The sequence below is a fragment of the Miniopterus schreibersii genome, assembly GCF_964146895.1.
Source record: "Miniopterus schreibersii genome assembly, chromosome: 1".
Lineage (NCBI taxonomy): Eukaryota > Metazoa > Chordata > Mammalia > Chiroptera > Miniopteridae > Miniopterus > Miniopterus schreibersii.
This window is the reverse complement of record NC_138101.1, coordinates 198,545,017-198,826,385: the sequence shown is the minus strand read 5'-3', so window position 1 is coordinate 198,826,385 and position 281,369 is coordinate 198,545,017. Positions and strand designations below refer to the sequence as shown.

At 55.4% G+C, this 281,369-nt stretch overlaps 5 protein-coding genes across 15 annotated transcripts; 3 read left to right on the top strand and 2 right to left on the bottom strand.

Moving 5' to 3' along the window:
- The first annotated feature begins 59,955 nt into the window (after nt 1-59,955).
- BEGAIN (brain enriched guanylate kinase associated) lies at nt 59,956-95,303 on the top strand. Of its 2 annotated transcripts, XM_081136015.1 has the most exons (8): nt 59,956-60,039; nt 77,152-77,180; nt 86,217-86,306; nt 89,784-89,945; nt 91,330-91,396; nt 91,730-91,837; nt 93,088-93,171; nt 94,007-95,303. In XM_081136015.1, exons 1-8 carry the CDS (start codon nt 59,998-60,000, stop codon nt 95,297-95,299), a joined length of 1,875 nt encoding a protein of 624 aa, XP_080992141.1. In that variant the 5' UTR covers nt 59,956-59,997; the 3' UTR covers nt 95,300-95,303. The 2 variants fall into 2 exon arrangements, with proteins under 2 accessions (XP_080992141.1, XP_080992142.1); XM_081136016.1 differs by lacking the exon at nt 86,217-86,306.
- Nucleotides 95,304-95,325: 22 nt separating this feature from the next.
- On the bottom strand, nt 95,326-219,339 carry WDR25 (WD repeat domain 25). Of its 6 annotated transcripts, none has more exons than XR_013998738.1 (8): nt 219,277-219,339; nt 215,484-216,330; nt 147,742-147,889; nt 135,923-136,053; nt 104,154-104,324; nt 101,017-101,157; nt 98,773-100,517; nt 95,326-97,264 (listed from the first exon to the last, which is right to left on the bottom strand). XR_013998738.1 is itself a non-coding variant. In XM_081136034.1 (7 exons), exons 2-7 carry the CDS (start codon nt 216,288-216,290, stop codon nt 100,296-100,298), a joined length of 1,620 nt encoding a protein of 539 aa, XP_080992160.1. In that variant the 5' UTR covers nt 216,291-216,330; nt 219,277-219,339; the 3' UTR covers nt 95,326-100,295. The 6 variants fall into 6 exon arrangements, 4 of the variants coding, with proteins under 4 accessions (XP_080992160.1, XP_080992161.1, XP_080992162.1 ...); XR_013998739.1 differs by having other exon boundaries at nt 219,268-219,323; XM_081136034.1 differs by having other exon boundaries at nt 95,326-100,517.
- Nucleotides 219,340-219,432: 93 nt separating this feature from the next.
- WARS1 (tryptophanyl-tRNA synthetase 1) lies at nt 219,433-243,584 on the top strand. Of its 3 annotated transcripts, XM_081160252.1 has the most exons (12): nt 219,456-219,515; nt 221,999-222,124; nt 223,985-224,137; nt 228,912-229,125; nt 230,361-230,469; nt 232,756-232,875; nt 233,415-233,597; nt 236,008-236,108; nt 236,854-236,966; nt 237,173-237,346; nt 241,368-241,508; nt 242,520-243,584. In XM_081160252.1, the coding sequence occupies exons 3-12, from the start codon at nt 224,036-224,038 to the stop codon at nt 242,679-242,681; spliced, it is 1,419 nt and encodes a 472-aa protein (XP_081016378.1). In that variant the 5' UTR covers nt 219,456-219,515; nt 221,999-222,124; nt 223,985-224,035; the 3' UTR covers nt 242,682-243,584. The 3 variants fall into 3 exon arrangements, with proteins under 3 accessions (XP_081016376.1, XP_081016378.1, XP_081016377.1); XM_081160250.1 differs by lacking the exon at nt 221,999-222,124 and having other exon boundaries at nt 219,433-219,515; XM_081160251.1 differs by lacking the exon at nt 221,999-222,124 and having other exon boundaries at nt 219,481-220,440.
- Nucleotides 243,585-245,939: 2,355 nt separating this feature from the next.
- Nucleotides 245,940-251,472, bottom strand: SLC25A47 (solute carrier family 25 member 47). Its single transcript, XM_081160282.1, has 6 exons — nt 251,374-251,472; nt 249,440-249,483; nt 249,046-249,117; nt 248,151-248,333; nt 247,121-247,436; nt 245,940-246,847 (listed from the first exon to the last, which is right to left on the bottom strand). Exons 1-6 carry the CDS (start codon nt 251,399-251,401, stop codon nt 246,567-246,569), a joined length of 924 nt encoding a protein of 307 aa, XP_081016408.1. The 5' UTR covers nt 251,402-251,472; the 3' UTR covers nt 245,940-246,566.
- Nucleotides 251,473-260,542: 9,070 nt separating this feature from the next.
- Nucleotides 260,543-273,463, top strand: SLC25A29 (solute carrier family 25 member 29). Of its 3 annotated transcripts, none has more exons than XR_014000421.1 (5): nt 260,543-260,814; nt 266,313-266,356; nt 271,091-271,174; nt 271,482-272,843; nt 273,067-273,463. XR_014000421.1 is itself a non-coding variant. In XM_081160221.1 (5 exons), exons 2-5 carry the CDS (start codon nt 260,781-260,783, stop codon nt 272,226-272,228), a joined length of 909 nt encoding a protein of 302 aa, XP_081016347.1. In that variant the 5' UTR covers nt 260,565-260,584; nt 260,731-260,780; the 3' UTR covers nt 272,229-273,463. The 3 variants fall into 3 exon arrangements, 2 of the variants coding, with proteins under 2 accessions (XP_081016346.1, XP_081016347.1); XM_081160221.1 differs by having other exon boundaries at nt 260,565-260,584; nt 260,731-260,814; nt 271,482-273,463; XM_081160220.1 differs by having other exon boundaries at nt 271,482-273,463.
- The last annotated feature ends 7,906 nt before the right edge of the window (nt 273,464-281,369 follow it).

Genomic DNA, 281,369 nt, shown 5'->3' with positions numbered 1-281,369 from the left:
CTAGCCACGATTTCAATGAAGAATTGTGGGCTCACAGCATTGGAGAGCATCGTGAGGCCCATCTCGTCAGTCTCCCAGCCCACACATTCATGCACCTCATTCAGTCATTCAACAAACAGCATCTGTCCACTTCCCAAGTCAGGCTCCTCGCTGCGCCCCAGAGCCTGCCGTCTGAGGGGCTATAGCAACAGGGTAAAGCGCCCTGCTGAGGGATGGCAAGGTCAGGGGTGGGGGGCTGAGGGAGGGGGTGGTCACTTCCAGGTCACTCCCCAAGGACCCGGAGGAGGAGACCCTGCGATGTTGTTAACACAACTCACGTGACTCAACTTGTAGACTGTGTTCTGATTTCATCCTCCGCAGTCCATGGGCTTATAAATTAGGAATGAACTTGGAGGCAAGTTACAGCAAACCCAGCTAAGATCAGCTTCAACAAACAAGGCTTTTTTCTCACTTAGCAGGAGACCTGGAGGTAGGCAATGCCGGTGTTAGCTCCAGGGCCTGGCGAGGCCCTCGTGGACCCCCAGCTCTTTCTGCCCTCCCCCCATCACCCTCAGTTACCAACCCTGGGCCTGCAAGAGGGGCAGCCTGTCTTGTCACCTGTAATGAGGGGCCTCAGCCGGGGCTGAGCTGCTTCTGAGCCCCCAGCTCAGCCCCGGGCCAGGCACAAAGCATTCGTGAGAGCTGAACACACGGCGCAGTTATCTGTGGAGCGGGGAGGGCTGGCGGGGGGGCCACCGCTTCTGGACCTGAGGCGCGAGATAATGGTCATCGTCATCGGTCTGTTACTAATGAGCGGCATCCTCAGCTGCCCAAGCTGCTACCTGGCAGTTGGCCGGGAGCCTGCAGAAGCCCATTAACCTTTCCAGCTCTTTCAAAGAGCACGTGTGCGCCAGATGGGCCGGCCCAGGCCCCTGCATCGTTCCTCGAGCTCTGTTTGGGTTTCGCTTCCTCTGAGCGGCTGTCACCAAGATCACTCTCTCCTGTTACCTTTCTCGGTCACCGTCCACCACGTTGTCCTCTGTTGCTTTCTCCAAACCCCCCTGCCCTTGTCCCTCAGCTTGACCCGTCTGTTGGCCTATTTATTCCGTCTTCCCGCCTAGAACAGAAGCTGCAGGAGAGCTAGCTCCCCACCTCGCTCGCTTATCACCATCACTCAGTGCCTGCAACTGCTCTGAGCGCACAGTAGGGCCTTGAGAAATATTTGTTGAATGAATTGTTGATGGGCCCGTCTCTTGGGCTGCTGCGCCTTTCTCTCAATGGTACGCATTAGGTGCCAGGCACACAGTAGGTGCTCTACAAACCGTCAACTCGGATGAGATGATCAACGTATCATTTCTTGTCTAGCCGCTCCACCTTCTGCATAAGGCAACTGCAGCCCAAAGAGGGGCAGGAACTCGCGGCAGGTCACTCAGCAGCCCCTGGGCGAGGGAACCTGGGTCTCCTCCACCGGGGGGCCCCCTCTGTTTCTGTTTTGCCAGCTGTAACTCAGGCCCCAGGAGGATCGGTCTGGCGGCTTTGAAATAATAGAGGGAAAAGTTACAGCTCTCCGATTCCTCCAGAAAAATTAATTCCACAGCCAGGCATTTGTCCCCAAAGCTCCGGAATCCGGGGATCAAATCATGGCCCTGTCGTTGCGGTTGCTACGCTTCGATGTTTCAAAGGCGGGCTCTCAGGTAAAATATTGCATCCCGGTGGCCTGGCGCACTGCAGCGCCGAGTAATCTCGCTCGACACAATACAAATGGGATACAGCGTCGCCCATCCGGGTTTTAAATGAGAAAGTTGGAAAAACAAAGTGCAGAGCCAGGACGTGGGCCTGATTACAGGCAGCTCAAAGTAATTGCCTTGCCTGAGCAAGCCAGGCCGCCCTGCGCCGCGGGGGGCAGGGCTGCCTCCCCGCCCCCCATCCATCATCCCATCACGCGGACTTTGAATATTAAGTAAAGTTTTATTTATGGTTCTTCTTGCAGGCTTATGACTCTCCAGCGAGGCAGGGATAATAACAAACCCTCTCACACAAAAGTTAGGCTATAAAAAAATAATTAAGGAAAATTTCCCCCGCAGTACAGGCGGCTGGGAAGCCGAGTCCTTCTGCAAACACTCTGCGCGTGGCCTCCTAATGAAAGCAAATTGCTCCTGGGCGGGAAAGGGCAGCGTGGTGCCACGCAGTCAGTCTGTTCCTCCCTTTCTGCCACCAGAGAAGGTGGGCCCCCGAGGCGGCCAGGGGCAGGGCCGGCACCCCAGGAGAGGCACCGAGGCCCTGCCTGCCTCCACCCCCTCCTTCCCAGGAGCGAGCCGAGGGGATGGATTTCTTCTCTGCAGAAAGTAAAAATTGCACTTATAACAGATGGCAAGAGACAGGCTGCTAGTTGGCAAATGTCAGCCTGTTCAAGTGGCCCCCAGCTTGCCAGGGAAGGAAACTGAGTCTGGAGCAGGTGGGTTGGTTCCAAGCGGCCCAAGAGCAAGATCAGGATGCCAGGTGGCGGAACAGTGTTTCCGACAGAGGGAACGGCGCTGCAAGGATCCTGAGTCTGGAAGGAATATTTCCCCCCGATTGCTTCTCTTTCACTGTATATCAGCCAGCATTCAACATCTTATTTTTGCAAGAGTGTGCAGTGTGCGCGCGTCTGTGTGTGCGTGCGACGCAGCAGTAAACACACAGAAAGCGCTATCAGCCAGGCCTCCGGGATCTTAGCTCTTATCAGCCTCAGAGCCCTCAGTAGGCCTCCCAGATGGAGGCTGCATTCCCAGAGTCCCAGGCCTTTGGGTTTGGCTTCCTCCCCAACCTCACATGCAGTTTCCTCTGCGTGAGATGCTGTTTCCCACCGTATCTGACCGTCAAACTCCTCTTCACCCATCAGAAACCAATTCCCATGCCACCTCCTCTGGGAAGCCTCCTTTCAATGGCCCAAGTGCCCGCCCCTCCTCCGTCCACTCCACCTCGGGAAGATGTTTGTGCGGCTCCCTCCCTCAGGACCATAGGGTAACCTGAGTTTGTCAGGTAGGAAAGGAGGAACAGGAGGGGACATGGCTTGTGTCAAGGCCGGGAGGCATCTGTCAGAAGCCCTCAGTCTTCCTCACCGGTGCGGTCGCTCCAGCGCCAGCACGGCGCCTGGCACCTGGCGGGTAGAATCAGTGTTGCTAGGGACAGGCTAGCTGCCTGAGCCAAGACCCCAGGAACACTTTGCTTTGCGTAGTGGACCCCCTGCCGGAAAGATGATCTTTCCCATGGGACTTTGCAACAGGCCCGGGCCTCCTTAAAGAAAAGCCATTAAAACAGACGCAGCCGAGGAGGCCTCAGCCGGCCGGGCAGCCCGTGACGTATGCCGGTTTATGAGACAGGCTGAAATTCCAGGAACCAGGCACAGACCGGAGGCCCGTGTGGAATGACAAACAGGCTGGGGCCAGCGGTCCCGTGTGGATAACCTGGCCGTCTTGCCCTCCTCACCTCAGGCCCAGCAAACTGCCAGAGCCCCCAGCAAACCCCCCCTCACCTGGCCACTGCGGCCCCCTGACCTGAGAGGAGGGGGAGTAGCCCCTCGGAGCCCCCGCTTGGTCCCTGCAGTGCCCACCCTGGCCCCCCTGAGTGTGCCTCCCCGACAGAGAGAGCACGGGGTCAGGGGAAAGAATTCATGTACGTGCAGGTCAGCCGTCTACAGCCAGCCTTCTGGAAAATTCTCAGCCTGAGCTGGGGGCGCCCGCTCAGAATCCTCAGGGAAGGGCCCCTAGGGCACTGGGCCTCCCCACACACTCTCCCGAGGTTCTGCTCAGGGCAACCTGGGTTCCCACGGATGCGGGTGGGAATGGAGCCAGAGGCTTCTACACAGGCGGACCCCAGGGGCTGGGGGTCTCTGAGTATCTAAGGAAAGATCTGACCCCAAAGCCAGGAGTCACAGGGGAAGGAGCCAAGGCAGAACTCTGGAGCCCCTGCCCACCCACAGGGCCCCCCCCCCCGCGACTTGGTCCCCGGTGTGGGAGGGGGCACCTCCAGGGTCAAGCAATACGGTGCTGGGGCTCTTCTGGGGGCTTCTGCTTGCAGCTGAGACGATTCCTGCTGCTGGCAGCCACTCCGAGGGGCCGACAACCCAAGCCCAGAATGTGCCGGGACCCAGGGCACCTGGGGGACAGGCATCATGACTCAAACAGACCAGGCTACCCGTGGGAGCCACATTTCCAGCTGGTCTGCATCTCAGCCTGTGCGGGGAAGGGTGGGGAAGGGGCTCCCTGAGTTCCAGCCCAGGTCACACTGCCTAGTGACAGCTGGCTTCCTCCCCTCCACAGGTCTTGACAGCAGGGTCCCACTCCCCACCGCTCTGGACGTGGGGCGGGGCCCCTTCCCCCCAAACGGCCTGTGTGTGAGGAGGAGAGGCAGAGAGAGCAAGCGGGAATGTGATGCGAGTGTGCAGATGCGCGTGAGTGCGAGGGTTTGGGGTGCTCCCAACCCACAGGGTCTCTTGAAGACCTGTTGGTCGCCTGTGGGTCTCTCCCTGTGAAGCTTGATTCCAGCAGTTTCCTCCGTGCCCACTCTCGCCTCTGTCCCTGCTGTTTCGTTCGGTCTCCCCTCTCCCTCTTGAGTCAACCCCCCTGTGCTGTGCCCACATGCCACCCTGGAGCCTCCATCTGCGAGGCCAGGGGCCCCTGCCCCCTAACCCTGACCCAGGCCAGCGGCTCACTCAGTCCCCGGGCGAGCCCCCTGGCCCCAGCCCACTGCGGATGAGGCCCAGGGGTGGACACAGCTGGCCGGGTGGCCAGGGCAGCCAGCCCGGCCATGGGAAGATCCAGCCATGGCGCTTTGGGCCCTGTGGGCCCAGGGGCCCCGTCAGTCCATGAGAGCCAGCTGCCTGGCACTGCCACGGGAAAGCTCTTGTGAGATGAGACCAGTCATTATGGCTTGGGGGACACTAATCCCCATGTCCACCCAGCCAGGGAACATTTGATCCTTTGGCGAGAAGTGTGGGTACACTTCCTGCCGCCCGGGCACACATGGCTCTCCATCTGCGCCGTGGCTAATGGAGGCTCCTCCAGGAAGGCCTGGAGGACCCGGCCCCCTGGGCCAGGTCACCGCTTGGGACAGAGTGGGTGACCGGGGATAGGCATTTCAGGGAGGGTGCCCGTCACCCCTTCCTAACAAACATGTGGCCATCTGTGTCCAGCCCAGGCCACAGAGGGTCAGCCCCACCCTCTCCACTGCTCACAGGGGCCAGGCTGCCCCCTTCGGCCGTGGTCTGCCACCTACAGTTAAAGATTTCAAACTTTCTCTTTAAAGGGTAATTCTTCAAACCTGCTCTCTCCCATGTGCCCCAAATACAAGACGAATCAAGGTGGCTCAGGTGGGCTGGGGCTGCTTGGGTGCTGTAGAGCCCTGGGTGGGTGCTGGGGGCCCAGGGCTCCTGCCATGGTCCTTGGGTGAGTCCCTGCCTCTCTCTGAGCCTCAGTCTCTTTATCTGAGAAATGGGAATGACACCTTGCTCCTGGTAGAGGGGACACCCTGTGTTCTTGGCTTCTCTGAGCTCAATTTTCTTATCTTTAAAATGGAAAGGTGCCCCCCCGGTGCGCACGTACACACGCGCACACACACACCCGGAGCTGTGCTATTCGGATGTGATGGTGGCCACTGTCCCTGTAGGCTGCTGGAGGGGGGCCCGTGCGTGGCGGAGACCAGGATGGGGGTGAAGGAGGTGGGCGTAGGAGGTGAGAGAGCAACCTCAGCCCCTTCCGCCGGCCCCACTGTCCCCATTGTCACCTCAGACCCCTCGAGGCCCAGGCTGGGACTGTCCGTTGGAAGTAACTCTGATTACTCCCCTAAATTCTCTCCTGTCTCATAAGGAGAGGCTCAACCCGAGAAGGAGCTCACAGCTTCATAGACTCAAAGCCGGGGCGCTGATGGGGGCCACTCTGACCTCGGGCTCGTTTTCTCCATCGATAACATAAGAAGGACGCCAGCCTGTCTGACCCCAGAAGCCATCACTCTGCAGTGCCCGCCGGGGCGGCTGCCGCCCTTCAGCCTGAGAGCCGGTGCTGTTTAGATAACAGGAGCAACATAAAGGGAGAGGAAGGCACAGGATCTCCGCGCAGGATGTGGTGGGCAGCCGCTTGGGCACAGCACATTCCTCCCAGCCGTCTCCCCCAGCAGGGGAAGCCCCTGGGCCCCAGGAGGCAGGGGCAGCTCTGGGGAGCGAGGCTGATCTTATCTCGCCCGTTCCTCCCTCCGCTGGCTTGGCCCTTCCTGATGCGAGGAAGTGCTTGTGACTAAAGCACAAATATTTACAGTCATTTATAAGATGGATGGTCCACGCCCGCTGCTCCCAGTGTTCCCAGGCCTGAGAATCGCCTGGGCAGTTAGTCCCAGACACAGGGTCCTTCCTGCCTCTTCAGAGCCAGAGTTCCCAGGGCGGGGGCGGGGGCTGGGGCTGGGGACTGGAATTTTTTTCAAGTTTCCCAGGTGATTCTTCTACAGCCGGTGGGAAAACCCATATTAGGACCCAGGAGCCTACACTCTCCCAGAAACACCCAGGGCGATGTGACAGGGAAACCACAGGCGTTAGGCCCTGGCTGCCCATGAACTTCCTCTCCGGGAGCCCTTGTCACCTCTCAGGGAGCCCTTGTCACCTCTCTGGGAGCCCTTGTCACCCCTCTGGGAGGTCTTATCACCTCTCTGGGCTTGGTCCCTCCACCTTCAAGAGTCACCCAGTAGCACGGGTCTGTGAGGGAACCGTCCTGTCTTTTTCCCACCCTCCCTCTGCTCCCCCTCAGTTCTTGTCCCCACATCTTGGTCAAGGCACTCAGCACCCTTCGTGTGGCTCCCCATGGTACATGAGCCCTTCACTGCAGTGGGTGTGGACACCATCGTCACAATGCCCACTTTCCTGGTGGATAAACTGAGTCTCACAGAACTGAAATCTGGCAGGGTTGGAACTCTGCTCCCCAGACTCTGACACTGGACAGGTCTAGACCATGGGGCCCCCCAGAAGGAAGGTCCCTGTACCTCACTGCCTGCCCTCCCCCTCCCCTCCTTCCCTCCCTCCCTCCTTCCTTCCCACAAACAGTTGTTCAGGCTCCTCCTTGTGCCAGGCATTGTCCTCGGTGCCAGGGCTGCCAATGGGACACAGCCTGCCAGGGAGACAGATGCTGAAGCCCCTGCTTGCGGGACAGGGTGGCACAAGTCTGAACAGAGTGAAGTCAGGATGTGACTCGGAAGACAGGGCCACAGAGAAGAGGGCAGTGCTGGGGGCGGGGGTGACGAGAGATGCCCCAGAAGAGGCAGAAAAGCTGGCTTCCTGCGGCCCCAGCGCTCAGCTGAGCTGCTCAAAGCCCAGGGGACAGCCCGAGAGCCCCAAGCCCGTTCCCTGCCCCGCTCGGTTTGCTGAAACCCGGTGACCTCGTGACTCGCTGGCCGCATCTGTTTATGCGCTCATTGGAATCTGCGCTGACAATATATTTGTTTAATTTCCAGCAAGAGGGGGAATATTTGTCAGGGTCAGGGATACGTCTTGCATAAAACATTTTGATTAAACTCTGTTGGCCAGAGACTTACTTTCCCCTTCATACTCAGAGATCTCGTCGTTTCCTAATTGGAGTCGCTGCTTCGCCCTCGCGTTTGCCATTTACCGTTCATTTTCTGCCAGATGTTGCTGGATGTAAATTCCTCCCCAGAAGGGGACCTGGGGTGTCTTAGGGAAGGCGTTAAGTCCCGCGGAGGACCCGCCGCACGCTCAGCTGGAGGATGGCCCGCGCCCTGCGGAGATGCGGGAAGAGGATTCCTGCCCGCGGCGTCCTGCGGGGAGTAATTAAAAACAGGGCCTGGCAGCGGGCTCAGCTGCACCCGCACCGGCCATCGGCTGTGGGCTGCCTGATAGGTGCGGAGGCCCCACTTGGAGCCGGCAGCGGTGGGCCTGCCAGAGGAGCCTGAGATGCCGAGGGTGTTGTGCTGCCTGCTGAGGGCTGAGGCCATCCTTGGCCTCGAAGGAGGGGCCCTCGGAGGGGCTTGGCCAGGAGCAAGCAGGAGGCCCCACTCAGCCCTGGGTGGGGCAGAGAAATCACTGGGAAGGGGCAGTGATGCGCTGTGTGCCTCCTGACCGGGTTTTGGGTGGGAACAGATTTTGCCCTGCCCTGAGTGAAACGGAGGTTGGGGGGTGGGAGGACCCTGAATTGAAAGAAGGAAGAACAGGGAGCCACCTCTTACTCCCCACCGACTGTGTGTCAGCCTCTTTCACACTTCGTCTCCTTTACTCCTCACTGCAGTCCTGCTAAGTATGGGTTGTTACGCCCATTTTCCAGATGTGGAAACTGAAGCTCAGAGAAGTAAAGTGGCTTATCTGGAGTCACACAGCCAGATAGGAGAGGTGCAGGGGTCTGGGCCTAGAACCCAAGCTGTGTACACGGAGCCTGGCTCAACGCAGACAGTAGACACTGCAGGCAAGCAGAGAAGGGGGGTTAACCAACGGCCTCACTGTGTGCTCCCATGCCCACACGGGCTGCAGAGGCAGGCCTGGCTCACCGTCAGCAGACAAGAGGCAAAGGCCCTTCCGCGGTGCCCATCCGTGCTCACGCAGGCCTTGCTATCACGCCCTTCCACGCTGAATGGGGACACTGCCTCAGCAGCCTGCTCCCCTCTGGCCCCCAGGCAGCCAGCCAGCGCCGACCGGCAGGGCTGGCCAACGCGAGGGGCCCATCGCCATCCCAGGCTAGTGCTTCGGTCTTATGTTTCCAGGCTCTAGCAGCACAGTCCACTCCAGCAGCCACTAGCTACGGGCGGCTCCTGAGTGTTTAAAACGCAGAGACGATGTAGGAAGGGAGACTCCGGGTTTCAGAGACGACCCAAAGGCTGTGCAATGTCTCGCTCATCACGTTCATGCTACTTGCACGTCGGCGCGATACTAATTCGGATATACTGAGCGAGAGAAAATACATGAGTGACATTGATTTCCCATTTCTTTTCTACTGCTCTGAAAGGGGGAGGGGTCCCACTGTTTCTGCTGGACGGGCTGGCCCTGGGCTCAGGCTCAGGCTCAGGCTCAGGCTCAGGCTCAGGCTCAGGCCCAGGCCCAGGCCCAGGCCCAGGCTCAGGCCCAGGCCCAGGCCCAGGCTCAGGCCCAGGCCCAGGCTCAGGCTCAGGCCCAGGCCCAGGCTCAGGCTCAGGTTGCTGCGAAGGGCGCCTCTGGTGGCTGGGACATGTAAATTCACCCCAGCAGGGCACCTCTGGGCTATTGGCTGGGACCAGGGTAAGCTCCTGGGGGGCCCCGCACCCCAGCCCCCCCTCTTTGAGATGGGAATGGTACCAGTGATTAGCTCACAGGGCTGTGGCCGAGGAAGAGGTGAACGGAGACACGTGGGGGACCAGCGCCTGGCTGACGGGCCGGCCTGCGGGGGAAGCAGGGCCCCTCGCCCCGCTGCAGGGCCTCCCGACCTTGACCCTGCTCCCCAGCAGCGCCCCCTCTGCAGGCTGGCGCGAGGGTGCACCGCCCCGCGGCCCCCAGCAGGGGGAGACAGCAGCTTCCTGCCGTGCACCCTCCAAAAGGCTCCTCCGCTAGGCCGGAGCCATCGCGGGAGCCACTTCCTGTGTCACACCAACAAGCGTCCCTGCGACCCCTCGTTTGGGTTCCTGCCTGCCAGGCCCCCCCCAGCTCTCCTACCCGGACCCTAGTTCTAATCAGCGGCCCCCAGCACCGCCCCGCCCCCCTTCTTTTGTGTTTCCTGACCCTGTTTTCACTGCACAGTCGGTGACACTATCTCCCGCTCCCAGGGAAGCTGCTTAGCTCAGTTCCTTTTCCCAAAGAGCCCTGGGTTCCTGAAAACAACAGTGGCCACGCCGCCTGATACAGGCCAGCGCCGCTGGTTTGAAGCAAAATGTAGAAAATGCAGGAAAAAGACAAAAGGGGGGGAGAAGGCCTCCTGGGATTCCACCAACGGCAGACAGCCTTCGCTGGTGTCCTCCCAGGTTCCCTTCCAGAGCAGCAGCCCCCAAGAGAAACGTACGTTGGCCACAGATGCGAGCCACGTGGCTGATTTTCAACCTAGTGGACAGGTTTTCAAAAAGCGAGAGGAGCAGGTGAAACTAATTTTAGCACTGTCCTTTATTGAAGCCAAGGTATCCAAAATATTGTCACCTGGACATGTGATCAGTGTAAAAACCATGAGTGAGCTGGTGTCCTGCTCTCTTCGCTCTGGGTCTCTGACACCCGGTGCGCCCTCCACGGGGACCAGCCACATTTCAAGGGCTCGGCTGGGTCCACACAGTGGTCAGGGTGCTTTCTGAAGCACACAGGCACGGAGGAGTTTGGCACGGAGGACTGGCACGGCCTGCGGAGTTTGGGACCCTGCTGGCCCGCACTTGACCCTGAGCATCCTTGCATCCCAGCCCCCTCCCCTCTCAGGGCGGCTGCCCCGGGCGCCCTGCACAGACCCGCACGGCCTTTCCCAGGAGCTCCACACGTGGCTCCAGGTATGTGGAATGCCAGGAGCAACCGATGCCAGCAGAGGAAAGGGCAAAACGCCTTCCTTGTGCTCTGGGCCCATGATGGGGCACCAGGCCTCCGGAGCCCTCCAGGGTAAGTCCCCAGAACTCCTGACCGTCCGCTGCGGGCGGCCTGCCCTTCCTGGAGTTCCCTGGGTTTTGCGCTCCAGGCAGAAGCTCCCCGACGCCAGCGCTTCAGCCTTGACATGCTGCCAAGTCGGGCTTCGAGCACCGGGCTCCCCGGACGTTCTGAACCACGAGTCCCCCAGGATCAAAGGCTGTAAGGGATAAAGCCAGTCCCGAGGGAGGGACTGCTTCAGCTGCCCCAGTTTGCAGAGCCCCTGCTTCCCCTCTGATGTGAGTAATTCATTCCTCCAAAGCGCGGCTGTGAAGTTAGAAACACCATTACTGCGTTTTCTTTGATGAAGCCCTTCAAAAAAAAGCGTAAACACCCAGCACATTAGGAGGAGGGCCTGAGAGCAGTGTTTAAAGCGGCTGCTCGGGCGGGAGTGGCACCCGTGATCCGCGCGACCGAGTGTTCCCAAGTCGCCATATCAAAGCTGCCTTTGGTTCCCGCCCCGGCTCACGCAGGGCTGCGACCTTGTTTCTTTTGAAGGTGTTGCTGAGGTGGCTCTGGGAAGAGAGGCAGCCTGGCCTCGGAAGCTGGCACCCAACCTGCGGCTCTGCCGCCCCCACCAGCGCGTGGGGCGGGGCACCTCCTCCCCCCCGGCCTCTGGTCCTCAATTTCCTCGTGAAGACGAGCTGGTGTGAGCCGCTCTGGTGTGATGCTGACTTGCTGTGTGTGCTTGTAGAGGCCGAAGGGTGTCCTGTGGGGATCTGGGGGGATGAATAATAGCAACCGCCACCACTGCGTTGACTGAGCACTTGCTACGTGCCTGGCCACACACTAAGAGCTTTGGATGCATCATCTCGTTTAATCCTTGCAATTCTATAAGGGGGTAGTCAGTATGACCACTTTACAGATGAGGAAACTGAGGCACGGGGAGGAGGAGTCCTTTGCAGGCCTATCTGCCCTGTCCTATTCTTCTCCACCTCTCGGGAGGCGCCCTCCATGGAGAGGCCACTTCACTCTGATCTCTGACCATCCCCAGAATCACAGCTGGAGCCCGGAGCTTGCAGATCTGCAAGGAGGTCACTGAGCTGGGGGACAGCAGGCAAAGTGACATCCTGAGACCGGCCATTCCCTACCCAGCCAGGCAGCCCCACCCCACGCAGGCTGCCGGGCTCCTGCTCAAATAGCAGACTCGAGTGCGGGAGGGCTGGCGGGCGGCTGCACTGTGTGGGCACCTGGCCCAAGAGCCCAGCAATTTCTCATTCAGGAGCCCAAAATTTCAGGGGGGCTCCTGGTGAAAGAGGGCGTGATGAGCCTAGAGACCCTTAGAGCAGCCCCTGGGCACCCTGAAAACCTCTGTCCTAGGCAACTCCGCCCGCCCATTGACTAGATGGGTAAACTGAGTCTCTGAGCAGGGGATGTCTACCCCACAGTGCAGAGGCTCTCCTGTGCCATCTTGTCCCCGGGGGCCCCTGCAGCCCTCAGGCTCCCCCAGTTCACCAGGCCTGGGTTTCGGGGAGCAGAGCACTGAGGCAGGACGTGACCTGGGTCACGTTCCCAGGCCCATCCCTCAACCACTTTGTCCGTCTTGGCCTCCTCAGCCGAGGGGCCCTCGCCCCCCATCCTCGCTGACAGCTGATGTGTTCCAGATTTGCTGATTTACTTTCGCAGGAAAATGGAGCCCAGAGCTTTGGTTTGGCTCCCTGCATGGAAAATCCACCCTGCCGCTTGGCCGGCTTCAGCGCGGGCTGACCTCGGGGGCCTCCTTTCCAGGACAGTAGAGCCGGGGAGGGGGGAGGCCCCACCCGACAGAACGGGGCTCCGCAGGGCCTGTGGTGAAGTGGTCAGCATGGCAGAGGCCCCGGCGGTGGCCCAGGCCTGCCCGGCGGTGGCCCAGGCCTGCCCAGCGGTGGCCCAGGCCCAGCTCAGGCCAGTGGGAAGGGGATTGGAGCTCATTTTCCTGGCCTCGAATAAACCCACAGCCGCAGATGAGCTCACCTCCGTCCAGCTGGGAGGGGAGCAGAGGGGCTGCCTGGGGCCTCTGCTGGGGCCCAAGGCCCAGAATCCCTGTCTTGGTCACACCCTCCATCCCCCCTCTCAGTCCCTTGCTTTCTCCTGATGGGGATCAGTCCTTCCTGCCCTGGGAAGGGGCACAAAGCGTGGGGCCAGGGTCCTGGAGTAAAGGTCACTCTGGCTGTCCTTGTACACCTGCAGCCCAGCAGCCCTGAGCTCTCCAGGGGCACGTGGTGGCTCCAGAAGTCTCTGCCTACCTCGGCCTCATTGTGGTGGGCAGAGCAGGTCTCCAGCCCCATCTGCCAGGTGGGGAAGTGGATGGTGACATCGAGGCCTCATCGCACAGCTGGGGTGATATAACTGAGCCCCTGGCCTGGGCTCAGGGGACCCTGACCTCCGTCCCCCATCCCTGCAGAGGGCGGCCTGGCGCCAGGGCCTGGGAAAGGGCACACAGCCTGGCTGGAGTGCAGGGGCTCCAGAGGACTAGAGGGGAGGGACGTTGAGGTGGCCCCCTGCTCCTGGGCTACAGTCCGGCTACAGCGACCTTGTGCTGCAGCTGCTGAAGGGGGGAGGAGGGCGGAGGGGAGGGAGGAGACAGGTCTAGGAGGGAGGGAGGGGTGGGTGGGAGGAGGGATAGAAGAGAACAGGAGGAGAGGAGGGCGGGGAGGACCCCTGCGGAAGCCTGGCTGGCAAGGTCGGAACCAGCGACCCCCTTTTTGGCTTGGGCTACAGCCTCTGCTCCCCCTTTCCTTGAGACCCATCTCCAACGGAGCCCGTCACCCCAGCGAGACCCTCCAGCGGCTTCCCATTGTCACCAGTCTCAACTCCTCCCGCCAGGGCCAGGGCCGGGTGATGTGACCCGCTGGCCATCCTGCATCCTGCTCCTTCCCGATACTCTTCCCTCCTGGCCACACAGGGCCCCGGCCGCACCACTGGGACCCCGAAGAGCCTGGGTGCTGGGGGGCTCCCCGCTCGCCTCTGAGCCTTTGCCAGGCTGCATCCTGCTGCTGGAAGGTTTCTCCTACTGCTGGGTTCCCAAGGCCTGTCAGTGGCCCACTCGGGCTCCTCTCGGTCCCCCGGCTGGTCCGCAGCGCCCACCCTCCGCCTTGTCCCCACCCTGATCTGGACTTTAGTTTGTCGCAGACCAGCCTGGGGCTGTGACAGCCCCAGTTACTTTTCTTGAGCTCCTCTGGGCCCAGCCCAGAGCATAGCTCAGTGCATGTTTGTTGAGCGAATAACTGACCTAGAATGGGGGGCTTAACCCAGAGAAAAACACCTCCTTCAGGGGGCATTTTGCCTTGGATGCCATCACTGCTGTCCTCTTGCACACCCTCACCTCCCACGGCCCCCACCAAGTGTCCACCTCGAGGCAGCCTCACCCCAAAAAGAGGAAACCCCGAAGCCAACCAGGGGCTCACCAGAGCCTTGGCTTCCGACCCTTTGCCGCCTCCACAGCTCCTCCCGAGGGCCCGGGCACCCACCTGCCCGCCCTCCGCTGGCAGAGGACCCACCTGAGTGGGGCACCCCCACACTGGCTCATCTCCCTGGGGGGCTTCAGAGCCCGCCCCCCTCCCATCACCTCCTCTGACCCTCAAGCGGGAGCTGCTTCTCTCACCTCCTGACAGGGAACCCCGTGCCCCTGTCTTCTGGTTGCACCTACTTCTCAGGACGGCTCCTAAAACGTTTCCGAGTAGTTTCTGTTTTTCCAAGAAAAACACCATCCGGTCTCCCAGTCCTGCCTCCTGGCCCGGTGGCGTGAGCAGCCTTTGGCGTGAATTAATTTAGGGCCCTGGCACCGTTCCGCTTGCCTTGCCCCGTGACGGGGCCCTTCAGGGCTGTTCCCTCCGAGTGACTGTCGTGAAACTCCATCAAGCTGCATCTGCCCGGGGAGCCGAGCCTCCGGGAGCCGGGAAGGAGCAGTCTCTCCACCAGAGCAGAGGGAGTATGTAAATGGGCGCAGAACTGGGAGGCTGCCTCGTCCCCCCAATTCCGCCCACCTGTCTCCGGGAAGGGCGTCCCTGCCTCGCTGCGCTCCCCACTCCGGGAAGGGGCGCCGCGAGCCGGGGGCAGAGCCGTTTCCAAACCCCGATCCGAGTCTTTGGTTCATTCCAGTGGCGAGGAAACTCACTCTCGGGAAGTGGGGGCCCTCGAAGGGGCTGCTCTGTCAGGAGGAGCACTGGGCGAGGAGCCGGGGACCCGGGCTGGAGCCAAAGCAGGGTCCCGGCCACGCTCACGTCTTCTGTGCTTGTCAGACTTTCCACGCGGGGCACTGGTTGGTAATATTCCTGAATATTCGCCCTTGACCTGCCCTTGAGGACGCTCCAGGTTGTGTCAATGGAGATGCCACAGCCCGAGCTGCAAGGTCTCCTGCCGCGTGGCCTTGGGCCGGCCACCTCCGTCGTGTGCCTCAGTTTCTCACCTCGCTTCCTAGGGGTATTGTGAGGGTTGAGTTGTGGCGCAAAGAATCGTGCCTTGTGTGCCAATGGGGGGCGTTGCCGTTCCCAGGTGGGCCACCCTATCGTTGATTTGAGCTCCTGTAAGAACGCCCTTAGGTGGGTGGTCTCCCCACGTCACCAACGAACCAGTCAGGGATGTGAGCACCCAGCGGGGACAAGGGCGTGGGTGCCGCCTCCCTCAGCCATCTGCAGCTGGCGAGGGAGCCCCTGCTAAGCATAACCAGCCCCCCACTGCTTCAAAGTGGCCAGCAGACCCCCATTTCCATTCCCACCGGGCAGCCCCTCTACCCCAAGACCCCATGCAGGGAAGGCAGGGGCCCCATCTCCTTTCACTGCCTCCAAGCTGGGGGAACTTACCCCTGAACTGGCTGCGCACAGATCCACTCGTCTTCAGTCCTTCCAAAAGCCCCATTTCACAGATGAAACGAGGCTCAGAGAGGTGAAGCAACCTTCCCAAGGTCACACAGCAGGTAAGGTTGTGTCTATCTAGCTGTGAGCTTTCTCAGTGACATGGCACATGCCTCGTCTGTGTGGCCCATGGTCACGCCTCACCCCCCCCCCCAGTTTTGCCTGAGCCGTGTCTGACTAAAGGCTGTCTCAGATTCTGGTTCCGTCCCTCCTTGCTCTGCCCATGCTGCCAGGCAGCTTCAGCCGGGGCAGGCCTTCCAGTAGGCAGGGGCTTGCCGCTGTGAGGCAGGAAAGGGCACCTTGGCGGGTGAGGACCACCCTCTGAACTCCCAGAGGGTGTGACCCACCAGCGTAAAGTCCAGCCACCTCTCTCTGTCTCACATGTACCCTCAGTGGTGGTCCCTGCCCCAGACCCCCAGCAGCAGCCAAGTGCCACACTTCAGTCGTCTGAAGCTTCTGTGCCCCGTCCCCCCATGGTGCCACTTCTCTAAAAGGACACGCTCACCCTGCAACCTGGCACCAGAGTGAGCACTGGGGTAATCCCAGGGCCTTCCTGGAGGGGGAGGGGCTCCCGAAGTGCTGGGCTGAGGGTAGACACCCCTATCCCCAAAAGGTCACCATCCAGTGGAGTTGATATATTTTTATTTTTTTAATCCTTGCCTGAGGATATTGATTTTTACAGACTGGAAGGAGAGAGAAAAAACATCGATGTGAGAGAGACACACCGATCGATTGCCTCCCAAATGCACCCCGACTGGGGCTGGGGACGAACCTGCAACCCAGGTACGTGCCCTTGACCAGGAATCAAACCTGAGACCCTTTAGTGCGTGGCCGATGCTCGACCCACCGAGCCACACTGGCCAGGGCTGCAGTTGATATGTTTAATCAGGAGGCATCGTGTGTGTCCTTCTGAACAGCAGAGAGGGAGGGACGTGGCAAGGCTCCCACCCTGCTCTGGAGCCCGGGCAGCCCGCGGCTCGTTCCTCCCGTCTCCTGGGGCTGTAATGAAGCCTGAGGCCTGGGCGTTCCTGCCGGCCCAGCCCCAGCCCAGCGCAATATTTCGCCCCACAGTAAATGAAGGGAATAAATAAAGATGCCCTGGGCTCCTGCAAGGGTAACACCGACCTCTGCAGACCCCAGGCCACCCAGCCACACCACTCGCTGGTTGGACAGAGCAGGGTCCCTGGGTGGGGCTGCCACGGAAGGCGGGCCCCTCCTAGGGCCTCAGTCCCCCCCCTTCTGTAATATGGGGGAGCAGATGAGGGCCTCTGGGCTCCACACTGTCAGCTTCAGCCTTCGCATCCTGACTCCTGAGTCCAAGCAGCTGAGGCAGGCCGGGGAACCTGCACTCCCCAAGGCACCAGGGAGCCCCTCCGTGGGACCATTTGGAGGGGGCTGTCTGCCCAGAGACCTGGGCAGGAGGGCCAGTCTCAGGATGGCCGTGGGGTCCCTCTCCCTGTCTCACCTGGAGTCACAGCCCCCTGGATGAGACCAGCCCCTGGAGCCCTGGACAGCAGTGCTGAGATGCCCTCGGGCCACCAGGGGGCAGAGGCGCCCAGGCGCAGCAACCGCTCCGGCGAGCCTGCTGGACAGCACTGGACACGTCCGCAGAGGGGCCAGGCGGTGGGCAGGGCCGGCCAGACCTCGCCCTGCAGCCTGGGTGGCTCTCAGGCCTCTGTCCCAGCCTCCTCTGGAAAGTTTGTTAAAACTCAGGCAAGCCCCTTGCCTCTGGACACCAGTTGAGGGCCTAGGGAGAGGGGATTTCACACCAGCCCCCCTCCCCCCCACTTCTGATGTGCAGGAAGTCCAACCACCACTGGTCCTCATGCAGTGCTCCCTGGCCCCACTTCACAAGTGGGGAAACTGAGGCCCGGAGAGGGCAGGGGCTTGAGTGCAGCATCCCCAGTACAGGGCGACCGGGCTTTCTGTTGTGATGGGAAGCGCTCCTGAGAATTTCTTAATTCCTTTTCGCAAAAAAGACAGGCTGTGCTTTGTGCAGAAATCGTTATTCAGAAATTACAGACTCCCCTTGTTTCTATGGAAACATTTTCACCTTATGCAAATGAAGCAAGAGGCAGGGAAACGACGCCTTCCCTTTCTGCCCCTCCTTGTTTCTCTTTGGAACCTCGAAAGGCAGCTGCTGAAAGTTGAGTCCTGGGCAGGGCCTCCGCGCCCCTGAGCGGAGCCCCGACTCAGAGCCCCCCGCCAGTGACTCAGAGAACCCGCCCCTTCACTCCTGCTCTTATCACTAGTGAGTAGTGAGTGACAAAGGTGGCTCCAGAGTGTCCCTCCCACACTTTGAAGGGGACCCACGCTGCCCAGCCAGACCCAAAACACAGCCAGGAGGGAGGGCACCCCCTTTCTAGTCATCTCCCACCTCCTGTAGGCACCTTTCTGTTTCTCAGTGTTTGTTTAAGGGGCTTCCTTTCTGCACCCCCTCCTCCAGGGAGAGTGGTTGGGGGTCCCAGAGAACAGGGATTGGGGTGTCAGGCTCATCTTTCCTCCAGTATTGATTCCAGCCCCGGCGCTGGTGAGCCCCACCTGTGTGGCCTTGGGTGGGTCTCTGTCCCTCTCTGAGCCTCGTTTCATCTCCTGTTACCCCACCCCCACCCCGCTTAGAATGGGGTGATAGCATTCACCGTGCAAGGTTGAGGTGAGGGTGAAAGGAAAGGTACTTAGCACGCAGTGGGGACTCAATGCACAGGAACCACCGCGTTGCTCCGTGGGAAAGGGGAGCCAGGGGAGCACAAGCTCACAAGGGGTGTGCTGTGTGGGGCCTGGGCACAGGGAAGCTGACTTTCCCACGCCCAGACTCCCCCCATGCTCCTGGCTGAGGCGGCCACCAGGAGGCAGTGTCTCACAGAGCAAGGGCCCTGAATTTGGAGCCCGGAGACCTGGATTCGAGTTCTGACTCAGATGTGGCCTCACTGCATCATCTGGAGGTCATTTCTGCCCCCACCCCAGGCCTCAGTTTCTCTATCCATCGGGACCCCATCTTCTTGCACAACCCCAGGGCTGTGCTGGACCAGATGACTGAAGGCCGTGGGAGGTAGGCAGGTGAGGGTCACTGATATGGAGGCTCTGGAGGCCTCTGTGGATGTGACCCAACAGTGCTCTGGGGTCCCTCAGGACCCCCTGCTCCCTCCCTCTGATAGCTTCTCTCCGATTTCTTCTCCTGACCGGGCATCACTACAGCAGGTGCTAAAGGCAGTTCTGTGTGGCCTAACTATATGACTCACTTCAGTAAATAAGTCAGTAAGCCCATTGTGTGGCTACTGCTACTCTCCCAGAAAGCAGAGGCACAGAGAGGCTGAGCGTCTTGCTCAAGGTCACACAGCTGGTGAGTGGGAGACTGGGATTAGAAGCAGCCTGTCGAATCCAGAGGCCGCACTTGGCTACCGTGCTGTCCTGTTTCTGTTCGCATTTGGGAGCTTGATCGGTTCCCTGGGGCTGTCATGACAGAATGCCATAAACGGAGTGGCTTAAATAGCAAAAACGTATCGTCTCACAGTTTTGGTGGCTAGAAGTCCGAACTTGAGATGGTGGTGGGGTTGGTTCCCTCTGAGGCTGAGGGAGAACCTGTCTGGCCTCTCTCCTCAGCTTGTGGACAGCCACGGTCTTCGTGTTCACGTGGGGACCTCCCTCTACGTGTCTCTGTATCCAAACTTCCACTTCTTATAAGGACACTGGGCCCACGGACCAGAGCCCACCCCAGTGACTTCATTTTAACCTATCGTCTCGGTTAAGACTGTCTCCAAATAAGGCCACAGTCTGAGCTACCTCAATGTATGAATTTGGGGGGGGGGGGACACCGTTCAACCCAAACAGGAGCTAAGAGACTGTCTAAGGTACAAGACACAGAATTTTAAGGGTGGACAAGGACAGTGAAGGGGATTCTTCTCTCAGAATAGAATCTTCATCCTAAAGTTGGAGCAATTAGCCTGGGGGCCCCCATTTTTGAAAGGAGCCCCCAGAACCCACCCCCCAGGACTTGGAGTGGAGGAGGGAGCCACTCTCCTCGGCCTTCTGCGGAGCCTGTGCAGCAAAGCGCTCGAGTCACCAGCTGGAAAACATCATTTAAAGTCATAAAGAAAACCAATAGGAAGCATGAAAAATCTTAATACAGTGAACAAAACTGGGTCTGGGGGCAAAGATATAACTGAGCGAATGTGTCCGTTTCCTTTCCTTTTCTTTTTTAAGATTTTTAAAAATTGAGTTTTGGAAAGAGAGGGAGAGGGAGAGAGAGAAACATGCAAAACACCAGCCGGCTGCCTCCTGCCGTCCCCAAGTGGGGATCAAGCCACCGCCTGGGCATGTGCCCGGACCGGGAAGCGAACCAGCAACCTTCCAGTGCACGGGACTTCGCCCAGCCCGCTGAGCCACACCGGCCAGGGCAAATGCGCCAGTTTTCTGGGAGGGCCTCTTTAGACTCTCGGTGCCAGGGATGAATGTCCGCCTCAGCTCCAGATTCACCCTTTACTGCTGCTTCTTATGAAAAAAAATGAGCCCCCGAGAAAATGAGCCAAGTTTTCCCTTGGCCGGCTGGGGACCGGGAGGGGTGAGATTTCTGGAGAGAGTGCGGGAGGAAGGGGTTTCCTTCCTGGCTGTGCCGGTGGCCTGGGCAGCCCCCCACAGCTCCCCGGCTTGTCTGGCACCAGCCCCTGGGCACGGTGCCTACGGTCCTCTTGAGCAGCCAGAAGCCTCTTCCAGCACCCGCCCCCCAGCAGTCTCAGATCCCCTGCCAGGCCGGGGTGGGGCGTCTTCACATGACAGACTTGACCTGTTCAAATGGCCCGTTCAAGGCACCGTGTCGTGCCTGACTCCCGATTGGCCCCTGGCTGATACAGAATTGGTAGCAGGAGTGGCCTCGGGTGGCGGGCAGGTCTGGGGCTCGGCTTGGCCATGCCTCCTGGCTCCCTGCCGAGGGGAGCAGGGTGTTAGTCGTCCGTGGAGTGTAGCAATAGCATCACAGTGACTCAAGCGGTCACCTGTTGCTGATGGCCGTGCGGGGGGGCTGAACTTGACCGCCACGTGGTCCTGGTGCGCCCAGGGTCTGGGCGAGCTCCGGTCCTTTCGAACACACCTGAGCGCCTGCAAGGAGAGGGCGACGAGCTCAGCCCGTGAGCGCCCCGCGCGCCGGCGAGCCCCGCGCCAGCTGTAGAGGAAGCTCTCATTTCTTCTCGCCGCCAGGCCGATATTGCTGAAAATCAAATACCCAATTTAATTATGCGGGTTGCTGTAATACAATTGAATTCACAGCCTCAGCGAGTTTCTCAGGAGAATGTTAAGGCATCGATTGGCGAAGGCTCAGATTCCGAAACTTGGGGTAGGGCCGTCGGGTCGGATCCCCGCGAGACGGTCGGCCTTGAGCCCCCACAACACGCTGAGCTCCCCGGGCAGGCAAGGTCGCTCTCCTTGCGTCTGAAGAGACCAGCCTGCCTGTGCCTGAAACCCTGTGAAGATCCACTGGGGCCCCCAGGGGTGCCTGTTCTCCTGGAGGCCCAGCCCAGCCGCTCCCTTCTGCCCCCAGACACACCACAAGGTTCTCAACACACGCGGGTGGACAGGGGCACCCTGGCCACCGGACGCCTCACCGTGGGAGGAACTGCAGGGCTTGGCTGATGTGCGCGGGCAGAGCCCGGGCACCGTGCGTGGCGTGGACGCTGGGTGCTGGGCCGGGAGGGGGGCGTGTAGCGTCAGCCTGGACCAAATCTGACGGGCAGAGCTGCGCCCGCCGGAGACTCTGGCTCTAACGTGCTGGCTTGGAAGTGTGCATTCCTTACGTAACCGATTATCACAAGTTTAGACCCAGAGTAACACCCTCTCTGCTTCACAGCTTCAGTGGGTCAGTCGCTTGGACGTGGTTCGGCTGGGTCCTGGGCTTCAAGCCTTCTCACAGGCGACAGTTGAGGTGTCGCCCAGCACCGGAGGCGGACGGAGGAGTCCCGGGAAGCCGGTCCCCCGCAGGCTGTGGGGCAGAGGGCCTCAGGGACCAGCCGGCTGTTGGCCGAGCTCAGGGACCTCTTGGGCATAGCCACTTACTTTCTCGAAGCCTGCGGGCAAAGGAGGTTGTGAGCGAGACGCAAGTCCCGGTCTTACGGGACCTGATCACCACAGCGCCGTCCCGTCGGCTCCGTCGTATTCTCCTGGTTAGAGGTATGTCACCCGCATCGTGCAGGGTCCCTGGGACCAGCCCTGGGGCCTGCTCGCTACCAGCCAGGAGTGGCTCTGACAGCGGCCCCCTAGTTAACAAGGTAGAGAGGCCAGGGCGTCCTGGGCACGATGGGGGTGGGGGAGGCAAAGGCTCACATGGGTGGGGTGGTTGGGCTGGGCCTAAATGTGAAACCTGCACACCCGGCCCTCGAGGGCGTCCTTCCGGAAGGCCCCAGAGACCGCCCTTCCCCGGGGTAGCCAGGCGTGCACTGGAGCGGCCTGCCTGCAGCCCCGACACCGCTGTGGTAGCCATGACCTTCAGGCCGGGCATGGGCACCGAGGACAGTGGCAGACGGGCTCTCGGCTCAGGCCTGACTCACAGCGGGCCCAGCTGGTCCACGGGCCCCCACTGGGGCGATTTCCTAGTTCTTAATTGTCTAATTGGAATAGACATATTTAGCCGTATCCCATGGTGGCTTCCTGACCTATGAGCTGAGGGCCAGCATGGCGGGAGGCACTTAGGGGAAACCCCTGGAACGTCCCCTCCCTGCCACATAACGGAGCAGGGGTGGCGAGACCTACCCCTCGCTAGTCGTCCCGTGTGGATGAGACGCGGGATCCTTCTACCAGCGGACATCACAATGGTCCCATTGGGAGAGAAGGTCCCCTCCTGGCCACGTTGAAGCCCCCGAACCAACATAAAAAATATATATACATGACTGTACTGGCTGGAGTGATCAATCGTGACTGCCAAGGGGAGCTGGGCTGTGGGACATGGGTGGGGACAAGCAGGGCTCTATGTGGAACCCAGGAGGTTCTCTCGGGCACCTCGTGGTACATTCGTGCCCGGTAGGAATCGCTGATGGAAAACAACACCAACCAAAAGAATGAAGGGTGCCTGAGGACTTCAGGAAGCCTTCGGGAAGCACAGTGGGGGTCACCCACTGGTCAAGTACTAGCTGAGGCTCTGGCTGAGGGCCCGGGAGCAGGAAGCCACCGTACCTGTCAGTGGTGGCCCGGGATGGACCGTGGGGCGGGAAGGCGGCATTCGCTTGTTATGTTTATGTGCTTATTTGTACCTCGGTTGTCAAACTTAATTCGTTCCGGAAGGCCAGAGGCTGTTCGAAAACTGAATCGTTTTTCCCCATTGGAAATAATGTAAATTGAATGAACCCCTTCCAGACCCCCAAATGATTCCCCGATTTAACCTGTCTGTTATCCAGTACATGTCTAATGTACTATTTAATCTATAAACACCTGAAATGTAATGCAAATAAAAACTTAACAAAAAGGAAATGAAATGAACAGTTAAAAAAATAAAAATTTAATAATAAAAAGTGGCAACAGAAGCAAAAAAACACGAAAACATTCACAGCGCAGTTTCCTGCGACGTTGACAACGGGAGGTTCGGAGGTTAGCTGGCTCATGCCCGCGCATTGTCCCCTCTGTCGCCTGGGACGCGTGGCGGATCACACGGTGTCAGCACGAAAGGGCTGTGGGGGCGAGAGGCCAGCTGTTTGAGACGGGAGGCACTGGGGAACCAAGGCTCGGCTGTCGGCGACGGCCGCAGTGGCTCTCGGCGCCACGTGTATCCTGTTTCCAGGCAGAGGGTAAGGACTTGTCCCCTGTAAGACACAGGCCGGACTTCGTTGGGTGGAAATACAAAGCGGTTTTACTGTTATGTGGGCGTTGCCGTGTACAGATGGCAGCTGAGCACCAAAGGGGGGGGTGTGCCAGTTACCCGCTGATTGTCCCTCGGCTCCACATTTGCCCTATATTGTCGGCCACGTGAAACTCGAGCAGGGCCCTTTAAACACTTTTTTCTTTGCCCGCTGGCGCCATGCAGAGCTTTGCCAGCAGGGGTGCGGGGAGGAAGGGGCCTCGCAGCACCAGGCTCCCCGCAGTGTGGGTGGCTTCTCCAGCTCCAGCTCCTGCAGAGCAGCGGTCAGCAGCACCCACAGGTCAGCGGCTTCCCTTGGCTCTCTCCGGGTGGTTTCGCAGCTGACAGCCTCCAGTGAGGTATCTCCCCATCAGAGCGTCTTCCACCACCCCAAAGGGTGGGTTTCCAGCAAGTTCCACTGGTGCAGCCCCATGGCCACATCCACTGAGCCACAGCCGGGCCCTCTGAGGCAGCCTGGACCTCATCCCTGGGTGGGGCAGGGTAGGGGGGCCTTCCTGGGGTGCGCCTGGGGTAGCTAGCGGCTGCTCCTTTATCCGCTACCCCTTTATCTTTAAGTTCACGTCCTCCCACCCAGCCTCTCGGTGCTGCAAACCCCTCTTATCACCAATCTTTCTGTGAAACGCTGCTCATCCAAAGCACTGTGAGCTCGGCCTTCTGATCGAGTCTGCCTGACACGCTGAACTGAACGGAGAAGGGAGGGCGTCGCTCACGATGACCTCACTGCAGCCGGTCCTCACTGAGAGGCTGTCCCGGGCCCGTGTGCACCCCAAGATGCAGGCGCGAGCGAGCCAGGCAGGGTCTCCGTCCCAGGGAGCTCACAACCCAGCGGTGGACAGACACCCCCAGGCCCAGACGCCAGTGCCCTGGGAAGTAAGTGCTGCTGGGAGGCAAGTTCGAAGGCCGGTTTCGCACTCAGACCGTGGCTGGGAGCGCGGAGCGCGTGTTGGGGCGCTCAGGGGGTTGCCTCCCGAGGAGAGGATGTTTGTTCTGAGACTGGAGATGGGGGGTGGGGAGAGGCTCGTTCCAGGTGCGGAAACGGCCACTGCCAAGCCCTGGGGTGCGCATCGATTTGGCATTTCTGAGCAACAGAAAGAAGACCAGATGTAGCCGGACGGACGGATGAGAGGAGGACGTGGTGGGGAAGGAAGGCCGAGCAGAGGCGGGGGACAGGGACCCTGCGGGCTGGTTGGGGTACTATTTGAAGTCAGTAGAAAGCCCCTGGAGGGCTTTAATCACAGGCCGAAAAGGTTACCTCGGGGGAGCGGAGGGGCGCAGGGCCGCCTGGCCCCCATTTGTTGTGTTGCAGGTCCTGTGTTGTTACCATCGCTGTCGTTACCACTTTCACCCGGTGCAAGGTTTATTCCTCCAGGCGCGATTTTCGAGCCGCCTCCCCTGAAAGCCTTTTTGGGTGCTCCCTCGGTTCGCCGAGCTGACCGCTGTCCCCTGGTCACTGCTCTGCCTCGCTCCCCGCCCCCACCGGGATATGCCCACTTTGGGGGGCCCGCAGCTGAGGCTGAAAAGGTGAAGTGAGCACAGCTGATATGTGCCCTGTACCGGGAAGATCCTCAGAGGCGTTTAATCAAAGCAGCAGAAATAAAACCCTGTGAGAGAGGCCAGGCAGGGAGCGCTCCTAACGCCATATTGCAGAACAAGACCAAGGCCCAGAGAGGTAAAGACACTTGCTCAGGGTCACACAGCACATGGGGGGTTCCCACTCCAGGCTCCCTGCCAAACTGCCCGGCCTCTCTGCACCCCCTGTAGGGGAAGGGGGGACAGGGCCAGGGGAAGGGCATCTAGCTCCCCTGCCGATGAAGCTGGGGAAACTGAGGCCCAAGACCTAGATCCCCCAGCAACGGGGAGAGTGTGCCTCTCACGCTCAAGTTGGCGTGACCAGGAGTGACCGAGAGCTTGGCTGGGAGGCCGGGGAGGCAGGGCTCTTCCTGGTCAAGAGGGAGCGGAGCTGGAAGAATCACCGCAGGTGGATGAATTATTTACGGCGCCGGTGACCTCCTCGGGCCTGGGCGGCCCGGAGCTCGCCGAGCGGCAGCACGTCTTATTACCCGCGTGGAATGGCCTCTTTTTCTCTGTCTCGGAAGAAAGCAATTCAACGCCATCAAATATTAATGCGGGGCAGCTGACCGGGCGGCCACTCATACACCGACTGGGGCTCTGAGCTGCCCCCAGGTCAGGGATGACGTCGGCCTGGGAACCCCGGACACGGCCACACAGCCGGGGTGGGCCAGGCGGGCTCGCCTTCCCCCAGAGCCCGACACGGGGTCCCCACACGTGGCAGCCGCCCCTCGCCTTAATCTCAGGGGCCCCGGAAATGCTGGGCTTTGTTTTCCTAGAACGGAGACTAATGTTGATTAATGTTTCACACTTTTCTCATTGCAGTTGGGTTGGGGTCCCCGGCTGCCTGGGGCTAAGGATCAGGAGGCGCCTTGGGGTCTGGTTAGTGTCCTGCGGCTGCCATCACAGGTGACCACAGACGGGAGTCCGTTCTCTCAGGGCTGCGGAGGCCAGGAGTCTGTGGTCTGGGTGTCCTGGGCTGGGCTCCCCCTGCGGGGTCCCCGAAGACCCTGCCCCACCTCTTCCCGCTCAGGGGGGCTGCAGTCCTCACTCCTAACACCTCCTGCCAGCCCCAGCTTCCTCCCCCAGGGCGTCTTCCGGGGCTGCTCCTCCGTCACTGTGTGTCCCCTTCTCATCGGGACACCAGTCCTGGATTTAGGGCCATCTGTTCCAGGATGACCTCAGCTTCGGTCACCACATCTGCCCTGACCCTCCTTCCAAATAGGGGCACGTTCTGAGGTAGCGATGGACTAGATTTGAGGGAGCGCTCTTCAACCACATAGGACCAGGGTGGCCCTCACGGGAGTGACCGCCCCGGCCCGGTTCCTGACGTTTAGGTCACACAGGCGTCCTGACTGCAGTTCCTCTGGTTCTCTCGCCCACGTCCGTGCCTCTCCTGCCGTATCTGCAGCCCCTCCTGGGGACGCGGGAAGCTCAGAGGGTTGTCCATGGCCCTTCCTCCCAGGTGCCTCTCGCCCCACTGCTCAGAGGGACCAGGGTCCTACCAGGGCGCCGGGCCCTCTGCTCTCCAGGAAGGAGCAGCCAGTGCTGCCCACGGCCCTCCCACGGCCCCTCAGCCCTCCCCATCCTGAGCGCGCTGACCTAACAGATTCCCCTGCCTGCCCCGGCCCCTTCCCCCGCCTGCCCCGGGCCCCTTCCCCCGCCTGCCCCGGGCCCCTTCCCCCGCCTGCCCCGGGCCCCTTCCCCCGCCTGCCCCGGGCCCCTTCCCCCGCCTGCCCCGGGCCCCTTCCCCTGCACTCCTCTGCCATCAGAGCCCACCCAGCTGCAGCACAGGGTCGCCAAGTGCCAGGAAGGCCACATTCCTCCTGCTGGATCTGCCTCAGCCAACGGCGCCCGCTCCCTCGCCCCTTGTGCGCTCAGCTCGGCTGCGTGTTGCACTCCGAACCCCAGCGACCCTGGGGACAAGGCTCCGGGCACCCGCTTCCTGGAGTCCCTCCCCTAGAAAAGCTCCTGTGCTGCCTCCCGCCTCCCCACTGCATCTCCTACCTCGCCAGGAAGCGGCTTGGATCTTAGAAATTCAGGGTCTGAGATGAAGCCCGAAGCTCACCAGACCCTCAGCCGGGGCCCCACCCGCTTCTGCTTCATCGCACATCGGGGGTGAGTGGGCGCACCCCAGGGCCGGGCACCCTTGTCCACCTCTGGTCTCCACCCTGTGGCTTTAGCACGAGCCACGATCTGATTTTACCTGTTTGTTCAACTTTCATTCCTTCAGTCAGCGGAAGTTGGCCGCGCGCCTATGTGGGACACTGAGAACACAGGCAAGGACGGGACAGGACGGGCCATCACGGGTACTAATGACACCACTGCGCTGAGAGCCGGAGAGCAGGTGCAAAGGAGGGACGTCCACGCCCAGCTTCCTACCGGGGAGGCCCCAGAAGGCTCTCGGGGCAGAAACCTCTAGAAGGAGGGTGACCAGGGCAGTGACTGGGCTGGGAGGGAGCCTTTCCATTTGCCTCTGGGTGTTAGTGACATCCAGAGAGTGACCTTACTGGGGGTGCTGGCTCTTGCACCCAGCAGGTGTTTACTGAGGTGCAACTCTGTGTGGTTCTTCCTGAGGCCCTGGGGACATGCAGGTGACACCCAGGTTCTGCCTTCAAAGGCCTGACGCCATAATGAGAAGACAGTCATTTCTGAAATGCCACCTGATGCGTTTCCCTCCTCCTGCCATTTGGTTTAGCCTTGAGGATTCTGGCTTTGGGGGGCTGGGGACCACTGAGAACTTCCCACCCGATGGGAAGAAGAAGCTGGAAGCTGGCGGGAATGGGGGATGGCAATGAAGGTCCCTGAAGCCCCCAGAGAATTTGGGGAAAGTGCTCACGGAGCCACTGGGGTGAGGCCTACAAATGGCAAAGGGAAAAGTCTCGGGTAAACCTCTGACTACTGCCCCTCACCCAGGCCCTGCCCCAGGCCCTCGCCACTCTGCCCACCAACACCTGGCCAACCCAGCTTCCACCTGGGGGCCAGGGGAGCTATTCAGCCCCAACCCCACACTTCTGATCTCCAACCTGACACTTGGAAGTTGCCACTTAGTTCTAACAACTAGTAAGAAACGGAGCAAGCTGAAAAATCAGTAATTCTGCTTAGATCCGTAAGAAAAGTGAGGTCACCAAGCAAAGCTGCTGCCCTCAAAACTGGAAACGCTGACAGGTGAATAGAGAAAATCACGCTTTACAGGAGCGGAAACCCGTGCGGAAACCTGAGCTGTAATTGACCGATGGCTGGAGGCTCGGCCTGGACAAGTCTGCGAGTTAAAACCCCAGGGGGTGGCTGGCAGTCAGAGAAGACTCACACCTCTGTGGGTTTTACCTGCAGGAGCTCAGTCTGGTCCTGACAAGTGAATGTTGGAGTAAAATCCCCCCACCCCACTTCCTGCAGTGGAGGGAAAAGCACCATCTTCAAATAGACCAGAACATTCTGCTGTTTTTTTTAAATGTTTTTATTGATTTTGTTTTTTAGAGAGAGAGGAAGGGAGAGGGGTAAGAGAGAAACATCGATGAGAGAGAAACATCCATCGGCTGCCTCCCGCACAACCCCTACTGGGGATTGAACCGACAACACGGGCATGTGCCCTGACCAAGAACTGAACCAGTGACCTCTTGGTTCATGGGTCAACGCTCAACCACTGAGCCACACCAGTTGGGCCAGAACATTCGGTTCTTTCTAGCAAGTCCTGCCCTCAGGGGAAACTAGCTCACCAGAGCCTCACCTGCTGGGTTTTTATCAGAGCCTAACTGGCCTGGGGAAGATAAATACCCCACTTCTGCCCATGGTAGCCATCCTGTCCCACTTACGGGGGAAGGATTGAGAAGCACTCGTGAAGTTCACACAGGCACAGGCTCACTGAAAGATTGAGACCATCTCGTGGGGCTCTAGAGCCCCTCCCCACTTGGGACTCCCCCACCCCCTGCCACAGCACAAAGGTCTCTTTACAGCAGTCCCTTTACCCAGTACATCATGTCCTGCTATCAAGAAAAATCGCAAGGAACACCAAAAGGCAAAAAAAAAAAACCCACAGTTTGAAGACACAGAGCAAACATTAGAACCAGACTCGGCCACGGCGGGGATGTTGGCATTACTGGACCAGGAATTTAAAATGCCTGTGATCGATATGCTAAGGCTTTCATGGATTATGTAGACAGCATGCAGGAGCAGATGGGAATTGTAAGCAGGGAGAGAGAAACCCTGAGAAAGAACCAAAGAGAAATGCTGGAGATCAAACACTAACTGAAATGAAGAAAGCCTGTGATAGGATTTTTAGTAGCCTGGGCATGCAGAGGAGAGAATCTCTGAGCTTGCAGATGTATATATATGTCCTACAGCAATAGAACATTTGAACCCCAAAGAGAACCAGAGTGAAAACAAGAACAGTGTCTAAGAACTGTCGGGCAGCTGCAAATATGGAACATACATTAATGAGAACACAGGAAGGAGAAGAAAGAGAGACAGGAGCAGAAAAAATATTTGAAACAATGACGACTAGATTTCCCCCAAACTTATGTCAGACACCAAACCACAGCCCTCGGAAGCTCAGAGAACAACAAGAAGGATAAATATCAAGAAAAAACACACCTAGACCCCGGCTGGGTGGCTCAGTTGGCTGGAGCATTGTCCCATACACCAAAAAGGTTGCAGGTTCGATTCCCAGTCAGGGCACATAACCAATCAATGTTTCTCTCTCTCTCTCTCTCTCTTTCTCCCTTCCTCTCTCTCTAAAAATCAGTAAAAACATATCCTCAAATGAGGATAAACACACAAACACACCCTTAGGCATTTCATTTTCAAACCGCACAAAATCAAAGATAAAGAAAACACCGTGAAAGAAGCCAGAGGGGGGAAAATCACATACATTATCCTTAGAACAGCAAAGGTAAGAATTACATCTGACTTCTCAGAAGCCATGCAAACAAGAAAAGGCTGGGGTGAGATACTGAAAGTGCTGAGAGAAAACCCCCACAAATCTAGAATTCTGTACCCTGTGGAATTATCCTTCAAAGGTGAAGGAGAAATAAAGACTTTCTCAGACAAAGAAAAACTGAGGGAATTGGTTGCCAGTAGACCTGACTTCGAGAAATGCTAAGGGAGCCTGGCCTCGTGGCTCCGCGGTTGAGCATCGATCCATGGACCAGGGAGGTCAGGGTTCGATTCCCGGTCGGGGCACATGCCCAGGTTGCGGGCTCAATCGCCAGCAGAGGGCGTGCAGGAGGCAGCCGATCGATGATTCTCTCATCACTGATGTTTCTCTCTCTCCCTCTTCCTTCCTCAATCTGAAATCAATAAAAACATATATATATTTTTTAGATGTTAAAGGAGAGTCTTTAGAGAAAAGGAAAATAATATAGGTCAGAAACATGGGTCAACATAAATTAAGGAAGAACATAGGAGACAGAATAAGTGAAGGTAAAATAAAACCACCTATTTTATTAACTCTTAATTGATGTTACATACACTAATTAATTCAAAACAATAATAGCAACAATGTATTTGATGATGTATCCTTATGTTTTATGCATGTGTTATAGATATGTATACATATGTTTATATATAAGCGAAATAAATGACAGCCATGATGCAAAGGGTCAGAGGAAAGAATTAGGGTTATTTGTTCTTATAAGGTGCTCACACCACCCAGGAAATGGTGTAATGTTATTTGAAAGCAAACATAGATTATCTACAAATGTTTGTTGCAAATTCTAGGGCAATCACTAAAAAAGAGATATAACTGATATGGTTAAAAAGGAGGGAAATTTTGAATTACATAAAATGCTCAATTAAAGCCACAAAAGACAGATTTGCGACAACATGGATGGACCTTGAGGGCGTTATGCTGAGTGAAATCAGTCAGAGACAGAAAGACAAATACTATATGATCTCACTTGTTCATGGATTGATTCTTAAAGAGTCAAAAATCATAGAAACAGAGTTAAAATGGTGATTGTCAGGGCCTGGGGTGTGGGGGAAATGGTGAGATGTTTGTCAAAGGGTATAATATACTTTCAGGTATAAGATAACAAGTTCAGAGGGTCGAATGTGCAGCATGGTGACTACAGTTAACAATACTGTGCTGTATACTTGAAAGTTGTTGACAGAAAAATCTTAAAAGTTCTCACCACACACTCACAAAAGGTAACTGTGGGAGGCGATGGATGTGTTCACTAACTTTATTGTGGTAATCATTTCACAATATATACATCTATCAAATCATCATGTTGTATGCCTCAAATTTATATACTTTTATTTGCTAATTATATCTGAATAAAGCTGGGGGGGCCGGAAAGAATAGTTACTTCAATACATAAATCACCAAATATCATTTATTTACTAATTTTAAAAAGTCCCACAAAAGACAGAAAAAGAGTGGGAGACAAAAGTTGAAACAAAGAACATGGCAGCAAATATAAAACAGTAACAAATGTGTTCGGTATCAATCCGGCTGTATCAATAATCACTTGGAATGTCAATGTTCTAAATGCACCAATTAAAAGAGATTTGTAGAGTGGATCAAAAAACAAGGGCCAACTATATGTTGTCTAAAAGAAACCCACTTTAGCCCGGTCTGCGTGACTCAGCAGTTGAGCATCGACCTAGGATCCAGGAGATCGAGGTTTGATTCCTGGTCAGGGCACATGCCCGGGTTGCGGACTCGATCCCCAGTAGGGGGCGTGTAGGAGGCAGCCGATCAATGACTCTCATGATTGATGTTTCTATCTCTGTCTTTCCTTCTCCTTCCCCCTCTCTGAAATCAATAAAGATATATAAAAAAAAAAAAGAAAGAAAGAAAGAAAGAAAGAAAGAAAGAAAGAAAGAAAGAAAGAAAGAAAGAAAGAAAGAAAGAAAGAAAGAAAGAAAGAAAGAAAGAAAGAAAGAAAAGCGCCCAGCCGGGTGTGGCTCAGCAGTTGAGCATCAACCTAGGATCCAGGAGATTGTGGTTCGATTCCTGGTCGGCACATGCTTGGGTTGCAGGCTTAATCCCTGGTTGGGGAGTGTGCAGGAGGCGGCTGATTGATGACTGTCTCTCATCATTGATGTTTCTATCTCTCTCTCTACCTCTCCCTTCCTCTCTCTGAAATCAATAAAGACACATTTAAAAAAAAAAAAAGCTATAAAAAAAGAAAAAGAAAAAGGAAAGGCATTGTATAATGACAAAGGAGTCAATTCTCCAAGAAGGCAATTCAATCCTTAATGTATGTGTGCCTAACAACAGAGCATCACTATATGTGAGGCAAAACTGATAGAACTTCAAAGAGAAATCGGTTAATCCACTATCGTAGCTGGAGCCTTTAACAGCCCTCTATCAGAAATGGACAGATCCAGAGGGCAGAAAATCAGTAAGGACATAGATCAATCAACTGGATAAAATGCACATCTATAGGCTACTTAATCCAACAACAGCAGATTACACTTTATTCTCAAGCACACATGGAACATTCACCAAGATAGACCATATTCTGGGCATAAGACACACCTTAACAAATTTTAAAGAATAGAAATCATACAATATCTGCTCTCAAACCACAATGGATTTAAGCTAGAAACAAATTTATAAAAATACTGAAGAATCCAAAAACACTTGGAGACTAAACAACACACTCTAAATAATACATGGGTCAAAAGAAAAAATTAAAAATATTTTGAACTAAGTGAGAATGAAAACATAACTTATCAAGATTTGTGGGATGCAGCAAAAGCAGTACACAGAGGAAAATTTATAGCATCAAGTGCATATATATTAGAAAAGAAGGAAGATCTAAAATCAATTAGATTGGCTGTTTCTTTACTCAATTGGCATTTACTGAGCACCTACTGTGTGCCAAGTGCTACCCCAGAAGCATGAGACATATCAGTGAACAAAACAGAATTTACATTCTAGCCAGGGAGGTAGAAAATAGACAATAAATCAAAAAGCATTAAAATGCGAGGTGGTGGTAAATGCTTTGAAGAGAAGTTCATCAGCTAAAAGGTGGTGGTGTGGGATGGGCATCACTCATCTGTATCCCTTACATGTCAGGACAGGCCTCACTGGGCACGTGAAGTTTGAGGAGGGGTCTGAGGAAGAGAGATAGTGAGCCATGCGGCTATCCCAGGAAAGAGCCTTAGGACAGAGGGAACTGCCCTTGCAAAGGTCCTGAGGCAGGAGCACGATTGTGTGTACAGGAACAGCAAGGTGGTGAGGGCTGTGGAACAGAGCAGGTGCAGGGATAAGTGTACAGATCAGAGGAGCAGCAGGGCAGGATCACAAGGGGCCTGCTCAACACAGGAAGACCTTGAGGGGTGGCCCCGCTGCGGGGTTTCAGGCAGACCTACTGGAGAAAAGACTGTAGGGACAATGACAGGAGCAAGGAGACTGGCAGGAGTAGTGCAGTGGTCCAAGTCCAAGGGGGAGGTGATGGTGGTGGGACAGGGTGGCCATCTAGAAGGCAGGGAGAGGTGGCCGGAGTCTAGAGATAGTCTAGAACTCTGCTGTCCAGTATGGCAGCCACCAGCCTCAGGTGGCTGTTTAAGTTAATTAAAATTAAATGAAAGATTCCTTGATCACACTGGCCACACATCAAGTGTCCCATAGCCACACCAGAGAGCCCAGACGAGAATGAGTCCTTCCTCGTGGACAGTTCTGCTGGACAGCTCTGCTCTGGAGACACGAAGCACCAACAACATTGACTGATTCCCCGGCTGTGGGACTCGGGAGACCGAGGGGAGTCGAGAATGACCCAGGGTCACTACAGTGCCCAGTGCCCATGATGAGCCAGCTACTGCGGTGACTATTGTTACATTCACCCATCCTATATATGTTTGGTTGGGTGCCCTCGGTAGACCCCTTTCCTTCCTCTCCAGCCTTAGGGTCCCAGAAGTCCTCCCACAAACACTCAGGGGGGGAAGCCACCCGGCACCCGTTCGGAAGGCAGGGGGTCATCTTGCCATCCACCAACTCCCAAGAACGCACGCTAGGCTGGGAGCTGGCGCCAAGTCACCTCCCCTCTCCTGGCCTCATTTTCCCCACTGTGGAATGATGGGCTCATCTCATTCTGGTTCCAGCGCTCATGATGGGGACAGAGCCCAGTCCAGGACATGCTGTGGGGTGAGAGTCTCTGGGTGAGCTCAGGCAGGGCACAGGTGACGAGGGGACGATTTCCCTGGAGATGCTGCGGAGCCTGGCTGAATCATCTGGAGCTGCAGAAGCCAGGAGGCCAATTGCGGCCTTTCACAGTTGTGATCTGCAAAGTACAGCCTCCGCCACTCAGGCGCCCGGGGAGCAGGGAGCCCACTCTCCAAGAGAAATGACTCTCCTGTGCTCCCAACTCTTCCCCAAATAACCTGCCCGCTTCCTGAGTAGCTACCACAAAAGGGGCACTGTGGAGGCGGGCTCTTTGCAGCAGACACCTCGGTTCCCAAGCCAAGGCTTTTGTGTGCTGGGGCCGGACCCCTAACCCCAGAGCCTGCTGCTCCGGGAAAGGGCAGGTAATCACCGCTGGGACTGGGAGAAGGGGCCTGTCTGGGAGGGGAGGGGAGGCTGCGTGGCCCATGCCTGGCCTTGGCCCTCCAGGCTTCAGGGAAGAGCAGGCACCTCTCCCCGCAAATGACAGGAGGCCTGAGCCTGTCTTTAACAGATCACCCTGCCCTCCCCGACTGCCTTGTCTGAGCACAGCCACATGGGCCCGGGGTTGGGCCTAGTCGGGTGCTCCCCTCCCTCGACAGGTCAGAGCAGTAGGCAGGTCAGGTCCCGGCCCTGCTCCACTCAGGGACATGTTGACCTGAACCTGGCCTTGATGAAGTTCCCACACCACAAATTCAAAACAGGAGTCACAGAGATGGCAGGGGACGGACTAGGAGAGAGGCGTTCTCTGACATATCAGGATGTACGTGAGGCATTTTATAGACCAGAGAGGGCCGGGGTTTGGAGGCACCTCTGTCCCTTGTTGACCCTGGTCAGTGAGGAGGCAAGACACACCCTGAGTCTATAAACCACGTTCCTGGTGGACATCGAGGCTTCGCCCGCTGGACTAGAGCACTCGGCCGTGGAAATGAAGATGATGGTGTCTTTCCTGACGCGGGGGGGAGGGGGGCTAAGTGAGAGGCTTCTCATTGAGACCCACCCCTCACTAACTGTGGCCTCCAACACCTGCTGCTCGGGCAGCCACTTCAGAGGGAGCCCAGGGAGACCAAGGGCAGCCCGTCCGCTCGCTCATTAAGGAAGCCTGGGCGGCCCTGAGGGAGGCTGGTCCCCGGCTGCCTCCAGAGGCCAGCGTGGCTTTGTTCCCGGCTGCTCCGGGCCTGCTGGTGGAGGCCGGCAGTTCTCTGCAGGCTGGAGCGCGCTCCTGGGATGGAATGAAGCGTATCCATAGTTCACGGTGGGCTCCTGGGGTGTCTGCCGGCTCACGGTCCAGCTGTGCGCTGTGATCCCCGCCGCCTCCTGGGGCCAGCTTCCAGGGGCCCCCACCAGGTTCAGAGCAGCCGCGGCCCCGGGCAAGAGTGGGCCCGCCCGGGTGGGGTCTGCCCACTACGCTTTGGCTTGGCCGAGCCCAGCTGCGGGCCCGCTAATGAGGAGCCGTGGTGGGCAGGTGGGCAGGTGGGCAGGTGGGCAGGCGGGCAGGTGGGCAGGTGGGCAGGAGCAGAGCGCTGTCCGCAGGTAACGCTGGCTCAGAGCACCGCTCACCCCACTTCGCTTTCTAGCCCAAACTCCATGCCTCGTATCCTCTCACTGTCTGAGACAGAAAGTCTGCAGCCTGCCCGGCCTGTGGGGTGGGAGGCAAAGGGCAGGGAGGGCAGGACCCCGGGTGCCCGAGTCAGCAAGTGCTGGGTGCAAACGCAGCTCCACTTCCTATGAAACCGAGGAGAAGCCTCTCACCCTCTGGGCTGTTTCCTCACCCGTGAAACAGGGATAGCGACAGCCGCCAGGATCAATAACCTAGCGCAGGCGAGGACCCTGGCTCCGATGGACACCGAAAGGCAGGTTAATAACTTCTGGATTCCTGGAAATAAATTAGACTCACCAGTTCATCACCCGATCCTGAGTCTAAACACCGGGGAGGGGGCGAGACAAGATGCACCTGCCTTTGGTTTTCTTTAATTCCAGAGTCTCCGTTTGGAGTCTGCCTTGTCCTGGGAGCTCACACACAGCCAAGGCCTCGGGGTGGGAGAGAGAGGGCTCCCGGTGGCAGCCTCCGGACAGCTGTGCTGGGGCGGGTCAGAGCAGCAGCAGCTGCCGACGGGACCCAAGGGCAGGAACGGGCCGGTCTCCTGCCAGCCTCCCCGCTAATCGCGTCAGCACCGTGGTTCACCTGCCCCGAGAGGCATCGACTCAGAGGTCCTCTCATTAAGTCAGTCCCGAGATAAGCTGCCCTGAACTCCGACCCTCCGGGAAGGACTCGTCCTGTGTTCTCGAGAAGGCCTTTGGCCAAAAGCAATGCAAACCGGGCCTGCAATCGATTATTTCCCACCTGGACCACGGCATCGCAGGCTCCAAGAGCTCTTGCCCACCTGCCGTCAATACCAACCCCCCACAGCGGCTCCGAGGACCACAGGTGATCGATCCCTGAGACCCCCCTCACCAGCCCCCCGCCAGCGGCACATCAGCCTCCTTGGGTCCGTTTTTCCCGATCAAAGTGAAAGTGAAGTTGGGAATGCACAGGGACCCTCCAAAGACGCACCTGTGCCCCTTGATGTGCGCAGCCTGGGGGCGGGGCGGGTGGGGAAGGCGGAGGTCAGCGGCGCAGGAGGAAGGAGAGCCCTAGGATAGTGTCTGGTTGCTAGGAGTCGGTTGTTAACTAACCCCCGTGTGCCCGCACTGTGCCCAGAGCTTCACCCAAGTCCCTCCTTAGCCTGGCTCTTCCCTGACAAGAAAGGAAACACCATCCCCATAATGCCCCTGGCCTTCAGATAGGGCAGAGCCCCTCCTCGCCTGGCCCGTACCACAGTCCAGGTGCGTAGCAAAGGCTCGGTAAGTACTGGCTCGTTATTAAGTGTCAACGTCTTTATTATTGGGAAGCCTGGCCCATCTTCATGACCTCCCAGGCCCCTCTAGTCCCCAGGCCCTGAGTGGTTTTGCACAGTCCCCTCTGGGCCCTAAAGGATCGTAGGTAAGGGGGTGCTGTGGGGAGACTAGTGGGAAGCTGATTATAGGGCACTTGCAGGCTCAGCACGCCCAGCCCACCTGGCAATTTCCCACCTGATGATGGAGCCCCCAGGCAGATGCAGCCCTGGGGGGAGGGGGTGGGGGAGGGGAGAGCTCATTCCTTCCTCTTTGAGAGGGTGGTGGGAGGGGGTGGGGGAAGGTGCCCGGACCTTCACTCCCTTGCTGACCCCTTCAGAATCCCGCTGCTCTTAAAGTGAAGACCGAATGCACCCCCACCTCGGAGGCCGCACCTGGACTGGTCCTGGTACCTCCCGGTCTCCACTCCCCCGCCCCGTCCCCCTCCCACATTTCCTGTGCTCTAGCCACCCTGGCTTTCTGCCAAGCTCTTTTCTGACTCAGGGTGTTCACAAGGGCTGTTCCCTGTCTGGAATGCTGTTCCCTCTGCTCCTGGCCTGGCTAACTGACTCCTACTTTGGGTTCTTGCTTAAATGCCTAAATGTCTAGGTGACCTGATACAGGCCTTCCCTGACCCCCAGTCCAAATGAAATCCTCGCTGTAAGGTTCCTTAGTGCATAACCAGGGCCCCCCCGAAGCCTGTTGTGAGCTCCCCAACCCCCTTTAGGTCCATGTCAGGGACTCCTGGTGGTGGTGACTGGCTTGAGGACACTGTTCACAGGGAGATGGGCCTGCTCCGGGGTTTGGGGTGGCAGGACCTGCCACAGTCTGGCCTTCCGGTCATTGCTGCGGCCCAGCCACAGCAACCTGATCAGACTTCTGGCAGCCGACCCCCTGCCAGGCAAAGGGCAGTTTTACTAATGAGGAGCCTTTTTATGCTCTTGGGCTGTGGAACTCGTGTCTGAGCTAATTAATTTCCAGGTTGCACTTGAACACAGGAGCTGAAAATTAGCACTTGCAAAAAGCCAACCCCAGCCATTTCCCTAAATTGCAAGGGGCCTGGAAGCCTGGAGGCCCTGAGGTTCCTGGCATGGGGGCACCAGCAGGGGCTGCCTCCTCCCCACCCTCTCTGGACTCCAGGCAGCAGGGAGGGTGGGTGTGAGGCCGCAGGCACCCCCAGCATCCAGCCCAGGGGCATGATGCCTGAGACTCTGGGGCCCTCAGTGGGGCCCTGGGAATGCCCTGCCTTATGGTTCCGACCTGCCCCTCTGCCTGCTGCAGGTCCCCTGAACTAGACTGGGGGCTCCCTGGGGGCAGGGGCCAGGTCAGAACCATCCCTGGGTCCCCAGGGGGATCCAAAATAGTCTCATTAATGGGTCTCTCCTGTCTCCTCAAGCAAACCTTGGACGAAGCCCAGAGACCGACTGGGCCACTTGTGAGCACTGTGATGGGAGCCCTGTGTCTCCCTGTAAAATAAAGGTGATGCCTCCATGCCCCAGGCCATGAGGCTCAGGCCCGATCATCAGTGACCATGACCACAGTGACAGTGGCAGCATTTCACCATTTTTTGGTGTTGAATGAACTGAATACGTCCTCTGACCTCCTGAAGGGCAGGCAGATCCAGAGAAAGCTGGAGAAGCCCTCTCCTTTGAGCAAATCGAGTGTGTACCCGGGAGCCAGACTGGACTTCACACACACACAAAGCTTGTCAAGTGCTGGGGCTTCGGGTCTGTCGGGCCTGGGTGCAAATCCCACTGCCCTTTCTGACTCCAACATCTCGAATATCCCCCTCTGTGAGACGAGTCAAGTCCCAAAGCACTTATCCAAACCCTCAGGGCCAGATGTCTTCTATTTTATTTCTAAATCTTTCCATTTTAATGAAATGTATTGGGGTAACACTGGTTAACAACACTGTGTAAGTTTCAGGTGTACAACTTTACGCCTGGTCGGTCTGCTCCGCTGTGTCCTCCCGTCACCCTGGGTTCACCCCTTCAGTTCTTCACCCTCCCTCCCTCCCCCCCTCTGGCAACCACTGTACTGTGTCTATGAGTTTTCGTTTGTTTGTTCATTTGTTGTTTTCAGTTTTACATCCACATGTGAAAGAAATCATGTGGTTCTGGCCCGTTTCTGTCTGGCTTATTTCACTTAGCGTGATGTTCTCAAGAACATCCATCCATGTCGCAAACGGCAGCATTTCACCATTTTTTATGGCTGAGTAGTGTTCCAGTGCAGCTGTTCCGCATCCTCTCTATCCAGCCGTCCATCGGAGGGAGCTTAGGTTGTTTCCACGTGCTGGCCCCCCGTGAAGAATGCTGCAGTGAACGTGGGGGTGCAGATATCTTGTGAATAAGCCAGACGTCTTTTAGAATTCAGAATTCCTTAGATTTCAGGAACGTCATTGGGTTCGTACACCAATGATTACTACTAACGGGACCTGGGTAAGACTATCAGTATTTCCACGGTGAAAAGTGTGCATGTTCACCCGAGGCGATCAGTCAAGTCCACACACAGCCTGTTCCATTCGGGCCGGGTGGTGCCGCATTTCACAAACCGGTTTCAGTTTTAGAGCCTGATGGGTTTTTTTGCAGGGGGGGTGTTGCTCGGAATGGGGGGGGTTTTCTGGGAATGGGGGGGTGTTGCTGGGAATGGGAGAGGGCTGCTGGGAGTGGGGGGCTGCTGGGAATTGGGGGGCTGCTGGGAAGTGGAGGGGGTTGCTGGGAGTGGGGGGCTGCTGGGAATCAGGGAGGGGCTGCTAGGAATGGGGGAAGGCTGCTGGGAGTGGGGGGCTGCTGGGAATCAGGGAGGGGCTGCTAGGAATGGGGGAAGGCTGCTGGGAGTGGGGGGCTGCTGGGAATCAGGGAGGGGCTGCTAGGAATGGGGGAAGGCTGCTGGGAGTGGGGGGCTGCTGGGAATCAGGGAGGGGCTGCTAGGAATGGGGGAAGGCTGCTGGGAGTGGAGGGGCTGCTGGGAATTGGGGCGCTGCTGGGAAATGGGAGAGGGCTGCTGGGAATCCGGGAGGGCTGCCACCCTCAGGCTGGGGTGGCTTAAAGGGCCCCGGGGGAGAGGGTGGCAGAATTGGGGCAGGCTGTGTTGGCACTGGGAGTCCAGTTACTCTTGGAAGTCCCCCGTCCTCTCTGGACTCAGAGTCCTTTTCCCAAAGTTATATGAGCCAAACATCACAGAGCAGTGTCCTCCCAGGAAGCACAGAGGAGACACGACTGTCCCAGTTTTCTTACCCTCGCTCCAGGGCAGAGGAAGCCCTGTCAGATCCACAGCACAGAGCCTGGAGCCACAGGGCCCTGGGCCGCCCACGGCAGGCAGGGCCTCTGGAGTGACAGATCCCTCCCCCGCCCGCCCCTGAGTGGGGCAGGACGCGGCCTCCTGCGTGGAAGGGCAGATGCGCCCACTGAAGCCGCAGAGTCATTAAAAAAGGAGCAGCCCATTAAAAAGGATTATAGGCAGCCCAGCGGCGTGACTCAGCAGCTGAGCATCGAGGAGATCCCGATGATCCAGGAGATCGAGGTTCGGTTCCGGTTGCGGGCTCGGTCCCCCGCCGGGGGCGTGCAGGAGGCAGCCGATCAAAGACTCATCATCGATGTTTCTCTCTCTCTCTCCCTCTCCTTCCTCTCTCTGAAATCAATAAAGTTATATCTTAAAAAAGAAAAAAAGATTACAGGCGGGATCCGCAGGGCTGACCCACGCCCTATTCACGGCCTGGAGCCCGAGGGAGCGGGTCCCTGTCTGCACATCTCTGGAGAAGCAGGGCGGCGGGAACAAGGCCTCCTTCGTGCCGCCCCGGGGAGCCCGGCCGGCTTGGGGCACGTGCGGAGCTGGCGGCACAGGCGGGCACACAGGTTCCGCCCTCTCGGCCGCACAGCCCGCTCTTGTCTCCCTTCCGAGCGGCGTCATTGTAGGAAGCGGTCCCGAACCAACCGGGCTTGCCCCGAGCCCACCTCCCTAAGGGGCCTTTGTTTTTAGTTCAAATACTACTAGTTCTGGTTAGTAGTATTTGAGTCTTTAAGCTCCTGCCTGATGAATAAGGGGTGTTCATTTAGGAAGTTTAATGGTTGGGGAACCCAGTCCACACCCTCAGCTACTCTGAGTCCCGGAGTTGGGGTTCCCAAGAACACCCCCAGTTTCAACCATTTGCCAGAAGGTCTCACACATTCATGAATACCCCAGGCCCAATTAGCCCAACACAGCCAATCTATCGCCCAAAATAGCCACTGCCCTTTCCCCAGACCACAGGAATAGCTTGTTGCTGAAGCCAAGCTAAGTTTACTCCTACAGCGCCCATCCCACCCCACTGGGCAGAGGAAGCCCCTCCCCAAGCTCAGGGTGCCTTCTTGGGGTGCACTCCACCTGCAGAACTTAGGCCAGGGACAGCTCCTTCCTTTCACCCCCCACCCAAGCCATTGGCGGGGACTTGAGCACATCTGCATTTTCTACAGCTGGGGCCGTGGGGACCCCCACAGTAAAATACAGTGGCTGCATTCCGGAGGGGACTTCGATAGGACCCCCTCGCCCACAGTGTCAGGAATGCAAAGACCCCCAGTGGGGGAGTCTCCTGGGACCAAGGAACGTGAACAGGGGCTCCCAAGGGCTTAGCAGGGCCCCCCTCCCCTCAGCTGATGACTGTCCCCACATTTCTCTATCCCCTGACCCCAGCTCCACCCATGCACATGTTGCCCAAGCCTTGCCTCTGGCTGGGTTCCAGAGTAGAAACCAATGGGGCAGATGTGGTCTCTGGCTGAGCTCCAGGAAGCCCATCTTCTGCCCCATTGGTCACCCTGACATGCCTGTCACCCAGTTCATGTGGCCCTGGCTGTTTGGTGACCCAGCTCCCGGCTTCTGGACACAGAGAGGTTGTGAGGGACAGGGCTGAGGGTGGAAACCGTGTCCTGGTTGTGATTAAGCAGAGAGTGTGACAACAGGCATGCCCTAAGCCTCCTGGGTTCTGGCAGAATTTGGGAAACTCGGGGTGTGGCCTCCCAGGCAGAGGACAGCAGCTGCTCTCTGAGGAACCTAAGGCATCCTTCCCCCACGATGGGTCTGGTTCCTGCCCTCCATCAGCCCTTCAGGGGGGTGGGCATTGATGGTGGCCCTCCCCCACCATCCACTGCCTGATGGAGGAGGTGTCTGCACTTTGTCTAAATCACACGGGGCCATCCCAGGAAGGGATGTGTGCTGGGGAAAAAGGCACAGGAGGGGACTTCTCCAAGGCTGGCAAGGCTGAGACACAGGTGGCCTGGGCAGAGAATGGGGAGGTGAGCACCCAGGTGCCCCTCAATGGAGGCTGAGGTCAGGGGGCTACTGGGAAGCACTTTAGATGACCCTGTCCCACTGCCCTGCCCTACCCATGACCTGCCCCTGCTCTGTGGCAGGAGCAGAGAGGAAGGGTTCTGGGGCCTTTGGAAGCCCTCCAAAACCTCCAACAGATTTCTCCCCCAGTTCCCCTGGTCCCTCCCACCTGCAGCAGACCCCTAAGACCCACCCATTCTGACTCAGGTTTCCTCTCACCCTTGTTGCCTGTCCCCTTATCCTTGCTGCCTGACTCAGAACTCTGGTCGCTCTTGGCTCCAGTACCCCCTCCGTATTGTGGCTCCAGGATGAGCTTTCCATCTGAGGTCTGACCAAGCCCCATGACCCCATCTCATAGCTGTCACTGGGCCCCCTACTCCTACAACACACTGGGCAAGTTTTGCCTCTCCCATGACCCTCTCCCAGGTCCACTCACCCCTACAGCTTTACCACATTTCCTGCCCAAGCCCCCCACCCCACACATGCACCAGCTGGCTGAAGCCCTCCCTGCCAGTCTGTCACACCTCCACACCTTTGCATGCGCTGTTCCTTCTGCCAGGCAGGCCCTTCTTCCCGTCCCTGGCATGCTCCTTTCAGCCTAGCTCAGTCTCAGGCCTTATCATCCATCTCGGCCCTGGCTTGAAAGGCAGTGCGAGGGGCTACCCTCTGCCCGGATTGCACCTCCACTCACACTTGTGTCTGCGACTGTCCTCTCTCCAGGTTGCGGACACCTTCAGGGCTGGGCTGCCCAGGCCCCGCCCCAACTGCTCGTCTTCTCAGTCCCTTTGGCAGGGGTTGGCGCCCGTAGCTGCTCAGTAAATATTAAATGAAGGAATTAATGAATGAGGCCCTAATGGAAAGCTAAAAATGGACTACTCCTCCCAGGGCCTGACCCACTTTCTGAGGCCTCACCAGCTGCTCTGGGAAGCAGCATCGATTCTTCTGATGCACAGTGCTGTCACATCAATGAGCCACTGATTGAGCCCAGCTCCAGGCCTCCATGGAGTGGGATCTGCTGACAGGGCAGGAGCCACCCAGCAGGAAGGCTGGGCCCATGAGGACAGGTGGGAGGACTCAGCTCAGAGGTCCGAGGGAAGCTGAGGGACGCGTCACTGGGCTTTGGGATCAGGCTGCCATCCTGGGTACCCAGCCCCCTACATCCTGTCGCATTGAACTCAAGCATCCTGACCCCGTTGAGCCTCAATATCCTCACCTGTAAAATGGGGTGGCATTGCTCACAAGCAGGAGCCAGAGCAGGGGCTGGCGCACTTTTTCCTGTAAAGAGCCAGACAGTAAATATTTTAGGCTTTGTGGGCCAGACTCCCTGCCTCAAGCGCTCGCTCCACTGTGTCACGGAAGCAGCCACAGACAAGATGTAAATAAATTCGCGTGGCCATGTTCCAGCAGACTCTATTTATGGACACTGGAGTTTTAATTTCATATAATTTCACATGTCGTGAAATATTCTTCTTTCTATTTTTTCCCCCCAGTCATTTAAAAACGTAAAAACTATTCTTGGTTTGTAGGGTGTACAGAAACAAGTGGTGGGCGGGGGGTGGTCCCCTGGCCCAGTAGGCTCTCCCTGACCCAGATTCCAGACTCACTCCTCAGTGCCTTCTTCCCAGCACTACTGTATGTTTCTGGGTGTTTGCCTCCAAAAGGAGGCACTTGGAAATTTGATAACAACATAATTATTTTGTTTAGTCATTTACTCAACACATAATATTTGTTAAGTAGATAATAAATTTCAGGGCCATCTATTGATGGAGCTAGTTGCTGGGATGGTAGTGAGCTCCCTATCCCTAGGGAGGACCCCATCTGAGCTTTAGCTTCCTTGCTGCAATACCCCTCTCAGGGATGTTGTGAGGACCAAGCGGGATGATATATGTGAGCACAGCAGACAGATCCTGTACATCAAGGTGCTCAATAAATGACAGCACAGTGTCATTGTGTTCCTTTGCCTGCCTGCCTCTCTGGCCGATTGAGCCTTGATTTTCCACCATGGAACCAGACAACCCCCACTCTGCAAGTGGACATGGTTGGCTTAAGCCAATCAGCACATCCCACCCCCTGGCTAAGGTGAGTGATTAGTCAGGGATGGGCATGTGGTAGAATTCTAGCCAATAAGAGAAGGAAATTCAGGATGTGTTTAGTGCTAATTAAAAATGACTCTCTCTGCTCCAGGATAGGGTCATGGGAGGTTTAAGCATTTGAGTTTGCACAAGGGCTGACGATTCGATACCGAGCAGGGAGTGGCTGGGCTGCTGGGGGCTCCATTTGGAGCCCAAAGATGAGACCAAATGGAGCAACAGAGTACAGCTAGGGTAACAGTCTTTTGGACTGCTGGATCAAGCCTTACCTGAAGCTGCTAAACTTTTCAGTTACATAAACCAATCAATTCCCTTTATGTTGAAGCCACCAAGAGTTTTTGGTTTTTGTTGTTTGCTACCTAAAGAGTCCTATAACAAACAGAGCAACTCTCCTGGTTGCCTGAGGCCCAAGGGCAGAGACCCAAAATGTAGGATTCACTGAATGGACGTGAAGAGGAAGGCCTTTCCTGAGCAGGCCATTGGGCAGAGGAGGAGGCTGGGAAGCTCAGCTGGCAGCCTGCTCATCCCTGCAGCAGTCTCGTGGCTCAGCTACTGTGAAACCTTGAGGACATCAGGAGACACTGTGAATGACTGAATTGGTGTGTGGACAGGAGCCTTGGGATGTAGCTACAGTGGCCAGAGGCAAGGTGAGGGCATGGAGGAAGGGGCACTGACCATATGCATGGTCCCATGTGTCTGGCATGCCACCAAGGACACGCAGGGGCTCCTTTCTTCCCTGATGATAATTTCAGAAGCGGAGAAAACCTCTAGCGATGAGGCCCGCAGTGACCCCCCGGAAAGCCCGAGACCTTGGGAGCGGCTCCCGGCCGGGAAGCGCAGGGCCGGGCAGGAGGGAGACAGAGGCTGGGAGTCCTGCATTCACTCAAGCTTAGGAATCACCAACTTTGCTTGGCACAGTTCACACATACGCGCCTCCAGAGACGCTGGCAAGGAGGCGAAGCGTGAGAAGTGTGGGGGTTTTCTTTTCGTAACAGTGATCATGGAACGGTAGGCACCGTGCTTTCAGCATTTAACCCGCACGTGACAGGGCAGAGCTGGCTGCCCAGGGCCGAGATGCTGCACGTGGATGTCAGAGCCCAGCTCCCAAGGTGTCGTCTGCTCAGTGTGTGGGTAACCTGGTGGCCATGAGGCCTGGACAAGGCCAAACAAAATGCAAGTAAATGCCCAGGGCGAGAGGGCAGGGCCTCCTACTGCCCGGTGCTTGGAGCCGCGGGGCCAGCCTGCCCGCAGAGGACAGAGGGGTTGGCAGCTGTCCAGCGAGGAGGCGGTCACCAGGGTGGACATCATACACTCCTTTTAATAACCCCTCGGCCGTCAGTGTTAGACCGTTTCACGAAGGGGTGAGCCTGAGTCTGGGAGGCAGGGTGACTTGCCCAAGGTCACTCAGACGCACTGAACCAGAACAGGACCTGAACCAGAACAGGAGCCTCCAGAGCTGCACAGCCCCACTTTCCTCCCCCAGTATTCACCCCCCTCCCCAAGCCTGCTCCTGTCCGCACAGTGTGCCCCGCCCCTTCTCCCACTGCCATCAACCCAGCCCCCCAAAGTCACCCTCTGCTGAAAACAGCCCCCAGGGGTGGAGGGGACCCCGACACCTGGCAGGGGCAGCATGACACGGAGAGAGGACTGGGATGGAGACTGGGGGATCGGGACCAGGACACTGACTGGGGCCTGGGGAACTACTGGGCAGAGAGCGGTCAAGGCACCTGAGGGTTACACTTTGGGTCCCCACTGGGACCACCTTTTGAAGCCCAAACAGTAAGGGAGGACCCCCAGTTACATTGGGTTCCGGATTGTGTCTCCCCACCCTGTCCCCCCCCCCCAGGCTCTTGCCTGCAAAGGTGCTCATGGGAAAGAAACAGAACAACCCCCCCAGCCCCCTCGCCCCATGTCCCCTGCCCTCCCCTGGCCCCTGGGAGCTCTCAGCCCATAGCAGGCCTCCCCGGAGCTGGGGAAGGCGATGTGGCCCTGGGCCTGGCGGCGGGGAGGGAGCGTTGGAGGGCATCTGGGCGGCCCGCAGAGCTGCCATCTGCTCCTCTGCTCGGAGGGCGGCGGCTGCAGAGAGGAGCGTGAGCTGGCAGCCAGGACGACCGGGCGGGCTGCTGGCCTGGCAGGGTCCCCTCCAACAAGGGCAGAGCCGGGGACACCCACCCGAGGCCAGGGCAGGGTCCACTCGCTGCGCCCTGGGCCTGCAGACCCGGATGGGGGGGGCGAGGCAGGGCAGCTCCCCATCGCCTCTTGTTTCATTTCTGAAAAGTGCACAAAACAAAGCGCGCACAGCTGTGCTCCTGCCACACGAATGACAACCACTAGCATTTTGCTCCAATTGCCGCAAGTCTTCCTGTCCTTTCATCTGAAATGTAGAACATGATAGATAATATTGAAGTCCCGTGTGCCCGGGGCGGGGACCACCCAGGACCCGTGTGTTCCTGGCCGTTGGCACCTCTCACCTTCGAAGGAGGAAAGAAAGCCCTTCTGGAGCCAGGGATGCGCCGCCCGGAGTCCTTTGCTCCTCGTGATGAGGGGTAAGAGGCAATTCTTGTCCCTGCCCCACGTGAGGTCACTGATCTGCTGCCACATGGGAGCCATAGGCAGGAGTGTCACCTGAGGAACGGGCGCAGGGTGGGTTTTGTCAACACGTTGGCAGCATGCCCAGGACTCAGGCCCTTCTGTCCATCTGCTCTCCCAGCCTTGGGTGCTGGCCCGGCTCCGGGATGTCCCACGGTGGCCTTTGGTTCTGACATCACCCGCATCCCCAGGGGGCAGCGCTGCCTTAGCTGTGAGTCTTTTGGGGGCTCCCCCAGATTTCCCAGAGCACGTGCCTCGGTCTCCTTGGCCTGGCCAGCACTTCGAGCACCCCTTCCCGAGCCCCGCTGCCGTGACTGGCTGGGGGACCACAGGCAGGGAACCGGGTGACCAGAGCCAATGGGTTCTGTTAGCAATGAGGAAGGGCACGCAAAGGGGTGAAGGGAAGGCGTTGGGTGGACAACCCTCAAGGGTGGCAGTCTTGCCGGTGGTCAGCAGTAAGTGGGAGCCAGGGTGGGGGTGCAGTCAGATCATTTAGGCCAAAGCCACGCCTTGGCACTGCCCGCATCGCCGCACCGCCTCTACTCCCCGCCCATGGCCCCAAAGCACCAAGCTGCCAGCCATGCACCCTCCACACGGCCCCACCTCTGCGCCACTCCTGCCTCTGGGGCACCCTCCCCGCCGCACTCCCCACACGCTGCACTACTGGGAGCCCGCAGGGTGAGTGGGCCCAGGAGTCGGGGACCACGGCAGGGGAGGGATCTGAGGAGCACGGGCAAGGTCAGGAAACCAGAGCGTGGGGAAAAGGCCACCCGTGGAGCAGCTTCAGAGGATCAGGGGGAGGCCAAGACCAGGTCAGACGGAGTGACCAGTGGACAGGTCAACACCGGCGTCGTCACTCCCACTGGGGGCCCACGTCCTCTCGGCACTCTTTGGACATCTGGGAGGAAAATGTGGGTGTGCTGGGGTGAGGGCTGTATCCATTAGAACAGGTTGGGCTGCAAAGCAGAAAATACAAAATAACACAGATTAAACACACTGGGATTTATTTTCTCAAGTAAAAGCAAGTGAGAAGCTGGCCATGCAGAGCGGGTGTGTCTGCTTGGCAATGTCACCAGAGATCTGGGCTCCTGCCATCCATCGCTCTTTTCATGAATTCTTAGCATGTAGCTTCTGTCCTGTAAGTCACCTCCAGGCCTAAGAAAGCTCCTGGACTCCAGCCACTATGCCTCCATTCCTGATAACAGGAAAGAGGAAAAGAGGGGTGCGAAGGGAGACTTTGCCCAGCTGCCTCCCTTCTGAGGGGTCATGCTAAGCACTTCCATTTCCAGCCAAAACAGAGTAACAGGAATCACACTGACCCTCCAATCATTTTTTAAAAATATGTCTATTGATTTCAGAGAGAGGAAAGGAGAGGGAGAGAGAGAGAGAAACATCAATGATGAGAGTCATTGACCGGCTGCCTCCTGCTCGCCCCCGACTGGGAATCGAGCCCGCATCCCGGGCCTGTGCCCTGACCGGGAATCAAACCGCGATCTCCTGGATCCTAGGTCAATGCTCAACCGCTGAGCCACGCCAGCCGGGCTGACTCTCCAATCTTACACACACACACACACACAATGGCGTTCAAGGCAGTCCAAGACAGTAAGTCCTGAGAGGAGGTAATCAAATGAGGCGAGCCTATGACTGTCCCTGGAGAGAGTTTCCAGGCTACATTCCAGAGACGGGAAACCCAAATATAGGCCAGCAGGCTCTCTGAGTTGTGACACAGAATCCAGATCCCAAACATCTATAATTCATGGTGCTGAACACCAGAGAAGAGAGAGCTTCGAGAGAGAAAACACTTCAGGAATCTGCAGAGGGCTCTCCTCCCAACGTTAGCTAAGTGCCAATCAGTGCACGAGTGTGAGGAAACCACCAAGGCTGAGAAGGGAGCAAGCAGAAGGGAAGAGGCAGAAGAGTCGCCTGGGCTCGCAGAGCAATGAGAACAGGGTCCCCGCCCACTAGCCAGAGTGGCATGTCCTCGTCGAGGAACGTTCTCAGGAGGGTATTGCCTCCGTCGTGAGGTTAAATTTGCCCAACACCAAAGGATGACTCAAGACTTGAAAGTGAGCCTTGAAAGGATCCAACCGTCTCCAAGTAACTGCATCTCAGGACAAAGCTGGAAATATTTAAAGGAATGTGAAAAACACCAGCACCTAACACAGTGAAATTACAACGCTTTGTATTCAATAAAAAAGATGTATCAGAACGAAAAGGAGGGAAATGTGACCCATATAACACAAAGAAAAAGAAATCTATGGAAACAGGTCCAGACGTGACCAGATGACAAAATCAGGAACATGGGTGGTAAAACGGCCCCATGTCCAAGGTGGCAGAGGAAATGATGAGCACAAAGAAGAGGCAAATAGAATATATTTTTAAAAATTAAACTTCTAGAGCTGAAAAATGCAGTGCATGAGACGAAAGAAAAATACACTCGATGGGGTTTAGCAGCAGATTAAACACTTTAAAATGAAAGGTTAGTGAACTTGAAGGCACAGCAATAGAAATTATTCAAAATGAAACAGAGAGAGGAAAATGACTGGAGTGGGGGGAGGGAATGAACAGAGGATCACCGAGATGTGGGACAACATCAAGTGGCCTAAATCTGTGTAATTGGAATCTGGGGGTTGGGATAGAGGAGGGAACAGAAAAACTATCTGAAGGAATAATGACCGAAATTTTTCCAAATTTGATGAAAACTATAAATCTACAGATCCAAGAATCTCAATGCAATGAAATTCAAGCAGAAAAAAAAAAAAAAAACACAACCCAGGAAGAAAATTACAGCAGGCCATGTTATAATCCAGTTCCTGAAAACCCATAAAAGCAGATAAAAAGACGCAAATGTACAGAGAAACAAAGATAAGAATGACAGTGGACTTCTTGTTGGGAACATTCCAAGCCAAAAAGAAAATGGAACAACATCTTTATTGAAAGAAAAAAATCAATCTAAAATTTAATACTCAATGAAAATAACTTTCAAAGATGGAGGTAAAATAAAGATTTTTGGAGCTTCGAAACGGGAGGAGCTTGACCTTGGCTGGGTAGGTCAGTTGGTAAGAGCGTCATCCTGATATGCCCAGGTTGCAGGTTTGATCCCTGGTCAGGGCACATACTAGAATCAACTAATGCATTAATAAGTGTAACAACAAAGCAATCTCTCTCTCTCTCAAATAAAAAAAAAAAATTGGAGGAAATCATCACCAGAAGACCTGCTCAAAATGTGAAAAGGGGTCCTTCCAGCAGAAGGAACCTGCCTCTACACAAAGGAATGAAGAGCAGCAGAAACAGCCATTATGTGGGTAAATACAGGGCGGGGCAAAAGTAGGTTTACAGTGGTTCATATGGAAAATAATATACTAATTAATAAACAAGAATATAAGAATAAACACTGTTTCAGGTACTCACACCTATAAACCTACTTTTGCTCCACTCTGTATAAAAGGCTTTTTTTTCTTCTTCTTCTTCTTGTTAAAAATCTCTTTGCAAGATACTTGACTGTTTAAAGGAAAAATAATAACAATGTATTATGGAGCTTATAACACACATAGGATTAAAATGTACGACCAAATAATCTGAAGTCTAGAAGGGGGGAAATGGAAGTATGTTGTAGTAAGGTTCTTATGTGATTCATGAAGTAATACAATATTGTTTGAAGGTAGAGTCTGACAAGTTAAAGATGTAAACTCTAAACCACTAAACAGCAGCACATACACGGCCAAAGAAGTATAGCTGATAAGTCAACAAAAGGATAAAATAAAATAATAAATATTAATCCAAAAAGAAGGCAGGAAAAGAGGAACAAGGGAACTAAACAGATGGGTCACATAGAAAATAAATATTAAGATAACAGATTTAAATCCAACCATAATAATAATCTACTAAGTATAAATTGTCTAAACTCACCGATTAAAAGTGAGCTTGGCTGGCAGGCGTGGCTCAGTTGGTTGAGCATCACCCCCTGCACCCAGGAGGTCGCTGGTTCGAGTCCTTGGTCAGGGCACCTGCCCAGGTTGGGAGCTTGATCCCAAGTAGGGGGCGTGCAGGAGTCAGCCGATCGATGTTTCTCTCTCATTGATGTTTCTAGCTGTCTCTTCCATTCTTTGAAATCAATAAAATAAAAAATAAAAAGCAAGATTGTTAGATAAGATGGAAAAGCAAGACCTGACCATGCGTATTAAGGCATAGATAGATGAACAGTAAAAACAGAGAAAAAGATATGCTACATTAACACTGACCAAAAGAGAGCTGGAGCGACCATATCACTATCATACTAAGTAAGTTAAGAGAAAATATTACCCCCCTGGCTAGTGTTGCTCAGTGGTTAGAGCACCGGCCCTCACACCAAAGGGTCATGAGATCGATTTCCAGTCAAGTGCACATACCTGGGTTGCAGGTTCAAACCTCGCCCGGGTCAGGGTGCATGCTGGAGGCAGCTAATCAGTGTGTCTCTCTTACATGGATGTTTCTCTCTCTCTCTCCCTCTCCTTCTCCCTTTCTCCCTCCTCCCCTTCCACTCTCTCTAAAAATCAATGGGGAAAAAATATCCTCCAATGAGGATTAACAAAAAATTAAAATAAAAATAAGAGAAAATATTACCAGGAATAAAGAGGGTAGTTTTACAATGAGAAAGAGTTCAATTCCTCAAGAGTTCAAAACAATCTCAGTTTTAAAACACCTAATAACAGAGCTTCGAAGCATATGATGCGAAAACAGGTAGGCCTGCAGAGGGGAATAGACAAATCCATCCCTGTTATAAAAGAATAAAGGTCTGATATGAATGACCTATCACTGGAGATTTCGACACTGCTCTCTTAATTACCAATAGAGGCAGACAGGAAATCAGTAAGGACATAGAAGGTCTGAACAGCACTACCGATGACCTTGGCATTTATAGAACACGCTGCGCAACAGCAGAATACACATTTTTTCTAAGTGCCCACAAAAAATTTCCCAAGATAAACATATTGTGAGCAATCAACAAATCTCAATAAATTTTCAAAGACTGAAATCCTACAAAGTACGTTCTCCTATCACAGTGGAATTAGAAATCGATAACAGAAAGATGCCTAGAAAATCACCAAACATTTGGATACTAAACAGCATACTTCTAAATAAGTCACTGTGGCTATTAGAAAATATTTTAAGGTGAACACAGTGAAAACACAGCACATAAAAATGTATGGGATGCAGCTAAAGCAATGGTTGGAGGGAAAGTTGTAGCACTGAGCGCTTATATTATAAAACAGGGGTGGGGCACCTTTTTTCTGCCAAGGGCCATTTGGATATTTATAACATCATTCATGGGCCATACAAAACTATCAACTAAAAATTAGCTACGAAAAAAGCTCCTAGATTTATTGAATTTTGAGTCCCGCCTGTGGTTCCCTCGGCTGCGCCAGACCAAATGATTTCACGGGCGGGATGTTCCCCATCCCTGTTATAAAAGAAGAAAGGTCTGAAATTAATGACCTCAGTTTTTCCTGAAGAAACTAGAGAAAAACCCAAAAGCAGGCAGAAGAAAGAAAAACATAGAGAGCAGAAATTAATGAAATGGCAGACATTAAAACAGTAGAAAAATCAGTGAAACCAAAAGCGGGTTCTATGGGTCAATAAAATTGATAAACCTCTCCCAGACCGATCAGGAAAAAAAAAGAGAGAGAACATAGGTTAATAATATCAGGGATGCGAGAGCGGACATCGCTATGGATACTACAGGCATTAAAAGGATAAGAAATGACTATTCTGAATAACGCTATGCCAACAAATTTGACGACGTAAGTGAATCGGACAAATTCTTTGAAGGATACAATCTACTAAAGCTCTCTTGAGAATAAATAGATCCCTGGATAGCCCTGGGTCTATTAAATAAATAATATTGGTAGTTAAAACCTTCCTTCCACAAAGAAAATTCCAGACTCAGATGGCCTTTCTGACCAATAATACCAAACATTTAAGGAAGAAATATTACCCATTCTAAAGAAATGTTACCCATTTTAAAGAAACGCTCTCAAAAAACAGAAGAGGAAGAAACTGTCCAAGACGCCTTTTGAGGCCAGCGTTACTTCACTGGACAACCACATTACAGGGGAAGAGATTTACGGAGCGATACTCCTCATGAACACAGACACGAAAATCCTTAACAAAATATTTGCAAGTTGAACCCAACACAACGTAAAAAGAATGACATCACGTCAAAGTGGGGTTTATCCTAGCGATGTGAGATAGGTTTAAATTTGAAAATCAATCAGTGTGATTCAGCATGTTCAGAGACTGAAAAAGAAAAAACATGTAATTATCTCAACAGATGTAAAAAATTTTGACAAAATTCAACTTCTACCTCTAATAAAAGGCTCCGTAAACTAGGAACAGAAAGGAGTTTTCTCAACTTGATAAAGGGCGCCGAAGAAAAACTTAACAGCTTCGTAGTAAATCACATTTAGTAGCAAAGGAGTCTCTGCTTTCACCCTGAGAAGGCTCTAAGGTCCCAATGTCCATTCTCCCCACTTCTATCCAACGCTGTAATGAAGGTCATAGACAGTGCAATAAGGCAAGAAAACAAAACAAAACAAAAGTCATATGGATTGTGAAGCAATAAGTAAAACTGTCCCTATATGCACATGTCATGCTCACCTATGCAAAAAATATATAAGGAATTTACCAAAATGCTATTAGAACCGATGTGTGAGATTAGCAAGATTGGCAGATATAAAGCCGATAGTATTTCTACATACTAGCAACAAACAATAGGTTAGGACAATAAACACAAACTACAAAAGGAAAAAAAAAAATGGGTCAAATGGACTTTATTAAAATTAAAACTTTTTGTCTTCAAAAAACACCTTTAAGAAAGTTACAAGGCAAGCAAAGACTGGGAAAGGATATCTGTAAAACAGGTATCTGACCAAGAACCCGTGTTCAGAATATATAGAGAACACAAACAATCCCACTAAGAAACAGGGCAAAGATTAGCAGACACTTCACTAAGGTAGATTCTTAACATCGTCAGTCATTAGGAAAGTGAGATTTAAAACTATAATGGGATATCACTACGCACCTATTACGGATGGCTAAAACAAAAAAGACTGACCATACCAAGTGTTGGCAAGGATGTGGAGCAACCGCAGCTCCCAAACTTCGCTAAATGGAACGGAACATGGCACAGTCACCTTGAAAATGGTTGGGGCGGTTTATTAGCAAACTAGAGATACAGCTACCATAGGATCAAGCCATTCCACTCAGGAGAAACTAAAGCAATATGTCTGCACAAAGACTTGGATGCAAGTGTGCATAGCAGCTTTGCTTACATATCCACAAAGTGGAAAATCGCGATCTCCATTCATGGGTGAATGAATAAAAGAAATAAGCATATTCAAACAGCGGCATATAACTCAACAATAAAAGGTAATGGACTATTATACACACAGCGTGGGTGCCCCTCAAAATCATTATACTGAGTAGAAGAAGCCAGAAGCCCCTCTGCACACACACAGAGAGTACACACTATATGATTCCACTTACGTAAAACTCTAGAAAACGCAAACGAATCCATATGGTAGAAAGCAGATCAGCGGCGCCTGGGGATGGGCGTGAAGGGAGGGATGGCTCCCACAGGGGCCTACGGAAAAGTTTGCAGTTGATAGAAGTATTTGCTACCTTGATTGTAGTGATGGTTTCATGAGTGTACATATATATGTTGAAACTTACTAAATTTTGCACCTTAAATGTGACCGTTCAGCCCTGGCCAAGTGGCTCAGTTGGTTGGAACGTTGTCGGTACATTGAAGGGTCATGGGTTCGATTCCCGGTCAGGGCACACACCCAGGTTGTGGGTTCGTCCGGTTGAGGCGCGCATGAGAGGCAACTGATCAATGACTCTCTCACGTAGATGTTTCTCTCTCTCTCTCACCCTTCCTCTCTCTCTAAAATCAGTAAACATCCTCAGGTGAGGGGGGGGAAAAAACCATTAAAAATAAAAATATGACAGTTTATTGTAAGTCAATGATGCCTCAATAAAGCTGGAAAAAAACAATAACAAAATGCTCCTTTCAGCTTCTTCCATGCAGTTCCCTAGGACTTGGTCACCAGGCCGTTCCTGGCCACAAGGGTGGCTGGGAAATGCAGTCCTTCAGCAGAGCAGGTGCCTGGCCCCTCAGCACAAGGTTCTGTTAGGGAGGGAGGGAGCAGCAGGGATGGGAGACACCACACCCCACACACAAAGAGCAATCCTATAACCCCTGGGGACTGAGTCACCATGGGGGGTGACCAAAGTCTGGGAGTCCCTGTCCAGGCCCTGCCCTCCTGCTCAGCAAGGACCAGAATTCAAATTTGCTGTTTCCCAGCTCCTTACTCCCCAGACCCAGAGCCCAGAGGTAGCCATAATCCCATGGAGCCTCTCGGCATGCCAGGGGCTGTGCCAGGGCCAGTGCCAGGGGGCTCTACAGACCTTGTTTCCAATCTTTACATCTGGCAGACAAGGGGTCATCATACCATCTTTCAGTTGTAGAAACTAAGCCTCTGCAGAGCCACCAATGGCCTCTGTGGGGTAAGAATGAGGCCAAGCTGAGATCTGAAGACCTGGCTGCCTCCACAGCCAGCACTCTGCCTGCCCCTGGGGGTGCTGTTTGGCCAGGAGTGTTCTCAGGTCCTGGCAGAACCTTGGAACACACTGTCTTAGAAAACACCAGCCTGACCTGGCAGATTTCAAAGGTGGGGGGCAAGGGGAAGACTGTGGGGACCCCTGGAGAGAGGGGGAGCTCTGGGCTGGGAGTGGTGGGGAGGGCACCGGGCTCCAGGCATCCTCAGTTTCCACTCTTTGGGCTCAGCTACCATCTCAGCACTGCCTGGGCCTGCTCCATCCACCGGTACCACTTGGGGCAGTTGCCAGGTGAGCACGTGAGGAGCTGGCACTCAGCCTCCTGGCAGCCGGGCTTGAGGATGACCCTGACCTCGGGCTCTGCTCGTCCTGTTCTTACTCCCTAGCCCTCTTAGCGGCTGGGCTCCGCCACCCTGCCCTGGTGCCCAGGCTCCTGCAGGATCTTCCTCCTACAACCCACTTGGAGTCCTGCCCAGGTGTATCTGGCTTGAGTGCCAAGGCCCTCCAGGCACCTCCCTCAACCCTGCCTGCTCAGCTCCCCATCACTGGGGTTCTGGCCACCAGTGTTTCCTGGTCACCCATTCATTCATTCATTCATTCATTCATTCAGCTATTCACTGTCTGTCCTTCACTTCGACTGCTTCAGCTCTAGGTATCAGGCCCTGTGAGTTTGGGGGAAGCACCTGGAACCAAGGCCAGCCCTCCTGCAGGACCCACTGTGTGGGAGATGGAAATCCCCGGGCAATGACACCCACTGAGGGAAGCACACAGAAGCTGAGGTGCTAGGGCTCAGAGAGGACTTTCTGGAGAAGGGGGCACCTCGGTGGAGACTAGAAGGCCTTTCGCAATGCACAAGATGTATTCTCAGGCAGCAAGAAAGACACTCCGTGCTGAGGAGCAGCATGTGCAAATGTCCCTTCCACGTGGCTGTCCCCTTGCAGTGAGACAGTCAGGCTGCCTGGGGTCCAGCTCGGTGGAGACCCTTGGAGGAAGCAGCCCCTTGCTCTGCCTCGCAGCGGGTGCTGGGCTGATGATCGGGAGATGGGAGGGTGCCAGTGGTGGTGCTTTTCCAACCTGCCAAACCTGGTCCTGCCTGGGGCAGGGTCTTAGCCCTGTTCTTTCAGGGAAACTGAAAACAAGTTGCTGCTCAGAATTTTCTGGGCAGCTGTCCAACCATGGAGACTTGGGGAAAGGGAAGGAATTTCTCATCACCTGAGGTGAGCAAGCAGGTGCCAGGCACCCCCCTTTCGTGTGATGTTCAGGTTAGGCTCTAAACCATGCCAGGCCTCAGCATTGGGGGGGTGGGGGGAGACCAGCCCAGGTGCAGCGGCCAGCCTGCGGCAATCTGGGAAGGCTTCCCAAAGGAGACGGTGTTGGGGGCTGAGAGGAGGAGTTTTCCAGGTGGACACTCCCTGGAAGGACATCTCAGGGTGAGGGGTGTGGAGAGAACAAATCCCTCAGCTGCCCCAGGGTCTCCAGAGCTCACATTCCAAGAAGTTTCTCCAATCCCAGCCCATGGAGGCAGCAGGGAAGGGAGGCTGGGACCTGCTAGCAGGACCAGGGACTCTGAGGCCCAAGGGGAAGGGAGGGGAGGCACACCTGCACCTGGTGCAGGGGATCTACAGGAACTTCCTCTCAGTGACCCCCGCCTGGCAGCCTCCCTCATCCACTCAGCCGCCAGGACCAGAAGCCTGGCATCACCCCAACCCTCCCTCCCCCACTCACTCATCTATTCATTTGTTCATTCGTGCCCGGCCCCTGCTGATCTGGGACTGCACACTCCAGCTGGGGAGATCGATGTGCACATAGAAACAAATAAATCAGGTAACATCCAGAGTACTGAGAGCTGCCCAGGGAATGGGGGTGATAGGGGGCTGGGACTGTGGCCAGGGTGGTCATCAGAGGCCCAAATGAGGGTTGGAGGCCTGGGAACAAGGCCTACACACACCCAGGGCATGGTCTCCACACCCTGCCAGTTTTATTCCTTCTTCCTACCCTCAGCTGAAACCTCACCTCCTCCAGGAAGCCTGTCTGGATACCGTTGGCAATCCAGGCTCCAGCTGCACTGGCTGCAGAGGCCCTTCCCAACCAGCCCATCTTGCAAGGATGTTCAGGTTTCACTGCCTGGACTATCTCCTCAGAGACTCCTGGAGGTGAGCTGTGGGAGGTGACACTTGAGTGGGGGTGACTGCCTGACCAGGTTCACCTGGGTATTAAAATCCCAGCTTAGCTCCTATTTGCAAGTGGCCACAAATAAGGAACGTTGCCTTTCTGAGCCTCAGTTTCCCCCTCTGCCAAGGGGCTAGTGCCACCTCCCCCACAGCCAGCGCAGGCTGTCTTCCCTTCTCCCACCACCAGTGAGCTGGGGGCAGGGGGAAGGAGTTGGTGCAGCACAGGGAGGGGCTCTCCTGGGGCCTTCCCAGGCAGCCCAAGCAACGGTGTGCAAGCTGCCTGAGCCGAGGCGTGGGCCACCCCCACCACCCCAGCCTCCCCCGCCTCCCCAGCCATCTGCAGCGTTGGCAGCAGCAGAGCCAGGGGGGATGGCGAACATTCTGGCACCATCTGAGCAGGACCAGTGTCTGGGGAGAAAGTGTGGGCAGAGCCTCCCTCACGTGTATGCTCTGTCCACACCCCACCTTTACTCTTGTCCCCTTGGGGCCTGGGGAAGGCAGGGACATGAGGCCTGGCAGGTGGGGGCTTGGCAGGTCCCACTGCCTCTTATGGGCTGCCTCCCACCCTCCACATGGCCCGAATGGCGCAGAATCGGCAGGGCAGGATCGGAGGCCAGAGTCTGGGGAAACCAAGGCCCCGAGAGGAGACCAGTCCCACAGTGAGTCTGAAAGTGCCCTGTGGAGGGACGTGGACAGCCCACGCCCTGAGCTGCTCCCTCCCATTAGTCCAAACTGTAGGTAACCCCATGGGTCTGGAGGCAGAGGGTGGTCTCTGAGGCTCACTGTGGCCCCAGGGAACTTGGAAACCTCCCTGCACCCTTTTCCAGGTGTTTCTCGACATGGGGCCTACGGGGGAGGAGAGAGAGGACTTTGCCTGACACCTAAGGGCTCCAGTCGGCTGCTGCCTCTTTTCCACCGGTTCTCTCACCTCCCTCGCTAGCAACGCCTTTTCTCAGCACAGTCCTGCGCCTGAATGCAGCAGACTACTCCCTTAATTAAACGAGAATGGGCAGAAACTGCAAAGACACAACATCTAAAATGCAAGCTGGATGGTGGTGGTGGCTGCACAGCAATGCATGTACTTAACACCCCTGAGCGTACGCTTCAGGTGGTTAAAATGGCCAGTTTTAGGTTATGGATGTTTTACCACAAGAAAACAATTTAACTATATAAAGTATTCGCTGGCAGCCTGTTGTCCCCTGCCCTGTGCCTGGGAGCCCTGTGACCTGGGAGCCGCTGGGGCCTGAGGGAGGGCAGGAGTCAGGGGTATGGGCTCCGTGACCCCTCTTTCCAACACACATCCTTTCTGGCCACTTGCCATTGACCCTCCAGAGGCCCCTCCCCTTTCTGAGCTTCTCTGGGAGGAAGGAAGACCCTCCAGGTGGGCAGGTCAAGGAGAGGAGGCGGGCGGGTCAGGCACCTGTGGTGATGGAGGGAGCCCCCGCGGTGGTGGGGTGGTAGTGGGGCAGAGCCGAGCCGAGCAGAGCAAAAGCCTGGAGAGGGGTAGTTTGCCCTGGTCAAGCCCTTCAGGCCCAAGTTTCTCCTGTAATATGTGAGCTCTGGGGGGCAGAAACTTGGCTTCTTTTGTTGCCATATCCCCAGGACTTGGAGCAGGGCTGGTGTGCAGGTGTCCAATAAATGCTGAGAGGGTGGGTGGGTGGGTAAATGGATGGATGGGTGGGTGGGTGGGTGGGTGAACAGATGGATGGGTGGGTGGGTGAGTAGGTGGGTGGGTGGGTGGGTGAATGGATGGATGGATGGGTGGGTGGGTGGGTGAATGGATGGATGGGTGGGTGAATGGATGGATGGGTGGGTGGGTGGGTGGGTGGGTGGGTGGGTGGATGGATGCATGGGTGGGTGGGTGGGTGAGTGGGTGAATGGATGGGTGGGTGGGTGGGTGGGCGAGTGGGTGAGTGGGTGGGTGGGTGAATGGATGGGTGGGTGGGTGAATGGATGGGTGGGTGGGTGAGTGGGTGGGTGGGTGAATGGATGGATGGGTGGGTGGGTGGATGGATGCATGGGTGGGTGGGTGGGTTGGACAGGTCGGTACTGAGGGCCTTGGGCTTTCGAGGCCCACTCACTCCTTCGCTCCGAGTTCCCCCGCGCACTCATTCCTCATTCATTCGTTCCCCGCGGAAGCACCGCACTCACTCATTCATGCGCTCTGCCATCCACGCCACGTTCATTCACCGCCCGCCCGCCGCCATTCCTGCCCCGCTCCAGCGCCCACGTGGCCCGGGGCCCCGGCCCGGCCCCGCGCCCCCCGAGTGTGCCCCGTTGGACGCTGCGGGGGGAGCCGTGAATCAGCCGCGGCTGCGCGGGGCCGGGGCTGGCGGGAAGCCGGGCTGGGGGCGGGGGGCGGGCGCTCCCTGCGGGAAGCCGGGCGGGGTGGGGGAGCCCCGGCCGCGCCGGCTCCAGCGCGCCGGCCTCGGCGGGGAGGGCGCGGGCCGCCCCGGGGCCATGTGGACGGGAGGCCGGCGGCCGGGCCGGCTCCGCCGGGCGGTGAGTACCTGCGGCCGGGCGGGCGGCGGGCGCGGCTCCGCGCGCTGGCGGGCGGGGCGGGGCTACCCACGCCGCGGGGCGGTCTCTGCGCGGCCACCGGGCGGCCGGGCCCGGGGCGCCCGTCCAGCCTCCCGCCCCTCCCGCGGCGCCCCTCCCGGGTCGGGGCGCCAGGCCCCCGCGCGCGCCCGCGGCCGGAGGAGCGGCCCCGAGACGCCGGGTGCTCTAGGGGCGGGGCCGGGAGTCGGCCCCGCGCGCCGTCCTGCCCCCGAGCGCCCGTCTCCGCGCCTGGTCCCATTGGCGGGGTCCTTACCCCCGCCACGCGCGTCCCTGCGGCGGGAGGAGGCTGGGAGCCGGGACCCGGATGAGGCCTGCGCGTGGGGCCTGGCTGCCGCCTGAGACAGGTGCCCGGGCGCGCAGGCCGCCCCTTGCCCTGCCCTTGGAGGGGCTGGCGGAGCGCCGGAGGCCCGCGCCCGGGGCGGCTGCGGAGCTGAAGGCGGCTGGACCCGGGGCTGGCTCATGGAGCGCTCGCAGCCCAAGGGGGCGCCGGCCCCAGAGACCGTCCTTCCCATTCAGTACCGCGGGGCAGGTGCTAGCAGTCTCCTCGGTTGCAGGAGAGGAAACTGAGGCTGGGGAGGCCAGGGCTGGCCCCGGGCGCTCAGCAGGTGTGCGCACCCTCCCTGAACCCCGGCACGTTGCGTGGGGATTTCTGCCCTAGTGTTTCCACTTCCTGCCTGGTGTAGAGGTATTTTCTTCCTAGTCTGGGCCCCACCCCATCACCAGTGTGGTTCCTGTGGGACAAGAACAGCGTGGGTGACATCCTGGAGTCTCCTGAGCCAGCAGGATAGGAGCAGAGTAGGCACCCTAGAGTGAGTGGAGGTGGCTTCATGAGCACTGCAAATGTGGGGCCCTGGATGGCCTAGGTCGGCCCACCTGCAGACCGGGGGTCCAGGCTTTGGGCCACAGGGAAGGCAGGGTCTCCGTGGGCCTGGCTCCTTCCTAGGCCCCAACGCCTAGATCTCTGGTCCTTTCCCTTCTCTGGGTCCCAGCCTCCCCACCCACCGACCGCAGCAGAGGCCCTTCCACTCCTAGGGCAGCAAGCCTCTCATGAACTGTGGTGTGGAGTCCACGCCAGTTGTGTGTGGCACTGCTGGCTGGGGCAAGCGGCTGATGGAGGCAGCTCTGCCTGGCATCTGCGATGCGCAGGGCGGGGAGGCGGCAGTGCGGGCCCTGGCAGCATCCCGAAAACCCTTAATTTTCCCGACTCTCACTATAATCAGGGTGGCACAGAAAACTGAGCAGGGTGGCAGATGCGGCTTCTTTCTGGCTGCTCAGTGTGCTGGCGCCGGGCAAGGGTCTGCGGGGCTGTGGGGAGGACCATCCCTGAGCCATTGTCTCATATTTATAGATTCCTGCACTTTGTGTTCCACTTATTGTCAGAACCTGGAGCTGTTCACACCTGAGACTCTTGGGCACAGGATCTGGCTCACAATAGCTGCCATGTATTGAGCACCTACTATGTGCCAGGTCTAGTATAGGCATTTTCACACATCATGTCCATGGCACCGCTTGGAAGTAGTTTCTCTATTCCTGTAGGCCCTTAATGACATGAAAAAGGAAGGAGGGAGGGAGGGAGGGAGGGAGGGAGGGAGGGAGGGAGGGAGGGAGGGAGGGAGGGAGGGAGGGAGGGAGGGAGGGGAAGGTGGGAATGAGAGCAGTCCGTGAATCCATGGCTTGTTTGGAGACAGTCCACATATAATTTCCCAAATCCCAGGAGGCTCAGGAGGCCCAAGGGCTGAGGAGGAGCTGAGCAGGTGAGGGTAGAGGAGTGTCTGAGGTGTGGCCCAGGTCAGGGTCTGGGGGCAAGGGGAAGATGCAGGGATCAGAAGAAGCTCAGTCCTGCTGGAGTGTGGAGGTCAAGTGCATGGCCATGGAGCAGGGAGAGGTGGCGTCTCCCCTCCAATCGGGTGAAGATCCCTAAGAGTAACTGGGAGTGGCCCCAAGGCTTGTTGTGTTGGCCTAGAATTGCCCCAGGACTGGTCTCTAGCCTGGTGGAGAGGCCTGGCTGGGAGTCTGGAATCTTGAATTCCAGGTCCTCCTCTGCCACTGATCCCTTGTGTGACCTTGAGCAAGGCCCCACCCTCTCTGGGCTCAGTGTCTGGGGCTCAACACCTCTCACAGTCAGAGGAGTGACTTTGTGCCCAAGAGCAGGCGGAGATGGTAGGCTGTGGTGGCAGAAGGTGGCCAGAGCTGGGATGAATGCATGAGGGAGTGAACTGTGCATTCACCAGCACACTCTCCCCATGCCCTCACTCAGCACCATTCCCTGGGTCCACTCAGGTGAACCTGACACAGATCTTGCCCTTCAAGAGCTCACAGTCTGTCAGGAGAAACTGACCTTGACCAGTGGCAGGTGCTCCTGGTTTTTCCTGCCCTCTAGCCAGGAAGGGAACCCAGCAGTGGCCACAGCCCCTGCTGGTCATGAGTCTGGAGGCCAATACAGCAGCCCCTGAGGGCTCCCCAGGGTGAGGATCAGTTAGAGCCCAGTGCTGAGCCAGGACAGGGGACTAGTCATTTGCCCAATCAGCAGGCCCTGAACCAAGTCAGGGATGGAGATGGGCCCGGCCTGGGCCCTGCCTGGGGAAGACGGGCATGGAAAGTTCTAGTCATGCTATGGGTGGTGTGTGCAGGGACTATGGGGCACATAAGCAGAGCAGCAGTGTGGGGTGGACTGAAGGGGCCAGTGGTGAATGGTGGATGGATGGACGGTGATGGGAAGCATGTAGCAGGACCGATCAGGGGGTGGATAGATAGAAAGCTAGAGGAATAGATGGATGGGAGGAGACACTGATGGACGGAAGTGGCGAGACAGAGATGGACAAGAGGGTGGCTGGAGGAATGGATAAAGATGTAGGACTGGATGAATGGAACAAGATACCAATGATGGACCCATGGGGCTTGGACAGACGGGAGGATGGGTTTCTGATGCATATGGCAAGAGGGATGGATGGGAGCGTCTAAAATGGATGGAGAGATGTCAACAGATGGATGGATAAGCGGTGGGTGGATGGAGGCGTGAGAAATGCATGGACACTAAATGGATGCAGTCAATGTACGGGGGTGGGCGGGGTGGAGGGATGGAGACCTGGATAATTGTGGTAAGATGATGGATACAGGAATGGGGGTGGGTGGATAGATAGGGGAAGAGTGAATGAGTGAATAGGTAGGATTTCATAGAAAAGCCTGAATTTTTAGAAAAAAAATTCAAAACCTGGTAAGTCTGGACTCACATCCTCACATGGCAACACATGGCTGAGGCTGAGCGGCCGACGAGCCCTTTGGAGGGGCAGTCCCTCTGCGGCCTCGTGCAGACCTGCCCAGTCTGCTTCAGACATTTATCTGCCTCCCTGTGAGGCCTTTGAGTTTTGACCCCTACTCTAAATTCTAGGGGACACCCAGTCCTTCTCTGGTCAAAGCGAGACAGTGAGTTTAGTCAGTTTCAATGTCATTTTCTCCTCTGCTCCCCTGTGCAGTCATCTGCCCGGGACCCATCATTGAAGGCCCCTCCTTCCCGTCTCATCAAGAACAATCTGTGTGGGAGAGTGGCAAGGACACCCCCCCATCTCCCACTACAACTAAATGGGTGCCTCAGATCCTCCCCGGGTGTGCTGGGGTTTGAAAGATACCCCCACGGTCTCAGCCCAACCTGACACTAGTCAGAGAGGCGCGGGTTACTCCCAGAATTGGCAAATCCAGAGCATCCCTAAATGGGCTACCACTACTGCAGAATCAAAAACAGCCAGGGTCCTGGGGCAGCCCTGTCTCCTGTACAGCTAGGCCATTCAGGAAGGGTCTCATTTGTTCCTAAATGCACGGATACAGGCATGGGGGTGGACCAGTGCCCGAATGGACACGTGTGGATGGTGGATGCATCCATGGACGGACAGATGGAAGCATGGATACTAGATGCAAGTAACAGGGATGGATGGATGGATGGATGGATGGATGGATGGATGGATGGATGGATGACAGGACTAGTACATGGGTGAGCACATGTCAGCGATGGCAGGTATGGGCATGGAAGGATGCACTGAAACATGGATGGGTACATGCCAACGGGCGGATGGTTACAGGGATGGATGGGTGGTCGGATGAGCGAGACATCTGTTTCCCCCCATGCTGGTATCGGTGATAGTGTGGCCTGGAGGCAGGGCTGGAAGACTCGTCGAGGGGAGGATGACACAGCAGTATAGCCTCTTGTAGAGACAGGCGACGAGCAGGGAACCCGCAGGGACTTCCTTGTCTGGGGGGACTTCCTGGGAGGCCTGGACCGCACGCGGCATATGCATGGATGTGGGGACTTGAGACACCTGAGGCCTATGGCCGCCCTTGAGGGTCCTCAGGCCAGCATGGCCTATCCAGGAGCGGGGAGGCAGTGTGGCTCAGAGAGCAAGGGTGCAGGTTCCCAGGCCCTCTGTGTCCTGGTTGGTATGGGGGGGTTGGTAATAGAAGTTTCCGCACGGGAATGAGGGAGGCTTACGGAAGGTGACCGCCCCGTTTAGGTGTTTGCTGCATAAGGCAGGCCCTGGCTGTTTGCCAGTAGCCTTCAGAGCCCACGTCCCCCTCCGTGAACTGGGTAGCAAGTCCTAGTTTAGGAATTAAGCTTAGGAGAATTCAAGGAGGTGGAGCTTGGAGCTGAGGTCTTAGCGAATGCCCAGCATGCCGTCCTGCATGCTGGGCATTCGCTAAGGGCCCTCTGGAGGCAATGGCAGCAATGTCCCTCCTCTCTCGGGGAGGGGGGACAGGGGTAGGACAGGCAGTGGTGGCGGGGCTGTGGGGGTCCCGGGAGGAAGCAGGGTGTGAGTGCACGACCTCTGGGGTTCTCGTCCCAGGTCTGCTGCATCTGAGCCATGTGACCTCAGGAAAGTCACGTCACCTCCCTGAGACTCTGCTCCATTTTAGCACAAAACAGAGGTCACGGCCCTGCCACCTCACAGGGCTGGATGAAGATTCAGGTGACGACACAGGTGCATGCCCAGCGTGGATCATGGCACACAGTAGGGCTCAGGAAGGGCCTGAAATGGATGAGTCAAGAGACAGGGCCCTTGGGCCAAGAGAGACAGCCCAGGCTGCAGGAGGTGAGCAGGCCCAGGCTGCAAGCGCAGCAGCCGACAGCATCCTCCAGGGCCTCTGGCCCAGGCGGCTGAGAGCCAGTGGGTTGTTATGACAACGGAAACTTGTCTGATGCAGCCGGCAACTCTGGGAGAGGCTCAGAGAACCAGCTGGCCGAGGTCTGCAGAACACTCCTATGCCCGCACATGCTAGGGAATGAACAAATCAGAGCCCTGTGACAAGGAGCCCTGAGGTCCCACTAGGTGCCAGGCTCTGGGCTGAAGGTGCCCAGCATGTACCCCTTGCACCATTTCCCACCACTGCCTGTGGGCTGGGGATAGCTTTGTCCCTGTATGACAGTGAGGAGGGGACAGGACTTGGTCCTGCTGGGATGCTGGAGTGGTATTTGACCTTGCATCTGCCCATCTGTCTCCAGGTCCTATTCCCACAGGTGACGGAGCAGGGGCTGAATGGCTGCTGCTGCAGAGGGGGTTTTCCAGGTGTAAAGGGCTGGCCATCAGGAGACTGCAGGAGTGGGAGGGACACTGTGGCCTTCCCAAGAGCCTGGGATCCCTCCCATGGAGGTCCACACCCAGCTGGAGAAGCTTGTGAACTGACAGCCTGGGCCTGTGATACATTCACTTACAGTCATTCAAGATCTGCTTACTGAGCACCTACTAGGTGTCCGGCCCTGTTCAGAGAGCTGGGATAGAGTGTACACAGATAATAAAGAAATTATCACAAGCATATTAATTACACTTGGGGGCCTTGGTATGAGGCCAGGGGTTATAAGAGGCTGTTGCAGGGGTCTCTGATCTAATCTGTGGGATCTGGGGCCCTGAGAATTAGATGGTGAGGAGGAGAGTAAGGGCAGAGGGAGTCAGAGTGCCCCTGGCAGAGGAAACAGCATATACAAAGGCCCTGTGGCCAGACAGAGCTCAGCACCGCTCAGGAACATGATGGAAGTTTCATGGAGAGGGGTACACAGTAGCAGAGATAGAAGGCACTAGGCCGTCAGAGCCTTGCAGGGCATATGAAAGGGTGACATTGTCTGGTAATATGGTCTGTGATTTTATTTATTTATTTTTTTTATGTATATCTATTGATTTCAGAGAGAGGAAAGGAGAAGGAGAGAGAGAGATAGAAACATCAGTGATGAGAGAGTCATTGATCGGCTTCCTCCTGCACGGCCCCGACTGGGGATTGAGCCCGCAACCTGGGCATGTGCCCTGACCAGGAATCGAACCTCGATCTCCTGGATCCTAGGTCGACGCTCAACCTCTGAGCCACGCGCGGTCGGGCTGGTCTGTGATTTTAAAAGTTTGCACTGGTAGGTTTATGGGATGGACTGAGGTGAACCAACACAAGGTCAGGGGCCCCAGGGAAGGGTGATTGCCGGTGTCCAGGTGAGACATGGTGGCACCTGGGACCAGCAAGGTGACAGCAGGGATGTAAGGAAGTGGTGAAATCTGAGAGTTACTGAATCCCCAGGGCCTGGTAGTTAGGGGTGGGATCAGGGGAGGGGTCCAGGTGGCAGCTGAGCTCTTGGAGTTTTTCAGACATTCAGTCAGGGGTGCCATAGATCATCCAGAGAGGTGTGCAGCTGAGCCCAGCAAAGAAGGGGTCCCTAGCACTTGACCTGAGGTGTCTAGGTACTGCCAGGTGGGCAGGGGCAGGGGCACAGCCATGAGCAGGCAATGCCAAGCAAAGCCTAGGCCATGCTCCAGGCAGCACCACAGGCCAGCTCTGGGGAGGGGCGAGGCCACCAGCTGGCCAGCGAACCACCCCCAGCAAGCCTTTGACTCCAGCTGCTGGATCCCAGGAAGGAGTCTTGCCTGGACCCCTGGCTCCCCAAGATGCCGGGGGCAGGCATCTCCCTTCACACAAAGGAAGAGGTGCCCAGGCCAGGCTCAGGCCCTTCTCCGGGTTAATCTCCCCCTCACCCCCATCTAACTGCGCCCTCGGCTCCCATGTACCGAAGGCTCCTGCCTCGGCGTTACTAACCGCTGCTCCTCGTGTCCCCCGGGCACCCCTGAGGCATTGCACACGGCGCCTAGTGACAGAGACGGGGAATAACCGAGGCTTAAACAAGATAGGGGCTTACTTTTCTCAAGTTAATGAACGTCCAGAGGCAGGGGCTGTGGGGTAGGAGCGGTGCGATGACACAGTGGCTCCTCTCGTCTTTCTCCCCCACCGTTTGCTACATATGGCTTCTGTCGCACGTTTGCCTCATGGTGCCACTTAGCTGTTACAGCTCCAACCATCACTTCCATGTTCCAGATAAGAAGCAGGAGGTTGGGGGATGGGAGGCAAGCGGTGGGATCCCTTTTAGAGTTCTCCCAGAAGTCACGCCCCACAAATTCCGTTTATATGTCATGGGCCAAGCCTGGCTACAAAGGAGCCTGGGAAATGCAGTTCTTTAGCCAGGTGACTTGCCTCCCAGAATAAAATGAGGTCCTTTACTAAGTAAGAATGGGAGAGCAGTGGGCAACCAGCAGCCTGCTCCACACCCTCCCATTCTGCCAGATCCATGCAGGTCTGATGTCCCTTCTTCAGGCCCTGCCTTCCCCCTGTCCCTACTGCCCACCTCCACCCCGTCCCTGAGCCCAGCACCAGCCCTGGCGGGGAGACAGGAGATAGTGTGAGTGGAGTGTGTGAGGCCCAACCCAGGGCCCCTCCCTGTATACAGCAGGTGCTCGTTCAGTGCAGGCTGCCTCCCCAGGCAGTTGCAGCGCCCAGGACATGACCTTGTCTTCTCTAGCGCTTTCTAAGCCCCGAAGCCCTGCTCTCATTTAGTGAGAATCAATTTAGGGGGCGGGCGGCCCTTCTGCCACATGCTCTCTGGATCAATGGGCAGGCGGGCGCTGGGCAATCACTCTGCCCAGTGAGGGTTGAGATGCTCTGACCCCTGAGAGGGCGTAGGGATCCCAGCCCTGTGGGAGGAGAGAGCGGGGTCAGCGAGGCACTAGCAGGCTTGACTAAAGAAGATGCTGTCGGGGGCCAGCTCCCAGGCACGGGGCCCTGGCCCCGGCAGCCCCAGGCAGGACGGCCATGGCTCCCTCATGGAGCCCAGGGCCCAAGCCCCCAGGAAGGGAGCATGCAGAGAGGACCCTGGAAGCCATAGACTTAGCCCCAGCCCAGGTGGGAGCCCCGCGGACCAGCCATCTCTCCCCAGCTGGGCAGCATGGCCTGGCCAAGAGGAGACACGGGCACCGCCTGGCCTGCCATCTGCCCCAGAGCCCCCATGCATGGGCGGCAAGCCTGCCACCGGCCCCCTCGCCCGCCTGAACCGACATCGGGAGGCCAGGCTGCCTTTTTCCAGGTTCCTGGATGAAGTCACTATGCAGGTGCTGGACCCCAAGACCCTGGAAGCCTTCTGGGGGCCCAGGGGCCGCAACCCAGAGCCCTCCCCTGGTGAGCGAGGCCCAGGCTTAGCCCAGGAGCCCCTCACAGAGGCTGCGGCCCCAGGGAAGAGCCTGGCCCTGAGCCCCCCGCTGTCCTCAGAGGCGGCAGCCGAGGCTGCAGGCAGGTTGGGGTCCAGCCGGGCTGTGGAGACCAGCGGGCCCCACGTGGGCAGCGGTGAGCGGGGAGGCCAAGCTGCCTCCCCCTGGCAGCCTCCGAGCCGGGTGAGTCTCAGCCCCAGATCATCCCCGGCAAGCAGCTGGACAGAGATCCACTGTGGCCCCTTCCTCACCCCCTCCACTTACCATTTCCCTACCAGTCCTGGCTGAGAGCTTCGGAGTTCCTGCACCACACCCCTTTTATAATCTCTGCAACGGGAAAGATCTAAGCGCCAAAAGAATGAATCTCTAAGGTGAAATTCTAGCTTTGGGGCAGGCAGCACTGAGTGTGCATGAGAAGCGTTAACAGTAATATCACCGCCCATCGGCAGAGCCCTCAGGGTTTACCATGGGATTTCATATTATCCCTTTGAAAGTTTGAACCTCAGACACCTCCACGTGAGGTGGGATGTCACAGTTCCTGCCAGGCAGGTAGATGGGTCTGTGTTCTTCATAGCTGCCCCCATTTCGTGGGGTTGGAAACTGAGGCCCTGGGGGGCTGCCATGTGCCACAGGTCCTGCCGAGTATGGGCTTGGACTGAGGTCTTCAGATCTAATGCAGGCCTCTCTCAGCACCTCAGCACCCCCTGCCGCACACACACTCGGCCTCAGACAGATGGACAGAGAGACTCAGTGAGACCTCCGCTGTCCTGGGGACGGAGCTCTGCAGAGTCAGGATGGTAGCACCCCATGTGTTGCCACCCCAACCTTGGCACTGACCTTCTGTCCCCCCAAACTTCCATGTCCCCTGGCGCCAAGGTAGATCCTCATGGACTATCCATGACATTGCCCCTGTCCCTGTCCTCCCCTCCCCCCTCCCAACTTCTCCCAGCACAGGACTGAGGTGGGGGCTGCAGGGCCCAGTTGGTGGAGATCTCGACCAGGCCCCTCCCAGGATGGCTTTCCCTGTGGGTAGGTTGTTTTAAAAACAAAATCTGGGTGAGAGTGTGTGCTGTTACTTGCTGATGATTTGCTAGTGTTCTCTCTCCCAAGCCCCAGTGCACCCCCCGGGTTCTCAATTCAAGGGTCTGCTGATTGCTGTGTGATCTTGGACAAGTTACCCACCCTCTCTGGGCCCTGGTATCCCCAGCAGTGAAAGGGAAGTGTAAGGTTTCTGATTTTCCCTTTGCCTTGTCACAGGAAAAGCATCACATCCCCTGTCTCCTCCATGAGGGCCCAGCAATCTGGGACCCCCACCTCTCTGCTGCTCTGGGTTCTGCCCACCACTCACACCTCACTCGGGGGATGGCTGGGTCCCAGGGAGCACCATGATATCGGGGCCTCTGGCAGATTCTGTCTAAGGCTCTTTAACATGCCCCCCGGGCCTGCCAGGCAGCACAGGGCTGTGAGGACCATTGGGGCCCAGCAGTGGGCGCTGGCAGCCAGGACAGGATGGGGGCAGGGGAGGGGAGAGCGCTGTGCTGGGGCCTGGGTGGGAGTGCTCTTTTCAAAGAACATCAGCCCCAGCCCCAACCCCCCTCCTCCCCTCACCCCAGGCCACATCACATGGTGAGGACCTATTCTGTCTCCCTCAGCTCCAGCCTCATTTCAAATACTCAAAACAGGCCAGAGAGAGACTAGTACCAGGCCCATTTTACAGACCAGGAACTGAGGCTCAGAGAGCTGAGCCTGCAGAGCCTTTACTGGGCTGGGCCCTGCTCAGAGAACCTGGAAAAGCCACAGCTCCCTCCATGTCTCATATATGGGCGTGGAGATTAGAGGTGACTGGTGAAGGGTGAGGCCTGGTGCACAGTAGAGATTCAGTCACTGGAAGAATGAAGACAGTGACAGCCCCTCTCCTGGGTGCCTCCTGCCCTGGACAAACCTGTGTCCCCAGAACAGTTCCCAGGGTGCAGGTGGAGCTTTGGGGGAGCAGGACAGACTCCTGGCTTCTAGTCATCAACCTGAAAGCCATGCATCAGAGGAGGACCCTGGATTTTTGTCCTGGCTCTGCCCCGTCTAGCTGAGTGGCCCTGGGGGACCCTGGTCCTCCCCTTCATTGTCCAGCAAACAAGAAGCCACTGTAGAGGGTCTCTGGGACCTGCAGCTCCTACCGTGCAGAGACCTGGAACCAAGGGCTCTTTCATACTATAGTGTGAATGATTCGAGCCAGCCATTTCCTGTGAACAGAAGGGTCAGAAGAAGAGAATGGGAAGGACAGGGCCAGGGTTAGGGAAGGAGAGGCAGGCGGCAGCTCTGACGCAGCCAGGCTGGGATTTTTGACAAGACCTCCAATTTCAGGTCTGGCAGTCCCCAGAGCTATGGTTGGATTCTGTCCAAGGGGCTTTCCCACTGAGTGACCTCGACAAGTCATGCCATCCTCCATGCCTCAGTCTCCCCATCTGTAGGGCAAGCTGAGGTTTGGATGGTGCCTCTCCCACCGCTGGAGGGGCAGCTGCTTCCCGCTCCCTAACTGTTTCCACATGGGAACGTGGGCAGGAGTTGCCAGATCTCCAAAAATTTCAGTGGGAGCCAAAAAATACGGATTTAAAAGTGTAAACTCTCCCAATTTTTAAGTGTTGGCTTGAATGTTTTTTTTAAAAAAAGTTAGAACCCTCTAGCGGGCCAAATACAACATGCCGGCGGGCCAGATTTAGCTCGGGAGGCCAGTTTGCAGCCACCAGCTTATCCTGTCTGCAGCCACACGCAGCTGGAACCGGCAGAGGCCACGTAGAGCCCACAGCAGGAAGTGGCACAGGGCACCCCTCACACCAGGGCTTGGGTCAGGTCCCCAGCTGCCGGCTGACATCGGGCAAGTGCTCACCCCTCTCTCGTTGGCCACGCACAGAGAGCCCGTCAGCTCACCCCAGTATTGCGACTAAGGTATCGGTGGGTGACCCCACTGTGTGTCCAGCACACACTAGCCCTGTGGGTGATGCTCAGGGACACAAGGCCCGCTTCTCACCCATGACAGTCTGTGACACGGCGGGTGCCCCCTCCCCCTGGGAACACCTGCTCTCCCCTTACCGCCCTGCTGGCTCCCTGGTCTCTGTGGCTGGCTCTGCTCCCTCCCTGAACCTGACCTTGGCGGAGCCCCTTGTCTTCCCCATCTACCCTCACTCCCTTGGCCATCTCATCCAGGGCTGTGGCTGTAAGTACCGTCTCCTGGACCTTCCTCTGATCTTCTAACCCTTGCACCCACCCACCCTCTTGTGGACCCTGCCGGTCATCTGACACCCCTGGATCTGAATCCTCACCTTCTCCCCACTCCCTTCCAGCTGCTTGGGTTCAAGCATTTGATGTCATCTTCAGTGTCATTGTGGGTGACTTTCTTCTCCACCCACCTCTAGTCTGTCGGGGCATCTCCCACCCCCACCCTGGTCCCCACCCGCCTTGGGCTACACTCCTCAGGTAGGCCCTGCACTGACCCCTTGGTGTGTCTTCCACTCAGCAGCGTGACCAATATGCCTCTGTCCAGCCCTGTGGGGACTTCCAAGCCACTCAAGATAGTGGGCTCCTCCATGAGGCCCCCCAACTCAGCCCCTGCTCCACTTGTGACCGGGTACTCCCCAAACTCCCCAGGCACCCCACCCCCAGGGCCTGCCCCTCTCCCAGCTCCCCAGGCTCTGCTCACATTTCATCCTGACATCCCCCTTGACAGCGCCCCCCATGTGGCCCTCCCCCTCAGCAGATTCCCCCAGCAACACACGGGGCGGAGGGCCACCTCCGTGGTGTCTCCTGCAGTCTGTCTCCCCCTGCAGAACGGCAGTGCTCCAAAGCGGAGAACTTCTAGTTTGTTCACTGCCAAGCGCCCTGGAAGAGGGCACAGGAGGTGTGTGTTGAAAGGAGGAGTGGCGCGGACATCCGAGAAGGTGCCCAGCCCAGGTGACTGCATTAAAAGGCTGGCTCTGCGGAGCAGCCACAGTCCTTTAGAAGCCCTGTTCCCGAGATCATCCCTTGTCCTTTGACAATTTTCCATCCCCCTCAGATGAGGGATTGAGCTCCAAGAGGCTGAGAGCCTTGCCCCAGGTCACACGGCTGCAGCCCCGTAGGAGATGGCTCAGGATACCCCACATCCACAGAGGGGGTTCCCTGGGCAGCGCTCTGGGTACCAGTCGGACTCAGGTGTCCTCCAGTGGGGGGGGTGTGTGTGTGTGCATGTGTGTGTGTGTGTGTGTAAGTCTTTGAGGAGGGGCAGGGGATGGTATGTGATGGGGTCGGTGAGAGCAGGACTGCTCAAGATGGCAAGCGGATGCCTCTGGCTGGGGATTGAGAGCAACCGTGTTCATTCAGCCGTCACCACCTGCCTGCCATTGGAGGCCTCTGGGCCAGGCTCTGGGGATAAAGACAGTGGCCTAAGCAGAGGGACCCTGCTGAGAGGTCCTCTATAGCTCAGGGGGACAGGCAAATAACCAAAGAGATGGGATGTGATGAGAAGTCGTTTTGTGGGGGAGGAGCTACTTCAGATGAGTGGTCAGGAAAGGAGGCCCAGCCATGCAAAGGCCCTGAGGCAGGAGTGAGTTGGGTGAGCTTGGGACCAGCGAGGTGGCCAGTATGGCTGGTGCGTGCCAAGTAAGGGGCTGAGTCAGGATTCCCCAACCCCTCCCTGAGGCCTCACTGATGGCACAAAGCTGCCCTGGCTCTGGGGAGTGCCTGTTGTGTGCATCAGTCACAGTGCCCACCGCCCCTGAGGATGGACAGGAGCTTGGCCCCAAATCACAGTACAGTGTGAAAGCCGCAGGGGTTTACCTCTTGGAGCCTGTCTGTCATCTGCAAAACGGGGGTTATAAGACCTACCTCGGAAAGTCTCAGTGAGGGTTAAACGGGATTGAGCTCCGTAACTGGGTGAAACGCTGCGCTGGGAACGGCACAGGGGGACGTAGGGTGCGTGGGCCCGTTTCTGACCCAGGTGGCCCTCCTGAAGCTCACAGTCATTCAGGGAGTAAGGAAGGAGGCAGGCTGCAGGGGGGAGGTGATGAGACCGTGGTGGTTGCCGGGATGCTGAGAGTGGAACTCAGGGTGTGGGAGGGGGCGGGCATTGGGGGCAGGGGACCAGCATGGGCAAGGTCAGTGTGGGAGGAGACAGCAGGGGGGCTGAGGCGGGGATGCAGGCACAGCCCAGTTTGACCAACAAGTAGGACTTGTGGGACATTGTTGGGAAGTCAAGGTGATCGCTGGGCTGGACCACCCAGAGGGGCTGGACAACTCAGAGGGCACAAGGGGTGAGTTTAGGGCAGACAGTGATGAGGTCACAGGTGTGTTGCAGGAACAGGCATCGGACTATGACCCTGGGGTGGACTGAAGAGACAGTACCCAAAGCAGGGATGGACTGTCCCTTGAGAGCACCCAGAGGGCCCACCTGTGTTCCGCCTGTGTCAGGAGGTCTTGGGATCCCACTTGCCTGGGGGTCCTGGAGGGGCCAGAGGAGTCCTGAGGGTATTTCCTGCCCCATCATCTCACCCTGGAGACCCTGGACATCCCACACACCCCTATACTCATGGTCCCCACCCACCCCTGCCCTCCTCCTATAGTGGTCACTATCTCTGGCTCGAGACCCAGGCAGGGCCCCAGTCTCCTCTGCCCAGCCCACAGGCACCCCCAGCCAGCCTCAGGGGCCTCGAGGAAGCCATTCCATGCTCTGGCCTTGGGTTCCAGAGAAAGGGCAGCTTGGGAACATCCCCAGATCTTGTAGTTATGAATTGCAGTCAAGATTTGAACATGGAGCTTTGGCCCCAACATCAAGACCATTGCTCAAGGCACAGCATCTCCCCAGAGGGCTGCTCCCCCACCCACACACAACCACACTGCTCATCTGCACACATCCAGAGCTTTATGCATGCCCCCCCCCCACTCCTGAGTGAGGTGCGGGGCTAGCCCCGGACACATGGGGGAAAAACAGGCCCTGCCCCAGGGAGGGCCCGTATGGTGTGGGGGCCTAACCCAACAACTCCACTGCGTCTCCCTGGAGGGCTGCCTGGAGGAGGTGGCCTTTAAGAGTTAGAGCAGTGGCTACCCCACAGACACTGGTTCTGGGCAGAATTTGGGAAGTCATAGCATCAGAGTCAAGCTTCTGAAATGCAGAGTGAAGAGGGGCTGCTGAGATACCAGGGTGGGACATCCTTCCCTTTCTTGTCTCCTACCCTGCCCACCCCCCACCCCCTGCCACCAGGGCAACTCAGCCGCCTCTCCTAGAGGCCCTTCCTGGAGGAGGAATTCCCAGACAGGCCCTTTAGAAGAGCCGAAGTACTCAATATAAATAAATAATTAATGCTAGATTTTAAAAATTAAATTTTAATACATTCTTATTAATTTTAGACAAACTCCCTGGCAGGTCATCCACTGTGAATGATTGAGGCGACTGGAGACATGAAGGATGTCCCTAGCCTCTGGGTGGGGAAGGCCTCTGAGCGCTGAGGTCCAGGCCCGGCTGGGCTTACCACCGGGTTGCTCTCCACTTCTGCAGAGCGCACTGACCCTGCCCAGCGCAGGAGAGGACGGTGCCAGGAACTGCAAGGGGCGTGGGTGGAGGTGCTCGTCTTACTATTCTGCCATTCTGCTGACGGTGGGCTCCCAGGACTGGAGTAGGGGTTTCATTAGTCCCCAGAGGCCGGCTCAGATCCTTGGCTGCCCTCTCCGCACCCCAAGAGCTTTGCCCAGAGCTTAGGAGTGAGTGAGGAGCCATCCCTCAGAGTGGACGGAGGAGCCCTTGGACTTGGGCTGGGTCGGAACCTGCTTGGGGCTGACCCTCCGGAGGGCTCCTCCCACCCTGCGTGCTGGCCAGGAGGAGGCCAGGCCTCCTGGGCGCTGTGGGGGGGCCCTGGCGAAGGGACAGGGCTCCTGCCGGGAACTCGCCCTGAAGGGAAGCGGCAGGAGGAGATTCGCCATGGTGCTGCGGGATGCGGACGGGCATCGTCCGCGTTTATTGAGCGCCTGCTGTATGCTGGGGTCTCGCGCGCCGGGCACGGTGATGGGGACGCGGGAAAGGTGGGCCTGGGATCCATCGGGGGGCTTGGGGCAGCGGTGGGCGGAGCAGCCAACTGCACGTCTAAGGGGGAGGAGACCACACGGAGGGGGTCCAGGCTCCCAGTCTCAGGCAACTTTCAGAGTGTCGGAGCTAGTGTCTGGCTGCGGATCGGGGCCCCTCGCGGATCCTGTCTCCTGAAATTCCTCCCCCGCCCCGGCCCCTCCGCCGCCCGCGGTGCTGACGGGCCGCAGGGCGCTCGGTCCGCTCCCCCGACCCTCAACCGCAGCGGGCAGGTGAGGAAACTGAGGCGGGGAGCCCCGGGGAGGCCTGCCTGGGCGCGCGGGGGTTGGTGGCGGATCCTGGCCGAGGCCCCGGGCCGGGCCTCCCAGCTCGGCGCCGGCAGCCCGGCTGCGCCCTCGCCCAGCGGGGCGGTGGGGGAGGCGGCGTGGGGCCCGGACCCGAGCGGAGCGCGCTCCCGGCGGACGCGGCGCGAGGGCCGGCATGGGCAGTCATCAGTCTTCCCAGGTGTGTCGCATGGTCCCTGGGCTCAGCCCCCGTCCCTCTTGAATGCCAGCCGTGGCTCGGGAAGACGGGAAAGCCCCCGGGAGCGGCCTTTCCGGAGTGATGGGGAGCCAGCCCCGGGCCCCCGCTTCGCGCAGGAAGTGCGATCCCGCGCGGGCCGCTCGCGGTCCCCGTCGCTCGCCGGCTCGCGCAGGGTTAACCCCCACCCCCACCCCGCGCGCAGAGGGGCCGCCCGGCCGCGCGGGGCCGGGCCCCGAGGGCCTCCAAGCGGCTCCCCCGCGGGCTGCGCAAGCCAGGCAGGGAGCCCCACGGGCGAGCCGGTCGCGCGAGGGTTAATCCCTCGGGCCCGGGAGGGGCGGGCCAGGCCCGGAACCTCAGAACGCGAGGGCAGCGGGGTCCCCGACTGAGGAGCCTGAGGTCCCGAGTGCCACCCCCTCGGGGTCGCTGCGCGTCCGGCTCCGCAGTCCCGTCCGGCTCCCGATCGGAACAGTCTCCTGCTCGGAGCTCTGACACTCCGGGGCTCGGCTTCCTCCGGGAGGGAGCCCGGGGCTGGAAGGGTTAACGGGCGGGGCGGGGGGCGGGTGAGAGTAGCGGGGGCCGCAGCCAGGGACGAGTTAACGGGACCGAGTTGGGTCCCCCTCTTTCTGGCAAGCTCGGGAGCGCTCCGGGTCGCGCCATCCCGAGTCCCCAGGCGGTGCCACCCCGAGTCCCCGGGTCAGTCCCCCTCGCCCCCCGGGGGGCGTAACTACGCGCGGGGTTGCGCGGTGGCCCGGGAGGGCTCACCTGTTACTCGGCAGCTGCCCGACGCACCCACTGAGTCCCGGGGACCGAAGTCGGGCGGCGGGGCCTGGGGTCGCGCGGGCCGGGCTTCCCGCGGAGCGAGCCGCGCAGGGGTGCCCGTCCGCCGCGCCGCCGGTGCCCGCGGTGCCCGCGGTGCCCGCGGTGCCCGGCTCCGCCCGGCGCGGCTGCGGAGCGCACGCCTCCCGCCCGCTGACCCTCTCGTTTGGTTTCTCGCAGGCCTCTGCCGCAGACATGGAGAAACTCAGGTGAGTGGAGCGCCTTCCGAGCCGCGGCCGGCGGGCCGGGGCGGGGCGGGGGCGGGGGCGGGGGGTCGGGGCCGCGCGGGGCGCTTCCCCCCGCGCCCGCGGCGCCGCTGCTCCGCCGGCCGGGGTGCTGCGCGTGGTGCGTGCGCGCGGCGAGCCGGTGGGGAGCCCCGCGGGGGACTCCTCGGCCTGCCCGGGGCCGCTGCGGCTGGGCGGGGGGTGCGCAGTCGGGGCCCCGCCGGCCTCCGCGGCCCGCGCGCCCCGCCCGGCCCTCGGTGGTCCCCCGGGACCCTCCGGGCGCCCGCTCCTGCTGCCGCACGCGGGTCTCGGCGCCCGCTGGTCCCCCCACCGCGCCGTAGACAGTTGCCCGGCTCCGAGCTTTTAAGTTTACGCCTCGCGGGGGCGGGTGGGGGATGGAGCCCTCTCGCTGACCGAGGTAGTCGGGTCTTGGAGCCATTTTGGGGAATCCCGCGCCCGGGGCGCCCGGGCCGTGTTCCCACCGGGGCGCGCGCCCGCCGCCCTCCGGGTGCTAAACTTCCAGACCTCGCGCGCTCCCCGCGCCCTCCGTGGCCCCGCCGCGGCCGGGTCAGCCGGTGTGAATATTCATGACTTCCTCCGAGACTTCCCGTGGCCGCCCTGACCCCCACTTTGGGAACACCCCTCCCGTGTTTTCCTTCCGGAGTCTGAGCCAGCGCGCGTGTGGGCAGCCGATCCAGCTCTGGCGCCGGTTTCCGCACCCCCCCGGCGGGCAGGGTCCGCCGCCCGCCGCCCCGGCCCCCCGCCGGAACCCGCACCCCCCTCGAAGACTCCAGGTAGCAGGTGCTCCCGATTCCCAAGGGGCAGGGGCGCGGCAGGGCCCAGGCTTGTTCCCGGGCAGGTTCCTGGGTCCGTGCGGGAGAGGGGCCGGCGCCTCCCAGGTGCCTCAGTGCTGCGGGTGCCTGGGGACAGGTGGGCTCACAGAGACCCCGACTGGACCCAAAGCAGGGACATCTCCTGGCCGCTTCGCTGGAACGCAGCCCGCCCTTGTGGGTCCCCCGGGGGGAGGCCTATTTATCCTGGGCTGGGAGGAGGGGTCCGGTCTGTTAGGTGGAAGGTGCTCAGACCCAAAACTTGATTACTATCAGCCAGACCCATCTTGTCATGGTCAAGGTTGGGGTGGGGCAGGGGCTTTGGCCACACAGAGGAGCTCAGCTCAGGGCCCTCCAAGGTATCCCACATTGGCTGCCAGCTCACCAGTACCCCCGCCAGGGTTGGGCGCCCTCCCTATAGGGGAGGGGACCTCTGGGACTTGAGCAAAAGGTACCATTCATAGGGCCCTCGGAGGCGAGCCTGGGGTGGGGGGCTCAATGGTTCTCTTTCTCTTTCCTTCCCTCGCCATGCCCGGCCAAGCCTCTTGAGCACCCATCCTTATATTCTGGGTAATAGGAAAGAGACATAGCCCAGCCTCAGTTTCCCCATCTGTAAAGCCGTTGTCCTAATCACCACCCCCCCGCCCATGCAGGACTGTTGGGAGGGTGGCATGAGCTACTGTGCAGACAACCCCCTTCTGGGGCCTGGCAGGGGTTCACCGTGGGGCATGGGAACCACAGGACTATGGGTTCCCCAGGCAGGAGACCTGTTTGTGGTCCAGCTGAAAGGATCCCGGAGGCTCCTGTGCCCGGGTCCTGCCTCCTGCCCCTAGACTGTGGTTTTTGCACATTGCAGGCCAGGCCTGGGATCTGAATTGAGAGGGCAGGCCCTTTGCCCCACCCAACCACCCATCGCTCTGCTCCCCTCTCTTCCCTCCCCCCCAGCCTGGCTAGTGGGAGGGTCCCGTAAATACTATTTGAATGAGCAAAAGGACCTTGCCATTGTGACCCTCAGCATCTCCCTTTGTGGGCAGGTATGCAGCTGGGCTCTCCCCGCCCCAGCCCCTCAACCCAGATCCCCTGGCTGCCACTCCCCACCCCATATAGTAGTCCCCCCTCTGAGTCCCAAACAAGCTGTCACCTCACGCCTCTCTGCCTTTGCTCCTGCTGTTCTCTCTGCCCAGAACGCCCTTCCACCTGCTTTCTTGTCCATGTCACAAACTATCTGTCCTCCCTGTCACCTTTTCTCTGTGGCCTTAGTGACCTTCTTGCCCCTCCACCCCCAGGTGGACTCATCCCCTCTCTGTGTACCAAGTTCCGAATTGGGCGCTGAGTCACAGCAAGAGCCAAGCCAGCCTTTCAGAGCAGGGACACAATCCCATCAACAGATCCTCCCAGGGATCCCAGGTTGGGGACACTGGCCTGATGAATCAAGGTGGGTTTCCTGGAAGCAAGGACACTGGAGCCCAGAATTGAAGGAAGGAGTTTGCCAGGGCAGACAGGAGGGGCCTTTCAAGAGGTGCAAACGCCTGGGGGCCTGAGGAAGCAGGATGTTTTCAGGGAGACAGGTGAGGGTGGGGAGTAGAGGTACCTGGGGCTCCCCTTGCCACCTGGAGTGTCCTCTGCCCACCCCATTGCAAGCACAGCCTGGGTCTGAGCCCTCGATTTTTCCAGCCCCAGTGCCTGGCAAGAGCTGGCACACAGTAGGGCTCCCCCAGGTGTGGTCACCTGTGCTCTAGCCTATTGCATGCTCCCTGGCCCTCCCTCACTCAGCTCTCCCTCCTCCCACTGCTTGAAAAACTCTTCCAGGGACACTCCGGTATTTGCAGATATTAGCAAGTCCCAGCTTCCAGCTGTGTCTCTAATCCCCAAATTAATCCCCTCCTCTGCCTTCCTCTGCACAGGGTCCCTCTGCCCTCACCCCACCCGCACCCCACCCCCAGCCGCAGCCACTTTGCGTTGTGCCTTAGGGCAAGCTCCTTCCTCTGTGTAAGCTTCAGTCCCCTCCTCTGTCATCTCAGAAAGCAGGTCAGTCGCCTCGCATGGCGCCTGGGACTCAGAAGGTGCCCTGGAGACCCAGAGCTATTCCCGGCACGAGTCCACCCTGCCTCCAAAATAGAATTTTTCAAAGTTGTGAACTATATGGTAAGCATAGAGAAAATAACCATCAAGATCTGTGACTTTAGGGTGACCCCCACCCAGGTTAAGTGGACCGCTGCCAGCCCCTCAGGTGCCTCCCAGCCCCTGCCCTGACCACAGCCCCTTCCAGCTCCCCGGAGGTCACCAGCAGCGAGCATGCCTGACCCGCAGTGTCTCCTGAACTAGAGCCTCGCACGCGAGGTCCTTCAGCCGCGGTACCCAGGCTGGCTCTTGCCACCAAAACATCATGTTTGCAGGGCTGTCCTTGGTGCGCAGAGCTGTCCATCGGCGGCTATCTTGGGGACCGGTATGTGTGAGTGAGGTGACTTCAGTGTATCCACTGATGGATGTTTGGGCAGCTTCCAGCCTAGACCATTGAAAACGAAGCTCCCGTGCAGGTGATCTGGGGAACGCGGGCTGTGTTTCTGGGAGCGTACCCCAGAACTGCGGGGGGGGGGCACAGGGCGGCTTCAGGAGCTAAGGCCACACTCTCCTGGGTGCTTCTGCCCGTCGCCTCCCAGCCGCACGTGGAGTTCCTGCGTCCCCACAGCCTCGCGACTCCGCACGGTCAGGCGGGGGCCGCCACTGTTTGTGGTGCTTCCCTGGGCGGCCGCCCCCTCGGCCCCTCCTGTGGGGCCTGTGCGGTGTCTCCGTCAGGGTCCCGCTGACCCGCGGGAGCTCTGCCGAAAGTCCTCCGCAGCTGCTCGGCTGCACCTCCTGCTGTTTGCTTGCCTCGCACCCTTTACACGGCCCTCTGATGAGCAGAAGGTATTTTTAATTCTGTTGAGTGTTTCAGGCTTTTACTTTTTCTCTTTTATTCTCACCCAACATGTTCACTGATTTGAGAGAAAGAGAAAAGGGGAGAGAGAGAGAGAGAGAGAGAGAGAGAGAGAGAGAGAAAAGGAGAGAGAGAGAGAGAGAGAAGAGAAACATGCGTGAGAGAGAGACACATGGATCGGCTGTCTCCCGTGCGCACCCCGACCAGGGATCAAACCCGCAGCCTGTGTGTTGACGTTTATTTTTGTGGATGGTTTGAGGCTGGGCTCCTTTTTTTAATTTTTTTTTTTTTTTATTTTGCACATGAACGCCAAGTTCCTGCCCATACTCTGATTCATTTACATGACTGATATTTGTTGCCGTGGTCCTGCCCACGCTGCAGGTACTATGGGGCGACACCAGGCTGATGTCCTAGAGAGACAGACAGACAGCTATCGGGTCATCTTACAATTGTAAAATCACGCTGACCTCATCTCCCATGACTCTCCCCTCGCAGGCTCCCCTCTAGCCACCAGGCCTCCTTGCTGTTCCTCAAACGCATCAGACAGGCTCCTGCCCCAGGGCCTTGGCACGTGCTGTTCCCTTCTGCCTGAAAGTCCTTCCTCACATATCCACAGGACTCCTGCCTCTTTCCTTTCACACCTTCCTCAGTGTCTTGGGGGGGGGGGCTTTCCTGGCCACTCACTGTTAACAGCTATAACCCCCTCTCCCACCTCCTCCTTCCCTGCCCTGATTTTCTGTGACACCCTGATCCCCAACGGACTCGTGATTTATTTATTTCTCTTCTTTATTATCTGTCTTCCCCCAGAACAGCAGCCCATTGGTGATCTCCAATGCTTAGAACTGGCACATAGTAGGTGCTCAGTAAATGCCCCCCCCTTTTTTTCCTCTTTTTTTTTTTTTAAACTTAGACATTTTATTTTTATTTATTTATTTATTTTTGTCTTTTTTCCCATTAGTTCTGCTTCTGGTTTTTGTGTTTGATTTTTTTCTTTTATGGTAAATGCTTTTGAATGAGACTGGACTATGGCAAATGGTGAGGAGGAAGGAGATGGGATACAGCTTTTCCTCATGATGCCCAAGAGGGGGACCCCACAAAAAGGGGGTGTTGGGGGCCGCTTATGCCCCCATCCTCCTCCCTTGGCCCTCAGGGAGTAGTTTTGATTTTTTAAAAATCGCCCAATGAGAGTCCCTGAGAGCTGTGAGAGCCTCCGGTGGAGGGATTTGGTTTCAATATCCCCCCTCTATCCCCAGTGGGCTCAGCCCCAGTCCCTTCCTAAGCATGGTCCTCCAAGGCTCTCTGCCCCATTTCTTTTTTTTCTTCTTTTTAAAGATATTTTAGAGAGAGGAAGGGAGAGGGAGAGAGAGAAAGAAACATCAGTGTAAGAGCAATACATCGATCGGCTGCCTCCTGCACATCCCCCACAGGGGACTGAGTCTGCAAGTAGGATATGTACCCTGACCAGGAATTGAACCAGCAATCTTCTGGTGCATGGGATGAGCCCAACCAACTGAGCCACACCAGTCAGGGCACTCTCTGCCCCACTTCTAAACTTGATCCACATAAAAGAAGGTAGATGCACAAATTCTCACTAAGGTGTGAATGACTACCTCACTTTGATTTCTTCCTTTGGGAGCCAGGGTTTCATCACAAAGGGACCTTGGTCATGGACTGTTCTCTCTTACCTTCTTCTGTCCTGCTCTTCAAAGTCCCCTGTCTCCACAGTCCTTCTGAGTCCCTACTGTTTAACAGAGGCTTTCTGATGAAGTCTGTGATTAAAAAGGCAGAGTCACCTGGGTTTGAATCCCAGTTCTGACACTTACTGGCAGTGTGGCCTTGGGCAGGTTTCTGAACCTCTCTAATCCTCAGTTTCTGCATCTGTGAAATGGGAATAATATTAATCACATCTTCCTTAGAAAGTGTTTTGAGGATTAAATCGTTAACATGGAATTTGGCAGATGGTTAATGGTGTCTAGGCTAGTTCTGGCCGTTAATTGCCTGCCCCTCTCATAGCTTCATTTTGCCCAGGCCTTTTCCCCCCAGCCATTGGGCAGGTGACAGTATTCCCATTGTGACGGAGGGGACCCAGTAGGGTGGGGTGGGAGATGTGACCGGCAGCCCTAGATTGAGTTAGGGTCCACCAGAGAATTTCCGAGTTGGGGGCAGGGGGCCAGCTCTGCTCACCCCACATCGCGGTCCTAATGGTGGCCTGGTATTTTATTTTATTTTTAAAAATATGTTTTTATTTATTTTTAGAGAGAGAGAGAAACACAGATGTGAGACAAAAACATCAACCGGCTGCCTCCTGCAGGCCCTGACTGGACATGTGCCCCCCCCCAACAGGGAATCCAGCCAGCGGCCTCTCAGTCCAGGGGCCGCTGCTCAACCAACTGAGCCACAGCGGCCAGGGCAGAGGCTGGGTGTTTTAGAGCAAGGATGTGCTGTGTGCCAGTTTCTCAGCCTTCAGGTCACCCCATTAACAACAGGCGGAAGAGCAACCTGACTGGCGTCTCTGGGCCTCTACTCTGCGCCAGGCTGTGCCAGCCCTCACCTGGGCACTCTCACTTTACATCCACAACAAGCTGGGTGGCTGCATGTCCTGTCCCCTGAGGGGCCATCGAGGCACTGGCGTCAGGGCAACCCCCAGGTGTCTGTCTTGATGGAGTGGCTGCCACCTGAGACGGGAGGACGGGGACGGGTTTGGGGGTACACGAGATACTTGTTGGGTGAATGCAGCAGAACCTGGGACCAGGTCTCCTGGGCTCCTCAGCCCTTGTGGCCAACAGCACGGGGGGTGCTCTGCGGGGCAGGAGGGGTCAAGGCCGGGACTGGGAGACCATCAGTGAATTTGGAGTAGCCGCCTGGGAGGGGAGCCATCCCGGGGCAGGTCCTAGTCCTGGCTCCTGTGCTCACTATTGGGGTGCCCTTGATGAAGCCCTTACCCCGGCCACAGTGGACAATGGGCAGCCCCCGCCAGGCCTCACCGACGGGACACCCACGGCCTCACTGGGTGACTGAGTGGGGATGACCTCAGGGAAAGCTTGCAAGGAGGTCATCATGGTCCTAAGTGCCCCTTTGGGCTTTGGTTACCGATGGGGAAACTGAGGCCCAGAAAGGCAGCCTCCTTCGGCCCACGGGCTGATCCTGAGACCCATTGTCATAGCTCCTGTCCTTTTCTTCCAGACTCGGTTTCACCTCCGGGACTGTCTCCTCTGGGTATGGGAGGGGCGGGGTGGGGCTGGGGCTGGGGGAGCAGCAAGGCACCAAGGGCATCCTGGGGGGGCCGTGGGGCATGGAGGGAGCGCAGGGTTGGGGCCGCCGCCCCACACCCCGCAGCCCAGTGTCGCCGATGGGCCTCCCGCGGCCCTGATTGCCTTTTGGATCCCCGAATCCCGTCAAGCAGGCCCTCCCGCCGATCCAATTACTGTGTGGCGTGACTGTTTGCAGTGGCGAGCCGGCTGGTGGGGCGGGCAAATTAGTGAAGCCAGCGTGGGTTCCTTGGTGGGCAGTAATGAAGCTGCTCGTCAGCGCGTCGCAGGGCAGCCCCTGCTCACCTGGGCTTCGGGGCGGGGCGGGCAGGTGCTGGGCGGTTAATTTGGGAGCCCTGCAGGCAGCTCCTTAGCTTGTGGGGCTGACCCCTGGCCATTCCTACACTAGCCCCCCAGGCAAACACCCCCAAACATTGGGGGTGGAGGGCAGGTATGGCCAGGTCCATAGGCCAGAGAGAACCTTCCAGAAGAGAGGGAGAGACCAGTGGTTCGGCTGGAGGGGAAACCCTCACGGGCTGGAGCCAGGCCTGCAGCGGGCGAGGGCCGCCTGGCCGCTCATCGAAATGACAGGTGGGCGGGCGGCCGGGAGACCCGCGGAGGAGGCGTGGGGAGGCTGCGTGGAGGAAGGAAGGTGAAGTCAGGCTGCCCGCGTGAGGGGGGAGCGGGTGTAGTAGGATTCGGGGGGGGGGGGCGTGAGTGGAAATGAGGCCTGTCAGCTCTGCCGTGTGTCTTCCTGCTGTCTCTCCGGAGGCAGCACCGAGGCCACGCCACGGAGGGGTGGCCCTAACCACAGTGAGGTCTGGCCCCAATGTTAGGACAGTGCAGAGAGAGATGGGGGGCCTGAGGGGTGAGGGGGGCTGTGAGAAGCTACCGCACTGAGGAGGGAGAGGTGTCAGAGGGGGGAGCTGGAAGGAGTGGGGGTCAGAAGTGGGATGTCCCTCGGGCTGTCGCTGGCCCTGCTGGGGGACCCAGTGGGAGGCAGGTCGCTCCCTCTTGCGCCGTCCTGTGGGCAGGGTGGCCCGTTTTACCGACGAGGAAAGTGGGGCTCACGCCTGGCCGAGAACGTCCCTGCTGTGCCCCTCAGCCTGTCAAAGCCACACCCTAAGATCTTTCTCTTTTTTTGGACCAAAATTTGATCCTCAGTAGAAATTTTTCTTTGATTTTTTCACACGCGCTGCAGGAATGACAAAACCAGGGAGGCACAAAAGCAAACCGTAGGCCACCCAGGCCCGCCCGGCCGCCTTTCCTTCCGCGTCTCCTCTGGCCGGCTGCGGGCAGTTATTCTCTTAAATGGGATTACGCTGCTCCTCGGGCCTGGCCCCTGCCGCGTCTCCAGCCTTCTCTGGACGCCTCCCTCGGGGCTGCTGGGGCTGCGAGTCCCCGAGAGACCCAGGAGGGGCTCCCAGCAGGCTCACCAAGCCGCTGCCCACCCTGCTGCCCCCAGGCCCTGCCCCCTCACATCCCCCCAGGCGGCTTCCACGCCCACCGCCCAGCCCCCGCAGGCCACAGGCAGGGTGGGGTGAGGAGCCCCGGGGAGGGTCAAGCGGGGCTGCCCTGGACCCTAACATTCGCCAGGTCCCACAGCCTCTAGGACACGACCCCTCCCCACTGTCCATAGGGGTCAACCTATCACCACCTCCCGGCAGAAGTGGGGGGCTGGGATCACACCTCCCTCCACTCTCCTCGCCTCCTCGGGTCTTGCACACAAGGCTCAGTAGCCAAAGGGGACCCACAGCTGGGGAGCCTGCCCCCCACGACTCCCTCTGCGGCTGCGATGGTGGATGCAGGCCTGTGGGACAGGACACGGGACAGGTGACCCTGCCACCGGTGGACGCAGGGCCGCCCGTGAGCTTGGACTCTGGCAGGTGCACAGGCCGGGAGCCCCCACCGTCCCGGCCCCCCCGCCCGACGGCCTGCGCAGGCGTCCGAGCGCCGGGGCGGCCCTCCCCGGGACGCGCGGCGGGTGCGGCCCGCCCGTCTGAGCAGCTGTCCTCTTCGCCCACAGGCTGCGCAGCCCCTGGGTGCCCTCGTGCCTCGCACAGTCCCGCGTCCTGCAGGGCCGACTGGCCAGGTCCTCGCCCTCGCTCTGGGACAGGTAACATGCCTGTTGTTTGCCCCGGGCCCCTGCTGTCTCTGCATCTGTCCCCACACATTGTCCCTTGTCTGTGTCAACTCCCCCAGACAGACAAGGAGGCCCAGAGAGGGGACAGACACCAGCACCCCCACTGCTCCTTCCAGGGCCGTCTTGTCCCCGAGGTGAGGCCCTCGGCCCAGAGCTCATGCCCTCTCCTCCCCAAAGGGCTCTGTCCTTCGGCTCAGGCCTCCTGGTGGAAGCACCTACCCACCCACCACCCACCACATACCCCCACCCACCACTGACCACACCACACCACACACCCCACCCACCACACATACCCTGTCAGGTCAGGTTCAGATCCTGCGCGAAGTCCCCAGGACTCGGGTGAAGCTAGGGTGGCCCTGACTGGGGGGCGTGGCACACCCTCCCCATGCGTCTGGGAGTCTTTCCAGGTGCCAGGGCCCAGAGCCAGCTCCTACTCCGGGGGACACCTAGCTGCTGAGCCCCGGGCTGCGCCATCCCCCGGGTTCCCAGCAGCCTGGAGGCCCCACTTCCACACGGGGCTGCCTCTGGTGTCATCCTGGCGGTTCTGATGGCCCAGGGTGGCGCAGGGACCCCAGTGACAGCCCTGCCCCCTAAGCATGGGTAGCTCCGTATGGGTGCATGCACCCCTGTTTTACAGACGTGGAGACAGGCTGAGAGGCCAGGCAGGGCTCGGGTTAGCACCCCAGGAGGGGAGAGCCACTCCTGGACCAGACCAGGGAGGGGACATGTCCAAAGCTTCCAGAAACTGACCCCAGGACTTGGTGATGGGCTGGGAGAGGTGAGGGGCAGGAGGGGTCACCACAACTTTCACGGTCTGACTGGGGACTGAGGGTAGCCATGCCCGTCCCGGGGCAGAGAGTGGTCAGCAGTGGACATACTAGTGTGAGGTGGTCGCGGGCTGTCGGGGTGGAGAGGCCAGTGGGTGACTGGACCTGGGGGAGTGGAGCCCAGAGGGGCCAGGCTGGAGACGGAGGCCTGGCGGGGAGAAGTCCGTGCGGGGTTGGGCATGGGGGCAGCCTGAGACATGCGGGGCGGGGGGTGAAAACCAGGGCCCTGAGGACTAGCCGGGGCCAGGTCAAGGGGTGGCGTAGATGGGGATTCACTGTGACGGAGGGTCCTGGGTGGCAAGCAGGCCGTGGGGCTAGGAGGGGGCGAGTCAGGGGCTGGCAGTGCTGCCTGCCCAGGACTGGCCAGGGCGCAGCTTGGGGTGGCTGTGTGTCCAGGGCTCAGGCAGGGTTGGGACAGCATTCGAGTGTTGGTGGGACAGAGCCACCCAGTACCTCTGAAAGCCGTCCAGAGGCCAATGGTAAACTGAGGCTCAGAAGGGCGGGCTGCATGAAGCCGGTTGCCTCATGGGTAGGAGGTCTGGGCCCAGGGGCCCCTTGGGCTGTCCCGCTCCGCCCGAGCCCACCTCACGGCTCTGTCGGGTTTTCCTCCCGCACCTGCCTTGTTGACGAGCCTGCCCCCTTTGCATCGGGTCTCCCCTGAGACCGCAGGCTCCGTGGGGCGGGAGCCGTGTTTATGTTACTTGGTGCTGTGAGGTGCTGCGAGTGAGGTGGGGCCAGCAGGAGGGAAAGGGCAGGGTGACAGTGGGTGCGTTGCAGGCGATGCTCTGGGTCACGGCAGGAGTGGGCAGTGTGCGTGGTGGTAGGGTCCCAGCCATGTGTGTGGGTGGGTGGGTGGCCAAGGTGGGGGAGGAAAGGTGGCTGGCTCTGAGAGGCAGGGATAGGGGTGCTGTGGGCACCCCGGGGATACTTGGGGTAGGGCTGGCGTGAGGGGCAGAGCGAGCGGGGATTGCAGGTCTCAGAAGTGCCAGGGTCTAAAGGCTGGTCGGTGATGGCCCAGGAGTGTGGCTAGAGGCGGGGAGGACTCAGGGCGCAAGGGGCCGCACAGGTGGGTGGATGACGCCCTGGCCTCTTCCCGAGGGTACAGATCCCACCTGTGCCTGTGGCCAGGGGCTGCCATAAACCCGCAGCCCTGCAGCCATGACCAACGTCAGGGGCTGCTGCCCCCCCTGCTGTGCCTGCAGAGGGCCCTGGATGACCAGGGGGAGCCCCCAAGAAGCAGGACACCCCACTGGGGAGAAAAGCCTGGCCCAGGGCAGCCTGGGATCTGTAGCTGCAGGTGTGGGGCGCGGCCTGGAGGCGGCTGGCAGACCTGGGCTCCCTCCTTGCTCGGCACTCCACATCCTCCCTGGGGACTGACTCGGGAGGGCCTGCCCCGCCCTTCTCTGGGGTTCTCAAATGTAAGCAACTCTTTATTTTAGTTATTTTTAAAAACAGACAGAAATATAGGCAGAAATCCAAGAATGCTTCATTGGAGTAGCTGGGGGTGCGCCCGCGGTAATGCGCGTGGTTTACACACAGGCCCCGAGACAGGACAGCTCTGCTCGGGTGCTGGAGGAGGCTCCTCTCCTCCCCTTCCTCAGGGTGAGGTCCAGGGGGTCCCAAGAACACAGGCTCTTGCCCACGGTCCCACAGCACACCTGGTAGAGGCAGTGTGACCCCTCGGCACCTCCCTCCTGCCCCCACCACGCGGTCTGAGCAGGCACAGTCACCCCCTGTCCCAGTCCCGCAGCAAACGCACCAGAAAGTATCATCCAAATGGGTGCTGGCACTGGATGGTCCCTTGGGGATGTGTGCTCCTCCCAGCTGGGTCACCCCTCAGACCCAGGCATCTCTCAGATCAGGGCTTTGTGTCCACAGGGCAAGATGGGGACAGTCCCCACTTCCCAAGGGGAAGCATGCGGTTCAGAGGGTGGATTATTCCATGTCTCTGCTTCTGAGCTGAGGGCTCAGCGTTCTGTGGTCCTAGAGGAGCCCCCAGTCTGTGGGGAAAATAGTCTCAAGAGCCAGGCCTGGGGCCCTGGAAGTCTTCCTGGAGGGGGGGGGGAGACACATGAGCAGTCCTGGGCTTTCCTGAGTGTCCCATGCTGTGTGCAGCTAGCTGGCCAGCGGGGTGGACGCTGGGCATCCCTGCCCACCCTCCTCCCTGGCCCTGGCGTCACACAGTCTGTTGGGGCCACACAGCCAATTTGGGGAAGGGAGGCTTGCTCTAGGGCATGGCACTGCCACCTCTGGGCCTCAGCGTCCCCACCCAACACTGCAGAGGAGCAAAAGTGGGGACCCCCGTTAAGATACGCCATCCAGAAATAGGCTTCACGAACTGGGTGCTGACGGACGCCCCAGACACTGGCCAGGCTCCGTGGTCAACGAGGTGACTGCTCAGGGAGGCACAGGGCCTGCCAGGGCCAGCCCGGCCCGGGGTCGGTCCCGGACCCCGCGGGAAGGGGGTGTGGGGGTGTGGGGGTGCAGGTGCGTGGGCGTGCACGCGCGAGTGCGTTAGCGCCGCCGGGCGCGCGGGTGCGCAGCCAGGGCGCGCCGGGGCCCGCACGGGCCTCGGTTCCCGCGCTCAGCGCCGCGGCCCCGCCCGCGCCGCGTGTCTTTGCAGCGCGATGCAGGAGCAGAAGGGCGAGCTGCGCAAGCGGCTGTCCTACACCACGCACAAGCTCGAGAAGCTGGAGAACGAGTTCGACTCCACGCGCCACTACCTGGAGATCGAGCTGCGGCGCGCGCAGGAGGAGCTGGAGAAGGTCACGGAGAAGCTGCGCAGGTCAGGGGCGGCGCGGGGCGGCGCGGGGCGGGGCGGGGCGGGGCGGGGCGGGGCGGGGCGGGGCGGGGCGGCGCGGGGCGGCGCGGGGCGGCGCGGGGCGGCGCGGGGCGGCGCGGGGCGGCGCGGGGCGGCGCGGGGCGGCGCGGGGCGGCGCGGGAGCAGACCCCAGCTGCCCCACCAGGGCCCCACTGTCCCGAGTCCCTGATGGGAAAGGCAATGCCTAGCCCTGGAGATGAACCAGAGCTTAGGGACATTCCCTTGAGCAGCGTGGCAGTGAGTGGAGTGTCCAGGAGGTGCGGGGGTCCCTGAGTAATTACTCCCTTAAAAACCAAACTTTTCTCAAAACCTTGCTCTTGCGCACCTTGAGAGGGACATTTTTCTAAACCGTATCACACTCTCCAGCCTTCTTTCGGGAAGACGGCAGAGAGCGCAAACTTTGCTGTTGGCTCCGTTTCTTTTTTTTCCTTCTGTTTTTTAAGATGTTTTTTATTGATTTAGAGAGAGAGAAACATTGATAGGAGAGTGAGACATTGGTTGGCTGCCTCCTGCCCACCGTCGAGCCTGCATCGCGGGCGTGTGTCCTCACTGGGAATCGAATCAGCAGCCCTGCGCCCAGCCAACTGAGCCACACCAGCCAGGGCTCAGCCTCTTTTAAATATTTGCCATGGCTGGTGCTGCCCGAGACAGGATTTGCCCGAGAGGCTGTTTGTCCTGGACTTGTTGAATGCCACCATAGGGTCATGTAGGAACCAAGTTTGGACAGTCAGTCAGGCCTCCGTTAAATTCTCAGCTCTGCCACTTAACTGCTTTAAGCACCTCTAGTCTCAGTTTTCCTATTGTCGGGGCAATAATATTAGACACAGATTGTCAAGGGGACTGTCACTGTCCCAAACTCCTTCACTGTCACACTCTGTGGCTGCAGAGGGGGCTCAGAGCACCTGATTCCTACTTGGCACTCGCCTCCATGCCACCCTTCCTCCAGGGGACCATGTGTCGCCAGCACTCACCCAGGGCCCATCCCGCAGTGTTAGGTCTCTCCCCAGCTCATCTGCTATTGTGCATGCATCCCCTAGCCAGGCTTGTAAGCACTGCGTGTGAACCTGAGTCAGCCGGCTCTGAGGGAGGGCCCGGCAGAGTCGCAGTGAATAACAGGCCTTCCCTCTGTCTCCAGGGGTCCTGGACCCCGGACCAGGAAACCCCTCCAACAAGTTAGCTCTGATCAGATGTTTTCCGCTGGGCCTGGAGACGTTAGACTAGGGAGGGGCCAGTGGGTGGGCTCAAGGGCCTTGGTCCAGCCTGGCCCTACCCAGCAGGCTGCATGGCCGTGGGGGTCGTGGGAGGGCCAGACCTGGCTTGGCAGTGGCCCCATTGCCTCCTGTTCCAGGATTCAGACCAACTACATGACGCTGCAGAGGATCAACCAGGAGCTGGAGGAAAAGCTGCAGCGCATGGTGAGGGCCACCCCCGATGCCACTGCCCCCCAGCACCCCACCCCTGGGACCCCAGTTCTGGTGGGGAACCACCAGCCTAGCTGCCATCCCCCAGACATTGCTCTCCTGGGGTGTGGTTGAGACACTGAGGCCATCTGGCTCGTCAGTGGTGGAGAGGGATTTGAACCTGGGTCGGCCTGAGCTCTTCCCCTGCGTTCTGCGGCCCTCCAAACACCTCGTCATTGTGGGCTGCAAGAGGGCGCACAGGAGGCCTTAGGGGATGACGGGGCTTTAAGCCAGGCCTTGGCCGATCGCTGACCACTGACCGCCTCCTTCCACTGCCCCCCCCCCCAGGGCCAGCACTATGAGGAAGAGAAGAGAGCGCTGAGCCACGAGATTGTCGCCCTCAACAGCCACCTGCTGGAGGCCAAGGTGACCATCGACAAGCTGTCGGAGGACAACGTGAGTGTTGGGTCATTCTGACCCTGAGGGACCCAGGGGCAGGTGTGAGGGGCTGGCACCAGCAGGTGGGTGGACAGGGCAATCAGGGCCTTGAGGATGCCTGGGCAGCCGGGGAGGGGCAGGGCCGCCTCCCCACACACACCGACAAGGGTGTCCTGGAAGGAAACAGGACTCGGGGGCGGAACACTGGGCCATATTTTCTCATCAAGTCAGGGCTTCCTGACTCCAGGGTGGGGGTATGGCCACTCTCAGTGGGCATCCCAGCCATGTGGCTGCCCGTGGGAACTAATTTCAAGGGCCCCATGAGATGGGCCCCAGGACAGGGTGGCTCTCAAACTGGCCAGACAGTGTGCCCACAACCCTCTGCTGCCAGGGGCATCATGTCTGGAGCCTCACAGGGGGGTCAGTTCTCAGCCAACTGTGCCCTTCCCAGGAGGCCCAAGGAGTTCTTGAGGGGGCTGGGGACCCAGGTTCCCTCCACTATGCAGGCTGAGTTGGGGCACCAGCCTCAGCACAGCAGGTGGAGGTAAGAGGGGCCAGGGTGGGGGGATGATAGGGGTGACCCTACCTTCAACAGCTTATCTGAGCTGCAGGATACCCAGTCCTAGTGGAGCTGCGCCCATCAGTGGGCCCCAACTACTCAGTGTCTGGGCCCTCCCTGTGGAGGGTCCCTGGGTGGGGGTGGGAAAGAAGGCCCAGCCACAGGCACATGCAACAGAGATTTTCCAAAGACGAAACCAAATCCCCTGATTCCTACTGTTTGCATCTGTTTTCAGCTCAGGAGGCTGAGCAGTCCCCACCTGGACCTTGGGTCACACGGCCCCTGTGTCCCCACTTGCCCTGACCCTGGCCCAGCCCCACATCCACCCCCACTGCCAGGCCACACTCTGAGAACAGGGGTGTGAGGAGGGAGTCTGAGGTGTGGGGTGGCGGGGCTGCAGGCTCTGGCCTGTCCCTTGTGGCGCTATACTCCCCACCGAGTTCTCTGCAGGGACTCATGGCTGAGCCCCCCTCCCCCCCCCCCGAGTTCAGGTGCCACTGGGGGCCCTTCTTCTACCACTGCCCCCACCTGGCAGGGCCCCTCCATGCACCAGCAGCTCCAGGTCAGAGCTGAGGCCCCCATTCCTGAGGAGGCCCAGGGAGGGTCCTTGTCCTGCCAGCCACACATCAGCTCTGCCCACCAGTTTCCGGTCAGGGTGGCAGGGACCCTGGCGGGCAAGCCCGGGCCAATGCCTTCTCTTGTCTTTTAGGAGCTCTATAGGAAGGACTGCAATCTAGCGGCCCAGCTGCTGCAGTGCAGCCAGAACTACGGCAGGGTCCATAAGGTGTCCGAGGTAACTTGAGCCCCGCCCAGCCAGGCGCCCCCAGGACCACTCTGGGCTCCTCAGTGCAGGTCCCACCCCAAGGCCACTCCTACTCTTGAGGGACAGATGCTGGGAGAGCCTGAGCCCCTCCTACTCCTGCAGCATCCTGGCCATCCTGAGGCATAGGGGAAGGCCACCCCCCACGCACCTCCTCACCCAGCCCCACAGCCTGCGTGTCCCCTGGTGTCCTCTGCAGGATGCTCCTTGTCCCTGTCTCGCCCTCTGTGAGCCTCGCAGGAACCCCATGGTTTGGCTGGGGCACAATTCCTGACAGCGCCACAGGGCGCTCTGGCTGGCGTCACATTCAGGCTGGTCCAGGGCCCCTCCCCCCCCACATTCCCCTCACCCAGGCCTCTGTCCTTGCCCCCTGGCCCTGGGCCTGGGCCACTCCTGAGACACTCACAAAATAGATCAAACAGTAGCGGGAGGTCCCCACAAGGCACCAGGCACTCCTGCGGCAGCCGCTGGGCGCCTGGCCCTGGCCCTCAATCTTTGTTGCATATGTTACTGAGTCTGTCTTGTTCAGGAGCCCCCGGGACGCATCTGGGGAAGCAAGTGAACCCCCTCAGTGGGAGGAAATGAGGGGAGGGGCCCAGCGAGACCCTGGTTCCAGCGTCGGGGCTCTGCGGGGCGCAGTGGGAGTGGGCCCCGAGGTGACCAGGAGCCCCCAGGCGCATGCATCCAGGACGTCCGGGTCCTCGCTCCAGCTGGTGCCCCGGGTCCTGTCTGCCTGTGGGTAGGCCCTGGGCTGACTCTCCCCCTGTCCCGCCCGCCCCGCCGCGCCCCGCCCCGCCCCCGGTTGCAGCTGCCCTTGGACTTCCAGGAGCGCGTGAGCCTGCACCTGGAGAAGCACGGGCGCAGCCTGCCCCCCGCGCTGCGCCGCCCCGCCTACGCCGACTGCGTGCCCGCCTGCGTCATCGCCAAGGTGCTGGAGAAGCCCGAGCCCAGCGGCCTGTCCTCGCCCGCGTCCGAGGCGTCGCGCGACCTGTCCTTCCGCGGCGGGGCGGAGACGCCGGGCCTGCGCCCCCCCTACAAGGACGACGCGTACAGCAGCGACACGGCCCTCTACTGCCCCGAGGAGCCGCGGCGCGAGCGCGAGCGCCGGCCCAGCGCGGACGCGCCCGTGGGCGAGGTCGGCTTCCTGCGCGCGCAGAGCTCGGCCGACAGCGCGGCCGAGGAGGAGGCGGGCGCGGCCGCCTACCCCGCCGCCTACGAGCGCGAGCCCTTCGCGGGCTACGCGGCCTCGCTGCCCACGTCCAGCTCCTACTCGAGCTTCAGCGCCACGTCGGAGGAGCGGGAGCACGGCCAGGCGGGCACGCTGACCGCCGCGCAGCGCGCCGTCTACCTGGACGGCCGCGAGCCGCTCTTCCCGCGCGCGCCCGGCCCCGCCGGCTACCCGGGCGGCGCGCGCCTCCCGCGGCCCGCGCTGGAGGCCGAGGCGGCCCCGGGCTTCGCACGGACCTTGTCGCCCTACCAGGCCGACTCCTACGGCTTCCCGGGCTCCCCGGGCGTCCACAGGACCCTGATGACCCCCCCGAACCTGTGGAGCCTGCGCGCCAAGCCCGGGTCGGCCCGGATGCCCAGGCAGGACCTACGCGGCCCGTGGCGGCCCGTGGAGGAGATCGGTGCCTATTCGTTCCCGGTCCCGGGGCGCCGACCCTCGCCCCGCAGGTTCCCCGATCGCTACTACGGGGGGAGCAGCCCGGGCCACCGGTCCGAGGGCCGCGACAGCCCCTTCTACGCCAGCTACAAGGCCGACAGCTTCTCGGAGGGCGACGACTTCTCCCAGGGCCACCTGGCCGAGCCCCCCTTCCTGCGCGCCAGGGGCCCCGCCTACCCGATGCCGGGCTACGCGTCCAGCGAGGGCGACGGGGAGCGGCTCCCGGGGCAGCTGTGCGGCGTGGCCAGCCCCGAGCCTGAGCAGAGCCTCCAGAGCTCCAGGGATTCCCTGGAGCCCAGCTCCATGGAGGGCTCCCCCGAAATGCACCCCGAGGCCCGCCTGAGCCCCCAGCCGACGTTCCCACGCGGGGGCGGCACGGGGCTCAACCGCAAGGATAGCCTCACGAAGGCCCAGCTCTACGGAACCTTGCTCAACTGAACACCTGCAGGCCCGCAGGCCAAAGCTAGGGGCACCCGCCACCCATCCCGGACCCCAGGGCGCTGCCCCCGCCTGCCCCCAGACACCCCTCCTCCTGGCCCTGCCCACCAAGACCCCTCTCCCACCTGACCCAGTGCAGAAACCCAGTGCAGCCCCCCCAGTGCAGCCCCAGAAGACCCCTGCCACGCGTGTCCCTGCAGCCCCACCACGCGGGAACTCACACCAACATCTCTCCCCACCCGAGATGAGCATTCCCCCTTTTATAAAGTGAAACTATTTTTCTAGAGAAAAAGGGTCTTTCTTAACGCACTTGGCCTCCAACTCCCTGGACGGCAGCCTTGGCGTTTTCAACACAAAGCTCCTTATTTCTCGGGCGAGGGTAAGTGGGGCCTGGCCCTTGGAGGGAAGGACAGTGTCCCGTGGAGACACCCAGAAAGCCAGTGACAAGGGAACCCCGAAGCTCTGTCCACAAGGAGGGGAACCGAACGGGTGACGGGATGTGAGACGTAAACTGTTTCCGCGCGTGGCGGACACGGCACCCCCAGCTAGCTCTTCCGTGGTCCCTCGTCCCGAGTGGGGCTGGTGCTCGTCCCCCCAGTGTCCTGCTCCCAGCACCACCTCGCTCTACCTCAGACGCAATGAGGCCCTGACTCCCGTTTCTGTGGCTTGCTTTCCTGTCGTCCGTGATGCATGCCGTCTTGGTACTGTACCGACACTCACAATACAGGACATTGGTGCAACGTACTGTATTTTACATCCATTGATACAGAACATTGGTGGAAATTACTGTATTTTACATCCATTGATACAGAACATTGGTGGAAATTACTGTATTTTATGTCCATTGATAAAGGACATTGGTGGAAATTACTGTATTTTACGTCCATTGATAAAAGACATTGGTGGAAATTACTGTATTTTACGTCCATTGATAAAGAACATTGGTGGAAATTACTGTATTTTATGTCCATTGATAAAGGACATTGGTGGAAATTACTGTATTTTACATCCATTCATAACATTGGTGGAAATTACTGTATTTTACATCCATTCATAAAGGACACTGGTGGAAATTACAGTATTTTACGTCCATTGATAAAGGACATTGGTGGAAATTACTGTATTTTACGTCCATTGATAAAGGACATTGGTGGAAATTACTGTATTTTACATCATTAATAAAGAACATTGGTGGAAAGAATCTGGGTTTGGGCTGTTTCGTCTCCCCACTGCCTTTATTTTTTATTTTTAAAAATATATCTTTATTGATTTCAGAGAGAGGCAAGGAGAGGGAGAGAGATAGAAACATCAATGATGAGAGAGTCATTGATTGAGCCCACAACCCGGGCACGTGCCCTGACCGGGAATCGAACCCCGATCACCTGGATCCCAGGTCGACGCTCAACCGCTGAGCCATGCCCGGCCGGGCTCCCATGTGGAGCCCACCTTTAGATCTCAGACGCATGTGGCCCTGGGTGTCCTTCCCACCCTTGTCCTTCGCTCTCTGCAACCAGGACTGGCTCCCGACAACTCTCCTTTCCGCGCCCAGCATCTCGTCGCGAGTTTGAATTCCTCCGCTGTCTCAACCCCTAGATGTGATGACAACCCCATTCCTTCTGGCACGTCGGACCTCACTTCTGCATTTAGTGCGGCTCCGCTGGTGGCCAACTTCCCAGCTTCCACTTCCCTGAAGATGCCTTTGCTCTGCCGTGTTCGGAGGTGTTCTCACCCGGGCCAATGTCAGCAGGTGGTCGCTCTCCCGCCGCACTGGGGATGTCCTCTGCACTGTCCTTCCTGGTGGCTGAGGACTTGCCGTCTGTCCCCCAGAAGCTGTTCCTGTGGTGCTAATTGGCCTCATCTCTCCAGACATGTGAGATCTTCCTTCTGATGGGTTTTCTGCAGCTGCCCCGAGGTGTGTCTGGTTGTGGATTTGTCCTTCTCGGGAATTCACAGGGAGTCTTGTGTCTGGGGGTTGGTGTCTTTCATCAGTTCGGGAATATTCTCAATTATTCTAAAAAAAATATTTCTCTGCCCACTCTCTCCCTCCCCTCCTCACCGCATCCCCTGTCCGGTGCTCGCTCCGGAGGACCCCGTGCTCCGTACGCACACACTGTCCACGAATCCTTTCCTGTTGTGCCCATTAACCTACCAAACACTGCCGCTGAGTTTTTAGTTTTCGTTATGACTGTTTTCCATTCCTACAAGTTCTACCTAGTTGTTTGGCAAACCCACCATGCTGCTAACAGTTTCCTAGTCCCTGGAGATACGTCCTTAAACAGCGGGCACACAGTTCATGGTCTGGGCCTGGAGGGCTATGCGTGGGTCTGTTTCTCCTGGCTCCTGCCCACGCTCTCATTCCCCCCATGCCTGGTTATCTCTCACGCCCCGAGGATGCACTTGTAGGTTCTGTAAGACCTGGGATGGAGGCCCCTCCTCCAGGGGCTTCATGTTTGCTTCTCCCCGGGGCCTGCCACTTCCCACTGGGGCCCACCTCAGCGGGTGCATGCCTTCGAGTTCCCTGGCCCTGGCCCACCTGGCGTCACATCTCCAGGGTGAGTTTGCCTCTTGCCAGGCAGCCCCAAGTAGGAGGGGCCTTGGCTGTGGCTCCAGCATCCCTGCCCTTGACCTGCCTCTGCAGAGGAGGCCAGAGCTGGCCCAATGCTCTCCCCCAGGAGCAGACTCACCCCAGGAAGCAGCTTCCCGGAGCCAGATGGGGCTGTGGAGGCTCAGGAGTCCGATCCCCTCCCTGGGGCCATTTCCCCATGGGCAGAGGGAGGAAGAGACCCTCACTGGACTAGGGGCAACTAGGGCGGTGAGGGGAAAACAGTAGCCCCTGGCACCCAGGGGGTGCTCTCTCAGAGGCCTTCCCATGAGGAGCCTGAGCCTCATCAGTCCCCAACCCCCACGTCAGCCATGCAACTGGGCAGCACGGTTAGGGTCCTGGCCCGTGTCACCTCCAAGCCTGAGGCTCCCCTAAGTGACCTCCACACCTCATGGAGCTGGCCCGCCCTGGTCTCTAGAGCCAGCTGCCGCTGATGTGGGTGCTCTCCTCTACCATCCACCCTTTCTCCCTGCACTCAGAATCCTCCAGCACCCGGGAAAACCCCATGTATGCACCCGCCATCTACCCACCCGCCCACGTATGTTCCTCTTCCACCCCGTGGGGCAGTGCACAGTGGGCTCTGCCACTAGCTGGCCGTGTGGCTCTGGGCAAGTCCCAGGCGCCTCTGGTCCAGTTCCCCGTCTGGAGCCTAAGAACAGGGACGATGAAGTTCCCAGGGGTCCCTACACGGGTAACAGTCCCACACAGAGCCCCAGGCTGGGCCAGAGGGGGTCCCGAGGGAGGGAAGGGCACAGGCTCTGGAGTCAGATGGCCCTGGGTGCATCCCTCTGTCCTCAGAGCAGCGGTTTCCTCAACTGGACAGAGGTGATCATGCCCACCTGCCGGGGCTACGAGCATGAGCTCCACTCACCACAGCCACAGCCATGGCCAGGCCTGGCAGCACACGCAGCCACGTTGGCATCTCCAGGTGATGTGTTCTTCCCCCACGATGGCCTTGGATCGGCGGTTCAGATGGATGAGCGCGGCAAAGTTGGGCCAGCCCAGGTGGGTGGTGCAGGCACAGCCCACACTTCTCTTTCATCCCTGCTCCACACTTTCTAAATTTAGCTCCTATTTTAAAATTGCAAGTGAACTCCCAGCACCTTGTGGAGGGGCCAGAGCGAGCCTTTAAGGATGCTCTTTGGAAGAAAGTGTTTAGAAAAAGCAACAGGTAGAGGCATAGAGTACACCTGCCACCCTTCCCAACAGTCACCTAGCCCAGGGGAGGCCGTGCAGCCAGCTGGCACCTCAGGCCCTGAGGTGATGCAGCCCACGGAGGAGCACTGAGAACAACCACTGTGGCTTCTGGGGAGCCCTGGATGTCTCCTCGCCCCATGAGGGTCAGAGCTCTGGTCGGTTCAAGGTGACCAGTGTGGAAAAGAAACGAACTCGGGGCGGCTACACTGACAGCAGCCTGGGCCTGGAACCCAGGTTCAGGGAGGCGAGGCTGGTGCCTCCCGCCCCATCCATGGGTCTGCTCCTCAGTCCTCTGCATTTCCTCACTGACTCCCCTGCTTGGGGTGCCCTCCTCACCAGCTCACCACCTGCCTCCTCCAGGATGCCTTCCAAGGCTGCAGGGACCCCTCTGCCCTGAGCCATGGCACCTGTAGTCCCCCTCACCTTTGGTGGACCCTTGGGCTGTTGGGGCAGCCCTTCAATTATAGTCCTGGTGGGGCTCAATGCTCAGCAGCCTGTCCAGATCCCACAGCTGGGCCTTCCCAGCCTGAGCCCTCGAGGTTCCCCAAGGGCCCTGTGCTTCTCCATACCACTCCTTCACTCGGGCAGACGCACTCGCGTGGGCAGAGTGCGCACCTGACGGGCTGGGGCAGACCGGGACCCAGCTGGCCGTGTTCCGTGGGGAGGGAGGGGGCCTGAGCAGGCCGAGCCGGGTCGGGCCCTGTGATACTGGTGGGCCTCCCGTGCTCTGGCACAGAGGTCCCAAGGACAGACCCGAGGCCCAGAGCTCCCTACTTTCCCAGGACCCCTCATCAGGACACAAAGAGAGGGGCTGCCCCTGGCTCCAGCTCCCACATTCTCGTTTTGGAGCTCCAGTGGCCGCAAGTGGGGCAGCGAGAGGAACAGCCGCACACAGTGATACTGAGTCCAACTGCTATCCTCAGTTTATCGCTGAAATCACCTAAGAGACAGCGAGACTCGCATGTTTACTGAGCATCACGGGCAGCGTGCCAGGCTCACTGACACAGCCTGACAACCTGAGACAAAAGGTCCCGTCCCCATTTCACAGAGGAGGAAACTGAGGCCCATGGGTGAAAGCAGCTTCCCTTTGGGGCTGACCCAGGAGTGACCTCAAGTATTTAGTTCCGCCCACCCAGAAGGGGAGCCGGGCCAGGCCCATGTCCATCCATCCGTCCAGAAGGCTCTGCAGCAGGAGGCTCAGTGCCAGATCTTGATGTCCCCCTCCCAGGAGCAGGTGGCGAGGATGGAGGGCAGGACAGGGTGGAAGGTGGTGCCCACGCAGGCCTGCGTGTGCCCATGCAGCGTGCGTGCCCGGCTCGCCGTGCGGAAGCAGTAGAGCAGGACCCGGCCATCTGCGCTGCCTGTCACCAGCAGGTCTCCGTCGGGGGAGCACTCGCAGCCCACCGCATAGCCCTCCACCTGCGAAGGGCGACACAGGGTGAGCGGGCCACACCTGGGCCCTGCGCGCAGCTTCGCCTGAGATGGGGTCGTCCTGTCCACTTGAGAGGGAGAGCCCAAGCTCCTCGGGGAGACTGGGTCTGGCGTGGACGGTGGACGAGGCTAATTCAGTGGAGTCTGGCCCGACCAGCTCCCGCACAGCAGACGGTGTCCAGCCTGACAGTCACCCAGCCCCAAGAACCTCCCCAACCCCAAGACAGGTCCACGTGAGCCAACAAATCAGGGGAAACCTTTTCTGCCTGGCGGCTGGGGCCTGGGGCAGGGCCAGATGTGGCCCAGGGCCTTGAGTGGCCACCAGGCCACACGGCATGTGGTCACCCAGGAAGCAGGACACATCATCTGCTGGACAGAGGGTCCATGCAATCTGACCCCAATCCATTGCCGGCACCGTCTGGTGGGAGGCTCTGGGCCACTGCCCAGCTATCCCAGCCCAGGGGCTGTGGGGACAGGCAAGCAGTACCTTGTGTCCTTCATAGCGCCGCCTTCTGCTCATCCGGTAGGGCCACACGGCGGAGAAGAGGGCCAGGTAGTTGCCGTTGGTCTGTGCCAGGAACACGGGCTCCCGCGGGTGCAAGGCCAGGCTGGGGCAGGTGTACCTCTCCTAGAAACAGCGGGGCCACGGAGGGTAAAGACTCTGCAGGTCGGGCCTGGTGCCTCTGCAGACACGCTGCCCAGCACTCTGCTCATGGGGCCCTGCGCCTTCCTCCCAGACCTTGGCTTAGGGGCCTGTATGAGTTTCCTATTGCTGCTGTAACAAACTGCTGCAAATGGAGTGGTTTAAAACAACACAAACCTATGGCCGTACAGATCTGAAGGTCAGAGGTCTGACCCGGGTCTCATCGGGCTCATCAAGGTGTCAGCAAAGCGGGTTCCCTCCAGAGGCTCTGGATGGAAGTGTGCTTCTTGCACTTCCAGCTTCTAGGGGCCACCTGCACGCCTTGGCCCATGGCCCTTGTGGCGGACTGTTAAAGAGCCCGCCAAAATATACCCACGTCCTAATTCCTGAGACCTGTGAATGTCGCCTTGCATGTCTTTGCAGATGGAATTAAGAATCTTGATGTGGAGAGACTACCCTGTATTATGGCCTAAATGAGGCCACGTGTATCCTTATAAAAGGGAGGCACAGGGAGATCAGACACACAGAGGTGATGGGAACATGGACCAGGGAGCGATCTGAAGATGCTGGTCAGAGGGATGCAGCCACAGTCCAGTACCACCAGCAGCCACTGGAAGCTGGAAGCAGCAAGGGACAGATGTCCCCAGCATCTCAGAGGAAGCGGGCCCTGCCAGCACCGGGTTTCAGCCCCGTGAATACTGAAGCCAGCTGCTACCCTCAGAACTGGGAGGGCTACACTTCTGATGGTTTAAGCCTCCAGGCTTGTGGGAATGTGATATAAAGGAACAGAAACCGAATCTGCGTGCCCGTGTCCCACCTCCCCAGGGGCCCGCAGGGGCAGCCCAGCACGGCGTCCCACACAGCCACAGCGCACAGCAAGTGAGGAGGTAAACGACCGAGCGAGAAGCCAAATGCGGACAGCATTCGATACCCCGGTGGGGAAGCCTCGGTGTTTGATGGGCTCAGCCACACAGAAGCTCCCCCGGAAACTCCCTTCTCAACTGCATCCGGCCTTTCACGTTCTAAGACTTGTTCTTAAGTTGTCTCTAAATTACCCCAAACTCAGAGGGCAAAGCAGGGAGCAGTCAGACTAATGCACAGCTGCAGTCAGACTAATGCACTAATGTGCCCGTCAGAGGAGTGGACGCCATGGTGGCCCCATAGTGAGCGCCCTGGCGTAACGCTGCCCAGCAGAGCACTGCTCACCCACAAGGAGGCAAGATGTGATTCTAGGAGGGCCAGGCAAGCAGCACTCCATCCACCTCGCTCGCTTCCCCTGCTCTCTGCTGGGGCTGATGGAGCAGGAAGCCCTGGTGGTCAGACATGCCCCCCCCTTTTCCTCCCACGGCCTGTCCTCCCTAGGAGGTTGCACTAGACCCTGAAGTGGGCGTCTAGAGCAGGGATGGGAAACATTGAGCCCGAAGATCCTATATGGCCTAGAAAGCATTTGGTTTGGCCCTGCCAAGGAAACCACAGGTGGGACTCGAAATTCAATGAATCTAGGAGCTTTTAAAGCTAATTTTTAAGTTGATAATTTTGTATGGCTCGTGAATAATGTTATAAATATCCAAATGGCCCTTGGCAGAAAAAAGGTTTCCCACCCCTGATATAGAGACAGGTTTGCTCAGGGTCACTTAGGACCCTCTGAAAATAAGGGAAAAGCAGGGAGAGGGAGAAGGTGTGTATGGAACCTAACACTGTTTTTAAATTCAGGGTGGGAGCGCCAAAAGATTAGCTATGGCTTATTTGAAATCTTAAGTGATGGTGGTGCGATGACTATGGTTGTGACGACAGTGATGATGATGATGGTGATAATGGTGATGATGATGGTGATGGTTGAGATGGTGATGGTGGTGATTATGACTATGGTGCTGATGATGATGGTGATGGTGGTGATGATGGTGATGGTGATGGTGATGATGGTGGTGATGATGGTTATGATGCCACCATCATGTGGTGGTGATGGTGATGATGATGGTGATGGTGATGATGGTGATGGTGGTGGTGATGACACTGACGGTGATGATGGTGGTGATGATAGTGGTAGTGATGATGACGGTGATGGTTGAGATGGTGGTGGTAGTGATGACCATGGTGGTGATAATGGTGATGTGTTGATGGTGATGGTGGTGGTGGTGGTGATGATAGTGATGATGATGGTGATGGTGTTGATGATGACTATGGTCATGATGACGACGGTGAAGGTATTGATGGCGATGATGGTGATGATGATGATGGTGATGGTGCTGATGATGACTATGGTCGTGATGATGATGTGGGTGTTGATGGCGATGATGATGGTGATGGTGATGGTGATGATGGTGGTGATGACAGTGGCAATGACTGTGATAATAAGTAATGCATTTATGGAGCACTCCCTGTGCCTAGTACTGTTCTAGACCCTTTATAAGTGTTCTCTCTTTTAATTCTCAAAACCACTCTATGAGACAAGTAACATTCTCTCAATTTTCTAAGAGGGAATGAAAATCCAAAAGGCTAGATAATGGGCCCAGGCCCCCAGCTTGTAATGCTGGGCCTAGGACCATAATTGATGTGTTCTCTGCTTAAACTCCTGAGTCGCAGCCCATGGCAAACCCACTCAAGAAGGGCAGAGCAGAGGCCCGTGGGCTGGCTGGCGTGGTGGAGGAAGGGTAGAGGTGTCTCGAGCTGCTCAACCATCTACCAGTCCATCTGGACTGGGCTGCCCCTCCACACCCTTACCCTGTGGGGTGGCTGTGCTGGGCAGGGACATGTGGGAAGACAGTGAGGGAGAGGCTGTAATATGGAACCTGTGGAAGGTTCTCCTGGGAGGCTTGGACTTACACTTGCTTTTCCCCTACCCTAGAGATTTCAGGCAGCCAATCTGTCCCACCTACTGAACGGCCTCCCACAGGAAGTGACCCAGGACCCCAGATAGCCTAGGGCTACATGGATGCATCCTGGGGCTGAAACTGAAAGCAAGGCCAAATGGGGTTTCTCACATGGAAAATCTGGTTGGAGATTTTGGCGGAGCTCCGGAAATCCCAGGCAATGATGGTGCGATCGGCAGAGTCCCGGCTCGAAGCATCCGTGCTGCTCAGAAACTCAGAGCCTTCCCGGAGAAAGAGGATGTCCAGGGTCTGCTGGACGGTCGCCTTGTAGCTTTTCACCACCTGCAAGAGTGGGCGCCTGTCACGCTGTGCGCCCAGGAGCACCGGGCAGGCCCCGCAGGAAGGCAGAGGGCAGGCGGGTTTAGCGAGGACAGTGTGGGACAAGGCACCCCAGGCTGAGCAGCCCAAGCTGTGGAGCTGGGGGCTGGTGCAGGGACACCTTGGGGTCCTCTGGCCCCACCAGGCAAATGTCTGTCTCCCTCGGCACCTGCCCCGCAATACCTTCCACAGCCTTGCCTAACAGCACCTCCTCATGGAGAGGCCCCCTGCCATGCTCACCCCACACCCATTGGCGCTGGGTCCAGAGGGTGGTGGTGATCTCCGGTCAGACTGATCCCCTAGAGAGCCACGAAGGCGAGCTGAGGGAAGGGCCCATGCCTAGCCAAGGGCACCTAAGGGGCATCCGTGGAGCCAAACTTGTGAGAAGGTCTTGCCTCTGAAGACGGCACGTAATTCAAGCTCACGAAGCCCCAGCCTATTGCCCCTGGAGTAGAAGCTGTATCGCTGGGAGTGGATGCTCTTGAAGACTATAAAGCCAGGACCACAGCGCACAGGTTAGTCTAAAGACTTCTTTTATATCTTAGCGTCACGGCCAATATTCCAAAGCCTCCCGCCTTGTAAACTGCCGTGACTCAGTATCCGGCGCGGTTCTGCTTTCCCAGAGCATCTGTCACATTCACCAGCGGTTCTAAGACAAACAGGTGGGGGCGGGGCCCGGAGGGGCGGAGATTAACAAGAACTTCCACTTCACAGATTCACATGACTTGACTTTAAATTGCAATGCTGAGTCCCCAGTCCAGGCACAGTGACTCCAGCCTGCCTGCTGCCCTGGCCCCCTAGTTATCAGCTCCCAGGGCGCCCCCATGCGGCCAGAGCATGAACAGTTCACCGGTGCCTCAGCCCGAGGCTGAGCCATCTTGACAAATTTTTAAAAAACTGGAGTTCATAGTCTTTCAAATGTTGTGGACTTTAAATGTACATATGTCCAATGCCCATTAAATGCAGCACTCCATAAACCCAACTTAGATGGGGGTTGGGGGTGTTCGGAGGCCCATTCTGCAAATGAGGAACACTGAGGCTGAGAGAGATGCAGACTGGCCAGGGGCACACAGCCAGGTGTGGTGGAGCTTCTCCCAGTCCCAGCTGCTTCCCTGGGGCCCATATCCCAGTCTTCTGCTGGCCAATTCCTGCCTCAGTAGATTTGTCCCTCAGTTGGGACAACTTCCTGGGGAGGGTGGGCAACAAATGACTGCTCTTCTCTGAGCTTCTTCAAAAGCAGCCCCCAAAAGGGCGGTTTCTGGGTGGGCCCCTGAAGCCTGGGGCGTGGTCTGGGGGGCAGAAAAGAGAGGGCAGCCCTGCAGGCCTCTGAACATAGGGCAGGGAGACGGCTGCCCTCCTCCCTCTGTCCCTCCCTCCAGGCACCAGGATCTGCACGCCCCGCTATGCCTCCCAGCAGAGCCAAGTCTCACCAAGTTCAAATTCAGAGTGCGAAGAAAGCCCCAAGGGCCAGGAGGCCACAGTGGCTGTGCTGCTGCGAGGCTCCCGCCTGCTCAGCCTGGAGCTAGGGCCGCAGTCTAAGGGCCTGGGAGGGGGCTCGGCTTCCCCAACATCTGCCCTGATAAGCTTGTACATCCTTCCAACTCAAATGCATGTGATGTTTAGAGGCGATGTTTAGAAGCTACTTTGGAGGGAAGGGGGGAGGGGAGAGGAGAGGGGGAGCCCCCCTCATCATGGCTCTGAAGTAACCTTACTGGGTCCAAATCCATCCGCCCCTCTCACGCCCCTGCACTATTCTTGTCTCCCCACCACACGCCCTGTGCCTCGCTGCCCAGGCCACCTGCCCAGCCCCAGGGCTTGAGCTCCTGGGGACAGACGGCTGCCCCGGCCAGCACAGCGCAGCACACTGCAGGCATCAGCAGGGTGTAGTGAATGAATATCTGGATGAGTGTCTGAGTGGATAAACACATGGATGAATGAACCAAAGAACTTGAAAAGTAGTGAGCTTCAGGCCTCGGGCTGCCAGCAACATGCTGGCTGGCACTTGGGACTGAGGCTACACCCACGGAGCTGCTGCCACCGGCTCCAGCAGGCGTCGGGGAGAGGAGACTCACTCACAGGGCGCTCCTGGGGCCCAGGACATGGAGACAAAGGAAATCTGATTCTCCGAGGAGCTTCGAGACCACAGTGGGGTGGGAGGGAGGGCAGAGCAGCCGTGCTCAATGTCACATCGCCATGGCAGGGCTGGCAGAGGCCTCGTACTCCCCGGTGGGAAGTCTCTTAGGGGCTGCATGGCCCTGGGCAAGCACTAGCCTCTCCGACCCTCAGTCGCCACCCCTGCAGGTGCAGACAGTGACAGGACCTCTGGTTTGGGAGTAAACAAGGTGACGTGTGCCTGGCTCAGTGGCCACCATGCAGCCGACGCTCACAAACTTTCCCATCTCGGCCGGCAGGAGCAAGTCCCCAGGATGGGGCCGCAACTCCCTGTGCAAGTCCCTTCCCCCCAGATTTCAATTCCTTCTCCCTGAAAATGCGCATGTTGGTCTCCTTCAGATGCTGAGATGCGAGGCGTCTATGCATAAGGGCAGCTGGAGGAGTGAGTGAGGGCCCCTTTCTGTGGGAAAAGTGGCCAGTCACACAGGCCAGTGCACCGAGCGCGCTCGGGAAATTCGAAAGGATCCAAGAGTCACATTGAAAAAGCAGCTATAGAAATACGAGGAGAAAACATGAGTGAATTTTCTATATCCTGGGGCTGGGGGGAACTTTCCTGGTGATGACTCCAAGGCCAGAAGCAACAAGACAAAAGATGGGAAAGTCTAAGTGAAAATAACAGTAACAATAACAATAATAATAGTAATCGCTGTGGCAGGGCCTAAAAGCAAGTCAATAAGCAAGTAAAAGGGACAATGGGAGAAATATTTGCAACTTATATTAGAAGCAAAGGTCATGCACTATCCCTAATATGTGACAGTTTCTAAAAACAGATGAAAGTGACCAAGAGCTCTACAAAAGAGTAAAAAGAAAGGTCAATAAAAGGAAACGTAATTGGTCCTTGGACCTTGCTCATGACCATATCATTTCTTACCTATCAAATGAGCAAAATCCTGAAGTCTGACCGCACGCTCCGCTCGGCGGCTGCGGGGCATCAGTGACAGAAATGCGACCACTGCGATCCCCGCGCAGAGGCTGGGCAGCAGCGACACGGGAACCGGCGGCCTGTCCTCCAGCCGCGGGCCCGACCCGCAGCCCGCTGAGGGGACCGGTCCCCAAGTGACCATGGCAAAGCTCCCCAAGACGCAAGCCAAGGCCCTGAAAGCAGCACTACCTGTAAGAATGAAAACGAGCCCTGCCCAGCGCCACTCCGCGGCTGGAGCATCGCCTGTGCCCGGAGGGCGGCAGGTTTGACCTCTGTTCCCGGTGGGTCGGTCGGTCGGGGCACCTGCAGGATGCTTCTCTCTGTCGCCCTCTCCCCTCTCCCTCCTACTCTCTCTCTCTCTCTCTGGGGGAAAGAAAAAAAAAAAAAAAAAGTCGATGGAAAAATAAATAAAAAATTAGAAGAACCGAAATAAGCATCAAGAAGGGACTGGTTAAGTAAACCAGCACATCCCACTCTGGAATGCTCGGCAGCCGTAAAAAAAGGAGCCTCACCTCCCTGCCTTCTTTGCAGCGACCTCCAGATACACTGCTCAGTGCAAAGCACCGTGGGACGGAAAAAGGTGGACTGTAAACAGAAGAGAAGCTATAAATATAGGTATGTTTGCTTACATTAAAAACAGTTGAACGATAAACCTGAAACTAAGTAAGTAAAGGAATGAGATGGCCCAGAGGAAGGGAGAGAACAGAATGGAGGCAGGATTGGGGCCAGAACTTAGAAAATTTCTGTAAAGGGCCAAACAGTAAATATTTTAGGGTTTGTGGGCCCCACAGAGTCACCGTTTTGTGTGTGTGTGTGTGTGTGACAGTCATTTAAAAATGTAAACCACATTGGACCCAGGAGCTGTAGTTTTCTAATCCCTTCCCTAGAACAATGCATGTATTTTATAACATTATACAACCAAATTAACTTAAAATGCAGTCTTTAAAATGTGAAAGAAAAATTAAGCAAATGAAATGAACTACGAATTGAAATAGTAGCTTAACCACATAAATAGGATTTATTTTAAGAGCCATTAAAGCACAGCAATTTAACGGTAAGTCCTTAGTTGAATATACATTATGAACAGTAATTTGATGGTAAACCCTAATTAGATATGCACTGTGGACAGAAAGAACTGTGAGAAATCTCAGACTGTTTTCAATAGTTAAATTGCTAGTGTTAATGCATACCAAAAAATTGTGTTAAGGCAGATAGAAATAAAAATTTTCAGTATAAAAGAAAGAAAAAAGATATAAAAGTAAAGAAGCTAAGGAAAAGTTCTGTAATCCGAAATTTGAACTGGAAAAATCATTATTACCAATGATGTATTTTTTAACAAAACCATTTCCTAGCTGTGTCCGTGGAAGAAGCCTAGAAACAGTGACCAATCACGGCCTCAGGCTCTGTCTCTAACGCTAAACCCACAGGTGACAGATGACAGACCAGGGCGTGAGTGAGGACAGTTGCTATAAACAGGCAGAGGAGAGGCTGGCCTGGAGGGTGTAGGAGAACCCCAGCCAACGTCCAGCTGTGAAATACTCCGACGAGGCCCTGCAGAAGGAAGCATTAGCGAACTAGAAGAACACAGCGGTAGAAATTATTCAAAACAGCCCGGCCGGCGTGGCTCAGTGGCCAAGCGGCGACCTATGAACCTGCAGGTCATGGTTCGATTCCCGGTCAGGGCACATGCCCGGGCTGTGGGCTCGATCCCCAGGAGGCAGCCGATCAATGACTCTCTCTCATCTTTGATGTTTCTATCTCTCTCTCCCTCTCCCTTCCTCTCTCTGAGATCAATGAAAACATATTTTAAAAAACAAAATTTTTAAAAACAAAATTATTCAAAATATACTAGAGAGGAAAAAAGACTCAATTTTTTAAATGAACAAAATCTAGTTTGAACCCCAAATGGAATAAACCCATGATGGTCTCTCCTCTCTACCACAAACTACAAGTGAAAACTCGCAAAATTCACGAAGCAGCTGTCTGAAGACTGAAACGCAACAGCAGGTGAGTGAGGGGAAGGAAATCAAAATGCGAAGAAAAACCAGCATGGCAAGTGAGGCTCTAGATTTGTAGTTTTTTTTAGTTTGGGGTTTTTTTGTGGGGAGGGTGTCTTTCAACTGCTGACAATGACTCACAGACTGACTGAATTTAGGGATTATCACAGTGGGCATGAACAGCAAAAATTCTGAACTAAATCCATCATCCTGGTCAAAGGGACAAAAAAATGGGCCCCGGTAAACCAGAGGGCATAGGGGAAATGGCAAAGCCATCTCTGTCCTGCTCTCCCAGCCCCGGGAGCAGAACCGCACCGCTCCGGTGCCACCCGAGTACAGGAACCCAGTGGAGGGCACCTGAGCAGACTCAGGGAAGCGCCCTTACTGTAAACACAGTAAGAGGGGGATCCTGGTATTTTCCCCTCTATTTTCTCCAAAGTTGGCCGCTTTGCCTTGAGAAGGACCCCAGCATGGACACGGTGTGGCGAGGCAGAGGCCCACCCTCGGAGAGAACCCCATCGCTCGGGCGAAGAACCAGGAGAGGCGCCCGGGGAGACAGGGAGTGGGGGAGACACTCGGAAGAGGAGAGTGGAGGGAGCCCTCCAATCCTGCGCATGAAGGGACACGGCGGTGCACGTGGGGGACAGTCAGAGACGCGGAGCTCAGGCTGAGTAGGGGCCCCGGACAGCCAATGCCTAGGCCCGAAGCCAGCCCTGCCACTCAGCCTCACACAGGGTTTGTTCGCTTTAATCCCGGCCCGAGGGTGTTTCTTCCATTGCTTTAGAGAGAGGGGAGGGGGAGGGGGAGAGGGCGAGGGAGAGGGAGGAGCAGGGCTGGGGAATGACCGCACTGACCACTGACATGAGAGACACACCAACTCCCTGCCTCCCGCACTCGCCGGGGCTGGGGCTGGGGCTGGGGGCTGAGCCTGCAACCGAGGTGCGTGCCCTTGACCAGAGGCAAACCCAGGACCCTTCAGACCGAGGGCTGATGCTCTGACCACTGAGCAAACCAGCCAGGGTGTCACACGGGTGTTGAACACTGAAGTGGAACCATGCCTGCAGCAGGAGAGGAAACCCTGCTCTCTGAACCCACCTGGGCGGGTTGAAATCACTCTTCTCCACAGGATTTTAACAGCACCCAGGATCTGACAACATAACATTGAAAATCTGCAGGGTACATTCTGAAATCACCGGACATACGCTGAACCAGAAAAATGTAATCGGGAACCACACCAACCCTGAAACGACCCAGACCTTGGAATTACCAGACACATTTAAAGAACCATTATAATAACCTCAATGAGATAAAGATAAACACTCTTGGAATAAACGGATAGATGGTCTCAACAGAAACTATATATTTTTAAATAGAAATTTTAGAACTGAAAAAAAAATTTTTTATCCTGCGAAATAAGCCCAGTAACAAAATGGAAATGACAAAAGAAAGACTCAGTGAACTTGTATATCGAAAGAAATAATTCAATCTGAAACAAAAATGAACGAAGCCTTGGGGACCTGTGGGATGATATCAAAAACGGAAAGATCTTTGTCCACGGAGCAGCGCGTTTACAGGGTGGGGCAAAAGTAGGTTTACATTGTGTGTATGTGAAACAGAGTTTGTTCTTGCCTTATTATTTATTAATTATTGTATTATTTTTCATAACAATTGTAAACCACTTTTGCCCCACCCTGCATGTGTGTGTGTATATGTCTATATGTATATATTTAAAGAAATATTGACCAAAGTGGCCAAATCTGATAAAAGGCCTAAATTTAGAGTCAAGAGGCTCAGCAAGCCACAAAGAAAAGAAAATCAAAGAAAACACCAAGCCCTGACAACAAACTTCTAAAAACCTCAAAGAAAAAAAAAATCTTAAAACCACCCAAGGAGGGAAAAATGAAGCATTACATGAAAACAATTTGAAATATTATGGATTTCTCATCAGAAACCATGGAGGCCAAAAGAGAGTGGAGCACATTGAAAATGTTGAAAGAAAGGAGTGCCAACCCAGAATTTTACAGACAGCAAAAGTACCTTCAGGAATAAAGGTAAAATAAAGATCTTGACAGATGGGGAAAAAACTAAGTGAATTTGTCATCAACAGACCTGCTCTGTCTAAAACAGATGCTAAAGGAACTTCTTCAGGTCTAAAAGTCATAATACCAGAAGGAAACTTGGAACTTCAGGAATGAAGGAAGAGAAAGATAAATGGTATATAATTGGGTAAGTATAAAAGACCATTTTTCTCCAATTAAGTTCTTTGAAATGTGCATGACTTTGAAAAAAAAATTATAAGTCCTTAAGGCAGAAAGAAAATTATACCAGACCTGAATATACACAAAAGAATGAAAAGCAATGGAAATAGTAAATATGTAGGAAAATATAAAATACTTTATCATTAAAATATTTTTAAAATAATTTGCTGTTTCCAGGAAAAAATAATGCATTGTGGGAATTTTAATATAAGTAGAAATAAAACGTATGCCAACAATAGTAACTCTGAGGAGAAAAGTCGAAAATTTATATACTGTCACAAGGTTCTTATACAAGAAGAGATGTCACATGATTTGAATGTAGACTGGTAAGATGAAGTATACTATAAACTCTAAAGCAACCCCTAGAAATAAACCACAACACAAAGCTACAGACAATAAAGCAACAAAGGAGATAAGATGAAATCATAAAAAAATACTAAATCCAAGAGAAAAGGGACAAAAAGAATAGGTGGAAAAACAAAAAATAGCAGATGATAGAGTTAACCCTAACCACAGGAATTACACTAAATTAAAACAGGGTGAATACACCACTTTATAGGAAAAGATGGTTTATAGACTTAAAATAAATGATCAATACCCAGCTAAATGCCACCTAACAAAAAGCATGTTTTATAAAGACACAAATAGGTTGAAGTAAAAAGACGGGAGAAGATACACCATGCTAACAATCAAAATAAAACAGGAATGCCTATGTTAATAACAGGCAAAGTAGATGTCAGAGAAAAGAGTATTACCAGGGATAAAGTGGGTCTTTTCAATGACAAAATAGTCAATCATCAGGAGAAAGGAACAATCCTAAATGTTTACATGCCTAATAACAGACCTTCAAAACATAGACCTTCAAAATAAATGAAGGAAAACTAATAGAACTTTAAAAGTAAATAGGACAAATCTATTTTCATAGTCAAAAATTTCAACCAGTCCTTCTAAACTAATAGGAAAGAACCCCAGAAATATCAGAGAGGATACAGACGTCTTGAATAATGCCATCAACCAACGACTTGATCTAACTGACACTGGTGGAACATTATACCCAACAGCAGAATACATACTCTTTTCAAATGCACACTGAACATTTACCAAGATAGATCATATTCTAGGACATCAACCAATCTCAATAAATTAAAATGATTTAAACATACGATGTATGTGTTGTGATCACAATGGAGTAAAATTAGAAATCACTAACAGATATCTGGAAAATTCCCAAGTATTTGGAGCTTAAATAGCACACTCCAAAATTATTCACAGATCAAGAAGAAATAAAAAAGGTAATTAGAAAGTATTTTTAACTGAAGAAAAATGAAAAACAATACATCAACCATTGTGTGATGTGGCTGCAAAACCTAGAGGGAAATTAATAGCACCAAACATCTATAATGGAAAATAATATAAGTTTCAAAACAATGCCCTTAACTTCTACTTTAAGAAACTAGAGAAAGAAGATAAAATTAAACCCAAGGTTTAAGCAGAGGAATAACTAAGATAAGAAAAGAGCCCAGCTGGCATGGCTCAGTGGTTGAGCATTGACCTAGGATCCAGGAGATCCAGGTTTGATTCCCGGTCAGGGCACATGCTTAGGTTGTGGGCTCAATCCTCAGTTGGGGGCATGCAGGAGGCAGCTGATCAATGACTCTCTCATCACTGATGTTTCTATCTCTCTCCCCCCTCCCTTCCTCTCTGAAAACAATAAAGATATATTTTTTTAAAAAAGAAAAAAAATCAATAATTTTTATAAAAGAAATAGAGAAAAATCAATGAAACCAAAAATCTAGTACTTTGAAAAGATCAACAAAATTTATAAACTTCTTTAAAAGAATGTGTATTCTGCTGTTGCTGGGTGTAAAGTTCTACAGTAGCATAAAAATATAAATGTTTGGGGATAAGTCTAATAAAAAATGTAAAGAATCCGTACAACAAAAACTAAAACACTGGTCAAAGAAATTAAAGAAGGTTTAAATATATGGAGAAGTATACTATGTTCATGAATTGGAAGACTTGAAATTGTTAAGAATTCAATCTCTCCCAAATTGATCTGTAGATTAAATGCAATATCATTCAAAGTCCATGCAGGCATTTTTTGGGTACAAACAGACAACGTGATTGTAAAATCAAAATGTAAATCCAAAGGACCTAGAACAGTCAAAGTAATTTTGAAAAACAATTGGAAGACTTACACTACCTGATTTTAAGACTCATTATAAGATTATAGTGGTGCCTCAGTTTTCAAACGTCTCCGTTGATGAACATTTCGGTTTCCAAAGCTGTAAACTCGGAAGTAAATGCTTCAGTTTTCGAACACACCTTGGAAGTCAAACATGCCACTGAGGGCAAGATCCTGAGGCCTAACTGTCGGCTGTTGATCCCTCGGTTTCAGAACTCGAATGGTCTTCAGAACGGATTACATTCAAAAACCGAGGTACCACTGTACAATCATGTAAACACGGGTATTGGTGTTATAATAGAAAAAGAAAGCAATGGAAGAGAAGAGAGAGTACAAAAGAGACCTACACATACGTAGACCACAGAGGCATAAGGACAGAGATACTGTTTTCAACAGGTGTGGCAGGAATATTGAATTTCCATTGGCAAAACCATGAACTTCCACTCATACCTTGTGCCATACACAAAAATTAATATGAAATGGACCACAGACTAACATAAAGTCACAAACTATGAAACTTCTAGAATAAACAGGACAAGCCTTTGTGGCCTTGGATTAGGCAAAGTTTACTTAGATGCAACACCAGCTGCATGATTTGGAAAAGAAAAAAATGATAAATTGGAATTTATCAAAAATTTTTAATACTGCTCTTCAAACAAAACTGTTATGAGAATGAAAATACAACCCATAGACCGGGAGGAAGTGTTTGCAAATCACATATGTGACAAACACCTTATACCCAAAATACATAAAGAAACCTCAAAACTCAGTAGTACAAAAACAAAAAAATCTGACAAAAAATGGGCCAAAAAAATTGGACACTTTATCAAAAACATATAAAGATGGCAAATAAGCTCATGAAAAGATGCTCAACATCATTAGTCATCAGGGAAATGCGAATTTAAACCACGGTGAGATACCACACTGCACATATTTTACAAAGACTAAAATTAAAAAGATTGATTACACCAAACGCTGGCTAAGAAGGAGAGCAATGGAGCCCTCACACGATGTTGGTGGGATTATAAAATGCAGCTATTTGGAAAACTGGCAGTTTCTTTAAAAGTTTAACATTCGCCAACCAGCATATGATGCAGACATTCCAATCCTAGGATTTACCCGGTGTCTTCATGTGCCGGGGCTGCCAGGACAAGGCACCACAGGCCGGGCGCTTCAACAGCAGGCATTCCTTTCCTCACAGTGCTGGAGGCCAGAAGCCTAAGCCTGAGGTGCCAGGAGGGCTGGTCCTGGTGAGGCCTCTTGCCTTGGCTGGAAGATGATGCCTTCCTGCTGTGTCCCCACGTGGCCTTTTCTCTGTGCAGCACACAGAGAAAGCTCTGGTGTCCCTTCCTCTTCGTATCAGGACACCAGTCTTACTGGATTAGAGCTTCACTTGATCTAAATTATCATTTAACCTTAATTATCTCTTTAAAGCCTAATCTCCAAACACAGTCACGTTGGGGGTTGGGGCTTCAACATATGAATTGGGGGGACACAATTCGGCCCATAACACCCGAAGAAATGAAAACGTGTCCACACAGAGGCTTGCATGTGACTGTTCATAGTAACTTTATTTGTAATAACCAGAAACTGGAAACAATTCGATGCCTGTCAGTAGGCAAGTGGATAGACTCTAGCATATCCTTACAATGGAACACTACCTAGAGATATGAAAGAATAAACTATTGGCGATACACACACAAAACAATGTGGATGAATCCCAAAATAATTGTGCTGGGAAAAGACACATAAAGGAGCGCATACCATATGGCCATATTTACACCAAAATTCTAGAAAACGTAAACTAAGTTATAGTGACAGGGAACAGATTAGGGGTTGGCTGGAGAAAAGTGTGTCACGGAGGGGCAGGAGGAAGGGATCGCAAAGGGGCCGCAAAAGAGCTTGAAGGTGATAAATATATCACTTATCTTGTGATGAAATGGACAAACTCCTTGAAAGAAAAAAGTTACAACAATGAATAAATAGAACACCTGATAGCCCTATATGCATCTTTTTAAAAAACTGTAATTAAGAACCTTACAACAATAACAACAAAAACCTGAGTCCAGGCACCTCCACTGGTGAATTCTATCAAACATTAAGGAAGAAAGAACACCAACCCCACACCAATATTCAGAAAGGATCTGAGGCGAGAACGTTTCTCAGCTCATTTTCTTTGAGGCCAAAATCAACCTCACATCAAAATCAGACCAAGACAACACAAGGAAAAAGTATAAACCAATAACCCTCGTGAACGTACATGTAAAATACTTAACAAATTATTAGCAACTAGAATTGAGCCATACATAAAAAGGGCAAATATATTACCACCAAGGAGGGTCTATCCCAGAAATGCATGGTTTAACTTTTTTTTTAAAAAAAAAAAAATGCAATTCGCCATATTAACTGAATATATAGCAAAAAATGTAGATGTGGTATAATCACTCAACAAAATTCAACACCAATATATGATAAAAGCTTTCAAAAACTAAAAATAGAAGGCAACTTCCTTAAACTGACAGGACAGCTATGAAAACCCCACATCTAATACGATTCTTAATGGTAAAAGACTGAATGCTTTCCACGTAAGAAGCGGATTTTGTAAGATCACAGGATACAATACAGTCATCGTTCTTCAGGATCTGCAGAGGATTGGTCCCAGGATTCCCCCTCCCCACCAGGGCACCGAAACCCATGAGTGCTCAAGTCCCTTGTATAAAATGGCACAGAACAATGCATGCGACCCACCTTCCGCATTGCAGATTCCCAACAGCAGGTCAAAAATACTGATACAGAGGGCCAACTGTATAAGAAAGTTAACACCATTTTCATATACTAACAACAACCAATTGGAAAATAAAATTCCATTCACAATAGTATCCAAACCATGAAACACGGAGGGATAAATCTGACACTATATGTGTACCATCTGAACGATGGAGACTGAAAAACACTGCTGAGAAAAACTAAAGACCTAAGTAAACAGAAAAATGCCCTACGCTCATGGATAAGAAGGTCTAATATTGCTAAGATGGCAATTCTCCCCAAATGGATCTATATATTGGACACAATCCTAATCAAAATACCAGCAGGCTTTTTTTTTTTAAGAAATTGACAAGGCGATTGTAAAATTAAAATATAAAGAATCTAGATTAACCAGAACAATTTCGAGAAAGAAAAACACAGTTGTACTGTCCAACTTCAGGAATTACTATAAAGCTATAGCATAACCAATAGAGTGTGGTATTGGTAAAAGGATAAATATAACAATCGACGGGACAGAATTGAGAACCAGAAAGAGACCCAAAGACATGGCCAATAGATTTTCAACCAAAGTTTCAAAGCAATCTAATGGGAAAAGGCAAGTGTTTTCAGCAAACGGTGCTGAAACAACTGGGTATCCCACGTAACAAAAATTGATAAATAAACTTTACCTCATACCCTACACAAAAATTAATTAGAAATGATCATAGGCCTAAGAGTAAAAGTGAGAACGATGAAAATCCTAGAAGAAAACATAGGAGGAAAATCTTTGCAACCTCAGAGTAGGCAAAGATTCCTTAGATAGAATACAAAAAAACAGGGAATCAGAGAAAGTAATCCCAGAATACACAAAGAACTTCTAGAACTTCATCATCATCATCTTAAACAGGCAAGAGTATTCAGAAAAGAATATTCAGATTGTCGATAAACCCATGAAAAGATGCTCAACATCATTAGTCATCAAGGAAATGAAATTAAAGCCACAATCAGTTACCACCACACACTACTGTGGCTAAAATGGAAAAGACTGATAATACCAAGTGTTGGTAAGAATGTGGGGCACTGAAGGAATGCGAAATGGTACCACAGTTTGGCAACGTATTACACATTTAAACATACACATACCACACCAGTTAGGCTCCCAGTGTAACTGAGAGGGATGGAAATATATTTCCACACAAAGACTTGTTCATGAGCAGTCACAGCAGCTTAATTTACGATAGCCAAATGCTGCAGAAAATCAAAACGTCCATCAACAGGTAACTGGATAGACAAACTGTGATGAAGCCATGCAATGCAATACTGCTCAGCAATAGAAAGAAATACTGATACATTCAACTGCAGATGAACCCAAAAGATACTGTGCTAACTGAAAGGAGCCAGACACCAAAGGGTACCCACTGTCGGATCCCATTTATACTGAAGTCCAGAAAAACGCCAACTGCTCTTCAGCGAGCAGTGGGTCAGGGGTTGTCCAGGGACTGAAGGAGAGGAGGGGACTACGGCAAAGGGGCAGGAGGGAACTTCTGAGTGGTGCAAAGGTCCTGCATCTTGAGTGTGGTAGTGGCTCCGTGGACGTATACAGCTGTCGAAACTAACTCTAGTTGCACATAAGTTATATCTCAGTAAAGCTGGTTTAAAAACAAATAAAAAGACTCAGGAGCCTACTTACCAAATATAGGACAATTTGAACACTGAATAGTAATAATAGCCACAACTGACTGAAACATCAACTATGTTATAAATCATGAGTGCACAATGTTCCTACAGAGAGCAAAAAGAAAACTCATTAGGTACCTTTGGAGAAGGCTAGGGAAGCAACCCTTTACTCTGCCGGCTTGCAAAGGAAGGGGAAGACTCGAGGCTTCCAGGTAACTAGGTTTAAAAGCAAAGCTTTCTTTAAAGACTAGTGCAACGGCCCGGCCAGTGTGGCTCAGCGGTTGAACATCGACCTAGGATCCAGGTGATCGCGATTTGATTCCTGGTCAGGGCACATGCCCGGGTTGCGGGTTCGATCCCCAGTGGGGGGCGTGCAGGAGGCAGCCGATCAGTGACTCTCATCACTGGTGTTTCTCTCTCTCTCTCCCTTCCTCTCTTTGAAGTCAGTAAAGATAAATTTAAAAAATAAATACAGACTAGTGCAGTCATTTTGCAACCTCTGATGAATTCACAGATCTAGGTAATGATCATGAGTAATGACTAAGATCATTAGGTGACAAGCTGATGGGGACTTTGTAAAGGAGGCACTGAGCTGACAACACCTGAACTCCCTGGTCAATCACAACGTCATTAAAGGGGGTTCAACCGCACATTAGCTGCCTCCTGATGGAAGTATGTGCCACGACCTGTGAATCGTTTTTGCCAAAAAAGTGAGCCTGAATCTGATCAGATCTTCTTAGAGGAGGGAGGGAAGTCCTGGAATCTTATCAAGCCTCTATCTAGATCCTTCCTATGAAAAGAAGAAAACATAACAGGGGAGGGGAGGGGAGGGGAGGGGAGGGGAGGGGAGGGGAGGGGAGGGGAGGGTAAGGGAATTGCCCTGGACCAGTAACGCTGGTATTTACCAGACACTTATTAGAACTGTGTCTTCTCCGGCCCCACTCCAGACCCACTGAGTCAGAATGAGAATCAGAGTAACAAGCTGCCCTGCGATCTGCACGCACATAACTTCCAATTTGTAAGACATGCCAGGATCAGAGGATGCATTAAATGACACCCCTGGGGACGCAATCAGGGAAACAAAGGACAAACGATCGATTGATTCCCCAATAAATGTTACAAGGAAAACAAAGAAGGAGAGAAGCCCACTTTATAAACAAGACTTCAGAGACTTATCAACCACATGTTTGGGTCCTGACCCGAACAAGACAATTGTTCCTAAAATGTTTGAAATTATGAGGTAATCAGGGACATTTGAATATGCACTGGATTTTTGAGGATATTAGGAATTACTGTTAAACTGTTAGAAGTGACGATGGTATTATAATGACTTTTAAACCCTTATCTTTTCAAGAAAAAAGTATGTAACAGCGAAATAATACCGATTCTGGGATTTGCCTCAAAATAATCCGGGGGAGGGGGGCAGGAAGGGAGAAGCGTGCTGGGAAATGGGGAGGATTACAGATAAAGGAAGCCTGGCCGTAGCTTTTAATTGTTGAAACGGGTGCTGGTTACGAGGGGGCTCATCCAGTAGACTCTTGACTTTGGAATATATCTAAGTTTTTCAGTAATAAAAAGTTTCTTTAAAGTGCTCTGTGGAGGAATGAGCCCGGCCTGAGACGACCGGCAGAGGGGGGCCCAGATAACCCCAAGTAGCAGGGACTGAGCAGGGTCACTGAACAGAATTACAGCTGCCAAAACACGCACCTGTCCCGTTTCGTCCAGAGGCGGGCGCACCCGGCCGCGGTGGCTCCGGCGACCTCGGAGGCTGGGGCCGCTCGGCTGTGCGCCGTGTAAAGGAGCGGGAGCTCCGCTGCCCTCCTCCCGGGTGCCGGCGGTTTCTATAGAAACCACCCGAGAATGATGTTTCTGAGCACAAAGCCTCTCCACTGGCCTCCGCCGGCTTTGTTCACACTCACCCATCAGCATCCGAGGCCCAGCCTATCAAAGTGGGCTCGTGGCTCACTTTTAAAATAGGTGCAGCTCATTATAAAGCACCTGCTCGCACATGTTGCCAAGGAAACGGGCCCCAAGACACCCCTCTCTAAATTCATTAGCATTTAACACTGCTTAATGAGCTTAAACAGGGCGGGCTTTAATAACCATATGCCAGGGAGGACACCTTCCCCTTTCTTTCAGACTGAGGTGTGACCACGAGCTGGCTCGGGCTCCCGGAGGACCGGCCTTGACTCCGAGCCTTCCCGAGGGCCAGCGTCATTGACCGTCAGGAGCGCTGGGGGTCTGCGTGCCCGGGGAGGGCTCCTGGTCCTAAAGCCTCCCTTGGGGTGTTCAGCTCTGGGCCACAACCTAAAAAGGGCCAGGGTGGAGGCCCTGTCCTGACCCTCCCCCCACACACACACCCTCACCTGCTGAACCCTTCATATCTGTGTCTTTCCCTATTCCTTATGCCTCAAGTGCCCTACTCTGACTGGCTGCCTAGAAAACTCCTATGCATCCTTTAAAACCCTCTGCCAACCAAGCCTCCCCGAAGTGCCAAGCAGACTCGTCAGGTCCTTCCTCTGTGGTCCTTTCATCACACGCAGCTTCCATCACACTAAACTAACCGGCCAATACTGTCTCCTCCGCTCAAATGTGACCTTAGGCCTCAGGGCAGGGATGAGCCACATCTCCTCCATTCCGTGGCCATGCACTTTACCCAGCAGGTATTCAACAGTGTTTGTAGGACCCCCTGATGAATCCTTCTCAGCCCAGCAGTTCCAGGATTGGTGACCCCAGGAGAGGGAGCTGACCGCTCACAGCATGAGGCCTCAGCTCAGCCCTCCCCAGCTACGCAGGGGGTCAGCACCATACAGACCACATCACAGAGTTCAGCCCCCTCCTGAAAGATGGGGAAACTGAGGCCCAGAGAATGGGGACACCAAATGTGGGGGGCTCACAAGGACCAGTCTGGCCTGTTCCCAGGAGGAGAGGGCAAGTGGAGGGGAGGACTGTGAAACTCCTCAGTGAAAGCCAACAGTGTCTCACTCCCCAGGAGCCCCTCTCCCCACTCCCACCAACTACCCTGGACGGGTCCTGAGTTGCCACCTTCCTCTGTCTCTGAAGGGATTTACTGGCCAGTTTTCTGGGAACCACAGAACCTCCTGCTCCTGGGGCTCCTGGGGCTCCTGGGTTAAGGTTAGAGTTAGGTTAGGGTTAAGGTTAGGGTTAGGGTTAGGGTTAGGGTTAGGGTTAGGGTTAGGGTTAGGGTTAGGGTTAAGGTTAGGGTTAGGTTAGGGTCAGGCTGTGGCATCTCCTGAAGTTCCCACTTTCTGCTCTTACCCCACATTCTGAGCATCCATATCTACTAGGCAAAAATTAATTCATTTCTCTTTTAAACATTTATCAAAGGTGTGGGGATGGATATCCAAGCCTGTGATCAGCCGGGGGCCCCGTGTTACCGCACTTGGTTAGAGACCATCTTCAGCTGAAAGCAGTCACTGGGGGTCAGGGCCCTGCCTGGCTGGGGAAGGTACCATCTCCGCTCAGCTTTTAGAGAAGCTAAAGAAGCACATGACTGACAACTATCACTACCCGCGGAGGGCATGACGCTGTGGTGATCATCATCTGAGAACAGACGACAGGTCGCATTCCTGAACACCTGCTGTGAGCCGGCGCCTTGCTAGGTGCTTCACACATGACCCCACTGATCCTCACGACCGTGTGGTCAGGATTTCCAGCCCCACTGTGCCGACGAGGACACCAAGGCTCGGCGAGGTGGGTGGCCCGTCCAGGATCACCCCGCTGGCTGGAGGCAGAGACACCGTGACAGCCCGTCCACAGCCGGCACTGCAGCCAGGCCCCCCCCCCCGCTCAGCCGGAGGTGGAGAGTAGCTGCTCAATTAGCGCTCGCTGAATCCAAAACGAATCTGAACATGCCCATGGAGCAGCCGCCACACTAAAGACTGTGAAATTTTAAATTACAGATGCAGAACGGGAGGCAGGGAGGGAACCAGAAACAGTCAATTACACGTGTATCTGCGTTGCTGATCCTCTCAAGTGAAAAATTTGTTTTCCTCACTTTATAATGGAGTCACAAATAAAATCGGTTCCAGCAACGCAGCCACCTCCAGGGCTCTGCAGAGTCCCGCACGGCTGTGCCAGGCACCTGAGCACCTTTTCCCAGGGGACTGACCCTTAAGAAGCAACAGGGGCAACACACAGAGCTCCGGCCTGCTCTGGACAAGAGCGATGAGGGGGTGGGCTCACCCGTCTGAGCAGCAGACGGAAGGGGAGGGGGCACCCTGGCTCATGTCAGCAAGACCCTCCTTCAGGTGGAGACCAGCCCTGCCAGGAGCACGCGGCGGGGGCCTGCATGCCGAGGACAACCTGCCAACCTCACGTGCCAGCCCGGGACAGGCATGCACAGGTGCTGGGGCGCTGAGGGGAGCGCTGTCCGAAAGCCACGCCAAGGCGTCTGGCTTGGCCAGAAACGAGGCATCTCCCGTAGGTTCTCTGGACCCTGCAAATTAGAACGAAGCCGACACATGGCAGGTGCCCAGCAAACGCTCAGTGGATAAGTGACCGGCCGAGCCCGGTAACCAGAACTTTTGTTAAGAAAATGTTTATGTGAGTGACTGTAATTAAAAACTGAGAGATCTGCCTGATGTAAGAGCCTGCAGAGGGTGAGGGGGGACGTCACGCTGAGTCCTCTCTGAGGACCGCGTGAGGGCCACTCAGCGCCGCCTAATTACAGGGTGACCTCGGGGTGGCGTCTCAGCAAGTCCGCTGCCTCTCTCAGCGTCGGGCTCCACCCGCTACCGAGTGCCAGGCGTCTTCCTTCAGGGTTGGGAGGCAAGGCTGGGCTGCGGGACCGTCTGCCCGCCCACAGGGAGCACACAACGGCCTCGGGCCTAGATCAGCACAGCCGCCAGCGCCCCCTGTAGCCGGGATGCCTCTGGGGGCATGAATGTGTTCCGGAGCCTAAAACCTCCACGGAGCTATGCCGCAGGCTCGCTGGAGTGGGTGAGGTCAAGAAGCACTGACTGAGCCCTGGCTGGTGTGGCTCCATGGTTAGAGCGTCGGCCTGCACACAGAAGGGTCGTGGGTTCAATTCCTGGTCAAGGGCATGTACCTAGGTTGCAGGTCCGATCCCCGGCCTCGGTTGGGGCCTGTGTGGGAGGCAACCAATTGATGTGCCTCTCTCACATCGATGCTTCTCCCTCCCTCCCTCCCTCCCTCCCTCCCTCCCTCCCTCCCTCCCTCCCTCCTACTCTCTCTAAAAATCAATGGAAGAAATATCCTCAGGTAAGGATTAACAAACAAAAAAAAAAGAAACACTGGGCCCCGGATCCCGCTACGGCTCCTACACGTCTGGGGTGCCAGGCTGGACAAGACTGTGTCCCCAGTGCCCACGCAGCTCACACTCCAGTGGGGGGGTGACACCTGCCAGGCAGCTAAGACCTAGCCTGAGGGAGGGAAGGGGACCCCACGCCGGTGGACTCGGGAGAAGCTCTGGAGAGGTGACAGCAGTGGGTCTCTGCAAGACAGGTGACATCAGGGAGAGGGGAAAGTCAAGGCCAAGAAAAAATGTGTTCAAAACCCACCGGGGCCCCTCCAGCCTCTCCCCCAACTGATTACAACTAAAACTCCGGACAAGACAAAAAGCAGTTCCCTGGGAACTCACAGCCCAAGCTTACCGACCGGGAGAGAGGTCAGAGCTGGGAGAAGTGACCGGCACAGGGGCGAGCTGCTATTTTATTTTCAATTTTGTTTTCTCTCTTTTTTTTCTTATTTTCTCTAACAGCTTTGACCTGAGAGCAGGCCCCTTGCGGAGCTCGGGTGGCAGCTTCAAAATCCATAAAGCAAAAAACATGACAGAGCTGAGCAGAGAGACACACAGTTCTGCAATTATGGTCGGAGGCCTCAACAGTCCTCCACCAGTAATTGAAAGAACAAGCGGACAACAAATGAGCAAGATGCAGAGGAACGAACCGGACAGCATCGTCCACTGACCTGCCAGCTGTCACCCAGAGCACTCCGCCCAACATCATCGAGACACACGCCTCCCCAGATCTCAGGGGACGGTCAACAGAGCAGGTCCGACCATAACAGAATTAAACTAGCAATTAGTAAGGAAAAGAGATCGGGGAGATCCCTCCACGTGTGGAAACTAGACGGTACACGTCTGTGCGAGCCCGGGATCAAAGGAGACATAAAAGGAAAGCCAGAAAACAGGGCTGGACCAAAATTCACAGGGTGTGGGCCGGGCGGGAAGTGCCCGGAATTAAAATGCTGACGTTAAAAGAGATTTCAAATCAATGATCTGATTTGCCACCTGAAGGAATCAGAAGAAGAGCAAGTTAAACTCGAGGCAGGCAGAAGAAAATAAAAATAAGACCAAGAATGAATGAAGCTGAAAACAGAAAAGCCATGGAGAAAATCAACGTTGCATTGACATGACCCAGGAGATCGATCAATCTCTAACCACACTGAGAAAAAAACAAATAAGACAAACATCATTATCAGGAACGAAAGGGGAGAGAGAACCTAAAAAACACCAAAAGGGGGATAAAGAAATATGACGAACAGGTGTATGTTTATAAATTTGATAACTTAGATGAAATGGACCAATTCTCTACCAACCACCAAAGCTCACTGGTGAAGAAACACAGTCTGCAGAGTCCCGCGTGGGCCCTCACGGAGACCACTTCCAACCCACTTCAAACCCACTTCAAGCCCTGGGGCTGCCCTTCACAGCGGCAGGGACGAGATCAGCAAGAAGACAGATAACGAGGGTTGGCGAGGACATGGAAACTGGAACCCTCGGGCACCGCTGGTGGGCATGTAAATGGCTCAGCCACAGCCCAGCGTTCCTCAAAGGCTGCCCACGGAGCTACCATATGGTCCAGCAATTTCCCTCCCAGGCAGAGCCTGAGAGAAACGAAAACATGTCCGCACAGAAACCTGCACACAAACGTTGGAAGCAGCGTGATTCGTAGCAGCCAGAAGCCCAAACACAAATGCCCATCAACTGGTGAGCACAGAAACAAAGTGTGGTCGTGCACACAACGGAAAACCACCCGGGTACGAAAGGAACCAGGACTGCCACCTGCTAGGCCTGGCGGACCTTGAAAACGTGATTTCTATCAACTGTGCGCCGCAGGCAGGGCTATAGAGACCGACGGCAGACGAGTGGCCGCCTAGGGCCCGGGGTGGCCCCTCAGGGGCGTGAGGTCTCTTGTTGAGGGGATGAAATGTTTTAAATTGACTGTGATGACGGTCACATAACTAAACATACTAAGATCTAATGAACTGTGCACTTTCAGCGAGTGCACTGTTTGCTGTGTGCGTTACATCTCCACGAAGCCGTCACCAAGAAAGATTTAATAATTAAAGTATTTTAAGACAAAAAAATAACTAGGGCATCAAACCCAGGACTTCTTGAATACTGTTAGTTATGGCAAACTAAGATGAGTTTCCAGGTAAGACTGTAAGTCCATTTCAACAGAGATATCAAATTTTTAAAAATCTCTACGGGAGGTTTCAGCATAACGGCTTATTTTCAAGGCAGAAGGTATTATAAGGGACTCGGATTCGCTTATATAAATGCTGTGTTTACACAATCATTACAAGTCTGAGTCTGCCTTATGTTTTCCGATATGTGCTGCTGCATTTTGGAGAGAAGTTATCAAATGCGGTGTTGGGACATGGGACATGTCCACGAAGGACTTGGGACACGGCCCCGCCCGAGGGCCACGGGTCTCCCGTAGTCCACACGGAGCCGAGCTCCCCAGGGGTTTTAAACAGGAGCTGCTGTGGCCCCCACAGATGCTGCAGAGGGGCTGAAGAGGAGGGTTCTGGATTCCAGGAGCCACCTCCCAGCTCTGCCCACGATTTTGGACGACCCAGGAGACACCAGCCGCCTGTGAGGGCAGCCGGGAGGCTGACAGATGCATCAGACACCAAAGGAACGTGCCGTCTCAGAGGGGCTCCCGCAGCCCCTCAAGACTGCGAGCTCTGGAGGGCCAGCCTGCCTGCCCGGATCCCAGGAAAATGCCTGGTGTCCGAGGTGCCTCAGGAAATGTCTGTGACGCCAACAAGTGCAACATGTCCTCTTTCTGTCATCGGGAGAGGGAGGGTTTGGAACGAGGCCCGGTTCCCATCCAAGCCCCACACCTGTGCCGAGCGCCGGACCTTTCAGGGCCTGCTTCCTCGCTGCCAAGGGGCAGAACGGCTGCCCTCACACAGACGCCGGGTGATGAGTCCAGGCCGGCGGCTGCGGGGCCCCGGCATCCCCTTCACAGCTGGGTGCCGACACGGGCACCAGGCTGCACACCGCAGGGCTGAGTGAACACCTGGACTCAGGGGCTGCCCAGAGCAGCCTCCCCAAGAACCCAACACACAGGCATGGGGGTCAAGCTTCCTGGTTCAAGGTCTCACCCCACCACCAACCGGCTGTGTGCCAGCTGCCAGAACCCGCCTGAGCCTCAGTGCCCCGTCAGTGGAATGGGGTGAGGGTAGTGCCTGGCGCATCTCCCGGGACTGCTGTGCAGCAAACGAGCTCAGGACAGAGCCTGGCAGGTGGTGAGCATCCAGTACATGCCACCTCCATCAGTGCTGTCAGCACCGGGCCCTAGTGACACTTGACCTTCGGGCAATGGGAGCCCAGAAAAGACAAGGAATGGCCCAAAGTCACCTCACTTTCTGCATCAGGCTCTCCAGCCCTCCCCCATCTCTCTGCTCCGTGAGTCTCCTACTCTTCTCTGCATAAAAAGTTTGGTTTGAGGCAAAACTTAGAACTGCAGAAAGTACAAAGAGTCCAAATAAAAAGGCTTTTTAATATAAAGCCATGAAAGAGACAAATGGAAAGTAATCAAAACCTCATTAGGGCAAATAAGCAACCTGCCTGCAATGCCATGAAAACTGATGGCACGGAGAGCCAAGGAGCGAAGGTGCGAGTCTCCCCGCCAGCCTGCACCTCGGGAATGCAAATCCCAGGACGCCCTCACCACACGGGCAGAACCGACCAAATGCCAGCAGCTCAGGATGCTCACCGAGGCCCCCAAACAGGACCAGGGCTGCGGTTCACAACTCTCCAACTCTGTCCTTATATTACAGTCACCTGAGAGGTTTCAAACACTCTACACCTGGCGGCAGTATCCCTAATGCCCCCCAGGTGCTTCCGACCACTGGGCCAAGGCCAGCAGTCCAGGCTGACCACCACCGGCGGCTTTACGAGCTCGCATCACTGCCACCCAGGGAAGGATGCCCAAAGCCAGGGTGACAGATGACACACAAATAAATGGTGGCCCAGGTTCTGCTTCACCTGGGTGAGTCCATCGCTTGGGACTTCAGAAATCGGTCTTGATGAGGGCTGTGAGTCACTCACGCAAGAGCCCCCCACCTCTCTGGTAGGTGCTGGGGATCCAGCAGCAAATGAGGCACATCCCTGACCTCAGGGGATTTACATTCTGCTGGGAAACGGGTGAGCGGCTGTTTCGACAGGAGCTGAGATGAGAAAGCCAGCAGCCTCCCTCACTGTCACCTGCACATTGGGACACACACCTGCAGGGGGTCTGGGACATGATCCAAAAGGAGGTCAAGAAACTAACTCCAGGTCTGGAAGTCAAGATGGAAAGGAAGGAGGGAGGAAGGGAAAGATGTTGGACAGGAATAAATATTGATGGTTCGTGTCAAACCAACACCGGACTGAAAGTGAGCTGGCCTGTCAGAGCGGGTTTTCGCATGAGGACTTCTCCCAGGGCTGTGGGCCCACACTCTAGAGGCCCGCAGGGGCTGAGTGCACCTGCCGAGCGCACCTGCTGCTCTGCCCGGGAGCAGCGGGCAACTGTGCACGGGAGACCCGCTGGCCGGCCGCCCACGGAGGGAGGAGGAACTGAGGCAGAGGCCGAGCTCCCACCCCGGGGCCACCTGCCCTAGATTTTCCAGAGCTGCTCCAATTTCCAGGGCTCGGTCCTGCTCAACTGGGAGACGTTTATGAGGTTGGGGTTCCATAACTTAGTCTTCTGAAAAGGGTAGTGTTTCTACAAATTTGATTCATGATACAAGGGGGAAATTTTCTCTTATTTCCTGTCTTAACGTGGCTCAAACTCCACAGTCATCTTAAAGTGAACTCTGAAGTACCTCAAGCATTTCCCACAGTGCTGGTGGCCCCGGAGAGCTGGGCCCAAGTCTCACACTTCTGCATCCCTGAAGCTCCAGCTGGAGATGCGTGAGGCTGGAGATGCGTGAGGCTAGCAGCTCCGTCATCTACACACACAGGGAGCACAGAGCTCAGACTTGGCCCCGAACTTCAGCATCGAGATCACTGCACGATATTTCATCTGATGCAGGAACCCAGGTCCTCTGCCTCCATCCTCACTTCTAGAATGACTAGATGCAGCTGGATTGCAGCTCGCCTCAGATCCCAGGGTGGCCACTGCCCCTGAGCTGTGGGCAGGGGTGCTCCTGAGAGGCTCTATCACAGTGGGTGGGGCAGCTGACCCCTCGGTTGTCTCAAAATTACCCCCCCAAGCACCTGCTCTGGTCCAGGTCCTGTGGGAGATGCTGGGGCACAGATGTGACTTGACTCAGCCCCCCTACAGGCGGTTGTAAATGAGCACCTGCTGGATGAAGGAGCTCACGGTCAAGTAAGAAGTTCGGGAGCTGTCACTAAGGTGGGTCACAGATGGTGCAGGCCAGCCGAGGACACAGGCCGAGAGCACTTACAGGAGAAGCAGGTGACCTCTATATTCAGAGGCCCTCTGGGCCCTGGCTTCTAAGTGTGGTCTATGGGCCGTCTGCCTCTGCATCTTCTGGGAGCTTGTTAGACATGCAGGACTGGCCGGGCTGGCGTGGCTTGGTGGTTGAGCATCGACCTGTGATCCAGGAGATAGTGGTTTGATTCCTGGTCGGGGCTCATGCCTGGGTTGCAGGCTCGACCCCTGGGGGCGTGCAGGAGGCAGCCAATCAATGGCTCTCTCATCATTGATGTTTCTATCTCTCTCTCCCTCTCCCTTCCTCTCTCTCTGAAATCAATAAAAATATATTTTTAAAAAAAGAAAAGAAAGAGAAATGCAGGATGTTTGTGTGTGTGCCCCCCAAATCCATACATTGAAGCCCTAACCCCCATGGTAATTAGGTTAGATGAGGTCATGAGGGTGGAGGCCCATAATGGCACTGATGCCCTTATAAGGGGATGAAGGGACCAGAGCTCTCTCTCCCCCACTCAAGGACACAGCAAGAGAGTGGCCATCTAACTGACCATGCTGGCACCTTGATCTTGGACTTCCAGGCTCCAGAATTGTGAGAAAGAAATGTTTGTGTTTAAGCCCCCCAGTCTGTGGAATTTGGTTACAGCAGCCTGAGCTGATTGAGACCCATCCCTACCCTAGACCTGCCGAAACAGAATCTGCATCCTAACAAGAGCCCCAGGTGCTCTCCTGTACATGGGTGAGTCTGAGAAGCCTGCTTTAGAGACAACCTCGCTCACCTCTTGACTACACCAGTGGGAAACCATGACTGACCCTGGCTTTAGCCTACGGGACTTGCTGGAAATCTCCCAGCTGAGCAAGTGGTAGGGGGAGAATATGAGTCCAGGTCTCCTGTAGCCCAGGCCCATGGCACTGGGGGCCAGGAGGGGCTGCTGGAGAGAGGGACCCCATAGAGACATGAAAGTCAGGCCACAGGCATCCTGGGTTCCAGGCCACACCCATATTCCAGGGAGAAGAGTCAGAAACTTCTGTAGGCAGGACTGAGCCAGCTCCAGGTGAGCTCGGTCAGCTAGCTCGGGCCAAGCACATCCTGCTGACCTACCGGAGGTGGAGCCAGGCACTTGGCAGTAATGAGGGATGTGATGAGGCAGAGAGATCAGCCAAGATGAGAAGATGGGAGCCAAGCAGTCCATTTGCCGTAATGAACTGGGCTGGACCAGAGGAGTCCCGAATCCCAACATTCATCACTTGGCTAAGCTTGAGGAATCATAAAATTGCAGGCCTGAAAAGCAGCTGAAAGGTTATGTTCCAGCTTCTCCTCAGCCTCAGTTCTCTGAGACCCCAGCCCTGTGGTCAGGCTCCAGGGGTGGCGGGCACACCAGGAAGCCTCCACTCTGGCCAGCAACCTACCCCTTACCTTTGACATGCTGACTCGCTTGGAGCCAGCAATTGAGCTCTGGGACCCAAGCTTAAGGAAATAAGGCCCCAATACGGGAAACACTATATCTACAGATATGTGTCTTACGGAGGAACGTACCACAGTGAGAACTGGGATGGCTGTCTGGGGTCATGACAAGAGAGACGTCTCAGACGTCGTGACCAGCGAACAGTTCTCTGGGAAAGACGTTCTCTGAGCACACGGTCCGCAAGGATGCCCCTAACAGGGGGAGGCACAGGAGTCCCCACCCTGTCAGCCAGATCAGGGCAATCAGTCCCAACAAACAACGGGGTGACAGATGTCACAGCTGGATCGATGCATTACAGGGGTTGGCCAGGTTGTAAATATTTTGGCTTTGCAGGCCGTGGTGTCCGTTCCAGCTACTCGGTTCCGTCTCTGTAGTGTGAAAGCAGCCACAGGCGATGCATACACGAATGAGTGTGACTGTGTTCCAATAAAACTTTATAAAAAGCAGGCAGTGGGTCAGATCTAGCCCCAGGCTGCTATTTCCTGACCCCTGACCTCCATCCTCACCTCTAAAACTTTTAATTGGAAAAAGGGGAGAGAAGGGCATCCTAAATGCCCAGCTATAGGGAAACTGTTTAATAAGCTGAGCCATCTGGGACTGACTCATTCAGTCCATGTTCATCGAGGGCCTGCCTACGTCAGACACTGCTGTGAGCCAGTCAGCCAGGCACCTGCATCAAAGGGACGTCCGGAAAATTTTACCCGAGTTTGTGATAACAAGGAAAGCCCTGACAATGCTCTGAGAAAAGCAAAATACAAAATTAACATATAAGAATGAGACCAAACAATGTTTTCTCAAAAGCCCGCATGCGGGAAAGAGCAAGGAAAGGAAAACATCTAAAGGCACTAAGCTTGCCGGCGGCTGGCTCCACCACCCCTTCTCTCATTCCCCTTCTACATGATCACATGCTACTTTTACAATACAGGCCTTTCTGCTGTATTTAAAAGGGAAAGTGTGTCTCGTTTTAAGCTGAGGTCTGCGTCCCTCCTGTTCTGCCTGAGATTAGTTTCCAGCTGCCCCTGAAAGGCAGAAAAAGCCAGGGCTGGCCCTCTGGGGTCCTGCACACGCCAGGGAGGCCCGGGCGGCATTCAGCACCGGGGACAGCGCCCGGCGGCAGCGGGCCTGCGCGGGCATCTCCAGCCACCCTGTGGAGTCCAGGTGAGGCCACTGAAGCAGGAAAGAGTTGTCCCTGAAGCCTGGCGGGTGCAAATGGAGCTGCGCCCTGTGACCCCGTGGGGGGGGGGGGGCAGTCATTTTGCTGCTAAGAAGGGAGTGTAAACAAATACGGCACAGATTTCTTTCTCCACCAGGTTACTAGCCCGGGAGAGGCTTGCCCCGTGCCAGTACCAGTCACAGCAGCATCTGCTGCCAACTGCTTCTCCCCCAGCACCCTCCGGGCATCAGCTGGCCTCAGCCCCAGGAGAAAAGCCGGTATTTTCAACAAACTCTTCGGTCAGATGGCGTCCTGCATGACCAATTTCTCAAGTTTGGTTTTTAAGGCGAAAATCTGGGAGTGCACCTTTATGGGACCTGGTCCTCCGCAGGGGCTGGGGGACCCAGGGGTCACCTGATGGAGAGGTTCCAACGCCACAGCACTTTCCAGGGTGTTCTTTCATTTATTGTGTGTTTATAGCCCAAATACAAGTGTTCTAGGGTTTTCCTAAAATCCCACTGTGCCCACTTCTTTATGGGTAACTTTTCTCTCTTTTCCAAATATTTTTGTAAAAAGAGTTTGTAAAAAAAAAAAAAAAAGGTGTAATTTAAAAAAATAAACTATTTTCCATCAACCTTATTCCTTCAGTTTAGGCCTTTGCAGAGGAACAGCTCCCACCACTCAGTGGTGGCTCCCACCCATTTGGTGGCCTGAGCAGCAGGGCCTCAGACCCATCTTCAGCTCAGGAGGAGACTGGATGGGCACAGAAGGCGCCTGTATGACTGGGTGTTTATTTTTAAGAGTAGAGCCCTGGCCAATGTGGCTCAGTGGACTGAGCACCATCTTGTGCACCGTGAGGTCACTGGTTCAATTCCCGGTCGGGGCACATGCTCGGGTTGCAGGCCCGATCCCTGGCAGGGGGTGTGCGGGAGGCGGCCGATGAGTGTTTCTCTCCCACATTGATGTTTCTCTCTCTCTCCCTTCCTCTCTCTAAAAAGCAATAAAGCCCGGCCGGGCGTGGCTCAGCGGCTGAGCGTCGACCTGGGATCCAGGCGATCGGGCTTCGGTTCCCGGTCAGGGCACATGCCCGGGTTGTGGGCTTGATCGATGACTCTCTCATCATTGACGTTTCTATCTCTCTCTTTCCTTCTCCTTTCCTCTCTCTGAAATCAATAAAGATATATTTTTAAAAAAATAAAATAAAAATAAAAAGCAATAAAAATATATTTTTTAAATAAAATAAATAAAAAGGGTATATCTATCTGTGCTCTAACTCTCCCACCGTGAAGAACTTTAAGCAAGATGTCTATGGATGAACAGTCCACTCCCTTTAAAGAAGCTGCCTCTGTTTTTAGGTTCTCCTCAGAGCACCCGCAGCCCTGTGCCTGCTGGGAGGCACCGTCCTGCGGAGGCCGCTCGGAAGCACCAGCCTGACCTTCAAACCTGGCCTTGGGGGCGCAGGCTCCCCTCCCTCCACCCTGGCCACGTGGACAACCTCTGCTCAGCACAGGCCTGCCTGGGGGCCGCACCCGTTGGGGGCAGCCTTCGGGTAGAACCTGCTGGTGCAGGTGCAGCAGGCTGGAGCCCTTCGGGCTGGGACACTCACTCCCAAATGGAGGGGGACACTCTCTGACATTCTGCACCTTCTTCTTTCTTTTTTTAAAATTAAATTTATGGGAGTGACAATGGTTAATAGGATCATATAGGTTTCAGGTGTGGGTTTCTATGTTACAAGATTTGTATATTGCTCTGTGTGCCCACCACCCAAAGTCAAATCTTCTCCAGTCACCAGATATTAGGCTCCCTTCATCCCCCACCCCCTTCCCTCTGGCAACCACCACACTGCTGTTGGTGTCCACGAGTTTCAGTTTTATATCCCACATACGAGTGAGATCATATGGTTCTTAGCTTCTTCTGACTGACATTTCCTTAGCGTGATATTCTCAAGGTCCATTCGTGTTGTTGCAAATGGCACTTCATCATATGGGAGATGGTATTTGCAAACAGTAGCTATGACAAAGGTTTAATTTCCAAAATATATAAAGAACTCATAAAACTCAACACCCAACAAACAAACAACCCAATTAAAAACTGGGCAGAGAGCCTGAGCAGACACCTCTCCGAGGAAGACACACGAACAGCCGATAGATACATGAAAGATGCTCAACCTCACCAGCAATCAGGGAAACGCAAATCGAAACTACAATGAGCTACCGCCTCACACCTGCTGGAGTGGCTGTGCTCAACAAGACCGGCAATAACGAGTGCCGGAGAGGGTGTGGAGAGAAGGGAACCCTGCTTCCCCGCTGCAGGAAGGTAGACTGGTGGGGCCACTATGGAGAGCAGACTGGTGATTCCTCAAAAATTAAGAATGGAGCTACCGTATGACCCAGCAATCCCTCTCTTGGGTATATACCCAAAAAACTCGAAAACATGTATTGGCAAGGATATGTGCACCCCTATGTTCACTGCAGCATTATTCACGGGGGCCAGCCAAAGTGTCCTTTGAGAGAGGACTGGATAAAGACGTGATGCGTGTACGCAGTGGAATACTACTCAGCCATGAGAAGGGATGCATCTTTCAAAGTCAAGTTCAACACGCGTGAGCGACGGTGAGCCTTCCTCAGACCAGGGCGATGTTTCTCAGGTCCTGAAAACGAGCCCTCCTGACCTCATCAAGCCCTGGAGACAGTCCAGCTGCGGCTCTTCCTCATGGCCCCTCCATGAACCCCTCCTCACCCCTGATCCCGCAGCCCTTCTCACAAGCCTGCCACGGTTCCCCTCTGCTAATCCAAACCAGGAGCACGGCACCGACTGCCTCTCTGCCTGGGCCTCTCCCACAGCCGGGAGCCCACGCCCAGCCAAGGCGCCGTCCACTGGCCCCGCCCGCGTTTCATATTACCACCTCCTGTACCATACGCTGGGCATGACTGCCTTCCTCCCTCATTCAGCCAACCAAGATTTGCTGAGTGCCTGCGATTTGCCAGGCTCTGTTCTAGAAGCTAGAAGTGAGCAGCAAACAAAACAGACAAAAACCCCCACCCTGCGGATCTTACGTTCGAGTGGAGGGAGACAGGAAATAAATGAACATGTAAAACCCACAGGATAAGTGAGGTGGCAAAGGAGGCTACTGGATGCCAGGGTGTGGCTGGCATGGTGGTCAGGGATGGCCTCCCTGGAGAGGTGGCATTTGAGCAGAGCACCGTAGGGGGAAGGGCACAAGCCTCTAGTAGAAAACTGGAGAAAAACATTCCAGGCAGAAGGAGCAGCAAGTGCAAAGGCCCTGAGGCAGGTGTGTTGGGGAAAGGGCAGTGGGGGTGAGAGAAGGTCGTGCAGGTCTGGTGGACCACTGCAGGGATGCTGGCTTTCACTGTGAGTGAGCCCAGAGCCTCAGGGCTCTGACCAGAAGGGCGGCACGTCTGAAGGGCACTGTAACAGGCCACTCCGGCCTCCAGTTGTTGAGAACAAACTGCAAGAAGCCAAGCGGGAAAGAGACGCCATATAGAAAACCCCGCAATTAGACCAGCAGGAGGCAACAGCACCTTAAACCAGACTCACTGTCGGACTGGATTTCCTGGAGGGTTGGGTTTGGGGGGGACAGGAAGAGCAGAGACGGGGTGAATCTGATGGTTCTGGCGGAACGACTAGAAGGGATGGAGTTGCCACGTGTTACGTCGGTGGAGGCGACAGGAGCAGCAGGCTTGTTCAGGGAAGGAGTGGAGACAGATCGCTTCCCTGCCCGACTGATGGGGACCAGCCTTTAAGCCCCAAAAGGAGCACAGTCTCCTCCAAGAAGCCTTCCTCACACAGAGATGACAGCACTCACCCCTCTGCATGCCAGCCCTTCCCTCCCTCTCTCGCCCATATTCACACACACACACCCTAATACACACTACACACACATCTCACACACAACCCACACAGATAAACGCACATCTCACACGCACACACACAGATGAACACACACACCTCATACACACACACAGATGAACACACACACACGGCACTTCTCCACACCAGTTATATGCATCCACACGTGATTCCCTTGAGCAACCCAAGGCTGATTTATTTCACATCATCCAGAAGCACTTGCACACAGTAGGTGCTCAATAAATACTGTTGGTGCTGTTGTACAGGATTGCACCTGCGATGTTTTAATAGTCTAACAGCTCAAAACTGTTTTCAAACATCTAAAACTTATGCTTGGCACCGATTAAACATTAGTGGTGACTACTCCATCGGAAGCGTCCTGAGTGGCGATGGGGACCCGCCCCCGTCATTCCAAGCGTCAGGGCGAGCTCCCCTCGGAAAGGCAGGCGAGGGGGACGGGCTTACCTTGCTGGTCCTCACGTCCCAGGCTTTGATTTCAGAGCTGAAGCCTCCGCACACGAAAACGTTGTGGTCTTTCGGGTGAAATTTCAAGGCAGTGACTCTAAAGTTACTCTGGCCGCTGAGTAGCTGGGTTCCTACAACACAAGAAGAGAAGAGAGAAAACACTCAGGCCGCAGAATAAATCTCTCTAAGACAAAGACACCGCCTGGGAGGGAGCTACGGGCCCACGCCGCCCCCCCGGCCCGAGGCGGCCAGTGGGCACTTAACAGTGGTGGCAGAGGCACGGGCGCACTCTGCCCCCGACCCTGATCGGCAGAACCCCTCACCCGCCGGAACGGGGCCGGCGGCTGGATCGCGAATGCCGCCTTCCGCGTGCTCTTAGACATGAACCAGCATCCGCCCTTCAGACTCTTTACGGCCGAGACACCCAGCACTCGGGAGACCGAGCAACGTTTCAGGCTCCACCCGGGGGTATGCAATCTGACGAAAGCAGGGGGCTCCAAAGTGACCACCCCCTTAAAACCACCCACAGAGGGTCTGCTGCGGAGCCCGGCAGTGGGGGTGGCAGGCTGCCCTGAGAGCCTGAGGGCCGCCCGGGGCCTGTCCCTGGGGCCCGGGCCACCACACCAGGCACGGCATCCTGCTGGGCACCGCGCTGACCAGAACGTGAAGGTGGCTTCCCGCAGCGGTGCCGACGAGGGCTGCCCCGGCCCGCGAGGGACGCCAGTGACCGCCGCTGGCCCACGGGGAGCCCCTGCCGGACTGAGGCAGCAGGCAGCCGGGTGCACGGGCCGGTGGCCGAGGACACCAAGCTCTCCCGCGTCGCCGCCTCCTACAGCGACCCAGGAAGCGCAGCTGCTCGGCCAACTCGCAAAGCCCCGCCTGGAGGCCGCCCTGCCCGGTGCTCAGGACCCCGCGCACTCAGCGAGCTGTTCTACCAAGTCACCAGGGAAGACACAAAGCCACTGATCGGGACTCGAGAGCGACAGCCGCCGCCTTTTACAGGCCCCACTGGCCTGGATGCGCGGCCCCAGGACTCGTCCGACAGTGGGCACCGCCTAGGAGAGCCCAGAAGCCCCGTCACCGACGCCGGTGCGTCTGTTCACTGGCTACACAGTGTGCTGTGTACCAATATGTTATGAGCGTTACAACAAACACCAAAGCTGAGCATTTTAAAGGGTGAAACAAGGAGGAAATAACCAGTGCTTTAGAACAGATCAACGTGCCGTTTCACTCACGAAGAGCATCAGCAGCTTCTCTGAAATCGTTAGTAAGCCCCAGTGTTTTCAGTGAGAGCAACAGGCTTGACCGTGCTTCCGTTTTTCCAAATGTAGGGAACTGTTTCGTCCGTCAGTCGGTGATTTGAAAGCAGCGGGGCTACAGCCTCAGTTCATTCGCCGAAGTCTGTCCGAGCCACCGAGACCCTCCCAGGGCGCATGGGCCCTGACGGACGCTCACCCTCGGCAGCGGGGCCGCCGCCCCCGCGCCCCTGCGCCGCCAGCTCTGCCAGGGGCACGGCTCGGGCGCTCAGCTCGAACGCCCGCCTCCCCGCGCCCGGTAACGGCGTATTTTTCACAGCCCCGTTCAAAGCCCACTGAAATTTTCACTGGAAGTATTTTAAAGCAGATTAGGGAAGCGCTGTTCCCCAGCTAAGGGGCAGGTGTTAGAGCCTTTAACAGGTGACACATTTACCTCGTGTTCGCCCACGAAAGTCACAGCGCGATGGAGACGACGGAAAGCACCTGTTTCCGTGGTGTTCCTCCCGCAGAACAAGTTTCCGGAAAGCAGTTTCTCTCGTTCTTTCTTACAGCCTCACCTTTACCTTAATGAACGACTGAGTGCGTTGACTTTTTCCTAATATCTTCCAGGAGCCGACAACTGGCAGCCACTTGTACGTAATCAGAGAAAATTCTGGGAACACTTGACCTTTTACAAATGGAGACGGTGCCTCTCTAAGCTCAATGAGCCCCTTGACTATTCTGCAACAGAACCCAGGGCACAGAGGTGTTCGTGGTCATCCTGGGTCATCGCCGCGTCCTCAGGAGCCGGCCAGGTCACGCCCCGTCCCCACAGCGGGACAGGGCTGCACACAGCAGGGCTGTCCCGCCCGAGGGAGCGGCCGGGGCTACCACAGCCCTCCGCCCGCCCGCGGGCTGCTGAGAGGCTGTCTGAAACTGGGGGGGGATGAGAAACATGCCCTGTGGGCAGGCGGACAACGCCCGACGCCTGGCTCTGAATCACAACAGGACTAAGGACGGACGGTCAAAGGCCGGGAAGAGATTCACCGATTCACCGACGTGCAGTGACTTTAAATCATACTCATGTTGTTGTTGTAACACTGTTTTCTAAAAATAGAGAATTCGCCCTGGCCGGCGTGGCTCAGTGGCCGGAGCGTCGGCCTGCACACCGAAGGGTCACGGGTTCAATTCCCGGTCAAGGGCACGTCCCTGGGCTGCAGGTTCGATCCTGGCCGTCTGGGAGTGTTCGGGAGGCAACCCATCATGCGTCTCTCTCACATCAATGTTTCTCTCCCCCTCCCTCCCTCCCACTCTCTCTGAAAAGCAGTGGAAAAAATATCCTCAGGTGAGGACGAGCAATAAGTAAGTAAAAGGATTCCTCTGGAGAGGCTGGGGAGGTGAGCAGGCTTGTACCGGGCTCGGGGCGACGCCCCTGTCCTTAGGTCAACAGAGCAGCCACCCTCTCCGGGAAACAAAACATCGCTTCTGGGAACGGATCTGGTTGGAAACCTCATATTCCTGAGCTTGTGCTTCTCCCGTCTGAGCACATCCGGAGCCAAGCGGGTAGTCAGGAACCAACCACGACATTCTCAATTAGCCAGTCCCCCCTGGGGCACCCCCCCCCCCTTTTGCTCTCCACCAGCCCATCCATCCGGGACTGGGGCAACGCCATGGAGCACCCAGCACGCCCCTCGCGCCTGCAGCAGGGGGACCCGCTGGGGGCAAGGGCAGGACCCACCGGTATGTCCCGGGGGGGGGGGCAAGAGCTCACTGTCCCGGGGGCAGCCCCACCCCACGGCGAAGGGCCCCTGGGGGAGACCACGGGCCTCCGGCGGCTTCTTGCTCGCTTGGGTTCACTGCCAATCTTTCAGCCCAGACGGAAAACAAGCTCCGCCACCTGGGGAGAACTGTCTCCTCGCTCCTGGAGCGCAGCACTCAGCATATGCCTGTTTCAGAAAAGGCAGTGAACTCGCCGGCTTCAGAAAGTGCAGCCACACAGCGTTGCCAACAACGGGGGAGACGGGGGGAAGTGAGAGCTCAGCTGCCAAAAGACGTGATTGAACTTTTTGTGGTTAAAAAAGTGCTTGTGAATATGCTATTCCTCCTCAGCGCCCCGAGGAGACGGAGAGAGGATCGATGTCTTTTAAGAACAACGTTTTCCAGTTAGAAGACAAGCTGGAGTTTATATCTTTTTCCTACTCCCACTCATGACAGCCAGGCCTTTACTATATTCCTTTGTTAAAAGGACCCAAAACGAAAAGATTTTTAAATTTTGTTGTTAATCTTCACCCAAGGATGTTTTTGCCTTGATTTTTAGAGAGAGTGGAAGGGAGGGAGGGAGAGAGAAAGGGAGAGAGAAATATCAATGCAACCCAGGCACGCGCCCTCGACCAGGAATCAAACCCGTGACCTTTCGTGAGAGGGCCGGCGCTCTAACCCTTGGGCAACGCCGGCCAGGGCAAGATTTAAGAATTTTTAAATACGCTTCCACACACCCCATGAGAAAGGCTAAGGGGTAAGTTCTGCTCGGTGAGGAGGCCTCGGACAAGGCGAGGCCAGTGGGAGGCAGTCAGCAGGGCAGCCGAGTCCCAGAGTCCCCCCCAGCTCCCTCACTTCCGGTGGAGGGCCCGCTATGCCCCCCCCGCTGGGTCGTGGGCCCTCGTGACCAAGGCCGTCGGAGGGCACACGCGGCAGGCACGCAAAGCGCTCCACAAGGCAGGGCAGCCAGCAAACAACAAAAGGGAGCTACTGTCGTTTGAAAAAAACTGAGCCCGAGATGCCTGAATGCATCCTCGGTTACATTAACCGCCGAATCCCAGGGATACGGGTCCTGAACGGCGGAGACCTTGAGAGGCTAGTGGCTTGGGGTTTGTGTCGCAGGCCAGGAGAATACGATGCTGCGGGATGGCCTCTGCGTTCCGCTGGCGAGATGGATAAAGGCTGGGAAATCGTTATCAGGACACCTCCACGCTGGAGGTGAAGGTCCTTCCTGTGAGCGCTGCGCCTCCTCTGCGCCGTTTTATAAACCCCAAGGCCTGCTTGCCCCACCCTCTCCCGGAGATGCCACTCAAGCACCACGGTTCGCGGGGACGTGACCCTAACCTTGAGGCTCGCCCGCCTGTGCACATGTCTGTTACAGGAAATTCTATTATTTGCTATATGCTGCTTATAGGAAATTGAGTTTTAAAATATTTAATCCACAAACACTGACTGTATTGATCTCGTTATAATGAAATCATCCGGTGTAAGAACTTTCCGATCCTCGCGGAGTTGGGAAAAATCACTCCCTTTCCCCCTTCAGTCAATAATGACGCACGTGAACTCTACGGCGTCGGCAAAAACATGTTCCAGCAGAGAGCAGAAACCTGGTTTGCTCTCTCAACACGATTAGTGCTGCCAGTGCTCCCTCACCTACGTGACCACGGGAGGCAGTCGCTAACACTGGCCAGGGACCTCCTCGGAGGGGCCCCTCTTCCTCTCTCAGGTGGGGACGGCGAGGCCCCGGAGGTGACCACGCACACGTGGCTGGGGCCACACTGCCCATCCACCCTAAGCTGACCCTGGGGACCCCGTCAACATACGGGGCTCCAGGTCCGCGGGGGGGGGGGGGCTCCTCTTCCACTCAGCCGGGTTCAGACGAAACCAAGTACGGTCCCCAAGAAAGAGAAGGGACGTGCCTGCCCCACTCTCAGGGAGGCGGCGCCTGGTACCTCCGGGCCTGCCTGGGGCTCGCACGTGTCCCGCCACAACCCTACGTGGCAGGTGCAATTAACTCATTTCGCAGCTGGGGAGACGGACGCTCAGCGAGGTGCAGAGTCGGCCACGCGGGGGCGGAGGCCGGCCCGTCTGCTGGAGGCCAGCTCTCTGCGCCCCACCGCGCCTGCCGCGAGCAATTCGTGACCCTTCCTCCTCCTTAGCTCTTTGTGCACGTGGAAGACTCGGGAGCGTGCAGGGAAGACGCTGGCGAGGGAAGGCTGTCGGCTGGTGGGGACTGAGCCTGTGCTCCCAGCCAGGCGGCATGTGACTCATTTCGCTAAAATCAATATCGTTACACTCCTCTGGGGAGACTGCAGCCAGCTGTAAATTTAACCACCCTGACTCAACGCTAACAAGAGGAGGAGATTACTAACTTCCAGATCAAACTCTCTGAGTCAGAAACGGGGCCATCTTGGCACTGGGGCTGGGCCCAGGGAAGGGTCCGGGCGTGAGTCTGACGAGCCTGAACGTTACCCCTGGATCAGCCGGCAACCCTCTTAGACCCCAGGGATCCTACATGGAAAACTGGGGCGATAAAACTCACCTCACGAGGTTGCTGTGAGAATTAGAAATAATGCAGGTGGGCCAGCTTCCGAGAGTTGCGAGGCCCAGTGGGCAGCGGTTCAGCGGCAGCAACCACACAACAGAGAAGCATTGGCCGTGGCCATGATTTCCTTATATCAAGGTGAGCTACTGGTCTTAACTATCTGAACAAGACTGCATTTTCCAGATTTCTTTCTTAAAAGACTTTTCAACTTGCACACAAGGCATGTCCCAAAGGTTTTCCCAAGTTGGTTTCCTGGGACTCAGACATCACCCCCAGGAAGGCAAACGTGCAGTGACCATGTTCAGGCTCCAGGGCTCGTGGGCACAGGTGGTCTTACCTACGAGGGTGCCAAATGCAACCCAATCGCAATTACACACACACACACACAGAGATAAACATCTCACTGCACACTCGTGGTAACGCACGCGACAGTGCTGGGACCGAAAGCCAGCTTTCCCTGATCCAGACGCCAGACTAGGTGCAAACAAGACGGGCGTCGGTGAGATGTGGGAAGAGCTCTGGGCACCTTCCAAGTGTGAGGGGTGCGCTGGCAGGTGTTTTCCTGGAATTTAATGACATCTGACTTAATATCCATAACCAGGGTCAGCCTCTCACCACAAAGCTGTGTGGATAGAGGGGAAAACGCGGTTGAGACTCTTCAGAGAGCAAGTGCTCATGGAACTGCGACAGCTGTCCGGGCCTTGGAGAACAGACAGCATTCAAGAGGCGGGTGGGGGGAGGGTGCTTCAGGGAAGGGATGAGCTTAGAAACGGGCCCAGGTGATGAGGGACCAGCAGAGGAGCCTGTGGGGTCCTGCCTGCATCAGTGGGAGGGGGGGTGGGCAGCAACTCAGACCAAGGGGCAGCTATCCAGCCCCTTGGAGCCTTGGGTCCGGATCTAGTGGCAAAACCCCTAGGGCCCCACGAGTGAACACACACGGTGCCTGTGCCACCGGGAGCTCTGCACTTGCCACCACAGGAGCCCACATCGCAGCCCCACTTGCTGAGTACTTGCCTGTTGGTCCCCACAGGCCCCTGAAGGACACCCCACCGAGCCTCTCTGAGATGTGCTGGGGGACACCCAGTCATGGTGCTCGAAAGCCTGAGAATGGAGGAGCGCCCAGGGCGGTCCCCTCTGAAGGCTTAGCCCAGCGTGGAGTCTCGTCTGTGCCCCTTCTCTGAAGCCCCAGGAGCCCCGGGGCTCTTCATCAGGGTTCTGATTTGGATGCTGCTCACCCTTCCCGCGCCGAGTGCTCTAAAATCGCCAGGGCCAGCATTCTTCCCGCTGGAGCATCCTTCAGCCGGTCACTTAATCAGAGGGATCAGTCACTAACCCTAACTCTAAGCCTAAGCTCACCCGTCTGGGCATGCCTTCCTCCCAGCGGACCCGAGGTTCCTCTGCAGGTAGCAAGCCAGCTGCCCGGGAGAGAGCCAAGTAGGCTCCCCACGTCGACTGGAGTAAACAGTTTGTCCAGAGCAGGGAGCAGACGCGGTCAGGGCACGCTACACCCAAGCGTCAACAGCAAAGCCTCCGGCTGTCACACAGGCTGGAGTTGGGGCCCGGCTGTGTCAGCTGGCGGCGTGGCCCCAAGCAACTCAGCAAATACCTCAGTGTCTGGGTCAACGCAATGGGGGTAAAATCACTCCCCTCACAGGGTAGAGTGGAGGGTAGATATGGAGTAAGAGGGGTCTGACATCCATTTACTCATTTCAACCTGACACAGGCCTGGCCTGCGGAGAGCGTTCGGCCCTCTGCCGTCCATGTCCTTGTAGCGTTTCTGTGATGGGGGCCCCATCAGGACCCATGAGCAAGGAGGACACCGAAGACCTTTCTGGGAAAGCAAGAGAAACGACCATTTATGGGTCCAGACCCAGTTGGCCACTCATTTCCATGCACCGTGACCCCCCCGCCAACACACACCAAAAGACAGGGACCCCAGAGCAGGAGGGGCCAGCCCAGGGCTGAGGACAGCAAGGCTGCAGGCAGGGGGTCTGAATGAGGAGGACACCTACCCACACAAAGGGCACGTGCCGTCCCATCATAGGGAGGAAGCTGCCACCCCCGCCAGGCCACGCTGTCACGGAGAAGCAGGACATGGAAGAGAAGCTGGGACTTGCTCCCTGATCCACACCTGGAAGAGAGAGGCCCACTAACCTGCCAGCTCAGGAAAACATCGGGGCTTTTGGCACTGAGCCCCCAGAGCTGTTCCGCTTGGGGAAAGGGCCAGCAGCTGGGGCTCTCTGGACACTCAGTAGGAATGAGGTCATTGTCTCCTACCGTCTGAGAGGCCTCCTGGGGCAGTGACGAGGGCAGGAAGGGACACCCTTTGCCAAGCGCCTACCATGTGCCGGGCATTCCACAGACAGCCTCTGCACCCCCATCTCAGCTCTCCCTCAACAGCACCCCCAGCCAGGCTCCGTCACCTCTCCGCAGATGCGGACACAGAGCGGAAGGAACCTTCCCCGGGGATCCCGGCCGCATCTGTACCCCACCCATGCTCTGTCACACGTGCACCTCCAGCACTGAGAGCTGCTCCTGGACAGGCTGGGCACATATCCGTAGAGCTGACCATGACCCAGGAAGGACAGGGTGCCCTGAGGCTCCAGGGAAAGGACCGTCCCCTCTACCTTGGAGGCCTTTGCACCCAGGGGGGCTACTGCCTGGGGGGCCGGATGGTGTAAGAAGCCAGCGCCAGGTAGAATGAACAGCAGCCAGGAATTTAGAGGAGACAGCGGATCTGGTATGCAGGACGCTGACTCATAAAGCAGCGAAGCTTGGGTGTTGGCAGAGCCGCTGGCTTCCCTGAGGCCGCCTCAGCCTAATGCACCAGAGGCGTTTTGTTAGGAAGATTACAGACTGAAACGAGAGCATCAAAAATAATTAATCTGTGAGCGGATTTTATTTAAGTGTTGATTCATGGTTGCTCTATAAGCCAACGGTCCGTCAGAACTATAAATTAACGAGATAAAATGTGGCTGGCCCTCCATATCTCTGGCCGGGTATTGACGTTTTAGAACCCACAGATTTTTAATGGTATTGATTGAGGACACCAGGATAAATGGTCTTGGCGCCAAATTCCCATTAGTGACAATGGGCACCGAGTGACTAATTCCCGCAGCACTGCAGTGAGAACGCCCTACGTCGCCTTCTCCTGGCAGGGAGTTCTAATTAGATTGAAATGAAAAAGCCAAATCACCGAGGGCGGAAAGAGGCAGAGCTGGGGAAGAGGGAGATCAGGCTTGGTGACGAGAAAGGACAGACAGCGGACCAGGCCGAGCGCCATGGAGGCAGCGCACGCCTACCCAGCCCCTGCTAAAGATAGCACCCAGCTCAGCCCAGGTCGGGGTGAAGCCCCCACCCCCACCCCGCCCCGGCGGCCCCTGGAGGGTCTGACTGCCTGGCAAGGGCCGGCCTCAGCTCCGTCTCGTCCACCAGGCCTGGCCTGATGACGGACACACGGAGACCACCGGGACAGGCCCAGCCTCCAGGAGCTCCCACACTAGCCAGGGAGACATGGACACGGAAACCAACAACCCCTTCAGCAGGGGAGGCCCCCTCTAGGGGCTGGAGGGCTTCCCCAAGGGCGAGGTCCAAACCCCTCATCCCTACCCCCCATCTAACACGCTCACCATTGCAGCCCAGCACCAGGGCCTGTACACAATACGTGCTCAATAAGTGCTGAGGGAAGGAAAGTGGGCCTTCAACAGGTGAACCAGGTGGTGGGTGCCATTCCCAGCAGAGGGTGTGCATGGAAAAGTCCCCATCACCTCCCAGGCCAGATGGCAACTGCTCTGAGGGTCAGGCCATGCCCTCCCTCTGCCACCCCCAGGCACACCAGAGCTGGAGGCGGAGGAGGGGCGGGGCCAGACACCTTCCTTCCAGCCACAGCTCTGCCAACAGGGGCCAGGCAGCTGCCTCCCCTCCTCCAGCGCTCCATCAGCCTCGGGCACACCCAACCAGCTGCCAACCAGGAAACCTGCCCAGAGTGCTCCAGCCTCCGCAGCGGCCCCCTACTGCCACCTGCTGTGACAGTCCCTAACTTGTGAGGCAGGAGGACTCTGAAAGTCTAGGAATTTCAGACACTTCTCCCCCTCTCACACACACACACACACACACAAGGGCAGTGTCTGTTTAACTAACATCTGCTGACTGAGAAGACAGAGTATGACAAAGGGCCACTAGGATCCTATCAATGTTATCAAATGAACTCCTATTGGATTAACCAACTGCATCACCAGGGTGTGAAAAGCATCACTTCACCTGCAGGCTGATGGGCGGCGCCCATGGCACTCTGACCCTGCAGTAGGGAGCAGTGCCTGGGAACGTGCACCACGGGCCTGGAACTTCCTAAAGCTCGGGCACCGCTCCTGCACCCCGGGCTCAGCCCCCCAGCTCCCTGCACCCACATTTCTACCACAGTTCATGCTCCTGTGACACCTGGGTCATCACTGTTCCATCCACTGAGAACCCGCTTCCCTCCCACTCAACCACGCCCCTGCAACCTGATTCTCCGTCCCCCTAATCCTGCCTCAGCTCGGGTCCCTCTTCCTCCAGGAAGTCTTCCTTAATCCTCCAGGCTAGAGGTTCTCGTAGCTCCTGAATCTGCTGCATCACTGAGATTCTCTCAGCACTTCGTGTCTCCCAGCAGCTATGGGCTTCTCCAGGTGGGTCCCAGGTCTTGCTCGCCCCGTGTCTCCAATACTGAGCTTGGCTTACTGAGTGCAAGGTCAGGAGCCGGCTCAGAGCCTGGCAGGCCTGCCCGCACCCTGACTCTACTGCTGGCTCATGGCTCGGGGCCAAGGTGTGAATAGAATTCAGGTGGTGCCAGCCTCTAAGGGTGAGAGGGGGCTAAATGAGACCCAGGTGTACGTCTGTGGCAGAAGGCCCAGCATGTAGTGGGCACTCGGTGACAGTACCTGCTGCTGCCATCACTGACCCAATCAGCAGCAGCATCAAGTGGCATCCAACTCCCTGAGCCCTGGCTCCCTCCTCAGCCCTGCGGGCTCCCAGTGAGACCACGGACAGTCAGGGCAACGTCCACATGGAACTGTGGAATGGGCACAGGCTCCGCAGTGCATAGACGCGACTCAAGTCCCGTGTGACACCCACCACCAAAAGACCCTGGGCAAGCTCCCCACCCCTCCAGCCTCAGTCACTTCACCTGTGAAGTGGGGAAATAATCACGGCAGCAGCCCAGGTGAGGAGTGACATGCTGTGGGCAAAGCCCGTGGCACAGGGCCAGCTGCTGACACAGCCGTCAGTCATGCCTCCACCCTCACTGAGTGTGCGTGGGGCTCAGTCAGAGGATCTAGGAGGCTGCCCTCCACCGCCCAGGAGTCAGGACACTCGAGGGGGAGACACCCCACAGTCACCCCAAACCACCCACTACCTGCCCTCCCTGCGCCTACCTCCGAGCTGCTGGGGAGGGGCTGAGTGGCCCGACTACGGAGTCACCACCCCTGCTGGCTGGGCCGGGAGAGGCGCAGACCCCAGCACCACCACTGCTGGGCCAGGCAGGCAGGGGCTGCCCAAGGGCTCAAGGGAACCAGGGCCTCCCCTCCTGGCTCTGGCTTTGGCAGTGGTGCCAGCAACAGAGGGACCCAGGGGATGCCCAGGGAGGAGAAGGCAGCAGCCTGGGGGTCGGGGCAGAGGTCTGAGCCCAGCTCCGCACTCCCCGGCTCTGACCTCACCTGGAAACCAGGATGGGAGGCTCGGGCGGTGGCTGGACTAGGCGCTCACGGTGCCCGCTGCGCAGCAGAGCCTGGTGACCGGAGCTCCTTCCACTGACTTCTGTCTCCTTCTCGCCCTGCTTGTCAGCAGTCCCCTGCGGATTTGCCCCAGCGGCTCCCTCTCGCCCAGCTGCCTGCTCAGTGTGGGCATTAAAGCGGACCTCGCTCGCAGACTCGCCCTGTGAGCTGGACTCGTTCCTTACGGCTTGCTTTCAACGATAATGAATTGACAGGAATTCTAAACTGGTTCCGACCGAAGGACACCGTGATAAAGCTGAATCCATTTCAGGACAAATTACATGTCAGAAGCTGATTAAAAAGCCATCTCTTTATCCAGCCCCACAGCTTGGGGCCAAGACAACCTTGGGGCTCTGTCCTCGGTGGCTGGCACGGCCCCAGCCCAAACCCTCCACAGAGAGTCTTGGTCCCAGTCCCAGGGTTTGTCTCCCACGGCCCTGACACCAGCTGCAGACCCACCGGGAAGTTTCCCAAGGGGAGAGCTGGCTCCGTCACCAGAAGGGGTGCCTGAGGTCACCACACAGAGAAACACACCTGTTTCGAGGTCTGTGAGGTGCAGGGCGCAGTCGAAGCCACCGCTGAGGATGCGCTGGCCGCAGGGGGACCACCGGGCAGCCCGCACCGCCTCGCTGTGCAGGGAGTAGGTCTGCAGGCAGCTCCCCGAGTCCACTGCGTTCCACACCTATGGGGCAAACACAGCGCCAGACGTCAGAAGCAGGGCCTGGTCTGCGGGCTCAGCTTGGCCCTGCAGCGGGAGGAGGGTCTCACAGTGGAACCAGATTCCCTTCATGTTGCCATCAAAACAAGACCTAAAGGTTAAATATTTCCTCATACAAATGTAAAAGCTTGGGGCTGTGAGTTGAGGGGGAGCTTTTCCCAAAATATTTTCTGGGGCCCAGGGAACCCACAGGAAAACGGCAGCTACCACATTCCCAGCTCTGCGCAGTCTCACCTGCATCTCTGATACCTGTGAGACGGGACTTTCTCAGCCCTGCAGGGGACACTGCACCAGGCCAGGCTACCTTCACAGGTTCAGCTAAGATCCAAAAAGAGCCTGCGACACCTGTGCTTACAACAGGGCAGACGGCAAGTGTCTGCCCAAGGGGAGAGAAGGCGCTGGCCTCGTTCCCACCCTGGCTTTCTGGGGAACAAGGCCCGTGGCAGACAGCCCCAGGTACACTTGTTGATCTCTAAAATGCGTTGTTGAGCCCTCAAGTATAGACCTGTACAGTCCAAGAGCGAGGACCACTCAGTACTGGAGGGCCTGGCTGCAGCTGTCACCAGCTCTCCCAGGAAGCTCCACCCACCACCACACAGCCCAGGGCCTGGCCTCACCGGTCATCCCGGGGCTCAGAGGACTGAACTCGGGAAGCAGGAAGGACACCTGCAGCTGGCACATGGGCACTGGGGCCAGGTGCCCCCGTGCTGCTGGCCCTCTAGGCCGCCATCTGCTCCTCTGTAAAGCGGGGATAAGAAGTGGGGACCTGGGGAGCAGATAGGGAGCCACGGTGCTTCTCAGGGCTGCAGGCACGCAAGCAGGGTTCCCGGACACTTTCTCAGCAACATTGGGGAACCCATGCACCCCCACAAACCTGATCCTCAAGAGATCCTCCCCTTTCACGGTGAGAAAATTCACCCTGGAGCTTCTCAAATGCAGAAGACCAGGGTTCTGAAAGCGTGTTTCCCAGCACACAAGTGTGTAAGTGTAAGAAGGCAAGAGGTCGAGAGATGCCCTCCCAGGATGCTAAGAGCTCAGTTCCTTCCTTCCTGGGGGTCCAGAGCTGGGGCCTCAACTGACGAACCAAGAATAGCAGCATTTACATTGAGAAACACGGACAGAAATCACAGAGGAACAGCCAGAGCCTTCAAGGTGGAGTGGAATTCAGGGTGGAAGGGCAGTGTAGGGAGCGGCTCTTCTGCGTGTTTTTTCAAAACTATGTACAAGTCTGACTTTAACAGAAAAAAAAAAATAAAGCAAAATTAATGAACTAGCTCCACAGGGTTAACAAGGCTAAACAGTAAAAAAATACTGAGCACACAGGTCCTGCTGCTTATACACAGTATGATGCCATCTAAGTTTTAACCACACACAGAACGCCACCTCGTACCCATTGGGATGGCTTCTTTCAAAAAACAAACAAGCAAGTGTTGGAGAGGCTGGAGAATCAGGAACCCTCGTGCACTGTCGGTGGGAATGCAAAAACGGTCCAGCCACTGTGGGAAACAGCATGGCAGTTCCTCAAAAGATAATCACAGAATTACCATATGAACCAACAATTGCACTTGTGCACACGAAGGAACTGAAACCAGGGTCTCAAAGGGACACACGCTCACCAGTGTTCATATCACATTACTCACGACAGCCGCGGGTGGACGCAGCCAAGTGTCCACCGACAGATGAACGTATAAACAAGGTGTGGTCCATCCACATGGTGGAATATTACTCAGCCATGAAAAGGAAGGAGGCTCTTCCACAAGCTACACTGTGGATGGACTTTGAGGAGAGTGTGCTGAGTGAAATACACTAGTCCCAAGAGGCAAATAGTGTATCATTCCACTTACATGAGGTCCTGAGTAGTGAAAATCGTAGAGCTGGACTGTAGGCTGGTGGTTGCCGGCGGGCAGACAGAGGAGGGTGGGGAGTTGGTTGTTTCACGGAGACAGTTTCAGTTTTGCAGGATGAGAGCGTTTTGGAGACGGATGGTGGGGACGGTTATACAATAACATGGATGTACTTAAGGCCACGGAATCGTACACTTAAACATGGTTAGGGTGGTAAGTTCTATCTTGTGTGTCTTCCAACAGTTTTAAAAGCGCACATGAAGCAGGATGCTATCATGTCTGTGCATCTGCAGTGAGACTGGGAGTGGAGGGAGAGGGGCAGGGTCGGGGCCGGGAGCTACGAACACTACGCTCTTTCCTCTAGAGAGAGGCAGAGTTGGGGGGGGGGGAACAAATCTGCTCTGAAGCAAACATGCCCTGATGCTATCATCTATTAGGCCCATTCACTTACACATTCATTCAGCAAAGGCTTCCTGAGCACCTGTATCAGCCAGGCATCGTTCAGCAGTAAACAATTAAGACAAAACCTCTGCCTCCAAAGAATTTACATTCTAGTGGGGTAGACAGGCCTGAACAGGATGAACCAGCAGGATCCATGTAGTACTTGAGGTGGTGGTAACACCTGGCATCCAAAACGTAGGCGGGGAAAGGGGAAGGGCCTCTCGGAGAGGGCAACGGGAAGGGAGCGACACAGAAACTGGGGGCAGGGCCCTCCAGGCAGGACCAGGCCCAGTCTGGCTGCGGAGAGGGAGGAGAGGGAGGGGCGGGGGAGACGTGAGGAGCTTCTGTGAGAACCCAGCGGGCAGAGGATGACTTGGGCCAGTTGGAGGCAGTGGAGAAGTGGCCTTGCTTGGAAGGTAGAACCAACAAGGTCTCCTCGGCTTGGAGGTGGGGAAGGAGGGCAAGAGAAAGGTCCAGCCAAGTCCTCGGTCCTGGCCCGAGCACCCGGAGGAGAGGGAGGAGGGGGTGGCAGGGGTGCGCCCGATGCAGGAGTGGCAAGTTTGGGGAGGACCAGGAGCTCGGTTTTGAACGACAGAGAGCCGGCAGCTGGATACGAGTGTGAGGTCCAGGGGGGAGGCTGAGCTTTGGGGGTCACTGTCACTGGCGGTGTTTCAGTCCCGCACTGGAATGAACGTAGAGGGGGCAGAGAGGAGGCCCGGGGCTCCCAGGTAGGGGCGCGAGGAGGCTGAGGAGGGACCAGAGCGGAGCGTGGGGAGCAGAGGCCAGCGAGGGGGAGGGCGCGCAGCAGAGGCGCCCCCTGGGAGCCGAGGAGAGCCACGGTCCAAGGCTGCTGACCCCATCAGCCGGGACCTGGGGCCCGACCCTGGGCTTCACCACCTGAGTGGTGGGTACGCAGGTGTCGGCTACGTTACTCCCCACACTTTTGATTATGTTTAAAATACTTTGTAATTCATAACGTTGACGAAGAGGAAGCGGGAGGAAGACAAGGGGAGAAAGGAAGGGAGAGAGAACGGGGTGAAGGAAGAAGGAAGGGGGGCTGGGGAGGGGGGAGGAGGGATCACGGTCATGGGAGGAGAAGAGGGAAGAGAGGAGAGAGAAGAGAGGAGAGAGGAGAGAGGAGAGAGAAGAAAGGAGAGAGGGGAGAGGGGAGAGGGGGGAGAGGGGGGAGAAGAGGCAGCTGCAGCACCAGAACCTACAGCAGCGAACGGGAAAGCCTGGGGCTTGGCTGGGGGCGTCCGGAGTCGGCGGTGGAAACGCGGTTACGTGTTTAGAGAAACCCACCCGTCTGTCATCGCCCGCTAACTCCCCTCTGAAGTGAAAGGCCCGCTCGGCCCTCCTGGTTGATTCACGCACAGCGAGGGCGCCGGAATCAGCGCAGACCAGCCAGCCCTCCTCCCAGCTCCCCCGGCGGAGGCGCGAAGAGTCCTTGCTAATCGCCCGCCCTAATTGAATTTAATGTTTACTGTCAGGTTTTAAAGATTAATTCCCAAACACCGCGGCAGCCTGACATGTGTGCCTTTTTCCAATTAGGTAATTAGAGATCCCAATCTGCCTCGGCAGGATTAAGGAGCCCCGTCTCCCGTCGGATGCTTTGAGGTGACGTGACGCGTTAACCAGACAGCCTGTGTCCAACCGAAGTCAGCCTTGGGGAGACCGCGGCAGGCAGAATGCAGTGCTCGCCCGTCCCCCCTTCACTGCCGTCTGCGCACCCTGACTACTGAGACTCGCCCCCCAGAAGTTCTCAGGGTCTCCTAAGACCTATTTTTAGCCACAGGTTTGGCCACAGGTCACACACGTCCTGCCTACCGGCCTGCCTCTTTGATTCTGAAAACAAATGCAACCTCCTTATAAAACAGTCAAATTATACAGACGTGCAAAAGCCAAAATGCCATGAGATTTAACTATGGGGTGGTTGTTTCTCTGATTACATTGGAAACAGGTCTGCTCTGCAAAAAAAAAAAAAAAGTCAAAAAATAGGAACATTAAGAAGTAAATAAGATTCATCAGTAATCTCACATCTTGGAGACAATGGCTGTCAGCTTTCTGGGTGAATCTCTGCCTCCCATTTGGCCCCACGGTACCTGCCTCGGGGAACCTCCTAGCTCAGCCCTGGTTCCTGGCCTCCTCTCCACCCCGGACATCCTAGGGACCACTGTGAGACTCACACAGCTCAGCACCAGCCTGTGCAGCCAGTGCCCAGCCTCCACCAGGCCATTGGTCTGCAAAAGCTTTGGAACCTTCAGGGGGGCGGGACAGGTGTGTGTTTGAGGGCTGGAATTGCACTGAATCTACACACCAATCTGGGGAGATGTCTTAACACTATTGAGTCTTCTGATGCCTGAACAGGATATATCTGTCCTTTTATTTAGGTATTCTTTCATTTCTCTAAGCAATGGTTTGCCGGTTTTTTAATGAAAAAAAAATTTCATACCTTTTTGTCTAATTTATCCCTAATTATTTCATATTTGGATGATATTGTAAATGGTATTTTTAATTTTAGTTTCTTTGTTTCTAGTATGTAGAAATAAAATTGATTTTTGTATATTGACCTTGAATTCTGAAACCGTGCTAAATGAACTTAGTTCAAGAAGTTGTCTTGTAGATTCAATAGAATTTTCTACATAGACAATCGTGTTGTCTGCGAATAAAGACAGTTTTGCTTCCTCTTTTTCAATCCAGGTACCTTTTGTTTCTTTCTCCTGCCTTATTGCACTGGCTAGCATCGCTAGTGCAATGCTGAGTAAACAAGGTGAGAGTGGACACCCCTGCCTTGTTCCTGATCATGTAAGGAAAAGTCAGTCTCTAACACAATGAAGTGTGATGCTAGAGCCAATGTTTTCAGAATGCCCCTTCTAGGTTTGAGAAAATTCTCTTCTATTTCTAGTTTGCTGAAAGTTTTTATCAGGAATGGATGCTGGGTATTATCAAAAGCTCTTTCTGTATCTCTTGAGAAAAGTATATGGTTCTTTTATAGTTCACTAATATGCTGAACTACATTGGTCGATTTTTGTTTGTTTGGTTAATCCTAACCCGAGGATATTTTTTCCATTGCTTTTTTTAGAGAATGTAGAAGGGAGGTGAGGAGAGGGAGAGAGAGAGAGAGAGAGAGAGAGAGAGAGAGAGAGAGAGAGATCGATGTGAAAGACACATCAATTGGTTGCCTCCCACACACACCCGAACCAGGGCCAGGGATGGAACCTGCAACCCAGGTACATGGCCTTGACCAGGAATTGAACCCGTGACCCTTCTGTCTGTGCGCTGATGCTCTAACCACTGAGCCAAACCAGCCAGGGAAGTTGATTTTGAAATTTTAAGCAAACCTCGCATTCCTGGGACAGATCCTACTTGGTTATAATATAATGTAAGAATGAATAAGTGTATCACTCACTCAATCCATAGATTGAGAAGGAAGAATCTGTTCCAGACGCTTGTAGATGCTGTCTTCATGCTCACATGATGTCCTCCCTGTATGCCTGTCTCCAAATCTCCCCTTTTTGTAAAGACACCAGTCATACTGGACTAAGGCCCATCCTAACAACTTCATTGTAACTTGATTATCTCTATAAAGACTCTCTGTCCAAATAAAGACACAGTCTGAGGCACTGGGGGTTAGGACTTCAAAGCATAAGTTTTAAAAAAGACACAATTCAATCCACAAGAAATTGGTACTATTTCTTCCTTAAATGTTTGGTAAAAGTCACTAGTTGGAAGATGATTTGACTTTGAGTGGTAGACACACAGTGCAATATACAGATCATGTATCATAGAATTATACACTTGAAACCTATGTGATCCTATCAACCAATGTCACCCCAGTAAATTTAATTTTTTTAAACAGTCATTAGTGAAGTCATTTGGGCCTAGAGTTTTCTTTGTAGGAAGATTTTTAACTATGAATTCAATTAATAAATACAGAGCTTTGGGGGTTATCTATTTCTTGGTGAGTGAGCTTTTATTGTTTGGGTCTTTTGGGTATTTGTCCATGTCATCAGAGGCGTAGAATTCACTGGCATCAAGTTCATCATCACATTACCTTAGAAACCTTTTACTATCTTTAGACAGTACCACTCTCATTCTTAATATTGGTAATTTGCATCTTTTGTCCCTGATGAGTGGCTAAAGGTTTATCACTGTTACTGATCTCAGAGAACCAGCTTCTGGTTCCACTGATTTCTCCTACTGTGTGTTGTTTTCTATTTCAATTATTTCTGCTCTTATCTTTAGCTCCATTCTTTTGCTTACTTTGGATTGAGTTTGCTCTTCTTTTTTCGTCTTACAGCAGAAACTGAGGGAAGTGATTTGGAATTTTCTTTATTAATATAGGCACTTGGTGCTATCAATTACCACCTGAGAACTGCTCTAGCCGTGTTCTGTGACTTTTCACACGTGGTATTCTCATTTGCACTCAGTTAAAAATGTTTTCTTATATCCCTACCAGTTTCCTCCTTGACCCGAGGGTTATTTAGGAGTGTGTTGTTTAGTTTCCAAATATTTGGGAATTTCCCAGATATCTGTTATTTATTTCTAACTTAATCCTCTCACCATTAAAGAACATACTTTGAATGATTCCGATACTTTTAAGTTTGCTGAGACGTGTTTTACGGCCTAGAATCTGACACACTTGCTTAAGAACGAGTCTGCGGCTGCTGTTCCACGGAACGTTCTGTAAATGCCAATTAGTCCACGGTGGATGATAGTGTTGTCCAAGCCGTCGATGTCTTTACTGATTTTCTGTCTACTTGATCTATTGATTATTGAGAAAAGGGTGTTAAAACCTCCAACTATAATTGTGAATTTGATTATTTCTCCATTCGGGTCTATCAGTTTTGCTTCATGTATTTTAAAGCTCTTTTATTGGATGTATAAATATTTATGCACCTAATGTTTATGCACCTAATGTTACGCCCATTGCTAAACTGACCCTTTATCATTACGAGATGACTCTCTTCATCGCTGCTAATAGTCTCTGCTCCAAAATCTAATTACTATTAGTTTGGCGTATTTTTTTCCTTCCTTTTACATTTAACCTTTTGTGTCTTTATATTTAAAGTGAGTTTCCTGTAGGCATTATATAATTGGGTCTTGCCTTGTTATAACCCAACCGAACACTCTTTGTCTTTTAAATGGGTGTTTAGACCATTTCATCTATTACTGATATGGTTTAGGTTTAAATTTGCTATTTGTTTTCCATTTATTTCATTTGTTCGTTTTTCCTATTTTTTTCACCTTCTTTTGGATTAAGCATATTTTGTTATTTCGTTTTATCTCCCATTGTTGGGTTACTAATCACAAATCTTTGTTTTATTACTCATTGCTTTAAGCTTATAAACACAACAAAACACATTATTTTTACTTTAAACAATCAATCATCGTTGAACATGATTTTTAATAAGAGCCACAAGTACTTGCATTTACCCACATATTTATCATTTCCAGTGCTCATCACTCCCCCGTGGGGACACAGATTTCTATCAGCATCATTTTCTTTCTTCCTCAAGAACTTAATGTTTCCCGCAGTGCGGGTTTGCTGGTGACGAATCACTTTAGCTTTTAAACATCTGAGAAAGTATTCTTTTTAAAAGACATTTTGCTGGGTATTAAATTTTAGGTTGACAGTGGCTTGTTTTTCTTTCAGTACTTTAAGTATGTTGTCCCACTGTCTTCTGGCATTATTTCCAATAAAAAGTCTGCTGTTGCCCGGCTGGTGTTGCTCAGCAGTGGAGCATTGACCCATGAACCAAGAGGTCGCTGGTTGGATTCCCACTCAGGGCACATGCCTGGGTTGCAGACTTGAACCCCAGTAGGGGGCGTGTTCTATCTCTCTCAAATCAATTTTTTTTTAATAAAAAGTCTGCTGTCATTCTTATCTTTGTTCCTTTGTATGTAACTTGTCCTTTTTTACCCCTCTGGCTGCTTTTAAGATTTTTCTCTTTGTCATTGGTCATAAGAAAATCCATTATGATGTACCTTGGTGCTTGGGGTTCACTGAAGTTCTTGGATCTGTGGGTTTCTAATTTCCTCATATTTGGGAAACTTTCAGCCATTATTTCTTTAAATATTTTTCTATGTTCACTTCCTCCGAGTATTCCAATTTCATGTATATTGGGTGAACTTAAAGTTGTGCCACAGCTCACCCATGCTCTGCTCGTTTTTCCCCAAGCTTTCTACTCTCTCTATGGCATTTTAGATACTTTCTATAACTACATCTTCAAATTTGCTAAATTTTCTTTTATAGTTTCTGATGTTATTAATCTCATCTAGTATATTTTTATCTCAGATACTTTTCATCTCCAGGGTCTAACTTATCTCTCTCTTCTATCTTCTGTGTCTCTCCTTAACATACTCATGCTTTCCCCTTCCTTTTTGCATATATGGAGCATATTTATAACAGCTGGTTTAATGTTCTTACTTACTAATCGTATCACCTGTGCTTTTCCTGGGTCTCTTCCTATTGACTGATTTTCCTTCTCATCATGTTTCGGATGTTTCTGCTTCTTTGCATGCCTTGTAATCTGTCTGGATGCCAGGTTCAGTGAATTTGACTTCAGCAGACGTTTTATATTTTTGCATGCCTATACGCTTGAGGTTTGCTCTGGGGCACAGTGTAATTACTTGGAAGCAGTTTGCTCCTGGCCAGGACAGTTCTAAGCTTGGATAGGACGGACCAGAGCAGCATGCAGTTCGGGGCTATTTTACCACTACTGAGGCAATCTTGTGAATCATGAGGATTTCCCACTCTGGCTGGTGGGAATAAACTCTTCCTAACCCTGTGGGCTCCAGGGATATTGTTCACCACGCTCCTTGGAGGGGGTCTTTCCCCGCCTCACAGAGCTTCCTCCCCACATATGTGCTGATCAGGATTCCACTAGAGTCTTTGAGGGGACCTTCTACAGGTCTCTGGAGCTTCTCTCTGTGCAGCTCTCCCCACACCCTGCCCCTGGTAGGAATGTTTAGAAGGGTGACAAGATTGGCCCGGCCAGTGTGGCTCAGCAGTTGAGCGTCAACCTATGAACCAGGAGGCCACGGTTTGATTCCCAGTCAGCACACATGCCCGGGGTGTGGGCTCGGTCCCCAGCAGCGCCGTGCAGGGGGCAGCTGATCGATGACACTCTCTCTTCATTGATGTTTCTCTCTCTCTCTCCCTCCCCTTCCTCTCTCTGAAATCAATAAAAACATATTGAAAACAGAAGAAGAAGGACAGGCCTGGAGCATTTGTCCTGTGGGTGTCACAGAGAGGACAAGGAGGCCAGGGTTGATCTGCAAACTGATGTCATGTACTGCGGCATAAACAAGGAGCCAGGAACACATCTGAGACTAATCAACCTACAGTTCTCCCCCCACCCCACCCCCCGCCCCCAGCTTCAGGAACATGTGTGGAGAGCCTGGGAAGAGTGTGGGGTTCCTAAAATACACGGTACAGGAGCTTCAGCCCATCTCACTTGAATCTGTGAGGGCGGGCACCTCGCTGACGCCTCTGTACAAGGGGCTCCCATCTGTAGGAAGGATGACACCTAAAGCAGTGTCTTCACTTTACACCATCCTCCTAAGTGCTTCCTGAGACGTTTTCTATACCAGGTGACGCAGGGTCCCGCGAAGTAAGGGTTGAGCAGAAACTCAATCAGAATCTGTAAGTACACGAGCATTCATTACACAGACTTCCAAGAAATTACTCTCTCCACTCAATAAGGTCAGAATAGAGGGAAGGAACTTTAAATGTCAAGAGAAGATGCGAAAGGGCAGAGAAGAGTTTTCTTAGAATAAAAAGCATTAAGGGCGAGATGCAGCACCAAGGTTGCTGAAGAAAGCGTGGGGGGCTGGAGGCCATCAGGCCCACCCTCGGGGCAGAGTGGGGATGACCCCCGGCAGCTCGAAGGGGGCCCCTGTAGGTGGTGAGGCCGGTCCCAAGGTGAGGCATGGGGGCTCCAGGAGAAGGCAGGGCTTCTTCTGAAAGCATCACAGGCGTGGACATCATCCTGAGACAAAACATCACCTCATTCCCACCTCCTGGTGACAGTGATCATGTCCTCAGCAGTGACTACAGGCCAGGCATGCTCTTAAGCGCTTTATAATAATTAACTCAGTCCCCACCACAGCCTGTAGAGTGGATATTATTATAGGAAACTGAAGCACAGAGAGGTAACCTGCCCAGGTCAGCACGTGAGAGACAGAGCAGGAATCAGACCCAGGCAGTGTGGTTCGGGAGCCTGCAGGCTTAACCACTGTCCCCCATGGTCCAACCCGCTGCTCCTATCCTGCTCCCGCACACCCTCTCGCCCTCACCTACCAGCTCTAGCTTTAGCCTATGTCCCCAACTCAACCACTTCTCACAGCCTCTCTGCCACCAGCCTCATCTGAGCCACCATCACCTCTCCCTGCTCCGCTAAGAGCCTCCACACAGGTGTCCTAGCCTCCGCTCAGCCCAGTCTGCTGCCACAGTGGCCCTGGGAGTCAGGAGCCAGGTGACACCGCTCCCCGCTGAGACCATCCAGTGCTCCCATCATTCCTGGAGTAAGTCCCATGTCAGCTCCACTCCAGCCACAGTGGCCTCCCGGCTGCTCCTCACACACCTCGGACCCCTCCACACGGGGCCTGGGCCCCTGCACTTCCTCTTCCTGGAATGCTCTCCAGACAGACACGGGGCTCCCCGAGTCTCTACTCGGAGACGTTCCCGACCATCCAATCTCAACGCGCTCCCGTCACTCCCCTCATCTCGGCCGGCACTGCTCTCGTAAGCGCATTACCCCCCAACACGTGTGTTTTGTTGGCTTGTTTGTGGTCTGCTTCTCCCACTAAAATATAAGCTCCATGAGGGTAAGGACATGATTCGTCGTCTGGTTTCTATAGCCCCAGTGTCTTGAATGGCATCTGGCATATACTAAAAACTGAGAATTTGTTGAGTAAATGAAGAGAAAGATGGAATGCATGGACAGACGGATGGACGGACGGGTAGATGGACGGATGGACATACAGATGGATGAATGGATATGACTATGGATGGACAGACGGATGGATGGACAACCAGAAAGACAGACAGATGAATGGACAGACGGATGAAAGGATGGCTATCCTAGCTTTGGGTCATCTACAGCTTGGACAATTCGTTTATTATTAGGTCGTGGAACAGGAGGACGCCAAGCATAATGCCCTTTGGCGATAAGAGCCCTCCCTGGCTCTGAGAGTAATTAACTGAGTTGAGTGCTATTTTCCAACAAGACATAGTCATCCAGTCAGATGCATTGCCTGGGAGACACATCTCTCTCCTTCCCCCCTTCACAAAAAGAGCCCAAGGCTCTCTGGCACCACCAGAGCCTTGGGTTGGCTCCTGCTCTCCGGTAAAAAGAGGGTGAGATTAAACTGCAAGGACCTGAAGGTGTTTCCAAGTCGAGACCCCCTGGGCCTCCAGTGCACAGGCCCCGAGTCAGAACTCACAGAACGGATGGGTGGCTTTGGCGAGTGAATGCTGGCTCCCGCAAGGACGTCTGTGTGTTTTTTAATCCTGCCCTGCCGTGGATTCCACTGCCCGCCCAGCGTCCACGTGCCCTTTTCCTGGTGTGAGCACCCGCCTTCCCTGGGGAACCATCACGTGGCACACAAGGCTCTGGCTCTGACTTCCACAGAGGACACGTGCCCAGGCCTGGCCGATGGGAGGCAGGCAGGTGAAGCTGAAGCGTCAGTGGGCAGTAGGGCGGAAGGTGCATGTCCTCTGCTGGGGTTGCAAAGGAGCTTCCTTGACTCAGAAAGAGGCGGAGACGGGGGTGGGGGGTGAGGGGGCTGTCTCTGGACCCAGAGACACTACGAGACAGAGAGGGTGAGACCGAGACGTGAGGACACTTGGGCCCCTGGGTGCAGCTGTGCCTGAAGCTGCACAGCCCTTGGCCTTCTCAGCCTCTTGAGCCAACAGATTCAGTTTTGCTTAAACCATGAGGAGTTGAGTATCCTGCCACGTGCAACCGAGAGTTCCAACACAAACCCGTTCTGGGACTTTCCCAGGAGCGGACATTAATTTTACTGTTAGTGTCTAATGCTGCCTTTCCCTCTTTTGGAAAGTGGTTTAATATCTGCCCACCTCCAGTCTTCTCCACTCTCGCCCCTTCTCCGTGATTTCTAAGCACAATTGCGTCTGTCCTTGAGCCACAGGCCTCTCTCCTCCCTGGTGTGCTCTCCCTGAACACAGACGACTAAAAGGGGCTTTGCCCTGCTCCTGACTCTTTTAGCCTAAGATATACCTCTTCTTCAGAGTGGAGGGGAGAGAGGAGGGTCTGAGCTGGCTGGAAGTGGTGATAACATTATACTTTAACTCATGTGCCTCACTTCCCACAGAGTTTTTCCAAATTACAACCTCATGTGACCCTCACACGGACTTGTGAGGTCTACAGGAAGTTGTCTCCATTTCATAAATGTGGAAATTAGAAAGACGAGGCAACTCTCGCTCATTCACTGCATTTATTCAAAAGGTATTTATTCGGGCTCCACCATGTGCCAAGAACGCTGCTCCCTGCTGGATCCCTAGGGAACAGTTGGCTCACAGGAAGCTAGTGAAGAGAGATAACAGCAGACACACACAGGTATCACCACGGGGGATGCGTGCTGGAAAAGAGAACTGGGCTCTGGGAGATAATAGCCGGTGAAACCGCATTTCGGTTGGGGGGGCAGGCTTCTGAGGAAGGAGTGAAGTGGTGGTGGAGGCACCTCCAGGCAGAGGAGGGCGGGGCAGGGCCCATGGTGGGGGAGCCAAGGCTGCAGGAGGGATGGGCAGCTTTGCCAGAGCCCTGGGGGTTGGGGGGACAGTGAGAGCTGGACACAGATCACACCGGGCTCAGCCACACGTGGAGAACTTCCAAACTGTCTCCATCACGTAACAGGAGGCCACTGGGGGGTGGAACACAACAGACCACAGGGATAATCAGGGTCCTTTTTTTATTAATCCCCACCTGAGGATATTTTTTCCATTGCTTTTCAGAGAGAGTGGAAGGGAAGGAGGGAGGGGGAGAGAGGAAGAGAGAGGGAGAAACGTCAATGTGAGAGAGACACATAGATTGGTTGCCTCCCACACATGCCCCCGAGGCTGGGGATTGAGCCTGCAACCGAGGTATGTGCCTTTGGCCGGAATTGAACCCAAGACCCTTCAGTCCACAGGCCAATGCTCTCACCACTGAGCCAAACTGGCTAGGGCCAAGGTCCTTTTTAAAGAACACTCAGGTTTCTGCACCAGAGGCTGGAAAGATGTGGGGTGACCAGTGAAGAGGGTGAGAGGGAGAGAGCAGGCCCGGCCCAGGGGGTGGCGGGCAAGCTGGGGGCGAGGACACCCCAATGTACATCTGGAGAAGGAGAGGGGAAGGTAGAGTGCCCGCCCAGGGAGACGCTGTGGTGACAGAGCCAGGGAGAACAGAATCTGGGACTTCTCACTCCTATGGCCACATCACAGCGCCACCTCTACAGGCAATGGCCACGGCAGGCCACAGGGACATGCGTCACCTGGGCCAGGTCGGGGAGCTGGGTGACAACCAACACGTCTGCTCCATCCTCAGGCTAAGGCAGGTTGGATGCGGGCTCTCGAGAGCAGCCTGATGTGGTTCTAACAGCTTCCAGCTTCATTCCTGCCGCGGGCCTAGTGTGGGGCCTGGTTTCCCGACTGTAATCCACAGCTTTGTCCCAGGGGATGGCCCCCTGACAGCTTTCCAGAGACCCAGCTGAGACAGCCGGCCAGGACGAGACCCCGCAATAGAGGTGACCACTCTCGGAAAGTGAGGCCACCCAGGTCCCGCTGCCATGGCAACCACCACAGCAGGGCCAGGCTGCCTCTGCTCCCGGAGGCGTCTCAGGGCTGCCCAGTGGGCATGCTCCATCAGGCCCACGCCGCCCGCAGAGGGGTTCTCACCAGCCCTCCCTGACAGGGTTTGGATGGGGGGATCTTTTTTTCATCAGTATTTCTTAATGCCAGCCCCTCACCCAAAAAATCCATCCAGAAACCCAGTGAGGAGGCGCTCTCAGAGTTCTGGCCATAAGGCCTCATCTCACCAGGGGCTCAGGGGGATTGTAAATGGACTGGTCTAGGGGGAGAGCCTTCAGCTGACACGGGAAGCCCCACTCACCTGCCCAGCTCACCGCTCACCACTACCTCAGTTGCATGTTACCTTCTAGCCCTGCTCTTCACATCTGGCCTGACACGTGCCCTTCTCTCTACTTGAAGCTGTTCCTCTCTCTCCACCAGGTTGGCCCCGACTCTTCCTTCCAGTCTCAGCTGAGACACTCCTTCCTCCAGGAAGCCCTCCTGGCACCCCAGGCTAGTAAAGGCGCCAACAGATGTCCCCAGAGCACTCCATGCTTCGCCTCTGGGAAAGCTGGAGGCAACACGTGGTCAGAGTCTGGTGAGCATCTGACCAACCTCCTCTCTCCTGAAGATGAATAGAGAGTGGTCAGTGTGGTCAGGACAGTGGTCAGGGGGACTGCAGCTGAGTGGGCTGTGCTCTTTTTCCATTTTCAGTCATTACTCCTCTCCCAACTTATTTTATTTATAATACTGTATTTTATTATAAAGACATTTATAACCACATTTTTATAGCCCCCATCAGCACCATAAGGGCTGTCATTTCTCTAGACACACCCGCGTCCCCACATGCCAGGTGCTTACACAAGTAACGGAATCTTCACAGCACCCTCTGAACTGGGGGGGTCACTGGGCCTCTTTTTTCCTAAATAATAGTTTATTGATTTTTAGAGAGAGAGGAAGGGAGAGACAGAGACAGAGAGAAACATCAATCGGCTGCCTCCTGCACACCTCCTACTGGGGGTCGAGCCCACAACCCACGCGTGTACCCTGACTGGGAATCACAGGACGATGCCCGACCAGCTGAACCACACTGGTCAGGGCTATTTTTTTTATTTTTTTTAAAATCTTCACCTGAGGATGTTTTTATTTATTTTTAGAGATAGGAAGGGAGAGAGAGATTGGTGTGAGAAACACGGACCAGCTGCCTCCCATACATGTCCCAACCAGGAGCTGAACCCGCAAAGTTTTGGTGTACAGAACAACGCTCCAACCAACTGAGCCACCTGGCTAGGGCTCACTGGGCCATTTTTACAGAGGAAGAAACTGCGGCTGTGGGTGTGAAGGAAGTCGCCCCAGATACCAGTGAGCAAGGAGCAGGCCCAGGACTCAGGGCCACAGTCCGTGTGCCTCCCTCCAGGGTGCTCCTCACCTGGGTGGGTACCAGGGTTACCACCTGGGCAGTGGGCTGGGGAGGTGCTGAGACGCAACAGTGGGCAACACAGGAGCTCACGCTGGACCCAAACGCGGTACCCACCGTGGCGCTGCTCGCAGCATCTGCACAGCATTTTTCTGCACATCCTTTGTTATCCCTGGGATCCTACTGAATATACAACGCGACGTCCAGCTTCCTGCTTTTAACATTTCTCCAATGTTCTTAAAAACTCCCTTTTCAGAAGCGCAGTTACCCGCCAGCTCCAGAATTGCAGAGCGCAGAGAGCGGCAGGGGCCTCCAGCGTGACCGTTTCCCCGGGTGCCAACAGCTACGCGTGCACAGCAGGAGGATTTCACAGCTGATGCCGCGGTGGGAAGGGGTAAATTGCTTGAGTCTGGGAAATACATTACCTCAATCTCGCAAATGGTTTCTGAAAATCATTAGGCTACGGAGACGCGGGCCCGGCTTCCCTGCCTCCCCGCCCTGCCCCCGCGGCACCCACGGCACGCACCGGGCCTCACAAGCTCCGCACTCAAGTCCGGGCGGTGGTGCGCGGAGCCCCTCGGCCCAGGGCACCCGAGTCCCTCCTGGGACAAGCAGCCCACCCCATCCACTGATCCAGGGACAGTGAGAGAGCTGCTACTCTTTCTTTCTTTTTTTAATATATCTTTATTGATTTCAGAGAGAGGAAGGAAGAGAGAGAGAGTTGAAACATCAATGATGAGAGAGACGGCACTGATCGGCTGCCTCCCGCGCGCCCGGGCATGTGGGAGTTGAACTGCGATCTCCTGGGTCCTAGTTCCACGCTCAGCCTCTGAGCACGCAGCCGGGAGAGCTGCCGCCCTGGAGAAACAGCACCTGCTGTCTGCACCCGCAGGAAGTCCCTGCCCCACTGCCCCGCTGCTGTGAGCTCTCTGCAAGTTATCTCTGTGATCTCCAGGTCAGCGTCCAAAACTACAATCGTCCTAGATCTATGGGTCTCGAGTCCATTTCTCAGAAACAATCCCTAAGTCTAATTACTTCTTAAAGAGCCAGGTGAGAACTAACCAGGGTCCAGAAGCTTTCCGTTCACTCAGACTCCTCAGCACCCAGCTCTCACAGGGCCCGGGGTTCTTTGGGGTTGAACAGCCATCGTTCCCTAATAAACTGTATCTTGAACACATTAGGTGGTATTATAAATGGAGCCCCCAGCCCGGCCGGGTGTGGCTCAGCAGTTGAGCGTCGACCTAGGATCCAGGCGACCGGGATTCGATTCCCAGTCAGAGCACATGCCCGGGTCGTGGGCTCGATCAATGACTCTCTCATCATTGATGTTTCTCTCTCTCCCTCTCCTTTCCTCTCTCTGAAATCAATAAAGATATATTTAAAAAAAATAAATGGAGCCCCCAAATTTTCCAATAGTTTTGAATTAGTCTGGATAATTGCATTAATCCAAAATTACTTTGGATTAATGAGCACAAAGTTATTTTACCTATAGAAGTTTAGCAAGTGATTCTAAGGGATTAAGAAGTTATATAATACAATAATAATGGTAAGTCTACAGCACTTAAGTCTGTGATGTTTGTAGTCACACAGCCTGTAATTTACAGAAGCCGGGGGCTGTGTGCATAATAGTCAAATCCCTTTATCGGGACCTGTGCTGGGAGCCGTGGGAACTGAGGCGTCAGGGAACCGCAGACCCCAAGAGCCAGGTGTGACCAGACACGCCTGCACTGATTACAGAAAGCTCGTTTGTCCCTTAGTCCATCTGTCTGTCTCTTGCTCACACACTTTCGGATATGGCACGTGGCTTCCTTTTTTTTTTTTTTTGAAAGAGTTAAGCACAATTGCTGCTTAACTTTTGGCTATTGTTTTTACAGTAAGTTATTCTATAATCAGTGGGTTGTGCACCAGGTGTTGTAACTTATACATTTTTACTGCTGCATCAGAGTCAACAATGTATCGACAGTGGCTCTGTGTCACTGCACAGCCCTGGGACCTCAGGAGCAGGTGCTCACAGAGCCAGGCCCCCTTCTCCTCTGGACCTGATGAGGCCCCACAGCCGCTCCATCCCACATGCCAGGAGGAAGGTGGGCCACAGGACTGAACCAGCCAAGGGTTCACATGGCGGGGATGGGGGGATCACACCTGATTAAGCTGAAGGCTTGTCATCACTGCCGATGGAGCCTTCTGTTCCTGTACCCGGACAGCTGAGCCCGAGGTGAGAACTGCCCAGCCGGGTCCCAGGTGACCTTACGGAAGCATCACTGAGCCTGAGGGCAGGGGTCCTAACCCCGCAGCAGTGGAAATGGCGCCCAGGGCCCCCGACACTCAGGTTAGGAGGTCTTTCTATCCCGGCCCTTCTCCCAGATGCTCCCACTCGGGCTCCGTGCCGTCCTCCAGGGACGTGGGCTGCTCAACAAGAAACCAAGGGGCTTCAGAGCAAAGGTGCACAGAAGCTTCCTGTTAATTCCTAAACGAGAACCTGCCCAGCAGGCCTGGTTTCAGCTCTGGCACCAGGAGCTCCTGGCCGACGTCCCAGGCCCCAGGTCAGAGGCCACCCATACTCCCCTCCTTGGCCCCCACCTGTGCTACGCGGCCACTAAGCGTTCTTTTCATCTTTATAAAAGTAAGCTTGAAAATTCTCTTGTTGTGTGTAAGTTTAAAACCTCTTCTGGAAGTTGTCGTGGCATAAATTATGAATGAAGACCCACAGAGCTAAGGCTCTGAGGCCGTGGCAGAGAAGTCCGCTGTCATTCTGTTTTGGTAAACATGTAAATCTGGTGTCCAAAACAATACAAGTCACCTTATTCCATGGCTCATTTGCATGATTTTTAATGACAGGCAATAATAAGATGTAACTGAATCCTCTAATCCTAAATTTATCTAGACTTCTCTGCAGAGAAACATGTTAATAATAAACTCCGAAGTTCTCTGTGAGAACTGCTTGGTGGAAATCTGAGACTACGGGGAGACGGGAGCAGTGCGAGCAAGCAGGAGGCCTGGGGGGGACACGGGGGGCAGCAACAAGGACGTCAGGCCGGGATTCCACCAGCACTGCAGACACCCCGGGTCCTGACCCTGTTGAGCCCCTTCTCTCAACGTGGTCGGAGCAGATGCCCACGTGTCTGAGCCGCTATCTCCCCAGCTAGGAAATGGGGTGGACACACCCCTCCAGGAGTTGTGGGGAAGCTTAAGGGGATTAGAGTGACAAAGCAGAAGGTACGACAGGACACACGCACCCTTGGTTCTCTTTCCTATCCCGCACCACCTGCCGCCAACGTGACCCCGTGGCGGCGCACACAGGGCTCGAGAAGCTCAAAGGAAGAGGAACAGTTTGGGTGCCTCCCTCTCGGGCCCTGGCCAACCAGGTGAGTCAGCAGCACAGGTGAATGTACCACCTCTCCACCCTCAGTTCAGCCCCAGAAGCCCAGGGCCAAAGCCACGTCCCAGGGCCAATGCAGGCATGCGGGGGACGTGCAGGCCAGGGCGGAAGGGTTCGGAAGGCGGGCTGGGTCCTGGGGCCAGGTGAGGAGGACGGTGCCTGGGCCGTGTCCCTGGGAAGGCAGCTCCCTGGCCATTGCCGTCTGGGCCTCAGCAACCACCCTGGCCTGGGCCTCGGCTGGAGATGAGACCTGTCCTACGGGAGGCAGAGCTGGGCCGGGCCCTGGACGGAGGAGAGCCCAGGAGCCCGACTCTAACGGGGCCCCAGCCACCTGGGTTCCACCCGGCACCACAGGCTTCCAAGAGACGTGTGTTCTGCTGCTCCCTGTGGCAGCTTCCTAACCCACCACTAAATGAAGCTGGATGTGCCTGCAGGCACGCCTCGCCCGCCACCCTGCCTCTGGGAAGGACAGACTGCTGCTTTCAAAATGGAAAAATTACCGTTGGCTTCGGTGGAGCGCTGGCCTCCCACCCCCCTCTCCTTCCACTTTCACAGCCCAAGGGCTCCCCTAGCTTCAGCATTCACCAGGCACGGCTGTGCGCCTCTCAGGGGCACCCCGGGGGGGGGGAACTTGTCATCCTGAGGGCAGCCCCTTGTGGAACTGAGGCCACTGTTGGTGGCCTGAGGACAGGGTGGGGTCGTGGACAGGACAGGGGCTCGGGGCCTGGCTCACGCTCTGGCGGCCCGGGCGGCCTGCGCTTTGTTGCGTCACCTCTCTGGGCCCTGAGATGCTAACCTGTAGGACAGAGGAGGCACTGCCCCCTCCTCAAGGCTGTGGGCAAACATGCCGAGACCACGCAGAAGGCGCCCCAAGCCCAGCGCCAGGCAGTCAAGGGCCGCGATTCTTATTACTCACGCTCCAGTCGCTCCACAAATATTCCTGAGCTTCCCAAACGCACTCGTTTCACCTCAGCCCGGAGCGCTCCCAATTAATGAGAGAACAAATTAAACTGTCATTACTCTGCTTTAATTCTGTAATTAAAGAACTTCGAGAGGCGACAGGCTCTAAATAATGCATGCTTTTATCAGAGAAATGCTGAGTTCTGGGCAAAGGGAAAAGGGGAGAGGGGAGAGGGGACAGAGGAGAGGGAGAAGGGAGAGAGGAGAGGAGAGAGGGGACAGGGGACAGGGGAGTGGGGAGAAGGGACAGGGGAGAGGGGAGAGGAGAGAAGGGACAGGGGAGAGGGGAGAAGGGAGAGGGGAGAGGGAGAAGGGACAGGGGAGAGGGGACAGGGAAGAGGGGAGAGGAGAGAAGGGACAGGGGAGAGGGGAGAGGGGACAGGGGAGAGGGGAGAGGAGAGAAGGGATAGGGGAGAGGGGAGAAGGGAGAAGGGAGAGGGGAGAGGGAGAAGGGACAGGGGAGAGGGGAGAGGTAGGAGCAACAATATCTGTCCCCACAGGTCAGGGGGGGATCAAGCGACAGCCTAAGGACTTCATGTCTTTGAATCAAGGTTTCAGCTATTTCAAAAAAACCGGGAAATATATGGCCGTGCCTGGCACCCGGCACCCCATCTGCCATAAACAGAACCGACGTCGAGAGCCATCCGATCGATGGCTTTTCCATTGATGAGGCGAAGCACGGCCGTCACTCTGACATCTGCTAGTGTGTGACTCCTTTTATGTCAGTCCAGGGAAAGAGGCACAGAGGAAGGGAAAAGCACCGGCACCACGTCATCGTAAATGTCTACCTCTGATCAGCCGGTCACGCAGGTGCCACGTTACAGGTCTAGCGAGGCTGTCCCTGCGCCGAGCCAGGCGGGGCTGAAACCCGGCTCCCCCGCCCACCCCTCCCCAGCAGACCCTGGGCCCCGCTTCTGGGCAAGACAGTGAGTGGCTGAGCACCGGGTGGACGAGTGCCCGCAGGCTGCCGGCACCACGCGATCTGCATTAGGGACCTGAATTAGGAGCCGCAACCGGCCGCAGCACAAGTCAGAGCACTCACTGAGAGTCCCGTCTCGTCAGGCACGATGTTTTCGTAAATCTCATACGCGGTGTAACTGCACTGTCCCGATTCCCCGAATCGCATAGAGAAATGGCTTTTAGACACGGCTTTTGTTTACGCTTCGATTGGCTGCAGGGCCCGAAGGATGAAATGTTATTAAATATAACTTTTTTTTCCCCTGCAATTTCGCCAAGTTCCAAGAACAGCTTGGAGGTTTCCCTGAAAAGGTTGGCAAATGTGCTTAGTACACAGAACAGCAGCTGCTTTACAAACTGCATACTTTAATTAAATTACTGCCCCGACAACATCCTGCAGCCACGGCACCAAAGGGGAGAAGGAATCAGCCTGATGGGAAAGGCTCCGGGCAGCAGTCTAATTCGGGCGGTGACTCTCCTGGAGCAAGAGTTTTGTCAGGGTTGTTTTTTGGGGGGGAGGGACTCTGGAATATAGAATTTTAATAACATGTACCCACAATTTCAGTGCTGAAATGTCACTTGTCCATATTGCTAGACAAGTGGTAATTTTATTTTCTTTCCTTCTTTCCCCACCGGGTACCCACCAGGGCACCAGGGTCTAGCAGAACATCTGGCAAACAGTAGATGCCTACTGAATACTGGCTTAGTAACCAAGTGAGGGCATTCCCCCAGCACAGTGTTGGTCCTCAGGAGATGTCCAGCTCGTCGCTCCACGCAGGGGCAGTGTGACAAGCCCACTCCCTGGGACAGGTTGCACTCGGATCCCTCTGCCACACAAGCCACACTGGCTGAGCGAGCCCCTGGGCACCTGCTGTAAAATGGTAATAGAAACTCCTCACAGAAACAGCACTTGGCATGCAGTTGGCACTCAAAGCCCCCTCCCTCTCCAGCCTCTGCCTGGAAAGCCCTGAGGTGAGATCTTCCCAGAGGAGATCCCCTCCCTTTGGGTCCCAAATTGCCCCTGCACCCCTTCCACTCCCCTGGTCCTGCCCCTAACATCTCAGGTTGCACAATTATCCCCATGAACCTTCCCTCAGCCCCCCCCCCCCCCCCCCCCCGCTCTGCACCCCTGGGGACCCAGCTCACAATAGGGGCTCAGCTAAAACTTGATGCCTAAGTGGGCAAAAGACCAAAGGGCCTCCTGAGTGTCCATCATGATGCTAGTACCAGGATATTCCGAAAACCTGGCCCAGGAAGCAGGGCCTTCCTTGGCGACCTGGCTGGCTTTCGAGACCAAGAGAGGTGAGATCTGTGCGTGGCTCCTTTGATTAGAGCTGTGGCAGCAAGTACACGGCTGCCCGTTGGCCCACACAGGACCCCGCTCAGAAAGCCAGGGGCCTGGCACTTCCACACAAACTCAGCGCCACATCTTTAATCACTTCAGGGTTAATAAAGAATGTCAATTACATGTGTCATCGGGGCTGTCCTGGGGGAGCAATCCCAGTGCAGACAATCTCCGGCCAAACGACTGCCTGGCCTGTTTGTCAAACGTCCCTCCAGCTGCCTCGCTGACGAATTAATCGGGCTGGTTCCCTCCCCCTGGCCTGCCCCTTCATAAATAATCAGAAGTAACACGGATCTCCCAAATAATCTGGCCTGAGGATGGCCACTGTCTCTCCCTGAACAGGAACAGGGAGCACGTTTAAGGAAAGAGGGACCCTGAATACTCCAGATGGTGATGCCGCCTGAGAGGCGCGTGGGGCGCAGCCCAGGGCACCAGGCAGGGGGATGCCTGACTGTCGCTTGCCCCTCAGTTCCCAGCGCAGAGCTGGCACACTGCATCATGCTGGCCGGTCGCCACCCCCATAACCTTCTGGGGGTCCCATCCTACCAACGAGCAAACGGCAGCTGAGACCAGACGAGTAGCTCGCCGTAGCCTGGACTCAAACCCAGGCGTGTGGCGCCACCACGCTGCCCGCGGCCAAGCGCTCCCGAGCGCGGCTGCCTGTCTGCATTTATTTTGAAAGTCGCTATTTTGCAATCAAGGGATTCCTGCACATCCAAGTTGCCAAGTGCAGACGCACCCAGGAGGAAAATGCTCCCCGGGGATAACTGGCACCTAGCACAAGAGATAGGAAGGGAGTCAGGCGGAAACTGAAAAGGGAAAACAGTGCCTTCTACCCCAGACCACTGTAAACAAATGCTTTGGACCATTCCACCCGCCTGTCTTTCCAGAGGGGCTGCAAAGGGCTACTCAGGGACCTGCCTGACAGTTTCCCACATTTGTTTTTAAACACTGAATCCTTTCCTTGATATGTAAATCTGAACATGGACCAAAAGATGGGGATCCTGTGCTCCCCCCTCATGAGCAGTGGGGCCTGGGAGCATCCCTGGGCCTCCCCCACGGCACTGAACATGCTCCACGGAGGGCGGGAGGTGTTATTACAAATAAAATGCCTCAAACACTCAAATCGCTGGGAGAGGTTGAGGCTAGACAACTATGTCCAGGACTCATTTTAAAACTTGCAATTCAAGGGTTAAGTGGGGCACAGCTCCTGGAGGGCATCAGAGAAGCACCCACCCCCACAGCAATCAGGAGCTGCCCGCTGCCCTTCCACAGAGCGGAGCTCGGAGCTCCTTTCCAGCGAGACATCCAGATGACACCTCCTGACAGCCCAGCAGTCATTACGTTTGCAAGTTAACTTTCATGAGACAGGCCAAGGCTCTCATTTTGACGGCTTCCCTCCATTTTGGCAATTTTATCACCTTCATAAGCACTAATGGCTCCTGAGTACCTGCTGTGGGCAGGGCGTGCTGTGCGGGGCCAACCTGCACAGCACCACACAAATGCCACAGATGAGTCACCGTCCCCACCGTGGGCCGACTCCGAGACGCACAGGAATAACAGCAGCTCTGAGCCCCGGCTGCAGCCGGCAACAAGCAACAACAGCTCCGAGGGCAGGGTCTCTCTGGCAGGGCCCAGCACCTGCCAGACACACCACCAGGTGCCTCACATATATTATCTGTAATCCCGACAACCCAGGGTGGTATCATGACACCCACTTATCACAGGTGGGGAAAGCGAGGGTCAGAGAGGACAGGTGCCCCTTGCCCAGGGCACAGAGTCAGAAAGTGCCCAGGAAACTGAAGCTGAGCCTCACCTCTGCACCAACCAAGGCCAGGCCATTTCCACGGGCCAGCAGGTCAGCCGTGTGCTGGAGGAAATGCAGACATACACACACACACACACACACACACACACACCGCCCCCAAGAGGGGCTCTAGAAAGAAATCTGGCCTTGGAGCCAGCGTGTTCCAAGTTCAAACCCCAGCTCTGTCTCCTACCAGCTGTGTGCCCCTGGGCACATCCCTGCACCATTCTGAGCCTTAGTTTCCTCAGATGTAAAATAGGAGAGAAAAAAATGCAACAAACTTGAACTTCCGCAGGGCTGCTGAGAAGACTGAAGGAGAATTAACGAGATAACTGTGCGAAGCCGCTCTACTCGCCCCTCCTCCCCAATCAGCGCCGCCTGCCATCAGCCGGGAGGACAGCGCCTAGGAACCGGGCCTGACTCCGAATCCCAGCCCCATGCTTGCAGCTGGGTGCTCCTGGGCGGGCCCACCATCCACAGCCGCCACACGGGTGGGCAAGGGTTAAGGAGGCTGTGTTTGGTAGGGAGTGGGCGCTCAATAAAAGCTCATTCAATTCAATTTGACTTAATTAAAAAACCTTACTCATAGCCTGGAGAACCGCAGGAGCACAGAGGGCCGACACCACAAACTCAAACCCATGTGAAGCCCGTCAGCTTTACACCCTGCCGATGGATGCATTTTCCTATGAAGCGACAATATCATAAACCGCTTCTGAATTCCCGGCGATGTTTGGGAGCCACGTCTTCATTGGGCGGAAAGTTGTCGCCGGGTCACCGGGAAATCAAAGGGGTTCGAAAATAAACGACGAAAGGGAGTAACTGAAGCCAAGTTTGTTGAACAAATCGAATTATTTCGCTACCGCGCCTGTCTCTGCAAATCTTCTCCAAATTATACTTCATTGTGAGACTAGGAAATTAGACACCGGTAACGCAAGGAGAAAGCCAGAACACATAAATATTTACATAATCGTCAGAAGATATTCCCTTCCTGTGCAAATCCACCCACAGCCTTGTTTATTCCTATTAACGCTCGTTCGGAATCGGGGCGACCGTGTGCAGCGGAGCCCTGGGGACTTCTTTCCCCGCCTGAGTCAAACCAATCTCTTCCTTTTGAGAAAATAGAGGTGTTTGGGAGGGAAGAGGAAGGGAGGGCGGCCACCCCCGCGACCCCTTCGACCCCAGCTCCAGCGCAGGCCTCTGAGCGGCATGGTGGACGTGGCTCTCACCCAGCTGCTCTCCTGCCTTCCCTCGTGAGGAAGGTGCTGGCACTCCTGGCTGTGGGTGGGCAGTGCGAGCGGGGGTGCAGGATGACAGCAGTGGAAAAGGAATAGAAATGACCATAATAACTACAGCAACGGGTGCCCAAGGGTCCAGGTGCTGGGCAGTGCACAGCATCCCCATCCCTACAACCGCTCCACAAACTGGGGTGGCGTCCCCATCTATAGGTAAGAAAACCGAGGCACCACGGTTAGTGAGCACAGATCGGGGTTTGAGCCCAGCTCTGGGGGGTTCTTTCTACCACACTAGCCCCGGTGCACCGGTGCTGAACCTCAGATGCAGTAAGGCTGGGCCGCAGCAGGCCTGGGGTACCACGAATGTGGGTCCTGCTAAAGCCAGGGGTAAGGGGGGGCTGGGACTGGCAGCAGAGGGGGAGGGAAGCTGCTCCCCAGGCTGGCTGCTCCCCCAGAAGCAGGACCAGCACATGGGCCAGTCCTGAGCAGAAGTCCCCGGGTCCGGGTCTCATCTCCTCTCTTACCATCATCTGCAGCCCTCCATAACACAAATCAAGCATTCATTCATTCATTCATTCACTTGTTCATTCGTTTGTTCATTCCACAAGCAGGCTCTGAGCCCCAGCTGGCTCCTGCCCCCTGCCAAGCATCGAGGGACCCACATGGCTGAGGCACAGCCCCAGCCCTAGAGGCCTTCTGTGCTGCACCAGGCAAGACACTCAGTGTTGTGCCACGTTTTCCCAAACAAAGAGGCAGAGCAGATGGTTGGGCATATGGAGTGGCACGGGGACAGCTACTAAAAGCAGGGCACCCTAGCAAACAGGCCCTCTGGAGCCAGCGCTCCGGCTGCCGGGCGGCCGCGTGCCCTTCACATCTCAGGGGGCTTGAAGGCAGAGGCTCGGACTTTCTTCTGCACAGGTGACGCCTGGCCAGATGTTGCCAGGTAGAAAACCACCTCGGGAACGACCCAAAGACATGCCAGAGTGAAACCCAGCCACTCTGGGGACCGACTTTCCCTTTTCCTCCCCAGGGGCCTCCTCTGCTGAAAGACACTGAACTCCTGGCTCAGAGGACACTCGTCCTGCCCAGAGAGCAGCTCAGGCCACAGCCAGGGCCACGGGAGCATGTGGTGCTATTACGTGGGGAAATCAGGATGACAAAAGTATCTGACTGCAAATCCAGACACCATTAAGACGCCGTTAAAACAGCATTAAAACACGTGAGCTCAATGTAAAACTATTTCATTGCAAATTATGCTGCTGTAAAATAAACAAAGGAAATGGATTCCAAAAAGCATTAAAGAAACATTAAAACAGACTGAACCCCTTTCTCAAGTACAAGAGAATTCTAAGTAAGGGAAGCCGAGCCCGGCCTCGCCTTGGCCTCCAAGGAGCTGTGACCCTCGAAAGCATTTAACCTCTCTGAGCCTCAAGGTCCCGTATGGAAGGGCCATGCTGATGGGAGGGTTAAGTGAGATGAGATGACAGAGAGAGAGACAGCAAGGCTCAGACTTGACACACCCCAGGGACGGGAGGCTAGTGGGTACACGACCCGGGAGTCCAAGGCCCGAGTCTGGCTCTGAGGATGTCCACTGAGCTGAGGAGACTCGAGGGCTCGCCCTGGGGCTGGTGGTGCTGCTGGTCCCTTTGCAGAGCAGACGGGGAGGAGGCCTGAAGACAGCAATGACTGGCAGGGCTCAGCTCCTCCCGCTGCCAGCAGCCACTCTCCGTCCTGCTCCAGGCAGAGATGCCCTCTCCATGTAAAGACTCACCTACACTCAGGTGTCTCCTTCACTGTCGCTCGTTTCTCCCGGGAAGTCATGTCCGACCCCCTGGTAGTACAGGTGCCTCCCAGGTGAGGCCCAGCTCCGAACTCCTCCCTGGGCCCGAGCTGCGCTCCAGCTGTGCGGCTCCCTCTCTGTCTGGACTGGAAGGTGCTTTCTGAGGTCTGGGCAATGCCCTGCCACGCCCTGCGCCAACCCCACTGCCCGGGACGGGAGGATGGTGCTCCTGCCAGCACCTGGCTACACACAGCACCCACACTCCGTCTTCATGCACCCAAAGAGGAGCCAAAAAGGAGAACACTTGGGGCTGTGACAAACCCCAGGGAGCCCCAGGGGCGGCTGTGGCCAGACTGGACACACTGTTAGCTGGAGGGGGAAGCAAAACGCAAGAGGAGCTTTAACATGCTGCTTTTCATGAGGAAAGAAGTGGAAATAAGAAACTACGCATTTGAGCAAAAAGAAACCAAAGACTAATGAGACTGGTGGCCTGCGGGGCGGGGCGGGGCTGGTGGCTGGGTGGATGGGATGAAGGGAATCCCCGGGGCGGGCACCTCTCTAAATAGAAATTTTTGTACAGACTTGGGCTTTGGAAATATGTTAGTGGTTAGGGAGGGAGGGAGGAAGGGAGGGGGGGAGGGGAAAGGGGGAGGGGAAAGGAAGGAGCCCACGAGATGAGGGGACCCTAAAATAGAATATAAAGAAAAACAAATGAACCAAACTGCTTTTGAAACAAGTAAGAAAAACCACACGGACGGGAGGGAGAAGAACCAACCCAAAAACATCTGAGCACATTTGGACTACGCGTCCTCAGGCTAAAGGCAAAGCCACGACCCTCTGATAATGAATTCTAATTAGCGGGCTGTTGTGCCAAGGTTAGCAATTCTGAAACCACTTTTTGACATTCTAAGATTGAGCAAGTATGTAGATGTGTTGTGAAAACGGGAGCCGAGTTTCACAGCGCTGGCTAAGGGGGTCACAACTATGGAAATGAAACAGGCAGAATGAGCCCCGTGGTACCTGGTGGGAATCGGAGGAACCCGTGTGCACGCGCGGGTTTAACAGAAGGAGCTGGGTGGAGGTCTGCAGGGGCATGTGTGTGCACAGGGGTGTGTGCATGTGCAAGCACACATCCACTGCCCAGATCTGTCTCCTGAGAAGCACCAACACCCCAGTAGCAATGAGCACGCCGACACCCAAATCTTGCTTCCTAAATGGCTTTCTCCACTGAAAGGAACGAGAGCTCCTTGGAGGCGGAGATGGGGCAGGGACGGAACAAGAGGAGCCTGGGACATCTTGCTGTGCCAAAAAAGACGTGCTCAAAGAATGAGGAGTCATCATAAAGGGACACAGGAGCCAGTTTGAAGGAGTTTCTAATGGCCAAATGATATAAACAGATTAGATTTATTAAACTAAGAGTCCATGAATCCACACTGATGCAAAATAAGTAAATAGATTAATAGGGAGGGGCAAACTCCCTTTTGTAGAAGGAAAAAATGATAGTTAGAAATCACCATTTGCTAACCTTCATTACAGGAACTGATACAGGCAGGACTCATTAATGGATGCTAAAACTAGCAGATAAAAGTTTGAGGAGTAACATAGTCTCTAAGTAGCTCCCCACATGATACCTCGTCATCACAAAAGGTTAAATAGTATTTAGGAGTAAAGGGCCCTCAGCCTGCAACTTAAACCCTTAACACATTGTATGAGGGAAACGTATTTATACGTTTTACGTTGACTGATAGTAGAGCACACGATAAAAACTACCCGCAAACAATGTGTTAAGTGTTCAGGAAAGAAAATTTTTGTGTGTGTATGTATATATGATGAGGGAGGGAGGGAGGGGCTAAAATGCTAACATTTGGGGAATCTGTGTAAAGGGTTTCTGGGAATTCCTTGTACTATTCTCACAACTTTTCTGAAAGCCTGAAATTACGTCAATTTTTTTTAAAGCAGGAAGGAGAGCAGCTTCATCTTGGGTAGGCTGGTAAACCAGTGGTTACCTGCAAGGCTTCTTGGGCAGGCTACCCTCTGGGGAGACTCTGGCGTTGGGAGGGTAAGCTTTCTAAAACCAACCAACGCGAGGAGCTGGCCCTTACAAGTGGGCTAATGACCATCGGCGAATCGCACCTTCTTCCCGTGTCTCCACAACCTTACCTCCCCTCCCCTCCCCTCCCCTCCCCTCCCCATTTTCGAATTGCTAGCTTTGGCGCACTTCCCAGCGTAGGTGAGATGAGAGTAAAACACCTGAATCCTCTACAGCTCCATTGCGACGCTTTCATAACTCAGGACTCACTGATGCTGAAAGTGACCGGCTCGCGTGTGACATCCACCCCGCAGAAGCGGCGCAGGAAGAGGGCCCTGGTCCCAGAGGAAGCGCCACAGAGGGGGCTCTGGAAGGCGCACCGTTTCCTGGGCCAGACAGCTCCCCAACTGTCAGGTTCCCCGCGCATCATCTCAGACTTAATACCACTCGTATGGATTTCTTTCCCAATATACAAAGGGGCAGACTTTAATAAATAATCCTCTAACTGCTTTTATCAAACGCATATTACTTTTAATTTGTATTAAGCAAAACCAAACGAAAAACCAATTTCTTTCAGTTAACTAGGGAATTGAAGTACCTTGCTAAGCAGTTATGTAATTTTAGAAAAATCCTTTAGAAAATATAATTAAGTCTAAATGTTCTAAAACCACTAGTCTTATCGAAAGTTTTTTTATTAACTGAAGCTCCAAGGATACGGGTCCCCGAGTCAATTCGTGTCAATATTTTAATGTCATGAGTTAATGAGCCGCGCTAATAAAATAAGAAGGCACCTCGGAATGAAGGTCAGGGGCCAGAAGGTCACAGCCAGCTGAGCAGAAATGGCTCAGATGTGAGCCTATGGGCGTGGCTACCGTGTCCTTCCACAGACTCGCTCACTTGGGCTGGCCAGTGGAGACCCAGGACAGGCCAGAAGGAAGGCTTCTCCAGTGGTTTGTTCCTGCAGGCTGAGGACAGGGCCACCTCTGCAATGGGCACCTCGGGGTCCCACCACGCCAGCCAGAGAGGCCGTGCAGGACCACCCAAACTGGTCCCCCGGGGACTCCCCCCACATCCCTCCCCCTGAGCCCTGCAGGGTGCAGGCTCTTTTACTGGGACACCTAGAATAAGCCACAGGTCCCCTCTGCATCTCAGTGTCCTCACCTGGCAAGGGGGACTGCAATCCTTTTGGCCTAAGCTGTGAGGCTATCCATGCATGAAGTCGCTCTGTGCACCCTGGGGACCCACCCTTCTTAATGAAGTCAACACCCATCGGGGAAGCTCCTAATTTGTGCCAGGCGCTGTTTAACATCTAGTGATGAAAAATCAAACTCCCTGATTTCCTGGGGCTAATTTCTCAAAAATGAGGTATTATTATTAATAAGTAGATTAAGAGTTTGGGCTTCACAGCATGTGAGCCGCACTAGTAGTAGCATCCCTCCCCTTGGCCAAATATCACAGTTCTTCCATTTCCCCGAGATGGTCAGGAGCTCAGAGACCAGGGGTCTGGAGAGGCCTCCAACTGGAAGGGCAGGGGTGGACCTCGTGTCTGGCCTGCCACTGACACCGGCCTCAAATATGCCCGGCTAAGAGCACACAGCAGCCCCGGGCAGGCCTCTCGGTCTTCGGGATTTAGCAGCTGGTGACACACTGAGGGTCAGAGTCCTAGACGGTGGGCAGCTAAGAGCAGGGGGCTAAGGGCAGAGGGTTGGGAGGCCCCGCTCTGCGGACCCGACCAAACCCCAAGCAGGAAGACGCAAGCGCCAAACAGAAAAACAAAATGTTCCAAAGTTTTACAAATGAGCACCTGACGCTTAGAGAGAAAGTTCCCAGTGACAGCATCACAAGCTGATCGAATAAGTGCTGATCTGAAAGCACCCGGGTGTGGAAGCGAGGCGGACGCGCTTGGAAAACTGTATTAGATGACTCAGAGTGGCCCAGGGGAGCAGGATGACTGCTACCAGAGACGCGGGAGGAAGCTCGGCGATATTGCTTCGTGAGAGGTACGGAGAATAACAAACCAATCTCATAAAATTAATACATATGAGATTTTAAATATGAATGTGCGACTCAATTAAAGTTACTTTCAAAGTGGAATAAAAAACTAAGGTGCGGTACTTCTGACAGTAGGATCAGATAAAAATAGGTAGAAGCATCCATCTGACGGAGGAAGCAAGGTGGCTCCAGATAAGGGCACTCGGAGGGAGAGGCGACACGGGAGGGTCTGCTCACGTGTGAGACTCACGAGGCCAGACCACCGCGCAGCAGCCCCCGAGGGGCAGGCCCGGGCTGAGCACGCGGAGGAGGAAACAGGCTAAGACGGTGGGCCACACACACACGGCCAGTCACACACACAGGAATGCCTGGGCTCAGTCATCCACATCTTCCTGCCCCACGGGCTGCCTGCCTCCCGGGCCCCCTCGCCCGTGGAGGGCACCCGTCTCTGGTCCGCGTCTGGGCACTGAGGTGGCCGCAGCAGTCTCAAGTCTTGCGAGTGCTGTGCGCAGAGTTGTAGATGCCGCCCCCTCACACCAAGAGGCTGCCCTCGGGTCAAAGAACACAACCGATGTTTCCTGGGACGGGAAAAGCGGCGTGGGGAGCGCTCCCCAGGGGCCTTCTGGGAACTGCTAGAATGAAGCATCATGGGGAAGGCTGAGGGGCCCGCTGAGGAATCTGGGCTCCATTCAGGGGACAAAGGCACCTCTGGAGGGTTGTGAGCAAGACAGGGAGTGAAAGGCTTCTGTTTGAGACCCTCTGCCTGAAATTCCAGCAGCTACCACCAGAGGCTATAGGCCCACGGCTCAGGGGGCAGGGCCCCTGGGGTCCAGGGAGCCCACAGCAGTGAGGACCCGGAGGCAGCCACACCAATCAGCATTTCTGTGGCAGGGGCACGTCTTTCGGTCTGTGTGCTCCACTGCCGGGCACCATGCCTGGCAACTAGCCGGTTCTAGTAAAACCAGAGAGGGGGCTCTCCCTCTTTGACGGAAAAGATGCTGAGCGTGGACGGCGGGACGGTGTGGGAAGGGCGCTCGCTCCAGAGGGCTGGTGCTCAATAGAGGATGCTGTAGGGTGGGCTCTGGGACTCAGGGAAGTTGCAGAGAGAAAGGCGCTTGAGAACTCTGTGACCTGCCTTCCAATTCCACACAAAGTACATGCAGAATCCCCGACAGATGCTGGCAGGACACAGGCAGGTGCCTGAGGACTTCATTGACTCCTGACAGCTCTATGGGCCGCCTGAAATACAGCGGCACCGCGCCGCTGCTGAGGATTCATGCTTTCCTCGGAGAGCTCGGGGCGCAGATTCACAACCTGGTGTCAGGTAGATGCCCACCGTTCCCTGGAAGGCGAGCCCACTCGGGAGAAACGGCCAATAACTCTTCCGAGTGGGGAGCCCATTCTCAGGCTGATTTCCCAGAGCACGAAGGAAGAAACACAGAGGGGAGCGTAGCTGCAGGAACAACAAGCCTGCAGACGTGACCCGGTACAGAGCCCATCTTCTCCACGCTGACTTTTCAATAATTTCGTGATGGATCGTCCCGGAAAGCTTAATTTGTACTTTTAACCACAAGAGTTAGTGGGCCAGAAAAAATTAATTCCAAACACTGGCTGGCAGGAACAGGAATAAAGGGCACACCTATTAATTTTTTAAGCTGCCCCCGTCCCACGAGGCAGATGCATATGCAGGAGGCCAGCGAGCGAGAGTGACCGGCGTCCTTTGTGCTCATGCAAATCCAGTTCAGGTGGAAGGGCCAGCTCTCCGGAGGCCCAGGGCCTAACCCTGACCCCGCTGCGTGTCCCTCGGCTGTGTGTCTCGGACTGTGTTAAGGGCTCCTACCCGGATGGCTCCGCTGGCGACACACCCACGCCTAAGGTGAAGCCGAAACACTTCATTTTCTCCCTAGCTCATTACATGCGGGAGCTTTGGTGCAAAGTCCAACATTTCTGCAGGGGAACGTTGTTAGATTAACAAAGGCCCCGAAATGAAGGCCTTCATCTCAGCCGCCCCACACAGACCTTCCCCACATCGCCCTCGGGTGGCAGCCCCGCCTATCGGGCCTCGTGCACAGGCCAGCCGGGCTTCCAGGGCCGTTGACCGTGAAATACACACGTCGGGCTCGGGCCCGGGTGTCCTTCCCCACCTAACAACATTTACTAATCAGTGGGAGGGGCACAAAGAGCAGAGGTCCCGGAACCTGACGCACGTGGGTCCGAATCCTGGTCTCTCTAATCATCAGCTGTACCCCATGGCATTGGCCGTACACTCACCCAACCGCTCCTCCCAGCTTCTGCCACGTGCTCCCCAAGAGGATAGGGCCACCAAGCAGGCGGTGGGGTCAGTCACCGTGAGGGCCGGCCAGAGGAGTACCGGCAGGGAAAGGTGGCCCCTCCTCTGGCCTCCGCTTACCTGGCAGTGCAATGGGAGAACTAAACTCCTGCTCCGTGACTGCACGGTGCCGGCAGAGCCTGGTCCACCGCAGGTGCTCACTAGGTGATGACGGCGGAGGCAGCTGCTGAGAGGAGCCCAGTGCTCAGCCCAGCCCCTGAATCTCACCAGCTGGGAGCCAAGACCCCGGCCAGGAAGGGCTACTCCAGGAACATGGGCTCTGAACCCCGGCCCAGGAGGCTGTAGCCCAGACACCAAGCAGGCAGTGGGGTGCTTCTCCCAGGAGCCCACAGCAGGGAGGAGCCCCTGGCTGAGCACAGGTAGCTCGCCTGGGTCACTGCAGGAGGAAGCCTGGGGAGTCCCCAGAGCAAATGTAACCGGAGATATGCAAACAAGGCCTGGGGTTTAATTAGCATAGCAGGCAGGGCGTCTGTTTATGTAGGATGCCAGCCGGCAGGCTGCGAACAAACTTGTCACAGCAGCAAAGCTGCTGCCCTGCCCTCGTTAGACTTCTGCTGGCACCTAGACGGTGGTGTGAAAACTCCCTCCCTGTAAGTGGTGTAGCCTCCACAGGGCCCAGGCTCGGGGCACCCACCCTACCAGCTGGAGGCCTCACCCAACTAGCCCGGGGCTGACCCGTGGCTCCAGCGGGGAGCAGATGAACACACCCCAAAGCCTCCCTCCCCTGAAATACCAAATTCCTCCTTCCCACCCACTCTGGTGGGTACAGGGAGAGCTGAGAAGGCGGCCGTGGAGCCGTGGCTGTACCCACCATCCTGGGAGGCACCGCCAGTCACCCACCAGGGATCCCAGGACCAGCACCAAGCCTGGCTAGGACAGATGTCCCCCTGTGCTTCCTGGAGTGAACTGTGTCCCCTTCCCAGGATCTGGACAACGAGGTGCCAGCGACATTGCGAGGATATGCATGCGGCACCCAACAGGAACGGGAAGACTCGCGAGTGCCCCTGGTTCCAGGCCCTGGTTTGGGGGCAGAGGCTGCCTCCCAAGCATGTGCAGAGGGGCCAGGCTGGCTCTTGGCATGAGGACAAGGCCTCATTTCCGCAGGGGAGGCTCCAGTTCTAAACACAGAAAAGGAGCCGAGCGAGCGCCCTGTAGGAGGGTGGCAGGGAGAGAATGTTCTCCAGGGGGCCGAGGACAGGCTGTTCAGGCAGAATCGGACTAAGTTAAAAAGTAGCTAAAAGTTCGCTCTTCGAGGAAAGCTTAGGAATTCATTTTTAACTCTCAGTCAAACGTGGCTACTTTCCAGATGTTTTTGAGAGAAGCGAGCAGATCGGACTGATCATTGTAATAGCAGAGCGTCTGAATGACCCAGTTCAGTGCATGTCTCCCCAAGGCTCCGGGAGCCAGGCTGTACGGTCAGTCGGGAGGTGATGCACTGCCCCTGCCACCCCAGTCTCATCAAACAGGGTGTGTCCAGCAGCGGGTGCCATGCAGCCCAGGGAGGACCCGCCCCGCCCATGGGTCCAGATGAGCCTCCCAACCTGAGGCCCACCAACCCCCAACCGTAAGGCAGCCTGGGTGGCATCCTCCCCGGAAGCTTCCTGCACACGCCGTTCTAACGGGAGACCAGGGTGGGGAATTGGGACCAGAAGTAATTAAATGACCGAGGAGGCGGCAAGAACGCGAAGACAGACACATATTGGCACCATTTCTTATTACTATTCCTGTGATAACACCAAGTGAGAACAGAACTCCCCGACAAGGAGAGAGCGAGCTCCGGGGCATTTATAAATTGGGCAAATTACAGAGAGGTGAGAGATTAAATGGAAATCCGTCACATTACAAATACAGCCTGCAGTTACCGGAATCATATTTTTTTCATAAGTGACTCATAACAATGGTAACTCCGAGGTCTTCATAATAGTTTGCAATAAACTCTGTGGGATGCTCAGCACTTCTCTCTCGAAAACTGACATCATAAGCCAGAAAATAGCACTTTGACATTTTTATCTTCTTCAGGGCAACCGGCTGGAAACAGAACACAAGGCCCAGGAGGCAGCGGGCCCAGCCTCGCAGGAGGGCAGGCGGTTTAAAGCAGCGAGGTCCCGTTGCACACCCACAAGGGGGGCAAGAACCAAACCCCTGGCAGCAAGTGTGGGGGTGGGCATGAAGAGGTGGCAACCCAGCAGCACCGGGGCGGGTCACAGGGACACCCGCCAGGGCCTCTCAGTCCACCTGAAGGGGTCCACTGACCCCTCCCAGATGTGTGCAAGGAGGCACATCTGAGGGGGTTGATTTTAAAATGCTCAGCAGACTCTGTGACACCCGTCCTGTGAAAGGTGGGGTGTGACTCTCCTCACCCTGAATGGAAGCCAGACTTAGCCACTCACCTCCAATGAAGAGAGTGCAGCACACAGGCCACTGCCTGATTTCTGGGGCTGGGTTGCCAGGGCAATACGGTCAGGGCCTGGCTCTCTCTTACAGAGCCAGCCGCCATGCTGTGAGGAAGCCCAGGCGGCGTGGAGAGGCCATATGGAGAGGCCGCATGTAGTGCTCCAATCAGCAGCACAGCTAGGGGCCTGGCAGCCAGAGTCACCTGCAGCCACGTGAGAGAACCAGCCTTCAGGTAACCCCGGCTCCAGCCTTCGAGCCACCCCACATGATGCCGAGTGGAGAAGAGACAAGCTCTCTCCACCAAGCCTGGCCCAAACTGCAGATCCATAAGCAAAATAAACATGACTGTGTTAAGCTACTGAGTTTGGAGGTGCTTTACTAAATAGCAATAGATAACTGGAAAATATGTTTGCTGAAACACTGTTTTCAAGAGATGAAAGGTAAAAACTACTTAACCTTCCATGAGATGGGAATGAAGAAATAAACTCTAGCGTAGTCACACCACGGAATACTACACAGTAGTTAAAAATGAATGGTCCAGACACACAGACAGGTAGATGTGCATGTGTATGGAAAAACTGCAAAAACATGTCCAACACCTTACAAATGACAAAAGGATATAAAGTGTGATAACATTTCTATAAATCTTTAAAATGCAAAGCCAATACTACATATTGTTTAAAGATAAATACACGTAGTAAGTGTTCAGAAGCTTCCTACCAGCCTCGGGAATGAGGCCACTGCAGGGGAGGGAGCCAGGCTGGGCTTTATTTAGCTGCACCTGCAACATTTTACTCCTCACAAATCAAAAAGAGGGACCAACACAAACATGGCACAATGTTAACAGGTGTTACATTTGGTGGTGTGTCCGTGGGAGTCTTTTTAAATCTTTGATTGTCTGCTGGATCATGGGAGGTCACACTCACTCATCTCTGTGCCCGCCTTCTCTGTGCCCGCCCAGCTTGGCTAATGTGATGATAACAATGTGTCGGGGTTCCTATTTCCTCCCAAGCCCCACTGCACCCGTTCAACAGACTTCCCCTTGCAAGACCAACCAGAGGAACCCACAGTCCCCAGAAAAAGTCCTCCCCCTCCCCGGTGCATGGGAGAAAGCAGAGAGCAAAGGATGTGTCCTACCCAAGGGACTTCACAGGACTAGAGACACAGGATGAAAGGTAATTCCACTTACAAAAAAAAAGATGCGTTCCTTCCAAGCCCTGAGATACACTGTCCTCTCTGTCCTGACACTGTTACATTTTCAGTTTGGCCAAATGGTGTGTCGCAAACACAGGCAGTTGCAAATGGGAGATCGGCAGAAAAAAGAACTGAACATCTCATTATAACGGCCCAAATGCAGGAGACACTCTGAGGACCAAAAGCAGGCAGGGAGACTCGTCTTGTGGAAGATGAAAAAGGCTGCAGGGGGAAATAAACCTGGGAGGAGGCGGGCATGGTGTGAATGAGGCGCCCTGGATGGTGCATCGGCCAAGGGGACCACCATGCACCCTCCTGGGGCATCCTGCTCCAGGAGGCAGAGCCGATTCCCCCCCATGCCTCCCGGTGGGTTCCTGTCACTTGCAGCCCAGCCCAGCCGCAGCTGACAGGCGTGGGCCCCGTGGGAGGGGCAACGGGCCATCTTTCTTTTTCTAAACACTATGAGCATGATAAGGAATTTTTTTAAGTGTTGTTCTTAGTCTTGACTAGCAGTTCCAGCCCTAGGAATCGAGCGTGAGAAAATAAGTACACAGGAGCTCAATATTATGCACATAGCGATGATGGCAGCCCTGCGTATAAAACAACAATAAAAAAACACCCTGCCCGAACAAACTTCCATGCTCAGCAGCGATACAATTTAGCAAATTGTGGCGGCAAATTGTGGTGAACCACTCGGAGAAGACGGCTATTTTGAAAATAGGAATAGAGATTAAGCTTTAAAAACAGAATCCAAAGTGATATATGAATATTGCCTACAGAACTGTAAAAAATATGTTCACGAGGGAAAGGTAAACGCAGAACCCAACTGATTTGCTGTGGGCCGGGATGCCCAAGCCGGCCGAGGGAGGTGGGAAGGCCGAGAGCAACCAGGGGCCCGCGGGGCTGTGGAGGCAGCAGGGGCCTCCCTGCTCAGGCAGGTCCTGGCCTCCAGGCGCCCTCAGAAGGGCTCGTTCCCACACAATCCCCGGGCTTGGGGCAACCTGATGCTGAGAACTTAGGAGAAATTTCTGAGCATGGGCTCACGTACGCAAAACTCTTCAAAAAAGAACTGTTCTTGTTAGCTTCCAACAGACATGTTCTCCGAGGGCTGAACGCAGGAAGCGTTTCTGAGCACGGACGTCCCTGCCCGCAGTATGGAGCCCGGCCCGGGGACGTGAGCAGCCTGTGTCTGCCACGTCATGCCATTTGTGGGAGATTAGACGCCAGGTTCCATCTCCTTACCTGAGATCTTCCTCCAGCTATAAAAACAACTCGATGTCTTGTCTGAAATTACTTGCTCAAAACTACAATTATTGTATTAATGTGGATGACTGTAAAACTACACTTGGCTTTCTAAATGGAAACACCAGGCTGCCAACCCTTCCAGAAGAAATTAAACTGTTAATGTTAAAGACTATTACAACCCCAAAGACATTACCAAAGAATCTCCCCCCCATTTCAACAAGGCAAGATGCTGGACTATATTGGAAACCTCTGCGAATTGCCTAATTATAGTTAATAAGGTCATCATCTTCCCAGGAAATAGCCTTCTCTGTTTTCCAACAGTGCTTTCGGCCATTCTGAAAACTGCTCATTTGAAGACTCCCCGAGAAGGCCATCCCATTACGGCACAGACCTCAGGAGAGGGCACTGAGCGGCCGGCGGGAGGGAGGCGGCCCCGGGGAAAGGCAAACAGGACTTTCTTGAGCGGGGTCCCAAGTCAGAAAACAGGCCAGGTGATGGGGTTCTAGTGAGTCGTGAGTGTGGGGACCAGCCCCGCCCTGCCCCGCCACCTTGGGCCGGTGCTGGCAGGGAGGGGAGGGGACTTCCACTCACTCAGCATGGCCCAAGGGTAACCCCCAGGGCTGTCCGGTAAGCCGGCCTCAGCACAGACCTGCCCTGTTCCCTGTGGCTGAGACTGCGCACCGCTGCTCCAATGTTTCATTTTTAATAGATGCGTGGACGTCGGAAAGTCAGCGAGGGGGAGCCACTGGGTGGATGAAGTACAAAACCAGGGGAGTGAGGAAGCAGGACGGAGGACCTCAGTCACGACTGTCATGCCAACCTACATGAACATGGAGCCTGTGTCCGGGCCAGGGCAGGGGGGACAGTTCACCATGATGGCCCGTCCACGACAGATGTGACAGGAACAGATGGCATGGCCGGGCACAGCTCAGGGTCCCTGCAGCTGGGGAGAAGTCAGGCGGAAAATGCGATGGAGGCCCTGTCTGCCACGCAGACAAATCGCACGGCACCAAGATGAAGGCAGCAGGCTCTGGCTCCCTCTTTGCCTCACCTGCAGCCGGCCAGGAAACGGCTCGGTCTCTGGCACCCCTACTGGCAGGAGGAGGTACCGCTCAGGCAGCACTGCCCTCCCAGCGCCCCGCAGCAGGGAGGGGGCAGCGGGAGCAGCGGCCAGGCTGCTCACTTCCTCCCCGGGGAGGTCACCCCGGTCGTGGGAAGGAGCCTGGCCCCAGTCTCGGCTCTGTGTCTAGTTCTGGGGTTGGCATTTCTCTGTCTCCCCAGCTCATTGGCAGACTGAGAGTCTGGGAGGTATGCAAAGCACCCAGCACATGCTAAGGGTCCTGCTAATAAGCTTGTCAGGGTCTGACTGCTTACTCCCTTAGCTGTTGTTGGCACAAGTGATGCCCACAGGTAACAGGAGGGTAAGAATATGAGCAGAGGAATCAGCCATGGAACCCACTAGCAGGCCAGCCCTGGTGCCAAGTAGCCAGCTTCCGGACCCACGGAGAAGGGGGCTAGGGGAAGGGCCAGGTTTGGCTCACAGAGGTTCCCCCAGCCTGGGGTGGCTGGACTCTTTCCTCGAAGTTTAATAATGCTGTCAAGTCACCGGTTTTCAGAAACAATGTGATTTCTAAATTGCAAGCCCACATCTGAGCCCTGGGCCAGTGAGGATCTTCCTAACCAGGGTGTGTGGGGGTGATTCTCCCTGGGAGGACACCACAGCATTTCCTCTTCAGTTCAAGTCAAGCCTGGGCAGCCCAGAGGCATCCTCAGGCCCTGAGAGAGCCCCCTGCTGGCAAGCTAACAAGTTCGCCTGCCACAGTTTTACAGAGACGCGCAGAAGATACGAGACTCCCGGGTCAGAGACAAACACAGTGGAGGACTCACAGCAACCACGGTAGCCAGACTAAGGATGCTGCACAGGTTCCCCAAGCCCCAACTCCCAGAGAGTGATGAGGGCCAGGTGCTTCCTGTACACAGAGACACAGAGAGGACTCTAACATTAGGAAGCCCCAGTCTAATACAAGGGGCTGCTGATAAACCTGCCCAACCTCTGTTCTGGAGGAAAACACTGTCCTTATTACCTGGGAATGTTAGCAGATCTGCTCCAAACAGAGATGCCGTCTGTCTTTCAAAGCTGCTTGCTTCTCAGACATCCTTGACAAAACAGGCCAGAAAACAAGCTGCTTGCGGCTTCGCTCAGGACACTGCAGAAACGTGAGCGACTGACCCCACAACTGTCTCCCAACAGCACTGGGCACACACAACCAGGGTGACTCCCTCAGGCAGCCTGCTGCCCACCAAGGCATCTCCCCCCATTTCTCATTTGTTTAGAAAACAAAATATTTATCTGACAATCCCACTGGGCAGAACAGAAGTGAGTCCCAGAGATATAATGTAATAGGCTCAAAGCCCCCTGAGTCTGTACATAGCACCTGGATTACCTTTGACTCCCAGCATCAACCAACCATCACCAGGCCTCAACCACTCAGTCCCCAAACCATACCTCAGAGCCAAGCCCTTCCCACTATCCCCCATCATCCCCACCTAGCCACTGGCCTCATTCACCCAACACCAATAGCAGCCAACTCTCCACGCTCCCTGCTCCCAACCCAGCCCCTTCACAGTCTGTTCTCCATCCAGAAACCAAGGGACCTTTCAAAGATGTCAATCAAGTGGTGTCATACCCCTGCTGAAGGCAGGCGGTTTCTTACAAAGTTAAACCTACAGTTAGCACACCACCCAGCTGTTCCACTCTTAGACTATATATTTACTTAAAAGAAATGAAAGCAAATGTCCACACAAATATTCATAAAGTATGACTCTGACAGCCCCGAACTAGAAACCAGCTGACTGCCCATCGACACAAGAAAGGATAAGCAAATGTGACATTTTCATCCTGTGGAATACTATGCAGCTAAGAACAGGAATGAACTGATGCACGCAACATGGATGAATCTCAGAAACATTGCATCATGTGAGAGAAGCCAGACACAAATGATTACATCGTGTATAATTCCATTTATAGGAAATTCTGGAGTGGGCAACACTAATGTAGAGTGACAGAAAGCACATCAATGGTGGGCTGGGGCTGGGGCGGGAGGGAGAGACTGACAAAGGCCACTAGGAACTTCCTGGGTTGATATGAAGATATGTCCTGTGTCTTGGTTGGGGGGTGGGGATGAATGCCCATGTGTATAGACTCATCCAAACTCACCCCACAGGACACTTAAAATGGGTGCATTTTATTACATGTAAATTACACCTCAGTAAAGCTAACTCACTTGGTGTTTTTTTACATTTAAAAACTTCAATGGCTTTCTACTTCATTCTGAATAAAATCGTAAGACCTATCATGTCCTGTGAGGCCCCTGACAATCTGGACTTACCCAAACTACCAACCTCAGCTCAGACCACTCTCCCCTTTGCTGATATCTCAAATCTAAGGCAAACCCCAGAGGCCCTCATTTTCCCAAGGACATGGTTAAAATCAAAACAAAAAGGTTGGAGGCCATCTTTCATACATACACTTGTAGAGATACTGAAACGTCCATATTTATATTTAACTTATTAACTTAGACGCACATGCTTGTTTAACATCACCTATTATAACAAATGCAGAAATGCTGTATTTTCCCACTGCCATCCCCTCTCCCTGGGCATCCTCAAGACCAGTGTCACCGCCACCCCTAGGACACACTGCTACACCGGCTAAGGGAACCCTTGGGACTGAGGGGCAACAATGATGACTACACCCCTAGTACCAGGCACTGCCCTGAGCATTTCCATGGATCATTTCATTTCATCTTCACAAAGCCCCCCGAGGTAAACATCATTGCACTTCCAAAACTATGCGCCAAGGCACCCCAGCAAACTCCCCGAGGTGCTGAGGAGTAGTTTAGCTTTTGAAAGCAGACTGTAGTGTCTGCCGACACCATGCAGAGGACTAGCTGGGGCGGTTAACTGCTCCAGCTTAGCTCATGCACTTCTTTCAGTGACGTCCTAGCTCTGCAAAGCAGGGTATTCGGTTGTTGCTGGGATGAAAAGCAATGTGGGCCAGGAAACGAGAGTAGCAGTGCCCTCAACCCGCCTCCAACTTCTGAGAACCTACTCATGACCAACGGGTGTGAGGTGGTCAGACACAAATACTTGTTGTCTGGCCCTAAGACCTTAGTAAACAGGACCCTGGAGGCATCTGTTTTGGCCTAGAGAACTGTGAAGTTACCGTGACACTAAGGGATTGTGAACCGAGGAAATCTGAGACCCCCTGTACCATTTTCTCTATTTTACAGATGGGGAAACTGAGGCACCGAGGGACTGCTCACCCCGTGTCACAGAGCTAAGAAGCTGGGCTTCAAGCTCGGCACAAGCAAGTGGCCTTCACTGACTGACCACTTAATGGTTTACCCAAGACCATTGTGTGAAGGGCACATGGCTGACTCAAACCGGGAGATGGACAAAGGCTTAAAGACCTGCTTAAACGCCATGGTCCCAAATTAAGAGAGGGCTCTAATTTGAGAAGCTCCTTCCAGACTCGACTGTCAGGAAGCATCTCCTCCTCTAGGGGTACCTTGAGGACGGCCGGGCCTTGCACGCACTGCTGGCCACGGCGAGCTCCTGCCAGGCTTCGCGCGAGCCTGCGCCTGCTCCCCGCATGCCTGTGTCCTCACATTTCCAGTCTCAGCCTGGGTGCTGCCTTTCCGAGGGTTCTTCCCTACCCACCGGCCATATTGCTCTATTTCCCAGTAAACAGCACTCTGCAATTTATAATTACCTTGTTGACGAATTAATTTATTAGGCTGTGAGCTAGAGATAGCCAGCACGGCGCCGGGCACCCGCGCCCTCAATGAGTAGAGGCTGCTATTTTCAACATCCTCCCTCCCCTGGGCCCTCTGGGCCTAGAGCCACACAGCAGAGGCCCTGAGGTCCGTGCCCTCCAGGCCCCCAGCCCCAGGCCCTGGAGCCTATCCAAACTCTGGAAAGTCATTCCCACAGAGTTCGGGAGGCCAGGGGCCAGCACGGATGTGTCTGAAGGAGGCAGCCCTTGCTTTTTCCTGGTTTCAGTGGTTGCAAACTCACTTTAAAAATACAACTTTAGCCATCTCCTTCTGGAAACTCAGAAGGGCTATGGCCCAGAGTATTATTACTTTAAAACACTTATTTTCTAAAATGGTAAACTTTTGCGACCACTGCAAACAATTCAAATCGAGAAAAGAGCCATGAAGAGACAGAAGGGGGGGGTGGGTAATTATTGTCAACAAAACCAATGAGAGCGAACAAATGTATCGGCCCCAAAAACGTAATAAAATCAGTCTGAGGGTTCTGGAGCGGCTCTGCGGGAAGCAAATTACTCTTCTGTGTCTTCGTAGACAATACGCGGGAAAAGCAATTTATTAACGTGCGCCCTGTTGGCCTCGACATTAACCTGTATCCCTAAAGTACTTAACTCTTACCCAGGAAACTGCTTACTTAACTTGCATCAGGACAGCAGGGCCGATGTTGGCCGGCTATTCACAGCTTCGAATTCAATTTAAAGGGATCCCTGTTCCAATTTCCTGTAGAAAGTTACTCCATGCTCTCATGCATCAGTGTCAGGAAAAGCGGCCTTTACTTAATTCCTTCTCATTATTCATACAGTCAGGGTCACCCAGAGCAACGGCTCCCCCTTCGTGTGCCTGGCAGCAGTGAGGGGCTCCTGCTTGCGATCTTTTCAAGCGCCTGCAGTTCCGAGGCCTCCCCATCCCTGAAAAGCATACCCTCTGCAGAGCCCTGATGGGCTTCCGGGGAGGTCCTGCAAGGTGAGAGCTGACACTCAGGCTGAACTGCCAGCATCTTTAACTAATTCTAAACAGCGATGCGGAGTCAGAAAGCAGGAAGGCCAGCCCCAAGCCAGTGTCACCTTAGGCCAGACACATCTCTCAGTGGTTGACTCCTCGCTTGTAAAAGGACAGGTTGGGCCCAGATCACTGAGTCTCCAACTTAATAAGCCACAGAGCTGTTGTTTTTGTTTTTTAATTCTCACCTGAGGATATCTTTTCCATTGCTTTTCAGAGAAAAAGAGAGAGAGAGGAACATCAGTGTGAGAGAGACACATTGGTTGGTTGCCTCCTGCACACGCCCCAACCTGGGCCGGGGATCAAGCCTGCAACCGAGGTACATGCCCTTGACCAGAATCGAACCTGCAACCCTTCAGTCCGAGGGACAGCACTCTAACCACTGAGCAACACTGGCCAGGGCCCGCAGAGCTGTTTCGCATAGACAGCCATGTGAGCAAGCCCAGTCATGAGACTGAGAAGAGCTGAGCTATTGGGGGGCAGGTGTTCTGAGTCTTCCAGCTCACCCTCCCCAGATGTAGCACCTCAAATTTTCCCTAGAGCTCTAGGAGCCCCCAAAGCACAGGTTGCAAACTACTGATCTAAATTATCTCAACAAGCCTCCCATAAAAAAATAAAGTCTAGGGCTCCAAATTTGCTTTGCACAAGCAAAACATTCTTAATCAACCTGTAATGGAGAAATAATTCATGCATTTTATTTCCTATTTAATGCATTTATATATTTTCTAAAATGAGCATACATTACTTTAATAATCAGAAGAAAACAAACATTATTAAAAAGAAAATAATTCACATAGCTTTTAAAAAAAAACACAAAAAAACACACCACCCGAGGCACAGGAAAGAGGAGCCGGATGGTTTGCTCGGTACTGCTCTGGCGTCATCCACCAGCATTAACTGCTAATGACTTTGGTCCCTTTAGAGCAGAGAAATATCAGGAGTGTTTGGAAAAGGTCTGATGAGTCACAGAATGCTCCGCTCCACGGCTCGTGGCTGCGTCACCGAGCCCTGCGCGGGCTGCGTAAATAATCCATCATCTTCAGTTCCCTGGGCTTCAGAGGCTAGGGGAGGGCATCAGAGGGAACAGAGCCGGCACTGCGGGGGCGGGGGGCTCAGTCTTGACCTTCCAGATCGCAGATTTCTTCAGCCCTAACACCCACCACACAGGGCTGAGCAATATTGGAATTCAATATATGTAAAAACGGGTTCTCAGCAAATGGAGGCATATTTAAGCCCCTAAAGTTTAATTACCTCTATATTGAAATCTCAGGAGTCTGCGGTGAAGGAGAGGAGCAGAGGCAATCGAAGTTGCGGCTCACGCAACCCCAGGCCTATCTGCTGTATCTTAAGGGCCCAGATTATCATAGGAGCCTATAAGAGGTCTCCCCAGGGGCCATTCCTCAACTGTACACACACCAGTTCACGAACTTCCCACGGCTCCCAGTCTCTACAAGAAAAACTCTAGATTCCCCCCCCCCATGCCTCACAAAGCCCTGACACCAGCCTCCGCCCCCCCACTATGGGCCTTTACCACAACCCCAGCCCCTCCCTGGCCTGTGGTGCAGGTATCTGAGCTCTGCTCCCAAGGCCCTCAGCCAGCGCCCCCTCTCTGGCCCCCACACCTCAGCCCCCAGGGCCAGCTCAAATGTCTTCTGCCTCCTTCAGGACTGGTTCTCTTTGCTCCCCAACACGTGGTTTACACCAGCCAAGGTCCGTCCTATGGCCCATCTCCGCTTGTCTGGACATTGACAGGTACTCCAGGCTCTCAGGGGAGGGGCTAGTCATGTCTCTATCCCAGGTCCAATTTCTGACACCCAGACTCAATCTAGGGAAACTGGGCACTAAGTCCTGTTTGGGAACTAGACTGCAAAACCGTGGTCCCCGCTCTTAATAACTTTATGCTTTAGGGGACAGTGGCCTCCAGAGCCTACGGGAAGAGCACAGCCAGAGCTCCCAGGGTCCATGTGGTCCACAGGGTTTCTCTGATTTGCATGTAATAAGCAGCCCCAGCAGCAGCTGCCTCGGGAAAGCCAAGCTTCCACCAAGGGCACCCAGAAGAGGGAAATGAGGAACATAAGGATGTCCATCGGCCCCCGCCCAGGGCCGCCCGCCCTGCCCAAACCCAACAACTGCCACCCAGAATACAGGCCTCACTACCTGAGCCGGGCCAACTTTCCAACCCCGTCTCACCTGAGCGGGGAGACAGACAGGGCTTAACTTAGAATTAGAGCTTTTTCCTCACTGCTTCCTGGGCTGTGAGAGCTACATGGGCCTGAGAGCAAACGGGGGTTATTCGTGTCAAAGGTGGACAATTACCACCAAAAATGTGACACATCAATAAGAACTCAAAAGCAACTTTTTAGCAACATAGGACACAATGCAAATGAAATGTCTGAGCCCTGGGATACATCACTGCCCAGTCTCTCAGAAACTCTCTGGTTACTACTAAGACGGGAGCCTCAGGCTCAGCCCAGCAACCGTCTTCTTCCCTCAAAGGGCCTCAGCAAACTCGGTCCCCTGTGCTTAACTCGCTCCGTCCCAAACTGCTGGTGCCACCCTAGGAGCTCCCGGAGCGTCTTGTTAGGGAACAAGTCAGGCTCCTCACACGTCACACCCTTGGTCCTGCTCAGCCACCCTCTGCCCGGGGAGCAATCTGAATCTCAAGGAGGAAGAAAGAAGGGAATGAAGGCAGGCGGGGGACCGTCTGCAGACGGACTGCTGCGTCTTTACACCATGCCTCGCATCTGCCCTCCTGCCCCGGGCCTGCCCCCCCCTTCTCCATCGGTGGGGTGTGTCATTCACTCACGACACTAAGGCCAGCACCCACTCTGTGCAAGGCAGGAGGTGCTCCCCACTGAGCCCCACAGGTGTTGGTGGCACTGGAGCCTCTACGCCTTGAGAAATGAGAACATCTGATTTACTCCCCTGGGTCAGCAGGGAGAGTGGCGAGAACACAGGCTTCGGAAGTAAACAGTCCTGGACTCCAGTCCCAGCTCTGCCCCACCACCTGCTGGCCATGAGCTCCCAGGCCCTGCGAGCCCCCAGGGCCTCAAGTGCAGGATGGGGGTGCCATCCACACTCCAGAGGTTTTGGGGGATCAGTGGTGTATGTGGTGCCAGTCTCTGAGGCGGGCACACAGTGGGGTCTCAGCAAACGGGACTTATCATTGCCACCGAAATCTGACCTCAGGGATCCTGCCACCTTGAGTCCTTGTGAGACCAGACGCAACCGTGAGAAACCCACGCAGCCGTGAGAAACCTGCACCAGCACGGACGGCCCTCTTCTACTCAAGGCCCTTCATCAGGCGAGTCCGAAACGAGGGCGACAGGAATTAACTTAATGCTCTTCCTGGCACTGCTCCCCAGGGTCCAGCATCCACTCTGTGCCCCGGAAGCTGCCAGTGAGCTCGGCTAATGATCACTGTCGTCTAGAAGGGAGTCAGGGGCCGCACTCCACATGCGTTTCAGTTAGAGGGCGGGGCTGCCCTGCGGACTCCTCTTCGCTCCAGCAGCTCCACTCTGGGCAACCAACGGGCTCCTAAAACATTGTTAATCAGCAATCTACTAAGGGAGCCCCAGTTCCACCCTGATTTTCACTGTCACTTCAACATGACGCATGTTCCCTCTCCATTGTCTGTTTTCGGCACAGGAAAGGATCCAGAGTGACCGACTCGTGCCCAGCTCTGGGCACCATTCAGGGCTGCCATCTCGCCAACTGTGCACAGCAGCCCTGAGGGCACTGCAGCATGAGAGCCCCTCAGGGCCTCCCAGATGCCTCTGGCTGAGAGAACCACCGCTCACTGAGGAGTATGCCAGGTCCTCCTGGGAGCCCCACAGATCCCAGTCATTCCTTTCACTTTCAGTTACCTCCCTCTATACTCGGACCTACACACTTCCGTCAGCAAGGCATCTCCAGGTCATTCCACCTCACCTGGGCGCAGGCGAGCTCTGCTTCCCACCTGGGGCTGGGTGCTCCCCCCCGACTCAGGACACAGAGACGCATGGGGAGCGGCCCCTCCAGAACCAGGACGGGCTGGGGGCAGGGGGGCAGGGGAGGAAGACCCATTTTTCTCTGCACACTGTTTTCTCTCTTGAATTTTGTACCAAATCCAGGTATTTCTACTCTTAAAAGTCAGTTTTTAAATGAAATAAGGAAAAGTGGTTTCTTACCCCCAGGAGGCTTCCGATCAAACAGGGAGATAAGATTGATCTACGAGAGAAATGTTGACTTCCCCCGACTGCCATTCACAGGGCACAGGAGATGGAAACCCTGAGCGAGGCCAGGCCATCAATCCCTCAGCAAGGGAAGGGCCTTCACAACGTGGGGTGTCTGCCCAGCGGGTCTCCCCAACGCGCCGCCTGGGCTTCATCCCCCCGGCACATTTCATCCCTCGGCTCTTCTCCACAGGGGTCACACATAGAGAAAACCCACTCAAAACTGCGAAGGCTAGTTTCAGAGACTCAACAGGAGGAGCTGGGGGCCACCTGTAACACCTGTCATCCTCTCCTTAGCTCATCCAGCTAAAGCTCGTTGGGAGATCACAGAACCACTCGGCTTAAAAGGGCTTGAAAGGCCACAGTCAGAGCCTTGTGTTTTCCAAACAAGAAACAGGAGCTGGAGCCTCGGGCTCACTCAGGGTCTCAGCAGGTGGGTGGGCAGCAGGTCCACAGGAGCACTCTGGCCCGGACAGCCAGCTCGTGGCTCCCTCCCGCCCCTGTGGCCCACCTGGCTGTCCCTGTCCACTGTAATATCACGGCAAAGAAATGAATCACTCGCTTGCCCAGATCAAGCCTGTAGAGTCAGAGGGTTGTTTTTTTAGGAAAAAGTAATAACGGGTGGGGGGGGGGTCTTAAGCAAATGTTGTCCTTCCTGACAGGATGATGGAGAACTCTCAGGCAGGAGACGGATGGGTGTGATTATTTCGGGCAGCAACGGCTGCCAGGTGTCAGGAGAGCGGCTGTCTCTGCTTTGACAGAGGGCACTTGGGAGGGAAGGTGCGAACAGAAAGCTCTCCCTGTGCTTTCTGAGGGGCGAATGATTCACCTGAACTGCCGAGACCTGTTCCAGGCAGCATCTGTGCGATGAAAGGGGGCTTGGAAAAACCCCAAGCCATCACGAGCATTCACGGGAGCCATGGTAATAACTGGGGTTTAAAAGCCTCACACGATAGCGCAAAAGTACTTCCCAGCACTTACTGCTCCTTCAGAGGCGCCTACTAATGCCAGTCGCGGCCCAGGAAGCCGGCAGGGAGGGGGAGCTGGAGCCCCGCCCCGGGAGGCTGTGCCAGGCGACCCCCAGGGGTTCCAGGGCGAGATGGCAAAGGCCACGTACGGATGAGCTGAGCCACGGGGGCAAAGGCCGGGCTGGTGGTGAATCATCCCTGCTCCCTACAGTCTCCAGTACTTTTCGGTTCCTCTAATTAATCATGTTTTTCTGTTAAAATCAGAAACAAAGTGGAAAGCAAAAAAAAAAAAGAAAAAAATTTAAACAAATTTTTTGAAAGGACCACAAGAACTTGCTGGCTGGAAGCTACGAAGAGAGAGAAGTGGTCAGCGCCAGCAGGGGGGTGAGGGAGAGCCAGCCAGAGACGACGGAGCTCGGGGAGCACAGAAGGCCAAGGACTTGTCTCGTGTGGGCGTGGGGACCGGGCTATGAGAGCAGCCGGGGAGCCTAGGACACAGGGGTGAAGAGAGGGGTCCTGCCCCCACAACACTTAAAACCCGTGGGCAGCTGGCCTGGGGCTCCAGAAACAACCAGAGAAGGTGAGAAGCAAGAAAATGCTGAATTGGGTGGTGCAAGAGGGTTCCAGGTGGGACTGAGGCCGCAGGAGCAGGTGGGGCAGAGGCCGCGGCCACCGGAGGGACAGGCCCCGCCCACTTAGGAACCGAGCAGCCGGCCACGCGCCCCGGAGGAAGTATTACTGCGAGACAAAAACCGAATTATGAAATCCGCAAGCAATAATTAGCTTAAATTACTACTTCTACTTGAATAATTAAACACGCTTATCTTCACTCACCGATGTTTTATTCATTACCACACGTCTTTCCTGAAAGTTGTTTTCAATGTGAATATTCTTTTATTTGTAAAGAGCCCACGGAGATTTACTATGCTAATTCCAAACCTTTCTTCTCAAATGGAAACAATAACAACAAAAACACTCCACTTCGCCATCCATTAGCGACTGCTGTGTGGAGCCCATTATCAACCAGGGGCAGAGCGGCGCTGGGAACCCAGTGGGCAGCGCGCTCCTCGCTCCGCGCCCTCCAGAGCCCAGCGCGCAGGCCTTGAGGACTCGCTGCGGAAGGGGCGCTGCTGAAATGAGCTCGAAATGGTGGCGATTATGAGGGTAGAGGCCCGGGAGCAGGGGCCACTCCGGCGGGAAGGCGCCTCTCCCTCCTCAACGGCCCCCCAATGAAAATGTTTCCCGGTTCCACCCACAATGTTTCGATTTTAAGAGCCTTATTTTCACACCCCGGGCAGGAGACCCATACCCACGGGAATGAAGGCTTAAGGTTTTTACGTAGCAAAGTCACCTTTGCAGTAAGTACGAACTTAATAAATACACCCCGTGAACTGACTCCCCTGCTGCCTCTTAGCTGGTGTTGGCGGAAGGGAAAAACTGCAGGTCCCGGCTAATGCGAACCAGCCGGATGAAGTCAGCGCCCCCAACAAGCAGGAAGGAACGAAGCTGCCCGCCCCCCGCCCCCCCAGTTCCAAACCAGCTCCATGGAGGCCCAGGAGCCAACAGCCCTCTGAGGGGACCCCAGAGCCCACCTAACGTGCAGGCGTGCAGGCTGTTCTGCAGAACCGACACGCCTGGAGTCACGGGGTCGCTGTGACAAATACCAAGGCAACATCGGTGCCAGGCACCCCCAGCTCTGTCACCCCAGCCCAGCCTCCCCCACGGCAGGTGCACATGTCTAGGAAATGGCAAGTTCTCACTGAACGTTTGTTGAGTGAAACTAGGTATTCGAAGATTTTCCAAGGCCCCCGCTGAACGTCTCTTTCCCCCACGGCCCTTTAAGAGCCATCCGTCTCCATCCCGGGACCTCGAGTGTAGGGCCCCCTCCCACGTGCACCTGAGCACTCTTGGGGCCGGCAGCCCCGCCTCTCCGCCGGTGTTTTCCCTCCCTTAATGTAACTGCACTCAGCTGGCCGTTTCTCACGAGGCTGCGGCCAGTCCCGGGGCAACGGGAAAGTAGGTTTCTTAGATCCCAAAGTTACAAATAAAAAATGACCGTCCACTGGACGGAGCGATGAGCTGTGGCCCCGGGCTGGCCTCTGGAAAATGAAGGGGCTCGGGAGGCCAGGGGCCAGGGCTGAGATGGTTCTAGAGCTCAGCATGAGCTGTGTCATCATCTCAGAAACATCCGGAAAGCAGAGGCGCTTCTGCCGGGCTCCTGTTTCCGTGGCAACAGCTTCACTGGCCTGTCACCGGGAAAGGACTGGAAGAAGGGAGCTGAAACTGGGGGGAGGGAGCGAGGAGGGGAGGGGAGGGGAGGGGGGAGCAGAGGAGTCAGGCGGGGACAGGACGGGAGGAGGGCAGGAGGGAAGCAGATGGAAAACAGTGAAGAAAAAGATGAGAGGAAGGGGAAGGACGGGGAAGAGTGTGAGGAGGGAGGGGAGCCAGGGCAGGAGACAGCAGCAGGGACCTGTCAGCGACGGTCACCACAGCTACGCACCAGTCTGTACCCAGAGAATGTTCTAGTATCACTCATTACATGCAGCCCTCTCGACGACTGCCTCGAGACACTCAATCATCCCATAAGCCGCAGGAAAGCTGTGTAAAAACCGTCAGCGTGGCAAGAGGCTCCATCCAGAAACTCTCACTAATGTCAGCATTAGCCCAAACATCTGGCTGGGTTACATCCAGAAGGAAAAAAGAAAAACAAAGGGGGGAAAAAAAAAAAAAAAAGACCGGGAGACCTGTTATCACTAAGCAGCAACCGTTCAGAGAGGAACAACTGGCACTTGATAAATCAGTGGGCTCTCGGGAGCCTCATTAACATGCAAACCTTCTGTGGATCACGCTCAGGATTCAGCAAGCAAACAGGCCCCGGAAACCAAACGGTGTCCAGTCTGAGCCTGGCTGTGGGGCCTGTCATGGGACACCAGGCAGGGATCATGGGTGGCGGGGGGGGGGCGGCGCTCAGCACAGGGACCTCAGAATAAGTGGCCAGGACAAGGTTAAGTCCACTCCCTGTCCCCCACCCCCAAGAAAATAACAAACAACAAAGATGACAAGAGCTCTAGATGCTGCTCGGGACCCTGGGCCGGATCCTGAGCTAGAAACGGACAGCAGCGGGAAACAGGCGAAATCAAACACCGCCTGTCGTTAAGAGAGTTGTACTGATAAGCTCTTAGGTTTATTTGGTTTGTTTGTTTTGCTTTTAATATGTTTTTTTATTGATTTTTAGAGAGGAAGGGGGAGGGAGACAGAAACATGGATGGGCTGCCTCCTGCACGCCCCCCACTGGGGATCGAACCTGCAACCCGGGCATGTGCCCTGATGGGGAACGGAACTGGGACCTCCTGGTGCAGGGGTCAGGGAAGGCTCCAGGGTTAACGTGAGGGGCAGTTGGGTGACGGGTACACAGGGATTCTCTGGATCGCTGTTACAACTGTTCTATAAACCCAAAATCATTTTGTAAAGTTTAAAAAAAACAACAAGGGCTGTTTAAAAACAAGACTCTGTGTTTTTGTAACAATGATTTATCTTTTTCATATAAAACCAATGCCCTTGATAGGGTTTAACTACCGTAAAGTTTTATTGGAATGCTGGCTGAGACGATACAGTAAAAGCTGTGCTCCTGCAGCCAGAGTGAATTATTAAACTCAAAACGTGTCAGCAGCGTCCCTCCCTCGGAAGCCAGGCTATGAGGGACCTGCCTCCGCGCATCACAGAGCAAGGACTCTGTCCACCAAAAACGGAATGGCTGTGAAGAGCAGCCTCACCCCGACCTCCTGCCTCACGGGTCTTCTCCAGGCAGCCTCCCTCCACCTGCTCTGTGTGTCCAACCCACTGGCCTCACCTAACAGCCCTGCGGTCAGCTGATGGCAGCGCACTCCTCCACACCTTCTAGCCTTCGCACAGTCTGTTCCCTCTACCCAGAATGCTCTTCCATCCCTTTGCTGCTGAACCGTTTCTGCCTGTCCTCGGAGACCCCTGGGGACTCTCACGGACACTGCCCCTTCCCCGGGGCTGTCCTCTGTGCCCCATGGAGTTTTCTCCTGCGTCCCGCCAGGGCAGCTGTGATCCTGCACTGGACCTGTCTGTCTACCTGCCTTCGTCCCAGAGAAGCCAGGCATCTTACAGGGAAGGGTGGGGCACCCTATGCATCTCAGTGGCCCACTCCCACCCCAGCACCCACGTCCTGCTGAGTGAGTTAAACACTATGAGTCAACAATGCAGGCGATTCTTTCAGAAGAGAAAGTAACAACCTTCCGTCTGTTAAAAGGTCAGGAAGGTTCTGCTCGTGGGGAGTGGAGGAAACGGGCCCTTCCAGAGACGGGCTCTGTTACAGTGAACAGGTCCACTCCCACAGACAGCAGAGCACAAGTACCCTCTTCCGACCGACGACCGGGGAGCTGAAAAGCTTTTCAAAGGTTTCGGTTTCCTTGACAACAGTACTGCTGGAGACAAGCAGAGAAATAATGAAAAAGTATGTTCCCTTCGCTTCAAACTCTCCAAGTGTTTCTCAGCAATAACACACAGGCCACGCTCAGCGGGCACAGGGTCAGTGCGGACCGTGCCCTGGGAGTGCGGGGCACCTGCCGGCCACCCCTCCAGCGACACCTCCTCTCCACTCGGGGGCAGACCTATCCTCTCAGGACGACATGCGCCACGGGGGTCGCAGCCCACGCGGGTCTGGTTCACAACCGCACTTCCAAGTGCTGGGTCACGGCAAACACCTGCATTTAACCCGCACAATGGCTCTCTGAGCTGCGTGTTAACTGCCGCCACTTGGCAGGAGAGAAAGTGAGGGGCAGAGGCGTAGCAGCCCCGGCAACCTGGCCAGGGGCCCAGGCCCCTGCTGCAGCCCCGCTCCTGGAGTGCACGTCAACTCCTAGGGCTGACGGCCTCTACAGAGACGCCCCCTGGCCTCCACTCTCACCTCATCTCACCCCAGAGCAGCCAAGCTTTCCTCTGAGCACGGCCACTCATGTGGGCTTCGCTCGGGCAGCCAGCCCTGGGCTGCAGGGCAAGATGGGAGGTGCCAGCCCTGAGACAGTGGTCGGCTCAGAACTTGACGTAGGTGCCTCCTTCGGGGTGGCTTTTTACGGCCTGTTTTGTTTTAACAGCTTCCCTGTGCCCGTATCTTTTACTGTAAGTCTCCTCAAATCCCTCCTGGATCCATGGTTTATAAATAAATAATAAATAAACAAACGCACAAGCTGCGAGCATCGCCTGAGCCCATTCCTAGGAGCATAAAGGCAAACATTTCAGCAGATGGGACAATCGTGGCTTCGGTTTAGCTCCGGCTCCATCTTCCAAGCTCTGGCCAGAGCCAGAGCCAGAGCCAGGCTGCCCCATGGGGACACTTCCTGCTCGGTTTAGAGGTGGGGAGTCGGGCCCAGGCATGTGGACAAGACCACCCCCAAGGTTCTCCATACACCTGAGGCTCAAGGAAGCCTGCAGTCTGGTAGCCTGGGCAGGTGGTATTCATTCATTCACAGGTGTTTGTTAGGCACCTACTGTGTTCCGCTTTCCTCCAGGAACAAGGGAAGAAAACAAATCTGTTGTCATGGAACGTAGGTGATGGTTCTTCCCATTTTACAGATGAACCAATTAAGGCTGCAAGAGATTAAGGGCCTTGCCCACACACACGACTACTTTCTGGAGTTCCCAAACAGGAAGGTGACGCAGAACAGCCCAGAGCTGAGGAGCTCCATGTCTTTCAACACCCCTCTCGGGGCCTCAGTTTTCTCATCTGTAAAATGGGCACAAGGCTGGTGATGCTGCCAGCTTACATTATGGTGTGCCTGCTACATGCCTAGTACTCTCCTAAGGGTTTTCCATGGGTTTTCTTGTTTAATCCTCAGAAGACCAAGGTGGGTGCTATTACTATCCCCACTTTACTGATGGGGAAACCAATGTCCCAAGAGTTCTCTAACTTTCCCAAAGTTACAGTTAGAAAGTATGGAGGGCGGGGTTGAGCCCACAGAGGGGCTCCTGAGGTCGGCTCACTGCCCTGTGCCCCGGCTGTGGACAAACGAGGTGTAACCTGGGTGTGCATAGGACCTGGCCGAGCACAGGAAGAGGCAGCTGGCCTCCTGCCTCAATGGTCCAGGTCTGAAGCCCACAACAGGCCCCACCTGGCTCTCCTCACTGGACCAGGACAGTGCCCAGACTGGCCCTCCTGCCCCCTCCCAGCTGGACCTTCCCCTTTGCTGAAGCCTGTCCGGCGCTCTACCCCTAGAGACCCACCCACTCCCCTCTGTATTTCCTGTCCTCAACACAGGAGGCCCGGGAGGGCTGTCATGTTGTCGCATTCTAGTATGTTTTCATGCCTGTCCCCCATTAACTTTCTTGCCAGCAAGGGTGTGTCTGGTCCTCTCTGATCCCGGGGCCTATACAGAGCCAGCATTTAATCAATGGCTGGAGGAACAAATGACCAAACAAAGAAAGAAGTGGAGAGACCGGGTCTTCTTTCACTCGTTTGGGGCACCTGGTCACCCCCGGGGGCCCTGGCTGCGCCACAGACAGCCTGAAACAAGGCCCGAGGGAGTCACTGGCCACACAGCTGCCAGCCCAGAGGCCTGGCTCAGGAGCTGCACCGTCCCCAGTGCAGCCTCTGCGACGCTGGCGCCACAACAGCCGCCATAGCAGCCGACAGCCACAGTGCTGCTGAGCTGAGCTGAGCTGAGCTGAGCTGAGCTGAGCTGAGCAGGCAAATGGAGGGTGCACCAAGGAGAGCGGCTGGAGAGGCCCGGGGCACCATGGTGCTCACCGGATGACTTGTTCGGGGAACCGAGGCGACTGCAGGCAAATTGGATTGCAAGGCCCCCGAGCTTAAGAACGGGGCTTAGGAGGCAATTACAGAGTAAACCCTGCCTTGGAGTTCTTGATAATACCTCCATTTGTCAGGGCTTTGCAGTTTACAGAGTGGTTTCATCCCTCACCCCATCTGAGTTGTAGGGACCTGTAGGGAGCAATTTTACGAATGAGAAATCAGGGGAGGGACGTCATTCTGAACACTCGCATGTGCCCAGCCCAGTGCCGCTCCAGGGGGCCCAGGACATGTATTTCAGGGCCAGGTTCGGGCTCTGTCCAGGACAGCACACGCCTTTCCAGAAGAGGCCTTGGTGTCCCCCACCCAGGCTTCACCCATCTCGCAGCCCACACACTGAACCCGCCCAGCCTCGCCCCCTTTGCCTGGATCCACTCCCCAAGGTGGCCAGGTCTGGGCACTGGAAAGTTCCTCCTTACACACCACTGACCCCAGGAGCAAACCGGGGTGCCTCTCACTTGTCTTCCCAGGCACCTGAGGACAGCACCTGTCCCCTTGTCACCTCACAGCACCGCGGCGAGTCTCTGAGGAACAGGGGAACCGGGCCATTTCAGAACACACTGGAATGAGAGATGAACATGAAAAGAGACCGGCACCAAAACAAACAACTTTTCCAACCAGAGGTTACAATGGAAATGTGTTTTAATTTGTGTTTTTGTATCTTTCAAAATAATACTCCAAGTAGTCCGGGAAGGGACCACTTCTGTTTATAAAAGCTCGTAATCTCTCCCTCCGGTTGTGGGGGCAGAGACTGCTGCCTGTGAAACTTTTAATGCTGGCTTGTGTGCGAATTAGAATTCTAAACGCAGCAGGTTACAATGTTCCGAGAGCAATTTCGGTGTTAGTCCAAATAATTATAGATCACGCTCACTTAGAGGAGGGCCTCTGCTCCCTCGGGGCTCCGGGGGAAAATTCTAGGCATGATAGTTAAGCAAAATAGTTGGTTATTTCACGGGCTTTGCGGTGGCGGCGCAAATTGGTATAATCCTTCTGGAAAGCAGTCTGACAGGAGACGGATCCGGACGCATGAAAATGTACAGCCCTCTGACCCAGCAGTCCACTTCTGGGAATCAATCTGATAGAAATAATCCAACGGAAAAGGGTGTCGCGCATGAAGATAGGCACTTCGGCATTATCTGTAATAGCAAGAATTAGAGCCCACCTAAGTGTCCAAGGAAGCTAAGTAAATTACAGCTAATCAGCTTGATGGAGCGCCATGCAGCGGGGAAATCGACGGCCCTCCAGAGCCGCCGAGGCCGGGAGGGGGCGTTCCGGGGGCCAGGCGGGCTGCGGAACTGTGTGCGCCCCGTGAAAACACGAGCCCATGTGGACCAGAAACGTACGGGTGGGTGTTAAAAGGATAATCATCATTTTAGTGTCTGTTGGAGCTGGAAGAATTTTTTTTTTTTGGTCATCGTAGTATAACGCTGTAAAATTGTCTTCACAAAGGGCGGAGGGAAGGAAGGCAGGCAGAAGGGGTGGGGGGCCATGGGAGGCTGGGACTGTCCAGGATCGTGTTCTGGTCCCATTGTTTGGAAATCTAACCAAACAGGAGGCGGTAGGAACAACATCTGGGCTGAGCCTACCCACACTCACCAGCCCCGGGACGTGACCGTCTTGTCCGATTTGTACACCCCCCTCCCCCAAATGAAATTACAGATATAAACAAAACCGTGGTTCTCAAACCTTTGGTCCCTTCTGAACTCTCTGAAGTTAGTGAGGACTCCAAAGAGCTGCTGTGTGTGGGGGTTATGGCTCTGTAGTTAGCGTATTAGAAATTAAAACAAGGCATTTAAAATAGCAATCTATGTAACGGTAACAATCAAAACCCCATTATGTGTTAATATAACATTACTGGTGAAAAATATGCATATTTTCCAAGACAAAAAAAAATTAGTGAGAAGGCACTGTTTACATTGTTTAAATGGCTCTGGCTTAATACAAGACAGCTGGGTTCTCGTGGCTGTTTCTGTATTTAATCTATTGCAACAGCTCACGGCCTGTAGCCTCTGGAAAACTCAGTGTATGCTCCTCAGAGAATTAGAGCGAAAAGGGCAAATAACTTCTAGGTACCATTATGAAAATCATTTTCACCCACAGACCTCATGAAAGGGGCTGGAGGGCCCCGGGGGTTCGCAGACCACACTGAAAACCACCGCAATAAATTACAGCATTAAAAGCTGCCGCTGTCATGGGGGAGGGTTTAAAATTATATGTATGGTTGGAACTCAACTATGTTGAATTTTTATTTTTTTTTTTTAAGATCGAGTGGAAATATACCGAGAAGTCTGCAGTCACTGCCTCTGGGTGCAGAGATGATGGGCAATGTTTTCTTAATGCCTTCCTGCTTTTTCCATGGTGTGTGTGTGCTGCTTTTATGGTCAAAAACAACACTTCTGCTTCCAGGGAAGGCCTGGGTGGCCATGGTTTATCCGTGCCCTGCAGAATAAGCTCGGAGGGAGGAAAGTCCTCTGAAATCACTAGCAGCCAGCGTCGGGGGAAGGGGCATCACGAAGCCCGGCTGCTCCCGCCTGGGCCGATCGATGGATGCCCGGCACCTGAGCACACTCCCCACAGTGCGCACCCCGGCCAGACCCACGTGAAGCCGGGACCAGATGACAGGAACTGAGACTGGCTCAAGCTCATCACCGCTGGAGGAAGATCAAACCTAGGTGGCTATTTGCCAGGTCTCGGGATGGGGGAGGGCGTGCCGTCTCTAAAGCAAGGGGGCAGGAACAAGGGAAAGGTCCCTGGACTTGACCAGAAAAAAAGATATATATGTTTGGTTTCCTCCGTAAAAAATAAAACAAAACAATGACACACACGGGCGGGGCATGTATGAAGACAGGCCGACACTCAGTGCGTAAACTGCCCGGAGAAGAGGACCGGAGATGAATGGGTAAGAGCCACGACCGCAAACACTCAGCATTTACCAGGTGCACGGCTGGCTCTGAAAGACTTGCTTGTAAACGACCTCATTTGGTTGTCAAACAAGATACAGTTAGATTAGCAAACATTTTTAAAAGTAGCAATTCTGGCCAAGAATAAGAAGACAGGTCGCGTTTACACGTCTGCAGGCGTGTGCCACGAACGGGAGGCCGCGCAGCCGCTGGAAACAGCGAAATGGTCTCCTCGCTGCAGGGAAGGATGCGCAGCACACGGGGGGCGTGAAAAGCCCGCCCGAGGACCGGACGGAGAGTGAAGTTCGCACAGTAAACCCCCAGCCCCTTCCCCAGCTCCGAGGCCAGAACGCAGGCAGCCGGCTGAGCCCCATCCCAGGGGGAAGATTCCTCTCTGGGACCCTGGGCAGCAAGAGAAAATACCAGCTTCACATCTGGGGGTCCTGCGGTGACACCCGCTCCCCTACGATCACCCTGGACCACAGCCTCGCTGTGACAAGCACCAGACAGACACACACACACACTCCTCAGGCAGAGCCCCGGGTCACGGCGGTGTTTTGGGGGCCTCCCTCCTGCATCCCCAATAAGTAGCAGCAAATCTCTAACATGAAACAGACACCGAAACAAAAAGACAAAAGGGACTGAAAAGAGACCAACGTTTCAGAAAACACAGGAAAACTTTCCAGTAACTCAGACAGCTAAGAGAAGAGCTTATAAATATGCAATAAAAAAATAGAGACTATATTTTAAAAAGGGAACATTCAGAAAACAAGAAACAGCCCTTGGAATGTAAAAATATGATAGACCACTTTTCTGAATCTATGTTTTACTTCAGTAAAAAAGTTTAAGTAAATGGCAGCAGAAACACGACGTTTAAAAAAGAAGGACTGAAAGGACAAGTGGAGGAAATTTCCCAGAAGAAAAATACAACAGGAAGGCAAAGAGGTAGAAAACTAGAGAGAAAAGAGAAATTAGAAGCTCAATCGGGGACACCCAGCCCACCCAGCAGCTTTGCCCAGAGCCCCGGTGTCGCCGTCTCTCTCTGGCCCCCACCGAGGGGAGCCAGGCCAGGAGGTGGCCCCAGGAGCCCTGGCAAAGCCTTCAGCCTGGTCACAGTGGGGGGGGGGGGGCTGAGACACACTCTTTTTCTCTCTCAAAGAAACTTCAGGAAGCTTGTCAGAGACCAGCGACGTGCTTGGCTTTCGGGGACCCTGGGCTGACCCCACAGGGCTCACTCACTGGCACCTCCCGGTGCCCCTCAGAGCTCTCCTCCCCGCCCCTCGCTCCACTGCCCCTGGCGTGGGGGCCCTTGGTGTCCGCCTGGGACAGGTGCCTGACTAGAAACAGCAGGAGCCCTGAGGAAAGGTTCAGAGGTTGGAGCGACTCACCCACCCTTATTTTAGGGAGTAAAAATATATCAGTTTGTGGGGAAAATGACCATGGTGTCATTTTGAAACGCTGGCTGCAAATACAAAGTACCTGTGGCCCAGTGGCAACTAGGTGCACGTGGGTAGAAAGACCAGAGGGAGAGCTGCGGGGAAAGGTTCCCTGCGCGACCTCTGAGTGAACAGCATGGCGTGGTTACATTTTGAATTCCTGCCTTTTTTTTTTTTTTGCATTTTGCAGTTTTCCCCCAACATTTTACCACTTTCATGATAAAACAGAGTTCAATCTAAAACAACTCGTGTTTTAAAGAGAAGAGCAACGAGGCTGCAGGGCGTCAGTGGGCACCTTTAAGAGTCACCGGTGTCCAAGCGTTAAAAGCAGGGAGAAGTGATTTACTCAGCTGTCTAAGCACCTAAACGTGCCAGTTTTGCAATCTGCATTTTTCAGTTAGGTTTAAAGCACTTTACCAAATTGCTCTATTCTCCCCTTAATGACAAGGGATGAGCTGGAGAGGCTGGTTCCCTGAGGAACCTGCATGCACCTTCCCAGGGTCCGGGGCCTCCGGGCAGCAGCCGGCAGGCACACCACCCTGCCCCGGTGCACAGGCCGCGGAACCCGGCGAAGGTTTCCAGGAGCGGAGGCACCGCCTGGGCTCTGCGGTGCCTTCCTTTCCTCCTTCCACGGAGGTTTACTCCGTGAGGCGCGGGCCAACGAGAAGTGGGCACCGGCTCATCTGTTAGCCTGGGAACTTCGCAGCTTTCATGTGGGCGAGAGGAGTGTCAAACTTCCCCTCCCAAGAAGAGCAGGCTCCTCCGGGAGGCTCAGCCTGGAGCCCTCGCTCCCAACCCGGGAGGATTCCCTGAAGGGAGAGGAGCCCAGAGGGGGAAGCATCCTAACACTTCCCACACAAGGTCCCAGCAACACCCGGCACCTGGCCTCACTGCGTGCCCTGGGGTTAGTGTCTTTCTATCTCTGGGACCCCATCAAATGGAGACAGAACCAAGTGATCTCTGCACACGTACACACACACACACCCCACCCGCGGTTCCCTCCTCGCCTTCGCCTAATTACCCTTGATGTGTGTTAATCACTCAGTCCCCAATTACCGCACGCCCACCGCCGCAACCCAGCCCTCTTCCCAGCTGCGCGTTGCTTGTTTCCAATAGACTCGCCTCGTGCTCGGAATAAATTGCCCGTCATCTGCATAATGCTCCCCATCTCCTCGCTCCACACATCAAATCATTTCTCCATCTCATTCGGTGAAACCCGTCAAGAATAATTCTTTCAAAACTGAAATAAACCCTCACTCTGGCATCTGAATCCATGAACTTCTTGTCTTTGAATCTGAGATATATTACTTTCTACAAAGCACATCAGAGGTGCCCTGATATAATAGAGATGCGCTAACAATGATACATTCAGCAGGTCCTACAGTACATAAAAATGTAAATCCAGGCCACCGAAGCAATCACCCCTTCTCTTCTCTTGCCGGGGCTTGATGCTGGGACTAAGCCTGGGCACAGCCTGGGCGAGGGGCGTGCTTTCCCACCCTTTATTCTCTGGGTCTTTCAGCTTTTTGCTCAGTCTGTGTAGTCTGACACCAGCCTCCTATCCTGCCTCTACCGTTTACCAGCTGTGTGTCTGTGCACAAATCCCTTAACCTCTCTGTGCCTCACTGTCCACGTCTGTACAGTGGAAACGAGAACAGCCCTTGCCTCCTGGGCCCGTTGTGAAGACGAGATGGAGTGTTTGGAACTTTGCCTGGGAACAGTGAAAAGTGCTTGGGAACAGTGAGCTCTCTCCCAGGCCTCTGACCTGACCTCCCAGCCTCTCAGAGTTCACAGCGCTGACAAGCAGCACAGTGAGACCCCTTTTGGGGTGTTCAGCCTCCGGAACAAAGTCCTTTCTTTCAGATGCATATGGGAAGGGGGCCGGGACCCAGCTGAACCTGGCGCCCCCCCGGGTCTCTTCAGATATAAATCCCCCCAGCAGTGCCAGAGGCTCAGGCACAGAGCACTGTGTGAACTGGCCAATGTTTATAAATCATCAGTTTGGATACATGGACCCAGCCCTCCAATTCCTACCTTCCAAGTGTGTAGTTCCTGAATGGCTTGGTGCAGGACACCCCCAAAACTTTAAAATTTTAAAAAGTACCTATCTCAGGAACACTGACATTGAAACTCTTGAAAACTACGTACCTACAGAAAGACTACAAAAAGCTTCACAAAAACAAGAGTTACACCATGTGGAGGGTTCTAACTTGTCTTTTCTCTTTTAACTGATCAACACAGGTACAAGGAAGCCAGAAACTTCACCTCATTGCTTCTCCACGGCAACAACCCTAATAGGCAGTAGCCATTATCCCCATCTTACCAGAGGAAACTCGGGGATCAGAGAGGCTAAGTGATTTTCTGAAAGTCACACAGCTACCCAAGCAGCAGATACGGAACAGGAACCCAGGGGTCTGCTGTAACTGGTACTGAAGGTTTGCCGATCTGCTTGGGTTCTACTCACCATACACAGACGCTTTCTTCAGCTAAAGCCCGTATTAACTGCACTAAGGTGGCAAAAAGGACATTTACACACAGCCATGTTCACTATAGGATGGACTTCTAAAAATGAAAGCAGGACGTGATAGGAAACAACATGGAGATAGCAAAGTCTGGAATTTGTGACAGTCATGAAAATACGTTTGGGCAAGTTTTTATTAAGGTAGAAAAATGCCCCTTACAAATAGTACGGAAGGGGTGTGTGAAATCCAAGCTGCACATACTATGCAGTGTGGGCCCAATTCTGTAAACATACAGGCACATAATCCAGACCAGGGGAGGTCCCCAGTGTTAATGAGGTGCCCACTCAGGGTTAGGACTAGCAATGGTTTATGTTTTATCATGCTTCATGTTTTCTGCATTTTCTAAGTTTTTCACAGTAAACATCTATTACATTCATCATCAAAAAGGAAAAGTTTCACCCTGGCCGGTGTGGCTCAGTTGGTTGCATGTCATCCCATGCACCCAAAGGTTGCAGGTCTGGGCACATGCCCGAGATTGCAGGTTCGATCCTCATTAGGAGGCATGCAGGAGGCAGGTGATCAGTGTCTCTCTCTCCCCCTCTCCCTTCCTTTCTTTCTAAAAATCAATTTTTTTTAAAAAAAAGGAAAAGTTTATTTTTAAGTGTTTTAAGGAAGCTTATTATTGAAAGAATTCCCTGAGCAAATCATTGTATAAGACAGATAAACAACACCTAATTCATACATGTCATTTACGATCCTGTGTTTCAGAACTGCAGGTTTTCACACACAGAAGCAAGAAACACGCCCGGTGCCTCTGGGAAGGCTCTGGGCTGCCTCTTCCTTCAGAAAGGGCCTCGGAGTCTGAATGCCACCTTTACGTGCAGTGGGTACTCGAGTGTGCTGAGCCAAACGGGGACACGGGGAAATGAGAAGAGTACATAAAAGGGTCTCGGTGCTGGGATCACAGCTCCGGAAAACAGATGCACGCGACAGACGTGGGCGGCAAGGGATCGCTGGGCACGAAAACAGAGCATCGGTGCAGAGTTATGAGTCATTGTTTTATTTTGCTTAATTTCTCTAGCTGTAAATTTTTCAAAACTAATATAAGCATATTTTACAGCTCACAGAACATTTAGAACATATTAAAATAAGTATCTTTCCACTGTAATGTGCCCAATTGAAATTTATGAATTCCAAAGCTACATTTTAAGGAGATGAAGGAACTGGTACTCTGAGTTCTTTAGATTAATCAGATGGATTGTGTTGTTTTTCTCCAGATCAGAAAAAAAAAAATCATATTTCAGTAGCTGTTACCTTGTATCCAGGATTCTTCCAGATTCTAGAAGCCTGCAGAACTGCTTATATTAAGTCCCACTGTGCCCCCTGGTGGCAAGTAGGGTTTATGCACTTAAAACACAGTCCTTTCCCAGAGGCTGGAAATAAAATCCAAAACAAATTTTTAATCTTTACTGATTACTTAACATGTACAGAACTCTGTGCCAGGTGCTACAGAGAATGTAAAAATGGGCCTGGCACAGATTCCCACACTCAAGTAGTTTAAAATCTACAAGGTGTAGCAGATACGGTTCCATAGCGACGCAGGTGCCACCACATGCTGAGCACAAGAGAAAATTCCTGGAAAGGAAAAGACTAGAGCGCACAGGAAGTGCCTGCTATGTGTCAGACACCACGCTGGGTGATTCACATCCAAGGCACGTGTCATTAGCTCCACTTTACACACACTGGTTGAGGCTCAGAGAGGTTAAGTAACTTGCCAGGGATCACACAGCCAGTCAAGTGGCAGAGGGAGGATCCAAATGAAGTATTGTGACCCCAGCCCCCATACTCTCCCCTTCTTACTGAGGGGGGGGGGGGGGGGGGGGGGAAGAAGGCACTCCAGCAGATTTTAACCAAAAGGCAAGGGGAAAGCACAGAGTTGGGGGGGCTGCTCATTGCCTGCTACACCCACCATCTGCTCTCCACCCAGGACTGGACTGCAGCAAGCAGGGACTCCAGGTCTGTGAGTCACCCCCAGCAGTGACTGACAGCCCCGGGGCCTGAGAAGTCTTCCCAAGCTGGACCAAGTGCGCCCTCTGGTGGTCACGAGGTGGGTGTCACAGCCAGCCGGCTGCTCCCAGGTGCCCTCCCTGGAGGACCTTTCCCCACGCCCAATGCTCACCTACCTACTCCGCAAACAACTGAACAAACACAATCCCCAAATCAGGGGCTTCACTCAGATGCTCTCTGTTCAAAAATGATCATGAGGATACCTCCGCTCAGGAAATCCAAACATCCCAGGCCAGTGACCCAAGCAGGGCCCACAGCATCTCACTGGTGTAAGGTTCAGACTCATCCCGGCTGGGCTCAGGCCTGCCCCTCACCATCAGGAGACAGGATCCCTTGGACGGGTGAGTAGTGGGAACCCAAGAGGGCACACCTGCCACCCTGCATCCCTCCACTCATCTCTGCCCCGGGCAACCCAGCCATCCTTCAAGACCTCCCCACAAACCTTCCTCTCTAGACTGTACTGTCAACGTCTGCAGAACTGCCCCTCCCTCCAGGTATCAGAAAGGGACTGCCTGCATCCCTCAGGTATCCCCCCGTAACCACACTACCCTCCGCTAAACTCCATGTGCCCAGCATTAGCCTGGGTGCTTTAGACACAGGGCACCTGGGCATCTGTCCCACCTGAGAAGCCCCAGCCACACAGCTCAACAGCTCGTTCTACTGAGGCAGAAATAGGCTCAGAAAAGTTCAGTGACTTGCTCAAGGTCACAAAGCTGTTGGGATTGGAACCAAATCCCGAGCCCAGATCACTCTAACTCCAGCCCACACCTGGGGCCTGCCAGACACTGCCTGACCCAACACAGACCCCAAATGGCCTCCTCCATGGGCACAGACTCTCAGGAAGGACAGCTGAGAAGCCCCAGGTCCGTGGGATCGATCCAAGCATGTGACAATGAACCCCAGGACACCAGAGCCTCTGAGCAGACCTCAGAGCCCCCTCCTCACAGAAAGAGCAACAAAGACCTTTGTGTGAACCTCTGTGCGCCAGACTGAAGCCAGAACGTGACACTATCCCTGTGTAATTCTGTCAGCCTTGCTAGAAAAAACACAGACAGGTAGAGTCAGAACTCAAACTGGCCGCTTAAAAATGACACCCAGCCCTGGCCGGTGTAGCTCAGTTGACTGAGTGTCATCCTGTGCATGGAAAGGTCGCCAGTTTGATTCCCAGCCAGGGCACATGCCAGGGTTGCGGGCTCGATCCCCAATAGGGGACATGCAGGAGGCGGCTGATCAATGACTCTCTCATCACTGATGTTTCTATCTCTCTCCCTCTCCTTTCCTCTCTCTCTCAAATCAGTAAAAACGTTTTCTTTAAATGACACCCAGTAATTTAGCTCACGTCAGAGACTTTGCCATGGGTGGGCTTCCTTTCTTCACTTTAGAAAATGAACTTCCAAATACAAAGTCCTGGAGAGCCCGACTGCAGAACTCTGAAGGACACAGAGGGAGGGAGAGACAACCACTGAGCACCTATGGGATACCTGGCTCTGTGCCAGGGACTCTGTAAGCGCTTTCTCACATGGTCACAGACACGGGGATGACCGTGCCCTTTACAGATGAGACACTGGACTTGGAGGGTGCAGCTCAGGCCAGCAGACCAGCTGCTCCCAAGCAAAGCTGGATGCAAAGTCACATCACTCCAACGCCAAAGCCATTTTCTTTCCAGGGAGCTTGGGTTCAGCTCAAATCTATTTGGCCCCTACGACACATCAGTGCTGTGCTGGGTGCCGAGGAGAGTGAGGAGGAAGAGTCAGCTCAGAGGGGTAGGAGACAGGTTACAGGCAGGTGTGACACCTGTTACATTACACACCTGTGCCGTTAGGCTTGCTTACTGCAAGTTTGCGTTACTTCAGTGTAAGTTAAAATAAGTTAGTAACAATGAAAAACAAGTTTCTGTGTAAGCTGGAAGTCCCGAACAGGATGCCCACAGTCCTCCCTGGCCTGGCCCCTGCCTACTTCCCCAGCCTCAGCGCCTCACCCTCAACCAGCCCCTTAAGGCCTCCATGCTTAGAGCCAAGAATGCCCTTCTGTCTGTCCCCACCCTTTACCAAGTGCACCTCCCTCCTTCTGGAAGCTTCACCAAGCCCTCCAGGCTGGAATGCCGTCCCTCCCCCGGGTTCCTGCAGCACCTGACTCCGGTGTCTGGCCGATCCCATCCTCACAGTCCTGAGCCCAGGGTTCTGAGCGCCTCCCCAGGCACCTGTGGCCCCTACCACACTGTGCGAGCCCTGAGCCAGGGACCAGGTATGTCTACCTTTGCACCCCCTGCATTCAGCACAGCACCAGGCACAGAGCTGGCATCGCTCAACACTCCACAGGGAGTCAGAGAAGATGCCCGGAGTTCCCAGGGCTCGGCCCTGGGCTGCTTTCTTCTCCCTCCGCTTGCTCTCGCTCAGTGACCTCATCCTCCCTGGACATCAGTGTGAGGCCATCCTCGGCGCCCCACGAGGGGGAAGGACTAGCATCCCCTGGTGGCCTGGCAGGCAGTGCCGGGGAGGCAGGGGGATGAATGGACCAAGGATCCAGGGGGCCCACTGAGAGCCCTCTCCTGCGAGCCACAATGAGAATCACAGAAATCCCCCAAAAGAAATGTCCCTCCTGTCACACGTCCATTGCTGCTCTGAAGAATAAAACAGCCCAGCAGTTTAGTCCTAAGAGTATCTGAAAAGAGCAGTTTCATTCAGATCTTACCTTGAAGGTTTTATCCATCGACGCCGAGAGAAACATGTGGCTCTTTGAAGGAACTGGACACCACTGGATGCTGCTGATGGGGCCCCTGTGGCCTCTCAGGTAGAAGAGCACTTTCTGGGAAATCTGGGTCTCTTTATACGGCGTGTCCAGATACGGCTGAATGAACTCGGACACTCGGGGGGCCATGCAGAGAGGGCGTGGGGGGAGCCCCGCAGAGGGACCCCGTGCCTCTGCATCTTTGCTCCTGCCCGTTTCTGTGCTTAGTGCTTGCAAGTGTCTCAGCCTTTTCGGGGTGTAGGGTACAACACAGTCCTCGCTCCTTTTCTTCTGAAGAGAGCTGCCATTTTTACCTGGGGCTTCAGATCTGCCTGGGGCACAGAAAGATGGTGCAGGGGGGTCATAAGTTCCCCAGGAGAGTTTCTCCTGCTTCAAGTGGGCGGCTGCCAGGGGCACATGGCCAGCAGGAACGTGGCTGGTCCACAGGGAAGGACGAGGGGGCTCGCTTGTGGGGACGGTGACTTCAGGCTCTGTTCTGGGCCACTGTAGCCTCTGGCTGGGGCAGGATCCTGGGTCCTTCCTCCAGAGCCGAGCCAGTGGGAGACGACGGCCAGCTGGGTCTTCACAAGAACCGTGCTCTGTGGGCAGCGCGCCCCCTTCTGTCCCATCCAGGACTCCTGGTGCGAAATCCTGGCCATGAGGTTCAACCACATTGCAAATGTCCCTCATCTGGATGGCAGCACTAAAGCTTCCCGCAGGCTCGCTCTCAGCCTCGGAGTCCGAGTCATCATAAGCCACCAATGAAGCCATTGAAGACACAGTTTCTCGCTGTCCTTCAAGGGCAAACTACCTAAGATAAGACCAAGCAAAGTCAGGCGTCAGAAAACATGCATGAAGAGTAGGTACCACCAAGCGAAGGTGAGAGAAAGCATGCCATCCAGTGAGTCCAAGAAGGCAAAACCCATGAGAATAAACACATAAAGCATGAGCACTTTTCTATACACCGGGCACAGTAAGTTAGAAGTCGTCATTTTTCTACGGAAATATGGGAATAAATTTAACCAAAACAATTAGCAAGACCTACATGAAGAAAACTAAAGCTTGACTGAAAGACATAAAATAGGACCTGACTAACTGCAGACACAATGCCTGGAGAAAAAGACCCAGGACATTAAATATGCCTTTTGGTACCATATACAGATGATGTATTATAGAATCGAACACCTGAAACCTGTATCATTTTATTAACCAGTGTCACCCCAATAAGTTCAATACAAAATGAAAAAGAAGCAGGCACAGGAAGTGCCGGCCAGATGACAGGCAGGTTTTTCCACCACAACAAACAGATGATAATTATGTGGCGTGATAGGGGTCTTAGCTAGTGCTACAGCGGTAGTCAGGCTACAATGTATTAACGTATCAAATCAGCACGTGCATACCTTAAACTTACACAATATCGCATGTCAATTATATCTTAAGTAAAAATTAAAAAAATTTTAAAGAGAAAAATAACAATAAAGATGCCTTTTGGAAGGGCAATTTGGGGAGTAACCTATGACAAGTGGAAACATATTATAGTTTTCACTGCAACATCCCCACTTTGGATCCAGATCCTACACAAATACCAGCATATGTTTGCAAAGACAGACATATAAAGAGAGCCTGCAGCACATTTATTAGACATTCACTCAACGGGAACGAGGTTAGGTCTGAAAACACGGAAATGGAAAGGGGTCCCGAATCCACCAGGTGGGGACAGCGTGCCATCCTCACCTTTGCCCTCCCCCGGGCTGGTCCTTCCTGTGTCCTCTCTGCCTCCAACGCTCTACCCCCAGATATCCCATCTCCACTAATCCACTTTGAGAGAAAGATCCACAACCCAAGACCGAGGGTGTCATCGAAATCTGCCCGTTTCACCCCAACATACAGACTGTTGCCAACTAGTTTCTAGAAAAAAGGATTCCATCTGGAGTTCAGTTCTGTTCTGTTAACACGAGGTACCACCAAGAAGAAAACAAGGATGCTGGACACGTCCCATCCCGGACAGCAGAGGGCGCGGTGGAGCAGCATGGAAAGCTAAAGCGAGGACCAACTTCTGAGAAAGCCCTGAGCTCCTCCTCCCGCGGGTGCGGTCAGGTCAGCGCCAGAAGAGTCCCTCCGGGTCATCTATCAAGACATTCAGACAGCCCGTCCTCCCCTCGACAGTGGATTTCATGTCCCCTGGAATCAAACACCCCACCCCTTCCACGCCTTTTCCCCAAAGGGTGCCATTCACCCCAAACAAGCTAGGTCATCTGCCTCCTTCCCAAATCCCACCCTCACCTGCAGCCTAATCCAAACACAAAGCCATCACCTAAAAAAAACTTCTAAAACAGCCCATCCCATCTCAAATGGAATCAATATAACATAATGGACAAACTATACGCTAATGGAACTGAGCACTGTGGGTGACTTGGCATTTCTGTTCTCTAAATACCTCACCTGGGCCCGAGGCCCATCCTGGTCAGACATCTCAGCTCCGTGCACGGCATCCCATTCAAGGGAACCCACCAGGCTCCCATCACCGAGGCGCCTGTGCTCAGCCATTAGGATGGATTCCCACCCACCCAGCCTTCCACGGGGGTCAAGTCACAGGGGAAGCGCACGGCCAGAGTTAAACACAATGTCTACAGCAGAAGATCAGAGAGTAGTGGGACTGGGGCCCACAGGCCCCACTTCCTAACAAGACAAGGCAGCAAGGACGGAATGAACACGGGAGGGTGGCCGACAGGGGTGCCTATACCATCTGCTTCATGTACGTTTCCTCCACTCGTTCAGTAAACACTGACGGAGGACGGGCCACTCGCCGAGCCCCACAGTGGGCACCAGGGACACCCGCGCTCACCATGCTCACGTACCAGTAGGAGAAACAGACCATAGTCAAGTGAAATGAGGGGGGGTGCGGTGGTGAGGAGTCCTAAGGAGAGAAGTGCGAGAGAGAGAACAGAGGTGGTTGCAGGTTCACCTGGGGAGGCCGAGGCAGGCCCAGGACAGGCGACATCTGGATAATCCTCGGGGGGAGGTGAGGGAGCGGGTGGCCAGAGGCAAGGAATCCCACCCAGTGGGGCCCGAGAGGAGGCAAGGGTGATGCAGGGAAAACAGGCAAAAGTGGAGAAGACTCAGAGGCATCGGGACAAACATAAGTTTAAGAAAACAAGTATTTGCTGCCTTTTACGTTAAGGCGAACGGGAAATTTTTTCATGGAAAGATGGGGTGATAAAACTAAGAGGCAGAGGCGCAGCTAGAAGAAAGGAAAGGTCATGGGAGAAACGAGGCCGCGAAGGGAGGGGTGGCAATGGCCGCGACCAGCGGGTCAGCTGCACGGGGCGGGGTTCTCGCGCTTGGTTCCCTGTTTGGTCCCCACCATCCGATGTGGGGGGAGGGGGGCACAGAGAAAGTAAAGAAAGTCTCCTTCAGGAAACACTGCCTGGTTACCCACACTCTGCGCCAAGCCTTACGTGGGGTCCGGTGGGGACGGAGGCTAAACACAAAACAGGGATCCTGTGCCGGAGGCCGCAGGCTCAGGAAGGCAACCAACAGGGCACGGCCGGAGGCGGGGTTTGAAGGATGCATAGGAGTTGGCCGAGCTGTCAAGAGCTAGAGGTAAGGACGGTCCGGGGCACGGCGCGTTCGGAAAGGACCGGAGGCGAAGGGCAGGAGCGCGGGGGGAAGGGTCCGCGCTGAGGGGCGCGGGGCGCTCGCGCCGCCGCCGGGGGCAGCACCCTCCCGCCCCGGGCCCGCGGCTCACCACACGCACCGGAAGCGCTCGGTCCTCCCGGAGCCGGTCCTGCCGGCACTGCGCCCGCCCCCTCCAGCCGCGTTCCGCCGGCGCCGAGGCGGCCAACCAATCAGCGGTGGCCTCCGTCCCGCCCCCGCGAGAACAGCCAATGACGGCGCAGCCTTGCCGGAAGTTGTTCCGGTCGGACTGCGTTTCCACGGACGCCGAGCTGACGGGTGGACCGAGCCGCAGCGGCGCTGTCGGGCCCGCATGGGCGGGTAAGTGAGGCGGCGAGCGCAGTGCGGGGCCGGGCGGGGCCGAGGGCCCGGCCTCCCGGAGCCGCCTGCTCACCACGGTCCCGAGTGCCCTCCCGAGAGCCCGGCTCGCGGCCGCCACGCCCCTCGCCCCCTCTGCGCGCGCTGCCCGCCTGGCCTGTGGCCGCTCCGGCCGGCGCCGACCCTCCGTCCCGTCCCCGCTCCGCCCTCTCCTCAGGCGTCTGCCGGGTGCCAGGGCCTTGCCCGTGGTATCGCTCTCAGTCCCCGCCGCGGTAAAGCTGGGAGGCCCCGTCACGCCCATTTCACAGACTAGGAAACCGAGGGTGAAGCGGAGGGAGGGGAACCTGACTTGCCCAGGGCCTTGAGACAAGCAAATGCCAAAGCTGGCCCAGAGCCCGGGTGCGTGTGACCCCGGGGCCCCTGCTCTTTCGGCGGCACCGCAGCCGCGGGGGGGTTTCAGCCCGTCCCCCGCGACCGCAAATAAACACAGTGGCTCCTGCTGAGGCTGAGGCGCGAGACGGGAAGCGGGCGAGGAGGTTACGCGGAGGCCACGGCCGCCCGCGTGGCTGATGCAATGACCGGCTCATAGCTGGGCTCCTGAGGGCTGCATTGTTCTCCACCCGCCCACGCGCGCACTCACACACTCACACACACACACACTCACACACACAGCCCACCCCTGATTGGACAGTCCCGCCAGGAACTGGTCAAGAGGCTCCAGCGTTTGTGAGAAACGGGATGACTTCTAAGAAACTCCTGTTGCAAATAGCCGAAGGGTGGGGTAAACAGGAAGAAAGGAGAAGAAAGAGGCATTTTTTTAAAAAAGGAAACTGAAAGAAAGGGGGAGAGCTATAAAAGAAGAGTGCCGCTTGCCCAGGGCAGCCTCAGCTGCTGCACGGGCCACCTCTGCAGGGTCTCCCCCACCCAGGTATGTGCTGCCATCCCTTGTTAGGCTTGGAGCTTATTCGTGTGTTTTTTACCAGCCTTTTACCAAAGCGCTGGCAACCTTGGCTTAAAGAGCGAGAGGGTGTCTCTCTTAGGATCGGGGTGTTGTACATTTTATTTCATCGCATTGACCCCCAAGTTCAGGTGACTCACAGCTTTCCTACGACAGGGAGGTTCTGGGGAGCAGGTGCCTGTCTGGATTCCTGGCTGGAGTTTTAGCACCTTTGTGCTGGCTGTCGTATTTTTTCACTGATGAGGCCTCCTTAAATAGCCAGTATCCAAACCTATTAGCAGTCTCGTGGTGATCCTCAAAAATACCTTGTGCCTGGCTTCTTGTAGATTAATGCCTTCTTTGCCTTTTAAGATAATGTTCATCTTATTATGTGGAGAGAAAAAAACAATCCCTTTCCTCTCAGTGTTTAGAAAAGAAAAAGTGAACATAATCTGTTCCACGGTTTGAAGTGTTAACGAACTCCTTGCTTTAAAGAAGTCACCTTCTGGTCCTCTGGTAACTTGACCATCCAAGGCCATTGTCGCCCACACTTGGTCCAGGATGGGAAGGATGGTATCCCACCCCTGGTGGTATTCCAGGCACCTAGAAACTCCTTGGTCTCCTTCCCAGAATTGGCTTTCTTGAGGCCACCCTCCCCCCAACTTGCAGAATGGATAGGCTCTGATCTTATCTTTGAGATGAGACCATTGTCCTGTTGTTCCATTGTATGGTTCTGTAATTCTTCCTTTCATCCCAAAACTGTACCCAGCTTCTTTAGGTGCCTGCTGTGCTCCTGCAGGACAACGGAACCTTTCAAAATGAGCACAAGAGTCAGGTTGTTTAAAAAGAGGAATTGAGAGTTAATTTTTAAGAGCCTAGCAGCTTTCTCTCTGAGGTATGCTGTCATCGGCTGGGGAGTAGGCTGTATTGGTCTTGACACTCCCAGTACTTTTTTAGAGGAGATAATAGATGACTTCACTGGTTATAACTTCATTCCTTTGTTTTAGAGTATAGTCTTGGGTAAACAGCTTTCCTTAACAAAGACTCAAAGCCCAATTGGCATTTTATGGGGTTAACACTTAAGACAATGGTCCTTAGCCTTTGGCACCTCAGACCCCGTTGAAAAAGTAACTCAACCCAGATACTCTGCATGGAACCCGGAATATACCAATGTGCATGCAAGCTAGTGGTGTAATTGCAGAGGTTCCAAACTCCAGGTTAAAAACCTCTGAAGGTAAATTTAATTCTAAAAGTTAGCTAACAAAGAAATAAAGGAGGGTGTTGACTAGATGGAAGAAACAGTGTCAAATGGGTGGGTGCATGAAATGAGAGAAGTGGTAGCTGTTCTTGTCTCTGGTCATTCCTGGTGCACTCGCTCACAGAGTTGTATCACACATTCACACACACACACACACACACACACACACACACAAGATTTACAGTGTGGGGATTACCACGAAGTGCGTATCTGCCTTGTGATCACAAGAGCAGGGAGACCTCATCTTTCCCTCTGATATTTATAGATACATGTTTTTTCCCTACAACACAGACCCTAAATGTGGGCCCAGTTTGTCTGGTTGATCACCTGCAGTGACCTGCTCTCCTGTAGGGAAGATGAGCTGCCCAGGGATCACCCCATCATTGTACCTGGCACTTTCCCCAGGAATTTTTAAGGGTAATTTCAATCTGTACTTGATTTTGGTCCCACTCAGAGACTTCAGAACTTTACTGATAATGTTGCTGAGAGGCTGTAGGAACTTAACTCTTTTCTATATCAGTTAGCCTAGGGTAAAACTGGTTATGTGTCCTTTCGCTTAAAGTGGCAGAAGATTTGATGGCATTAGGTGAGGACTCACTGAACTGTGCACCTGGCTTTGAAAGCTGGGACAATTCGGGGTCACGTGTAAAGTATCTGCACATGATATTTGATCACCTGTGGCCAGAAGTCATTTTCTTCGCTTTGCTATTTGATGTGGGCCTGAGCATTTCTCCTCTAGTGCCAGTCGGAAGGTTCTTCCACATTCCTCTGTTACAGGCTTCCCTGAACTGCGAGCCTTGTTATCCATATCACTTACCTGCCAAGCTTCCCTTTCTGGGAATTGAGGTGGTTTTCAGCACAGAGGGGAAAAGAAACCCATCCTGGTTTCAGTATTATGATCTCTGATTATATGAATCAGGTTTAGTTGAAACTTACATACTTTTGAAACAAATATTTAGCAATGGGTAAATAAAAATAAGTTATCCCTCAAATATGTGTTTGGTTCAAAGAGTTACTAGAAAAAAGTTTTAAATGATTAAAGAAACAGTAGTCACTCAAACCTCCACCGTAAGGCCGATGGTGGGCTAGACCGTTACTCACCTGCGTCATTGCACTTACCCATGCACCGTCCTGCAGTTAGTGTTGTGATGAGCTGTTCCCACTTCACAGGAAAGCTGAGGCTCACTCCAGGTAGAGGACCTGTGGGATACTGGAGCCCTCGGGCCAAACTTCGTGAGTTTGTATCCCGTCTCTACCACTTACTTGCTGTGTTATCTTGGGCAAGTTTTTTAACCTCTGTGTGCCCCAGTTGACTCACCTGCAAAATGGAGATCAACCTGCCTCATAAGGCTTCAGTGAAGTGATAGGTAGAGGTGCTTAGAGCAGTACCAAGCACAGAAGTGCTGGAGGGTGGCTGCTGTGTCACAGCCCTTGTAGTTGTCAACCTTCTCCTAGGTGTAGCAATAGGCTGTAGGTGGGGCTGGGGCTCAGCCAGCTCTGGCTCCTTGCACACAGTGCCCGAATCAATTTAGTGCTTGCTTTACAGTTTATAGAATGCTACCATGTCGTCTTTTCTTATTTCTTCTCATAACAGCCCTTGAGGTAGGTGAAGAGGTACTTGATGGTGAGATTTTATAGATGAGGAAGTGGACACTCAGAAAGGGGAAGTGGCTGACCCAGAGTTTTTCAGAGTTTTCCAGTTAAATAAGGCAGCAGGTCTGACGGACAGGCTATATATAGTTCTTACCTCATTTGGAACCTGGCCGGCTAAGGCCCCGCCCGCTGCCCCAGACCTTGCTTTGTCTGAGAACTGAGCAGCTGGCCCTCTGAGGAAGCCACTTGCTCAGAGGTAGGTTGGTCAGAGCAGCAAAGATCTGGGCATTTGTCGGCAACACAATTAAAGAGTAAATAGCAATTTGCCAGATGTGTTTAGGGTGATTAGACCTGGGGTTATTCAAGCCCTTGGGTGCTTGCTCCCTCTGCAAACACAAGTCCTTCCTATGCTGGGGTGCTGGGGGGCACGCTTGGTGGCTAGCAGGGGCCTCCTTTGAACCCTTAACTCCCAGCCAGCAGCTCCTTTGGTCATTTTCTGCATTTTTTTCCCTTTCCCTTTTGCATGGCCCCAAATGTCCACTACATTTTTGCTGATGTTATTTTATACATACTCTTTATTATAACTCACCTCCACCCTCTAGGGAAAGAAGAAAGACCGGATACAGGAAAGAAAATACAGCTGGAGCAGTTTGTAATTTCTCTCTGTCGCTCCTCCTCCCGCAGGTTGTCGGGGCCACTGAGCAGCTCTCCCAGCGCCCAGCTGTAGACCGGAAGATGGCGGACGAGCAGGGGCGAGCCTCCCCGCTGGAGCTGTTCAACAGCATAGCTGCGCAAGGGGAACGCGTGAGAGCCCTCAAAGCCGGGCAGGCGTCGAAGGTGGGCGGTTTTGCGGGGCTCTCCCCACGTGCATCCAGCCAAGTCTGTTGTGTAGTGTTCCTGGGAGCAGACCGCTCCCTCAGTAACTGACTGTAACTATATTGGCTGTAATCTCACATTTGTCTTCTCCTATACCAACATTGCTGATGCACGTGATCTAAAGAAAAGCCGTCGTCCACCTGCACCTCCCCATTTCCTGCTCCCACAAACACGTATTTTCATTTCTTTTAGCTGATTCTTTTCATGTATAACCCCCCGTAGCTCTAAAGACCACACTTACTACATTGCTCCTTGTTCAGGGCTTTCACTGTGGAAAGTGAGGAATCACCACTTTCTCAAACTCTCTCCATCCCTCCCACCTCATGACACTGCGGCCCTTGGTTGATATTAGCATTGATGTTATTCTAACCATGGAAATGCTGCCGGCAGCTGACCCATTGCATATACTGAGTGCTTTTCCTTTCCTGCCCAGCTTTGTTTTCTCTGGAGCTGATTAATCTGTCTTAATTTCTTTTTGCTTGGCTTTTTTATGGACTAATGGTCATGGGTCTCCAAGCTTTCCTTCAGTTGCAGAATCTCCCCTGGAGGCCCTCACATCAACCAGTCAATCAAATTTTTGAAAAGGCCTCTCCCAGACTTTCCACCTGCTTTGCCCTGGACTGGTGGCTCACCTCACACACTGCCCACTGTAGGCCCTTCTCTTGCTGTCAACCCAGGGCTCTTACCTCTCTGTGGGCCCCTGTGTCTCACTCCTCTGTGGTGAGCTCTCTTTGGGCAGAGCAAATCTTCCAGTGGTTTCTGAAAAAAATTACTGCTAAGGAAATAATTTTGGGGGCTCTGACATGGTCTGAAAGTATCTTTATTTTAGCTAATATTTGATAATGACTGGGTATTCCCTCAGCAGTCTGAAGCCCCCTCCCAGGGCTGCTGTGGAGAAGCCGGGTGATTCCTTTGTTTTTTCTTGCTGGACATTTGTAGGATCTTCTCTTTGTGCCATGTTTTGGAATTTCTTTGGCATGGGTGCTCGCTCAGTGCTCCTTTCAAACTAGAAATTTATGATCCTTAAATTATTTCTTTGATCACTTCTATGTTCTGTTTCTTTACTGATTTTTTTTTTAATTCAGAGACTCATCCTCTGATCTTATTATTTTACTTATTTTTCTTCGTGTTCTTCCAGGTGTTTCCTCACCTCCTAACTCTCCTGTGGTCTTCCACTTGTCCTTTGATTGTTAACTTCTAAGAGCCCATCTAATCTCTGTTCCTTTCCTCATAAAACCCTGTTTTTACTTTGCAGTGTCCTTTTATCTCGGAGATCTTGTGATCACTATCCTGATGTTCTCTGCCCCCTTATAAACTCCATTTTCTGCATTTCCTTCTGCCTTTCACGTTAGAGCAGCCCTCAAGTGTTTGGTGGTACCTGGCTGGCCAGCATGTTTCAGAGGGAAGCAGAGAAGCTGGCAGGAGCTTGTCAGTGCAGGTTTTCTTTCCCTGGAGCCCAACCAAACTGCTTCCTTTTGTTTGGGAATCTTCAGCATCAGTCTTTAGGTCTCCTTTGAGGTTATTAGAGTCCTCAGAGGGGCGTCCTCTGGTCTGCTGTCCAGAGGTATAGGCCTGGTGCCAGCGGCATGTAGCTAAATGGGACAGAGGAGCTAGGCTGCATGGTCCTTCCCTGAAGCTCCCTGTTCTCAGTGCACTACCCCTGCCGGGCAGAGGGCCCTCAGTCTGGACACGGTTCACTCTTCCTCTCTAGACAGTAAACCTTGGGGTGGGGGCAGGGGGGCTCACTCAGCTGTGTTGGGAGCCTGGGGTAGAGGCTTGAATAACTGCTTCTTAAACAGATTGTACCTGAGGCCACTGACTCCCCAGCCTCCTAGGGATTCCACAGGGTGTGAGTCCAGTCAATGCCAGTGTCTCCATGACATCCGACCATTTTTCCTTCTCACATGCTCAGCCAGTTACGTCACCCGTTTAGCCTCTGGCTTCTGAACCCTGCTTCTTGTCTCCTCTGTCTTCATGGGGTTACGCCTTCTCTAGAACCCCCTTTGCTATTGTTGCTGTGGGTCTCAGAAGTTGGATCCATCCAGTCTGCGTCCTAGTGGGCACCCCAGCACTCCCTTCCGTTCTGGGGTGCCTCACTCCTGGGTCACCCAGTGGCTTCCTCTCCACAACTTCCAGCCCGTTGTCTTCTCAAAACTCTCTTCCTAGGCTCTCGGCAGACGGTGTCAACTGTCTCACACTCACCCTGTGAGTGCACTTTGACCATTGGACCCCACATAAACCATTACATCTTAAAAGAAAGAAATAGTACTGGGAGAAAGTGACATCTGTGAGTTGGTTACTCACAGAAAGAAGTTTACACACCAGGTGGGGCTCAATGGGTGAGGCTAATTGTTTCCCAAAAAATCTGAAATAAGGACCCAACTGTTGAATATTTTACTCTATAGACCCATTTAGGGAATTTGACAGTAGTAATTTTGTCCATTTAGCATTAAATTTGAACAACATTTAATAAATATTTTTACTAGTGATTCTTAGTGGTCACAGTTACGTCCATTATTTTAGCAAACCAGTGATACTTAGCACAGTAGCGTGGTCTTTGACTAAGCTCAGTCAGCAAGAGAGAGCAGAAGTTGCACACAGACCAAAGGTAAACAACAAAAATTCAGAAGTACATTTGTATCTGACCCTGAAGTGTGTTATCATAGAAGCACCTGACTTAGAAATTCACTTTAAGCAAAATAGTTGAGCCACTCAGTGCCAGTCCAGTGCGGGCACTGCGGCTTTCGCCAGCTGTCTCTGCCACCCATCTGGGCCACAGTTGGCATGTACTGAGGGAGGAAGACCCACTGCCTTCAGAAACGACGGCTCACTGAAGTGGGGAGTCTCTTGGGGGTACAGACCAGAGTTTGGGGACTCTGGCTGGAGACAGTGGCCGAGGTCGTGTGCAGTTTGAGCAGCACTCAGGAAATGACACTGAACCATAGTGGTTACGATAGAGAGCAGAGCAATATTTCCCCTCCTTTTACTTTATGTAAACTTTTTACATTGAAATATGCCATAAGCAGGCAGCTCACTGAATTTTCACAGTAAGATCCACACCTGTGTGACCAGCACCCAGATGCAGAAACAGCATTGGCAGCACCCAGAAGGCGTCCTCAGGCCCCTCCAGTCACTGCCTCTACTCTCCCGACGGAGGCCTCCACCTGACTCCTCTACCCAATCCCTCCACCGTGGGTAGTTCTGCCTGTATTCAAACTTTACATAACCTGGTAGTACATAGTCTTTTGTGTCTCGCTTTTCCTAGAACATCAGCTTCTAAATTCTAGTTCAGTATTCTGGTCCATGTTAGATTGAGAACAAAGAAAGAGACAAGGTGAGCCTTCTTTTCAATTCAGACTCCAGACAGCCTTCCAGCAGGAACGCTGATTGAACATTTGACTCTCAATGAGCCACCTAGTTGCCAGTAGTTAGGTGACATCGGTGCAAAGTGTGAACACTGCCACGGATTCTGGGGCTCTGACTGCTGCATACCAAGCCAAGCCATTCTTCCCACAGCTAGCTTGGTAGGTTGTGCTTGCTCAACATTTATTTTGTCACTAACACTGAGCCTGGGCACTGCAGAAATGAGGTGAGTGAGACATACCTGCCTGTCTAACCGGGGCAGACACTCTGTCTCATAAGAGGTCTATTTGCGGGCTTATTGGTTACACAACTCTGACTCTAAATGAATTCCAGATAGTTTCGGAGTTTGAAACACAAACTCCGTCTGCAAGTCACCCTACAAGAGCAGCCCAGGTGCACTACCAAGGGAGCAGTTCTGTAAATGGAGGGTACCGTCAGTACTTGTCTGCTGGGAAGCCCGTTTATAGCACATTACGTGAAAACTCTAAATGGAAATGTTTGTGTTTTCCTTGGCAAGGGAATTGGACTGTGGGTATTCTTTGTGCCCTGACCAAGCCAGGCCAATTATGGAGTCAAGCATTAGGGCTTAATGTGACTGATCTGCATAGTTAGGCCTCCTCTTTGAAATACCAGGCTGCCAGGGGCGGTTGGTGAGGGCTTCTGGGAGAGGCATCAGTAGGTCCAAAACAGCCAAGGAGACACTTTACATTTGCCTTTCTTGTGCTTATTTTAAAACAATAAATATGCAAACACTTGGGGAAGTGGTACAGCTGTTGCCCAGCTGTTTCCATGGATCCTTGCTCAGTTTATAACCTAAAAGCCCCTAGTTGTTCCTTGCCTTTATCTGTCTTCATGGTGTCTGTTTGAGTTGTTGGTGCTGTCCTTGGTGGCATGGTTGTTTGTGTTTCTGAAAATATTCAAGTCAGCCTGTGCATACTGTAAAAACAAGCTCAGAGCAGAGCTCAGTGTAGTGGAGAAGAGGACTTGTCACGCGTGCTCTGCATCGGTGGTGGTTGAGACTCTGGTGTAGTGACTCTTTCATAAACACAGTGTGTACTGTGTCACTGAGTTTATCCCCACAGTGCTTGGTGGTGGCCCATAGCACTAGAACAACATCTAGATGAAAACAGTATGTTCAGGCCCACACTTGCTGCGTGGCCATGGGCAAGCCCCTTCACCTCTCTGATCCTCAAGGTGGTTCACCTGGAAAAGGACAGTGACAGTGAGGCCTGCCCCCTCAGGGTTGCTGGGAGAGTGAAGGAAGCCACGCGTGGGAAAGCACTGGTACAGTGCCCTCCGCTGCAGCAGGGGTGCCCAGCAGGCGTCTGCTCCTCTTTGTTCCCTCACCCTGCACCCTCTTTCCTGTGTTCAGGATGAAATCGATGCCGCAGTGAAGATGCTGTTGTCCCTAAAAATGAGCTACAAAGCCGCCATGGGGGAGGACTACAAGGCCGACTGCCCCCCAGGGAACCCGGCACCTGGGGGTGATAGTGGCCCAGATGCCATGGAAGCTGACGAGGATTTTGTGGACCCGTGGACCGTACAGACGAGCAGTGCAAAAGGCATTGACTATGACAAGCTCATTGGTACGTCCTGGGAAAAGCCCAGACTTTTAGAAGTGATTCCATTGATGTTCTAACTGTTAAATTAATCATAAATCCAGTCAAGTTTCAATGCCAAGAAAAAAATATCCTAAAATCTTTTGGTGGTGGTGCATTATATTCAAGGATTTTTAAATAAAATAATAAAATAAAGCTTATTACAATACAATGATCTATAGTAGATAGTAGGACCTTTCTCCTTTTTTGAACAGTTCAGAACTTGGGAAAGGCCTGTTGAGATGGACACCATTTCAGTCACTGAAATTTTCCTTCACTTAGCGGTGACAAGTAGTCACAGGTACCTACGTTTCTCCTCCAGTGATGCCAAGTATGGAGCTAACAGGCTGGAAGTCAACTTGAGGGGGGAGACTGCTCACAGGTGGCTGGTTGTCACTTCCAGGCCCTTCCTCGAAGGGCTCCCTGCTCAGGAATGTCCTCACTCTGCGGTCAGTGCTAACCACCAAAGAAGAAACAGAACCCAAGTGTTCTTACCCAAGTCAAAGTCATTTTCCGTGATTTTTAAGTGTAGACTATCAATGAGGGAAAATTTACTCGAGGACAGGCAGGTGTTAATTCAGTTCAACAATTATAGAATATTGCCCGGCCGGGCGTGGCTCAGTGGTTGAGCATCGACCTAGGATCCAGGAGATTGAGGTTTGATTCCCGGTCAGGGCGCGTACCCATGCGTGGGTTGCGGGCTTCATCCCCAGTCGGGGGTGTGCAGGAGGCAGCCAATCAATGACTCATCATTGATGTTTCTATCTCTCTCATTCTTCCTTCCTCTGTCTGAAATCAATGAAGACATATTTTTTTAAAAAAAACGAAAAACAATTACAGAATATTAAAATATATAGTTGTCAGTGTGTATAAATTTTACCTTAATGAGCAATAAGCTACTGTGTGTGTGTATCTGTGTGTGTGTGCCAGAAGTCGCTAGCTAGACTGCGTTCTGGATGTGTTTCCATCAGAATCCAATCCTGAACAAAACAGCACTTTATTCAGTAATTTGTTTTCTGTTTTGCTCATTGTGATCTCAGCTGTTGTTAGTGCAAAAGACATGACTTCATGCTGGGCAAGAGGGCCGGGGCAGAGGCCTAGGGGTTTGGTTCATTAAGACTTCGATGCATCGCTGGTTTTTCCCTCTGTTTCAGTGGTCCCTACTCACCAGACCTCCCACCACCTAACATAGCCATGTCTTCTTCTTCCCAATGGTTTTCCAGTTCGGTTCGGAAGCAGTAAGATTGACAAAGAGCTGATAAACCGAATAGAGCGAGCCACGGGCCAGAGACCACACCGCTTCCTGCGCAGAGGCATCTTCTTCTCACACAGGTGGGCTGCACCACAGGCCTTCCCACCCTCCTCTAGTTCAAAGTGATCGGTCTGTTCCCTCGGGTGGCCCGGCACTCCGCGGACCCACCTCTCCCTTCAGTAGCTGGCCATGAGATCCTGCCTGTCCCTGCACCCCCTGGCCCTTAGCTTCTTCATCAATACACTGCCCGCTTTACCAAGTGAAGGTTATATTCACAGAGGATCACATTCATGTCGGATCGTGTCCAAGCTCAGTGTTTCCCATGAGATAAGCAGTGGGCTTCCTGAAATTATGTTCCCTCTTCCTCCTATTGTGCCGGTCTGCTCATAAATCATATCAGAAGAGAAACTAAGAGGGCTCACATGCACTGCATATCCCTCCTTAGACCGTAAGTGCTGTGTACATAACATCAGAAAGTGAGCAGGTTCCCAAAGATCACCTAGGGTTGGGGCAGTCCACCTTTGAGGCTGTGTTCCTGGGGTTTATAGTACAAGGTAGGGTTGTTCTGTTCTACTCCCCAGTCATGGTCTCAGAAGAGCACACACAGGTCACAGGTCAGCCATCTGCCCCCACACTTCAGATTCTGTGTGCAGAGAACTCCAGGCCTTGCTCAGCCTTCTGGGCAGAATATAATCAAACTGTTTTTCTTAATGAGATTTACTTTACCTTTTTCAAGTTCACCTTTTTCAGTGGTTTTTAGTATATTCACCAGGTTATATAACCATCACCACTGTCTTAATTCCAGAACATTTTCTTTACCCTGAAAAGAGCCCCGTGCCCATTAGCAATCAGTCTCCCTTCCCCCTCTCCCCCCTACCACTGGCGACCACTGGTCTCCTTTCCATGTCTATGGATTTGCCTCTTCTGCGCATTTCATATGAAAGAACCACCCAACGTGAGGCAGTGTGTGTACCGCTATTTCACAGAGCGTGTTTTCCAGGCTCATCCGCATTACAGCCTGTGCAGGTGATGGAGGCATGGGACTTGGAGCTCTTGGCCATTCTCAAATTTGAGAATGCTCCCCCCACATCTAATTTTATCATCTGTAATGTAGGGGATTCGATGAGATATAGCACCCACTGTCCAGCTGCAAACAGCCAGTGGGTACTGGCTGGGCGCCTACCCCTCTGAGTGAGTCCCGGCCAGGACCCATCCTCACAAAGCTGCTCTCGTGGGCTCCACGCACTCCAGGGAGTGCCCCGCCCAGACCTACCACACAGCGGTCCCGCCACTCAGTGAACGCCCGCCACTCAGCGCTCAGAGACTCCCACAAAGGCGCAAGTCAGCTGGTGCGGCCACTACCTGCCCTTCTCCTCTATTAGCCTGTAAAAGTTTGATTGGTTAGTTGTGAGAGCCAGAGGAGGACTTTTTCCCTCCAAAATTGTGTTTTCATTATTTCCTTATTTCAAAAATAGTGTGTGATACCATGGGGGCGGAATCAAAACTCAGCACAAAAAATCAGAATGCTCCTCGGCCTGTCAGCCCAAGGTGAACAGCTGGCAGCTGGCCCTGGCTGGGGGTGGAATCCCGTAGTGTGGGGTCCACCAGACCTCTGGAAAAGGTGGCTGTTTCTCTTTTATTTTGGGAAACTGCCCAGAAACAGAACAGTCACACTGAGAGTGGTGGTTCCACCCCTGCCACATATCGCAGTTACTGGGGGAGCCTTTTAAAAATACAGGTTGCAGATGTCACCCAGCCCCTGTGAATCAGCCTCTCTGAAGTGGGGCCCAGGTGGGTGCAAAGTGGAAGCAGCTGCCACGTGATTCTGAGGCACAGCCAGGAGGGAGGACCCTCATGTGCCTTGCCTGTGGACCTCAGACCTGGGGAGGGTGGTCGATTCCAGAATGACTCCCAGGTTAAGACACCTGGTCCCACCTGGCTGAGGGAGCCCAAGTCAGCTCTCCAGCTCCCCACCCTAAGTCAGGACTGTGCAGAACCCTGCGACATCCCCACCTGGGTCCCCAGAGTCTCAGGGCTGGGTGATTCCCGGAACAGCCTGTCACCCAGACAGTGTATAAAGCACATGATGTATCTATGTTGATACTGGGAAAGATTCCAAAACAGTTCCGGTGGCTGCCTGTCCGAATCCATGTTTAAACACACTATTCCGAACCTCAAGTCCTCCGCTCTAAAGACAGTCACAGGAGAAGCTGTGTCAGTAGACGTTTCCTGTTATTTTTATCACAGAAGCACCAAGGTGCAACAGACTAGTTCTTGCCCGTGTTTTCTCGACATTTCCAAGTGAGCATTAGTGCCTTGATTTCTTTTCCCAGAAAAATCAGTTCCCTCTCTCCTCTTTCCTTCAGAGACATGAGCCAAGTCCTCGATGCCTATGAGAACAAGAAGCCGTTTTACCTGTACACGGGCCGGGGCCCCTCCTCCGAAGCCATGCACTTGGGCCATCTCATCCCATTCATTTTCACTAAGTAAGTTCTGAGCCTGTAGCTCTCCTTGCTGCTGGTAGTGAGTCAGGAGCAGCAGGTATAAACCGTCGAGAGCCCACAAGACAGGACTCGTTTACGTTTGCTGTACAAACCCAGTATCAGGGACCTGGTACCTGTTCACCTGGTTTGTTCCTGATGTCACTTTAGAGGGACATGGGTGGTGGAGACAGCCAGCCGGACCTGATTCATACCTTCTCTTCCCTGTCCGTGTGACCACAGGCCAGCTACTGCTCTGAACCTTAGTTACCACATCTGCAGGGTGAAGATAATCATAGCTGCCTTGTAAAATTACTGTAAGACTACAAATGATGTCCAACAGCTGGCCTAGAGCCGCCATGCAGGCGCCCTGAGTTCATAAACGGCAGTAGCCTTCATCATCAATACGTCCACAGCGTGCTGAGACCACCTGATTTTGTAGAAAAGGTGGCTTTGGCACAAGTTAGTCAGAACTGAGTTTCGAGATGCCAACCTGCGTTTTTCTGTAGGGAAGTGAGATGTCCGCCTCTGCCCTTGCCTCCTAGGTGGCTGCAGGATGTGTTCAACGTGCCCTTGGTCATCCAGATGACCGACGACGAGAAGTACCTGTGGAAGGACCTGACCCTGGACCAGGCCTACGGCTACGCCGTGGAGAACGCCAAGGACATTATCGCCTGCGGCTTCGACATCAACAAGACCTTCATCTTCTCTGACCTCGACTACATGGGGTAAGGAGAGGGCGCATGGCTGCCTCTTAAGCATGTGCAACATCAGGTCCTCGGGACACGGCTGCATCTGAAACACCTGAGATGCTCTCGGGCCCCATGACGGTTTTTCTTCCTCGAGTAAGTGTGTCACCTCGTGTATTGGCTGTGGTTTCCATCCTCAGCTGTGCCCAAGAAGTGCTTCTGCATCGTAGTTTCTCTCTGAGGATCGTCACAGTTAGGGTATCTGTCTTTCCTCACAGAGAAGACTCCCCAGTTTCACATTCCCTCTCAGTCCAGGTGTTTAAATCAGCCACTTAGGCCAGAAGGTTTCATCCTGAAAAGCCTTGAACTGAAACTTCAGAGGTCTTGAAATCCATCCCACATGACTACTGAGAATGTGTTAGGAAAGTATTAGGTTTTTTAACATTACTTTTCTCATGGGCACTGCGGGGCCCTCCGAGAAACGTGGTCTTAGAAGGAAGGACAGTGGGCTTGGGTTTGAATCAGGCCACATCTGTAGTGGTTGTGAGTCAGCGTCTGGCACATGAAGTAGGATGAGATGAGACCTTAGCTGTCAGTTACTATAATTTCCATGGCACTTTGTTTTACTTCTCTCCCCCACTCCTTAAAAGGCCCATGTGTTCTGTAGCCTCTTCCCACCCACCGTGGCCCCTCAGGGCCTCTGGTCCCCTCCAGCCTGTGCTCTCTAAACTCAGGTCTGGTTGAGTCCCCTGCGCAGGCCTTTCCCAGCACTCCCTCATCCTCAGGGTCAAGTGCTCACTTCTCTCCGAGCACACCCCCCCTTTGTATCTAGGCCTGGTTCCTGTCCAGCATCACTGCCACTTCCCTCTAGGTCAAAGAGTTGACAGTTCCATTTCCTCCCCTTTGTCCGTATTCCTGTTGCCTGGAGTCCCCTCCCCTCCAGCTTGGGGGGTTCCTCTGCTTCTTCCAAACCCAGATCAGGCATCTCCTCATCCTGGGAGCTGGCCCTCCTGCAGGCGAACTTAGCACTTGGCTCTTGTTCCTGGCACCCAGGCTCCTCCTCGGCCACCTCCAATGTGTGGTGCAGAGTGAGGGTGGCCTTCTTCCATGAGGTCAGTGAAGCACTCACGGCATGCTCTTGGTGGCAGGCACCTCCTAGGCCCTGAGAAGAAGTGCTGTGAGGAAAAGTCGGGAATCATACCTGTGCGCAGTTTTATGACGACTTATTGAGGTGCTACATAGAAAGTACTTTAATGCATTTCATACCGCTCACAAGTTTTCTCGTTTTTCACGCACCATCTGTTATGGACTTTAGATGTCAACACACTGTCTTGTCCACATCGAATGAAGCGATCTCATTGGTGGAAACCGTGCAGGTCAATCTACGAAAAACTATATAATTGCACGAACCCATAAAGCATTGCAGTTACATTGTATTTTGGTCATTCGAATATGATGATTTAAATAACGTGCAGTTTGCCCAAAAACGTGCGGTCCCTGGCTTATGTCTTAGAGATTTCTATGCGGTACGCAATGTGTTCAGCAGCGCCTGGCACCTGGCGAGTGCTCAGTGAATGTTACTATCTAAAATCTCTCACAGCATTAAACCGTGTCCCCAACTGGCTGTGTGAGCTAATCCAGGACATGTTCCTTAAGTCTTGGGAGTGTGGAGGGCAGATGTTCAGCCATCATGTGTGGGGCTCAGCCAGATCTGCTGCTTATCACCAGTGGCGAAGCCTCGTGTGTGGGCGCCGCTGCAGCAGAAAGAGGCCCGTCTTCCTCAGAAACCCTGCTCAAACACCAGAGCTGGGGCCCTCTCTGTGATTACTTCATCCTGAGCCTAGTACCCTCTGGTAGCAGAATGGCTGCCACAGATCCAGGCCTCTTATCCACACCCCTCACCATACAGAAGAGGGCCCTGTTGTTGGGGGTGGGGTCATCCTACCCAAACAGCATGACTCCCCACAGTGGAGGGGTGGTGGTGGCCAGATGCAGGGAGGGCTGGCTCACAGAAACAGGCCCTCTTGCCTGGCACTCCATCTGATAACAGTTGCAAATAGTCTCCCACAAGACAGAGCATAATCTGTCTCAATAAAACCACTCCCTGGGGCCCCCAAATGTGAAGCCCCACTGCACACTTACACTGAACCGGCAGAGTTCAGATACTTCCTGTCTGCTGCCAGCCGGAGTCCGGTTGTGTTCTGGCCTCATCTGCTTGTTGCGGGTTGTCTTGTGTTGATTTCACACTGGATTCCATGCTTGCCGTCCACCTCACAGGTGAAGGCATGTCTGCCCTGCCTGCTGCAGGTGTTTGCCTATAGTGGCTATTGGGCAGTTCGCTCCCCGGTCTGTCCCCACTGGTGTCGTCCCCTCTGGCTTGACCACCTGCAGCTGTGCCCTTGGTGGAAGGCCCTGTGGGCCTGGAGTCTGATTCTGATTGTCTTTGCAGGTCGAGCCCAGGCTTCTACAAGAATGTGGTAAAGATTCAGAAGCATGTGACCTTCAACCAAGTGAAAGGCATTTTTGGTTTCACGGACAGTGACTGCATCGGTAAGGAGTCACTGCTGACTGTGCCCAGCCCCAGCCCCAGCCCGTCAGGAGCCAGAGATTCCTTCGGCCTCTATCCTGGGCGTGTGGAGTTGTGTTCCAGGGTGCCAGTCCTCCTGTCTCCTCAGTCATCTTTAGTCATCTATTCTAAGGCTTTAAAGGAAGTAGAAAGGGTGCAGACTGCCCGCTTGTAGTGTACATCTAAGTCTACCTGAGTACCCAAGTACCGAGGCTAGGGCTGGCTGGCTGGCGCACTACTTGTCAGGTGTGACACAGGTCCATACCCTTTGACCCAGAAATCCCACCTCTGCAGTTCTCAGCAAATAACAGTAGCAGTATTATCAATACCCAAAATATTGAAAACAGTGTTGTGTGCCAAGATAGCATAATTTGTAACAACTGAACATGAACAACCTGAATGCCCAGTGGGCAGAGAAAGGTTCAGTGTAGATGATTCATTTACAGGATAGAACATAGTAACAGCCACCTGGGAGATGCTTCAAAGTGGAAAAGGCAAGGGGGGAAACAGTATAATCACAATGGAAATGAGTAGAAATAGAGAAAACATGAAAAGAGACACAAATTGGTTATAGGGGTTTTTTTCTTCTACTTTTCTGTGGTTTTCGGGTTCTCTTTAGTGATGATTACTTTTGTAATGGGGAGAAAGCCCGCTTTTGCTCATCCCTTCACCAGGGTAACCGGACAGGGGCTGGTCCCTTGTGTAAAGATTCTCTGTCCTCACTCCCAGGGAAGATCAGCTTTCCTGCCATCCAGGCCGCTCCCTCCTTCAGCAACTCATTCCCACAGATATTTGGGGACAAGACAGACGTCCAGTGCCTCATCCCCTGTGCCATCGACCAGGTCAGGAAGCAATGGGGTATCTGGGCTGGGCTGCGGGGAGGCTGTGGGCACTCACCAGTAGGAAAGGCGGATTGGGAGGGTGTCGGCGGAAATCAGTTCTGTAAACTGCCTGGAAGCTGTGGGTGGCTCTGAAGGCCTGTGTCGTCCAAGGGCTAAAAGCTGGCGCGTTTCTTCGAGCCATCCTCAAGATGCCTCCTCTCCTCTAGGATCCTTACTTCAGGATGACAAGGGACGTGGCCCCCAGGATCGGCTACCCTAAACCAGCCCTGCTGCATTCCACCTTCTTCCCCGCCCTGCAGGGCGCCCAGACCAAAATGAGCGCCAGCGACCCCAACTCCTCCATCTTCCTCACTGACACGGCCAAGCAGATCAAGACCAAGGTGAGCCCTGCCCCGGGCGGAGGGGCCGCCTGTGTGCGCAGAACCAGGGGCTCAGGAGCCCGCACACCCACGCCCACACCATCACTCTGTCCTTCCAGCATCTGCCGCAAGGCTGCTGAAATCCAGGGTCCATAGTTGTGCCCCACTAACTCCAGGCCACCTTAACCTGTTCCCAAATATCAGGGGAATTTATTTTGTGTCCTTTCACTTAGGCAGAACTTTGGATTTTTTTTCTTTCTTTTCTCATCAGCACTCTGTTCTGGAAGCAAAGTCAGGGCAGTGTTTTTTTTAAAATATATATTGATTTCAGAGAGAGGAAAGGAGAGGGAGAACGAGATAGAAACAGCAATGATAAGAGAGTCATTGATCGGCTGCCTCCCACATGTCCCCAACTGGGGATGGAGCTCGCAACCCAGGCATGTGCCCTAACCGGGAATCGAACCTCGATCTCCTGGATCCTAGGTCAATGCTCAACCGCTGAGCCACACCCAGCTGGGCAGGGCAGTTTTCTTTAAAGTTACTCTTGAACAGTAGAGAAAAATCAGTTTATTTCTGAGCACAAGCTATGTTCAAGCTATGTTCCTGAGCCAGGCCAGGCGCTTCGTTCACATTTCCTTGTTTTAATTCTCACTGAGAGAGCATGGTGTGTTCCTTTTAAAGACGAGAGGGATGAGGCCCAGAGGGGCCAACAACTTGACGGAGTTTCCACCACCGGAAACCAGCAGAGCGCTCCTGGCCTGTGAGCAGCCACCAACATGGTGCTTGGGAGCTGGCTTCCTCCCAGAGTCTCACTGAGACTCAAAGTCGATAAATGTCGTTCCATGGGACAGCCCTGCCCTGCCCAGCATGCAGAGGGCTCTCGGTCAGTATTTGTCGTCACCAGAGAAACGTGAACTGTAAGTCACTTGGTTACTTACAGTTACGTCTGTTGCTTGGTTCTGAACTGCCAGCATAGGACAGTCCCCTCACTGCCCCACAAAGCTGCTGACATTTTATTTGGAACCAAGTATGTGTTTTCAGGTTGGAATTTTACAATGGGAGGGACAGAAACTGTATTTGAAGCATGTAATGCAACCATCTAGGTCACTGCAGGGCCCCTGACCCTCCTGGAAAGTCCCAAGCAGTTTCTCGTTGACAATAGGGAAACCGTTGATGTTGAAACTCTTGTAGACAGAGCTTTTTCTTTCCCTTTCACTTCTGGCCAAAACTCCCAGAGCAGGTCATGTGGGGGACAGGGGAGGCATCCTGTTCCGTCCAGCACAGAAGGCATTGCGTGTTGTTTTGAGATGCTGTTTGAAGTAAGTCATTTTTGACTCTGGGGCATTTTTCATCCCCCACAAGACCCAGAGGGTGAGTGAGCAGTAAGCGTGAGGTCAGGAACCTCAGGCTACAGAGGCCACCAGGGCCCTGAGCAGCCTGTGGGACAGGACAGGGCCAGGCCAGGCCTTTGTTCCCAGTCTCCATGCCCATCTTCAACTCCAGAATCAGACTCCAGCAGCCGAGAGAGGGCATCTGCCCCCCTCAGAAATAACAGCAGTGACCATGTGGGCATGTGGGGGCGTGGCTGCGAGATCACCTGCCATGTGCTTACCTGTGCAATCTCATCAAGTCCTAACATCCACCGGGGAGGCTGTGTCCATTCTGTAGGCGAGGAAATCAAGGCGCGGCGGGGTCAGACAAGTGCCCTGTGTTCACCCTGTTGGGAAGCAGTCGGGCCAGGACTGTAACCCAGGCCCACCAATGTCTGGCCCCACCTCTTACCTGCTGTGGGAGAGTGACCTTGGCTGTCCAGGTGTCATTTGTGATGTAGGGCAGTTGTCCCCTTCACCAACGAGGCAGGGCTGACATGAGATTACATATAGAAAGTTTTTATGAACTGTCAAGTGCCCCCCAAATTCAAGCGTTTAGTTCAGAAAGCAAATAGATGAGCAGGTCCTTGGCAAAGCAGGCCATGCCAGTGTCTCTGTGGGCTGTCACGTGGACCTGACGGAGCCCTTAGAGTCAGCTGGCCCCCACAGGCAGCCCTTGGCAGTGGGAATTGCCTCCTTAGGACAAATGTTCATGACACAGTTTACTATCTGGCCACCCACTCGTGATTTCTGGCCCCTTTGTGCCATTCCCAGAGTTGCCCCAGGCCCAGAGAGTGGCCTGCCCCCACCATGGTCTCAGGGCTTCTGCCACCAACTCAGCCTTCCCGTTAGGTTGGAACAGTGGAAATGCTGGCTCCTGGTGGTTGGATCAGGTCCCTCGTCCCTCAGCCCACACAGCCTTACCGGCGCGGTTTCCTGTCCGTTACATGGATTCATGCTTTGAGACATCTCACTTGCTTCCATCATTCTGGATCCTGGCAGTAGCATTCCAGCCCTCGCCAACTGTCGCTACCCTAATCCAAATGGTCTTCCTGTTGGTTCCCTGTAAGTTGGGCCCAGCATCACTGAGGACCGGCCATGTCCAACACCAGGACCATGGAAGCCACTCCCAGCAACCCAGTACCCCAGGAAGGGCCAGCTTGGCCCCACCATTCAGTGCCACACGGCGGGCTCTGGACCCTTGGGCCTTGTTTTCTTCACCTGTGAAGTGGAGAAGGCGATACCGAGGTCACTGAGGATTAAGTGTTTGTAATAATCATCACAGCCACCATTTATGGTGCATCTGCTATGTGCCACCATTGGATGCAGGGCCTGTCTGGGTGGCAGGCGGTCCCTGAGCATCTTGGAAAATAGGCAGCAGGTGCCCACTTGCTCATCCTACTCAGACAAGCTCAGGGAATTGCCCCAGGGCCCTCGGGTCATTCCACCCTTGCAGCCTAGGAGACTGTCCTCTAGACTTCCTGGCACAGGAACAACTTCCCTGAGGCCCAGCACTGGCCTGGCCTAGCCTGGGAGTCTGCACCCAAGAAGATGCCCACACAGGCAGAGGCCTCCAACAAAGACCAGAGGCTCTGGCAGACACAGTGCACCTGCCCGAGGGTGCACTGACCTCAGAAGAGCCCAATACTTGGTGGTTTTCTCTTTCTCCTGTTTATTTTGTATTTTCCATAGTTTCTGGAGTTCACATAGTGATTTTATGACTTGCTCCTTTTTTGTTAAGGAAAGGGAAGGTGGCCTGCCCGTCCGCCCATACCTCTCGCAGCTTCCCTCTGTGCAGGGCCTCGCCTAAGCATCTCGGGCAGCTTCCTCTCCTGAGCAGAGCCTCCCAGGCCCACCTGTGGAAGATGAGTGTCCCTTACCTCACTGTGCTGTGCATTCAGCCGCTGCTTCTGGACAGTCCCAGAGCATCCAGTAGTGACCTGTCCCGGGGACCTCTGGGGAGACCTACTGAACATCTCCACTTAGAATTTACCAACCCCATCTACCCCGTTCCCCAGTAAAAAGTTAGGGTAACATCTGCACACAGCAGGCTTCTCAAGTACTCATTGAGAGAACATTGAAGGGACTTTGCCTATCCTTTTGGCTTTTCTTCTCTCATCTGTAGCCCTGATTTCTCCAGGACTCTCCTCGATGTTTCCTGAAACATTTATTAGTTTGTGAGTCTGTCTGAAAGTGTGTGTTAGGTGGGCCCTGCTTGTTGGCCTCCCAGCTCCGCACCGTGCGTGGGTCCAGCTTTCCCTCCTGCACCATCTTCCGTGCCTCCCATTCTCTCACGCAGCCAGGCTCAGGGCTCTGGTGACAGCACTGCCTGCCCCGGGCACCGGCCGCTCCTCCCTGGTCGTGTGTGTTACTCTGAAAAGGGCTTGTGTTTGTCCTTTCTCTGTAGCTTGTCACCTGAGAACACGTTAGGACATGTCCCCCAAATTTCAGCTCTCCAACTGTTCTTGTCTCTGGGGAGTGGGGAACACAAAGTGAACCCGCTCTCCCCTGCCCCTTCCCTGCAGTGGGCCCCACTGTGGCTGGTTGTGGGGCTCTCCCGCCGGCCGGAACCAGCCTCCCTTTGGTCAGGATCTGATGGGCTTCACTTCCAGCACTTGGGCTCCTTCAGGGCGGCTGGAACCAACTAGTGTGTGTGTCTCTTGCTGGTGCAGGTCAACAAGCATGCATTTTCTGGAGGGAGAGACACCATTGAGGAGCACAGGCAGTTTGGGGGCAACTGCAGTGTGGACGTGTCCTTCATGTACCTGACCTTCTTCCTGGAGGATGACGACCGGCTGGAGCAGATCAGGAAGGTAAGACAGAGGCCCTGGGCCCTAGGAGCCCCAGCTCACTTCACCAGACCTGGAGGGCTCTGGTAGCTGCTAGGGGTGTTCAGAGCTTCCTCAGGGCCTTGGGCCCAGGAGATTACAACTGAGTAGGTAGATCATGTTGTGACCATGTGCTGAGAAACCTGATGAACAGGATTCACAAAAGAGGAAACGCAAGGTATTTACTCAGTAGCCACACAAAAGGGTTTCATGGTCCTCTCTCAGAGCCGTATAAGTCCACATGCCATCAGAGTAAAAACAAGCCCCTACCAAGTTAGCAGCGTTGTGTGTTGCTGTTGTTTTGCAATGATTGTAAACCAGATGCTTCCAGGCCCCCCAGGGGAGCCTTGTGTCCCCAGCACAGCCTCTCTAGGACCAGCTCCACCGTGGGTATAGAGAACCCAAAGAATATCCAAGCTTTGCCTCAAGTTCTCCAAGTCCCAGAATCTTTTCCAAGGACTTAATCCTGGTTAAAGAGCTCCCCAAACGACAACATTCAAAATGATAACTGCAGAAGCGCAGGACCACTGCACAGCAGAGACAGGTCACCTAGGAGGGTTTACTGACGTGGGTCAGTGCACCTGCGGGGCGGTCAGGTGGACAGGCAGCGAGAGCAGTGCAGGGGGAACCCAAGACGCCACCGGAAGGCCATGGCCCTCCCTCCGGCACTAGCCTTGCTGCTGCTCTGGGGCCTGGGTACTTCCTTAAGCTTGTTCACTGAGTGCGTATTACTTTTACAATCAGAAATGAAAAGGATTCGGCAAAGATTTATAAAGGTGGGTAGGGCTGGAGGAGCTGCCCGTAGTCGGCGTGCCTAGAGTTCTGCTCAGGCCGCAGGGCCGGCCACTCCCCTAGTTCCTTCCACTGAGAGCACAGAGCCACTCAGGGCCGAGGCCCTCCAGGTTCAGAAGGGTGGCCTAGGAGGCACAGAGCAGGTTTTTGTTGGGAGTGCGGTGGTGGGTGTGCGGAGCCAGTTCTCAGGGTGTCTCCTCACAGGATTACACCAGCGGAGCCATGCTCACCGGCGATCTCAAGAAGGAGCTGGTAGAGGTCCTGCAGCCCTTGGTTGCAGAGCACCAGGCCCGGCGCAAGGAGGTCACAGACGAAATCGTCAAAGAGTTCATGACGCCCCGGAAGCTGTCCTATGACTTTCAGTAATGCCCATTTTACATCTGCACATACAGAAATATAGTTTACGAATAATCCCAGCCCCATCGAATCCCTGCTGCGCCTGGGCTCTGTCACGCGGAGTCCTGGCTCTCATGTCTGCGCCCTGCATCTGTCAGTGCTCTTTCTTCCTCTGGGTTTCATCCTCTTCCTCCTGTCAGCCGAGCCCTGGGCTATGCCTGGGTACCGGCTGCTGGGCTGGTCAGGCAGGAAGTCCCGCTGGAGTCTCTCCCACAAGGCACCCTGGAAGGGAGCCTTGGGCGCCGTGTGCACTGGCCCGCCTGCTCCAGCCCAGCAATGGGCTTGCATTGGAAAACCTCCCACGGTTCCAAATAAACCCTGAGAGCCTGCTGGTGAAAGAGCCCATGGTTTGTGCACACTTCGGAAAGTCGAGGTGGGGAAGTTTAATGGACACAGACGTATTTCCACCCATTTCCCCCCCCAAAAAACCAAAAAGAATTGCTGGCCAGAGGCGGCCACTTTTATTAAATTGAGTCTTTGTGGAAAAGATTTTTCATCTCACTAACCTCCAGACCGCATGCATTCTCCAAAATTCACACTCCCTTCCCCAGTCCTCCGGATGCTGCTCCCACCCGCTGACCTGAGAGGCTGGCGGCTTTGCAGACACCTTTGTCCTGACAACTTGACTGGCACGGGGGCCTGCACGGAGTAGCACCCTGCCCATGTCCCCAGGTGGGTGGACGGGGCTAGAGAGCGCAAGGCAGCCCCCGAGGCCCTAGGCGCTGTGCTGTGGGAGCCGATCAGTCTCACACCCTGTGTGGTTTGGAAAAGCGGAAGGATATCCCAGGAAAACCCTCTGTGGAGGCGCAGGGTCCGCTCCCGAGTGCTCTATCCTCATGTTGCTCATTGGCGTAAATAAACTTTGGTCCTGCCTGTGTGGCTGTGCTGTCTGGGGTTGAGTGGGACAGAGGCCTCGCTTCGGGCCCAGCTGTGCTGCGCCTGCTGCCCAGAGCTGCAGCCCCTCGGCGGACAGCCTTGAGTCCGCTGGCCTCACAGTTGGGGGTGTGGGTGTGGAGGCGGGCAGTGCCCGAAGCCCAAGCCCGTGGCACTGAGATGCAGGTTCCCAGGAACCAGTAGCCCGCCCACCCGTCTAGCCCTTTGCAGTCTCCCTGGCCTGGCCTCTCCCAGCTCACTTCCCAGTAGAGAATCAAACCGGGGTCCTCATCTTGTGCACATGGGAGCGGGCCATAGGGTGGGCAGAGGCAGGGCTGTGTAGTGACAGGCCAGGCTTTGGGCGGGGCTGGGCTCACTCAGTGGGGCCCAGGGCGGAGGCCCAGTCGGGCCTGGGCTCGCTATGTGCTGGTCCTCGTGTAACTGGGGAGACTGCAGCTTAGAAGGGGAAGGTGGCTTGTCTACGGCCACACAGCGTTTGTGGCAGAGCAGGCCTGCCCTGACTCTCTTCCTTCTAAAACCTGTGGGTTCTTAAAGTCTCCGGAGGGACCCCAGGATCAGGATAGATGTGGCCGGCCCAGCAGGTGTTTGGAGGTGACACAGGTTGGTTCCCAGCCCCTGGAGGGCGAGGACTGCTTCAGATTTCCCATGCGCCTTGGTCCCCAGTCTGGTGCGGAGACCAGCTGAGCTGCATCTAAGGGACAAGCAGAGAGAGCACCCTACATGGCAATGGACAGCTGAATGGGAGGACAGATGGCCACTCGGCCAGAGGGAGCACATGCCCAGGACAACACTGCAGAGCCAGAGTGAGAGGGGCTCCCGGCATAGGCCTCGGTGCCTGCAGCCTCAGATGCATCGGCTCTCCCTGAATGGCAGAGCTATGCCGGCCGCCCTTCTGGAGCCAGGACATGACTGATGGCCCCTGGGTGACCACCCTTCATCTCCCGTTCCACATTTCAAGTGCAGCCTGACAGTGAAGGCAGAACAGTTAGTGGGGAGACCAGCTCTGGCCCCACTGATTCTGGGCCCGCCCCCTTCCTTCCCCATCTCTAAAGAGGATCTGGGCTGAGTCCAAAGGGTCTTGCCACCTAGAGGTTGTAGAGAACAAGGACCTTCCTGCAAAGCCATTTCCCCAACATGGATGGGACAGATGCTCAGTGACCAATGGTCCCCACCCTCCCTCAGCCGGTCACTCCTTCCAGGGCTGGAGCAAGTCGACACTCTGGTGGTCTACTTGCCAGAAGTGGGCACAGGGTCAGGGTTTTGATGAATTATTAAAACCTTTTGTTAGCTGACCCCCTTTTCCAGGCACCTGGCCAGAGTGTCAGCAACTTGAACTCTAAGCTGGATGAACTTCCAGGAAATACTCCAGGACTTCATTTACTCACTCACCCACTCAGTCGTTCCACAGCCCCTGAGCTCCTGCCCATACCAGGCCCCGAGCTGGGTATTTCCCAAATCAGACATGTGCTGTCCTTGGGTAGCCCTGTGGGATCTGAGTAAGAGACACCTGAAAGCGGCCTGGTGGTCAGGCAGGGATAGCTTCCTGGAGGAAGTGTGTCTGAGATGGGGAGTGAGCCAGGAGAGGAGAGGGAAGGGCGTTCCTGCAGAGAGCACCTGTGTAAGCGAACAGGGTCAGTATGACAAGCAGGCCAGGCCAGGGTGATCCACCCGTGGGTCTGGGAATAGGAACGTGTTCTGTCCAAGGACAGAGTCAAGGCTGGTGTCTGTGAGGGAGTGTAGTCCAGGCTGCTGCAGAGGGGACCCAGCAGGTTTGTCAGCACCTGCCAGCTCTGGCTCCCAGTGGCCCCCATTGGCCCCGTCACTGGAAGGCATGTGGTGCCAGGGAGACAGCTGGAGCCTCAGGAGCCCCCCACCCTCCCTGCGGTGTGGCCTGGAGCACACCCAGCTCCCCCTCTGAGCTGTTTCCTCACCTGGCCAGGCTGTTGTGATAAGCTGTGTAAGGTGCCTGGCACCCAGCAGTGTTCAGGACACACCGACCCCTCCCTCCTCCAGGCCCCCATGGAAAGACGGCTCACAGCTGTGTCCGGGCACTGATGGGACCAGGCAGCTGTCTGGAACTGGCTGGAACCCGGTTTTGCTCAGAAAGGGGATGGATTTGAGACGGTAGCGAGGAGAGCAGGTGTCATGCTGGATGCCGAACAGCCTGCTGTGGCAGGGCCCAGCCCACGGGCCAGGCCCCCAGGTCTGAAGGCCGAGGGAGTGGAACCAGCCAGAATGCTGGGCGGGGCGCTGACCCACAGGTTTGGGGAGCTTGGCCTCTGAGGATGCACTGAAGGGGGGGACCCTGATCACCACACCACAGAGCAGCACCACTGGACATCCTCAGGAAAGTTTAATTGACAACAGGCCCCCTCTACGCCTCCAGGCAGGGTGGGGATACATGACCTGCCCTCACACCAGCTCACCACGGCCACGGGCAGTGCTGCTCTGAGCAGTCTGGTGCCCGAACCAAACAGCTGTGCCTCAGTCCTGTCGGGGGGACCAGCTGAGCTGCAGCTAAGGGACAGGGGGTGAAGAGTGCCCTAAATAGCAGCAGAGAGGAGTGGGGTGGATGTGGGTGGCCAAGAGGACAGCCGAGTAAACGGTGGTGGCGGGGACATGGGTGCTCTGAAGACGGGTGGTGGGGAGAGGCCACAGGGTGGCTGGAATGAACAACTGACCACCTGCACCCACAACTCCACGTGAGGGATGTCCTCACCCAAGAGGACTCCTCCCTGGCTCATGTGACCCCCAGGCCAACCCAGGGCTGGTAGCAGATGGGCCTCTGGACCTTCTCTGGTCTGTAGCTGGGTGGGCCAAGCCCAGGCCCCAGCAGACTGTCTTTAGGGTGGCTCCCGGCTGTCCTGGGTGACCACGTGTGAGGACACTTCCCTTCGCCTCCACCAGCTACTGTGACCTCTGGAAGCTGCCGGCGGGCTGGCCCCTGGGCGATGGGACCAGCTATTTGAGCAGGCCCCGGGAGAGACTCAGCGCGGCCTCGTAGGCGACAAAGACCACCATGTTGACAGGGAAGGCCCGGCAGCAGTTGAGCGTCAGCCCCTTGAAAAGGACCCGCGGCCCCTCCTCTCGCACACTGGTCACCATGCAGTGCAGGAGGCCCCGGTAGCGCTGCTGGCCCTGCCCATCGGCCTGCAGGCGGGTCTTAATCACGTCCATGGGGGTGGCCACAGCCCAGGCCAGGACCCCTGCACAGCCACCGGCCAGCAGCACGCCCAAGACATCTGCAGGGGGAGACCCACAAGGGAGCGCCCTGATTGGAAGCTGACTGAGCATGAGAGGAGAGTGGGTGGGGCACCCAGGGCAGGGCCCAGCCGTAATGGAGCCCTGGGCTCACTCCACCGTGTCCAAGACCACACAGAGGGGGTCTGTCCTGACCCTCAGCGTCAAGAGCACTGGGGTTCCCACCCTGGGAGGCTCTGGGGTACCAATGTGCCGCGTGACTCAATTCCCACTGGCTGAGCCTGCCCCCTTCCCAGGCCCCAGCCCCCACTCACCTGGCTGGCTGTGGCCTGCAGGGGTGAGCCACTCGCTGAGGATGGAATAGGAGAGGAAGTAGGTGGCGAAGGAGTGGCCCTCGCGGAAGAGCAGGGCAGAGCTGCCCTTGTAGAGGCCCCGCAGGCCCTCCTCACGGGCCACCGTGGCCAGGCAGTGCAGCGGCCCCCGGTACTTGGGCCCAGGCACCAGGCCCGAAGGGGGCGCAGGACACATGGGGGGCGCTGCCGAGGGCCAGGAGGCTGAGGATCGCCGCTGCTGCTGCGTCTGCGTCTGCAGGCGGACCTTGGCCACCTCGGTAGGCGAGGTCAGGAACACCTGGAGCAGAGACGCAGCAGCAATGAGGGGGCACCGGCACTGCCCACACTCCCCTAGACCTGGTCTCCGGTCGGTGTCATGTTCCCCACGGTGACATTGGGAACCCCGGGCCCCGTGAAGCTTCAGGCTGGCCCACGGCCCTGGTGGAGCTGCATTCAGAGCCAACTCTGCCCACCCAGGCCAAAGCCAGCACTTGCTTCAGCCACACACACGTCCCAGCGCAGAGCGGGCTGGACACACAGTAGGTGTCAGGTAGTGGCTGTGACTCGGGTTCATGAGAGCATTTAGTCACATCGTTAATATGTTAACGACATATTAATGTATTATTTAATTCATGTACTTAATGTAAATAATAAAACAACGTAAGTACTTAATAACATTAATATGTAACATGACATTACTAACAGTGCCGTTCACCATTTCACGGATGCCCACACCTGTCAGACTGTGCTGGGGGCTTTGCACGTCACCTCACCAGTCGTCACCGTGACGCCTCTTACTGACGAAGGGTAAGAAGTTCAGAGAGGCTCCCGGCATCCTCAAGCCCCCTCAGCTAATGAGTCAGCGGAGTCCCCTCCCAGAGTCCCCCAGCCCCCATCTCGTCTCTGCGCTCACCGAGCCTCAGTTTCCCTGCCTCTGGGCTTGGCCACCTCTCAGGCCCTCCCAGCCTTTCCCCACGACCGCCGCCCGGGACCCCCCGCCCGGCCCACTCACCCGGACGAGGCCCGAGGCGAAACCCGAGAGCGTGATGTCGGTCCTGGCGGGCTTGGCGTCGGCACTGCCATACCGGAACCGGCAGATGTGCGAGAGGCAGTGGCGGTAGGTGCCGAACGACAGGGACGAGACCAGGGACACCGTGCACACGGGCAGCGAGAGGCCCCTGTAGAATCCCCACACCTGGCGGACGGGTGGGTGGGACCCAAGGGCCCGAGTCAGACCAGAGGCCGGCCGGGAAGATGGCCCCGTCTCACCCTGCAGGCCCTCCCTGGCTGCGGGACTCCGGGCAAGTCGCCTGCTGCCCAGGGCCTCGGCATCCTGGGCTGTAAAACGGGGATCACAGTATCAACTTGAGAGGTGGTGATACTACGGGGACCATAATACCAACTTAATGAGGAACCGAAGAGACAGGGCCAGGCTGGACCCAGGGCAGCTGCTTGGCGATGAGGCTGGTGAACTGACAGGCTTCATTGTTGCTATTTTCCTTTTGCTCGTCCCTGGACAGCCTCAACTTCACTTTGGTAAATGTCCCTGTGTCCTAGCTCTGGACAGGTCTCTGACCTGGACCCTGGGGACCTGACAACTCCACCCAGCACTGCTGCTGCCCAGCCTGCAGGGGACAGAAATGCAAACACATGGGTGTCCCCAGGCCTTCAAAGTCCCCAGATAAGACCGATAGATCCTCTCCTGGAGGTAGGACCTCATTCCAAACACCTGTGTGCCCGACACCCCAGCCCTGGGCCTCAGAGGAAGCTGGGAGGCTGTTACAATTATTCCCATTTGGAGAGAACCGAGGCCCAGACGGGCTCAACATCGCCTGGCTTGTTGGTGAGTGGCAGGCCTGGAGTGCCAGCCCCGACATCCCCTGCCCGTCACTCTGGCCCAGGCCTACCCGCTCTCGGAGGTAGGTGTCCCGGACGCAGTGCCAGATGCTTGTGTACTTGGGCTCCGTCTGGATCCTGACCTGTGGGAGAAGCAGGCTTCAGGAAGGGGTGGCTCCAGGCCTGGGCATGGTCAGCAGGCCCTGGGGGGAGGAAAGAGCCAGCTCCTCGATGGTCACAGGCACTGACGGCGGGGAGAGCAGGGACAGTGAACCCCTTTTAAGAGGAGAAACCTGAGGCTCATGCTGAGGGAGAGGGAGGGACAGTCCTGAGGACGGTGGGGAGGTCTGGGTCCGATTAGCACTCTAGAAAGCTCTCTGGCAGTGGATGGGGTGCAGGAGACTCGCAGGGTGGCCTAAGCGCAGGCAGGGGCCTTGGGGTGGGTGGCAGGGCCTGTCACTGCACCTTCACCGTGTCCAGGGGGTAGCCCACAGCAACACCGCAGATGCCTGGAAGGAAACCAGAGAACAGGGGTGAGGACAGTGGGAGCAGAGGAGGAGGGGAACAGACCCACACTCTTGGTCCACGCTGTGCATCATCGATGGGAGAGCCGCCCCGTGCTGGAAACAAGGAAGCGGAGGCTCAGAGAGCTGAAGCGACTCCTAACGGCTGCTGGCGATGCCTCCCCCCCTGAGTCTTGGCCCCCAGGTGCCTTGTTCTGAAAGCCAGGGACGCCCTCAGCCTGCCCCCTGGTGTCACGTTTTGAAAGAACTTCTGGTCCGACACTTGCTGAGTCCTCAAACCTCAGGCTGTGAAGGGTTTGTCTGGGGGTGGGAGAGCCCAGGCACCCCAGGGCTCCATGAGGGCTGCCTGGGACCACGAGTCTGTGTGGGAACAGAGTGGGATGCAAGGCTCCCTGGGCCAGGGCCCTCTGTCCCTGCAAAGCGGGCTGGGTGCCACAGTCCCGCTTCTATCTCCTTTTCAGGGACTCAATGTCCAAGCCCCAGCACTGCCATGGGGGAGCCAGAGTGAGCAGGCAGGTCCCTGGGGCTGGGGTGTGAGGGCCATCAGAGGACAATAATGTATGTGGGGCTGGGCCCTATTTACTTGGTATCCCAGGAATCAATAAATATGCATGAATAGAATGAAATGAATGACTGACTTGGGTAGAATTACCCTCCTTGACCCTCGCATATACCTCAGCAAACTCCTACTCATCCATCAAAGTCCTGCCACAGCATGACCTCCTCTCTGGAGCCCTCCCTCACCCTGTAGTCAGGGCTGCCTCTGTGCCCAGATGCATGTTGATCAGAGCCCCTGTCACATGGCTTTGTCACACAGCATGCCACCTCTGCCTCTAGAACTGGATTCTCTCAAGGATAAGACCCACATCTGGTCCTTGTGATCCAGGACCCTGCATAGAGCAGAGGCCCTTTCTACCCAGGCCTTCGGTGGGCTCTGGAGGAAACACCCAGGACTCAGGAGCCCTTCCTGGCTGTGTGATCTTGGGCAAGTCAAGCCTTGTTCTCTGAGCCTCCTCTTTAGGGGGCTAACGTCCAGGGCAGCCGCTGGCCTCAGGCCCGGCACACAGCAGGACCTCAGCAAGCCTCTTGATGGGGCCAGGGCCCTGGTCTGCCCCGCTGGGCACTGCCCTCCTCTCCCACACCGTTCCCAGGAGTGTGAACGAGGAGCCCACGGCTGTTTCACGTGATAAGCCAGGCTAGGGGTTCCCAGCCCAAAACGGCCTCCCCAGCCTGCAGGATGGATGGCCGGGAAGAGCCGGGGCCCCGTCTGAGCCTGTTACCCAACAGGCCAGTTATCTGTCTGAGTCAGTCTTTCGAAATGAGCCTTTTCCCCAGAAGTGAAAACAGTCCGTGAGCCCAGCAAAGCCAGGATTGCACACAGCAGGGGGGTGGGGGGGGGCTGGGGCGGGGCTGGGCCCCCCCCCTCTGCCCACGGCTTCCTGGTCTGTTGTCCTCACCGTCCACCCTCTCCCGGAGCCTCTTGTCCTGTCCACGGCTCGGCTCGCCGGCCCTCTGTGCTGATCACTCCCCGCCTCCGCCTGGCCCAGGCAGAAACCACCCTCTGCCCCCTGGGCCACCCTCCATCCCCGAAACTGCCCCTCAGCCTTCCCAGCTGAGCCGCCCAGGCCAGTGCAGACTCACCCCACCCCCTCCACCTGCACCCCGCCCTGCGCAGCCGCCCGAGACCCCCAGGAACCAGCTCTGTCTTCCCGGCACCCAGCACCCATGGGCAGGCCGAGGACCCAGCCACTTCTGGAGTGGCTCCTCAAACCCCACGTCTGCCAGAGGCCACCCCACAAGGCAGAGCATCCCAGCTCCTCCTGGTACCCCAGGAGCAGCAGTCCCCTACGAGGCCCTGCTGTCCCTGTCTGTTACCTCCGATGGCTCCAGCAACAAAATCCATGGGCGATGTGGGTGGCGGGGAAGGCCCTGGGGTTTCCCTGCCTGAGAGCAGTCTGATGCCACCACCCCCAGGTCAGCTCCTCCCAGACCTTAAATACCTGTGGTGGGGGCAGGGGACAGGAAGCAGGAGCCTGCTGGCCAGTGGCCCAGAAGGCAGAGGTCGGGCTGGGAAACAGGCAGGTCGATGCCCACCTGGACTCCCGCCCACCCACCCCCAAAGGCCCCTTGTCCAAGTGGCCTCAGGACCCAGCTGTGGGGAAGCAGAGAGAGTCCACCAGAGCTTTTGGGCTCTCGGGAAACAGGACCACTGTCCATACCGCTGCGGGCCTGGGCCCAGACCACGTCCAGACACCTCCTGGAAGGTCCAGGGACAGGGCTGTGATGTCCCTGCCCCTCCAAGCCCCAGTTCAGGCCTCACTTGTGTCTTGGGCCTCCCTGACTCCCCTGGAATTGTTCCTGCCTGGAAAACCCTCAAAACTCCCTCACTTATTCATTCAACAAACACTCTCTGAGCTGAGGCTGCACTGAGGCCCAGGCCCAGTCCTCAAAGAGTCCAGTTGGCAGGGAAGGGGTGAGGACAATGGGCCACTGGTGCCTGGCACTGAGGAGGCTGGCCAGAGTCCTCCTGGGCGCAGCACGAACACCAGTCACGGCTCACTGTTGGTCCCACGCCCTTCACACCGCCCTGGTCCCACACTGTCCCTGCTATGCCCGTATCTGTCTCTCCTGCTTCTGGGGCCCTGGCCAAGTCTGCCTCCACTGAGTCCCCAGCATCCGGCACAGATCCAGCACTGAACAGAGCTCGCTGAGTGAGGGGCCCACGTCCTGCCGGGCCCACCTCTGGGACTGGCAGTTTGGCCTCTAACCAACCAGGACACTCATGAAAGAGCTGCTCCAACAAGAGGCTGCTTCTGTCCGCTCATCACTCGAAACCACTGCAGCTGCAAGGACCCTGAGGCTCGGAGAAGCCATGAACTTGCCCAAGGGTACCCTGACCAGGATCCAGGCCGCCCTGTCAGGGTAGCCCCAGGGCAGGGCCTTGTGTCCTGGTGGGTGAACTTGCACGCGGGCCCTGAACAGGCTGAGAGCTGACAGAGGGCAGCCTCACTGGCACCTGCCCAGCAGTTTGTGAGTGGGGACACAAGTTGCCAGTGGCAGCTGCCACGGCAGAGGGCAAAGGGCAGGATGTGGCCCGTCCAAGGCCAGTCTTAATGCCATTCCTGGACTTTAGAGAGAAACAGCTCAGTCTGGTTAGGAGCCAAGCTGCCTGTGTTCCAAGCCCAGCTCTGCCACTCATGTCAGCTCTGAAACCCTGGGCAAGCCCCTTGACCATTCTGTGCCTCCACTTCTGCATCCACGGAAGGATAGTACCTGCCTCACATGTGTGACCACTCAGAGCAAGATCCAGGCACGTCCCTGTGAAAGTGGCCAGGCAAATGCAAAGGCTGCATTAACAGGAGAATAGGTTCTAGAAAAAAGGAGGTGACAGGACTGTTATGAGCAGGGCAAATACAGCTGGGGCTTGGGTTCAATTTCAGATGCTATACTTGGAAGGCCAGGACCTTGCGTGATGAGGAAGCTTGAAGAATGTTGTCTAACTGAAAGAAAGGGGAACAGTTTAGTCCCATATTTCCTGCAGAGCGTCTAATGTGTTAAGTGCCACTCACCCCCTGGCACCTGAGCCAGGAAGCCAGAAATTACCCTGGATGCCTTTCCCCCTGTGAGGCACCCAGTCCTGCGGTCAGACCTCTGAAGTTCATGTTCAGATCCACTTTCACTATCCGTCTGCACAGCCCCCGCTTGTATCATCTCCCCCCTGGACAGCAGTCTGGTCTTGCCCATGCCCTCCCCTCATGCAACAAACGCTGTATGCCTACTACATGCCAAGTTCCAGACACCGGGCCACAGCAGTAAACAGACTGATGTTCCTGCCCTGTGGGTCCTCTGTTCTAGGTGGGGAGACAGACACCAACACAATAAATGAAAACACAGAGCCTGCCAGGTGGTGGTAAGGACCAAGGAGAGACATAGAGTAAAGAGGGGACAGGGAGCATTGGGCTGGGGGGGCGGCTATTAGAAAAGGCAGCCCAAGAGGTGACATTTGAGACAGGATGTTTTCTCTGTCACTGCAGCCAAGTTTCACCTGCCCTTTGTCTCCCAAACAAACATGCCCAAACTTTCCCCTTCTCACAGCAGAAACAGAAAACATGCCACCTCTCTGCGCAGGCTGCTCTGTGCAGGTCTCAACGTCTCCCCGCCCCGCCATGAACTCTGCCAGGCAGAGTCGCAGCAGGTTTGTCTCTGAGCCCGCAGCACCCGGCACAAGGCAGGCACCCTGGGGAGGTTCAGTGAATAAATGCATGAAAACAAGTCAGTGAATGGATGGATGGGTCAGTGGGTGGCTGGATAGGTGGGTGGGTAGATGGATGGATAGATGGCGAATGGGTGGGTGGATGGATGAGTGGGGGGGTAAATAAATGGGAGAGTGGATGAGTGGGTAGGTGTGTGGATGGGCGAGTGGGTGGGTAGATGGGTCAATAGATGGATGAATGGTTAGATGATAGGTGACAGACAGATGGATGGACCTAGGGCAGAGTCAGCTGCTCACACTTGTCTTGACCTGACTCAGTAGATGGCAAAGAGGCCTTCGGGTTGCTGGGCAGGCTGGGGTCTTAGTCGAGGGGAACCTCACATGATTTGGGGGGAATGCTCAAGCTGGGTTTGGCTCCTGGCTCCCCCTTACCCAGCTGTGTGGTCTGGGGTCAGTGGTGTGACTTCTCTGAGTCGTGCATGGATGGCAGAAGACAGAGCCCATGGTTGCCCACTGGGACCTCCCCTCCCAGTGGGGAGTGATATTATTATTAGCAGGGAGGCCTGCTTTACGCCTCTGCCACCTACACCAGAGCCCCACCAGGCTCAGCCCCACCCGGCCTGAGCAAGGGAGGCCAGGCCATCCTCCAGGGGGAGACAGACATCGCACACACGGCTCAAGCCAGGACCAACCAAAGGGCAAGGGCCAGCCTCCAGGAAGGTGGGCAAGGGCGCTGCTGGCCCCGCTGGGCTCGCTGGGCTGGGGGCCATGCTGGTCCAAGGGCCGTGGAGGAACTCGACACATCTTAAATGCGTTTCCAGGGTATAACAAAAGGAGTAACTACAAGTTATTTAAAAATCCAGACAGCAGCCCTGGCCGGTTGCTCAATGGTTAGAGCATCGCCCTGCACACTGAAGGGTCACAGGTTCAATTCCCAGTCAAGGGCACGACCTGGGCTGCAGGTTCGATCCCGAGTGCAGGAGGCAACCAATCAATGTGTCTCACACATCGATATTTCTCTCTCTCTGTCCCTCTCTCTGTCTCTCTGTCCATCTCTCTACCTCTCTCTCTGTCCCTCTGTCTGTCTCTCTGTCCATCTCTCTATCTCTCTCTCTGTCCATCTCTCTGTCCCTCTCTCTCTCTGTCCATCTCTGTCTCTCTCTCTGTCCATCTCTCTGTCCCTCTCTCTGTCCGTCTCCCTGTCTCTCTCTCTGTCCCTCTCTCTCCCTCCCTCCCTCCCTCCCTCCCTCCCTCCCTCCCTCCCTCCCTATCTAAAATCAATGGGAAAACACCCTCAGGTGAAGTTGAGCAAAACAGAACAGAAAACAGCAACAACTGGACTCGGATGGCGGAGATGCAGCCGACACAGGGGAGCCCACAGCCCGGGCTGGTTGTCCCCCCGCAGGAGGCAGGCGAAGGCGAATGTTTCTTTTTCCCATCTGTTGGCCATTCGCGTCTTTTCCGTATCAGCGGCCCACGTCGCCTTAGTCCCAGGGAGTGGCCGCGGCGAGCCCAGGCTGAGCCAGCCATCTCCGCTGTCCCCACCGTCCCCGGCGCACTCCCCCGGGCCGGCCTCTGGGCTCAGCACATGCCGTTCTCTGGCCCCTCCCGACCTCTCCTGCCCAGTCTCACTTCCCCACCGTGCCAAGGCCAACTCACCTACCAACTCAGCCCAGGGTTCAGGCGAGGGCACACTGCCCTCCTCTGGCCACTGGCCTTGGTGCGTCCTCCCAGTGCCCGCTGGCCAGGGAAAGCTTGCTCACCCAGCCATTCTCCACGCATGCGACCGCCAGAGCCCCTAGGGAGGGCACAGCCGGGCCAGCTCACCAGGCTCCAGCGCCAGCACAGGGCTGGCCCAGAGGGTGGGCCCCACATGGCCTGCGCGTGGCATGGAGAACTGACAGCCCAGCAAGCCTGCACTGTGGCCAAGACACTTGGCTGAGCTCCTTCAGCCCGACCCTCCTGCCCTGATCAGGCCCAACCCAAGCTGGGGACCCCTCCTTTGGTCCTCTGGCCGGCCAGGGGCTCCCCCAGGAAGGCCCCCCTTAGTTCTATTTTTAGACTAGAAGCATTTGCCAAATGTCTATTTATATCGCTGCCCATCTTGGGTTTCTGGTCACCTCCTCTGGCAGAGCTGGCCTCCTTCGGCCTCTTGGCCGGCTCCGGGCTGAGTGAGCTCAGAGTGGCATGGAGTACACAGGAGGGAGACACACAGCGCACCTGGACTGGTGGCCCTCGGCAAACTGGACGTTTCCAGCTGAACAAAGAAGCAAGGAGCCCACCCAGTATGGCAGCAACTTCAGGGTAGACTAAATTCAATGGAGAGAAGTGAATTCCTCAGTCTACCCAAAGAGAGACCTCTGGGGACCATGGACTGGGGGCTGAGGGGCTACCAGGACAGTAGCTGACTGTCTCCAAGGGGTCCCAGGCCCTCCATCCCTGAGGCCCAGGGCAGACTCGCTCAGTGGGGAGGCCAGGCCACTCCAGGGGTGGACCGGACGAGAGGCCAGAGACATCCATACAGCAAACAGGTATTCATCAGGACAAGGGGACTCTGCAGAGCCAGCTCTGCTCAGGGCCAGGCCACACACCAGCGGCTGCTCCCCAGCCCCTCACCAGGAAGCCCCACCTGCTCACTGCGGCATCTTCTCCCTCACTGGTCCAGATGGTCAAATAGGCCCTTAGGAAAACCTCCAGTACCTGAGCTGATTAATTAAATTAACTTATTTTATTTATTTATTTATTTATTTATTTATTTATTTAATGTCTTTATTGATTTCAGAGAGAGGAAGAGAGATAGAAACATCAATGAGAGAGTCATTGATCAGCTGTCTTCTGCACGCCCCCGACCGGGGATCGAGCCCGCAACCCGGGCACTTGCCCTGACTGGTAATCGCACCACGATCTCCTGGATCCTAGGTCGATGCTCAGCCACTGAGCCAAGCCCGCCGAGCAAATTAACTCCGTTTTAAATCGAGGTGGTTGGTTTATAACATTACAGAAATCAGCTCTTATCTTCCGTTTCCTGCAAAGGTGTCAACAGCCAAAGGCAGAGCCTGAGTGTCTCCCTCTAGAACAGCCCGACCCTGCCCACCTGGGCACTGTCCCCTGCACAGCCCAAGTCCCCAGGTCCACACAGCTGGTCCTCAGCCCACCCCACCCCACTCACCTTGTGGCACCTGAGCTCCAGCCTTGCCCCCCACCCCAGGTTCCAACAGCCTCCTTCACGGAATTCAACAGATTAAGGGTGGGGAAGGCAGAGGCAACTTTCTTTTCCAGCTGGTGCGCCTAATTTTTCCACACCGAACGTGTCCTGCGTAAGAAATTATAAAAGCTGTACAGAATAAAAACTCCACCCACCTTTCAGTAACCTGGCTTGACCCCTGGTCCCTGTGGCTCTTCCTCCCCACTCGCTGCGCTCCTACTGCTCTGGCCTTGGACCCCTCCTGCCCCTTAAAGTCTGGGGTTTGAGAAGAGCCCTGCAGGGAACCCTCCCCCGAGAGGGGGTGTCTGGGTCTCTTGAGAACATGAGGAGTCTGAGAAAGCACATTCTTTGCTGAAATTTTATCCTCAGGAAATGGAACAACAGACACAGAGCCCTCCCTGATACAACAATGCAGACTCAAAAATGGGGACCTCCCTATTTTCTCCCTAACTGCCCAGAGCCCCTGGAGGTCAGGGAGGAGTGTCTGCCTTGTTCCCACGCCCCCGCACAGAGCTGCGCTTAGTCTGGACACCACCTGATGAATGATTCTCTGAGGGCACAGAAACTCACAGCTCGTTAGGAAGAGCTTTGAAGGGGAAATGTGGTTTTACAGTTTAGTAACCCAGCAGTGCACCCAGGTGACCCAATCTTCTCCCAGTGCCTGCCTTCACACCTTCCTCCCTGCCCCACGGGCCATCCTGACACTATTCCCCACAGACTGGACTAAACCCAACAAGCCCCAGCCTGAACACTGGCTCCCTCCAAAGGGGCCCCACCTCTAAGCTGGGAGCTTGCAGGATCCCATCTCCACCTGCACCAGATCCCTCACCTGGATCCCTGCAGGGATTGCCCAGATGGGGCCTCCCTCCAAAAAGCTTCCTGAAGCTCAACTATTGAGTGCCTACTATGTTCCAGGCTGCTGGTGTCCTTCCTAAGGGCCCCCAGGGAGCCAGGACCGTGCAATGGTGGGTCACAGGTGCAACGGCCGCCATAACCAGGAGGTATCATCAGACCCAAAGACAAAGCAGGTGACTCCATAGAACACAACAGGCTCTATCGTAGGGTGATAGACTTACGGGAAGGTTCAGTGGGAGCGGCACAGACCACTGGCAGTTCCACACGCATTACCCTCTGCTGCCAGACCCGTTACAGCACTGATTTCACAGAATGACCCAGCTACTGACGACTGACAGGACAGAGGGACAGGAATGCAGTAATGCCAGGGGCCATGCCTCCTGGGGGTCTTGTGACACATGATTGCTTCTAATTGACACTCACCAGTTTGGTATTTATCTCAGGCGTCCTGCCATCAGGGCTGTTACTAACAAAACTATGGCTACATTTAAGGAACACAGATTACCATCGACCAGAAGCTTTGATAATCTCGCTACGGACAGCGCGGCTGGTCAGAGGTCACAGAGATGGAGCTGGTTTTGTTCACACCTACATCCATACAAGGGCTCATGCAACCTGCCCCAGGCATGACGTTGAAGGCACATGCGCCCTGGCCGGTTTGGCTCAGTGGTTAGAGCATCAGGCTGGCGACTGAAGGGTCCCGGGTTTGATCCCGGCCAAGGGCACGTACCTTAGTTGCAGGTTCGGTCCCTGGGCCTGGGGCAGTGCAGAAGGCAACCAACCGATGTGTGTGTGTCTCTCTCTCCCTTCCACTCTCTCTGAAAAGCAATGGAAAAAATATCCTCTGGTGAGGTGAAAAAAAGAAAAAGGCGATGCTGCAATGCCCTATCGTTCCATAACAATTTGACCTACTGCCCTGCTGGGTACCTGACTTCCTCTCAAGCCTCCAAACACAGGACGGTGCAGGCTATTGCGCTTTACCTCCTGAGGTCTGGGCAACCCAGGGGCACGCCTTCCTAGAGGCAAGTCACCTGGATTTAGGTTGTCCAGTTTAATCGTCACGGTCTCAGAAGCCTCTCCAGCCACCCGAGTATCCCCACGGTCAACTCCTGCCCCGTTTCGGGTCTGGGCTTCTCCTGGGGCCCACATGCTACTGCTTTTCTGGCTTATTGGACACTCTTCCACCCTCTGCCCCCCTGCCACCTTGAGGCATGGAGCTGGGTCAGGGAGGCTGGCGATATTCAAACCCAGGCCTCCAGACCCCTAATTCAGGGCCCACCAGCCATCACGAGCACTGGACTAGGAGTCAGCAGACCTGGGTTTGGGTGTCTTCTTAACGATTGTTCTAGTTAGACTCTAAGAAGAATGAGAGGAAACCACACTGACGGTTGGCGCCCGGAGGCCTCTGTATCACTGTGCTTCAGGGCTCAGGTGTGCCTGACATATACCCCCTAGCACCAACTGTCACCTTTAAAACCTGTCTAAGAGGCATATCCACTGCAGGCTCCATCCTGACATCAGAACCGGTAAAAGGGGTGAAAGAGCCGTGCGCTGCCCAACCTGCAAACTCCGCAGCGGGATCCCGACCGCAGGCGGCGAAGAAGGAAGTCGGCCCCGGCTTGGCTGTTATTTGACTCTCGGAGTGAAGGACGGAGCGCGCAGCCAAGCTCAGCCCCAGCCGGGCTGTCCGGCCTCCAGAAGGCGCGGGGGAAGGTGGGGGGGCGGGGGGAGTCGCTGACGCGGACAATCTCCAGGGAATGGTCCCAGTCTCAGGGACGGGGGGGGGGGGGGGGGCAGAACTGCGAATTCGGCTCCTACTTACCCCCTCCTCCCACTGCCCAAGCTACTCGCAGTGACCCCAGCCGAGTACGCTCCCAGACCCGCAGTCCGGCTCCCGCCCCCTCCGGCCACATCGCGTCCCGGCCCCTGCTATGGACGCGTTGCGATCTGGCCTGTTCGCCCCGCAGCTATCGGCCCTGCCCGGACCTCCCCCGCTCTACAACCTTCTGCGGCTCCCGCAGTCCGGGGGCAAGGGCCGGGCTCCGAGGGCCTGGCCGCGCCCCTCGCCCACGTCCCCGTTTCTTTTCCAGGTCCGCCGTCCGAGACGCCGCGTGCAGAGCTGGGCGACCAGTGGCCCCGGGCCCTCCGCACGGGGGGCGCGCAGGCGGGAGGCCCGGGCTCTCCGAGGGGCGCTTGGCCGCCGGGAGTATCGCAGCTCGCTGTGTCCGAGCCTGCAGGCCTGGAGGGCCCTGGCGCTGCGCATCCGTGATCGCTGCAGTGTCCCCATTATACAGGCGAGAACGCTGAGGTTCGGCGGCGGAGTCGGGAACCTGAACCCAGGTCCCAGGTTCCTGGGACCAGTCCGGAGCGAGCGCGCACCCCGCCCCCCGTCCCACCCGGCGCACACGCATCGCACACGCCGGGAGGATCCCGGGCCACGCAGGCCCGGGTCGGGGTGTGGGTTCCCGGGACGGGTCGCACGGCCCCACTTCGGCGAACCCCCGGAGTCGCCGCTGCGCGGAGCGGCGCGCGGGCGGGCGCGCGAAGCACACTCTTTGTCTGCGGCGCCCCGGCGCCTCCCCCGCCCGCCCGCCCCCCACGTCCCCCGCGCCCCGCCCGCCCCGGGCGCGCCCAGCCAATGAGGCGCGGCGGCGGCGCGCAGGCCCCGGGGCGTTGTCCGCGCCTCGCCCACCCATTGGCTGCGCTCTGCACCCCGCCCGAGCCCACCGGCCGGCCCAGGGGCGGGGCGCGCGGCCCGAAGTGAGGGACCACGGGCGACGGCCGGGCAGACTCGAGGGCTCGCGAGCGGGCCAGCCGGGAGCCTCCGCGGGCCGAGGAGACGCGCGCGGAGCCGCCACCCCCCCCCGCGCGCCCCCGGTGTGACCGGAGCTCTGCGCCCGGAGGCGGCGGCCACACCGAGCCTCGGCCCAGCCAGCGGGAGGCTCCCGACGGCGACCAGCCGGGCATCGGGCCGCAGAAGGAGAAAGAGGACGCGGAGGGAGGACGGCCATGGCGCTCGACTTCCTGGCTGGATGCGCCGGGGGTAAGGCGGCGGCGGGGGCGCGCGGGGCGCCCGGGCGAGGAGGCCCCTCACCTGCGAGCGCTCGGCCCTGCGGCTGCGCCCTGGCCGGGGTCCCCTCGCCTGCAGAATGGGGGTAACAGCTCTCGCCCCACGGGGCTGTCGTGGGCGCTGACGACCCCAGACCCGAGGGCGCGCAGCGCATCTGCGTCCCCGAAGGCAGGTGTCAATTTTAAGTCCTTCGAGGCGCGTTCGGACGTGAGGTCCAGGGCCCCGGGGCGGCTCTGTGACTTGGCGGAGGAGGGGGCAGCCCGGAGGGCACTTCGCCGCCCCCTGCGCCCTCCTCGCCCGAGGCCCCGGGCGCCTCTCCCTCACCCCTTTTCCCAGCCCCATCCCATCCTACCTGGAGCGGGGTCCGCGCCCTGGGCCCGAGGAGTCGGAGGCTGGCTCCACCCTTCATCCCGCAGCCTCCCGGGCGGAGCTGGGGCCGCCACCCACAGGCCACCCACCAGGGGGCCAGCCGTGGGGCGCCGCCGGGCGTCGAGTGGAGCTTGGAGCGCCGCCCGCCTCCTGCGCCCATCACCGCGCTGCGGGGGGCAGGCCGGGCGCGCGCCGTGGGCTGGCCCTCGGGCTTACGTGGACGTGCCCGCCGGCGTGGGACCTCCCCGGAGGCCGGGCCTTGGCGCTGGGGTCCCGGTGTGCGTCCCCGGAGGACCTGCGCGCGGTCCTGGGTGTGCTGCGGGCCCGCCCTGGGCGTGGGGGCGCCGCACCGCCCTGTTTGGCCTTTAGTTTCTCTGCTTGTACTCGGAGGGTTACTTTGTTCAACAGGTATTAACCGGGAGCCAGGTTTAGCGCTCAGGGATTTGGCGAGGAGTGGACGGGCGCGGCGGGCCCTGCCTCCCGGACGGGACCGCGAGAGGGCTGGCCCCGCGCCCCAGCCCCAGCCCCAGGCCGGCGTTGACCTCCGGCGCTTCTCTCCTCCAGCACCTGCCAGCGGTGGGCGCCCTGGAGGCGGAGGAGTAACGACTGTCATTGGCCTTAAGCTCTGGGCGAGGGAAGGCTGGTGAAGGGAGTGTGCCAGGGAGTGTGATGTGTGGGAAGGGATTTAAGAATTTACCAGACTGTTAACCCAATTGGGCCTCAGGAAACCAAAGACTGGAGCCTCAAAAGGGGGTAGAAACCCCAGAGTTTTCGACAAATCAGTGGAGAATTTCTCCCAAGCCCAGGCACCAGAGGAGACAGAAGGGAGGGGCCTCTGGCCATCCAGCTTTCAGCTCCCTCCACCCTTCTCTAGATCCCACTCTCTGCTTATCTTTCCCTTCCACTTGGTGTCTGCCACCCCTCCACTTCCCCCTCCCACATAGACACCCTAGGGTGGCTCCAGAGGGTGGGGGCTGTTCCTGGGCCAGTGCCCCTTTCCAACTAATTGGGGAATGTGGGTTCTCTCCCCAGAGGGCAGGATTCCTACTGTTCTACTGCAAGTGTCCTGGGTCTTGGGGTTTGGGGTAGGAATACTTGTCCTAAGGCCAGGCCTGCTTGGAGACCTGTCCCCCAGGGGACACGGGTTCAGTCACTCTGGGCTCCTGCTCAGGCAGGGCCCCTTCCTGGAATGCCTTTCCACCCACCCTCACCTGGCCCACCTGGGAGCGATCCTATCCAAGCCCAGCGTCCAACGCCCTGCCAAGCTGTAGGCGCTTCACCAGCTGCCCCACTGTTCCACCAGGGTCCACATGCGAGTACAGGGTGGGGGGTGTCCACCCACTTCCTTGCTGTGTGAGCTGAGGCCTGAGGTGGCTGAAGATAGCCTTGGTTGCCGGGAAGCAGGCAAAGGCTCAGTAGTCCCTACTTCCGTGGGACCCTCTCCTGGTCTTATTTGACCCAGGTTTTTACCTAGGCCCTGAGAAGTGGAGGGACAAGTATAGAGTCACACCACATGCTCTTAAGACAAAGCGAGCAGGGGCTGTCCTCTCCCCTTTAACCTGATTTTGTCCCAGGGCTCCCCTAGACGCCTGGCTTGGCCTGACTCTTGCAGGGAGGCTGTCCAGGAACCATTCGCAGATGGTACCGCCCCCCTCAAAGCCTGGCCCCCGGAGGTCCCTGTCTGATTCCTTCGGGTTTGGGGTCCTCAAGGCCTGGAGGCTCAGGGCAGATGAGGCTTTTCAGTGGCCTGGGGTCCCTCTAGATTCAGGTTTCCAAGTTGGGGAAGGACAGACAGCACATCAGGTAGATTGTCTGAAGGTGGGTGTCCTGGACTGCTTGCCCTTAGAGAGGCGGGGCAGGACCTTGATTGACAACGGCTTCAGAATGCCTGCCTGCTCTCCCCAACCCAGGAGCCAGCCCCAGGTCTTCTGCCTGCCTAGACCTTGGGCTCTGGATGGGGGTCTCCCTGCTGGGGGCATGGATAGGAGGAGGTGCAGAGAAAAGTTCAGTGTGGGCAGGGGGACCCCACAGGGGGAGGACATGTACCCCTCCCACAGCCTCTGCTGCCAGGTGCCTTTGAAACCAGACACAATGGGTCCGGGCTGCCTGTCGCTCCTTCAGCGAATTAAGCAGAGACAAAGTTGAATCATATATGAGTGTTTTATTGCATTATTGCTGGCAAAATGGGAGAGCAGAGGGATTCGTCCACATAAAATCTTCTCTAACCCGCCCCCCCCCCCACAAGCCAGTTCCTTATGTTGGGTAGAAGGACAAAGATTATATGGGGAAATGGGCAAAAGACATAAGAATGGATATAATGGTTTACGGGTTACAGGAAATGCAAATGGGGGCTGGGAGTTGCAAAAGGGTGGGGAGCCTCCAGGTGGAGGGAGTGGGGGCTGGGTGTTTGCAAATGCGGGGGCACCTCTGGGACTCCTTTGTTTCTGCAACAAGGTTGTTTAGCTTTCCATGATGATAGGCAGTTAGGAAAATGGGTCGCATTCCAAGGTCAACTCCCACGTCCCTGGGTGTACAGCTCCCAGCCAGGTTAGAAAGTGCTTTTTTTCTAATTAGGACAGAACAATCACATTTGACAGAACATGATTAATATTTCTTATAACTAGTTAACAATCATGGGCATGATTAATATTTCTGTCCCCAATATCAGGATGGTGGTTCCCCCCTCCTTTCCTGGACGGTCATGGGATGGGAAGTGTCCAGCTTATGTAGGGCAGTGGGTGCTGACTTTGGAGTTGGGAGACAGGGTCCGCTTCTGCTGCTGCAGCTATAGCCTCAGGGTCCTCCCAGGGAGACGGCCTGGGGGGCCTCCTGACTCTCAGGTGACTGTGAGGTTAAAAGGATGCTGCTTTGGGGGACTGGGGACCCCTGCAGATGCTCTGGGTGAGGGAGACCCAGCGCGTTTCCTGAGGGCACTGAACCCAGTCAAGGAAGAGAGTGGGAAGGCAAATGTCTGCCCTTGGAGTAATTGTCTGGACCTCTCAGCAGAGGCCCGTAGGTGAGGGGCTGCCCCTCCCATCCCAGAGGCTGAGACTAGTCTGGAGCCAGGGGCAGGACCTGGCTCCACCACAGGAAGGGAACCTGCAGTGCTTCCAGCTCCTGTTTCCCTGGGACCCCCCAGCTGGGCCTGGCTGCAAGGGGCTTGGTGGGCTGGCGGGGCCCCAGCCAGAGGGAGAAGGGAGGCCAATCAGCACATGGTGAGCAAGTGTCAGGTTTCCAAAACTCCCCAAAATCCCGTTACAGCCCACGAAGACAGGTCCTAGAACTAGGATTTTCAAATTCAAAACATGAAATGAAAAAAAAGAGGTAGATCTCAAACTATGGAAACAAAGTGTGTCTCAGGACCAGAAATGGTGTGGCGGAAAAGCAGGTCCCTCATCCACCTGTGAGTTTCAGGGGCTCCACGAGGAGAAAGGAGCCTGGAGATGACGGTCGTGCTGAATAAATAATAGTGGAAATTTTCTCTGATCAGAAAAAGGAGAGTCTGCAGAAGGGCAGGGCTGGTGCAGTGCCAGGCAGAGTTGTTTTGAAGAAGGAAGACGCACCCTTGGCATCTCCCGTGGCATTCCTGAAACCCACAGATAAAATCTCAGAGGCTTCCTGTCCGAATAAATCTATTACTGACACAAGAGAAGAAAGACACTCTGGGAGCAGATTTCTCATCTGCAGCCCTGGAAGCCAGAGGACTCCGGGGACAGCGCCACCCTTCGCACCTGGCCCCAGAACCTCATCAGACACAGAACTGTTCCCTGGCGGCCTTAAAGAGATGGCTTTTGCAGGACAGCTGGGTTTCAGGGGGCATGTCCCCAGGTGTTACGGGGTTCGAATCCCAGCTGCAGCATTTCTAGCTGTGTGGCACAGACATGTTACTTCTCTGTGCTTCAGTTTCCTCATCTATCAAATGGGCTCATAGTCCGTTCTGTACAAGTATTAAAAGGAAGAGGTAGGATAGGTACAAAACTAAGAACAGTAACCAGCAGGCAGAAACGCTGCATGTTAGCTGTTTTAATTATACGTAAACACTCGTGGCAGTAGAAGGACTCCAGGATGTACACACATAAAGTCTAGGGAGGAGCCCCGGCCCGTGTGGCTCAGTTGGTTGAGCGTTGTCCTGTGCACCAAAGGGTCGCCGGTTCAATTCTGGGTCAGGGCACATTCCCCGGGTTTCGGGTTCAGTCCCCTGTCAGGGTGCATACGGGAGACAACCGATCAATGTTGCTCTCTCACATCAATGTTTCTCTTTCCCTCTCCCTTCCTCTCTCTCAAATCAATAAAAACTTTTTTTTTTTTTTTTTTTTAATTCTAAGGAGGAAAGCATGATAGTTACTCACCCTGAGCCTGTTTTTCCTCCGTGGGGTGGGGTGACAAGGCTGCCCAAGTCCTGGGATGTCTGCGATTTGCACAGCACGCAGGACTCTGAGAAGTGTTTGTGAGCCTTTGGCCTCGAGGGGGCTGACTTTTGGCCGGGCCTGGACCGGCACATCACCAAGCATGGCTGCAGTTACAGCTGCCCCCTGCGCATCGGGTGGCTCCCACTCGGGAAGGGAGTGGTCAGCCAGCACCTGCCATGCATCCGGTCCTGGGTGGGCATTTCCTGGAGATCCCCTGGGGGAAGTCGATACTCACACCTGGACAGGTGAGATGAGGCTCAGACACTGAGTACTCTGTGATCTTGGCCAGCTGGTAAGTCACAGAGGGAAAATTCAATTCTAGGTGAGGGTCTGGCCCCAAGTCTAATTTCTGGAGCCCTCCCAATGCCGGGAGGTGTTGGGAGTGATGGGACCATCTTAGAAATGCCACATGCAGTCCCCCAGGGGACAACTTCTGTTGTCAGCTGCCGTGAGCAGCAGAGTGAGGGAGAGACACCAGCTTTGAATGGGACAGATCCTGGCCTGACCTTGGGGCTGTCACCGTCACATGCTCCCCACCCCAGCCATGAGGATTAAGGGGCTCACTGGAGGAACCAGGTGCACAGCAGGTAACTCTCCTGTGCAGTCCAGCCACCCCTGCGCCGTTCCCAGGATCCACCCCACGCTGCGGGTTTCAGAGGCATCTAGGTCACAAGTTCTCCTTTCTTCCTCCAGGTGTGGCAGGCGTGCTGGTGGGACACCCATTTGACACTGTCAAGGTGAGTCACCTGTCATGGTTTTAGTCTCAGTCCCTTTGGGGGCCCAATCAGAGAACAGAAGCCTGCAGGGTCTGAGTGGCTGAGGCTCCGTTCCAGTGTCCACCTTAGGAACCCCTCCAAGGTCTTCTCCCGGGTTCTAGAGTCAGGTTCCCTGTGACACCAGATGGGCAGCCGCTTATCCACTGAGCTGAGTAGGTCTTTGCTCCTGGGTCTGTCCCCACACCTCCCATGTGGGGCTGCATGTCGAGTCCATCCTGGGGCTTGGCCAGCTGAGACCAGGAGGCCAGTTTCCCCTCGCTCAGAGCAGGGACCCCCACACTGCTCTTGCAAAACTCCTCCAGACAGCTGCTTAAAAGAAAGAAAAGCTCAGAGAGAGAAAATAAAGATACAGAGAAAAATCAAAGCGTGGATTCCCCATGAACATGACCTTCACAGAGCGGTGATCACTGTCAAGACACCACATCACCGTTTCCCGGGGGCAGGTGTGCACCTGCGAGGTATCGGCGGGGCAGGCAGGTCCTCCTTCCCAAGCCTGTGCCTCGAGAAACTTGAGTTCCAGGTTCTCAGACGCCTTAGAACAGAATCCAAGGAAGTTCCAGCTCAGATTGTCCCTGTCGTTGGGGTTTTATGCCCTTGAACTAGCCAAATTGGGGCCCTACCTTGCTGTTCACCCAGGAGCCAGGGTGGCTATAGCTGGCGGCAGGGCATGAGGGCAGACCTTGTCCACTGCAAACACTGCCCACTGGGCACGGGCAAGGACATCATCCCTGGCTGCGGTGGAGGTGGGCTTCCAGTCTCCTCTCTCCTGGAACCCAGGGGCTCCTTGGCCAAGGAGAGGCCTTGCAAGCTTGGGGCTGGGTTTCCTCCAGCAGAGGTGTTGCGGCCTTGCTTTGTGCACTGGCTTCAATCTAGAAAGGGTCTGTCCCTGCGCCTGGTGCAGGTCCAGGCCACCCCGCCAGCTGATCTGCCAAGTGCCACAGCCTGTCTCTGCTTCTGGGCCCAGATGTTGTCATTCTCACAGAGAGGGGCTGGGCAGGATTCCCGAGGCCTTCATGGTGACGGTGCTCACGCTCATGGTATAGTCTCGGAGGGATGAGAGGCCAGTTCTGAAGAGCACAGGTCTCCTTCCCTCCCACCGCAAGTGGATCTGGGGGGAGGCTGCAGGGCCAGGCTTTCTGACGGTGCAGCAGCCCCTGAGCTCCCTGAGGGCCTTGGAGATCGAGACCCTGCTGGAGCCTGTCCACACAGCTGCCAGTGCCCTGCCCAGCTGGCCACCCCGTGACACCTGCCCATGGCCGAGCAGCCCAGAACAGCCTGGCACTGTCCACATTATACTGTGTTTATATCTGTGGTCACGTGTTGTAAAAGCCTCTTGAAGGTGCGTCCAGCCAAGAGGAGGCTGATTCATGTCTTCAGCCCAGCTTTGCTGAGGCTGCTCTGAGCTGTGACTCAGCCTGGTCCTGGCCAGGCCTTCTGTGGGCTCCTACGGGCCCCTCATCAGCTCCCCCAAGGCCAGGAGCACTGTTCCTCGTGCCCCTGCCCACTCTGAGCTCCTGAGCCGGGACAAGCACCCCCTGCAGCAGTTGGGGTACAAGAGCTTCTGCACCCCCTGGGTTAATGTCATTTGTAACCGCCTGCACCTGGCACCTAGAGGGAAGAAATCTATTTGTGACTATTTTTTTTTTCCATTATGGCCCATTAGCATCACATCTGGGCAAACCTGTCTTAAAAACCTGAGTTTTTTTACTATAAAGGGGAGAAAACCTGCCCCAGTAATCACCGCTGTCACTCAACTCCCATCACCACATCTGTCCCACCCCGGGGCTCATAGTTACACTGTGCCGGTTGCGGAGCACTCTCATTTGGTTTAATTTAATGTTATAATGTTGTTTTTTTCCCTGGCTGTTTTCCATTATAAAAGTTAAATGCTCTTCTTACAAGAAAACTGGGAAATGTAGAAAAGCAAATGACCTCCTTCCAGCAGACTAACCTGTCCTCATATCAGCACTTGACCTTCAGCACCCCCTCGGCAGCCTGTCCCCAAGGCAGGTGGTGTTTCTGTGTTTAATCATCAGTTGGTTTTCTGTTACAAAACTAATGCAAGTTGTAAAACATTTTAACCATAATGGAGACATATAAACTAACGGGGAAAACCACAGTCCTTCATAGACCCTCCCCTCCCCAGAAGATTCCTACTGACAGAAGTATACATAGGACTGTACACATTCTTGCTTTTGCAAAAGTGGGGTTTGGTTCAGAGCTCTGCAGTTGACATTGAAATCGAGCGCGTGGGAAAGTGCACATGGGCTAAGTGTGCAAATCTAGGAATCCTGGGAGGAAAGGAACTCGTCCTGCCCCCTGGAGCCCCCGCTGCTCCCCAGGCCTCCACCATCCTAACTCTAAGGCCAGGGTCCATTTTTGGGTGCCTTTTCTTGAACCGCATGTGATTGGACCTGTGCTCCGGAATGGGTGAGGGGACGGACACCTGTGTCCCCAGCCAGGCACAGTGTCTCACGGCAGGGACGTTTGCAGGCCCTGGGCACTGAAATTGGAAACCAAAATTTGGCTTCCCTCTGTGGAGCCCAGGACCACAGCCACTGTCCTCAGCCACGCTGCCCTCACACGAAGGTAGTTTTATGTCCCACTTCAGGGGGCACCAGGTCCAAGCCCACTTTCACCAGGGAGTGCTGCCCGGGGGCTGGCCTGGCGGCTCCCTCACATGCTATGTTGAAATGTGTTGCTTTAACCGCCTTTACTTCCTGAGCTGAAGCTGTCCCCATCCACAGCGAAAGTGTAACTTTGTTACCGGGGAGCGTAAGCCTCACCCCAGAGACCAGGTGAACCCCGCGTGTCCCTGTCCTCTCTGAACCGGACCCTGGGCCTATCCCCCTGAGTCCCCTCTGGGCCTAGCGGGGATAGGAAGGGTGGGGGGTGTACTTGGGCCCAGCACAGGTCCTGGGTGGGGCTGGTTGAGAAAAACCATCCCCCTCTGGATCAGGGGTTCATGCTGGGGTCTCCCAGCCCTTGGGGGCAGTGGGACACTCCTGGGCTTGTGTACAACAGACCACTTTACCAGGGGTGGGGTTGTCAGTCCTTAAATGAGGTCCTGTCACCCAAAACGTTAAAACTCAATTCTAGATGCTATAAGATGTGGGTCCCAGGGCCACATTTCACCCCCAAACCTGGCTCCCCAGACAGCAAGGGCTCACCCCAGACCCAGGGTCAGAAACAAAGGGAGACAGGCCTCATGGTTTCTGTGGGACCCGAGCTGGCCTGATCCTGGGCATGAAACTCCAATCTGCAGAGACTTAAAAGATACCACCAGAGTGTCCGAAAATGCCACCCACGGAGGACAGTCCCACTTCACCTCATCTCTGTTAACAGCCCTCTCTGTGCCAGTCTGGGAGCTACAGAGGGAAGAGAGATGTCCCTCCAGAGACCCCAGGACATTTAAGGGAAAATGTAACACCTGAGCCTCAGTCTCCCCATCTTTGAAATGGCAGCAGCCGAACCCACCCGGGCCAGCGATTACCACAGGAGGGCGCTCAAGCCGTGGCCCTGGTCGCAGTGACGATTTCTGAATTGGAATGGGGGGGCATGTGACTTCACCCAGCCCCACCCCTACCTGTGACACAGATTCCGAGCTCAGGAGAGGCTCCTCCCTCTCGGCACTGTGGGGCCTGTGTACCCAATGCAGAGATAAGCTCTCAGGCACAAAGACGACTTTCACGGTGAGACCTTCAGGACCGCGGGCCCCACAGCTGCTGATGTCATCCCCAAGGAGGCTGTCACTGCTTTCCTGTGACCACTGCCCTCACCGGGGGCTGGCTCCTGGCAGAACAGAGCCTCAGGCACCCACTGCTGCGCCAGCCCGACGAGGGGATTGAGTGACAGGATGTTAGGTCAGGAGCCCCGTTGGCATCGGCTGTGGTTTGCCACCAGGACAGTGGGAGGTCCCAGGAGGTGCTCATTCCCAAGTCGGTGCACCTCAGGAACAGTGAAACGGGCTCGGTGTCGACGGTGGGGCACAGGTGTAACGGCCGCCATAACCAGGAGGTATCGTCAGACCCAAAGACAAACAGGTGACCCCATAAAACAACAGGCTCTATCGTAGGGTGATCAACTTATGGGAAGGTTCAGTGGGAGCAGCACCAACCACCGGCAGTTCCACACACATTACCCTCTGCTGCCAGACCCGTTACAGCACTGATTTCACAGAATGACCCAGCTACTGACGACTGACAGGACAGAGGGACAGGAATGCAGCAGTGCCAGGGGCCATGCCTCCTGGGGGTCTTGGGACACATGATTGCTTCTAATTGACACTCACCAGTTTGGTATTTATCTCAGGCGTCCTGCCATCAAGGCTGTTACTAACAAAACTATGACTACATTTAAGGAACACAGATTACCATCGACCAGAAGCTTCGATAATCTCACTAAGGACAGCGCGGCTGGTCAGAGGTCACAGATGGAGCCAGTTCTGTTCACATCTGTATCTGCACACTTAGCCTCTACTTGTCTGAGGGCCTGGGGGCCCCTCCTCTCTGGGTGTTGTCCAGTGCCGCGGGCTGGCTGCTCACTCACACCCCTCCCCAGAGGCACAGATACCTGGCCTCACCCCGCCTGGCAATTCCAAAAGCCGCAGAAAGTTGGCAGCTTGGCCCCCTGCCCCGTGGGCCTCCTTGGCCATGGAGCTGGCTGCCCACCTTTCCCTGGGCCCTCTCCTTCCAGGTGCGGCTTCAGGTCCAGAGTCTGGAGAAGCCCCAGTACCGAGGGACCATCCACTGCTTCCAGTCCATCATCAGGCAGGAGAGCGTGAGTGGCTGGGCCCTGGGCAGGCGGGGCGGGGTGGGGAACCAGCCCCCAGGATGCTGCGGCAGGGACCACAGGCCGGGAAAGAAGGGCGGGGCCGTTGAGGGCATCAGGACTTTGGAAATGGGAAGGGGTGAATGCCCAGGCCTCTCAGATTGAAGACTGGTTCTAATAAAGTTCTGCTGGACCCTCACGTGCACCTGGGGGGCCGGGGCCGCCGCACCTGCGGTGCAGATTCCCTGGGCAGATGGGCTGGGCTGCCAAGGCCCACAGACAGGAGGTGGGCACCTGACGCCTCTCTGCCCCGCAGGTGCTGGGCCTGTACAAGGGCCTGGGCTCACCGCTCATGGGGCTCACCTTCATCAACGCCCTGGTGTTCGGCGTGCAGGGCAACACCCTTCGGGCCCTGGGCCAGGACTCGCCCATGAACCAGTTCCTGGCGGGCGCGGCGGCGGGCGCCATCCAGTGCGTCATCTGCTGCCCCATGGAGCTGGCCAAGACGCGGCTGCAGCTGCAGGACGTGGGCGCGGCCCGCACCTACCGGGGCTCCCTGGACTGCCTGGCGCAGATCTACCGGCAGGAGGGCCTGCGCGGCGTCAACCGGGGCATGGTGTCCACGCTGCTGCGCGAGACGCCCAGCTTCGGCGTCTACTTCCTCACCTACGACGTGGTGACACGTGCCCTGGGCTGCGAGCCAGGGGACCCGCTGCTGGTGCCCAAGCTGTTGCTGGCGGGAGGTACGTCGGGCATCATGTCCTGGCTCTCCACCTACCCCGTGGACGTGGTCAAGTCACGGCTGCAGGCCGACGGGCTGCGGGGCGCCCCGCGCTACGACGGGATCCTCGACTGCGTGCTCCAGAGCTACCGCGCCGAGGGTTGGCGCGTCTTCACGCGCGGGCTGGCCTCCACGCTGCTGCGCGCCTTCCCCGTCAACGCCGCCACCTTCGCCACCGTCACCGTTGTTCTCACCTACGCGCGTGGCCAGGAGGCCCAGCCCGAGGGCGAGGCTGTGCCCACGGCCTCGGGGCCTGCGCTGGCCCAGCCCTCCAGCCTGTGACGCCAGCCCCCGTGGCACAGAGCGTGACCTCCCCAGGGCCACTTTCCAGAAACCCAACTTAGGCATAAATTGGCTCCCCTGGCCCACTGCCTTGCCCAGACGCCCAGACACCGAGGGCTGGGGACTCATCAGATCGGGGCCGAATGCCGCTCGGCTGGGCCACCTTGGCCGTAACCTTGACTTTCTGCCTCAGTTCTCTCAGCTGTGAAACGGGGATCCTCATACCCACATCGTGCAGTCAGGAAGCTGGCACTGTTACCTGGAACCTTCCAGAACCCCAGCCAACATGCCAGCCCTTCCCTGGGATCCTGCCCACCACCATGGGCTCTCCAGCCACCCCGTGGCTGGGCTGCCCAGTGACTCCCGCACTCTGCATGGCCTGTACCTGGCAGAGCTCCAGGGACACTTCTTGGCCACCTGTCCTGGCTCTATGTTGGGGACAGAGGTAGCTCCAGGCTCTTCCTGGCTTCATAGAGCTGAAGCCTCTGCCAGTGCCCCCCAGCTTCTCCGTGCGGCGCTGCTGGAACACTCCTGCTACAGCCACTCCTGGCGGAGGCTAACCTGGGGCCCACCAAGAAGCCGTGGGATTTGCTGGAGGCTCCATCTCCCCCCGGGGTGGGGGGTGGGGGCTGGGGAGCGGGCCGGGCTGGTGGGAATCTCCATGGTTAAGTAGAGCGGAGGAAGGGAAGTCTTCGTACCTTCTGGGCCTCAGGCTGCCATCTATAAGACAGGGACACGGGTCGGCTGCTATCTGGAGCGCTGGCCCTCTGCCCCCGGCCGGGGTTTCCCAAGGTGTGCAGAGGGTCGAGGGAGTTAGCGTAGGGCCCCCACCCCCCAGCAAATGGCGTCTTTCCTGGGCAAGCTCCACAGTGCCTGGTGCTCCTGTGAGGCTGTGAAGGGCCTGTTAGTGGGCATGGGTGTGGCCAGCTCGGCCCCTCCGGGCTGAGGGGGATCTGAGCCCACGCTCTGGGGCCCTCACTGGAAGCTGGGGCTATGGTGTGGGCCTGGGGTAGTCCGGGCACATGGGTACAGCGTGGCCGTGTGATCGGATGGGGGGGTGGCTTTGTGAGGATGGTGACTGGCCCGCTTTGCCGAGTGGGCTCAGTCTCTTGGGCAGTGTGACAGGCTGTCCCCAGGAGGCAGCTGTGGTTGAAGAAGGCAACACTCCTACCCTGTACAGGGGTGTCACTGGTGTACAGAAGTCACCAAGGGAATAAAATAGTCTTTGTTTTTTAGGAGGCTTCGTTTGTGTATCACAGAAGAAAGGGCTTCATTCCACACCCCTCCCCGGAGTCGGGCCGGCTGGGTCTGTGTGCCCTCAGGCCCTGAAGGCAGCCCCAGGTGTGTGACCTGGGGGAGGCTTTGGGGCACTTCTAGACAGACCCCCAGTGTCCTCGTCTGCAGTGTGGGGCTAATGGAGGCATGAGGATTAAGTGAGTAAAGCTCAGACGTGCTGGACGAGGTCTGGGCATTCAGCAGGCGCTCCTTGGGTGTCTGGTTATCCCAGCGATGGGAGGCCTGGTCCCTGCTCATGGCAGTGGGTGCTGTGAGCTCCAGGACCGAGCTGCACTGAGGGCAAAGAGGGACACTGCTGAGGTCAGAGATGGCCCCCCAGAGGAGGGTGAGTGGATCTGCCCATCTGAGACCTAACCCTGCCTAAGAGATCCCTGAGGGCTTCCTGGAGGAGGCCTCGGTTGCCTACCCCCACGTCTGCTCAGTCTCCTGGAGTCAATCCTGGGCATCCTGCATCTCCAAGGGTGGGCAGGGGAGAGGGCCCCAGCTCTCCCTCCAGGAGGGGATCCTGCTCCAGTGCCTTCACACCCCATTTAATCCCAGCACCAGCCTGTGATGTTGGGCTTGTCTGCAGTTTCCAGGGACAGGAGGCCAGAAAAGGGCTGGTGGTGACCCTGGGGTGAAGTGTCCCCAGGTGCATCACAGGCCCTGTTAACCCAGTGGTCCCCTCCCGGGGGTCTCAGGGAGCAGCTCCTTCCCCCATGAGGTCCTCTGGCCTCTCACTTCTCTCTGAGAGAACCCAGGCAAATGCTAAAAACCAGAGTCCCCCACTCCCACCTCAGCACTGATGGTTAAACATTACCAACAGATTGGTTGGGAGAAGTGTGGGTGTGTTTTTTTTTTATCAATTTATTTTACAATTTATTTTTTCCCTGACTTAAATTTATATTTATTCTGTTTGGAATAAGTAACATATTAATGTGGCAAAAAATAAAAATGTAGATGAAACCCAGGCTGTGCAGTGAAGGGGAAACCTGGTCCCCACCACCTCCCCAAGGGGCACACCCCTCCTGGCCAGCCAGCACGCCCCTCCCTGGAGCCAAGGACTGTCTCCAGCTCCTGGAGGACATCTGGGCATGTCCTGGATGAGTCCTGGCATGGCGGAACAGTCCCAGTCCCCAGAGTGTGGCCTGGGTACTGACTGCTTTTAACTTGACAGTTATCTTGGAGACGTGTAGCTGAAACAGACGTTCATCTTCTCGAAGGTCTGGAAGGCCAGGAGTCTAAAGTTCATTGTCAGCAGGGAGGGCTCCTGAGGGTTCCGAGGGAGGACCTCCGTGGCCAACTTCCACGGCCCTCCCTGTGGACAGCAGGGTCTTGTAACAGGGCAGGAACTCAGCCCTGTGCACACACCCTCTCCAGTCTTCATAGCCTCCAGCTGAGGACGCCCCTGGGGAGGTCACACTGCCAGCTGGTGCTGGAGCAGGAGCCCAAAGGCCCTCCTGGTCTGCAGCCCTCACCGCACCCCTTCCCCGGGCCTGGCCATGTGCCAGATGGCCACCTTCCACCTGCAGCAGGAGTCCCCAACAGCCCAGGCTGATCACCGAGTTCCCATGGCTGCAGTGACAGACACCCCAGAGTGGCAGTTCCAGCAGCGGAGGAAGGGGCAGGGATCTTGGACCTACCACGTGTGTGCCTTGGCCTTGGCTTCCTTGCTGCTGTGCCCCCCACCTAACATGGCACCTACTGGCCCTCCCGGGGGAGGCACTGTCACTAGGTCAGGGCGGTGGAGGCCGTGGCTGCTGGGACCTGGGCCTAAGCGGTTCCCTTGCTCGCCCCCCTCACTGGGAAGCTCTTCCCAGTGGCCCGCCCACCCAGCCACCCTCTCCTAGGCCCGACAGCCCGCACTCCAGCTGTAAAGGGCCCCCTGTGTGTCCAGGCCTCCCGTGGCGCGGAAACTCGCAGCAGGCAGGGCCGGTGCTCCAGAGCCAGACGCCGCTGGGTGGGGAGCCACCCCCTGGAAGGCTGGCGGCATGTCTACATGCAAAGGGTCCCATCCCCGGAGCTCCCTCGGTAGCTCTGCAGGTGTGGCGGCTCCTCTGCCTGCTGGGCACCCTGGAAACCACGCCTGGTCATCCAGGTGGGTTTGGGAAGCAAAGTGGGCAGGACTGATGCCTGAGTGGATGTGAGGGGGTGAGAGGTGGGGGACCACCATGACGCTCCCTCTGGCTTAACTGTCCCTGTGGATGGTGGGGACACAGGATGGGGGAGAGCACTAAGAATGAATGGGTGAGTGGGGGGATGAGGGCAGAGGCTCCTGAGTACAGGGCCAGGCTGGGTTTTGCCAGAGAGTGACAAGGGAAGGCAAGAACATAGGAGGGAGTGAACCTGGGACATGGGGCTCCTGGGGCCGGATGGTGAGTAGATTGGCCGAGGGCGCCCCAGAGAAGCAGGAGTGGCAGAGAGAGAGCGGGACCCCAGGACAGAGGCTGGGGGCTGCAGGTGTCGGAAACACGAGGTTTGGGGACAGCCGTGACTGGCAGGCTGGAGTGGGGTCATCAGGAGGATAAGGCCAAGGATGACCATCCTCCAAGCCGATGCTGAGGTCACCAGGAAAGATGGGTGGGGAGCGAGGGACCCAGCATTAGCATGAACAGGGTGGCTGGGTGACTGCGGCAGAGTGGGGTTGGGATGGAAGGATTTGGGAGTGGGAGCGGGCTGAGCCCCACCCCGCCGCCTGTGGTGCCAGGGTGAGAGGAAGGCAGCCAGGCTTGGAGGGCTTCCTGACCCCTCTTGCCAACCTGCACCAGGTCCTGACTTCACCCAGGACAGGACAACGGTCGGGCACCCCTCCCCTGGTCTAGGGGTGTACCAGGAGCCCTCCCAACCCCAGGCCTTGCTCAGGTGGCCCCTCCTGGAATGTCTCCCCGCCGGTGCTTCAAGGGCACCACAAGTGCCCCCCCCCACCTCTCCTGGGGTCCCGCCCATCTTCCCTGTCCCTCTTGCTGGGTGTGCCCAGGCTGGCCCCACGACCCTTCCCCCTCGGCGCAGCTCGTGCCGAGGAAAAGGAAGCTCCCGACTGGCCCAGGGTCATCTGCCCTTCCGTCCAGCCGAACCCCGAGGCCTTTCCACCTGCTGGCCTCCCCGCGCGTCCCCTCCGCACGCCTGGGGCTTAGCAGCAGGTGGCCCCGCAGGTGCTGGAGGAGAAACGAATGACCGCCCCCCACCCCGCGTGTGGGTCCCCACGCTGGGCCAAGGGTGCGCGTGGATGGCACGAATGGCTGTGGGCGCCAGGGTGCAGGCCTCTAAGGTGCACCCGACCCCACCTGACCCACCTGACCCGGCTGCCCCAAGACACGCATGCGCAAGCTCCCACCTCGCGCTCGCGCGCGCGCGCGCAGCCGCAGCACAGCGCCTCCCGGTGGCGGGAGTGGAGGTGCACCCGCTGGTGCCAGCTGGGTCTGGGGGTCGAAGGCTAGAGAACTGCCTGGGGGAGAGGCCTGGACGGAGCGGAGGGCAGGGGAGGGGAGGGGCACAGGCCACCTCCGCCAGGGGGCCGTCCAGGGCTGGAGAGGGGCTCTGGCTACCGCTTCTGGGACACCGGTAAGCAACGTGCGGCAGCCGATGGAAGAGGGAGCCTGGGCCGGGCCGCCCTCTGCCGCCACAGCACTTACCCGCCGATCTTGTCATCTTCCGCCGCCTCCCCAGGCGTAACGCAAGTTCCATTCGCACCGGAGCCGCGGGACCGTCACCGGTGCTCAGCAGCTGCTGAGTGAGTGAAGCTGGGTACGAGGGTAGGGAGGGGTCACAAGGGAAGGTGAGGGACTGGGCTTCGCTTCGGGTTTTATCCTGTAGGAAGTAGGGAGCCCCTGGAGGTTCAGGGGGGCTAGGGAGACCCATGCTGGAGACCCGGTTGGGAGACTGCACAGGGAGGTGTGTCAAGAAGCTGGAGAGGAGTGGCTGGGGCCAGAACCAGGGGGTGAGGAATGCTGGCAGCCGGAGGGGGGCGGGCACGGAGGCCATGGTGTCACTCCATAAATGGGGGCGCGGGGGCTTCTTTCAAAGGGTTGGAGATGAATTCAGGCTGGGGTGCAAGCGCAGCAGGGTGCAGCAGAAGCCAGGAGGCCTGGGGTTTGAATTCCAGTTGCCTGGAACTTCGCCAGTGCCCCTCATCCACAACATGGGGTAGTGCTACCGAACCCCAACGGAGAAAATGCATCGGTGTTCACAGCGCCCAGCATGGTTCTGGGCTCAGTTAGGTCCCCAACACGTTACAGCTACATGGAGGTGCAAACAAATGCAGAATCAGGACAGTGGGCTCGGCTATGGGGGTGGGGTGGGGTGATCTAAAACCTTAAGATCCCACGCTGGCCCCACCACGGCTGTCCCTCAGCCCTTCACCCAGCAGTTCTGGGCCTCGCCCTGCGGGACTCACCACCTCAGCAACGTCCTGGCAGCGGCCCCTTCCGTCGCCAGCAGAAAGGAGGGGAGGGCCCGGAGCAAAGGGGAGGAGAGCGATGATAACACAGCTCCCTCTGCAGTGCACCCCACGCCAGGGAGGAAGCTGCTTCCCTGCGTTTTGCTTTTGGCCAAATCCTAACTAGCTCTGGGTATATTTTACCAAGTTTTTAAAAGTCTATTACAGTTAAGATTTTCTTACTGGAGCTCCTGGAACACACACTTGGGGACTAGAACTTGCTTTCTGAGAAGTGGGTTTCTCATCAAAACAACTCTGGCCCATCAGCCCACCTTGGAGCTGAGAGGTTACCTTAAGGAAGCATTTCTTGCTGATGAGACTGAATCCTGGAGTTTCATTCCTGGGCCACCAAGGAACCCATGAGGATCTGCCCTGGGGGTGCATGTGCCTCAGAGGAGGCAGGAGCCTGAGGCCAAGTTTACTGTGTAAGAAACTCAAGAGGCAGCTTAGAGGCTGGAGGAACAAACAAGAACCACAGGCATTAGAAAGCTTAACAACATTATGCGTTTATTGTATTTCATAGAGCCATGTTACACATGCTTGGTGCTTCAAACTGAGTACGTTAAATGTTTTTCTGGATGCAAAGCCATCTTGCTCGATGCTGGATGCGGATGCCTTAAATGCGATATACTTCTGCATCTATGACCTATGAGCTAAGGAAAAAACCAAAGACAATTCCAGAAATGGCAAAGAACATTTGAGAAAAAGATGCACATGAGACACAATGCTGTCCTTGAGCCAGGGCCTGCGGGAGTTACCAGAAAAACACAACTTCCATGAAATGACTCGACCAACCACCGCCTGTGGATAACGGAGCCTAGTAACAGTCGCGATGTTGCAGAAAAAGGTGGTTTTGTATCGACGCCCTTTCCCCTCCACAGGACAAGCGGACACCATGCGCCCCGATGGAGCCGCCCACACAATACAGCACAGCAACCGGCCCCTCCCCGGGGCACCCCAGTGCTGTCTCTTATGGCGTCTGGGTGTCTTGAATGAGAAGCAGTCAGTCTGAGCACACTTGCCACTTTGTGGAAAACCCGTCACTGGGCTTCAGGATCAGTGTGACACCACCACTCACCCACGTGCTGGCCGGGCCGTGGGGGCGGGGCGATGACTCGTAGGATCTGTCATGCCTGAGGTCAACATTCCCTTCCTTTTTATAAGGGGACAGTATGCAACCTGCCCTCCCAGCTTAAACCTCCTCTGGCCTGGAGGGGAGGCAGGAGCCTGTCGCCTGCCTGCCCGTGGAGGGGCCTGACTCGCCTGTCTGATGCTGTTGCTCTAAAGGGCCCGCACTGCACCGTCTTCAAGCAACTAGGGACCTGAGCGCAGCCCGAGCAGTGACCATCAAAGTCAACCAAGATCAGTATGTTAGGGTGCAGGGGACCTAGCAGCCACTTGGGCAAAGCTTCCGCTCTCTGAGAAGTGCCTTCTGCCACGTGGAAGAGCAGGTTGTGCAGAGCGTGGCCAAGCTGCAAAGGGGCAGAGCTGGGGTTACAAGTGCGGGTGGAATGAACGCACCTGCTAGGACCTGCTGGGCCTGACACTGCCCTGCACTTGCACTAATGCACGTGGGTCCGGGGCCGACCAGTGACAGGCAAGGAGCCCGGCAGAGCAGCTGCGGACGAGGCCTTGTGGCGTGGCCGTGGCATTAAGTGGATGCCTGTTGGCAGCCTCAGCTCTCACCACCATTTTGACCTCTGGAATCCTTGCTCTCGCTGGTGGTCAGATGTCAAGAAAGTAGGAGGAACCTAGAGAATTCAAGATGAAGAGCATGGCCTTCCCTAAACCACGCTGGCCCCAAATCAGAACTGGACACAAGCGGTCAATTCTCTCTGCCTGTGAGGGGGGTAGAATGATCAGATTCCACTGAAAAGCTTTAGAGGGACAGGTTTTCCTGTGCCACGGAGTCTGAGATCAGCTACAACAGGTAGGTTTCACTACGCAGATTGAGGCGGCGACAAAGCCCTCTGTCCACCACCCAGGCCAATCTATGCCCCCCTGAGCTGTGTGTGGATAGAAGCGACTCATCTGTCAAGAAACAAACCAAACTCTGCTGGAAACACTGGCAGGCGCTGGGCCTACTACTCTGCCAAAGGATCTTACACTTCACTCAAATTTAGCAAAATAAGTGACATTTCAAAGAACTGTACATGGAAACCAGATAGAAAAAAATCTTGATTTCCCTCAAATCCTTAGGCCTTGAATGTAGGCAAAGCACACAAACACCATAGGAAACCAATGGCGTGAGTTCAATGTCACCTTGGAAAATAAATATCACTTTGCAGTGACAGTTCTTTATATAAATATTATGCTTCCCCCTAACCCCACTACCAAAAAGGGGGGAAATAACAATAAATCCAAAAATAGAAAACAACATCTTATTAAATGTAAACGTATCCTCTGGGCTTTTATATTTATTACATATCCTAGAAACATGCATGGATTTTAGCTCAGATGTAAGAAAATATGTCTATCAGTATCACTTATAAATCAGATTAACCCTCAAGACCACCAACTCACTGGGAGATCGCCACGTCCAAGTTTCATCATTTGCATCTGTAGCAGTTACGAATTTTAACCACAGCGCACTGGATTCACGTTACCCACAGTAACAACAACCCCTGCTTTTCAACTTGTCGCTCGCCTGCTCGTTTTCTACACGACTGGAACTGCGAGTGCCCCGTCAACAAGGAATTGGGACATGGCATTTCTTCAAACCCCTAATCAGATCCCTTTCAGAAATTAACTCCGCAGATGGAGAGAAGACACATCAACAGTGTGTCCAGGAGCGTGATGGCTGTTCCACTCAGAGACAGCGAGGGGCCTCCCCACAGATATGACCAAAGGCATCCCCCTGGAGTGAAGGCACGGGAAGGGGGACCTCCCTCCACACAGGCGCCTGGCTTCTGCAGGGCACAGGGCCCGGCGGGGCGCTCTGACCGCCAGCGCACCCCCGCAGCACGAGCCTGCCCTGCTGTGGACCCTTGGGCAGGAATCCCGGAGACAGCGCCAGGTCCAGGCTCCAGGGTGGCACAATGCCGGGCAAGGGTGACACAGCTCCAGACCTAGTATGCCCGCCAGCACTGCTCGCCCGGTGGCGGGGGAGGGAAGGTGTGGCACTCACAGCACGGGCACCTGTGGCGGCCTCCACCTCCGCTGTAGCCAGAGAAGCGACGCGGACCCGGGCACTCAGCCTCCACCATGGCTCACCTCGCTCCCGAATGCCAGGTAAAGCAAAGCCTGGCCTGTCCAGGCAACAGCCGGGCTCTTCGGGTTAACTCAATTCCATCAAACTACTCTATGGAGAACATTCTGAATGAGTAAAAAAAGCGTCAAGTTAAATTTTTCATTTATGATTCAAAAGGCACTTCAAAAATCCTGGAGAGCCACAAGGTCACTGTTCCTGGGCCACCGAGCCCGCACAGAAC

Bases quoted from the DNA above. Each gene is read 5' to 3' on its own strand.
- BEGAIN (XM_081136015.1), top strand. From the start codon at position 59,998: ATGTGGACGGGAGGCCGGCGGCCGGGCCGGCTCCGCCGGGCG. The intron at 86,307-89,783 runs GTAACATGCCTG...GTGTCTTTGCAG, and splicing joins TCGCCCTCGCTCTGGGACAG to CGCGATGCAGGAGCAGAAGG. The intron at 91,838-93,087 runs GTGAGTGTTGGG...CTTGTCTTTTAG, and splicing joins ACAAGCTGTCGGAGGACAAC to GAGCTCTATAGGAAGGACTG.
- WDR25 (XM_081136034.1), bottom strand. From the start codon at position 216,290: ATGGCTTCATTGGTGGCTTATGATGACTCGGACTCCGAGGCTGAGAGC. The intron at 104,325-135,922 runs GTAAGCCCGTCC...CCACTCTTGCAG, and splicing joins GGGACGTGAGGACCAGCAAG to GTGGTGAAAAGCTACAAGGC. The intron at 101,158-104,153 runs GTGAGAAACCCC...CGCTGTTTCTAG, and splicing joins TCTCCAACCAGATTTTCCAT to GAGAGGTACACCTGCCCCAG.
- WARS1 (XM_081160250.1), top strand. From the start codon at position 224,036: ATGGCGGACGAGCAGGGGCGAGCCTCCCCGCTGGAGCTGTTCAACAGC. The intron at 224,138-228,911 runs GTGGGCGGTTTT...TCCTGTGTTCAG, and splicing joins AAGCCGGGCAGGCGTCGAAG to GATGAAATCGATGCCGCAGT. The intron at 233,598-236,007 runs GTAAGGAGAGGG...TTGTCTTTGCAG, and splicing joins TCTGACCTCGACTACATGGG to GTCGAGCCCAGGCTTCTACA.
- SLC25A47 (XM_081160282.1), bottom strand. From the start codon at position 251,401: ATGGATTTTGTTGCTGGAGCCATCGGAG. The intron at 249,484-251,373 runs GTAACAGACAGG...GTTTCCTTCCAG, and splicing joins TGTTGCTGGAGCCATCGGAG to GCATCTGCGGTGTTGCTGTG. The intron at 247,437-248,150 runs GTGAGTGGGCCG...TCTCTGCTCCAG, and splicing joins TCGCCTCGGGCCTCGTCCGG to GTGTTCCTGACCTCGCCTAC.
- SLC25A29 (XM_081160220.1), top strand. From the start codon at position 260,781: ATGGCGCTCGACTTCCTGGCTGGATGCGCCGGGG. The intron at 260,815-266,312 runs GTAAGGCGGCGG...TTCTTCCTCCAG, and splicing joins CCTGGCTGGATGCGCCGGGG to GTGTGGCAGGCGTGCTGGTG. The intron at 271,175-271,481 runs GTGAGTGGCTGG...TCTGCCCCGCAG, and splicing joins CCATCATCAGGCAGGAGAGC to GTGCTGGGCCTGTACAAGGG.